Below are 226773 nucleotides of genomic sequence, written 5' to 3' on the forward strand. Positions count from 1 at the left end.
TAGAGACGGGGTTTCACCGTGTTAGCCAGGATGGTCTCGATCTCCTGACCTCGTGATCCGCCCGTCTCGGCCTCCCAAAGTGCTGGGATTACAGGCTTGAGCCACCGCGCCCGGCCCATTTCACAATTTTTTAGAAAGATGTTTCCTCAATTTTTTGTTTATTAACAAATCTGAATATAACTTTTCTATGCCACACAAAAATAAGATGCCAACATATATAAAATTAAACTTATGTTTAATAATCTTTCAGAATTTTAACTTATTTAGAAATGACTCAGTTATCTCATAATCATCTATTACTTATTGTAATATAACATAATTTTAAGATTTTAAATTACTTAAAATAATTTAGAAACTAACACAGGTATATTCCCTAATGTCTTCCGTAGCAGTCCTGGGTTCTGAGTACTCACATGGTACCTAGGACAGCTACGAGGGCTGGGCCATTCTGAGTCCTGAAATTACGCTCTAGGTATACAACTCAGGACAGAGTACAGAGATTTAAAGAAGATGCCTGGAGGATCTGATCACTCCCAGGATGGCCAAGAAGAAGGGGTGACTCTTGGGCGTGACTCTGCTTTGAAGTTGCTGGTCTGGGCAGTGAGGACATGACTCTAAGCCTCACGATGGCCACCTGTCCAGACTCCAGAAGCTCAAAACCAAAGACAAGCTCACAGGCTGGGCATGGTGGCTCATGCCTGTAATCTCAGCACTTTGGGAGGCCGAGGTGGGCGGATCACCTGAGGTCAGGAGTTCAAGACCAGCCTGGCCAACATGGCAAAACCCCATTTCTACTAAAAGTACAAAAATTAGGTGGGCATGGTGGAACGTGCTTGTAATCCCAGCTGCTTAGGAGGCTGAGGCAGGAGAATTGCTTGAACCCAGGAGGCGGATGTTACAGTGAGCCAAGATCACTCCACTGCACTCAAGCCTGGGCAATAAGAGTGAGACTCTGTCTCAAAAACAAAACAAAACAAAACAAAACAAAAAACAAAGACAAGCTCACAGTAAAATATATGCAAGGCTTGGGGGAGCAAATCAAATAAGTGTTAAAAATATTACAGAATCAAGGCCAGGAATGGTGGCTCATGCCTGTAATCCCAGCACTCTAAGAGGCTGAGGTGGGAAGTTCTCTTGAGGTCACAAGCTCAAGACCAGCCTGGGCAACACAGTGAGACTCTGTCTGCCCCCCCCCCAAAAAAAAAAAATATATATACACACACACACACACACACACATATACACACTCCTCTATATATATGCCTATATATATATGCCTCTCTCTATATATGCCTCTATATATATAGCACTGAGTGTGGTGGCACATGCCTGTGGTTCCAGCTACATGGGAAACTGAGGTGGTAGGGTTGCTTGAGCCCAGGAGGCTCAAGATTGCAGTAAAATGTGATCCCATTACTGCACTCCAGCCTAGGTGACACAGGAAAACTTTGTCTCTTAAAAAAAAAAAAAAAGCAGAATCAGCAGTTTTGTGACCTTAAAACATGTTATCAGAGACAGCACAGACCTGTCTGACCAGTAGACTAAAGCAAAAATGCCTGAATTATATTTAACTGACAATTCGGAAGCTATTTCTGTAACTACCTGATGGGTTCTTTCTGCCCGCTGCCCAGACAAACCCAATTCATTGAAACCGTGGCACTGTAGTAGAGAAAAAGTTTAACTGACGTGCGGCCAGCCCATACAGGAGAACTGGAGTTAGCTGATTCAAATCAGTCTCCCTGAAGGCTGGGAGCCTAGGGTTTTTTTGTGGACATTTTGGTGTGCAGGGGCCTAGGGAATGGATACTGCTGATTGGTTGGAGATGAAATCATAGGGGTTGGGAAAACAGTCTTCATCCTGAGTCTATAATACTTCTGGGTGGGGCCATAGGACCAGGTGAGTCATGAGTTACGGATCTGGGTGGGGTCAGTCTGTAAAACATCTCAAAAAACCCATCTTAGTTTCTACAGTAGAATGTTATCTGTAGGAGCAATCAGGGAAGCCACAAATCTTATGACCTCTGGACACAAGATCCCTGAGCAGTATGGGGTTATAGAAACTATGCCTACATGTTAGCAGAGTTCAGGCCCTCCCATAATCCTATTCTTGTGGCCTTTCCTTAGTCTTACAAAGGTGGGTTTTGGTTCCAGAGCAAGGAGGGGATTAGTTTTAGGGAGGGACTATTATCCTTGGTTTCAAGTTAAACTAAAAACTAAATTCTTCAGAAAGTTAGCTTGGCCTATGAAATGACCGAGGACAGTTTAGGGGTCAGAAGCAAGATGGAGTCAACTATGTCAGATTTTTCTTACTGTCAGAATTTTGCAAAGGTGGTTTCAATCCTGTTATATTTTGCTAACCATTTAAATGCTGTCTTTAGTTACCAAATCTTATCAAATACACATAACACACATAGACATACAGACATAAAGACAGAAGCAGATCTTATAACTTTCATAAACAATTCCCATTTGCTGGCTTTCAAATAGTCTCTTTTCCCCATTTAGACTATCAATCTTCCAACTACCTAATTCATTGCCCTAAGCAATTGTTAGGCAATCCTAAATTTGTACTTCTAAAGGGAAGCTCTTAGGTGAAACACGGTGAAAAATTTGTATCTCAAAAGCACAGAGTTGAGATTTCAGGCCTAAATACTGTACCACTGGTTCCCCAAACCGAGGAAGAAAAGTGTAGGTAAAGGCCCAGTTAAGACAAGATGGCAAGGAAAAGCACCTTAAACAATGGTAAGATTTATGTTAAATCAGTGGTAAGAGTTTCTAGTGACCCAGTCCTCCCTCTTCTCAGTGTAGATGCCCTTACAAACAGAGATTTCCTTTATAGATGTAAATTTCATTTACAAAAGGGTTTCAAAGTAGCCAGCTAAATGCCAGAAAGGTATATTTTGGAGACCAACTTAGTTTAATAGGCGGTCTTCTTAACTTAGCTACTGTTTCTTTGCTAAAATTACTGAGTTTGGGGCAGAGCTCATTACTGAACTGGGCAAAGAAAGCATTTTCTTTTCTTTTTTTTTCTTTTTCTCTGTTTGAGATGGAGTCTCACTCTATTGCCCAGGCTGGAGTGCAGTGGTGCATTCTTGGTTCACTGCAATCTCTGCCTCCTGGGTTCAAGTGATTCTCTTGCCTTAGCCTCCTGAATAGCTGGGATTACAGGCACGGGCCACCACACCCAGCTAATTTTTGTATTTTTAGTAGAGACGGAGTTTCAACATGTTGGTCAGGCTCATCTCCAACTGCTGACCTTGTGATCCACCCGCCTTGGCCTCCAAAAGTGCTGGGATTACAGGCGTGAGCCACCGCACCATGCTAAAGAAAGCATTTTCTTTGTCTGGACTTAGCATGGATAGCTCTAACAAAGACGCAAGCTTACTTTACCTAAGGACTTACCTTTTTGTCTTTTTATTGAGACAGTCTCACTCCGTCATCCAGGCTGGAGTCCAGCGACATGTCCATAGCTCATTGTAATCTTGAACTCCTTGACTCGAGCAATCCTCCTGCCTCAGCCTCTCTAGAAGTTCAGCTAATTTTATTTTCATTTTTTGTAGAGATGGGGCCTTGCTCTGTTGCTTGAACTTGTCTTGAACTTCTAGCCTCAAGCAATCTTTCCACCTCGGCTTACAGGCATGAGCCACCACAGGTCCCCTGTCTTCTATAAATACTTTATCCAGCTTTCTTTTCCCTTTCAGGGCAAGATAGTAACAATGACAAAAGGTTAGAACACCTAATTTTTCTGATTAGTCACTTAAGCTTTTTATTTGCCTTTTACAAACAATCTTTTAAAAGAATCTGTAAAAATATTGGAATCTTTTTAGAAGCTTCTGAACTTCAACAGCCATCCCTGGATGATACTAAATTGGGAGACTTCATTTTTCAATGCACTTCCTAAAGCGCAGTGTTGCTCATTTGGGATGTTCCACCATAACTTTAAATTACCTTTAGTAAGATTTCACCATTTCTGTGTTTGCTGCTTCCAGGGCCTATCCCTCATACAGGTATAGGTAGGTGTAGCCAGAAGGTAGAGTACTCAGTTCCTCAGAAATTAAGGATTCCTTTATTTATGTATTTATTTATGAGACGGAGTCTCGCTCTTTCGCCCAGGCTGGAGTGCAGTGGCGCAATCTCAGATCACTGCAACCTCTGCCTCCAGAATTCAAGTGATTATCCTGCCTCAGCCTCCAAAGTAGCTGGGATTACAAGTACCTACCACCACATCCGGCTAATTTTTGTATTTCTAGTAGAGATGGGGTTTCACCATGTTGGCCAGACTGGTCTGGAACTCCTGACGTCAGGTGATCCACCCGCCTCAGCCTCCCAGAGTCCTGGGATTACAGGCCTGAGCCACCACGCCCAGCCCAAGGATTCCATTTTTATGTTGAATCTTGTATTTGGCTCTTAAATCCCCTTGATTAACTTGACTAATGATTTTTCCCGACCGAAGCACACAAGAAAAAGAAACAAAGGGTATAGAACATAAAATTCCTTGTGAGTTTCTTAAAGCCAGAGTTCATACCCCTGCAGTATTGCTATTAAAATATTTACTGGCGGTATCTGTCTGACCCAGTCAGATACCCGAGGCATCTAACTGGATCCAAGCCAGTTAATTATCAGATCCAATCAAATCCTGGACCCAGCCCAATGTCTATCGACTTCCAAACTCAGCTAAGATCAAAAATTTGCTCAAGCAAGCTCGAACAGCTGAAAATGGCAATGTATGGAGCTTCAGAATCTGAGACAGAATGTAGCCACAATCCCCAGTTGCTGCAAAAAAGCAGTGGACACTGCAAGAGGACGGGCCCAGCAGATACCTCTTTTGGTCACTCAGTGCTCCTGGGGGGGTCACTGGGAGCTCTACTTTGGGGTCCATTTCTGACACCATCTGTTAAAAGGAAAACTTTAGACAAATTAAATTTAACAGAGCTCAACTGAACAAAGAATGACTTGTGAATCAGACAGACCCCGAACCAGGACAGCTTTGGAGTGACTCCAGTGCTGCTGAGTGGTTGGAGAGAATTTATGGACAGAAAAAGGAAAGTGACCTAAGAAAATAGAAGTGAGGTACAGAAACAGCTGGATTGGTTACACCATGACATTTCCCTTATTTGAGCATGGTTGGAACAGTTGGCTACCTCTGATTGGCTGAAACTTGGCAACTGGTACAAGAGTAGGTTACAATCTGTTTAATCATTAGTTTATAGTTCACTATGTATGGAGAATCTTTAGGTTGAACTTAAAATATTTAAGGAGGCAGCTTTAGGGTAAATTTAACACTAGGAAGCTGTAAGTAGTTTATTATGGGTGAAACACAGAGTCGGGGAAGAAGGGGGGCAGAGGTGGAAAGACGGGTGAGACCACGTAATAAAGAATCTTATGTTATATTCACAAGTCCATAATTTATTCCTGCTAGCACCACATACCTATTTATTTAAAAATTTTCATTTCCATAGTCCCCCCTAGACTTCCTCATGAAGGAACTTCCTAAGACTTTGCCCTTGATTAATTCTGATTCATTGACAATCCCTTTTTAATTTTCTTATTTTTATTTTTTTACTTTCCTATGGTCCTGAGACCACCCCTTTCTGAGTACAAGCATCTTGGCTGGCCTAGAATATAGTAACAACTGTGTTCCATGGACTTTACTGAAGGTGGAACAACTGTCTTCCCAGCATCCCATCTGTACTGGTCCATTTGTATTGCTAAAAAGGCAATTTATAATTCATAGTTTATTATGGCTCACAGTTCTGTAGGCTGTATAGGAAGCATGGGATGGGCATCTGCTCCTAGTGAGGCCTCAGGGAGCTTCCAATCATAGTGGAAGGCAAAGGTGGAGCTGGCATATCACTTGCAAGAGCAGGAGCAAAAGAGAGAGGAGGAAGATCCCAGACTCTTTTAAACATCCAGATCTTTCATGAACTCACTACTGAAGGGAGGGTACATAGCCATACATGAGAGATCTGCCCCCATCACCCAAACACCTTCCACTAGATCCAGCTCCAACATGGTGGTCACATTTCAACACGAAATTTGGAGGGAAAAAACATCCAAACGATATCACCATCTTACAGGCTGGTGTTCTCTGGTGGGTTGTTTGGGAAATGCTGGTCTAGACACATTTGTCAAACTTGGCAATATGATTCCACTGGACATTAAAAAGGGGTTTCCAGGTATTTCAAGATAAAGGGATTTATCCTCAGGAGCTGCAAACATAAACTAGGTTTTCTTAAAGTGTTAACATCTTGGTGTCAGTTACATGGGTCACCAGATTGATACAGATTTAGCTGAGGTAATAAATCATGGCTTCAGAAATCTTACCAGTCAAGTCAGTTATCTAATGATGATTTGACAAGTAATGAGCTCACCTGTCATCTCCTCCCATAAGTAATTCAATTGCATTTAGTTCATAATACACATGGCTAGAAAAGCATCTAAATCAATTCCTACTATCAGAGAGAGAGAGATGTTCCCATCACCATGAAGCAGAGGTTACAAAGAAAGGGGGGAAGATGTTATGCAGTTGGCCTTGAACATAGAGGAAGGGACTACAAGCCAAGGAATGCAGGTGGCATCTAGAGGCTGAAAAGGGCAAAGAAATGAATTCTCCCCTCAATCCTCCAGAAGGAACACAACCCACACTTTGATTTTAGATTTCTGACCTCCAGGTCTATAAGATGACCAATTCCTCTCTCATACGGCCTCCTCCTGTTCATTCCCACTGCTCTCCAGTTTAGACTCTCCCTTTGGATTTGCCTCTTTTCTGAATCCATCCTCTCAAGCTGTTTCTTAAAAATCAAATCTTATTATGTCACAGGGTTTGAAGTGCATGAATACTCACTGACTCTAGTCAGGCTCCTTTCCTGGAATATCATTAGAAACCAGAAGTAAGGGTTGTTGACAATTCCCATCAAGGACATTTGGTGTGATCTCAGGAAGGCTTAACAGGGATGTGATTATAGCTTAAAAAGCTTAAAACAAATTGTACTATACTCTGAAGAAAGAATGCATTAACCAAATGGGCTAGGCAGGGTAGAGATTTTTCTGCATTTTTCCAGCACTGGATGGAGGCAAATTCACTGGCTTTGGCAGCCACCAGTAAGACTGGAGGTGACGATACCTCACTAGGTACCTGGATTTTTAGGAAGGGTTTTTCCTAAATAGTGGGTATTGTTATCCAATCAGGAAGTTCTGTCCTGATTTAAATGCTCATCATATAAGAGTCGGTTATCAGGAGTCAGTCAACTTGCTCACCTCTAGATGTGATAACACTGAGGTCCAGATCCTCCTGGTGATCCCTACAAACTGGATTAAGAGTCAGCTACTCAGTCAGATCCTGAATCCTGGTCCAACGATAACCACACTCTTGCCTGCTATAACTAACCCCTGCTTCAAGAAGTACACAAAAGAGGGATCACTACCACAGTCAAAGAAAGGAGGAAATTTTTTTTTTTTTTTTTTTGAGACGGAGTTTCACTCTTGTTGCCCAGGCTGGAGTGCAATGACTTGATCTTGGTTCACTGCAACCTCCACCTCCCAGGTTCAAGTGATTCTCCTGCCTCAGTCTCCCAGGTTGCTGCGATTGCAGGCATGTGCCAGTATGCCCGGCTAATTTTGTATTTTTAGTAGAGACGGGGTTTCTCCATGTTGGTCAGGGTGGTCTTGAACTCCCAACCTCAGGTGATCTGCTCACCTTGGCCTCCCAAAGTGCTGGGATTATAGGCGTGAGCCACCGTGCCCAGTGGAAAGGCAGAAAGTTCTAAGGAGAGGTCAACATTGGCAAATGCCACAAAAGGCACAAGATGGGAATTAAATTTTTCCATTAGATTTGGCAATTAAGCAATGGCTAACGTTGTTCAGTGGAGTGAAAGGCTGAGAACGGAATGAGAGGTTAGGAAACATTCACCTTAAGGCTAGGCAACTCCTTTGAAAAGAGTCTAGTAGGGTTAAGGGAGGATCCATGCCCTACAGGTTGACTTTTAAATCACATTCCCTTTGGTTTTGCATTTGAATCACAGCGAACTTTCTCCTCTCCAAATGTTGATTTGACAAATTTAAGTCTTACCATGGTTCTCTTCTCAGTCCACCTACAGGCCAAGGAACTAATGAGGTGTGGAGTTAACTAAAGGTCAAAAAACAAGAGGAAGAAATAAACGGCCAAAAAACCCCAAACCTTAAATCAGGTCCTGAGTCAGATATGCCGTAACAAATTCTGCTTCAAGTTTAATATTCTTGTTTTGATGATGTTTAAAAAAGAAAAAAAAAGCAAGTGTCTGGAAAACTAAAAGGCGGGGGGTGGGGGGGCATTTTAATTGGAGTGCTTTCTTGTATGTCATCAACTATCCACACCCCATCGCCCTGCTAATAAATAGCTGTTGCGAGGTTGGGGTGTGTGTGACCACAAAATCCAAAGGCTGAATTCTGCCCAGTGCCTTGAGTAATTGCATATCACACACACAAAAAATAGTAGAATACTCAAAACAACATACACATCTGTATTTCCATATGAAAGCACCCGTTTCCTTCCTTGATTACCTGCTATTTTTAAAGGGGTTGGGAGTGTAGCGGGGCGGGGGCATGAGGTGTTTTTCTGAATCCCAGCCCAGCTCTTTCTAAACTTTTGTTACTCACGTCCGTTTGATTCATTTGCTGTTTTCTCTTTCTTTCCTTCTTTCTTTTTTTTTCTACCCCCCCTCCCCCCGCCTCTGTCATTGCCTGCTGCTAAGAGGGACGCTGAATCACAGCCACTGCAGATGAAAAGCAATTCAAACCAAGGTCCTTGGAGGGGGGATGGAAGGGCTCTTTTAAATCTTTTTCCCTCTGCGGAAAAAGCCTCCTACTTTCCGGGTGACCGTAGAGGGCAGTTTGACAAGTCTCAGCCCCAGGCGATGGAAGATTTTACCCGTGGGAGAGTCACGAGCCACCGGTCATCTCCCCGCGCCCGGCTTTCGGGTCCTCAGGCCTCGGTGCGTCGCGGGCCAGGCGACGGCGGGGCTGCGTCTTGGGCCGGGCGAGCGTGGCCCGGTGGGCCCGAGGGTCGCACCGCGCTCCCCGCCGCTTTAAAAGCTCCCACAATGCAGCGCTGGCGTCCCAGTTCCGTTACGAGGTCTCTCCCGGCGCCGGCGAGCGGGCCAGGCGCAGGCGGGGCGCGGGGGAGCGGCGGCTGAAACCCGAGCGCCGGGCTGAGGGGGGCGCCCCCGCGCCGCTCCTCTCGCGCGCTTAGCCGCGGCCCGGCGAAGGGGCGGAGCCGCCTGGCCGCCCGGCCCGGCCCGGCCCGGCCCCCAGCCCGGCCCCTAGCCCAGAGGCACCAGCCGCGGGAGCGAGCGGGCCGCCGACTTCTACGCCCGCGTTCGTCCGGCGCTCCGCGCCGCGCCCCGCTCAGCGTCTGCCGCGCAGCTCCTCGCCCAGCCTCGCCGAGCCTCGCCCTTCCCGCCCGCGGCGGCGGTGGCACTGGGGGCGGCTCCCGCGGCGTCTCTGCCCCTGGCCGAGCGCTCGCGCACCGCGGCACCCCCGCCAGTGGCGTCCACACTCACCTAGCGCGGGCCGGGAGGTGCGCGGAGAGGAAGCGCCGGGGGGCCGGGGCCTCCCGCCGGTGCGGGGTGCGGGGTGCGGGGCGCGCGGCGCGCGGCGCGCCGGGGAGTGCGGCGCGGGGACAGGCGCTGGGCGGCCGCGGAGCTCCGGGTGCCGCCGCGTCCCCAGCGCCCCGGCCGGCCCTGCCCGGCTGCCTGCGGGGGCGGCGCAGTTGCGAAACTGAGTAAGTATTAACTTTACTCTGCGGCGGCGATCCGGGCTGCGCCGGAGACCCCGCCCGCGCTGCCTGCAGCCTCGGAGCTGCCCTCCGCGCGGTTGCCCCTCTCTCCGCACCTTGGGTCCCTCGTCCGTTGCGCCCCCACCCTGCCCCGCCGCGGGCTCCCGCTCCCGCTGCGTTCACCTTTCCTGGTGTGTCACCCTTTGCGCCTCTTCCCGCGGCACACAAGCCGCGGACTGAAAAGTACGAGCTTGGTTTTGCTTTTCTGCTTCCTCCCAGTGTCCTTGGCAAGGGAGTTTAGAGGCCACTTTTCTTGCGAAGGGAATTTTATGTCTGGTTTTTAAAATATTTTTTCCTTCGAATGGAAATCGGATGCTCGCTTGAGGGATGGCGGTTTGGTGAACGCTTATTTTATAGGTTTTTAAATTTCATTTGAACTATTAACCATCTGCATTCTATTCTCCTTTGCCGCCAGTCCTTTTGGGGAGAGGAGTCCAGAAGAGGGGACGTTCAAAGTAATTCCGTCTTGCAAACTAGAAAGTTTGAGAGGGTAAATCGCACAAAGCCGAAAGATTCAACCTGAAGGGACGCGAGCTTTGAATATGGGTCCTGGTGCGGCACTGGGTTTTAAAAGATAAGTGCTTGGGTTCGGAATCCAGTGTTGGTTGTTATTTTAGCATCATAGAGCCGCCTGGTGTTGCTAAACCACTACTTTCCCAGCATCAAATGGCATCTTGAACAGTGCAACGTAGGATATATAATTGCGGGTCAATATTGTTCCTGATCTTTAGGGAGTTAGAAGCGAAATGAATGCAAATCACGTTTCATAGATGACTTAAACCTGTCAGGTTAGCCCTGTCAGGTTAGCATTAAAGCGTTGCATTAAAAAAAAAAAAAAAAAAAAAAAAATTCCTCTAGCCCTGTGACAGCAGGGACGAACATTTATGGATTTTCCAGTAGATTGTGGCTCAGCAATTCATTAGACCTGCTTTGTCCCCAGGAAGCGTTTTTAAATATGTATGCATCTCTGCTTTTCTCTCCATTAGATTAACCACTCATTCTCGTAGGGGGCCCCAGGTAGTTTTTATTTTCTTTTTTGCCTTTCATCTTGGAGTTGCCAGGAGTTGCCATCATGTTATGAAGGAACAGAAAATGAGAAGCTTTCTTAATGGGTTTTCGACATACTGTTCTTTGCCTGAGTGAGGCGGTAGTGAATGCCAGCCAGCTCTCTGCAGGGAGAGGTGCAGGGTAGACGCAAAAATCAGGACGCAGGAGACAGCACTATCATTTGGGGAAGTGGTTTGTGTGAGTTTTATCTTTTAGCGGGCATAACTAATGGTACTTTTAATTTTTTTTATCTCCATGAGGCACTCTCCCCAAACCATAAAATTACACATGACCATCACCCACTTGAAGAAGACTGAACATATGTTTGATGATGATTCTATTCAGGGACCAAATACAACAAAGTATAATTTGTTATACTTTGTTGTATTATACAGATACATTTGTTGTATCTATACAGATGTATTTATACAGATGTGTCTATACTGCTGTATTTATACAGATGATAAAACCTTTCAAAAATCTCCCCCTTCCTCATTTTTTCCTCAAGAGTCTCCAGGTGGTACTTTCTGTGATGGGCACAATTGGCAGTAATACATCGAGTTCTTTCTAGGTTTATTGATCAAACCTTATTTCTGGGCTTTAGTAGCTTAGGGGTGCATTAGAGGGCCCTGAGAGGGAGCAAATCATGGGGCTGTGCAGGCAGGAAAGGCACTTCACTTTGCAGAAGTGTCAATGTGCTTCAGGAAAAAGCAATTACAAAGAACAGAGAGTGTTGAAGTTGTTTATAGGTTGCGTGTTTCCTGAATTTGGCATTTGGTTCAGATATTTGGGAAATACAGATTTAAAATTCGACATAGTTGTATAATTTGTTTTGTCTTTTATTTATTTTTTAAAGTTGCAACCTTTTAACCTGAGTCTTCAGTGTTTGGCTCTTGTAGGCTTCTGTACATGGTGACTTACGTCAGTTTTTGACCTGACTGCCTTGTATTTTGAGAAATGATTAGTTCTTCAGGGTTTCTGACTCATTTATTATCTGTTTTATGTTGATGTATATAATGACTTGGAAGTAAAAATATTGTTTGTTGCGGGATATTGTTGCCTTTTACTTATGGGTAATTCTTGGCATAATGGCTTTGCTCCTTTATTATAAAACATTAAGATCTTAGATATCGTGCTAGTGTTCAAAACACTACAAAACTCTGTGCAGGTAAAAGTGGAGTGGGAATGGGAGTTGGATAGAAATACATGCATCATAAATTAAAGATTTGGATTAAAAAATAATATAACGTTTATTTACTCTNACATGCATCATAAATTAAAGATTTGGATTAAAAAATAATATAACGTTTATTTACTCTTCTTTGGTGCTAACTTGCTCCAACCCTAAATAGACTTAAAAATTCAAAGTATAGAGAGAGTTTCCAAGTATTCCGTATAGTGGAAAGAATGTTTACCCCACTGCCAGCCAGACTTGGGTTGCACATGTGACTTTGTCACTCCCGAGGTGAGCGAGCTCGGCCATGCCACTTCAGCCTCTGTGATCTACAGTTGGATATCTGGAAAATGGGGATACTACTACTGAAAGGGATGCTATGGTGAGTAGAACATCTAATATATATTAGATGTGCCTGGCACATTTCAGCCAATAAATGGCAACATCTCAAACTCCTTCAGAATTGAGCTCTTGGTCACTCAAACTTTCAAACTGTTCCTCCTCCATTTTTCATCTCATCCATCCAAGGAGTAGCTCGCTCCACTCTCTCTTTTCTTCTATTAGCCCTAGCAAACCAGTCCATCATAAAGTCCTGCTGTCCATTTTTATTGCAAAAATCCCTTTCAAACCGGTCTGATTTTCAGTCCCCACTATTCCACCATCCTAATGCAAGCCACTGTACTGTACTATCTTTCCTTGGTGCAGTGCCTCCTGCACACACTCTGCACCCCTTCCAGTCTGTTTTCCTACCAGCAGCCTGAAAAAGAAAAAAAAAAAAAAAAGTCATTTGCCATCTTAAAGTTGTCAAGATTCTCAGGAAACACATTTATTTATTTTTGGGATAAGATACCAAATCCTTGACATTACTTCAGGGTCCTGCATGATTTGGTCCCTACCTCTACTTGGATATCTTGCTGTCATCTTGGCTAGTTCTCCAGCAGGCTAGCCTCAGGGCTGTGGCTCATGCTGTTGGTCTATTTAGGATCAGCTCCTTGAGTAACTTCTCATCCTTGAGTGCTAGCTCAAATATCCTGTCTCATAAAGGTCTTCTCTGACAAGGCCACCCTTATCATCATGTGAATTGGAGGTCCTTTATTTTCTCCCTCATAACATAATCACTTTCCTTCTGAATATTTACCACAATTTATATATTATTTGATCACTTAGGGTCCTCCTCTTGCCCTAGAGGTTAATATGAAGTTAATAATACCTGGTTTATTCACCAGTGCCTGGTATATGTAGTAGATGCTCAATAAATATGTTGATATAATGAGTAAGATCGTAATATCAATTTGTATCTTTATCTCTTTTTTGAAATGGAGTCTTACTATGTTGCCCAGTTGGTCTTTAACTCCTGGCCTCAAGTGATCCTCCTGCCTCAGCCTCCTGAGTAGCTGGGACTACAGGTGTGTGCCACCATGCCTGGCTTCTGTATTTGTATCTTGATTGCCTTCTTTATCACTGTTAAATTTGTTTTTCTTTATAGAAAAGCCAGACCCACAGTTTTCTGTATTCCTTCTTTGCTGGTTATACGTGTAGTATGAAATGACCTTTGCAAATATCAGGTAAAAATGCATGTAGGCTCTGTGAAAGATTCATAGTAATAAATTGAGACACCTTTTAATTAGTGTTACCCTTGTGACTTTCTGTTGTACATAATCCTTTTTCTAAATATGTCATTAAAATAATTATCCTTTTTTTTTTTTTTAAATCAGCAGAGGCTTACTGAAAGGAAAAAAAATCTTACTGTGCCTTACTATTTTACACAGCGTCACATGGTAACACGTTAGTCAGCTGCTGTTGGATGGTGGTGCCAGACATCAAAGGAAGGTTGGGAAAACTTTAGTAGAAAAACAAGAGTTGGAGTTCCAAGGATGCTCAGTGCTGTCCAGCTGTTGATGTGACTTGCATGGTAACTAGACATCACTGGACCATACACTTAAGAGAGAGGAGGAGTTTTTTTTGTTTCATTTTGTTTTTGTTTGTTTGTTTGTTTGTTTTTAAATGGGAGCCACCTAGAAGTCTGGAAGTTCTTTTCTTCTCTGTCATTAAAGCATTCCTTATTTTAGCCAAAAAAAGTCTCATGACCTTCCAAGTCTGAGGAAGGCTTACAGCTTTGAGTATTTTTGTCATGTGGTTGCTCTTTACGAAATATTAGCTTGACGTCCTCTAACTCTGAAGTACTTATGTCTGTTATTGATGTTTGTAATCTCTACTTCTTACATAATTCTGCATTTTTCTCTTGACTTGTTTTTTAGGACCTTAGTATTCCTTAAAAATTATTTCCTCACACCCTTAGAGTGTAGTTCTAGTTCTTTCTAGTTTTGTATCTTATAGATCACTGAGTGTGCGGGGGCACTTTGGAGCTGATTCTCCTTCAGAACATACTCCTCTGCAGTCCACCTCGGGGGTTCCCAAACTGTGATCATTTGAGTGGTCTGGACCCTGAGGTTTCCCAAGCCCAGGTGCTCTTGGGTTGGGAGAGCAAGGAGGATGAAAGCAGCATCTTTGAGCCCCTGTTGGGTGCTCTATTAGAGGAGGAGTGAGTAGTTTATCTGGTCAGAATTGGAAAAGTGAAGCTTAGGCTTTCTTTCCATACATTTGCTTCACAAAAGAAAATTGTTCCTTTTGTTCCTACATTTCCCCACTCCTGATTTTCTAACCAGGAAGGCATGAGAAGAGAGAGATGCCCCTGCAAGCCAGACCCTTACCTTGGTGCTTATTTAGACGTGATTTAAAAACTGTTGAGACCAAGCCCTGAGAGGGGTACACCAGGTGAATTGCCTTGTGCAAGGCCTCTGTGCCTGCAGGACATTCGCATCACGAGTAGCTGCCACTGTGGAGGAGAGGAAAGTTATGGTTGGGAACCCTTGTTATTTTTTTTTTTTTCCCATCATGTATATATGTCCACTGGTTACTTGGGTGACCTTGAAAAAGTTGCCTGGAGCTTTTTGACACCAATAATATTTATTACCCATTTATTTCACAGACTTGCTATAGGATGTAGAAGGCTATTCTTAGCAAGCGTTTTTGTTTTTTTGTTTTTTAAAAAATCACATTCAGATATATCACAAGATATTACAGTGAACTGTAGGGCTGTCCAAATTTTATGTATGTAGAAACATATTTTCTTACTCATTAACATATGTTTTACTCTTTGTTTTGAAAAGAAATCAGATGTAAATGCAGGTTATAACAAGAGGAGAGCTGTGATAGTTTGCCACCAGGTTTTATGTAGGTAATATATTTTGTCACTGGTGTTATATTTTGTCACTGTTGTTAGCTATCATTGGCTCGCAAGTGCTAAATCATGTTTATCCTTATAGTAATTTTACTATTGGAAAATTACTTAAGACTAAATTATTCTTCCAGATACAAGTATGTATGTTTAAAAGAAATTGGAGTTTTCTTTAATGGATAGATATTGGGCAGAAAGTAAGGTTTTACCCTTATTTTTGCTTAAAATATTTGAATGGATTTATAATCTATGAAACTCTACTGTAGACATACCAGTGACAAATAGAGACGTTTTGTAATGTTGAAGGTAAAATTTGTTCATTTCTACAGAAAGTTCTAATATGTTAAATGTCAGAATATCTTATAGTAGTTTATTTGTGCTATATTTTTTATTTTTTAGTGTATAATGACTTCCTTCTCTTATATTTCTTTGTTTAAACAGCTTTATTTTATTGATTGATTAATTGATTTTTTGAGACAGAGTCTCACTCTGTCTCCCCAGGCTGGAGTCCAGTGGCACATATCGGCTCACTGCAAGCTCCGCCTCCCGGGTTCATGCCATTCTCCTGCCTCAGCCTCCGGAGTAGCTGGGACTGCTGGCGCCCGCCACCACAACTGGCTAATTTTTTACATTTTTAGTAGAGATGGGGTTTCACCATGTTAGCCAGGATGGTCGCGATCTCCTGACCTCGTGATATGCCCGCCTCGGCCTCCCAAAGTGCTGGGATTACAGGCATGAGCCACCGCACCCAGCCTTAAATAGCTTTGTTGAGGTATCATTGACACACAGTAAACTGCACGTACCTAACTGTACAATTTTACAAGATTTGATCTATGTATACACATGAAATCATTCCCACATCACTCTCCCAAATTTCTTTTCTTTTTTTTTTTTGAGACAGGGTCTTGCTCTATTGCCCAGGCTAGAGTATAGAGGCATGATCTTGGCTCACTCAACCACTGCCTCCTAGGTTCAGGCAGTTCTGCCCAGCTTCCCAAGTAGCTGGCACTACAGGCTTGTGCCACCATGGCTGGCTGAGTTTTGCATTTTTAGTAGAGACTGGGTTTTGCCACGTTGGCCAGGCTTATCTATTGACCTCAAATGATCCACCCACCTTCGCCTCCCAAAGTACTGGGATTACAGGCAAGAGCCACCATGCCCAACCCAAATTTTCTCATTCTCCTTTGTAATTTCTTTTCCTTCCATTCTCCCCTTTCCTCTAAACCACTGGTCTGTCACTATAGAGTAGTTCAAATTTTCTAGAATTTTAGATTAATGGAATTATGCAGCAATGTACTTTTTTTGTTGAGGTTTCTTAAACTCAGTATAATTATTTGGAGATTCACTCATGTTGATGTATGTAGTAGTAGTTTATTCCTTTTCGTTGCTGAGTAGTATTTCATTGTGTGAGTATACAACAACTCATTTATCCACCTTTTGATGAACATTAGAATTGTTGCTAATTTTTGGCTATTACAAATAAAGCTATTATGAATACTTGCATACAAGTATTGTATAGACTTATACTTTCATTTATCTTGGATAAGTACCCAGGAGTGGAATGACTGGCTCATATGGCAGCTGTGTGCTTAGCTTTTTAAGAAACTATCAAACTGTTTTCCCAAGTGATTGTACCATTTTATATTCTTACCACCAGCAGGTAAACATGCTGTTTCCTTTGCATCCTTGTCAACACTTGGCATAGTTGGTCTTTTTTAGCCATTTGTGGTATTTTGTTGTGAATTTTTACAGTCTTGCTCTGTTGCCCAGGCTGGAGTACAGTAGTACAGTCATAGCTGCTAAGTAGCTAGGACCACAGGCATGTGCCACCATGCCCAGCTGTTTTTAAAAATATTTTATTTTGTAGAGATGAGGTCTTGCTGTGTTGCCCAGGCTGGTCTTGAACTTCTGGCCTCAAGCAGTCTTCCCGCCTCGGCCTCCCAGTGTTGAGATCACAGGCATGAGCCATGTGTCCAGCCATCATTGTGGTTTTAATTTCCATTTCTCTAGTAACTACGGATGTTAAGTATCTTTTTATGTGTTTTTTTGTGCTGTATTTGTATCTTGTTTGGTGAAGTGTCCTAGTCTTTTGCTGGTGTTTTTATTGGGTTGACTGTTTTCTTATTGTTAAATTTTGAGAATTCTTACATATTTTGAATACAAGTGTTTCATCAAATGTATGCTTTGCAAAGAATTTCTCCATTTGTGTTTCATCTTTTTCTTAACAGTGACTTTTGAAAAGCAGAAGGTTTTAATTTTGATGAGGTTCAACTTACAAATTTGTTTTTTTTTTGTTTTTTGTTTTTTGTTTTTTTTTTTTGAGACAGAGTCTCGCTCTGTCGCCCAGGCTGGAGTGCAGTGGCCAGATCTCAGCTCACTGCAAGCTCCGCCTCCCGGGTTCACGCCATTCTCCTGCCTCAGCCTCCCGAGTAGCTGGGACTACAGGCGCCCGCCACCTCGCCCGGCTAGTTTTTTGTGTTTTTTTAGTAGAGACAGGGTTTCACCGTGTTAGCCAGGATGGTCTCGATCTCCTGACCTCGTGATCCACCCGTCTCGGCCTCCCAAAGTGCTGGGATTACAGGCTTGAGCCACCGCGCCCGGCCTACAAATTTGTTTTTTATAGATTGGGCTTTTGGTGTGGTATTTAAGAAATCTTTCCCTAGCCTAAGGTCATAAAGATTTTCTCCTATGTTTTCTTCTAGAAGTTTTATGTTTTAGATTTAGATCTGTGATGCATTTTGTGTTTCTTATATGGCGTGAGTTATGGATGGAAGTTAATTTCCTACATATGAAAATTCAGTTGTTCCAACACTGTTGAAAAGACTATTCTTTCTCTACTGAATTGCCTTTGCACCCTTGTCAAAAATCGGTTGTCTGTTACATCCTTTTTTATTACATCAGTTGATATACACACGGTATCACACAGTATTGGTATTGTGTCACAGCTGGATAACCAACTAAAGGAAAAGTAACTATCTCTAAGCCAGTACTTGATAATGTGTTTTTGTCACGTTTAATCACATTTCTAGTTTCCTTACAATAGCCTTTGTGGAAGGCTTTCCTACTCAGACATTCCTTCTCCCTCTTTTCCTTTCTTTTTTTGTTATTTTCTCTCTGTTACAATAATAAAATCTGGTGATGATGGTACATACATACATTGCCCCTTTTGACTGATCTCAAATACACTTTTTTTCAGTCTTTCCTATTGATAATTATATTACTTTTCTTTCTTTGAAAACCTCCCAACCTAGATCATTCACTTAGTTTTAATTTTTCTAGTCTTGATTATGTGTTTCTTCCCCTGTTGTATTCTATTGAGTAACGCCATGATTTGGAAAGAGTGCCCACTTAAGTTAAAGCCTGGCTACACAGGTGTAACCTTGAAGAAGTTGTGAGCCTTACCAAGCCTCAAGTTTGTAATATCTAAATGGGGCCACTGATTCTTCACTCTGGGTTGTTTTGAAATAAAAGAGATGTTTATGTATATCCACATACAGAAACAAATGGATATGAAATACCTCAGTGGAGAGTTTGTGCCTTCCCCTTACCCAACTCCATGAGCTCTGAATAATCATTTTGTTTGAACTGGGAGGCAGGACAGACCTCCGCTGTCTGGCGAGGACAGGCACTGACCCCTCTTCAGTCTATCCAGGCAAGTAGCTCTGAAGATGACTGGAGTTAGAGACAACCCCGTCTGTTTAAGTCATGCAAGGGTAGGAGAAGAGCTCCTCACCATGCACACCCTGTAGCCTGCTGTCTTCCAGGCCCTTCTCTATCAGTAATCCATTCTCTCTCCCGAACTCAGTCTCGCCTTTCCTTGACTTCTTGCCCTGGGCCTGGAAACAATATGTCAAGTCCATTGATCCTGGTGCTGCTTCTAGCTGTCTCCTTTCTCAGCCAGCTTCTTACAGGGGTTGTCTGTGCTTATTCCTGCTACTACTTCACCTGCTAACTCACTCCCCAGCCAGGTTCTATTTCTTAGAAACATTTCATGCCACAGGCATCCATATCTTAATTGCCTAAACCAGTGGAAACTTTTCAGCCGTAATATAACTGAAGTTGTTTGCAGCATGTTTACACTGTTGGGCTATCTCCCTTCATCTTGAAACGTTGCTTCCTTGGCATCACTCTTGCTTTGTTCATTATTTTTTATTTATTTATTTATTTATTTTGAATCAGTCTTGCTCTATCGGCCAGGTTGGAGTGCAGTGGCACGATCTCGGCTCACTGCAACCTCCGCCTCCGGCTCAAGCAATTCTCCTGCCTCAGCCTCCTGAGTAGCTGGGATTATAGGCATGTGCCGCCACGCCCATCTAATTTTTGTATTTTCAGTAGAGATGGGGGTTTCACCATGTTGGCCAGCCTGGTCTCAAACTCCTGACCTCAGGTAATCCGCCCGCCTCAGCCTCCCAAAGTGCTGGGATTACAGGCATAAGCCACCACACCCCGCCTCTTTGTTAATTCTTTTAGTTGTTCATTCAAAGCCGAACTGCACTCCCTTCCATGAATGAGGATATAGCAGAGAGTAAAACACACAAAGCTCCTGTTTGCATGGAGAGCACTCTCTACTAGGGGGAGAGAGATAATAAATGAACAAGTATTTTCACTTTATGTGATGATAAATGCTTTAGAGAAAAAAGTAAGATGGGGGGATTGAAAATGCTAGGGGTGGGAGTAGAGGTGTTGTTTGATATTGGATGGATAGGAAGCCCTTGCTAATATGAGCACATTAGAGTAGAGACCTTAGTGAAATGAAGGCGCCAGCTCTCTAGCTGTGCAGGAAGAACGCTCTGGATAGAGGGCACAGTGCAGAGGCCCTGGAGCCAGTGCTTGCACGTGTGCGCACATCCCAGCCGCCAGGTGGGTAAGGCTGGTGGGAGCAAAGGGCTGGAGATGAGGCAGAGCAGGTAGTGGGGGTCCCTGTAACTCGGACCTTATTGGCTATGACAAGGATCTTGGTTTTGACTCTGAGTGAGAAGACAGTTGAGAGTCTTGAATAGAGGAATGAATAAACTGGAGTGCAGCCTGGGTAGCAGACAGGAGCACAGACTCCGGAGCTGGCTTCTGTGGTAAAAACCCAACCCTCTACGTGCTGGCTGTAGGATCATGGATTAGTTCCATAACTTCTCTGTGCCTTATCGGTAAAATGGAGATAGCAATGATACTTGTCTCATAGTGTTGTAAGGATTAGATGAGTTAATATTAGTAAAGAACAGAGCATGGCAGATAGTATTATAAAAGTGTTTGTTAAATAGAATTAGTAAAATTGAAAAGGCTCACTCTGCTGTTATATGGAAAGTGTTTGCTAAGGGGAAGTAAGGCTAGAAGTAGAAAGACCAGTTAGGAGATAATTGCAACAATCCCTGCAAGGGATGGCTAATTTGCTGATGGTGGAGGTGGGGAAGTGAGAAGGGTCACATCCTGGGTATATTTTGGAGGGGTGGCTGGAGGATTGGATCTGCTTTTCTTTCCATCCTGGAACTTTCCAAGTTTTCTTTGCTGCCTTGTCTGCTCCCTCTTGAACAGGGGTTCTCCAGTGGGGTGGTGCCATTCTGGCATATGTGGGGACATGTTTTGGTTGTTGCAGACTGAAGATATGGGTATATCTGGTATTTAGTGGCCTGGGGCTATGCCAGGGGTACTCAGCATCCTATCTGGTGAAGATTTCCTCGCAGTGTGCCAGTGGCATCCTGGATGAGAAATGCTGCTTTAGACCTTTATTTCCCCTGATCCCCACTCACCTCCTGTCTCCCTTGCTCACCTGCCTCCTTAAGATTTCTTAACCTGTAGTCCCCGTGTGGGCAGCAGGGAAGGCCACGAGCTCCCTAATACGTTTTTTCAAAATGTTCATATGCTTTTAAACTCTCTTTCTTCCCACACCATCCCGCTTTTTTTTTTTTTTTGGTGAGAGGTTGCAGAATTTTTCATCAACTTCTGAAAGGAGTTCACATCCTAAGAATGAAAGAATCTCTGTTATGAGTGATCTCACTCATCACCCGCCTTCATTGTTTTTACTCCAACCTTTATGGTGCCGAATGTCCAAATCTGTGCTCCTGCAGTGCTCTGTGCCCTGATTTCCGGGCCCCTGCCCACTGAACTATGTCAGTTTCTTGGGATCAGTGTGCCACCTAACTTCCTCCTTGATTTCCTGCCAGGATTTGTGGGACCATCATTCATCTTACTCTTATTATTGTCTTTCCTGTGCCACCTCGCCTTGACTAATTCATCTAGTTCTGATTTTACTTCCTGGACAGCTGAGGAAATTTTCTCCATCTTCCATCATTCACTACCCTAATTTATCATCTCTCATTTAGATTGTTTCCTCTTAACTGGTCTCCCCGCCTGAAACCCATCCTCCATGTTGCCAGATGAGCTCTTGGACACAGAAATCTCACTGGGTCACTGACCTGCTAAAAGCCCAACTCTCAGTGCCCACAGGATTGAGTTCAGACTCTGTTATGATACACAGGACTTCGGACATCTGGCTCTGGTCTCACACCCTGGGCTGGCCAGGTGGCTGTCCTGCCTTACTGCTTGTCTGCCCTCCCATCCCTTGACCGTTCTCAGGCACTGAGCACCAGGTGCCAGCAGGACTACATTAATAAGACTTCCCATGCATTGATGCTGAAAAATCTGAACATGCTATTTGATGACATGAAGAAATGGTTCATTGTCTTTTTTGCCTGCCAGAGCACTTGACAACACTAAAACCAGCCTGGCTGTCCCTTTCTCCTGAAGGAGGATCTCACTCCCTTAGGAGATGACCGTGCCTTTTTTCTATATCATATGCATACATAGTTCTTATTCCTTTGCTGTAATTTTAGAAGCCCTCTACTTCAAACAACTAAGCTTCTGAGAGGCTCTTCTTAAGCTCATTTCTTCATGAGTTTCAAGTGACTGAGAGGTCTTTAAGCTTGTGGTCCTTGATGCAGTTCAAGGAATGCAAGTTGGTTCTTTGAAGCATTATAACTGATTATGTCCTTGCTGCTGGATGTTCTAGGGGTATCTTTTTCTAAAATGGAGCAGCTTTGTCTGCATTAAAAATCTCTGCAAGCACATGGCTTCTTAATGATTTTTGTGGGACTCTGGGGAGCCCCTCAGTAGCCCTTGATCTCCAGGTTCACTCCTTACCTCTTGGATTGTAAGGAACCTTGGTTATGCACAGCCTTTCTGTTGTGGAACAATTTTCTGGCCTCCTGAACTAACATTGGGCCAAGTTCCCACCTTTGGCACCGATCATCCTGTTGCACTTTCAGAATGGAAAAACTTCTGATGATCTCTCTTCTGTGTTCTGGTCAGTCACTAATGCTTGTATTTCATCCTTTGCCCTCCAGGAATCTTCCTAGTTTTCATTTCATATGGGAAAAAAAAAAACACAGAAGAAGAAAAATATTTTTTCACCACTCTCAGCTGTTTCCAATGAGCTTTCTTTTTGTTTCTGTTATGGTGTGTGTCTCTTTTTATTAGCACTTTAAAAATGTACTGTGCTTTTGCATTGGCAGATACGATAGCATTAGTAATGTTTGTAAAACCCTTCAAAATTTATTGTAAATACGGCAGACACATTCATCCACAGACTAACAAACATGAAGGTAACCACCCAGGAGAAGTTTTCAGAGTTTGGCTCTGGAATTGGTATTTGTTCCCGTCTGAGCACTTGTGATTTTAATCACGAGAGTGAGAAGTCCAGATTGGTTTAGTATTGCTTTCCCTGCTAGACTTTGGGTCTCCTGGAAAGCAGGATCCATATTTAGTTATCCAATGACTGTAAGCTCTTTAATGGCAGGCACTTGTCTGACTCTCACTGATTCTCACTGGATCCGTGGGCCCAGCACAGCTAGTCGGTGAGTGAATTTATATCCTAAATCAGGACCATGCCAAACTGCCAGTAAACACTAGGTGTGAAGACCAAACGAATAATTTGGAATATGACTGACTTAATCATGCATATTACATGGATGACTTAGGTGATACTGAAATCTAGATTAATGGGAATGGAAGTTTTACTTGGCTTCCAAAAACACTTCAACAAATAGTAAGTACCTGACCATATTTGGGAGACTGACATAAGGTTATGAGGAAGAATGAAGTGGTCTGTGATTTGGGGAAGTTTATTATCAACCATTAAGGATACAGTAAGTACATAAATATTATATAAGCTATAATATGTAATATAAACATACAAAGCTGAGTAAGAGGAGAGAGTGGCTAAAAAACTAAAATAGTAAGGGCATTTACTCCAGCAGTATTTATAATAATAAACATTAGAAACATCTAATGGTTGATATCAGGGCACTGGTTAAGTAAATTATGGTACAGACTCCAGATGGATTGTTATATAGCCATTAAAATTTTTATGAAGAATTTACAGTACTTTAGGTAAATGCTTTACTTTTTTATAAGGAAAAAATGACAGAATACAAAATTATACATACAAGGTGATAAGAATTTTTGTATTTTTTAAAACAGTAATACCAAAAGGAAAAAACAGCACCAGAATGAAGACATACCAAAATATTAAAATATTAACATTGATTTTTGACTTCAAGTATGTTGTATCTGTGTGTATACGTATATGCACATGCACATACAGTTTATTGAATTTTCATACACTGAACAAATCCATGCATCAAGTGGACAGATCGAGAATAACAGCATTATCAGCATCTCCATAGGCCCTGTGTTCCTCACTTCTATTGGCATCTCATAGTTTTGACTGTTTTTTTTCCTCGTATAAATGAAATCATACAGCATGTGCTCTTTGGTGTCTTGGTTTCTGGCACCCAAAGTTGTGTGATTCATTCATATTGTGTATAACTGTAGATTGTTCATTCTTTTTATTTTTTATGGATGACTTTCTTTATTTCTTTTTTTTTTTTTTTTTTTTTTTTGAGACAGGATCTCATTCTGTTGCCCAGGCTGGAGTGCGTTGGTGAGATCATAGCTCACTGCAAACTTGAGCTCTTGGGTTCAAGGGATCCTTCCTCTTCAGTCTCCCCAGAATAAGCAAATATTCTGCAATCATAAAAAGATCGCAGTTTTTTTTTTTTTAAAGAAGCAAAGGCTAGTTTATTTGTTAAAATGCTTGGGTAGGTTCATTTGGCCAGTTTGGCTAGACTGTGGGACATATGAAGGGTGAATGTGAAGATAAATTGGGACTATCCTGAAACAGGTGTGGTGCATGCAGTGTGAACTGAGGGTTAGGGTAACCAGGTTCTGTTTGTCACTTAGTCGTCATGGGACTGTGGACACATCATTTAATCCCTTTGATCCTCAGTTTGCTCATCATCCATCTGTCAGCTGGGTGTGATGTATCTTCCTTATAAACTGACCATGAGGCTTAACTTGAGATACTGAATTTGTGAGACAGACTGCCAGACAGTGAGGTCCTTTATTTAAAAATTAGAGAGGGAGCCTGCTATGGTCTGAATGTTTGTGTCTCCTTCAGGTCCATATGTTGACATCCTAACCTCCAAGATGATGGCATTTGGAGGTGGGGCCTTTGGAAGATGATTAGCTCATGGAGGTAGAGCTTTCATGAATGGAATTAGTGCCCTTATAAAAGAGAACTAGCTATTCCCTTCTACCATGTGAGGACACAGCGAGAAGGTGCCATCCATGAACCAAAAAGTGGACCCTTGCCAGACGCCTGATCCACTGGTGCCATAATCATGGGCTTTCCAGTCTCCAGAACTGTGAGAAATACCATTTTCTGTTATTGGTAAGCTACCCAGTTTATAGCATTTTGTTAGAGCAGCCCAAATGGAGTAAGACAACCCGTGTCCGGCTGCCGTAAATTTCTCTGTGAAGTGAGGGATGAGAGAAGGGTGTTATTTGGAAGTGAAAACAGATGGCATTGAGATTGGAGTTTGAGCAAAACAGAGAAGTTTGGGGCAAGTGGTGGCTAAGGTCTCAGCAAGTTCGGTGGTCCGGAGAGAAAGGAGCAGGGCTCAGCAGTGTTGAGGCCCCCACTGAGGTTGGAGCAATGTAAATGGAGTGTAATTTTTTCCCCTAGAAGATTTATTAATTATTGTTTTATTTTGGCCAATATTAAACTAATTTTTCCTGATCATACAAGTGGAGGAGGTGAAAGAAAGAAGAGGGAGAGAGGTGGAAAACCCAGCCAACACGCGAGAAGTGCCATGGCTAATCTGCAAAGAGAATGGAGATTCTGTTTAAAGGAAACCTCTGATTTTAAATGTGAGCAATGCAGAAGTCCACAGTGAATTGGAACATGTTTTTGCAAAGATATTTATCCTATAAGGGACGGCTAGGTTTTTTTTTAGTCCATGAGAGTCTACAAAACAGACAGGGAGTTGTACTAAAATACTTCTCATTTTTAGTCATGGCACTATGCTGGCAGACACAGAGCAATACTCTAAGCCCAAGTTAGTTCTAAAGTAATCCCAACATTTCCTAATGTAGAATCTGAGTAAGTAGAAATCTTAATTTCCCTCAATACAGCTTTAACTATTTTAGATTTTTCAAATTGAACAGGGCTTGATGGGCCAGCTTGCAAACCTATACATTGATGGTAGTATTGTTTCTGTGGGAATATTGCTCAGGTAGGTGAAAACTGTTGGTGCTGCACTCTGCGTTTGCCTCTTCTAGACATATCGACCAGTGAGCACTCAATCCTGAACGCAGTGTGGGTAGGGTAGCTATTGGTAGATAATTGATGTTGGTAGATTGGGTGGTGCCTTTATTTGTCATTGATTCATTCATTCAGTATCTGTTGAATGTTTGCAAGCTGGCTATACAAAAACAATAAGAACCAATCTTATCTTTGAGACACTTTGTTAAAAGAGGGGCCTTTAAACAAATAGTTTGTGAAGTGTGATAATGGATAAAATAGAGATGTGGGTTCCCAGGGTGGGGTTGGGAGTGAGTGCTTCTGGAAAGATCTTCCTAAGTCCACCTGAAGAAATCAGGAAATGTTAAAGAGGAGAGTTCAGTTTGAGCTAAGACTTGAGGATGAAAGGCATTTTTCTGGGAGGACACTCCATACAAACAGGACAACAGGTCCAAAGGCACAGGATATAAGGGAAAATGTGATCTGCCGGAGAACAAATAGTCTTGATATCATTAAAGTTAGATGTGCACAGTGGGCTGGGGGAGTGGCTGGAGCTGAGGTTAGGAATAATTACCCACCCCACCAGGGTAAAGGATATTCATGCTGTACTAGAGTTTGCTTAGCTTTCCGTTGGTAGCAAGCTTGGTTATGAGAAGCAGCTTTTCCTGTCTTTGTCCTGAATTAAGATTTCGACATACTCAGATTTTAGATTAGAGAATGTTGGGATTGCTTTAGAATAACCTAGGTTCAGCATACTGCTCAGTGTCTTCCAGTGGAGTGTATTGAGATTGCCGTGTTTATATTCACTCTATAAACATTTATGTAAATTAAGTTAAAGGAACAATACTTGTAGTGGTTGGTGTTACAAAGATAAGAAATGGCCTCTGCCTTTTAAAACCCTTTCAATCTAACAAAGCAAAAGTTGAATTTTAAAAAGACTTATTTTAGAAATAGAGATAAATACAAAGGAAAGAGGAAGGAGAAACAAAGCTATTTAGAAGGTAGTACATACTGATCAAGGACCAAAGCACCAGAAGAAATAATACCTGGGGACAGTGGCACAAAGGTAGATGAGAGGTGATGGGGTGCTCTGGGGAGAGGCCACCACAGCCAGAAAACCATGGTGGTAGCTGGCCCTGGAGCATGGATGTGCAGAATACCTTTGGGAGGCAGCACAGTGTCTAGAGTCACTCAGCATGGGATGAGACTAGACAGAAATGGGCCCATAATGTTACTGGGACCAGGTGTAGAGGGTCTTACATGCTGTACCGAGAAATTTGGGACTTTATTCCAAGCCAGTAGGCTTTTATGAACAGGTCTCTTGATCTCCTCACCCAGGCTGCCACTGAGGCAGGAGAATAGGGTCTGGAGGCAGGGAACCTAAGGCTGTTTCATGCCAACTTCCTAGAACTAAAATGAAAGGAAAACCCATCACACCGACTTCCTAGAACTCAATTGAAAGGAAAACACATCACACCGACTTCCTAGAACTCAATTGAAAGGAGAACCGGGCCGGGCGCGGTGGTTCAAGCCTGTAATCCCAGCACTTTGGGAGGCCGAGACGGGCGGATCACGAGGTCAGGAGATCGAGACCACCCTGGCTAACACGGTGAAACCCCGTCTCTACTAAAAATACAAAAAACTAGCTGGGCGAGGTGGCGGGTGCCTGTAGTCCCAGCTACTCGGGAGGCTGAGGCAGGAGAATGGCGTAAAAACCCAGGAGGCGGAGCTTGCAGTGAGCTGAGATCCGGCCACTGCACTCCAGCCCGGGCAACACAGCGAGACTCCATCTCAAAAAAAAAAGAAAGGAGAACCGTAACCCTCCGCTTAAGTAACAAAAGGACCAGAGGTTACTCCCTTTGACCTTTTCTGTCTGGAGGATGGGAAATTGGCTGTCTGCCACAAATCGTACTGAGTGCAGGTGGAGTCTTCCTTTGCAACTTTGTAACTTCATTCCAGCATCGGAATGGTTGCTGTCCACACCAGCAGAGTCTTGGTTTGCACAGAACTATAACTTTGTAGCTTCACCCTAGCCTCTGATTGGTGGCTTTTTCCTTTGAGTGTGACATTTGTAACTTCTCTTCAGCCTCTGGTTGGCTGCTTTCTGCAACCAATCAGACTGATTGTGGGCTACCACTTCAGTTACATGAGGTGAGCATGAAGTGGCCAACGGGAAACTTCTAGTGGGTATTTGGACCCAAGAAGAATCTGTATCTGGGCCATTGAGCCACTGCTTGGGTCTGCTCCCAGAGTGTACTTTCGTTTTCAGTAAATCCCTGCCTTCGTTCTTTTGTGCTTTATCCTTTCTTTGCTTTGTTGGGCGTTTTGTCCAATTCTTTGTTCAAAATGCCAAGAACCTGGACAGCTTGTAGTCACGACCCTCTACCTGTGACACAACTTTCTCCAGCCTCTCTTCCCCCTGGTGCATTAAGAACAAGCCCAATGTGTTACTCCCAAAGCCTAACACCACATGCCTGGGACTCCTGGTTTTCGCACAAAAGTTGTGAATTTAGTCTATAATTTTAAGATGTTTCCCTGGTTCACAGTTTATCCCCTCATTGTTGGTTCTCCTCACCTTACATTTTTACAGAGCACGATTTTAGTCTTTCAGCCACTTTCGTGTCCATTATCTAATTTGGTTCTTAACAGTCATTGGAAATAATCAGGTCTGGCAATTTATAGGTAGGAAAATTAAGCTCAGAAAGCCTAAGCGAATAGCTGCAGATGAGATTAGCAACATTGTCATTATGACCCTGTTTGTTTCAGGCTTCGTTCCATTAAGTCATTACACCACAGCCTTCCACCTGACTGATTCTGACTTATTACCAGTGAATGCATGCCAGCCACGTCCTTACGGCATCACTGAGAAGTTTACATGGATTCATCCTTGTTGGGCTGTGACTTAAGTATTTTGAAATGGCTGAGATTATGGGCTATAACCATGACCATTACACAGAGATTAACTAACTGGCTTATATGGTAGTTTGCCTGTGACCATCTTACTCATTTTTCTTCTCTTTAAGGAACAACCCAGCTTCCTCCTAAGCCTTTCATTTATAATTATTATTTTGATTTTTTTTTTTTCTGGAAATAACCCACATCATTGCAGTTCTTGTTCTTGACCTCATGTATTTAACAGGAAAATTGTTTTCCATTTTTCAGATATTCAGCAAGCTAACAAAGTTAAGTGTAACTAATTTAGTGAATTTAGTTGGCAGTAGGATTTGCCAACTTAAGTATGCAAGTTAAAATATTTGTAAGGCAAAAAAAAAAAAAAATTGAGAATCTTGCTTTACCAAGTATACTTTGATTTTGCCAACAGTTGCCAAGTTGGCCTTTGAAAAATTATCATTGAGAACAACACGGTTGTGAGGCAGCTACAGTAAGGGCAAAGGTACTAGTTTTTATCATTAAGGACCACTGACACCAAATAGTCTGTGGAATTCCTAGTGACGGGTGGTATTGACACTGAGAGACACTTGGGAAGTCATTGTACCATCTTTCAAAAGAGCAGTCACTGAAGAGTAGAAGTGGAAAGTCATAGTGGTAAAATGGGGCATAGGCCTTGCGACACTCCTCTTCAAATCCTCCGTCTCAGTGGCTCCCTGTTGCTGAGAGGGTCACTCCTTGGCCTGGACCTTCTACCCACTTGCTTATCTGTGCTGAGCGAATTCTCTTTGATGACTTTTTATTAATGACAGTGGGTTCAGGCCTATCATGGAAACAAACATGAACCTTCTAACACAATTTTTTAAAAAACCATACAGTACATTCTAGCTGACTATGTAGAAGCTTCTGAGATTCTGATGCAGAAAGCCGATCTGGAACACTGGTTAATTCAGGTCAAATCAAGTTATTTTTAAGCTCCTAAATGACTAGGACCGGGCCTAAATATAACACCCTTATATATTCTGGAAGTTAGACTGACCAACTGCGCCTAAGAAGAGCACCTGCAGTGGCAGTCACAAACCTCCACTTTCCCTCCTTCCTGTCTTTATTAATTCTTGATATTATGTTAATTGTATGTGTACTACAGAAAACTATGTTAATAATTAGTATTGCTTATCTCATTTCCAGTCCAGAGTGTTTTAGATTTTAGACAGAAGCATGTGCGTGTGCACTTTATAAGCAACAAAGTAGCTTTTGCCAAACTAGGTCCTTAGAGGCAGGAACAGTTTCTTATTAGAACTCTTTGGGACTCAGGGCTTTATTCAGCACGGGAGGCACTCATTAAGTATATGCTAGTAAATAGATTGTATTCAAATGCATACATGTAGGTTAATTTTTTTTTTTTAACCAGGGGCATGATGGGATCAGATCATTATAGGCTGGTCATTCTGGTGGCATTATTTATATGAGGTGCCTGTTTCCCTTCCAGCAGCACTAGAAGCCAAGAGATCAGAAGGTAGCACAGTAATAAAAATGAGAGCATGGAAACCTTAATGAAAGAATCTCACGTTGGTAATAGGGAAGAGAGGATGTTTCTTGCCCACTATTGGATGTCAGAATAGGTAGGATTTAATAGCTAATAGGATACCAGATCTGGAGAGAGAAAGAAGTCACAGTACCTCATGCTAGTTAAGTGTAGCACATTTGAGGGAGTAGAAAAAGAAAAGGTAGTATGTTCACTTCTAGATGGATATTACCTAGAAGGCAGTAAGAAATAAAGATTAGAAGCTCAAAAAGAAGCTTGGGCTGGAAATAGTGATATAGCCCAATCATTCTTCCAGTCTCTTATTCGACATGATCAGTCCTAAGACAGACTGGACACATTGTTGATATTTGAAGACCAACTAGTAGATAAGCTTGTCCTGCAGCAGGCAGTTTAAAGAGAGAACCAAGCAGTAGGGAGCTCTAGCAGCTGGCCCCAGGCAAGAAAAGAAGCCCAGAGAGAGAAAATGAGATCAGTGCCCTCCCTAGAAACAAAGGGGAAAAGGGCCTCAAGAACAAAGAATTGGCCAGCAGTATCAAAGCTGAGATATAAATCATGTAGATAAGGGCTTGACTTTTGGCAACAAGGAAATCATTGAGGATTTTCTGAAGAACAGTCAGATTAGCACTGAGTTGAGGATTGCGAAGAATTGGAGACTTAAAAAAAAAAGGTAATTTATAATCTATATTTGAGTATCTGTGATGCGCTAGGTCCCAAGACTTTACATGTATTGACTCATTCAAGTCTCACAATAACCCCATAAAAGTCTGTGCTTTTTTATTCCCCATTTTACTTCTGTAAAAACTGAGACAGAATAATTTGCCCAAACTCACATAGGTAAGAAGAGGTGGGGCAGTGCTAGGATTCGAGGCCAAGGGCAGCTCCACCACTATTGGTTTTTTTTTTTTTTTTTGAGACGGAGTCTCGCTCTGTCGCCCAGGCTGGAGTGCAGTGGCGCGATCCTGGCTCACTGCAAGCTCCGCCTCCTGGGTTCACGCCATTCTCCTGCCTCAGCCTCCCGAGTAGCTGGGACTACAGGCGCCCGCCACCGCGCCCGGCTCATTTTTTGTATTTTTAGTAGAGACGGGGTTTCACCGTGGTCTCGATCTCCTGACCTCGTGATCCGCCCGCCTCGGCCTCCCAAAGTGCTGGGATTACAGGCGTGAGCCACCGCGCCCGGCCCACTATTGGTTTTAACTACCATTCCATGCTTGATGCTTCACTGTAGAGGAGAGAGGTTGAGTACCCATGTTCCTCTTGGTGCCGTGTAAGTGATGGGGAAACAAAGACAATACTCTTGGGCAATTTTTACAAGTGCAGTAGGGGAGCTGGATCAGCAGTACTGGGAGTGTTTCAGTTGCTGGGGCGGGTGAAGGATGTAGCAGGTAGGGAAGGCAGCTGCCAGCTTTTACTGTTGGAAGAGGAAGGGAGGCATCAGGAAAGGTTTCTCGGAAGAGGTGACCCTTAAATAGAGGTTCACAGTGACAAAATTCAGAGTAGTAGTTATGAAAATTTAGGCATGAGAAGCTAGCTCCTATCCTTAAGGGTTACTTCTTTCTGCTTTCATCAGGTTTTCTAAGTACCAACCTCCATGGTTAAAAACCAACTTAAGCAAATATACCTTGTCTTTAAAAGTCTCCAGTGGGTTTATCTTAACAAGGTACTTAACCCACAAACGAGAACTTTCTGTTGTTGTTGTTTGGCTAGGTGGGCCATTATACTGTAATACTCATAACTTGATTGTATATTTGCTTTAGAGTTGGGTAATATGACTCTTGCCATAATCTATTCTAAGATAAATGCCATATATACAACAAAATGGTCATTATCTTTAATTTTAAAAAGAGATTAAAGAGTAAATGCAGTAACTGCTATGTTTTCTGCATGGAGTAGGAAAGACCCTTCCTCCATAATCATTTCTGTGCCTTCACCAAACACTGGACTTCCAGAGACTGCGTCTTCCAAACACAGGGTTTGTTTTTTTCAGGGATTGAGATTTTTGGGGATGATTTCCATTCTTTAAAAGCATCAAAACACTATGTTGGCCAACCAAAACACTTATGGAAGCTGGATTTGTGCTTTACAGTTGTATCAGTATCTTCTGGTTAGCTGGTGGGAGTGAGATGGGGGGTAGTACTAAGTTCTGAGTCCTGTGAGAAGAGATTTTGGCCAGCTATGAGCAGGTGAAGCCACAGAAGGGATGTGGATATCAGAAAGGCTGTTGAGAGAGTCTCATTGCAAGAATAATTTAAAAATCGCTCTAATTTTAAAAAATTCATGGAATGAGATATTTCAATTCAGTGAATTGTTTTAGACAAGTTTCTTAAACACTTTTCTCTTAAGAAAAAGTACATCATCCTGTCTCCTTTAACAGTATATTAAACATATTTTGGGGGATTAAGGGGCATTATTAGCATATTATCCTAAAACTATTGATGTCCAGTAGAAAACAGGCAATGAGTGGGTACTTTTTATGGGCAGTAAGTATACTGAGGCAATTGCTTTATTAAAAGACGGAAGTGTATGATCAGGGTGGGATGCATCCTGGTTTGCTGGGTTGGTCCTGGCTCACTCCTGTTGTTCGGGCATAATAACAGGACCTTTCATCCTGGACGATTGTTGTGTTGAACCCCTTTGACTCCACCAGGGATGGTACCAGATTCCTGAGGCCAAAGAAGAGACCCAGAGCCAGCAAGCGAGATGATGTGGGGTTTTATTGGGGGCCTACATCCAAGGAAGAGAGTCTGGTGGCAGTGGACTGGGTAGGAGAACCAGCCCCAAAAGCATGCAGTTTATATAGCATTTTCGCTTAGTGTCCGCCCGCTCAACAGTCTCCATATGGTAACCTTCCCTCAATCCAAAACTAAGGGCCATGATCCTCTGTCTGGCCTGCATTCCACCAGACCTCAGAGGTTGTGCGGTTGGGGGTTCTGATGTTCCTCATAGACAAAGAACAAATCTCCTGGTTGGCAACTCCAGGATTCCCTAACTTGGAATATTCAGGTGCTTCTGCCATACAGGGTTATTCTCAGGGTATGCTTAAGTTATTGCTGTCAGATGCATTTGCCATGCACTGATAAATTGTATGGTCGCCCTACATGATGTTAATATGATTTTTAGTTGCTGGTCCCTTTCTCATAGAGGTGGAATGAGGCAGGTATGCTGAATGACCTTGCTGTTTCTTGTAAAATTAATCACCGAAGCAAAAGCTAAACCTTAGAATGACTCTCAGCCTTCCCAGAATGATCTTTACTATTGCTTGTCAGGGCTTTAACTTGTCAGCACCATCAAAAACATGATTGATTATTTCTGTATTACAGCTTTCAAAGCCATCCTCCCTGTTAACTTTAACCTATTGTTAGGTCTGTATCAAATTTAATTTGTGGTATGGGAGGGAGGCATAGCAATCCCTATTTCAAGGATATGTTTCTTAATAATCGTCCTTAAATGATACTGAAGTAAAGATAATATAACATGAATTTTTAAAAGGCACGTTTTCAGACAAACATTTTTAGGGTATGAAATTGGTGGTACCGGGTACTACTTTGCAGGTGGATCCTTTTTTTTTTTTCTTTAGAAACTTAAAATGATTTATATGCTGAATGATACAGTGTTCCACATCTTTTTCAACTTAGAGTAAAATATAGAAGGCATGTTAAGTTTGTGATTGAAAAAGTTCGAAGTTGTAAATAATATTTTTAAATGAGAGATTGAGAATTCTTTAATAGCTTAAAACAATCCCTGAAATACAGACTAAGTTGAATAGGTCAGAATATGAATTTCTGCATTTAGATTACAAATATAGTTATGCAAGTGCAGGAATAAGGAAACAACATAGTTCATATGAAAAAGACATAATGGTTTTAGTTCAACACAAACTCAGTATAATGGCTGTTTAGAATGTCAGTGTACTTTGGTTTCTGATGGCATGTGAGACTAGATACTCTGAATTACTCCTCTAGTAAAAATGAATACAAATAAAAATGCTGGATAAATGATGTAAGATGCATCTCTAAATGGCAAGAAAACATGAAAATAAAAGACCAAACATTGGCCTGAAAGTGAAAGCAAGAAATCAGAGAGATAAGGGGAACACATGGTTGGAGAGCACTTGCTGAGTCCAATTGAGCTTGAATTTTCTTGGTGCCCTTGTTGGCTGGAGACAAGAGACAAAGCCCAGAGCCTGCTTTGGGGAAAAAAGTTTAGTAGACAGTGTCTCCACATACAGCTGGGACCCCTAAAGACGACTTTCATAGTGTATTGTAGAACTAGAAATACAACTTTTCCCTTGACCACCTCCCAGTCCGCAGAAAATCTCAGAAAAACTGCCTAATATTTTATAACCAATAATAATCAGCATTCATGGAAGTTTGCAGTTCTAATTTAGACCTATGGGTAGTCCAAAGAAAAGGCAAATGTATAGTTATAGAGTGGTTCCACTATAGTAGCATACGGCAGAAGCCAGTGCAGGTCCTTTTTGGAGGAATCTTTCTTCAGGGCAAGCCTTTAAGAGTTTAAGAGTTTAAAGAAATTTTTAATGACAGTCAAGAATCACAAAACAAAGTAAACAAGGCGTCATCGATAGAACCAGCCAAAATAGTAGATAACAGAATTAGGTGTGTAATAATCTCAGATATTATAGTTGTCAGAAAGAATGTAAAATAACTTTTAAAGAAATGGAAAGGTTAAAAGTGTGAGTAAATTGCAAGTGAATATAAAAATGACAAAAAAGATCTGAAAAAAACTAAATAGTTCTTGGAGAAATTAAACATGTAATTGGAATTTAAAAATCAGCAAATAGGTTTAATGGCAAATTAGACATAGCCAGAGAAAGAATTAAGCAACTGGAAGACAGTTCTGAGCTTTTTGACTGTGACCAATGGAAAGAAATTCACTTACTGGCACATGTGTATGCATATGATGTATGCATGTGTATGATTTAAGCCAAAGTATCTAGAAGCTGATTTTATCAGTTCTCTACTAAAGATAATGTTCTCTGCTATTTTGCTTTTCTTATTTATTCTTTTTCATTAAAAATGTTGGAACCAACCCAGGAAATTTTATAAACTATAGTGGGCCATGACCATAGTTTCAAAGAAAACTGATTTTAATAACATTGAAAATGTGTATACCCTACAACCCAGCACATGTCCAGCATAGTTCAGAGCACTTTCTATGACACCAAAAAAAGAAAAAAACAAAACAAAAAAACTGGAGGAAAAAACATGGATTGCAGAAAGTATAAGGTGTGGTTTATCTGTACAGTGGATTACTATAGGACAGGGGTGATACTAAAACTAATGAACAACCTGTACAGTGTAGACACCATGCAGTCAATGTGGCTGCTGCCCGTAAACAGCAAGCCCCAGCCCATACTCATGTGTGCCAGCCTACTAACAGCCCTTTCTACACCTTTGAAAATGAATGAACTACTAGTTCATGCATCAACAGCAGAAAAACAAGTTCTAAAAGATTTTATGTAGTATGATTCCATTCATACAAACTTCAGAAATTTGGACAAAACTTAAGTAGTATATAGGGATACAAGCATGTGTTTGTTTATTTCTGGAGACAGAGTCTGACCCTGTCACCAAGGCTAGAGTGCAGTGGCATGATCATTGCTCACTGCACTCTCTAACTCTTGGACTCGAGCAATCCTCCTGCTTCATTCAGCCTCCTCAGTAGCTGGGAGTATATGCACCGCCACACCTAGGCATGTTTTTTTGTTTTTGTTTTTGTTTTTGTTTTTGTTTTGGTTCTTTTGTAGAGATTCGGGTCTTGTTGTGTTGCCCAGGCTGGTCTCAAACCCCTGGGCTCAAGCCATCCTCCTGCTTCAGCCTTCCAAAGTGATGGGCTTACAGGTGTGAGCCACTGTGCCCGGCCTAAACTGTATGTATAATTTTTTTTTTTTTTCGAGGCGGAAGTCTGCTCTGTCACCCAGGCTGGAGTGCAGTGGCACAATCTCGGCTCACTGCAATCTCTGCCTCCCGGGTTCAAGCGATTCTCTGGCCTCAGTCTGCCGAGTAGCTGGGACTACAGGTGCCCGCCACCACACCCAGCTAATTTTTGTATTTTTAGTAGAGACGGGGTTTCACCATGTTGGCCAGGATGGTCTTGATCTCTTGATCTCATCATATGCCCACCTTGGCCTCCCACAGTGTTGGAATTACAGGCGTGAACGAACCACTGTGCCCTGCCTAAAAGGCAAGGGTACACACAAAATTAAGGAGAATTGTTACCTTTTAGTGGAGGACAAGAGGGTGGATTAAGAAGGGTCACAAAAGGAGCTTCAGAGGTAACTTTTTCTTCTTAAAATTGTGGGTACATGAATAAGTTTCAATTCTTTGTACCTTACTCATTTTATGAGTACTCTTTTGCCTATTCAACATTTAGTAAACTTAATTTTAAAAGTCAAGGCAGGATTAACACAGGCAGTAAGTCATTTATGCTGATCAGACCATTTTTGGAAAATTGTCTTTAGTTTTGGGTGCCAAATTTTATGGACATTAACAAACTGGAATGTGTCCAGAGGAAAGCATCCAGGGTGGTGATATAAACCACCACCCTGGTCCTGAGCCTTTCATTTTTCAGATGCAGATTCACATGCATTCTCACTGTGGGTGGTTTTGACTTCCCCAGGTCCGTCTGCTAGTGCTTAATGCAAACCTTGTTAACTCCCAGGGTATTGCACTTTTTGCTGCACCTATCAGAAATGAGTTCCAAGAAGTTCCACAAATGTTCTGTAGTGTGATGGTTTGCTAAAGGTTTTTTTTTTTGTATGTGGGAGGGAGGCATCTAATGCTGTAGCTATAGACCCTATGGCATGTTACTGTATTATAAAATAATAGCTCAGAAACAAGGGATCTTTCATTGCTGGGATCAGACAAATCCTCTGCTGTCCACAGCTCCTGAAGGCATCGGTAGATTCAGGTAGTATCCACCGAAGGGACATACATGAGGATAATTTAGTTTGGTGCCTTTCAGAGACTAAATCCTATGGTTTTCTGTCTATGGCAGTGCAGGGATGCAGTTCCTCTGGCCAGGGCCTTAGCTCTGTGTAAACAAGGAGGGGTAGGCAGATGGCAGCATTTGTCTGGATAATAATTACTTGAAGTAAATGAGTAAATCAGCAATTATCGAGGATCTGCAATGTGCCAACTGTTGTTAGGTGTTTTCTCATAAAAATATTCCACTTCACAGGGAAGGAAGTGGTCTTATCCCCATCTTACAGATGTGGAATTTAGGGAGGGGTCGCCAAAATTAATATTTATGGGGGAGAAAAAGGACAGGAGAGCAAGCTTTCAGCAGTGCAGTGCTAGGGCTGTGGAGTCCTGGCTAAAGGCACTATGTGGTGTGGTTAGGAGCACAGATGGCAGCAGACAGGGCTGGATTCGTATGCGGGCTGTCATTTACTAGCAGGGACACCTGGGACATATGTTCTTTAACTACCTGTGCCTCTTATATCATCAGAAAATAAGGAAAACCCCTGTTTCATGCGATTGTTAAGATAATTAAATGAATTAACATACATAAAGTACTTTGAACAGTGGCTTGGCACATAGGGCTATAAAAGTGAAGTGTTTGGTGAAGTTTATTTCTATGCTGGCTTGTAGCAAGTGATTCTCTTGATCTCTGTGACCCTGTAGCGGAGTCTGTCCTCAGTCTTAAAGGGGTAAGATATTTATATCCAGTAGAGTTTCCCAGCATCCCAAGTTGGGTTCAGACCTACCCAGAGGGTAGGCGTGGCCTTGATTTACATTCATTAGTTCTTCTTCCTCCAAGATCCTGCACTTCCCAGGGCTATAGAAACCTGCCAGTAACAGTTTTTAAAAGACACACCAGGTGTACTTATTCCCAAGAACTTGCTCTGCAGATGAGGAAACTGAAGCTCAGGGAGGTTATGACTGTCCCAGGTTCACATAACAGCAGAGCTAAAGTAAGAATGTTTGCTGTTATCTGTGTTACCTCTAGAATGTACAGAGGAAAAGGACAGTTTTCTCTTTGAAGCCTTAATTTCATACAAGGTGGATGACCTCACATATCTTGGTCCACTGGACTATCAAGACTTGTAGGTTCTCTGTACCCTTTTGGGGGCTGTGATGTACAGGCTGCTCCCAGCTTTCAAGCCCTTCAAGAGCAGCTTACTTCTTAGAGCACCTGTTTTGGCTGCTCCTCTTAACCCAGTTTCCCTCTAAATTGTGTAGGGACTAGACATTCATTGACTCCTTCATGTGTTTCTTGTAGTCTTACCTATTCTTTCCAGTGGCCATTGGCTTCTTATAACCCTGACAAGGTTTGTAGTTACGTACTGACTGCTACCTCTCTCTTCTTTTGCTGCCTCTTCTCTTTGCTTTAATTTCCTTTCTTTATCCTCTCCTCCCCTCTTATGGATTCGTACACAGTGTCACTTGTGTATTTCTACCATTTTTTTGTAACTTGGGGCAGGATTGAACTTTTTTTTTTTTTTGCAACGGAGTTTTGCTCATCACCCAGACTGGAGTGCAATGGCACCATCTCAGCTCACCACAACCTCACCTCCCAGATTCAAGTGATCTTCTGTCTCAGCCTCTCAAGTAGCTGGGATTATAGGCATGCACCACCATGCCCAGCTAATTTTGTATTTTTAGTAGAGACAGGATTTCTCCATGCTGATAAGGCTGGTCTTGAACTCCCAACCTGCTGAGGTGATCCGCCCACCTCGGCCTCCCAAAGTGCTGGGATTACAGGCGTGAGCCACCATGCCTGGCCCAGGATTGAACTCTTGACTTTTGGAGCTGTTGCTAGGCAGTGAGTGTTCATGATATGAACTGACCAAAATCCACAGTACATCTTGTGAGCTATACAATCATGCCTCTTAGCTTTCTTTTGGCTAGCCTGGAGCCAAATTGAATGTTATTAACACAGCATTATAACCAATATATGCTTTCATTAAGAGGAAAGAGTATACCAAAATGGAGCCAAAAACTGGGATGCCGTAATTCTGCACTAAGGCAGGAAATGATAAGGTTTCAGAAAGAGGTAAAGTATAATCTGCACAAGTGCCTGGTTTAAGTCATGTTTAAACCTAAAGATAATTTTTTCTTCAACTTCAAGTGGCTTTATTGTTTATGCTTTTCTTTGAGCTGAAATAAGGACAATATTCAGAATTAACATACATTATGCAACAGGTCACTTTAGGAAATTAAATAGTTGTTTAAAACATACTTGAACATCCCAACATATTGTATTCATTTTCTATCCAACAGTAGAATGTTATTCACTTTCTATATTTTTTTGCCTTTTAAATTCTATGCAAAAGTTTCTACCAGCTCTTGTTTTAAAAAGAGAATGAAGGTTATTGTTGCTTGAAATTAATTTTTGTTTTTTTATTATTTATTTATTTATTATTTTTTGAGATGGAATCTCACTCTGTCGCCCAGGCTGGAGTGCAGTGGCGCAATCTCGGCTCACTGCAACCTCCGCCTCCCGGGTTCAAGCAACTCTCCTACCTCAGCCTCCCAAGTAGCTGAGGCTACAGGCATGCGCCACCATGCCCGGCTAATTTTTCTTTTTGTATTTTTAGTAGAGACGAGGTTTCACCATGCTGACTAGGCTGGTGTCGAACTCCTGACCTCATGATCCACCTGCCTCGGCCTCCCAAAGTGCTGGGATTACAGGCGTGAACCACCATGCCCGGTCGAAATTAATGTTATTTTTTAAAAAATGAATTCCTTCCTAGCAGTTGAGCTTACTTTTTTTAGTAGGCTCTTTTTAAGATAACTTTTTTTGAGACCATAAAGGGAACAAAATGGGAAAAAGTATAAAACATCAGTGCAGACAGCCTTCAACTCAAAACTGTCAGATCTTTAAAAGCAATCTTGAAACTTTTCTTGTTGTCTGGTAGCAGCATTATTGAACAGATGGCTAATTCACACAATAAGCTGGATAATCAAATCCGATGAGCTAAGATGGGGTTAACTAAAGCAATCTGTAGTATTTAGAAAAAATTCCAGGGTGATTGGGGAATGGTGACTGCAATCATTATTTGGGATTCATTTCTGTTAGTACAAAAATACAACTTAAAGTCACAATTTGTTTTAATAAAAATGTTTTTCTTTTATTTAGGAAAGAGCCCTCCCCCCATCACTAAACAATCATTTCTTGTAGGGGAAGGGAAGAGAGATTTGTATCAGCCACCTGCACGGCCAGTCCGGGAAATAGTATGTCAAATTCCTGCTTTATCAGGAACCCCTCCTGGCCTTCCTCTGGTCCTCATTTATTGAGTTTGCCAGATCCTGTGCTAGGTGGTGGGACCATAAGGAAGAAATGGGATGAGATTCCATGGTACAGTAGGGAAATGGGTCTAAACAAGTAACACAAAACAGTGTGGAAACCTCCCAAGAATTCCTGTAGTATGTTTAGAGAAACTGTATCTCCTGGAGGATTGTTCACAGCATCTGTTTAATTACCTTTGTAATTATCTTCACTTAAGTTAAAAACTAGTTAGCTTTTTTGAATTTTTCTTGACTTTAGAAAGCATCTCTGAGGGATATGCCTATCTTGCTGGAATTCTTCTGCAAACTCACTGTGCGTCCAACAGAGCCTCGTACTTACCAAGTGATAGTAAAGACAGATTTATGATGTCTCCTTTGCAGAATGATTCTACTTGTCTATTCTTCAGGTTTCTTTCCCTCCCAACATTTCTGTCTGTCGGAATATTTTCTCCTAAAACTAAGGCCCAACCATACGTTTTCTTACAATCACTGGTCACACCCACAGCCATATTGTTCTTTTCTCAGGGCTTCCTTGGTGTAAACCTTTAATATGTCCTGATTTCACATTTTCTGATGTGTGTTTTATAGTGAAACAGTTTCTACTACTAATGTGGTTTATATTTGTCTTTTAATCTATAGGCATTTAACATTCTTTCTTTCCCCACACCCCTCTCTTTCTGATTCAAATTGGAATAATAGAAGACACCTAAATAATATGATGAATACTTACCAAAACTCCGAAGTTGGTTTTCTGAAAAAAGCTCTGTTATGTGAGATATTGAAGTGTTATCCAGGAGAAGAATACTTTATTCAAATAGTCATCTTATAGCTTGTCTACTAAAGTTGATGAAATTCGTTTTCCAAACTGGTTTAGACAAAAATGATTACTTAGCTATTTAAAACACAATTTATCCATATCTCTTTCTTGTCTTGTCTCTTCTCGTCTGCCACTCTTCTGATTTCTTGCATAACATTTAATAACAAATCATAAGACTAACAAGGATGCATTTCAATTCCTTATGGTTTATGGATCAGTTTATTAGGTCAAGGGTGGGGTGGGGCATGGGGGTGAGAGGAAGTACGGTAGAGAGTACAAACATTTGCTAAGAGCAGCACGGGATAGGTGAATTTACCCAGTGTAGGAGTCTGGCAGAAGTTTTAAAATGAAGTACATCTGAGTTCAAATCAGGGCTCCGCCTTTACTAGCCACCTGAACCTGGGAAGGTACTAAATCTGAAATCTTAATTTCTTCATGTGCAAAATGGAGACTAGGATTGCCCTTCACAAGGTTGTGAACAGTGTCTGAACTGGGCATAGAGTGGTGCCTGGCACTTATTTGTTGAGTGCCTATTATTACTTTTTAATGCCAGGAACTGCATCCTGATCAAGTCACCTAATCTTAACCTCAACTTTGTATAACCTGTATAATGGGAATATTGACATATTAATGTGAAAAAGCTAAAAAAATTATAGCCATATATAAGCATAAAAGGCTTATTTCATGAAGGCTTCCTGGATATCCTCCAGCCATTAGTGATTTCTCTTGTATGAACTCTGCTGTAGCTTTTTTCCAAGTCTCTTTGGTGTTTATCAAACATTTATTTGATACTATTGTTACTATACATTAGTTACATTTCACAAATATTGTAGTTAGTGGAATGAAACCCGTATCTTCATCTTTGTAATCCCTGTGGTATTTTAAATATGATAAGAGCTTGTTAAAGGTTTATTATATAAATAATTAAGTTTGGTATTGCCATTGCTCTCTGCTTTGCAAGCTAATATAGCTTAATAGTATCATAATGGATTTATTTCCACAGAATATCTACCTTATTGTTTCTGTGATCATCTTATTAACCTTTCACAGGGACTGTATAAAACCTAAGATACGTTCCTTACTAACATTGTGTCTTGCTGTTAGCAGAACTGAATTATATGTGGAGATGTGTGTCTATGTATTTTGATGACAAAGCAAAAAAACCACCTTAAATGTTCCCACTCTTTTATTGGACAACAAAAATTTAGGAGTAGTTTAGAATTCCATAATATGTATAGTTTATTTTGTGGATGCACAGGGATATCACCTATGAAAATGTGCTACCATAGTTTATTTGTAGTTGAATATTTAGAATTTCAAATGGGTTTTCTCTTTTCAATAAAAAGAAATGTGCTTTTTTTAAAAAAATAAAAAATCCACACACAGAAGAACATTTTGGGGATCTTGGAATCACAAGAGTAGAGAGTAGCTGGTTTCCTCCAAAACTTCTAGACTTTTTATCTGACCTATAATACTTAAATAACCGGAGCAATAAACTCTTCTCATTTTTACAGTAGTAGAAATGTCAGTATTGTCTATTGATTATCTCTCCTGGTGGGCCTAGTTTGAAGGAAGAGAACACACCCAACAATTAATCAGCAGTCATTAAAAAACATCTACAAGGAATTGAAGAGTTTGCATTCTTCTGTTGTTAAAAAAAAAAAAAAACAGAGCCTCTTGGAAACTGGAATTTATTTTGCTCTTGAGTTATTCTTGAGCATTCTATTTTGCTTGTGTTTAGTGTTTAGGAATTGCAATAACCTGATATTGTGTTAACATCAATAACTTCTATTTGCATTACTATAAACTATTTAATTTAATTACATATTACTGCATAACAAGTTGCCCCATGCCTAGAGACCTAACTTCTTCTTTTTTTTTTTTTTTTAAACTCTCGCCTCGTTTCTTTGGATCAGAGATCCAGGAATGGCTTGGGTGAATGGTTTTGATTCTGGATCTTTAATAAGATTGCAACCCAGGTGTCAGTCCATTTTGTATGTAGCCTACATGAAGGTTTGACTGGGGCTGGAAAATCCACTTCGAAGGTGGTTCACTCACATGCCTCGCAAATTTGCGCAGGTTGTTGGTGGGAGGGCTCAGTTCCTCGCCATATGGATGTCTCTATAGGGCTGCTTGAATGTCTGGCTTATATCAGGACAAGTGATCAAAGAGAGCAGGATGGAAGCTACCATGTCTTTATGACATCATTCCACAATATCCTATGGGCTGTCCAGGTTACCTCTGTTCATTGTAGGAGAAGAATACACAGGGTGTGAAAATCATTGGGGGCCATTATGGAAGCTAGCTGCCATAATAAAAGAATGCTTAATCCTTAGCACATTTTTATAAGTGTCCAGTTAATGTTTGAATCACCTTAAGTTTTACCAAAAATAATATAATTATTGGTGGGGCTCCCCCAATTTTTATCCTCTTCTTTTCCCCACAATTACATGTTGGCGTTCATTGATTTATGGTCATTTCAAGTATAATAGATACCTGCTTTTCAGACATGTGGTAATAGGAGTATTGTATCTAGGTAAAAGGAATCGTTTAGGTAAGCAGAACTTTCACTGAGGATAAGCTCAGAACCACTGTACAATCTGCTGCCATTCTGTAAAACCCTCTGAATTCATCAAGCCTTCAGTAGATATTTATCGAGCCCCACTTACGTGCTAGGCATCGAGAATGCAGGTGTCAGTGCAAAGTGTCTCTGCCCTCAAGAAGAGGCAAACATTTCAAATAGTTATTGAAGATCATGGGCTCTGAAGTCAATTTGCTTGAGTTCAGTTCTTGCCTCTCCTGTTTAGCTGTGTGACCCTGGGCTGGTTGTTTAACCTTTCAATTCTTTTCTAATTATTCCCTTATTACAGATTACCTGCCTCAGGGTTGTTGTGAGGATTTGATGAACAGTACCAGTGAGTACTAAGTGTCGGCCACTTGAGAATACCTGGAGTGACTAGTTTTGATAAGGGAGTGATGAGGTCATATTTGAGTGGAGTCTTGGAGAGTGAGTTGGAGTTTGGCCAGCATAAAAATTTGGTAAGGCCTGCACCTGGGATGCCAACTTAAAGGACAGGCAGGGAAACTGAAGTGGGGTGAGGCCGTGTATGCCACGTGGTGGCTTCAGGGGAGACATTGGAGATGGGCCTGGACAGCCGCGGGAAGGGATGCGAAGGGGCTCGTGGAAAAAACGCAGTGCATGCAGTTTCCTGAGACCATCTTCACTTAAGCTCTTGTTTCTCACTGCCTTCCTAGTACTCCCACACCTGCCAGAGCTCATGTTTGCATTTGTGGTTAGGAACATTTTGTCACTGCAGTTACCTGACAAACAAAAGAAGATTGAACTTTTTTGTGGAGACTTTCAAAAGCAGTAGGATGATAGGATTGGATCTTCACCAGTGACCTCGTGAAGAGTGAACAATGGGCTGAGTAGTTAGGAGGTTGTAGGAATCGACAGGAGGTGGGGAGGGAATGCAGGTTCACAAGAGCCCAAGCCCTGACTTTTGTCAAGCTTGGCATTTCCCAGAGGCATCCTGAGCACATTACATTCCCAGGGTACCACAGAACTGCTCCTGCTCCCTGCACCGCTCATCTCATCTCAAAGTGAATTTTGCAATTATAAAAATCTAAGAAGGAGAGATTTTAATCTCTGCATATATATTAGTGTCAGTGTGAATTACATATGAGAGAATAAGCACCATAATCTTTTTGGCCTTTAAATCTCTGGCTCTAGTGACAACCTTATTTTATGGACAAAGATGATAACAATTATATGTCAGTTTTTGAAACTCATTCTCAGCTATCCACTTCCCACTCTCAAAAGTTTTTCTTGAAAACACAACTAAAAAGAGAGATGAGGCTTTGCTGAAGAAAAGTTGGTTAGGAAGAGATTTTGATTTAGGTGAATAAGAATACTTTTGACAACCAGGCTAGACTCCAGACAGCTCCCAGGCCCAAGGATGGGAATTAGGGTGGTTATTAGTCCATTTAGTCTCTTCTCACTTGGTTTTGAATTTGCCACCCAGTCCTCTTTCCCAGCAGGATTGACCCTTCATTGCTTTTTGGATGACACCCTCCACAGGCAGGCTCTTTTGCCAAATCCTGTCACCCTCAGATGTGTATATTTCTTTTAGCTTCTTTAGGAGGTAGATAGGTAGGTCTACTTGAAGCCAGAAGACTCTAACCCAACATCTGGTATAAGAAGATGTAGTAGAAATTCTGTGATATCTATCTAGCTTAAACCTATATATTTTTATTAGGAAAAAAAATTAATGTGACTGCTACCTTCTTTTTAAGATTTGGAAGCGGGCACTAATGCACCTTTGTGTTACAACTCTAGCACTATGTAAAAAATAATCAGGAAGCCATTGGCATTTTTATAACAACTATTAAGTTATATGAAGTGTGAGTGTGGTAACCAGCTTTGGAGACAAAGTCTTCATTCAGGGATATAGCAGCTGTGCAGGGAGAGCCCAGCTATGAAAGGGGAAACTTTCGACTAACTTCCCCTTTCCTCAATGGTGTTTGAAATGTGTATGTTTTCTTACATTTGCATCAGATTTGAGGTCTGCCAGCTCTTTCTCCTTGTGCTCTAATTTGATATTTCATACTATTTCATGACTAAGAAATTTAAGGATTTTAACATTTGGGGGTGGCATTTTCTATTCATAATAAAAGTAGTTTCGTGTCTGGATAGATTTAAAAAAAAATGGTTGATGGAAGCTGGTCTTGTTGCTAAAGTAAATCTTTCTATAAATAAATGCAGAAACATCTGTGAAGGGCATAGTCTGAATGTGGCAGACATATGAATTGCATCAATTCCCATCTTGTGGCCAAGATTTCTTCCTTGGGCTTTCTTTATAGCTAATGTTGTGGCAAAGTTTCACATTCTCACAGCATTAGGCAATAAAATGGTCAAAAGAAACGGTGCCAAGTTACCCTCTTTCTTAGGTTAGTCAGTAGTAGGAATTTGTACTCACCAAGGAGAAGTGCAGTGTATTTTTTGTTTTTATTTTTTAGGACCCGAGAGGTCTCCTTCAACTTCAGTTTTAGCCCTGGCCTTAGGCAATTTTTCCAAATGTAAAACTGCTTTCAAGAAATTAGTGTGGTATCACAGGGAGCTGGGGTCGGTAGAAAAAGAAGACACAAAGTCTCTCCTAGAACTCCATGGGCCAATCAAATGACCTTTTACAGAAACAACTGAAATTCCTTTTTCAAAAGCACAAAAATGCTAATTGAAACCAAACCAAACAAACCCACCCCACAAGAACTACAATTCAAATGGCTAAGGGGGAAGAGTGGGGTCAGGGGAGGAAAATTCTTGGGAAATTTATTTGAAGCCATGTACTTGTATTTTGCTCTTTGGTGATTGTATGTTAAAATGGAATGATTTAGTATTTTTAAGATAAAAATTAGCCAGGACTAATTTTTACACACCTTTGCAGGTGCCTGTGTAGATCCTCCTAGAATACCTGTGTGGTGCTGTCCTTCCTCAAGACTACCTCATTCTCACTGGCTGGGAGACTCCTGCGTGCTGAGGTGAGTGGTGCTGAGGTATACTCCTTACATGCATTACATCCTAGAAGAGTAGCACTTTCAATGGCTTTTTAAAAAAATCTTTCAAAGTTTTGGGAGACTTTCATAGGTCATGTTCATTAGTAAACTCTTAAGAATCATCATTTGTAAGCCCTTTATTTAGAGAAGGACTAAGTATAGTTGGTGATGGTATCTGTTGCCACTGCAGTATAATTCCTAGGTCCAAATTTGGGTCGACACTAAAAGCATCATAAAACATGCCGTAGGTTTCACGTTTGGAGTCTGAAGCAAAATATTTCAAAGCTGTGTGTCACCACTCTTGGGCTTTCTGAGCACTGTTCTATTAATGCTATAAATTGGCAACCTCTTTTAAAGTAGAGAAGTATTTCTCATAGTGAAAGGCTAGAAAATCTTGATGGCTCCATCCTGGCTAACACGGTGAAACCCCGTCTCTACTAAAAAATACAAAAAATTAGCCGGGCGCAGAGGTGGGCGCCTGTAGTCCCAGCTACTCGGGAGGCTGAGGCAGGAGAATGGCGTGAACCCGGGAGGCGGAGCTTGCAGTGANAAAAAAAAAAAAAAAAAAAAAAAAAAAAAGAAAATCTTGATGGCTAACTAGTTTTTCAGACTTTTCTCTATGATAATCTTGGTTAAGTCTGGAAAATCCTATAGCTTGTGTTTCCATTTCTTTAATAGTGTCTATTATTGGCTTCATTAAGTCAAGGGGGGCATAAAAATCTCCTTGGGTGAGGATATTCAACTAAATTACGTCTCAGTTTTAGTATGTTTGCTGTATGTCATCTCTTGTCCCTTGAGCATTTAAATTACTTATTGGTCCCGGGAGGGAAAATAATTTGACCTTGTTTGTAATGGGTAAATCACTTATGAATAAATTGTTCACACTTTACAGGTGAATAAACTCTGTGAGGGCACCAGCCAGCGTGCTGTCTCATAAATTTCTTAATCTCTCATTTGCAAAAGTTATGTGCATGCATTTTTAACTAAATGCTGGATCTCGACGGTCTCACATAAACTGATTTCCCCCGAAATAAAAAACTAACTTCACAGCTTTCTAATAATTGCTAGATTATATGGAGAGACTGGACTCCTAAAACCGCAAATCCATATCCTCACCAGTTCAGTTTCCCTTTTGTAGACCCTGGTATGTTGCTTACAGCATTAGCAAAAACCATGACTAGAAGGCCACAAATGTTGAGAGTCAAAAGATAGCCTGGTTCTAATGAGGCAATTTTGTTCTATCCACGTGAGAGTCAAAAAGGCCTATTCAGACCCTATGTTTAAGGCCCTGCCATTTGTAATATGGCCTAAAAAGGAAAAGCATAAGAAAAAAGAAATGTACTATGTAGTACAATTGACTAAAGTTCTCTCTGATAGTCACTTAAATTTTAGTTTTGGCTACCATTACTGATGAAGCTGTGCAATAAAGCTTTCTTTTATACATTAATTATTTTTTATTAAGGAGAATCTATGTGTAAGTTATACCAACAGGAACTGTGGTTGAGGCTTCATGTTTGGGGATTTTGTGTATTTGGGTTTGAACATTTTAGTTGTTTTGTTCCTCTGGATCACTAGTAGTTATCCACTAATACAGGTGGGGATTGTATGAGTTGCTTGGAGTTTGCTGCTGAAGAATTTTCATTTTTTGCGGGTTCTTCTCAAACACTCAATATTCTCTAGGTCAGCAGCCTTTGATTTTGATCCTTGACTTACAGAACAAAGAGACTCCTTTAGCTTACTACTTTGTTTCCCTTTTTTGAATGAAGTGTTATTTTAAAATGTTTTAGATAAATGAAGGGTCTGCCTAGCATTGAGGTATATTTATATCTGAAACTTAGGAAACTTGTTTGCCTGTGGTGGCTACTGAACCCACTTTACAGGAGAGGGACTTCCCTAAACCTTTCTGAATGAAACATCCAATTCTAGTCATGTTAACTTTGATGGGCAGCAAAACCAGCTTTGAAGTCTCAGAATTGCTACACTGTAAAACTGTCTTAATTTTTTTTCATGGAGCTAGTTAAAATTGTTAATTTTTTGCAATCAGAGTATCTTTCTACTGACTCACATTTTTTTCCATAATGATGCAGCTTCTCTTGAGCCATTTTTCTTTTAGAGCATGTGATATTAGAGAATAATTTACAGTTTATCACAAGTTTGTTATGCTGTGTGAAAAGAAACTTTAAAGCTCATATTTTGTGTAAAAAGAGATTGGATAAAACAATAACTTTTACAGATTATTTGTTTGCTTCTCTTTCTGTTCTAGATAGGACTGTAATCTTCCCATATCCCCCCTTTCTAGTACCTTCCCATAAGATGCATTAGTGAAGGGAAAATAATGATAAACAGGACTTAGTTCTATAATAGTTCAAAACTGCCTTGCAAGTAATTTTCCAGAGTTTCTGGAATGAAGCATATGGTAGTAATGTACTGTGCCTCTGGTAATGGAAAGTAGTTTAAAAATACTCTCAATATTTTATATTTTAAAGGGTATGTGTACATATGTGTATGTGAGTGTGTGTGTTTTCAGGTTTTTCTATCCCGTGTAGATTTAATGGAATTATTTTTATATGCTTATACCTGTTTTTACAGGTTTAGATGGGGCATTTTGAATAAAACTTGTAATGAGGTGTTTATTGTTGTTACAGATAATTTGTGCATGCAAGTTTTAGAAGGCTTGAAATGATCTTGCAGAGAAAACTACTTGATAGGAGGGGGTGTGACATTTTCTGTAGTTTAAGTTGTCATAGTAACCTGCATCAAGACGCATACTTGGAATCCAGGCCTGAAGAATTTCAGTGACAATAAACATTCCAGTTGCATTCATCATCCTTTTTTTGGCCAAGAAAGGAGCCATCCATTGTGACCTAATTATTTTATTTCTGTTTTTAGAAGATGAGTAACAGTTTGCATGTTTCAGCGCTTTGAAACTTCCCTAGTAGAATAAAAATGAAAAGTTCAGCTGTTTATATTTGAGATTGACATTTTCTGATAATGTATCGCAAACTAGTTATTTCAGATTTTGAGATAGGTTTGGCGTGATGATTACCTAATGAAATATGAAAGAAACAGGATTTGATACTGATTGAAGAAATTGCCATATCCATTGGTTAACGTGCAAGTCTAATATTAAGAATATTGGAATTTGGTTTTTATGAAGCTCTGACTTGAGAATGTTATGACTTCCCTATTATCAGTTTGCTAACATTTTTATGTTACGGCATTTTGTACTGCAGTCTTAATTGGGTTACAAATATATTTTAGTAAAAAGAATGAGGCATCATTTTTATTAGTGGAGTCAGCTTACTTTGAGAAATTTGTATCCAGACATCATTTTTAGATGTCCTATCTTTCACAAAGGACTGTAGAATATTGTTTCTGAAGAGAAAGCTATTTTTTTTTTTCTCTTTTTTTGAGATAGAGTCTCACTCTTGGTGCCCAGGCTGGAGTGCAGCGGCGCGATCTCGGCTCACCGCAACCTCCGCCTCCTGGGCTCAAGCGATTCTCCTGCCTCAACCTCCCGAGTAGCTGGGATTACAGGCATACACCACCACACCTGGCTAATTTTGTATTTTTAGTAGAGACGGGGTTACACCATGTTGACCAACATGGTCTCGATCTCTTGACCTCGTAATCTGCCCGCCTCAGCCTCCCAAAGTGCTGGGATTACAGGCGTGAGCCACTGCGCCTGGGGAGAAAGCTTTTCTTTCTTTTTGTTTGTTTGTTTGTTTGTTTGTTTGTTTGTTTGTTTGTTTTTGAGACGGAGTCTTGCTCTGTCACCCAGGCTGGAGTGCAGTGCAGTGGCCGGATCTCGGCTCACTGCAAGCTCCGCCTCCCGGGTTCACGCCATTCTCCTGCCTCAGCCTCCCGAGTAGCTGGGACTACAGGCGCCCGCCACCTCGCCCGGCTAGTTTTTTGTAATTTTTAGTAGAGATGGGGTTTCACCGTGTTAGCCAGGATGGTCGCGATCTCCTGACCTCGTGATCCGCCCGTCTCGGCCTCCCAAAGTGCTGGGATTACAGGCTTGAGCCACCGCGCCCGGCCGAAAGCTTTTCTTAAGGTTTGATTCTCTCTTGCCTTCTGCAAGATATTGATTGCTAGCCAAGATTATTCGAAGTTAAAAATTCTCAAAACAAAGAACACTAGGAGAAATAAGGTGATAAGAGTGAGTATGTGTGGGCATGTACGTGTGTCCATTCATTTAAGGAAACTTGGAAAATAAATAGGGAGAGTTCATGGCTAGTCTAATTAATAGAAAGAAAATCAGAAATCTGTTTACTGGGAAAATGTGAAGGAAAAGAACTTCACTCCTGTCAATGTTTAGAGATATTTACTGTTAATATTTTATGGGAAGTATCTATAATTTTGTAAACAATATTCAGGTCAAACTCAGCCAAAATACTAAAACGGTGAATTTGACCTAAAATTGTATTAGAATTAGCAACATACTTGCTGTTATCAGTACTGTCTAAGGTAGCACTGATGGGCCACACATAGTGGCTCACACCTGTAATCCCAGCATTTTGGGAGGCCGAGGCAGGAGGATCACTTGAGTTCAGGAGTTCAAGACCCTGTCTCTGCAAAAAAATTTTTAAAAATCAGCTGGGCACAGTAATTGCAACCTGTAGTTCCAGCTACTCCGGAGGCTGAGGTGGGAGGATTATACCACTGCACTCCACCCTGGGTGACAGAGAGAACTGTTGAAAAGGAGACTAAAAATTATTTGCAGATAATAAAAAGTTCCCAAGGCAATCAACTAAAATGGAGTTTAGTAGGGTTCCACTATAAATCATGTAAATATCATGATCTTTTGTGTATGATAATAACCAGTTTAAAAATATGAGAAAAAAAGCCCATTCATAGTAGCAACACAAAATATGCCGGGGATTAAACTTGGTAAGAAACTCAAATGGCCTGTAGAAAGGAAACTAGTAAACTTTGCTCTGAAGATGATGAGGAGACTCATGTTTCTGGATAGGAAGACAATTCTTTAGTTTTAGTATTTTATATTGATTTGTAAGTTGAATATAACTCCAAGCAAAATCTCGGGAATTTCTCATAGATCAGTGATTCTGAGTTGTTTTACATTTTTATAGAATATATAAGAGCCAAGAAATGTTTATACAGTAAAGAAGAATAATGAAGGGAAAGTTGTAATGCTAGATATTAATTTGAAAATGGTATGATGTTGATAAAATAGAAAATACTTGGAGCAGAATGGAAAGCTCAGAAGAATGTTGTATTGATAAAAGTGCCACTGCAAATAATGAATGTAAAAATGTAGTAATGCATATACTAGAAAAGAGTGTATATGAATATCTGATCTTGGGCTTGGGAGAAAGAATGTACTAAAACATAGAAGCAAAGGTTAAAACAGAACAATTCATATGTGTAATGATATTAAAAATTTAAATAATTTAATTTTGCTTATATCAAATCACAAAAAGGCAGTCACCTGGGGAAAATATTCAAGTCGTGTATTCAGATTTTTTCTTTATATAATATGTAATTACATTATAATATTAATATATAATTACATTGGTAATATATAGTCATCTGTCATTTAACAGGAATACATATTGAGAAATGTGTCTTTAGGTGATTGTTGTTGAGGTGCGAATATTATAGAGTGTACTTCTACAAACCTAGATGGTATAGCCTCCTACACACCCAGGCTGTATGATAGCCCATGGCTCCTAGGGCCACAAACCTTTACAGCATGTGACTGTACTAAATACTCTAGGCAATTGTAATACAGTGGTAGATATTTGTGTATCTAAACATAGAAAAGGTATGGTAAAAATACAGTTTAAAAGATTTAAAAGTGGTACACCTGTATGGGGTATTGCCTAGAATGGAGCTTGCAGGTCTGGAAGTTGCCCTGGGTGAGGCAGTGAGTATTTAGTGAATGTGAGGGCCTAGGACATTATTGCACTCTTCTGTAGACTTTGTAAACACTGTGTACTTAAGCTGCACATTTATTTTGAAATTCCTTTTTTTTTTTTTTTTTTTTTTGAGACTAGGGTCTCTGTCACCCAGACTGGAGTGCAGTGGCATTGTCACAGCTCACTGAAGCCTTGACCTCCTGGGCTCAAGTGATCCGCCTGCTTCAGCCTATCAAGTAGCTGGGACTACAAGTGCATTTCACCACACCCAGCTAATTTTTAATTTTTTAAAAGTACATTCCACCGTACCCAGCTAATTTTTAATTTTTTTTTTTTTTTTGTAGAAACAAGGTCTCACTGTGTTGCCCAGGCTGGTGTCGAAATCCTGGGCTCAAGCAATCCACCCTCCTCAGCCTCTCGAAGAGGTGGGATAACAGGCCTATTTTTAATTTTTAAAAATTAAAAATTTTTATCCACTGTGCCCTGCGTATTCATAATTTTTATTCTTCAATATGAAATTAACCTTAGCTTACTATGTAACTTTTTTACTTTATGAACTTTTAAATTTTAACATTTTGATTCTTTTGTAGTAACACTTAGCTTAAAATACAAATACATTGTACAGCTGTGCAAATGTTTTATTTATATTCCTGTTCTATAAGCTTTTTTCTATTTTTAAAATTATTTCTTTTCAAACTTTCTTGTTAAAAACTAAGACACAAACACACATTTTAGCCTAGGCCTATACAGGGTCAAGATTACCAATATCACTTTCCACCTCCACATCTTGTATTGGAAGGTCTTCAGGGGCCATAACACTCATAGAGCTGTCATCTCCTATGATAACAAAGCCTTCTTCTGGAATATCTCCTGAAGGACCTGCCTGAGGCTTTTACAGTTAACTAAAAAAAAAAAAAAAAAAGTAGAAATACCCTTTAAAGTATGGATTAAGGGTATAGTAAATACACAAACTGGAAACATAGTCATTTATTGTCATTTTCAAATATTATGCATTGTACATAATTGTCAGTGCTGTCGTCTTCCAAGACTGGCAGTACAATGAGTTTGCTTACACCAGCATCACCAGAGACACTTGAGTAATGAATGCGTTGTACTGCAATGCTATGATGGCTACGCCATCACTAGGCCAATAGGAATTTTTCAGATCCAGTGTAATCTAATGGGGCTATATGTAGTCTGCCATTGACTAAAATATTGTTATGCAGTGCATGACTGTATGACATAGTATATAATTACAATATATAACAAATAGAGTTGGTCGGGCACAGTGGCTTATGCCTGTAATCCCAGCACTTTGGAAGGCCAAGGCGGGTAGATCACCTGAGGTTAGGAGTTTGAGACCAGCCTGGCCAACATGGCAAAACCCTGACTCTACTAAAAATACAAAAATTAGCCGGGCATGGTGGTGGGCGCGTATAATCCCAGCTAATTGGGAGGCTGAGGCAGGAGAATCGCTTGAACCCGCTGGGTGGAGGGTGCAGTGAGCTGAGATTGCATCACTGCACTGCAGCCTGGGTGAAAGAGCAAAACTCAGTCTCAAAAACAAACAAAAACCAAATAGAGTTAATACCCATATTATATAAAAAATTGTTGGCCAGGTGCAGTGGTTCACGCCTATAATCCCAGCACTTTGGGAGGCCAAGTCGGGTGGATCACGAGGTCAGGAGATTGAGACCAGCCTGACCAACATAGTGAAACCCCATCTCTACTAAAAATACAAAAAATTAGCCGAGTGTGGTGGTGTGCACTTGTAATTTCAGCTACTCAGGAGGCTGAGGCAGGAGAATCACTTAAACCTGGGAGGTGGAGGTTTCAGTGAACAGAGATCATACCATTGCACTCCAGCCTGAGCAACAGAGTGAGACTCTGTCTCAAAAAAAAAAAAAAAATCAGTACCTAATTTAAAAAATTTGTTTGTGACCCTTAGTGGACGTTTTAAAAAAGAATACATATTGATGTAGGCTTAATGATTTGTTCAATTTTAATACTTAACAAAAAAATGTATTTAGCACATTATATTATTGAAGATTTAAAAACATATACATGACACAAATATAAATAACCTATACATAAATGGAACTCATTCATTTAGAGTTGATTTTTATATATGGTGACAGATAGGGGTCCAGTTTCATTTGTCTACATTTGGTTAATTTCCCAGCACCATATATTGAAGAGGGTGTCCTTTACCCATGTATGTCCTCGTTGGCTTTGTCAAAGATTAGCTGGCTGCAAATATGTGGCTTTACTTCTGGGTTCTCTATTCTGTTCCATTGATCTGTGTGTCTGGTTTTATACCAGTACCATGCTGTTTTGGTTACTACGGCTTTGTAGTATGTTTTGAAGTCAGTTAATGTGATGCCTTCAGCTTTGTTCTTTTTACTGAGGATTGCTTTAGCTATTTAAGCTCTTCCTTGGTTACATAAGAGTTTTAGGATTGTTTTTTCTAGTTCTGTGAAAAATGATGTTGGTATTTCTATAGGGATTGCATTGACTCTGTAGATTGCTTTGGGCAGTATGGGCATTTTAATGATAATAATTCTTCCCATCCATGAGCATGGGATGTTTTTGTTTGGGTCATCCTCAGTTTTTATAGTTTTCCTCATAGAGATCTTTCACCTCCTTGGTTAAATTTATTTCTAGGTATTTTGTTTTCTTGCTGTTGTATATGAGGTTTGGCTTCTTGATTTCTTCCTCAGTTCAATCATTATTGATGTGTAGAAACACTCTGTTTTTGTACAATGATTTTGTATCCTGTAACTTTATGAATCATTTATCAAATCTGAAGAGTTTTTTGGTGAAGTCTTTAGGTTTTTCTAGATATAAGATAATATCAGCAAATAAGGATAAGTTGGCTTCTCCTTTTGTAATTTTTTAATTTGTTCTTTTATTTCTTTTTTTCTTTTTTATTATTTTTTTGAGATAGAGTCTTGCTGTATCATCCAGGCTAGAGTGCAGTGGCACACTCAGAGCTTACTGCAGTCTTGGCCTCTGGGGCTCAAGCAATCCTCCTACCTCAGACTCCTGAGTATCTGGCACCACAGGGGTGTGCCATCACAGCTGGCTAATTTTTGAATTTTTTGCAGAGACGGGGTTCTGCCATGTTGCCCAGCTAGTCTTGAACTCCTGAGGTGAAGCTGTCCACCTGCCTTGGCCTCGCAAAGTGCTGGGATTACAGGTGTGAGCCACCATGCGTACCCTTGGATGTATTTTATTTATTTCTGTTGCCTTATTTCTCTGGCTAGAACCTCCAGTACTATATTGAATAGGAGTGGTGAAAGTAGGCATCCTTGTCTTGTTCCAGTTTTTGGGAGAAAATGCTTTCAATTTTCCTCATTTAGTATGATGTTAGCTGTGGATTTATAGTACATGACCATTATTAATTTTAGCATGTTGTATTATTGAAGATTCAAAAACATATACATGACACACATATAAATAACGTGTACATAAATGTAACTCATTCATCTATAGTTGATTTTTATATATGGTGACAGGAATCCAGTTTCATTCATCTACATTCAGCTATTTAATTTCCCAGCACCATATATTGAAGAGGGTGTCATTTCCCCATGTATGGTATGTTCCTTCTGTGCCTAGTTTGTTGATGTTTTTATCATGAAGGGATGTTAAATTTTATCAAATGCTGTTTCTGTGTCTATTGAGATAATCATATGGTTTTTATCCTTGATTCCGTTTAGGTGATGTATTACATTTGTTGATTTGCATATGTTGAACCATCCTTGCATGCCTGATATAAAACCCATTGATCATAATGGATTATCTTTTTGATGTGCAGTTGAGTTCAGTGGGTTCATGTTTTGTTGAGGATTTTCGCATCTGTGTTCATCAGGGATATTGCAGACCTCTGTAATTCCCAATTTTGGCAGTGGAAGAAGTAAGATAAGAATGCGCATACAGTGCAACTAGAAGGCAGACTATTATGCAGCCATAAGAGAGTTTATCTACCTGCCTATCTATAGATTTTTTTAACTCTTCAATGAAATGTAAAAATGATAACCTGAAAAGTGACATTATCAGGACATAATATATTATAACCTTTAAAATAAAACAAAAACTGTTGGGCGCGGTGGCTCATGCCTGTAATCCCAACACTTTGGGAGGCCGAGGCGAGTGGATCACTTGAGGTCAGGAGTTCGAGACCAGCCTGACCAACATAGAGAAACCCCATCTCTGCTAAAAAATACATAATTAGCCGGGCGTTGTGGTGCATGCCTCTAATCCCAGCTACTCGGGAGGCTGAGGCAGGAGAATCACTTGAACCTGGGAGGCAGAGGTTGTGGTGAGCCGAGATTGCACCATTGCACTCCAGCCTGGGCAATAAGAGTGAAACTCAGTCTCAAAAAAAAAAAAAAAAACACTATATGGGGGGATAAAAACCTAGGAGAAAACATACTAAAGTGTTAATGATGATTTTCTCCAAGTGGTAGAACTATAGGAAAATAATTACTGTGTTCATTTAAAATACAGATTATGTAAAGCAAGTATGTACCATATTAATAATCAGAAATTTTAATACAGATTATATTAAAAAAAAAATCTAAGGTTGACCTGATGTCTGTGATTTCATTATATGCCTTTAAAAATACATATGTATTTACAATAAAAAATACATTTGCCATAAGGATAAATGTATCAAGGGGCCAGATGTGGTGGCTCATGCATGTAATCTTTAGGAGGCTGAGGTGGGAGGATCATTTGAGCCCAGGAGTTTGAGACCAGCCTGGGCAACATGACAAAACCCTACCTCTACAAAAAAATGCAAAAATTAGCCAGGTGTGGTGGTGTATGCCTGTAGTCCCAGCTACTGGGGAGGCTAGGGTGAAAGGATTGCTTGAGCCTGGGAGGTCAAGGCTGCAGTGAGCTGTGATTGCACCACTGCACTCAAGACTGGGTGACAGACTGAGACCCTGTCTCAAACATAAAAACAAAACTTCTTGAGAGTGGACTATACACAGAATTGAATAACAAGGGGCATATCACAGTCTCTAGGCAGGGCTGAATATACTGAACTCCTGCACTGTTATTAATGAATGATTTGACTGAGATGTATGCCTACCTTATCAGTATCATGCTTCCTGGAGGTGTGGTGCTCAGCATCTCTGGGAATGAGAAAGAGCAGTGTGTTCCTGTCTTAGTCTGCAGTTGACCCGTGCACGCAACATAGGGTTTAGGGAGTGCCAGTCTCCTATGGAGTCAGAACTCTGCATATAACTCTTGACTACCCCAGAACTTAACTACTAATAGCCTATTGTTGACCAGAAGGCTTACCAATAACATACACAGTCAATTAACACATATTTTATATGTTATATGTATTATATAGTGTATTTGTGCAATAAAGTAAGAGAAAAGACAGTGTTATTAGGAAAATCATAAGGAAGAGAAAATGTATTTACTATACAGTAAGTAGAAGTAGATCATCAGAAAGGTCTTCATGTTGAGTAGGCTGAGGAAGAGGAGGAGGAGGAGGAAGGGGAGCGCTTCTGACATGACGTGTCTGGTACCTTCTACTTTTCTGAAATTCTGGAAAAAAATAGGTTTTTAGCACAAAGTATGAGTCATTGTATAAATTGTTTATTGAAAAAAAGTAATACAATAAGTGAAAGGTATAAAATGAGGTGGTTCATACTTACAATCCCAGCACTTTGGGAGGCCAAGGCAGAAGGATCACCTGAGGTCATGGGTTTGGGGCCAGTCTGGGCAATAAAGGGAGACCCTGTCTTTACAAAGTTAAAAAAAAATGGAAGTTATGAAATGAAAAATAAGATTTCCTTTTTTCTCATTGTTTTTCCTCTATCCAAAGGTAATCATTATTAGCAGTTTCTTGGTTTTCTCTGCAGAAAAAGAAATGTGTACATATAGCATGTGTATTTATGTCTTTTTAAATTTTTACGGATGGTGTGTGTGTGTGTGTGTATGTATTTTACACTAGGTTTTTGTTTTGTTTTACAGATTAATTTGTTTAATTGCCACATGAATCTTAAAGGCAGATATGATTACTAGATTGCAGATTGAATTGGTGAGAGTTTGGTGACCATTTATTATTGGTTTGCATTCTTTAATTTGGCTGAGTTTGTAAAAATGGGGTCAGTGTGTAATTACCTGATAGGTGTGAGACTGCGACTGATTCTCCTCCTCATTGCACCGGTGACTGTCATCTTACTCAAGTCATTCTCTGTGACCTGGTTTTAATACCTGGATATTGAGACTGTATCTATATTAACCTGAATGCAGTAGAGAAAATGTAAAAATAAGACAAGGTTAGAATATAAAATCTTTTTTGTTTGTTTGTTTTTAAGCTCTACTAAGATAATTTTGTGAAGACTATTTGTTTTCTCTAAAGTGAGCTTTGTGAAAGTTATAATATTAGAATAGGATGAAATCCATTGTTTCTGCCTTTGAAGAACATACAGTCTCACCATGTTAAGGTTCATATCAGATGGGAAAAATACAGCTTTTATTGCCACATAATACCATATTATATCAGCTAATGCCCTGTCTCTCTCTCCCCTACTTTTTTTTACTTTCTCCCAGACTTCAACTAGGCTATACTTGCTCCTTAGAAATTTTAGGAAAACTTGTCTTGAACCTCCAATTTCAATACTTGTGACAGTTTCCCTGTGATCTTCCTAAGTCCAGAGTTCTGTATCAGTTGAATGGCTTTTCATCTGTCTTTGTCATCTCCTTCAATGTGTAGTCTTCGGTTTTGCCCTTTAAAGCTTTAAACATTAACCTTTCTCTTCCATTGGTTTTTATTATAAGACAAATATGGGTGCATATGTGCACAGACACAGACACACACACACACACACACACACACACACACACCCTGCTTAGTAGAGCTACCAAAGGCCCAGGAGTTAGAAAAAAGATACTCATATTGTAGGAAGGGCAGCCTTAATTTCTTCTTGGTCCCTAGCTTCATCCTTATCTCTCATCTTTTCTTCTTCCCACCCCTTCAGGATGTCCCAAGGAACTGTGTCTGTGTTCTGTAGTTTCAGGAATTGCCATATATCATCTGGAATGATTAATCTAGATGCAAGTCAGCTTCTCATGTTAATTAATTGTGTGCCCTTGAGTACTTGGTTTCTCTAAGATCTCTTTTAGGTCTCTAAGACCTCCAGTCTCCTTACTTGAATATTGGATATAATGATATCTGCTTTAGTAGATGTTTGAAGATTAAATTACATATGTAAGGGACTTAGCATGTAAACAATTCAGTGAATGATAACTGTCATCCTTTTTATTAAAATAGCACTGTTTTTCCCAAATGCTTGTCTCGCTCTAGACATGGACTACATATATGTTTATATAAGTGGACTTTCAGTCTTTTATACTTGGGGGTAGTTGTTTAAACCAGACATTTTGGAGAGTGAACCAGGGCACTATTGGTAATTACACCAGAATAACAGTTTAAACCATTGCTGTTCCAGGTAAACCAGGATCTGTAGTCACTCTAGCTGTACGCCTTGTTTCTGACTCATGGTGCATGTTCAGAGAACAAGGGCCCTTGTCCATTGAGTGGGACAGTGTGGGAATAGTGGAACATGGGAAAAACGAGGTCACATTCATCTTTCTTGGCTTTAGTTCTTACTCATTAAAATCAAGTTTAACAATACTTAGTTCATTTTGGGTTGCTATAGAGGAATACCCGAGACTAGGTAATTTGTAAAGAAAAAAGGTTTATTTGGCTTACAATTCTGATGTCTCAAAAAGTTCAAAATTGGGCATCTGGTGAGGGCCTCAGGCTGCTTCCACTCATGGTGGAAAGTGAAGGGGAGCCAGTGTGTGCAGAGATCACATGGGGAGAGAGGAAATACTTTGGGGGTGGCAAGTGAGGGGTTAGCCGGAGGGAGGAGGTGCCAGGCTCTTTTCAGCAACCAGCTCTGGCAGAGTTCATAGTGAGAACTCACTCACCATCAGGGGAGAGCATTAATCTATTTATGAAGAATCCGCCCCCATGACCCTGACACCTCCCACTAGGCCCCACCTCCCAACACGGCCACACTGGGGTTCAAATTTCAACATACCACCAGACTGGAGGAAGTAATAGACCTGAAAGTTTGGATCTTTTGTAAAAGGAACAAAGCCTTTTCACCATTATCTTTCATAGTTGTTCTCCTCACTAGCAAATCTTACAGCATCTATTGGAAGGACAGGTAGGTAGTAAGTGGTAATAGTCATGTTGTATATACTGCAAGAGCAGAGTGAAGAAGGTGCCTGGGAGCGCGGAAGGAGCTCCTTCATCTGTGCAGAGCTGAAGGAGGGCTTCTTGTTTGATGTCAGTGTAGCTGAGTTTGTAGAGGTGAGTGGGTCTTTAGAGAGGCCTACTCTCACAGGAAGTAGCCTCTGCAAAGCCCAGAAAGGAACAGGGGCATAGTGTGTTTGGGGAAAAGCAAGTACAGCCGAGTGTGGGCAGGGGATGGCTGACTTAAAAGCAGCATTCTTACTCTAGTTTAATAGAAACAGCCTTTTAGTGGCACTGGGCCATATGGTAATTGAAAGGATCAAAATTATTTATATAAGTACATAAAGTTCTAGTTGGAGGATAAGCAGAAGTATTAACAATTTGGAGTAACCTAAACCTCACATCTGTGTAAGTAGAAAATTACATTTTTTATTCCTGATCATTTCTTTATCATCTCAAGACTTTAAATATTTAATACATCCTCATTCTTCAAAAGGGTATTACTTTAAAATGTTCTCACACCGGGCGCGGTGGCTTACCCCTGTAATCCCAGCACTTTGGGAGGCCGAGGCGGGCAGATCACGAGGTCAGGAGATTGAGACCATCCTGGCTAACACAGTGAAACCCCGTCTCTACTAAAAATACAAAAAATTAGCCAGGCGTGGTGGTGGGTGCCTGTAGTCCCAGCTACTCGGGAGGCTGAGGCAGGAGAATGGCATGAATCCGGGAGACAGAGTTTGCAGTGAGGCGAGATAGCCACTGGACTCCAGCCTGGGCAACAGAGCAAGACTCTATCTCAAAAATAAAATAAATAAAATAAAATAATTCTCACTTAAATGTTAGATATAGATAGATATTAGAAGCTATACTGTTTCCAGCCAGTTGATGTAATGTTGTTCCATCCCCTTTAGCATGTTCTCCTGTGAGCTGCTATAGCTACTAGACAATTTTACTGTGTAAATTCTTTGCAAATTTGCCTTATTGGAGTGGGAATTATGTAAGGGATACAGTGATTAAAGATCACATTATTTTTGGTACAACAAATAATGCTTTCAGAAAAACAGGCTGATATTGTCATTTCTATTCCATTTTGCTCCAAAGGATCGTTTGAGTGTATACTCTAAATCTTTCTTATATTAAGAAGTAGAAATGCAGTGATTTTTACATTAATAACAGTAATTTCTTATAGTAACATTTGTGTTCTAATTTGAACATAAAATAATGTCATGTGGGTGGCTTGACCTCAGCTCTCTAGTACCATAGTGTCTGCTTCTGTTTGTGTTTTCTGTGTGCTGTACGAGGCATATTGCCAGCATCTGCATAGAATCTTAATTTTCTTTTTTACTTGGAAGGTACTTTGGAGATNGCCAGCATCTGCATAGAATCTTAATTTTCTTTTTTACTTGGAAGGTACTTTGGAGATTCAGAATTGAGGCATAGAATCTTAATTTTCTTTTTTACTTGGAAGGTACTTTGGAGATTCAGATTTAAGGTTAGAGGAATCAAGACACAGTTAGAGACTGATATGCTCCCTCTAGCCTTCCCTTCTAGGTCACGTCACTCTTTTATTCATCTTGGTGGTCCTGGTGCATAGCCAGTAGATAAAGCTCTGCCAAATGAGCAGATATATCTGTATATTCACAGAGCCTGAATTACAACCCAGATCTTTTGACTTCCAAATCAGTCCAGTGTTTTTTCTTGCACACTGGTTCCCCATCTTTTTTCTTACCACAAAATGGATTTCTATAGCAGCATTCCCAAGTTTCAAGTTATTTGATACTTAGCTGCCAGCTATCATAACACCATCCTTTTCTCACAAGAAATCCAAGCTCATCGACGTGTTAGGATAAGGACTATCTGGGCTGAGAACCAATGGATATATGAGGATATTCTTGAATAAATTTTAAATCCACACTCAAGATGGAATTTTGTGCTTTTCAATATGTCGTTAACACTTCTACTAATCAAACTATAGAATAAAGCTATACCTACAGGAGCGTAGACCCTATTTCTAAGTAGTGTTTCTAAGCAGGAGTGATTCTGCCATCAGGGCTGTTTGGGAAATTGGTGAGGGAATTTTTGGTTGTTGCAATGATAGGAAGGCTGTTGCTGGCATTTATTGTATGGGTGGTGGTGGAGATGCCAGGCATCCTGTAGTGCACAGGACTGTTCCACATAATGACTTCCAAATGACCCACGTTGGTATTTCCAAGTTATGAGACTAGATGAGATCCCCAAGGCTGTGGATAGAAATGGAGAAGAGGAGAGGACTAATGATTGATACCTGGGATATTCAAATATTAAAAATTCCTAGAGCAGAGGAGACTGAGAAGGAACCCCAGTAAAGCAGGCGGGAAACCAAGAAAAAGTGCTGTGTCCTGGAAGACAGTGAAGAAAGTAGATCAGGAGGAAGGAGTGACAAACTGACCCTTATATTTAGCAAGGTGAAGGTGATTAGTGACCTCAATAAGAGTAGTTTGGTTAGATGGTAGGCGTAAAAGCATGGCAGGAATGAGCCTGATAGAGAATGGAAGGTGAGAAAATGAAAGCAAGTGTAGACAATTCTTGAAAGGAGTTCTGCTGCAAAAGGGAATGTCATCAGTGGGTGGAGAGGGATCAGAAGAAGACTGTTTCGTTTAAGATGGGTAAAATAGCCACATATTTATTCTTTGTTCAAAAAGAAAAACTGATGGAGAGAGTGGTGGTCCTGGGGTGAGGGCGAGGGGTTGGCATCCTGATGCCCACCGGGTCCTGTGCCTGCAATAGTACTGGTGTCCAGGCCCCCGGGGTACCGTGCCCCAGGAATGGCTAACGAATGCCTGATCCATTCTGAGGCCTTGGGGCCGGAAGGTGTCCTTGCTCTCCAGCATTTGTTCCTCTTTCTTGTAGGAGAGTTGTTCGGGCACCAGCAAAGCGTTTGAGTTTTAAGTCAGAAATTAAATTAGAAATTAGTGAGAAATTAGAAGGGAGGGTAGAACCAATGGCTTTTTCTTCGTAGGCAATGACTTGAGAGCAGCTGAAGTTTTTCCTTCTTGTCCCCTGGGACCATCTTTACCAAGATGGCACAGAGCCTATAGAATAAAGCAAGTGAGTCATGCAGGAGGGCACGAAGCAGGAGGAGGCATCGCTCAGGGTCATGCAGGCACAGCGCCAGCACGTGAGAGCGGAACTCCCATACATTTCATACATTTGTGCCCCAGCTGCCTAACCTGCCCCTCCTGACTACCCCGGCCCTGGGGATGGCACTGTGGTTTAAGGGAAACAGTAGGAAAGCTCTTTCCGTAATTATCTCTTCTCATATTACCCACTGGAGATTAATTGATTATGCTTTAGTTTAATCCTATTTCCTTTCCCCCTTTATGTTTAGTTGACTTCAGCCACTTTAAGGAATAAGAGGAGGGTGTGGTGAGGAGGGAAGGGAATGCTTCTGGGCTGAACAATTCTGTTGTTGGCGAAAGGAGAGGGCAGGGAAGAATTGATTGTGGGCCTTTGCACAGCAAAGGGACAACGTGAGAGACTTCCATATACCTGAGATGCGGGTGAGCGGGAACTGGGGGATAGAAAGGAGATAAAAGAGGATCAATCCTGGTCAAAAAGACCAGAAAAAAACAGCTCCTCTCCACCTTAAGTACCCTTGTCGTTTTTAAGTGTTGTAAGGGCCCTCATATCATTTTGTCTTTCCTTCCTTGAAATCCAAAAGTGATAGATATCACTCACCTTGTTAATCCCAGGGTTCTGCCTAGTGCAGATCTAAGAGCCGTCTCCTGAGGCCATCTGAGGAATTGTCCATCTTTGTACCTTAGAAACCAAAGGAACCCTTACAGGAACATCTACAGCATCTGGAAAATAATTCTCGAGGCGTAAGTTTATGTTGCAGTTTCTTTGGGATGAGGCCTGCTGCTATTCTGGTTTGTGTTAGCCCCAGTTATGCCTAAGAACTGAGTCAGTCATGTGTTCATGGAAAGAAATCCCCATTGAAAATAGTAGGTACTGACTGTAGCCAGGATTGCATAATCAGTCCTCTTTAAGAATTTCCTCAGAACCTGTTTTCCAAAAAGATTAGCCAGATGTGTCCCAGAACTTTCCTCTTCCTGATGAGCAATATTATTTTTGATAGTGGTAGATTACTCTTCTAAGCCTTGCTTGCTCCCTGCCTCCAGTCCCAAAAACACCTGAGTCAAGTAATTGTGATAACTGGACATTATTAATTAATTGAGAATGAGTGCTGTGGTTGGAATGTTTGTGTATCTCCCCCATCCCCTCCTCCAAATTAATATGTTGAAACCTAATCACCAGTGTGATGGTGTTAGGAGTTGTGACCTTTGGGAGGTGATTAGGTCATGGGGAGTCATGAAAGTAGGGCCATCATAAATGGGATTAGTGCCTTCATAAAAGAGGCCCCAGAGAGCTATCTTGCCCCTTCCGCCATGGGAGGGCACAGCTAGAAGGCACCATCACCATCAGCGAACCAGAAAGTAGGCCCTCACCCGACGCTGAGTCTGACGGTGGCTTGACCTTGGACTTTCCAGCTTCCAGAACAGTGAGAAGGAAATTTGTGTTGTTTATAAGCCACCCATTTTATGGTATTTTATTATATCAGCCCAAAGGGACTAAGACACTGACTCGTGAACTTCAGTTTAAATCTAGTGTCTTTAAAGCTTTGTTATTTTATGCATATCGTACCTATGATATATGTATAACATATCCATGGCATGTAGTAGGCCTGTAGTAAATGTTTTTTGAAACAGTTGGGTACAATGTATGTTGTTTTTCTTTATCGTATTAGGCAGTAGAGTATGTTAGTTAAAGTTCTGAATTGAAATCTTGGCTTTTCCTCTAATGAAATGTGTGATCTTGGGCAAGTTTTATAACTGCTCTGTGCTGAGTTGCAGAAACAATAATAATGATACCTACCTTATAAGATTATTATGAGACTTAAATAAATTGATACATTCAAAGCACTTAGAACATCTCCTGGCATATACTAAGAATTTAACAGATATAACAAAAGCTCTCAGGCATTTAATATTTAAAAAGCGAGAAAACCAAATCTCCTCTTTTTCCTCAAATAGCAGTATAACTGGCAATGAATATTTGAGTGTTGGTTGTGTGAACTATCATTATTTAGCCTTTTTTCAGTGGCTATAAACAGCTTCCTGTGTTTCTGAAAAAGGAGGAATAGACAGCATCTCCTCATCCAGTCTCACACCAGTATGTCACTCGTGACACCTAAACATAACTATATCCATATATTATTTATATCATTGCTAATTATGTGAGTTAAATTTTTAAAATATGTGGGCCTATGATTAGTATCGAGATTTGTTTTTTCTGGGCATGATGTTCCTTCCATGTAAGGCTTCTCTTCCCTCCTCTCCCCTCCCCTCCCCTCTCTTTTCTTTTCTTTTCTTGATAGGGTCTCACTCTGCTGCCCAGGGTGGAGTGCAGTGATGTGAACATAGCTCACTGAAGCCTCGAACTCCTAGGCTCTAACAGTCCTCTTGTCTCAGTCTCCCATGTAGTTGGGACCACAGGCCACCATGCCTAGGTAATTTTTAAATTATTTTTGTAAAGACGGAGTCTCACTTTGTTGCCCAGGCTGGTCTCGAACTGCTGGGCTGAAGCAATCCTCCTGCCTCGTCTTCCCAAAATGCTGGGACTGCAGGCATGAGCCACTGCACCTGGCCTCACGTGAGTTTTAAGAGCTGTGCCAGTTTGTTCTGTCTTCTTGCTCTGTTCCTACATTCAAATTTGTAGAATCAAAATAAAGGACAGTATATCTCCCAGAATTAAAAACTGACCAGGTTTCCATGTAATTAGCAGCATGTTTTCCACAGGGTCCTTTGTTATTGGCAGTCCTGTCCAATAAAAAGGGCTGTATTCTCGCTGTGTGGTGTGTCTGCAAGACTGCCCTGCCAGCTCTTTCTCATTTCGAGTAATCCAAGGCTAGTAATCTAGTAAACCCATAGGAAAATTTGGCTTCTCTAGTGATAGCCACCTGGTGGGACACTACTTTAAAATTCATAAGACACTTTTAAATAGCTGAGTGTATTTTAATTGCTTACAGCAAACCAACAGAGATATTCTTATAGATGAAGAAATAAGCCTCCATGAGCTTAAGGGAGTTCAGGATTATAGCTCAGGTTACATGGTGCTGTGAACTCACGTCTGCTGATTCTTTAAATCCTGTGTCCTTCCAGTTTTACTATTTCCATCAAATTCACACAGGCTCGGTAAAATCATAGTAGTAACACCTGGAGTAGTAGCCAGGCCTCTTCTTTAGAAATCATAACCATGGAGTTATAATTCCAATAATATTGCACAACTTGTTTGCGGTTGAAAACTTATTTTTCTAAACCCCATCTGAGTAAATGGCACATTTTTATATTTTGTAGACAAAACTCAGACCTGTAGTGTTGGTTTGAGGATTATGAGAGTGTGGACCTTTGTTGCTTTGTGAAGTTGTGTTCTTGTGCCTTGCCTGAGCTGCCAGTGCCTCTGCACAGCAGGTATAGGCACAGCCGGCTGGTGCCATGTGCCCGGTGACTTGCCAAGTGGGCGCTCACTCGCTACAGCAGCAAACTTCAGCAAATGTGTTTTAACTAATAACGTTCATACTAGCGATGAAAACATATGTATGTGTTTCCTATGCCCATGGCAGACATAATTAGTTGATCATGGTATGTGTTCATGCTGAGCCTGATCATCCTTTTAAGCATCACATTCTTGGCATCTATAGTCAGACACTCAAGCTTAGTAGGCAAAGTAAAACATATGTGCTGTCCTTGGCTCTAAGTGTGTCTGTGTTAACTTTCTCCCAATATGTTTTGGGAAATAATAAATAAGATAAATTATTGCTGTATTTTATAGGAAGAGAAGACAGCATTTTTCTGTATGTCTTGATTGGTTTGGACAATTGCACTTAATACAGGTCATTTTCATTTTTAATAGCATGTAAAAGTCTCCATGTCAAAATTTTTTCAGTTTGATTACTGATTCATAGGATATATTTATTTGAAAATTAATTTTCAAATAGATATTTGAAATAAGAAACAAATTTTGACAATACTCATAGTTTACCATAATGAACTTAGATCTTTTTATATAATTAGCAGAAACTGTGAAATTTTCACTAAATTCTAATCATGGAACAAAATACTAATCCTTTAAGAATTGAATTTAAAACTCTGTGATATGGTTGTAATTGTGGAAATAAAAACTTGTTAAGTTTAGGATTATAGCTTTGGTTTATTTTGTCCTTTTTCCTTTGAAACCTTACTAGTATTTCAGTTGAAAATAGCATTTAAAAAAATATTCCATACAGGCTGGACATGGTGGCTCACGCCTGTAATCCTAGAACTTTGGGAGGCCAAGGTGGGAGGATCCCTTGAGCCCAGGAGTTTGAGACCAGCCTTGTCAACATGGCGAGACCACGTCTCTACAAAAAAAAAAAAAAATTAAAAAATTAGCCAGGCATCATGGTGCACACCTGTAGTCTCAGCTATTTGGGAGGCAGAGGTGGGAGGATCACTTTGGCCTGGGAAGTTGAGGCTTCAGTGAGCCGAGATCATGCCGTTGAACTCCAGCCTGGGCAACAGAATGAGACCCCATCTCAAAAACAAAATTCCATATAAGGTCAAAAGGTATTTTAGGCTCTCTACGGATCCCTTGATAAAAGATGCCACACTTACTGCAAGATTATTGAGGAACACTTTGTCATGGAGATCAGGGTTGGAATGTTTGAGCCAAAGACCACAACAACTGCCAATAATCGATTATTCCTGCCTGCTGCTTAGCGTTTGTTTCTAGAAAATGCTGTCTTCAGTTTTCTTCTCTGAAATCTGAGACGCAGAGCTGAGAAATAGAAAAAATTTATGTCAAAATATTTTTCCATTGATAGGCTACCTGACAAGCAAAGAGGATTGAGGTGAAATTTAATCCAAATTAATGTGTGAGGCCATGGAAAACTGCTTATATTTTGTGTTTGTCTTTAAAGTTAAGTAAGATCATACTTTTTTTTGGGGGGTTGGGGGGTGGGGATGGAGTTTCGCTCCTTTTGCCCAGGCTGGAGTACAATGGCGTGATCTCCGCTCACTGCAACCTCTGCCTCCCGTGTAGCTGGGATTACAGGTGCCTGCCACCACACCTGGCTAATTTTTTGTGTTTTTAGTAGAGATGAGGTTTCACCATGTTGGCCAGGATGGTCTCCATCTCTTGACCTCATGATCCACCTACCTCGGCCTTCCAAAGTGCTGGGATTACAGGCATGAGCCACTGCGCCTGGCCAAGATTATACTTTTCAGTTACATAACTCATTTTGCAAAGAAGCAGAAATTATGCCTACTTATTTTTGTAGTGATGTTGTTAGAAGAAGAAAACAGAATACCTAAAGTTAGTGGACCTATCATTGTGCTATAAGAAATGCTGATTTGGATGTGCTTTGGAAAAATAAATGAAATTAAAGAAAATAACTCATTAGTAATTTTTTTTTTCAGTTTTACTTTGCCTGTTCAGTGATACCATTTCTCTTTTTTGTTTATTGATAAGGTCCTAGCTGTGCATACTTTAAGAACAGAAGGCGGCACTTCTCTATACTGTGATCACATGATCACAGACCCCACTAACTCTGACTAATGGTTACTTTCAAGTGCTTGTGGCCAGTTGGAGTTTATAATTTGTTACCAAATCACTAATTATCTTTATTTTTAACCTGTATTTTGCCTGTCAAGCAGTCATAATCTCTAAAATTGGAGACTCAGAACCTTCAACTATGAAGAGTTTGTTTAACTAGAGGCAGGAAGAGCTGATTTTCCCTTGAAATGCGTGGGAAATTCATTCATTTTTGTTTGTTTTAAACTTTTAAAAATCTGGAAGTTATTAAGGGCTGTTTTTTGTTTGTTTGTTTGATTGGTTGGTTTTTGTTTTGCTTCTGGATTATATAATGAATCTCCCAGGTTTTAAAGTCTAATAACCAGTGCTTTTGCTTTTGCTGTTTTTGCTTTGGTTATAGTGATCCTTTAAATAAAGAATTAGCTTCTTCTTTGGCCTGAGATTTTAAGATCCTCCCGATAATCTGTAACTGTAGCCCTCATGTCCAGATTTTTTCTTGCCATGTTAACTTAATATGCACATTTTTGCTGTCTGTTCTAGAAGTTCACAATCTGGGATCCAGGGTACAGGAAGGGGAGTAATCTTTTTTGTTGATATTGTTATCTACATGTAAATCTGTGTGAAAGAGCTTTATAAATTGCAAATTTTATATTGAGTGACAAACTTTTTAGGTAATTCTAAGTATAAAATATAAAATTTCTAAAAACCAACAGACTTCCTTCAGAGTTTAAGTTGCTTATAAAATTATAGTTTGTTGGCAGTTATCCACATCAGTCCATTTCATAAGGTATGAATATATTTTTTCTTCCTCTTTTTCTTGCCTAACGTTATTTGATTTTCATCTGTCCTGTTGTATAGATGTTTGTTTACGTGATTTTCTACTCACATTGACAAAACAGGATAATGAAAATATCTTCTGAAGCTCATTCATTGGTTGAGATCTTTTTCTTTTCATTTCTAGTGGTTTGTAAAATTGACCTAATTCTTTCATTTATCTGCTATGTACAAACTAGACAAGTATTTTTTTCCACAAATTTATTTGCTTCATGTTTTTAGTACTTTCCACTGGAATTTTTTCCCCTTATGCGTGAATAATATTAAATGAGGAAACATTCTTACTTGGTTTTCTTTGATTTTTCATATGGGAGTAAAAAGTTATTTAGCCGTAAGTAAATAAAATATTTTTACAAAAATATTTGGTTGCTTTTGTGTTTATATCAGTATTATTAATTATAAGTAGGAATATTTATCCTAAGGTACACAAAGAAGAATTAGAAACCAGTGCTTTCTGTTGCACATTCATTTGCTAGAATCGGATATCAATCTTTGTCCAGTCAGGAGAGAGAAACTGCATGATAATTTGAATAGGGAGAGTTTAATATAAAAGACTATAAATATAACCAGGGATTGGAAGTTAGAGATTGATAAGAGGTAAAGAGACTCTAAAGAATATAAGACTAGCAGATGTAATATTATATAATGTAAACTTGAGAGCTACTACTGCTAAGGCTGAGATAAAATGCCCAAAGAAGAGGCCCCCTGGGACTGAGATCCATATCGTGATGGAGAGGGCCTGGCTCAGGCTCACTGGAAAGCAGGGAAGTCACCTTGTTGATGGAACCTACCAGCAGTCCACCTTACTAGGGTGGTGTCTTGCAGGGGCACTCTACCAAAAACCCATCCAAGGTGAGTGTCGAGGGAACCTGCTGGTTGCTGCTGGCTCTTGTACACTGTAGGAGCTGGGCACGGGAGGAACTGTATTTGCTGCAGGACCTGAACACTGGGGAAGCCCCCATGCCACAGGAGGACCCCGGAAAGCAAAAGCCGCTCCTCTTGCCCTTTCCCGTGACTCACTAGTGCCCTCTCTTGACAAAACTTCACCTGGGGTGACTATCTAGGAAAAAGTATTTTAAGGGTCCAGATACATTTTCATAAAACAAGCAAAAAGGTTGAAGTTGGAACAGAGGCAATCACTAGTAGCCCACACAACCCGAAAAATCTTTCATGGTGAGAAAACACTTTCCCTTTCCCATTGACTATGACAGTTTGTGAGATTGCGTGATTTCATGTCTACTGAAATGTCTGTAATATATGGATTGTTCGACATACTAATTTATTAACTTCTGTTAACATTTATTAATATTTTTCATTGGAGGGTATCTGTATTCTTGAGAGGGATCTTTGAGAATTTCTGTGTCACCGTAAACACCAGTTTTTGTTTACTTTTTGAAAGGATTGCTTCATTTAATCATGTTTCTTAGCTATATCCATTAGAATATAAATTTAAATGCTATGCAAGTCATTTAAACTTGTGTAGCAAATTTAGCAAATTTGGAGCTGCCTATGAAGATTTTATTCTTAAAATATTTTTGAAATAGCTCTAGAACCTTGTTTTTTAAATCAATTTTTTAAATTTAAAAATTATTTACATTATATAACTAGCCTAAAATTTTCTAACATGTCACTTTAACATTTTTTATTGACACATAAAATTCACGTACTAAAGAAACTAAACTAGCGTTAGGAATTTTATAAAACCCAATGTGGATCCCAGCATTAGTAACCATAGAATGTGATTTTAATTTCTTCAGGGATGATAAAGTTGTAAGGAAACAACACTTACAACTTGGAATCACTGACCAGAAATTACATAGTTGCAAGAACCGGCAGAAAGGGGGTGTAGGTGACCCTATGTTGTTCTTGTTGTACCCCCTGCCACTGTCAGAGGAAAGAGGATGAATACTGGGTCAAACCAGGGATAATTACCTGCCCACCAGAGGAGTCATTACAATGAGGAAGTACATTGGCAGATTTGATATGGCCCCAGACCCAATGTCTGATGTTGGCCTCTTGGCAATCAGATAAGTTATTTAGAATAACTGTTTCATGAGTGGCTTGAGTTGATGCATCCAAACTTGCCCAGTAAGCTTTTCTCAAGAGCTGGACTAAATTCTGGTGAATCTGGTCCTCCCATGCATCATGGCTAAGTGAGGTTATTGACTTCCACCTGGCTTGGTTCAGCCATAGTGGTGAAGTGGTGTGGTATGCTGTCGTTTAATCAAACAGGCATTTAGAGGAGGTCTTTTGGGTCATAGGTGGCATGGGGATGGATTGCACAAAGGTGACTGAGGAGTTAGTTGGCTCAGGTTATTATGGAGTGATCATAACTGTCTCTTAGAGTATCTCCAGTATGAGCAGTACAGAATATACTCTATTGTGGTATATTCTTTCAAAATAATCTTAGTAATAACAAAAACATGTCATATGAGTTAAGTTTTGCTGATGATTGAGTTTAGGAATGCTGTTTTTAAAGACCATATGACTATAAAAAGTAATATAGAAACAATTTCTAAAAGAGGAGTTCAAATATGTTTTGAGAAGGAGCAAAAAAAAAAAATATGTATTTCCCAAATTGCCTGCCTTATTAGGTATAACACCCATCTGCATGCATGAAATTATATATTAAATAAAAATGTAGTCTCATTACATTACAACCATTAATTCTTATAAATAACTTTGGTGCAACAAAATCTAAACTTTCTTATGGCTCCCGGAACAGACTAAATAACATAAATGTTCTTCAGGCACAGGCTTGTGTGGAAGTTCGGGCACACACACGGGGGGGGGGGTGTGTGTGTGTGTGTGTGTAACTAAATTGACTTAAAAGAAATCTTGAAATTTAAAAGGATTCCTGATTGTAGAAAAGATTTATCATTTTGCAGAAGGGTACCATGTTATTTTTTAAAATTATTACTATTTTTTATTATGTCACATTGTAGCCCCAGTAGGAGTTATTTTTCTTTTAAAGAAATGTTTGGATTAGGCAAAAACATACTACTTAGATTTTAATGCCGTATTTTAAACTGTGACTTAGATCTTATAAGGGGGAATTAATTATTCTGGATATTGATTGGTTGATAGTGAGTTTTAAACTGTGTGTCTCTGAGGTGCCTCAGAGCTACAGCTTAAAATTTGCAGCTTTATGGCATTTGTCTAGGATGTAACAGGAAGAAAATGAATGTGCTAAAGATCACATTTGGTATATATCTCAAGTATATTCTTATCACCTTATATGGCAAAATAGCGAATATTACTGTATATAGCAAAATAAATCAGTTAAAAATCTGGAGAAGAGGGACTTACCCTGCATTATCTTGGTGGGTCCTTAGAGTGGTAGAGGGAGTTTTTAAGACAGAAGATGGTGAGGCAGTTGGACTGTGGAGGCATAGATAAGAGTGACGTGGTCACAAGCTAAGGAACACCTGAAGCCACCAAAAGCTTGAAGAACAAGGAAAGAATTACCTCCTGGAACCATTGGAGGGACCCTGGCCCAGCTGGCACTTTGATTTCAGCCCAGTGAAAGTGATTTTGAGCTTCTGGCCCCCAGAACTATGAGAGGAACATGTTTGTTGTTTTTTGTTCCCCCAGTTTGTGGTAATTTGCCACTGCGTCTCCAGGGAACTACTGCACTTTGTAATGAAACAAATGTAAAAATAGAGTGTAAATATAAAATAAACCAACCATAAGAGAAAAGACTTTACAAAGAGATTGAAACTTTTTTAAAAAAGAATTTTGTTTTCAGTGAGGATGAGGAGGTAATGAGACAGCTGAGCTATCTGCTGTGAAAGTGAAAAGTCAATTGGCAGTATGGAACAAGATTATGCAGCCATTGGAAATTATATTTAAACAATATTTAAGGTAAAAAAAAAAAAGACTACTTTTTAATACTAAGTGAAAACGACTTAAAAATTTACTTACATTATGAACCAAATTTTAAGTATCTATTTCTAGGGAAAAAAGTGAAATAAAAAATTACAGTCTGTGAAGTTAATTTTCCTTTGTTTAAACCTTGCTTTTCCACTTAGCTGTGTGACCTGAGAAAATTTCTGAAACTTTTGGGGCCTATGTTCTCATCTATAAGATGAGGAAAGTAAAACAACATGTGTATCTTACGAAGGACTAAATATATTAATATTTTCTAAGCACTCAGGACAATGCCTAACACTTTGTAAAGTTTCAGTATTTGTTTTTTGTTTATCATAACTGTTGGAATAAAATGTAAAAATCTAGAATTCTTTACTCCAATTACTTCAGAAAACTTTTCCTTCTTTCTGTACTTAAAATATAGAAACTGGAGCTCCCCTTTGAAAATGGCAGCTTGAGAAGTTGCACAGACCTGCTCCACAGCAAAACAAACATAATTGGTAAAAACTATTAAAAAAAAAATACTGGAAATTGTCCTACAGACACTCAACAAATGAAGAAACACATATTTAAGAAAATCTAAAACTTGATCAGAGCAGTAAGTCCTGCACTTGAACTATGACCCACTCTGTTATGGTTTGAATGTTTGTCCCCTGCAAAACTCAGGTTGAAGTTTAGTTGCCATTGCAACAGTATTAAGGTGAGACCTTTATGAGGTGATTAGGTCTTAAGGGCTCTACAGATCCCAATGAGGGGATACCATATTTCACTGGGAGAGCAAACTGCTAGCCTTTATCATCCCCTCCAGCTTTAAGTTACAGAGGCTAAACTCCTGGTGAGGATGCCAGTGTGGTCGGAGGTTCTCTTCCTCCACCCAGCCCCTATGCATAGGGCAGAGTTTCTACTCCAGGTGTAGCAAGCCTAGAATACTGGGGCTCCAATCGCCCTCACCCCACCTTGCTTGTAAGGTGCAGGTCTGTGCAGCTTCTGAAGCTGCCATCACCTTGCTTGTAAGGGAGAGAAGTTCAACACTGGGAAGGGCAAGCCAAGAATATCAAAGACTACTACCCCTACCCAGCCCCCAGAGCAGTGGCTGAGAGATTTTGCCCACTGAGAGAAGCAGTCTGTAAGAACAGAGAACTCCAGAAACCCTCCCCAAAGGAATTGATTTTATTTGAAGCACAGTGTGGGGAAATTTAAGCCTAAGGATGCTTTCAGAAACAATAGAGGCTTTGGTGGTAAGCAAATAAGAGCCGACTGCTAGCTTTTAAGAGCAGCAGGCTAAACATAGGCCAACTAGTTCTCAAAAGAGAATCGGAGAAGGAGCTAAGAAGAGCCCTCCTTCTTGAGGGATCAGATCAAACCTCAAAGACTGGTGGCCAAAGAACCCTACCCCCACAATTTATTTGGTTGAGACTATGAAGCAGTTTATACTCTAGAACATTGTTGAAAACAATAGAGCTGGCAATTACTTGAAGTTACACAGCTGAGCGGGATACCAGATGAGGCAAAAGAGAGATGAGGGAAAGAGACAGAGAGTCCTGCTAACATGACACTGTCATTCCTGATAACTGTGTGCATGCCCAGCGCTGACCCTCTGAGGAGTAGCACCAAAGGCTTCACGCTGCAGGAGAAATAGACTTCCCAAAATCGTCAAATTACTCAACAAATAAGCAACAAAGACAAGCCCAGAAAGGTATCTTCAGTTGACTCAATATATTACCTAAAATGTCCAGGTTTGAGCAAAAAACTGACACGTGCAAAGAACCAGCAAAGTGTGCCCCATACACAAGAAAAACAGTAACAGCAAATTATGAAAGTACCCAGATGTGAAATTCAACAGAAAAACTTAAAGGGCAGAGGAAACCACGCTTACAGAAGTAAAGGAAGGTGTGATACACTGCCTCATCAAATTGAGAATATTGGTAAAGAGATAGAAATTTTTAAAAAATTATAAAAAAGAACCAAATAGGAATTCTAGAGTAAAAAGTATAATAACTAAAAAAATTTACTAAAGGGGCTCCACAGTAGATTTCTTTCTTTCTTTCTTTTTTTTTTTTTTTTTTGATCTTGGCTCACCGCAACCTCTGCCTCCCAGGTTCAAGCAATTCTCCTGCCTCAGCCTCCTGAGTAGCTGGGATTACAGGCATGTGCCTTCACATGTCTGTAATTTTGTATTTTTAGTAGAAACAGGGTTTCTCCATCTTGGTCAGGCTGGTCTCAAACTCCCGACCTGAGGTGATCACCCACCTTGGCCTCTCAAAGTGCTGGGATTACAGGCATGGGTCACTGCGCCCAGCCAGTAGATTTCAACTGGCAGAAGAAATAACTAATGAGCCTGAAGGTGGATCGGTAGAGATTATGCAATTCAAAAAATAGAAAAACAAAGATGTAAAATGAACACAGCCTCAGAGAAAAATATGGACATCATTAAGGGCCCTGACCTATGTAATGGAAGTACTAGAAGGAGAGAGGGAAGAAAAAGTAATTTAAAAAATTTAAAGATGTAGCTAAAAACTTCTGAGATTTGATAGAAAACATTATACACTGAAAAAACTCAACAATTTCCAAGTAAGATGAACACAAAGAGACACATCATAGTAAAAATGCTGAAAGATAAAGAGAAAATCTTAAAAAGCAGCAGTAGAAAAAGTGATATTACTTAAAAGGAAGCATTAATATTAATAGCTGATTTCTCATCAGATACAATGAAAATCAGAAGTCAGTGAGTGGGATGACTTTCAAAAAGCTAAAAAAGAATTTTTAAGAATTTTATGCAACGTGAACACATTTCCATATCAACTAAACTTAAATTTAACAGATGCATCTTAACAAGAAATACTAAAGGAAGTTCTTTGGGATAAAAGCAAGTAACTCCAGACAGTAATTTGAGTCCGCATTTAAAAAAAAAAAAAAAACAGGAAAGCTAAATAGTTAATTACAAAAGATAGTATAGATGCATGTTTGTTCCTTTTTTATTCTAGTAACTGATTTTAAAAGAAATTATTGAAAAGTATAGATAAAATTGTTGAGTTTTCAAAAGATGGAAATGTAATATATTTCATAATGCTAACACAAAGGAGATGATAGGTGATGCAAAGATGTATTGGAATAAGGAAATTATACCACATGATAAATTCACAGGAAGAAATGAAGAGAACGAAGCATGGTAAATAAGATTAACATGGCAAATTCTCTCTATATGCCTGCCATTCTTACTTACCTCAGCTCATTTAATAGTCAAATAATTCTACAAAGTTATATGTGTAATGGTTTATTTTGGGGTTTGTAAGGCACATAGATATTGTCTTACATAGTATTTATCACAATAAAGACACAAAAACTGGGAAGAGGAAATACTTGTACTGGAGTAACAATTCTTTATTTTCTTTTTTTAAATTTTGAATTGAGATGAGGTTTTGCTCTGTTGCCCAGGCGGTCTTGAACTCCTGGCCTCAAGCAATCTTCCCACCCCAGCCTCCCCACATGCTAGGATTACAGGCATGAGCCACCACACCCAGCCTGAAGTAACATTTCTATATCTCATTGGAATAAAGATCTCCTCACAAAGAAACGTCTGTGTCCAAGTGGCTTCACTGGCAAATTCTGCCAAACATTTTAGCAAGAGTCAATACCAATTCTTCATGAACTCTTCCAAAAATAGGATCGAACATGTCTCAGCTCATTCTGTGAGGCCAGAATGACCCTGATACTGAGAGCAGACAAAACTTTACAAGAAAACTACATAGCAATATTTTTAATAAATATAGATGCAAAAATTCTCAGAAAACACTTGCAAACTAAATTTAGCAGCATATAAAAATGACCGTACACTGGAACCAAGTGGGATTTTTCCTAGGAATGCAAAGGTTGGTTAAACATATAAAAAGTCAATTCAGGCTGAGTGCGGTGGCTCACTTAATCCCAGCACTTTGGGAGGCCGAGGTGGGTGAATCACGAGGTCAGGAGATCGAGACCATCCTGGCTAACATGGTGAAACCCCATCTCTACTAAAAAATACAAAAAATTAGCCGGGCATGGTGGGGGCACCTGTAGCCTCAGCTACCAGGAGGCTGAGGCAGGAGAATGGCGTGAATCTGGGAGGCAGAGCTTGCAGTGAGCCGAGATCACGCCACTGCACTCCAGCCTGAGCAACTGAGGGAGACGCCGTGTCAAAACAAAACAAAACAAAAAATCAATTTAATACACTGCATCAATAGAATAAAGAACAAAAACTACATGATTATTTCAGTTTTAAAAAAAAAGCATTTGACAAAATTCAACACCTCTTTATGATAAAAACACTCAACAAACTAGGAATAGAAGGGAACTTTGTCAACCTGATAAATGGCACCTAAACACACGCACACATGCAACCAGTGTCATACTTAATGGTAAAAGACTGAATGCTTTCTCCTTAAGATCAGAAAAAGGATTTCCACCCTTGCCATTTCTATTCAACATTGTGCTGGAGGTTTTAGGCAAGACAATTAGGCAAGAACATGAGATAAGAGGTATTCAGATTGGAAAGGAAAAAGTAGAACTACCTCTGTTTGCAGAGAATACAACCTTGCATGTGGAAAAATCTTGAGGAATCCATTAGAAACCTATTAGAACTATCCAACAAGATTGCTGGATACAAGATCACTATACAAAATTTAATTGCATTTCTATATACTGTCAGTAAACAATTAAAAAATGAAATTCAGAAAATATTTCTAATATCAAAAGAATAAGATGCTTAGTAATAAATTTCACAAAAATTGTGAAAGTTATACATTGAAAACTGTAATACATTGTTGAAAGAAATTAAAGACCAAAAAAAAAGACATCTCATGTTCATGGATCTGTTGGATATCCACATGCAAGAGAGTGAAGTTAGCCCCTTATGTACAGGTATATAAAAATTAAGTAGATCAAAGACTTAAATGTAAGAAGTAAAACTATAAAACTCTTAGATGTAAACTTAGGCATACATCCTCTTGATCCTGAATTAAATAGTAGTTGCTTAGATATGACATCAAATGTTCAAGCAACAAAAGAAAAGATAGGTAAACAGGACATCATCAAAATTAAACATTTGTGTTCACATGACACCATCAAAAAGTGAAAAGACAACTTTAATGGGGAAATATCTGCAAATAATTTGATAAGGAGCTTGTTTTTAGAATATATAAGAACTTCATTATAAAAAAGACAAATAGCCCCATTAGAACATAGACAAAGTGTCTGACTAGGCAAATATCTATATACAAATGGCCAATCAGCAAATGAAAAGATGTTTGACATTATTCGCCTTCAGAGAAATGCGATTCAAAATGAAAATATTTCATACTAAGTTGGCTGTAATATTAGTTTATTTTTTATGTTTTGAGATGAAGTCTTCTTTGTTGCTCAGGCTGGAGTACAGTGGCGTGATCTCAGCTCACTGCAACCTCCACCTCCCGGGTTCAAGTGGCTTTCCTGCCTCAGCCTCCCAAGTTGCTGGGATTACAGGCGCACACCACCATGTCCAGCTAATTTTCGTATTTTTAGTGGGGACGGGGTTTCACCGTGTTGCCCAGGCTGGTCTTGAACTCCTGACCTCAAGTGGTCCACCCGCCTCGATCCCACAAAGTGCTGGGATTACAGGCATAATATTAATTTTAAAAGGCAGATAATAAGGAGTGTGAGTGAGATTGTGAAGAATAGGAACTCTCAAACACTGCTGGTGGGAATGTAAAATATTACAGCTACCTTGAAAAAGAGTCTGGCATTTCTCGAAAATGTTACACATAGAGTTATCATATGACCCAGCAATTCTGCTCCTAATTACATACCCAAGTGAAGTTAAAATATATGTCCATGCAAAAAGTTTTACATGAATGTTCGTAGCAGCATTATTCATAATAGCCAAAAATAGAAACAACCCAAATTATCTGAATTAATAAATGTGATATAATGATACAATGAAATATTATTTGGCAATAAAAAGTGAAATACAGATACTACAATTTGGATGATTCTTGACCACCTGTATGATTTTATTTTTATGAAATATCCACAGTAGGCAAATCCGTAGAGACTGAAAGGAAGTAAATGATCGCCTATAGCTGGGGATTTGATGGGAAATGGGCAGTGAATGCCAATAGGTATGCAGGTTCCTTTTTGGGTAATGAGAATGTCCCAAAAGTGACTGGTGATAGTTCCATAATTTTGTGAATATATTTAAAACTATCAAGCTGTGTGCCTTAAGTGAATTGTATGGCATGTTAATGATATCTCAATAAAGCTGTTGTTTAAATAAACAAACAGAAGCTGGATAGCACCAATAATTCACCATGGGTGTGATTTAGGCAAGAAGGACACTGAAGGGTCAGCAGGCCCTCACTTAAGAGTTGGCCTTGACTCTAAAAATATTGGCAGATGAATGAATCTGGTTAAAGTTAAATGTACAAAATTCTTTCATGTTTTCATGACTCACTGCTTTAACCTGCTTTTATGATTAATCAGCCAGTTACCAATCTCAGCTGTGGTAAGAGGCCTCTGCTGTGTGGTTGTGGCCTTGGAGCTGAGAATTTCCTGGATATTAGATTGGAAAGTTATTAATCATTAAGCCATTAATAAAACTAAACATTTATTAAGCACCTATTATGTGTTAGGCACATCAACATGTAGTTTCAGTAGTTGATGCCATGAGGGTGACTTTGGTCACCTAGGGAGAGAGGGAATAGAATGAGAAGCATAGAGGACTGAGCCAGAAATCAATAGTGTTAGCGTGAAAAAGAATAGCCCAGAAGATGACAGGGGAATGACCAGATGGGTGGGAGAAGCCATGGAAAACGAGATGTGGAAGTCAGGACAGAGGAGTGGCTGTGAGGAACGTCAGCTGTGCAGATGCTCTGGGGACATCAAAGATGGTGCAAGGACATAGGAAACAGTATGAAGAAAGCCCACGCAGTGTCGGGTTCTTGGTGAACCTGTTGGAACTATGTTATTGGTAAAACCCGGGACAGGTTATAGTTGATTTGGGAATAATGTAGATGAATTATAATTAAAAGAATTTGAGACTGTATAACTTTATTTTGTGTGTTGTAAAAATGTTTCACTCAGAACTTCATTTTCTTTCCCTGTACTCTGTGGGAGTATAGGTGATTTTATTTTCTAAGAGCCTTTTTCATTTTCTGAATATTTTTTAATGAACATACCTTTCCTGTGTAGTTGGGAAAAAAAAGTTGTTAGGTATCAAAAGACATAATAATGTGTGATAACCTTATTTGCCAGTATGTTGGAATGTGAAACAGTGAATTCTAACCAAGTATTTCACAAAGAAATTGCAAGGACTTCTGGGCTGCTAAGTACTTTTCTTTGGGATTTCCTTTGGTGCTACATGGAATAAATACTGTGCTTTGGAAGGTTGTAATTTCTTGGTAGTCATAAATGTCTATATGTTCCTTGGCCACGTACATGAAATTATTAAAAACCACTCTAACCTTTGAATTTTACTTCTTGCAGCTACAGTAAGTGGCAGTAAATAGAATTGGGCCCTCTTAACGAACAGAATTGAAACGAAAGAGGTTGAAACTTTTGGTTGTCAGATCCTTCTTGTATTATGTGTAAGGAGGGGTGAATGAGGAAGAGTGTTTGCTGAGTATATTTTGTACAAGGCACTATGATAGATTAAAGATCTCTTTCTCTCCAATTCAATTGTAAAGGTGTATGTTGAATTCTGGAGGAACCCTGGCTAATTTGCCTTTTTTTAAAAAAGCCAAATTTGGTACATGATACTTAGGTTTGACATGCAAAACTAATTGAAAAAAAAGCCATATAAAATTTTACTGCAGTGTTAGCTGAAGAATGTCCAGGAATGGTTATAGTTATAATACAGTAAGAGTTCTGGAAACCTCTTCCAGTTCTCTCCATTATCCCTCATTAGCATGGTGCTATTCCACAAGTCTCTTCTCCCAGGGAACTGCATCCTGACCCCCGCCCCTCAGTGATTTGTCTCATGTCTATCTTGTAGATCACTTTAACCTCTCAGGCTGTTTGCAGCTCTCCTCTTCTCCATTACCAGCATGTCTGCATTAGGGAGAGGTGTGGGGCAGGTCCAGCCTCACATATGTTTTAGCTGGGGAAAGAAGAATATTGCCAACCCTTGTTATTTTTTATTGTATTCCTTTAACAAATACACAGTAAGTGACAGTGCTTCAGAAGCCCTGCTTTTTAATCTCTCTGGGGAAGGGTGACCTCTGGTGGCTAAAACCAGAAGCCCCAATTTCAAGAAACAAAAAGCTTTCTTTTTACCGTTGTTTAAATTATGTTCATATGTTTATGTTTTGTCACTTTTTATAATGTACCGTGTATTCATTCGAAGAAAATCAATGTCTCCTGCCACCATGTTTAAATGCAGCAGCATCTTCTGTTAATCATCAGCTGTGCTCTGTACTCATGATTGGCCTTAATTTAAGATCCAAAATATTTCCTTAACATTTTTTGTTCTGAGGAACAAGACCATCTCCTTGGCACTCTTTTGTTATTAAAATTTAAAACTTCTCTGTTGGTTAAGTGTTGACCATTCTTATTATAACAGAAAAACAGTTTTACCCACTGGTTAAAGGGAAAAAAAATCAATCTCAAACTATGACGTCTGAGTTATACTCCTGGCTACTATTTATCTTTGAATCAGCCATCAAACCAACATTTAATTGGCTTGCTTCCTAAGAGATATTTATTCTGAACTTGCTTAGTCTGCCAGTAAATGACCGCCAAATTGTCAGTTTTGTTTTTATTTCAATCTTTGCTGGTTTGCTTATTTGTGCATCACTTTATTTAAAAAGAGTTTAGGGCAACTAATTTATTTTTCGTAAAAATAAGGGTTGAAATAAAAATGAGGCAAAAAGATACAGTATCTTGCTTTCGGGATTTTGATTATGATGCCGTATGTCTGAACTGCCTGAAGGTTGATTTCAATTCATTTGTTTTCTAATATATAATTGATAAACATTATAGCAACTTATATTAAGTACACTTAGTGATAAAATAATTCTTAGTAGTTTCCCCTCCCCTCCATGATCCAAATAATGTTTTATTCAGAAGAAAATAAAACCATTTTGTTCAAAAGCCTTGGTTTTTAAGTATTTTCTGTGACAGTGTAAATCTTCATTCTTTCTCATGGTTTATAAGCCCAGGTAGAGGGGCTCTAAGAAGCAGAAATGAATTCATTCCATGTAATTGTGCTTGTTTTCAATGAAAGTTCTGCAGGGCTCTGTAGGATGACTTTAAAAACCACTTGTCCAGATAAGATGGAGTATTCTATTCCTTTTATTCCAATATTGAGTTTTTGTCTATCACACACGGAAATGTTTTTACAGCCTGTGGTGCTCTGCAGTGCTGTTACTAATGCCATAGTAAAAATGCTGAGATGTTGCAGTGCAACAGAAATTCCCACACAGAAATACATGTCAGTCGAGTGAATAATATTTAACTTCTTTCTTTTACAAACCAAATAGACATCCCCGAAGTTATCTTTTTTTTTTTTTTCCCTAAACTTAGATTTTAGTAGATAAGCAGCCCAGATTAACTTCTAGAACAAAGTTAGGACTCAGAAAGTATTTCCTCACCCATGCTGTACCAGACAAGTGGCTGGTTTTGGGGCTAGGTAAATACATATTTTAGGCTTTGCAGGCAATATCGTCTCTGTTGTTACTACTCAACTTCATTGTAGCACGTGAGCAGCCATAGATAGTACATAAATGAATGAAGCCGACTGTTTTCCATTCAACTTTATTTACAAACCAGGTAGCGGGCCATAACTTGCAGACCACTTCAAGATGGTCAGGAACAGTGAGTTGAAGCAGTAGGAAATACGAGATTTTTCTCTTAAATATGTCTGATTTCTGACCAGCTTTACTGTTGCAGCTTTCAGTATAAATGAAGACTCTTTACAGTTACATAATGCCTGAGACAACAACCAAATAAGGTTTATTTTACAACTGGTAACTTGGTGCCAAATTAACTTGTAGACTCCCCCGGCCCCATTTTTTTTTTTGTTGAGGTATTATGGGTATTATGACTTTATGATACTCTACCACTACATTAGGCTAGATTTCTGGATTACTTTGATTTTGCCAATTGTCAAACCTTTAAAATTCCAACACCCCAAGATGCTAGATTGTTTGAGTATTTTTGTTTTTTAAGCACTGCCATTTAACTTGGATTCTCAAAGTGTGTTTTGGCTCATCGTTACACGTGAGACCCGTCCATCCTCATCGTGATGGTGTGAAGTCAGTGTAGAGTTCTTGAACTCAATCAGCAGCCCTTTGTTAAGCTTCTGCCACAGGCACAGTAGAGTTACTAACAGGATTTGAGCCCAGCTGAGGGTAGGGTCAGATTTGGTGGCAGTGTGCCAGGTGGATCACAGAGAGGTATAAGCAACTATAAAATTATGAGATGATAAAGGTTTGGAACTATCGCTGTTGGCAGTAAGAATGGTAAGTAGTTGATGGTCTGACAGACTTGAAAGTAAAGGACTAGAAAATGCTTGCCTGCTTCTAAAGGCACATGTTAAGTAGGGTCTGTGGGATCAGAGTGGGAATGGGAGAACTTGAGAGAAAAAGAGGGTTTAATAGAGATTTCAGTGGCAGCCACAGATGTAAAACTACAGATATTTTCGTCATTTTTGAAAATATTTCTTATTCAGAGTAATCTAAAAAATCTGAGGAGATGCAATGGCTTGATCTGACCTATGTGTGTTGCTTATAAATATGATTCAAATAAATTTACCAAAATAACTTATTTCTCATCATCATGTTAGTTACTTTGATGAAATATATGTTTTGGTGTATGTATTTAGTTTAAATTTATGTGCATGATGTCAGCAGCCTACAGTACATGAAGGAAACTTCCCATGTCCCAGGATAAGTAGTAACTTAGGAGAACTATGATCTTGAGATGCTGGGAAATTTTGTATCTGGAAAATTTACCAATCAGGGATTTTTCTATTGAGCTTGCTCTTTTGAACAAGTCCTTCAGTTTGTAGCAGTTTGTTAGCCCAGTTTATCCTTTCTTGTGATGAGCTACTTATTTTGCATTTTCACATATAAAACTTTGAAATGTCTTTTAGAAAGTTTGTGGGAATATTGTATATGTTACTGCTTCATTTTCCCCGAAAGGAAGTGGGAGAAATTTGAGTCATTAATATACATCAAGATTCTGTGTATGTTTTTCATACTCATAGCAGGTTGTTCAGAATCATCTAGGTAAGGAACTTTGGAATGTTGATACAAAACTAACTTCTAGCACTGTTTGTATAGAGAAGTATATCCCAAAGTCAAATTCTAGGACTCTTGGGACTGTTTCATGGTGGAGTCAAAGGTTCCCTTGTGATGTGAAAAGTTTTAGGAAGGAGAACAATGACAAAAAAATTTTTTTTGAAACTGCCACATTAGCATGCAGCAAAAAATTCTGAGGCAAATGTTTCCTGGCAGTTTTTATATTATATTTACCTGCTATTTATAGCCTAAGAGAGTTTTAACCCATGAAACCTCCAAATCTATTAAAAGTAAAAAGAGCTAGATAGATTTCATTAGCATGTGTAATGCCCAGTTTCCATACCCCTCTATAATCATTTAAATCAGGAATCGTAATGGGAATATGAGCCGAGAAATTCTGTTGATGTTTGAAATGCCTGGAGTGTCGACATAATTAAACAGCATATGTACACAATTGGCCCTGCTCCAAAACCAGTGATTATGTGTCTAACATCAATCCCCGTGTGTCTACAGAGCTGTTAGAGTAAACATCTGGAATCTTTTACTACCAAAACTAAAATATTACATAATCAGTTTAAAAAAGAGCTTCCTACCCACAGAGGTCCTGCAGAGAGCAATGTATGCTGTGATCTTGTTTTCAGGCAGGCCTGTCTACTTTAGAGTAGCAACTAAATATATTAGATACTTCAGCTATCCTTGAAATGTGACTTTTCCCCTGAGGTAAATACTAAGAATGGTTTAAATGTTGCTAAATGGTTCAGCTGAACCATGAATACTCTGTAATGAGACCAAAGGGGGGATCAAGTTGATCAGCAGGAGACCACATTCTTACCAAAACTGAGGCTCCGCTCTCAGGCCATTACAAGGTATGGTGGAGCTCCTTTGAGCAAAAGAATTTGGTATTTTCTCATGTACATATTGAAGCACTAAGTAAAAATTGTGATGTTTCAGGTCGTAACAGAAAACCAACACATTGTTTTATAGCATATTCTTGTTTTCACAATATAAAATGACAAGAATAGTGAGATCTTCCACATCTTTTTATATTTTTCCACTATATTTGTGTTAAAGCTTAGGTATTATTTTCATTCTTTCATGCTAAAAGCACGTTACCATTTTCTAGAATGTAAGTGGTTTCACTAGAAAAATGATATTAATATGATTATCCAGATTGTTATTTTGGAGGGAAAAAGGAAGTAAGTTCTGCAAACACTGTTGGGTTCCCTTTCTTTAATGATAGAGGCATAATATGAACATGAATAGTATCCATCTTCATAGAAAGAAAGAAATGTACAGCGTGAAGTACTGAAATTTTTTAATGGCATATTTCTTTGTGGAGGTGAAAACTGTTTATTTGCATTTAATATGCAAATCTGCCTTGTCCCCATCCAGTTTACCACCTTCCAGGTAAAGGTTGAGTGCCAGGACTCTCGAATCAGCCTCCATTCATATCTCAGTTACCATTTCGTACCAGCTGTATTGTCTCCAGCTAGCTAGTTCACCTTTCAGAGCCTCCAGGGCCTCATTTGTAAAATGGGCATGGGGATAATAACATAACTTCAGTGGATTATTTTGAGTCATTGTATGTGCCTAGCAGAGAGGAAGCACTTGGATCTGCTGGTGCTTTCTCCCCACCACCATCACGTCGACCAGACCCTGGCAAGCTAGCAGGAAGGTGGTGGTGGAGTGGGGAGAAAGATGTTCCAAGCAGAGGAAGCAGTACATGGCAGGGCAGGGAGATGTGGCTGCCTCACAAAGGTGGGGAGTAGTTGAAGAACGGGCTGGAGTGAGGTGGGCAAATGGTAGGCACGTCGCAAACTGATCAACTAAGATAATCACAGCATTAGCTGGGATTTAGGGGTGAAGGAGTAGGAGTGAAGGGACATGTGTCAATGTCCCTAAGTCCACAGGGGCAGGACAAAATAGCCCCATGGTCTGTCTAGGACAGAGGTGTTTCCTGGACTTCCCTGGGCCACATTGGAAGAAGAAGAATCGACTTGGGCCACCCATAAAATACACTAACAATAGCAGATGAACTTTAAAAAAACAAACAAACAAACTCATTAATGTTTTGAGAAAGATCATGCATGTGTTGGGCCGCATGCGGCCTGAAGGCCATGGGTTGGACAAGCTTGATCTAGGATTTCTATCATTCCCACCACTTCCAAAATTAAACTCGTTCTTTTCAGTGGGAATGACTAAGCAAATAATCTTAGTGGAAAAAATAAATCATTATTCTTTCTGACAGGCTAAGTAACTCCTATTTCTTTTCCTCCAGCGTTTATTTCCCATATTTCGAAATTAAGGAACCTCCTACTTTTTACATCTTAGCTAAAATGTATAAGGGGAAATCAAACAAGAGTGGGATAAGATGCAAAGACAGCAGAATTATTTATTACATCTTTTCCATGTAACATGCCTATTAAAATTCATGATATTTAAACTACATTTTAAAAAAAACAGTCTAATTAAAAAACACCATACAGCAGATTCATCAAGTGTAGATGCATTCTAATTGGTTTGTTGTAAACTGCTTTTGCCTTTCTAGGTACTTTCTATTTGTCATAGCATTTGGTTTTTAATTTCTATGTGCATTAGTCACTATGAACTATCCTATTTTTGGTATTTATGATGATTACTCTGGTGTTGCCCTGTAAACTTTAAGAGACATTTTTCCAGTTGCCCAATACTACTGGTTAACATTAATCTCTCGAGGTAAGGTTAGTTAATGAACTTCTCTTCTAGGCTGTACTAAGGCACTGACACCTACTCTGTGGAAATGGCTTTCCAACCAGTTTTACTCTTGTATGATAATTTGTAGGGTCTAGTGATAGCTAGTCCATGTCTTCACAGTTGAGTGAGAAGAATGCTACCTAGGCTAGAAAGGGAAGAACTTCTTCACACAGTTAACATTTCTTTTAAAAAAAGAAAACGAAAGGGTTTATTGTAAGAGAAAAAATTTTAAGCCCAGAAAATACTGAAAAAATGAAGTTATATATATTATTATATAATATATGAAATTATATATAAAAATTATATATAGTATATATGTTTTGTATCATATATTGTATATGTAATTTTATATAATTATATATATAATTTCACCTTTTCAGTATTTCCTGGGTTTAAAATTTTTTCTCTTACAATAAACACCTTTGTTTTCTTTAAATAAATGTTAACTGTTCTTGAAGAAGTTCTTCAGTTTCTAGCCCAAGTAGCATTCTTCTCAGCCAACTGTGAAGACGGGGACTAGCTATCATTAGATATATAATATATGAAATATATATATCTAGTGGTGTATATCACTATATATCTGATATATATCACTAGATATATAACATGAAATTACATATAATATATAATTATTTCATTTATAATAATTACATATGAAATATACAATCATAAAATTATAATATATAATTATTTCATATACTAATTATATATGATATATAATTATAATATATGATATTTCACAGTTATATATTATGATAATATAATTTCATATAATTATGTTTATATATAATTATATAAACTTCACATATATAAATATGTATTTTATATATTTCATAATATGTGAAATTATATATAATTTTATATATGATATCTATAATTTCATACATTATATATTATATAATTTCATATATTTGATTCTTTTGTATATTTATAATTTGTGTGTGTGTGTGTATAGCCATCCATGATTTCACTCCTCTGAGCACAAGGGCCCAAACTCAGTCTAAAGGGCAGATACCATGACAGCTTCTTCATTTTAGCTTTTTACTTCAGCCCAAATCCATCCAAGAACAGCCTAGTTTACTCCCAATGATCACTCATTAATCTCTTTAATATTATATACATCGGGGACTCTCTTGCTTAAATCCATGTTCGTCACTAACTTCAGGATAAGCTCAGCAATGGCAGAGATGCCCTGAATATTTTTTGTGAATCATATCTTTATAAATGGAGGGCATGTCGGGGGAAACCAATGGCTTCTGTTTCTGTTTTGTTTTGTTTCATCCATCCCTTCAAGAAAAAGAGAAGGTTTCTGTTTGCTTGAACTGAAAAATTCTTACTGAGGAATAAATAGAAAAGCATTTAACAAAATTTTAAGCTGTTCTTAAAAATTTGATACTTATTTCAGTATTTATTATTTTTTAGAAAATTATTTTTATATATGGGTGATTTGGAACAGTTTCATTTTTAAAATTTTAATGTGAGGTGTCCTAATTTTTATTTTAAAAGAGCCAAGATGACTTTGAGACTAATATTTAAGCTAATATTTAATATAGCCCAGAAGACTGGTAACTTGAATTTTTTAAAAAGTGTATGTCTGGTTGAGCGTGGTGGCTCACACCTATAATCCCAATACTTTGGAGGCTAAGGCGAGTGGATCACCTGAGGTCAGGAGTTCGAGACTAGCCTGGCCAACATGGTGAAACCCTGTCTCTACTAAAAAAAATGAAAAGTTAGCCAGGCTTAGTGGCACACGCCTGTAATCCCAACTATTGGGAAGGCTGAGGCAGGAGAATCACTTGAACCCAGGAGGGAGAGATTGCAGTGAGCCAAGATAACACCACTGCACTCCAATCTGGGCGACAGAGCAAGACTCCATCACAAAAAAAAAAGTGTATGTCTATTACACTATGATAAAGTAGTATCTAAGTGATAGGAAGTTGGTGTTTTCCTTTTATATCTCAGAGTTTATCTAATTTTACTATTAACAGTATTGCTTGTTGCCTAATAATTTGTTTAAAATCCCCTTCTTTTACTGTGTGAAAAAGTCTACCCAGGGACTATAAAAGCTGTAAAGATTAAATTCGGATAACCCCTTGACAGTGCTGTACCCAGGGCAGTTAGTAGGAAGAGGCAAGGTGGGAAACAGTGTCTGTAGAGAATTTGAAAACAATAAAATTAAGACTCCTAAAAGCTGACCTTCCTTATCACCATGGTCCAGATATTATAAGCAATATCAGTGGTGGATGCTCTTTTGTCACCTCTGTGGATCTTTGCCGCTGCCAAACACCACCCTCACTCCCTTTGGTATACTCTTTTAAAAGTAAATGCTATACAAATAAGTTTAAATTTTCATACAAGTTATTTTGTATAGTTTTTGTATTTTGTATACTTCTTAGGGCATATTTAGAAAGGGAGTAGAGTTTATAATTATTTTACTACCAAGTTCCCATTTTATTATACTGTTCCCAAAACCTTCATTCCATTTTTAAACATTTTTATTACCAAATTGTGTTTAGTTAATAATATTTTTGTTTTTATTATTAGATGTTTATAACTAGCAATCAGACTGGCATAGAAACAACAAGCTTAGCACAGTGAATTCAGGTAGTTATTTTCACAAGCAAATATATTTCATTGCATGGATAGCCTTTATGTGGCTGGTGGGCCTTCATGACATGGGCCCCTCTAGTTTTTGTTTGGAGGTGGGTGCTAAAGAGATACTTGTATGGGATGCAGGGGGAAGCTTCAGAGGAGTGGCTGTGTCCTGAAACCAAGAGCTTCCCCTAAAGGGTCACCACAGCAAGCTTGTTTTCTTAGTCAGAGACTAAAGGAAAATTGTGCCCTAGCCAGCTAGCTTAAGGGTAAAACAATTTTAAGGTGGAGAGAGGGAGGAAAGCAGCTATGTATTAACCAAGGCCAGCTCAATTCTAGGACTGGGCTGAGTGCCTGTGCTGTGTGTATTTGCATGGCATCCCCTCCTCTTCGGTGTGTTGTCTTTCTACCTTGTACACACCCCCATCACAGTCATACCGAGTTGGGCTTGTAAACTTCTGGAGTCGTGTTGCACGTGATGTATATGCTTTGGATGAACTAATGGCACCGTGATCAAATAGTTTGCTCTCAGAATAGGGTCTTCCCTACTGTTTTGTACCTTTATTCTTAGAGTGAAGCTTTGTTTCATGATCAAGGTCTCAAAGAACCTCAGTCCCTTTGGAAGTAGAACTGACTAGACGAAATACAATGAAGATCACAAAAATAAATAAGCTAAAACCTGTGGTTTTGACTGTTTCCTTGAAAGTATTTTGCATTTTCATTTATGAGCACCGTAGATCCTGCAAATGTACTTACATGTTTTTATACTTTGTGTTTAGAACCTCAGCTTTGAGGCATACTGGAAAGGCCAAAACTACAAAACATTTGGCTTTTAATGTATCTTCAGCATACATATTCATCACTGTTACCCAGGGCACGTTTGAAAAAATCCAAAAACCTTGTATAACCTGCTCTTTAATTCCCAAGATTAATTTGGGAAAATAACTCAAATGCTTTGTTTTTTGAAATGTTCTTGTTAAAACACGCGCGCGCGCGCACACACACACACACACACACACACGTTTAAAAGGGGACATATTTAATTTGCTTGGTTTCCAACAGATGTAATTAGTGCTCAGTGAAGCCTTAGCTCCCAGTGCACAAAACTAGGACATTGTTTTGTCTCGTTGGTTTTATTTAATTTGACTTTAGCGTCCTCACAATGAATTTTATTGCCCTGATAAATTACTCCTTTGTTTTCAAAGACAAATCCTTCCTATCATTCAGGTCTGTGTCAGTTTTTTCTACTTAGAGCTTTGTGGTACATTACAGATATTTATTCTTTCTACGTAAGTGTAAGACTGTTTCCCTTATTTTTCTAGAAAATGTTTATGTTTTTAAAGTTTGCTTTTGAATTCTCTTTTTAAAAAGCTATTTTAATTGTTTCACAGTGTGAAGCATTAGAATCACAGAACTGGAAGGGACATCATGGATGTTCCTTGTGATTGGGAAAGGAAGGTCCACAGCAGTGATTTTCATTGGGGATCCTCCTCCTGTGAAATTTGACATACTGCTCAGGTCAGACTCAGAAGGTGCATTCTTAAGGTAACTTTCACAGCATTGCCAGAAGAATTAGCTTTTGTTAAGTAGATAGGACAGTCTTCATCCCGTTTTTTCCTTAGGCAGGTGGAACGTGATCTCTCTGTCTGCTGCTCATAGTTCCCTTGGAGTCAGTGGGGGAGAATAGCAGGTCCGGGGGGGCAGAGTTCTGATTTCAGTGGTAGACTCCTGTTGAGGCTGGGTGTTAGAGGATGGAGGGCTTGGGACTTGAGTTCTGTATTCAGTTCTTGTAACTTAACTCTTGAGTAGATCAGTGAATCTCAGCTGTTTGCTGTTTTGGAAGGAGAGGGTTCAGGGGGTCCCTGTTACAAAATGATAGTGTTAAATGCCTTTATAAATTATCTAAGACTTGTCAACACTATTTTGAATTTTTCAGAGAAAAAAACGCAGAAGGCGTTATCTCAGAGTTGCAGTTAACCTATTGCCTATTGCATAAACTTCGTGATACATTAACAATACCGGTAGTTGGTGATTCCCATGTCATCTTCCATTGATTTTTCTAATAGTATGAATTTGCATTCAGTGTTTCTGCCATGTTACTTTTGAAAGAATCACCCTGTGACCTGGAAGTTGAGGCGAAAACTTTTGCTTTTACTTGTTATTTACTTCTTGAGTAGATCTGTTTAAATAAAAGGTATAACTAATGGCTTAATGTAAATAAATTAATTTATTTGCCTGGATTTAATGAATAAATAACTTTAGACAGAGAAATAATGTTTGTCATTTGTGTCTTTTCTACATAATCATGTATGTTACTGAATGTCTGACCCGGGTAATACTGCAATTAACATAGAGCTTATGAATCACATCAGGTGTTTAAATTATGACTTCATTTTCTTGACTTTGATTATTCTCTCAACACCATTTGAGCATTGAGATTCACTTAAACTGTGGCTCTTTTGTTTTTTGTAACTTTTTTGCCTTTTTAATGGTTGAATCATAACTTTAAATATATTAGTATTCTTGACTTTTAAAAAAGAAATTAGGAAATTGTTTATCTCCTTGACATAAGATTTTTAGTTTAATAGCTAAACACAAATAATTGGCTCCTTGGATTGGAACCAGAAAATTTCCCAACTTCATTCCCTTATCATTCTGCCACTAGTAAGTAAACTTTGAGCAGTGGAAAGACTTCTAAAATGGGCTAGTGTCAGTGAGGTGGGACATGCGGTGAAGGTTATTGGGGGGTAATAGTGGCTGAGGGAAGTGGTGAAGTGGCATCTTACCTGGAGGAGGAAAAATATTTTGGTCTAAAGTTTGGAAGAGGCAGAAAAGGGTAGGAAATGTTTTTTTTCTGATGGGCTTGTGCCACAAAGTTTGAGAACCAGGTCAGTAGAAGCTGCAGCTCCTACTAGTGCTTCAGTTGAATAGTTATAGATAGATACCTCTTGACTGTGAAAACATCTGTCCCATGCCACACTGCTGACATCTTGCCTAACACCGCACTTCACCTGGCCTCCTCAGGAGTAACCTACTTAGTCCTTGAATCCCTGCTTCCCATTTTAATAGTAAGGTGACTGCTGACCCTTTCTTAGACTGTGGCTTTTTCCTCCTTTCTGGGCATTCAATATATTCATATAGGACTAACGTGAATATTTGAGTTCAGTTGGTTAGACCATGATTTTTGCATAGTTTATTCTTATTTTTTATTAGTATTGTTATACTAACAATTATACATAGTATTCTTAATAGTTTATTTAATCTGTCCTTTCTGCTGAATATGTTGTTGTCTATCATGTTGAAACACAAGCTGAGGTTTTGAGGATTTCTTTTGTTTTCATATATACAGCTTTTACAGTTTTCATTCTTTCTTAGAGGTCTATACTATTTTGCTTCTTCAGGAGCTCAGTTGGATTAATGTTATTTCGAATTTGCAGAATTTTAGGTAATCAGAAATGCATGAATCTCCTTGGCTTTGACACTGGGTAATTGTGTAACTTGAACAGTTTATCAACTGGATAATACAGTTAATTTAATGAGTACGCACTATGTTCACAAGCCTAGGAATTGTAAAGAAGTGGGGAAAACTCTGATTTCTAGCTTAAATGATAGCTGAAGAAACAGAGTGGGGTGTGTGTGTGTGTGTACACACACCCATATATATCTACATACATAAATATATGTATACACACACATATATCTACATACATAAATATATATATATACACACACAGAGTAAAATACTAAATTCCAAGCCTAGATCAGTCTTAAAATGGAAACAGGACAATATGACACGAATTTGTATAATAATGCTAAGGAGATGCTATTTAAAGTATAGAGTATACTTAAATGAGTTTTATAATGTCACATCTCTGATAATTTGATATATTGTGCCTGTCTTAGTTCTAGATGCAAATTTCAAATTTTGCTGGATAGCTCTACAGAAATATGTATTGTCCTTAAAAATTCAAAATACCCAAAACCTAACAACTGTTTTATTTATGACAGAATCATACTGAGAGAATGAATTGCTGGTGATTGTAAATGTTTTGGAATTTTCAATCTGATTTTAAAAATGAAACAAGGTGTATATTTGTTTAATATAGTTCTTTTCTGAAATATAGTTCTAAATCAGAAAGGTTGGTTTATTATTTCTCCAGTTAAAGGGGAGAGCATGGCAATCTGAGAAAACAACACATTTGAAGGAAGGCTTAGAGAAAGAGCACCTGCTGTGCTATGTTCACTCTATACATTCCCAAGCCTAGGAGTGGGTGACAATGTTCATCACAGCCAATCCAGGCCTATCTGTGGGTCTGGATTTTTTTTTCCATAATCTAAGGCAAGTTATTCAGATAGATAATTTATAAACCAGAATCTGAAAATGGCTTGAAAAGTCTGCATAGTTTACTTTATGAATTCCTTTGTTTTGATTTCGTTAGATTCCTTACATTCTTTTTATTAAAACCTTCTGAGTTTGTAGGGTGGAGCATGTCTTCTTTCCTGGTGAGATTCAGTCTATTTTGATTAATTTGTTTTTAGGGAGTAAAAGCCTTTGCTTAAGTGGTAAGGTGTTAAGAAATGTATCAGGATAATTTTATACTGTACTGATTTTATTTTTTCATTTCTAAGCTATAGTAGATGTTATCTTTGTAATTTTCTGCCTCTTTTATAAGTATGATTTACTTGAGAATTTCCCGTCACTGAGCTTTTTTTAAATATTTACAAATTATTTCAATTAACTGTTTTATTTAAGATCATATGGCAACCACAAATTGTAGGTTAGAACAATAGCATTTTTTCTTGAGATAATGCATTGGGATATATTTAAGGGTTTTACAGTGTGATATAATATTCACAATAGCATCAATTAGTGGTAAGATTTATTTCAGGAGTTTAAATCAATACTGCAGGGCTTTTCTGCAGTATTGCTTAAAATACTTGAATGCCAATTTTATTCCCTCTGGGATCACACTGACATGTTCTCATTAGTATTGTGCCCATTCCCCTCCTAGTTAAGCATAAACTGTTTCTGTCCTGTACAATTAGTGCCTATATTATTCGACAAACACACATGGTTCACCCATTCTGCGCCAGCCGCTATACTGAGGGGTTCCAGAGGTAGTAGAACAATGAGAGGAGTAGCCAGATAAACACTTTGATATGAAACAAAACCACCTAATGCTTTGAAAGCACAGGGAGAGTGCCCGCCTCCATACCAAAAAACTGGTATGCTGCCTGTTGAAGGATGTGCAAGAATTAGCAGAGAAGAATGCAAAGCATTTACCAAGGAAAAAGAGCAGCATATGCAGCTCAGAGATGCTTGGGAGAGTGATAGATTTAGAGAACAGAAGTGTTTTGGCATAAGGGTAGAGGGGAATTGGGAGAGTTGCAAGATGATGAAAGGGTAGCACATCAGTAACCTATGCAGAGTTTGGATTTTATCCTGAAGGCAGTGGAGAGCCATTGGAGGATTCTGACCAGGAGAATGGAATCCGATTTGTATTTGAAAACCATTTACCTCCAGCAGTAATCTGCAAAGTGGATGTGGAAGGAGGGAGACAGGATGAGAAGGCAGGGAGATCAGTTAGCAGGCAATTGCAGAATGCAGCAGTTTCATTCCTAGGTACAAGTGCTCAAAGCAGCATTATTTGTAATAGCCAAAAAACTGGAAACCCAATTGCCTGTCAGCAGTAGAATAGATGAATAAATTGTGGTTTGTTTTACAATGGAAATCTCTACTGCAGAGAGAAAGAATGAACGATTGCTATGCACAGCAACGCAGATGAAGCTCAGCAAACATAATGTAACGCCAAAGAAACCAGGCACCATTACATATGATGCAGTCCATTTATAGAGTCCAAAAACAGGCAAAACTAGTCTGTGATGATAAAGATCATAATAGTTGCCTTTGAGGAAGGGCGTTGGGCCTAGGAGAGGGGCTTTTCTTGATCTTCGAGATGATTAGACAAGTGTGTTCACTTTGTGAAAATTCATAATTCAGGATTTCTGAATTTTTCTGTATGTTATACTGCAATTAAAATGTTTCTTTAAAAATCTAGTTTCCTCAACTGCTAGGCATGAACACTCTCCCAATACTATTCCCAGCCCTCTTCTATCTAAATAGTCACTATTGCCATGCTGCTACTTCCTCCCACTTTGCAACTCACTGAGGCAGGCTGGAGACTTTTGTGACTGCTGGAGTGATTTTTGCCAGTTTGCTTAACCCATTGCATTCCATGGGTTTCCTGGCAGAGATTCCGCAAGCTACCTCTGCCAGAATGACTGCTGTAGCAGTGCTTGAGTTTTAGTTTTTACTATGAAAATGTAGGACTTAAATATAAACACATAGTGGAAGTCAGATATATTAATGAAATGCAAATATATTTATGTAAGCATAGCAAAAATTAGGGTTTTCCCCCCCTTAAGCATGCAGTTTATTTTGAAAAGTATGTTAGAATTTTATACAGTTAATTGATTCAGTAGCTGTACCCTACAGTTGGGCTATTTATATTATTCATGTGCTCTAGGTTAGGTTGTATAGCTCATTCATTCTGACTGCTGATGACTGTGTCACATTCATCTACACCTGGTGATGTACTTTCAGTAAAGGACAGGGAATAGGCCTAAGCTCAATTCTATTTATAGAATACTGTAAAATAGAGTATCACTTTAATCAGTATCACTGATATTTACAATAAATATCAGGTCTTTTGCCCTGGAATTTCACGATGCACATCTTAAACTTAGTGTCTATCTTCTCCAGTAGTGGGAAATGCTCATTAAACAATACAGTACCTCCTAGATTATTTAAAGCCCAAAACTTTCCCAATTAATTGCAGAGCAGCACACAATATCTCTTTAAAGAGAATGGCAGCTATAGAGAGTGTGAAGAATAAAGTATAGCTGTTTGGAACAAAAGCATTATTTGTTTTATTACACTGAATAATGAGCCTCTCTTCAAATTTTGCTACACTGAAAGATACCTGTTACTTTGAAATATCACCAAAGGATGTACCTATTTTTGCATGTCATCTAGGGACTTATTTATTTAATTGGCTTAGATTTTCTTCAGAAAACAAATAGAACAATCGAAATTATTCTTAACCCTTAGAGATTAAGGAAAAACTAACGCCTTTTCAAATTGTTTGAGTGGACACTTTTTTTTGTTCTCTATTAACTGAAATAGCCTTAATTTGACAAAGACTCATAGGGATCATGCATGGTTAGTTTTGCCAAATATGATTTTCGGCTTCCATATTCTTAAAGCATTTAGTACTTTATCAACTGAGTAAGTATAGTAAAGAAATTTTAAGAAACATTAAAGTTTTCTGCTTTGTCTACTGTGCTCATTAAATTTTAACATTGAAGTCCAATAGAAGTTTTATAGTCTAGCAGCCACTCTGACTCATGAGTCAGGGGCTCAGATTTTCCTCAATCTTACATATTTTATTACCGTTTCCTCACAAAATTATTTTGTTTTGTCTTTGAAGTATTTCCATACCAACTTAGCTTTAAAAATGTGTACCTGCAAAGGAATATGCTTTGATATGTGAGGTTTGACTCTTTGAAGCCACCACTGTAGTCCTAACAATGGACAAGGTTTGTTGAAAAGTTTTCACATTTACTTTATTGTAACTATAGAAATGTTCCTGTTTGTCAGGATTTATGGGCTCAATATTTACAATACCATAAATGAGAAGTCCATAGTCATCTTGGTTTCATGGATAAAAAATAAATGTCTTTTTATCCCCTATTAAAGAAAATGGTGGATTTCATTGCAAAATGTTAAATATTAAATATGTAAATAATTCAAGTAGTTTGATTTTTAAATATTAAATTCAGGAATTAGATTCATTATACCTGAATGGTGACTAAAAGGTAATGAACTTAATTTGCCGTCTCTTTCATGGAAAAAAAGTCCCTAATCAGGTGGCCCATACCTATTCAAGTGGGCAGAAGAAAAGTGATTCTATTTTTGGCAGACAGATTTTAATGGAAAGGACATAGATTTGGGCGATCATATAACATCTGGATTCGGACCAGAGCTCTATTCCTGCTTTACTGAGATGAGAGAGACTGAAAGGAGCAGCTTTCACCAGGAACCTCAGGGAACATATATTCCTAAGTCTGATTTGGTTATTGAACACCAGCTCTTTCTTCTCCTCATTTCTGTAGCAATAATTGACTAAATTTATATCATTTGGTTTAGTAGTGTTGGAAATTATAACTGACATGATCACATTTACTTGATTACTTTCTCTCCTAAGCTAGAATTAGTGATTACAAATGTCCTTGCAAACTTTGCTAATAACTTTATTTCATGAATAGAAGTAACTGTGTTAGATTTGCATCTGCCACTTACTGGGTGGGTATCCCTGAGTAAGTTACTGATTCTCTATGCCTCCATTTCCTCTTTTGTTTAATAATTCATGTCACAGAGAGCAACAGATAAGTGTTAAAAGGATTAAATATCTGTTCTGCCTTGGTGACAACCTAAAAGAATTTTTAACTTTTTTTAAAGGATTAAATAATAGAGTGGCTGGGCACAGTGGCTTATGGCTATAATCCCAGCACTTGGGAGGTCGAGTTGGGAGAATCACGTGAGGCCAGAAGTTTAAGACCAGCTAGGCAACTTAAGGAGACCCCATCTCTTAAAAAAAAAAATAGTATTTATATAAAGCAGTCAACATTGCATCTTTCACATAGTTAAGAATTCTTGTTGCCAAATTCAGTAAAAGCAAGGGGTTACCATTTGGCTAGTTGGTTTTCAATGAAGGTACCAATGTGTACCTACTTAAAGAGAAATATCACAGATATAGTTATACTTAAATCTACCTTAAAATATCACCAAGTTTCACTAATTTTGTTTTTCCGTAGGAGTGTATTATACTCACTGCCAGTTTTCTCATGATTTGTGAAAGAAAGCCATGAAATAGCACATGTAGTAGAAAGCATAATTTAATTGATGGCAGAGCTCAGGGATTTTCACATGAAGACTTTGAGAGTGTGGTCTCTAATCCCAGTTCTGAGAGCTTTAACAAGAATTAAACCATCATAGAACTTGGCACTACACGCATGCCTCACACCATCTCTGGAGGGTTGCAAAGTAGTCTGGGATCCTAACAGAAAGTATAATTGCAAAACAGATGGCTTTTTATGTTCCTTTTTTATAATACTGCGGCAAGAAATGGAGCCCAATGGTATATTATTTTTATATTTCTTATTTATGAGATTTTGTGCCGGGAAAGTCAAATTGTAAAGTCCCATGTTGTTCCACCTTCCATAAACATTTAAGAAAATTAGCAAGAACAGACCACACGTAGTTTTTTCTTGCTAATGTTCTTGTATCAATAATAACTCATTTTATGATCTGTTTTAACTAGAATTCTTGAGAGGGGCAACTCCCTCAACATCTGTACTGGGCACTTTATTTATTTAAATATATGTAAAATAATTTAATTTCAGTTTTCTGAATAATCTAAATTAGTTTTGTGCAAAGATTGGCTCTGTTGTCACCTGTGCATGGGACCTTGATCCTGTGTATAACCTGGCCAGGCCTCAGCCTTCTGCATTCAGTGAAATGACTATACTAGTTGATGGCCAGTGGGCTGCCAGCTATGAAAGGTGAGACATATTAATGCTTTGAAGGAAACTGTGTTGACTTAGCTGGTAACTACAGTCTCCAGCAGCAGAGAGACCTGGACAAAAGAGCACTAGCAGGGGATCCACCTGCCTGGGTCGCTTCAGGGCTGCCCTGCCATCAGGGGTCAGATCGCAGGCATGGCTTCAAAGACAGCCACACTGTGAAAGTTTAAGAGTCTGTAGTACTTACAGACCCTGGGGGGTACACAGCATGCCTGGAAGCCACGTGTAGGTAGGTCAGGTCGCAAGCAGGTAGAGAGAAAGGGAGCTGGCAAGTAGCATTCTATTTTTAATAATGAAATGTAAGTCACAGGCAGATGCCTGAAGGATCCATTTAAAGGAAGCAGCTGGAAAGCAGGAAGCCCAGTCCATGAGGCAGGAGAGATACCTCCAAGTTTTTATCCCTGGCTACTGGCTGGAACCATTTGAGTAGGCTGTAGTACTGGAAACTGTGTCAAGGGCAATTGAGCCAGGCTGACTTATATTTAAAAATGGATGCTGAGGCAGCATAAAATTAAAAACACTCACTGTGCACTGTGCTGATCCATTTGGTTTCCGTGAACTCTGAAATGAATAACCTTTCACTTGCCTGGAGAAAGTACCATCATTGACCCATCCCTGACATCTTTAGGTATGAGAAGCTTGACAGCTTCTTTAGAGCCTTCACCAGGTAGAACCAAATGTATTTTTGAGTGTTGTTGGTAGGCTTATGACTTGGCAAGAAAAATATAGCAAAGCTGGAGTGGTAGAGGAGGGGGAAAAAAGAGTAGAAAGATGCATATGCCGAGAATAATGGCATTTGTATGGAATGGTGGCATCCCAGTTAGAATTGGCTCAGAGCTGCTAATACTGGAGAGATTGGGCCCATCAGGAATTGGCTTGTAATAAGGGCTACGGGGCCATTGGAAGCCTTGACCGAGACTGAATCGTACATTCTATGTGTTGTTCTCCATTCCTTTCTACTGTTTTCATTTTTCATACCTCCCACGTGGCCATTTTTTCATGCCACTCATGGCTTTCTGGACTCTCTGTTCCTTCTTCCTCCCTCACCTTTTTTTTTTTTTTTTTTTTTTGAGACAGTTTCACTCTTGTTGCCCAGGCTGAAGTGCAATGGTGCGTTCTCGGCTCACCACAACCTCCACTTCTTGGGTTCAAGCGATTCTCCTGCCTCAGCCTCCCTAGTAGCTGGGATTACAGGTGCCCACCACCACACCAAGCTAATTTTTTGTGTGTTTTCAGTAGAGACAGGGTTTCACCATATTGGCCAGGCTGGTCTTGAACTCCTGACCTCAGGTGATCTGTCTGCCTTGGCCTCCCAAAGTGCTGGGATTACAGGCGTGAACCACTGCGCCCAGCCCTCCCTCACCTTTTTTAAGGTATGATGTTCTAGGCTTAAAATCCCAAGCTAAATACTTGCCTTGTAAGTGTTCTTCTGTCAGATAGACATCAAAGAAGAAATCAGTCTAATAAGCGTGTTCTTGTGTTTCCTTGGGGTATTAGAATGATTTTACAAAACGTAACTTGGAAGGAATGGGAAGAAATGACTTTTTTAGTGGTGTTGGTTAGTAGATTAGATTAGTTAGAGGAATTATTCTGAAGCTGGGCTAATTTTTGAGACAAGCTTTTGATTATTGAAAACATATCTCTTGGTTTTCTAAAACAGGTAATTTTACATAAAGATTTTGCTTTTTCTTGAATTACAGTTACTACATAAAAATCTTATATTTCCATGGTGAACTTTAATTGACAGGTAAAAACTTACTCAAATTGTTAATTTAGAAATAAGTGTCATCCTTTAGTTATTCTGCAGAATATTGTACTCCCAAAAGATTTTCACTGCTGTTTTATGCACTGTTTATTAACCCTGCTGGGTATGAGAGAAGTCTCTACTTGAAAGTCATAGAGCTCTTAACAAAGTATATGGTTGAAAAAATATAATTGTCAATAAGCTTTCTGGAGATGGGCTTTTAATAAGAAACTCAACTGAGTACCCTTATAGCACTCAGTTTAAAGTTGATGCTAAATGAAAAACTAAAGTTACAGGCAGGGCGCGGTGGCTCAAGCCTGTAATCCCAGCACTTTGGGAGGCCGAGACGGGCGGATCACAAGGTCAGGAGATCGAGACCATCCTGGCTAACACGGTGAAACCCCGTCTCTATTAAGAAATACAAAAAACTAGCCGGGCGAGGTGGCGGGCGCCTGTAGTCCCAGCTACTCGGGAGGCTGAGGCCGGAGAATGGCGTGAAACCGGGAGGCGGAGCTTGCAGTGAGCTGAGATCCGGCCACTGCACTCCAGCCTGGGCGACAGAGCGAGACTCCGTCTCAAAAAAAAAAAACTAAAGTTACTAGTTATATTCATTTAAAAAGTTTATCCTAAGGAAAAGACGTAATTCTTAATAGAAGGATCAGTATTCTCATACCAATAATTTTAACTTGATTCATACCATTTGTTTTGTTTTGTTTTGTTTTGTTTTTTGAGACAGAGTCTTGCCCCAGGCTGGATTGCGGTGGCATGTGATCTTGGCTCACTGCAAGCTCTGCCTCCCAGGTTCACGCCATTCTCCTGCCTCAGCCTCCCAAGTAGCTGGTACTGCAAGCGCCCACCACGACACCCAGCTAATTTTTTGTATTTTTAGTAGAAACGGGGTTTCACCATGTTAGCCGGGATGGTCTTGATCTCTTGACCTCGTGATCCACCACCTCGGCCTCCCAAAGTGCTGGGATTACAGGCGTGAGCCACTGCACCTGGCCAATTCATAGCATCTTTTATACTAGATGTGACTGAAATTTTAAAATATGAATTACCATTTCTAATATCTGCTTACAATTTTTGAATGTGCTGCTGCTCTTAGGTATGTGGATTAATAACCTAAAACATCTTTATTTTCAGATGCTCTTATTAGTATAAATGTTTCTGAAAATTTGCATTGCTGTTGATTTGTCCTTCCATAAAAAAGTTTATACTTTTTAAGTTAGAACTTTCACTTCCGTACCCAGAGCTAAGTCTTGAATTCAAACTGTTTGCCAAGCCCTGTACTAGATAAGGTACAATTTGAAAAGACATTATTTCATTCCATTTCTTACAACTGCCGCCTGGAAAAATATGCATCTTGACTCAAATCACACAAGAAGTAGTAGACTCGGGATTTGAACCTTGGTGCATCTTGTTTCCACTAATCAATATTGCCTCAAACAAAATGGCTTATTCCAGAACATATATTTTAATAGTGTGAATTTAATGAAAATGCAGGAAATCTCCAAGAAATTTTGCTTTGTGTTTAAGACAGGAGTTAAAATTAATGTGTATGTTCAGACACATTTTATTTAGAATTCTGTAGAAATAAAGCTGGATGTGATTTTCCAAAACTGAAGGAATAATTCATTGATGCTGAAAAAGGAACCTGAGCATCAGATGCTCGTTTTGCTGGCATGTGTTTTTCATAGATTCTTTGGATTAATTGATTCTTTGACTTAATTCATTCTTTGCAGTTTTTTTTTTTAGCATGATTTAGCACCTCTTTTCTTTCTTTTGAAATGACAAGTTTGTATATATTGTCTGATTGTTTTTTATTGACAAAAACCAGTTTCCAGGTGATTAAAGATAAGATTTCTTAGGGTGGTTTAGGACATTTCTAAAAAACATTTATTGGGTATAGTGAATCCTTTTGGGGAATCCTAGCCTTATTTATTCTGTGTTCAGCCAAATTTCAAATATGTGTCCCAAATTACTGGATTTTTTTTGACACTGGAAAAAGTTATTGAAGCTCTCTGAGACTCACATTTCTCATGTTGAAATGAGACTGATCCTATCTAACTTGATGAATTATGTGGTGAGGAATAAAGGAAACATGGTGCACAGTGCCTTGCATGTAGTAAGCACTTGTGCCATTTATTTCCACAATTGTTGAATACTCAAGTGCGTAATGTTTGAGAGTGTTAAATCACTGGGCATGTGTGAATGCTGGCACCTGAGGGTAATGAATAGTAGAAGAAAGAACATGAGCTTGTTCAATTTAATAATGAATATTCCTGTTAGTTTTCAGGGAGTTTCTGGTCACAACATTTTTGGTAACCCATCAATACATAACTTTGCTTTATGTGTGTTTTTCTGTTTAAAGATAACTTATTTAATAAACATTAAATATAAACATTTATATTTATATTTAATATGCAATAAATATAAATATTGACAGGCCAAAATTTACTCAAATTGTTAATTCAGAAATAAATGCTATTCTTTAGTTATTCTACAAAATATTGTACCTCCAAAAGATTTCCAATACTGTTTTATGCACTGTTGATTAACACCTCTGGGTATGAGAGAAGTCTCTGTTTCAGTCAGAGAGTTTTAACATTGCATATGGTTGAGAAAAATATAATTGTCAATAAACTATCTGGAGATGGGCTTTGAGTAAGAAACTCAACTGAGTGCTTATTGATTCATTAATGTTGAACCCACACCCAACAGCACTGTAACTCGTGCCTAAACAAAGCTTACATAATACGTATTTTTTCCCCATGAGGCACATCACAGCCTTCTTGCCTCAGAAACCCTGGACACCACTTCAGCACTATGCTTGGGGGCCATTTCAAATGGTGAAATCCCACCAACAAAACTCACAAAAAACATGGCACCAAATAGACTGAGAAAGGACACATGTTGACAGTACGAGAGCTGAAACACAAAGACAACGTCACCTTGTTCAGTCTCAGCTGGGAATGTGTGTGTCAGGCAGCTCAAAACTTTCACACTCTATGCATATCCACAAATAACCCTGAAAGCACCACAGATAGTGATTTTGGGATTGCAAACAAAATTTTAGCAACTGGGCAGATTTCACAAATACGGAATCTGCAAATAATGAAGAATGGCTGTAATTCCTTTAAGAAAGCATTGATCTCGAGATAATATGTTTCCACAGATGCAAATGCTCAGTTCCAGGAGGATATGATGACAATAAATGGTCCTTAGCTAAAGAATGCTCCCTGGTAGCATGTTAGTGAATAAGCCTAGTGCTTCACTGTAAAAATTATTAAAATAATAGTGACTTGCATCTAGAAACCGCATAATGAAAACAATAACTGAACTATATTGAAACCTTTGCAGTAGAACCTTCCTTCTACCTGCATCACTGTTTCCATGGAAAAATATATTCCAAATTCCAATTGGAATGTCCTTTTGCTTCCTAGGTCTTTAGTCTGAATGATGACCGATCCACCACACGCACCTACATTGTAGGACTTCCATTTTCCTCTGTAGTCTAGTTCTGGGGCTGGACATAGAACTGTTGGAGTTGATATAAAGGAAAGATCAGGGTTACAGCTCCTAGAGGGGGTTACTGGGGGCTTCTGCTGGGAAGATGGAGAGATGGGCTCTTCGGATGACTTCATGAATAATGCCATGATTTTTTTCATGGTTTAAACTTGCTTTTCTATTTTTCTTTTTTCTTTTTTCTTTTTTTTTTTTTTTTCCAATTTTTAAGTTCTGGGATATATGAGCAGGATGTACAGGTTTGTTACCTAGGTAAATGTGTGCCATGGTGGTTTACTACCCAGGTCAACCCATCACCTAAGTATTAAGCCCAGCAACCACTAGCTATTCTTTCTGATACTCTCCCTCCCCACCCTACAACAAGCCCCAGTGTATGTTGTCCCCGCTCCATGTATCCATGTGTTCTCATCATTCAGCTCCCACTTATAAGTGAGAACATGCAGTATTTGTTTTTCTGTTCCTGTATTAGTTGGCTCAGGATAATAGGCTTCTAGCTCCATCCATGTCCCTGCAAAGGACATGATCTTGTTCCTTTTTATGTTTACATAGTATTCCATGTTGTACATGTGCTACATTTTCTTTATCCAGTCTATCATTGATAGACATTTGGGTTGATTCCATGTCTTTGCTATTGTGAATAGTGCTGCAGTGAGCATACATGTGCATGTATCTTTATAATAGAGTGATTTATATTCCTTTGGGTATACACCCAGTAATGGGATTGCTGGGTCAAATGGTATTTCCACATCTAGATCTTTGAGGAATTGCCACACTGTCTTCCACAATGGTTGAACTAATTTATACTCTCATCAACAATGTAAAAATGTTCCTTTTTCTCCACAACCTTGCCAGCCTCTGTTATTTCTGGACTTTTAAATATCTCATTGTGGTTTTGATTTGCATTTCTCTAATGATCAGTGATGTTGAGCTTTTTTCATATGTTTGTTGGCTGCATCTATGTTTGCTTTTGAGAAGTGTCTGTTCATGTCCTTTGCCCACTTTTTAATGGGGTTATTTTTTGTTCTTGTAAATTTGTTTAAATTCCTCGTAGACTCGGGATATTAGACCTTTGTCAGATGGATAGATTGCAAAATTTTTCTCCCATTCCATAGGTTGTCTTTTGACTCTGATGATAGTTTCTTTTGCTGTGCAAAGGATCTTTAGTTGGATCCCATTTGTCAATTTTTGCTTTTGTTGGAACTGTTTTTGGCATTTTTCATGAAATCTTTGCCCATGTCTATGTCCTCAGTGATATTGCCTAGATTTTCTTCTAGGGCTTTTATAGTTTTGGGGTTTACATTTAAGTCTTTAATCCATCTTAAGTCAATTTTTGTATAAGGTGTAAGGAAGGGGTCCAGTTTCAATTTTCTGCATATGGCTAGCCAGTTCACCCAGCACCATATATTAAATAGGGAATCCTTTCCCCATTGCTTGTTTTTGTCATGTATGTTGAAGATCAGTTGGTCGTAGGTGTGCGGTCTCATTTCTGAGTTCTGTATTCTGTTCCATTGGTCTGTGGGTCTGTTTTGCTATAAGTACCATGCTGTTTTGGTTACTGTTGCCTTGTAGTATAGTTTGAAGTTGGGTAGCGTGATGACTCCAACTTTGTTCTTTTTGCTGAGGAGTGTCTTGGCTATTTGGGTTCTTTTTTGGTTCCATATGAATTTTTAAATAGTTTATTCTAGTTCTGTGAAGAATGTGGTAGTTTAATGGGAATAGCATTGAATCTATAAATTACTTTGGGCAGAATGGCCATTTTCATGATATTGATTCTTCCTATTCATGAGCATGGAATGTTTTTCCATTTGTTTGTATCATCTTTGATTTCCTTTAACAGTGGCTTGTAGTCCTCCTTGAAGAGGTCCTTCACTTCCCTTGTTAGCTGTATTCCTGGTTATTTTCTTCTCTGTGTAACAATTGTGAATGGGAGCTCATTCATAATTTGGCTCTCTGCTGGCCTGTTATTGGTGTGTAGGAATGCTGTTGATTTTTGCCAATCGATTTTGTATCTTGAGACTTGACTGAAGTTGCTTATCATCTTAAGAAGCTTTTGAGCTGAGACGACGGTGTTTTCCAGATGTTGGATCTTGTCATCTGCAAAGAAAGACAATTTGACTTCCTCTCTTCCCATTTGACTACACTTTATTTTTTTCTCTTGCCTGCTTGCCTTGGCCTGAATTTCCAATACTATGTTGAATTAATGATTCAATATATGATTAAAAGTTCAAAGTGAAACAACGATAATTCAGATAGGAAAATATGTGGCAGTATGCTAAAGTCTAAAAAGGAATGTAAAACTTCTGTGAGATACCTAACGTCAGATTTATAGGAACGGAGAATAGAATGGAAGTTGTTGGGGGCTGCGGACAGGGCGAAATGGGCAGTTGCTTGTTGAAGGGGTCTAAAGTTTCATTTACACAAAATGAGTAAGTTCTAGAGATCTGCTGTCCAATATGGTGCCTGTAGTTAATAATACTGTATCATGTACTTCAAAATGTGTTAAAAGGATAGAGCTTATGTTTTCTTCCACAATTGGGAGGGGAAAAAAAAAGTCCCATAGGATCATTTTAAATGATGGGTTTCTTGGTGGCGGGGGGACTTTAATGAGATCTGTACCCTTTCTTGCTTGATTTCCCAAGTTTAAGATCTTTTAATGAACAATAAGGCACTTTACATAGACTTTAATCCAGCTTTCACAAAAATGTAATAAAGCAATATATTAATCTTTTGCCATTTTTGATACCTTAATTTTATCCCAAGAAAGAATAAAACATATTCTATTTTTAGTAAATAGAATGCCTTGCAGTAGAGGAAACAAGTCAGAACTTTTCTGTTTTCTTAAACATTCTCTAGGTTGGGCAGCATATAAAACTCTCCTTTGAAATTTAAATTCACACCAGCCTATTAAAGTCTCCAGAGAAGTCTAGCTGTAAAGGAACTTGTTTAACTTTATTTACTGGCTTTCTTACATTTCTTTAACTTTGGAAGCCTTTTATCCCCAGTAACTTTAACATCTCGCAGGCCCTTATAACTGAGGAACACAGTTACGGATTCAGCTTGTCATTGGCAAGGTGGCCCCTTCTTTCTTCATATGGGGGTAATGAAACCTATGCTGTGTTGTATGCCGAGAGCTAAAGCAACTTGCTAAGAGATTAATGTTCAGGCAGGCCTTCCTTGTTTTTAGGATGACAAAAAGGATTTGTTTACCTTCTCTGGAAAAAGTAATTAGGTTTATTCTCCTTCCCCTTGCATGTGTTCTGACTCATCTATCCAGGTGACCAGATGGCCTAGAACTGTCTTAGGTCTTTTAAAAGAATGTGCAAAGGACTAAGCCACTGTTTGTAGTAACTACTGTTTTACAAGAAAAATTTCTAGTGTTTTTAAAATAAGCTTTTAAATAAGCCATTAATTCTGGAATACCAGTGCCACTGTAAACCTATAAAAAAATCCGAATGTTCTCTTAATGAAATCAATGTTTATTACATCTCCTGAATTTCAACGTTCTTTTGTAAAAACAACAAAGATGTGGGAAGACCACAAAACAGTGGACAAACAAAAAATTGTAGATTGATTAGAGAATTTACATAGGAAGAGTTGAGATTTTTTTAAACCCACAGGAAAAAGAATTGTGATCATTTTTAGCAGGCGAGTAACATTCTTATCAATGTAGGAAATAAAGAATATTTGGTTTGACTATATGACAAAGTAAAAATTTCTGCTTGGCATATAACGCAGCCAAATGCAAGATCAAATACTGGGTAAACACAGCGTGTAGAACAAAGGGTTAGTGTTTATAATTTTTGAATAACTCTTGTAATTTAAGAAAACTGTCAAACCCAGTTAAGTGAGAAACGGATAAACAGTTCATACATGAGGATATTGTTGGTTGTCAAAGGAATTCGTTTCCTTCAACTAAGATTTTTTACCCGCCTGTCCTTATGCTGTGCCTGGTGTTGGCATTTCAGCGGGGAAGACACTCTTTGTCCTGTGAGGAGAGGGAGGCAAGGGACACATTAAAAACAGTTGTCAAGACATCATACATGAGAAGAGAGAGTGACATAATAAGGGAAAAAAATATTAGGAAGGCAGGCAGGTAGCAGTTTCTTTTTTTTTTTTTTAATCACGAATGTGAACTGAGTAAGATACCTTGACAACTGTTCTTAAATTTATTAATACTCAGTATTGGCAAAGCACTGCGAATTGGTTCAATTTTATTGATAATTCCTAAAATGACAAAGTTTTTTTGTTTATTTTTACCTCAGAAATTACCCTAATGAAATAATCCAAAAAGAAAAAACAGGACAGAAAAACAATGCGAATAGGGCTTGGCAACTAAATAGGAATTTTTAACCTAATGGAGCAAGAGTTCATGATTAAAATTATTATAAAAAATAGTTGTAACATGAAACAGTGTCATGATAGGTGACTGTAGTTACATTTGTGTTGCTTAATTCATTTCTGTAAAATAAGCCTGTGTACTTCAGTAAGATTATGATATGTTAAAATTGGTTTTGTGTAATACTTACATGCTTACTAGAAGAAATGTTGATTCATTTTATTACAAGTGATTTTTTGCCCTTTTTTTAGCTGACTCCACAGACTCAACCTTCTTCACTCCGTGTTCCTGCAGCTAGAGACATGACCTAACACCCTGATGACCACTCTCAGGGCCCTTGAGTGACTGGCTGCTGCACCATGGAACTTAAAGTATGGGTGGATGGAGTTCAGAGGATTGTTTGTGGAGTCACTGAAGTCACAACTTGCCAGGAGGTTGTCATAGCCTTAGCTCAAGCAATAGGTAAGTGAACTCTGTGAGTATCTGAGAAAAGTACATTATGCTTCCTTTCGTTGTGTTTGTTTTGAATATAGATTTCTAATGGATTTTGTTCATTTGGTTCCATAATAAGTCTCACAGGCACACTTGTACTTATTACAGTTTGCCAGTGTTTAGGTAAATCTGTGATAATGATGCTTCTCTGACACCCCTAGATTTTACTAACCCTGAGTTAGCACGTACACCGCCTTCTCCTCTCCTGTTGTTCAGCCCAAACAATGACTTCTGAAACTACAGATGTTTCCTTGAACCAAAATTTAGACCCAGATTAAGAATTTAGATTCTTGGTTCCCAGAATCCGTCATTAGGAAAAATCCCACTTACTGTTTATTTCTCCATACTTTTAGAAAATACAACAAATGAAATAACATTGTTCTTCACTGGAAAGATAATATATACTTTTAAAATCTTATGATTGGCCGGGCACGGTGGCTCATGCCTGTGATCCTAGCACTTTGGGAGACTGAGGCGGGCAGATCACTTGAGGTCAGGAGTTCAAGGCCAGCCTGGCAAACGTGGTCAAACCCATCTTTAATAAAACTACAAAAATTAGCCAGGCGTGGTGGCATGCACCTGTAATCCTAGTTATAGACTGAGAAAGGAGAATTTCTTGAACCCAGGAGACGGAGGTTGCAGTGAGCCGGGATCATGCCACTGCACTACAGCTTGGGTGACAGAGCGAAACTCGGTCTCAATCAATCAATAAAATTAAATTAAAAATAAAATAAAATAAAATCCTATTATATAGTGAAGATGAAGCATAGCTCTTGGCTTCGTGTTATTCTCCTACCATGTTTTACCCTTTCTTCTTGTTTATTTTAAGCTTATCTTCATCATAGTTTATGTATGTTTAGTTGCCTTAAATGACGAGGGCGTGAACACCTGCATCAGTAAAACCAGCAATATGGGTCCAAGTTTATATTTGCATCTTAAATCTTTCATTTAACAAACATGTATTAAGAGGAAGCTGTGTGACCAGCACTATGCTAAGTGCTCAGGGCCTCTTTGTCTTTGAGCTCCTTATCAAAAGTTGATTTTATGTCTTGCCAGTTTATGTTGGAAGCATGTCAGTTAGCTCAGCATTGAAATGAGTCATACTGTTGCCAAGGCACTTTAGCATTTGGTGGAGAAGATTGTGCCACCTGTGATGTGGCAGATGCACTGTCAGAGGTTTACAGTGCCCTATACAAGACAGAGACTTTCTTCTAATAGTGACATCTTTTGATTTTTCCTTAAACACTATCACACACGAATATATTGCGGCAATGCTGAAAATTCTGGGCTTTCACATCCAGTGAAACTCTTTTTGCATTTGGGAATCATATATATGTAGACTTAAGTTTAATTATTAAGGAGGAGAAAATTAAGGCATTTAATTTTTTCATATTCTTCAAGCTTATTTAGTAATTGTCCCTATTAAGAGCTTCACTTAATTTATTTGAATTAAAATACACAGCTTTTTTTTTTCTTAGTGAAGAATACGTTTATTAATTGTCAAACCTGGCTTTCCTTGTTATATTTGGGAATTAAGCCATGAACAGTACTAAAAAAAGAAAGAGTAGTTTTTTGCAAAAGTCAAAGTAGTTGAGTAGTGCCATAAGCTGCATCTGTCCATAATCACACTTTTTACACAGAATTTCAAGGGGAAAAGGCCCAGAGGTACCATGTATGTGCTTGCCCCCTGGGACTACAGAGTATACTTGTGAACAAGCCAAAAAGACATTTTAACTCACCTACCCTCCCACTTTTACTTTCTCAATAACTCAATCCAGGAGCTGTTTTGAAAAGTTGACAACTTGAATACAAATGTTTTATGATATTCCTCCAAACTTGGCCAAACAACTCTTTCTGTATCATAAATACTTCATTGAATTCAGAATTCATCTAGAGATGACTCCACTGGCAAGTAGCCGAAAGCTGTGGGTTCTGGTTTCTGTGGTGAGGGCTTGTTAATTAGAGAAAATTGCCCCTCTGAAAAGCAACCCCAGAACATCCAAGGCCTAACACAGTAAGTGGCTAGCTGGATTATTAGTAGAGCGTGGACTGATGAACAGAACCGCAGGTGGCTGTCAGGAATCTATAGTGAAGGAACTTGTAGACTGGTTTCTTAGGTTTAAGTGCACATCTTTGCCTCGTAGGGGCACTACACACACACACACACACACACACACACACACACACAGTATTCTTGATTAGGAGTTACTGGTTTTTTTCTGGATAGTTAAAATTATTTTTAGGAAACCATAGAAACTATCAAAATGACTTACTATGAAAATATGCACACAAGATGTCAACCTGCAAATATATATATGACAGCTAACGTTTTCTTCATGCTACTAATCAATCAAATTGTATTAGCAAAGAGCTAAAAACAACATAGTTTGATGAAAGATGTTGAATTTATCTACTACTATAGGAAGAAATCTTTTCTGCACTAATCTGACAACCTTGACAGATTAGATTTAGGTGATGGATGTGGGACACATGCTGAAATGATGACAGAATAACTAAAAGTGAAACCTTAGTTGAAACCTCTTCTTGTCATGAAGTGGTTCAACTGCCCTGCAAGAGTGCACTCAGAGTTTGTCACTGTACACCCTGAGCTTTCTGAAGCATTCCCAATTTAAATGTTCTACTTTGTTTCCCCTGTAAAATGTCTCGGAAATATATTTTTTTCAGAGTCTAAACTGCTTGTCAAATCTTAAGTGAAACAGAAAGCCTTTAACAGATCATCTGTCTCAAGTTACAGTGGCGAAAATGCATTTGCTTTTACAGTATCTCAAACCAAAAATATGACAAGGATGTATTTCTGCCCTCAGGCAGCTTAGAGCTTAACACAGAAATAAAAGTCCAGCTAACAAAAGATGAGAGAGGAAAGAAGGAAGAGAAAGAAATCAAGGAGATTGAGGGAAAGGATTTCTGATCCACAGTACTTTGATATTTGGTGTCCTTGAGAAGACAAGGAAAGGAATATGTATTTTATGTTGTCACATTTAACTCTTAGTTTCACATGTAAAATATCAATTTTAGATATTTTAAAATTTATTAGTTTTCTATGTTTATAAAGTCATATTATTTATTGTAGATTATCTTGAAATTTAGAAAACACAAAGACAGTAAGAGAATCACCCATGATTCTACTTCCTAGCAATAAACAATGTTTTTTGTGTACCCATGGACAAGCTTTTAAGAAATTATACTCTTCATATGCTTTTTGTAGTTTTGAGTCTCATTGTTTTTCATTTGTTGTATTGTGAATTAATTTTCCACATATTCATTTACAATATTAATATTTATAACAATAGTCTAATTTTTATTTTAATTAGCTTCTGTATTTTCCACATCTATAGAATATTATTTTAATGAATGTGAATACATGTTAATTCATAGCATGCATCAGTTAAGATGGGTTAGATTATGCTGTGTTAACGAACAGCTCCCAAAATCTTCTGGTTTGTAGTGATACGTGTCTTCTATTTATTTTGGTTTATATTTTTTTTATGTAACCAGCATAATGCCCAGGAAATCACAGGTACTCTGTAACTGTTTTTATTATGTTTAGTAGTAGTGAGCTTATCATATAATTCTAAGTAGACAGTAATTCTGTGATTACATGATATCCTTATCAACACACTGGGAAAATATACTGTGGATGATGTAACTATGGTTTGAATGCACAACTGGCTGACAGGTATATTCACAGGTAATTTTTATTGTATCACTGTCATTCTAAGAAATACTGTGAGGTAAGAGTTATTTTAGTAGTTTCACTCAGAACTTAAATAGTATAGTAAAAAATAAGTAAATGTCATCAGAAAATTACTTAAAATTCTTTAAGCTTTTTTTCTTCACTGATAAGATGAGGATCATAATATCTATATTGCTTAACTCACAGAACTAACTAAGATGATATATATAAAAGCATCAAAAGCCTTTTACAGGCTATAAGATAATAAAGTGTAAGTTCTGTTACAGAGATCTTACAGGGAGAGATCAACACTCACTGTAAGAATTCTAAGTCATTATGGAAAAAGCTAATTGTGTTCACAAGAGTTTGCTTAAGAATCCTGGACTGTGTAATATATTTTACAAAATTTTCATAAAAATGTTGATAAGAAGCAAAGTATCTACTCTCAGAAAAATTCAGTGCTGTTGGATAGCTTATCCTCCATAGATAAAGAATAAGTCAGGTGTTACTGACATTGTTTCTCATATGTCCAGAAACCTGAAAATATGTTAGCATTAAATTCATAAGAGATTAGTGTCATTTATTTGTCATGTTCTTTTGAATAATGTCCAATATTCATCTTTGGGGTGTGGAGGATTTGATACTGAAGAAGACATCAAATGTCAGTTAAAATGAAAACTCCAGAGGGCTGGTGATGAAGGTGTTTAGTAGAATATATTTCTCTGGAGCCTGGCACTGTTTCTGACAAATATGTGGTGTTCAATATATATTTGTTAACTAAATAGCAAGATGTAACTTTAAAATCATGATTTTGATTTATGACTCTAAGGAGAAATTTCCTAAAATTATAAAAATTGTTAAGAGTCTTAAAAAATGGTTGAATTCAGGGCATAAATTTCTGAGTGACCCTTGTTTGAGTTTTGGTGTGTATTTTCAAAAATGTTATGTTACTTCATAGTTGTGTATTCTGCTTTCTTAAGTGAAAGTAAGCTGTTATCCTGTTTTCTTTTAATTTATGTCAATCAGTCATTCAGTAAGATTTCATTAATGCATTAAAATCTGTATGTGAGTTTCTTCAGTATATAAATTTAACAGTTCTTGGGATTAGTCTCAGTCGCTTCAGTATTTAAAAGTATAATTAATATTTTTTTACCCCATGTTGGATCAAAATTACTTGACAGTGTCACACAGTCCTACAATGCAAATACAGCTTAAACTACAAATGCCATAGATAGATAGACAGATAGATATTCCTTTTTATTCATTTTAAGATTACATCAAAATAGTACACAAGGTATAACTAAATGTATCCATGTGGTCAAATACACTAAAAGGAGTTTTGCAGGAGGAATCAGAATCTGTGTAAATGAAGGAAATAGAGTTTGTAGAGCACTGCCAAGTTATGGGTATTAAAAACAGTGATTATGGAATTTAATTCCTATATAAAATATTTAAAACCCAATTTATATAATAAAATCAAATCTATTCATTTACCTTTTTTTTTAAAAAAAAGCTTTTTTATACTGCTGGATGGAATTTTTGGCCCAGTAGTACTAAATGTGCATTATTTAGCAAAAGCAAATACTGGCAGTAAAAGCAATTATAAATAATCTTCTACTAAGACAATCTCAGAGGGTAGCAGTACCAGTAAGCTCTGGAAAATTAGATTTATTTTTAATTATGAATAAATTAGGATCTTTAAAATTTTTTGTTTAGTTCATATAATGTAATGATTCAGTTTTCCTTTTAAAGATACTTCACTGGGCTGATAGAATTGGAAAGAACTCTACCGGTTTATCTAACCCCTCCTGTTACTGAAGGAGGACACAGAGGTTCAGAGAAGAGTAAGATTCCTAAAAGCAGTTGATAGGCAGAGTGTTGTGACCTTTTTTTTTTTTTTTTTTTTGAGACGGAGTCTCACTCTGTCGCCCAGGCTGGAGTGCAGTGGCCGGATCTCAGCTCACTGCAAGCTCCGCCTCCCGGGTTCACGCCATTCTCCTGCCTCAGCCTCCCGAGTAGCTGGAACTACAGGCGTCCGCCACATCACCCGGCTAGTTTTTTGTATTTTTAGTAGAGACGGGGTTTCACCGTGTTAGCCAGGATGGTCTCGATCTCCTGACCTCGTGATCCGCCCGTCTCGGCCTCCCAAAGTGCTGGGATTACAGGCTTGAGCCACCGCGCCCGGCCGAGTGTTGTGACCTTTGAAGCAGTTTGTACACATGGGACAGTTTTAACATTGCAGATGTGTCACGTGGTTTTTCTTTGGGAGCAATTAGAGTAATTTTTAACTGAAAATTATTGGAAACATTTTTTTATTTCAAGAGGCTAATCTGTTGTGCTAAGGTTTTCCTTTACATCCCCCTTATTAGCCTGGGCATTTTGATAAACAAATAATATTATCTATCACTTTTCAATTTCACAAACATTTTTATATTTTACATTCTCACGTGACTCTCAGAACAACCTTGTCAGATAAGGAAATACTACTCTTACTCCACAGATGAGGAGACTGAGGCTAAAGGAAATTTAACTGTTCAGATCATGTAAGCACAGTAGGAAGCAGAGCCACATTTGAACCCAAACCTTTCTACTCCAGAACCCTTGTCCCGTCTACTGTGTCTAGCTTTACATAGTTGGAAGAGTTGCTTTTTAAAAGTCAGGTTGTTGGGCAAGGGAGGGGAAAAGAAAAAATAAATAAATAAATAAATAAAAGATTATTGTGATGGCACGTCACTATTTAAAGGAATTCTGTGGTCAACCCTTTTGTTACAGGAAAAATGTCTTAATAGCTACCACGTGTTGAATGCCTGCTGTGGGCCAGGCAGTGTGGTAGGTGCTAACCCTCAGAATCTGCGAAGCATTTTAGAAGGGAAGTTGTGCTGCTTATCTAGTAAGGAACTCACGTAGGACTATTTGCCTTCAAAGCCCCAAGTTCCAGCTGCACCCCAAATTCAGGTGTCCCTAAAGGAGAACACACCCATATGCTTATAGCGAAATCATTGTTTAATGTGCTACTTATGAATTGCATACATGGGTGTTGGTATTTCCACATCTAGATTTCCATTTATTGATGCAGTAATTGCAAAAATACTACTATTGGCTCAGAAGCTCATGAAATTTAAAAAAGAAAGCCAGGAAGGTAAATCAATAGCTGTTTATACAAGTATAATTGCTGGATGGCAGCGTTGGTTTTTTTTTTTTTCTTTGTAATTAACTATGTACGCTTTTCACAAAATTTAAATAATCCATCTGACCCACTCACCTTAAATGAAAATATTTAAGAAGCATGTTCAAGCTTATGGCATTACACTCATACTCTTCTGAAACTTCATCTTACTTTCATAATTATTAGATTCAGTATATTTTTCAATTTATATGTGATTGTATTCTGTTTTTGTTTTGTTTTGTTTTGTTTTGACAGAGTCTTACTCTGTCGCCCAGGCTGGAGTGCAGTGACACAATACAGCTCACTGAAGCCTTGACCTCCCAGGATCAGGCGATTCTCCCATTTCACCCTCTCAGGTAGCTAGGACTACAGACGCACAGCACCATGCCCAGCTAATTTTTTCATATTTTATTTGTAGAGACAGGGTTTCACCATGTTGCCCAGGCTGGTCTCGAACTCCTGGGCTCAAGAAATCTGCCCACCTTTGCCTCCCAAAATGCTGGTATTACAGGCATGAGCCACTGCACCCAGCCTGCTGGTTTGTTTTTAATAATATTTTGCTCTGAGGTTTTTTTTTTTTTTTTAGAAGAATCTTTGATACTATCATATTACCAAAACTGAATAAGTCTTCTCTTCAGGCCCCTGTTTTTATATGAATTTGGTTTGAAGAGTTTTTTCATCAAACTGATTTTTTATTTGCCATGGGTGTCCAGGAAGATGTCAGCTGTGTGAGCAACAGGTTGGTAGAGCACTCAGGTGGAGATGGAGAGGAGACCTGGGCAGCTCCTGTGGCTGAGTCACAGATTCTCCACTGGTCCCCATGTCTCCTTTGAGGAGGAGAAATAGGGCCTCCAGCCCTCCCAAGTTCTGAGGTGGAAAACTTCAAGGGATTTGCACAGTGGGAATGTATTTGAGTTTTGAAGTTCCACCTCGTTCCTGGACTAGCCCCTCATGCTTCACATGGCAATTCTATTGTCCTTTGTTTCAGCTAGAAAATAAACTTTGTTCAGTCTCGCCCCAAATGAGAAGTTCTAGGCAGTCAGGTATTTGGCAAGAGTGTAAGGGTCTCACCCAGGTTTAAAGTACAAAGTTGAATTTCTAAGCAAGCCTGAAGAGTATGTGCAATACACATCTTCTGATTTTATGTTGTTGCATGTCGTGAGGGGTTTGGTGTCTTCAAGTAAAGGTTTTAAAGGCAACCTGGACTAGACTCTAAAACTTGACCCTCTGATGCTAATCAAAAATACGCAATCATCAAATGGCATTCTTACTCTGTTTTTAAACTATTACATATCCCATTTTGACAACTTATTCTTACCTTTTTTACATAGGTCGAACTGGAAGGTACACCCTTATAGAGAAATGGAGAGATACCGAAAGACACTTAGCACCTCATGAAAATCCTATCATATCCTTAAACAAATGGGGGCAGTATGCTAGTGATGTGCAGCTCATTCTACGACGAACCGGGCCGTCGCTCAGTGAGCGACCCACTTCAGACAGTGTGGCTCGAATTCCTGAAAGAACTTTATACAGGCAGAGTCTGCCCCCCTTAGCTAAACTGAGGCCTCAGATCGACAAATCAATCAAAAGGAGAGAACCGAAAAGGAAATCACTGACATTTACAGGAGGTGCCAAAGGATTAATGGACATTTTTGGAAAAGGTAAAGAAACTGAGTTTAAGCAAAAGGTGCTGAATAACTGCAAAACAACAGCAGATGAGTTGAAGAAGCTGATCCGTCTGCAGACAGAGAAGCTTCAATCCATTGAGAAACAGCTGGAATCTAATGAAATAGAAATACGATTTTGGGAGCAAAAGTATAATTCCAATCTTGAAGAGGAAATTGTCCGTCTAGAGCAAAAGATCAAAAGAAACGATGTAGAAATTGAGGAGGAAGAATTCTGGGAAAATGAATTACAGATTGAACAGGAAAATGAAAAACAGCTGAAGGATCAACTTCAAGAAATAAGACAGAAAATAACAGAATGCGAAAACAAATTAAAGGACTATTTGGCACAGATCCGGACTATGGAAAGTGGTCTTGAAGCAGAAAAATTGCAGCGGGAAGTTCAGGAGGCACAGGTCAATGAGGAAGAGGTTAAAGGAAAGATCGGTAAGGTCAAAGGGGAAATTGACATTCAAGGCCAGCAGAGTCTGAGGTTGGAAAATGGCATTAAAGCTGTGGAAAGATCTCTTGGACAAGCCACCAAACGCTTACAGGTAACCACATTTTGATAAATAGAATGTTTGGCCCATTTAAAATAATACCTTCTTGGAATCTCCTTTTCATCAATGTCAGTTTTTCCTTATATTCAAAGAATTAGAAACCCAGCCTTGTTTAAAAGTTTTGTCGAATTCTTGTGACTTACGACAGCTTAGATGAGAGCAGTAGCCATGCGGATCCTTCTCCACGGAAGAGCCTTGTCTGACTGCGGCAGTTGTAGCATTAGATAATGGGATGGAACGGACACTAATGATGAGATAGTGAATCTCACCTTCTCCTTTCAGAGATAGGGAAACCAGAGCTGAAAGAGCTGTCCACGGATTGGTTGGCCAGGGATTGTTGTGGGTAGCTGACTGCTTCTCTGTCACTTCTCCATTGTTGCCAGCCAATCCCAGCTTCCTTCCTGACACATAAACAGCCCTCCTCTCTTCTCCCCTCTCCACAGTACCCTCCTTTGCTTTCCTGAGAGAGGCACAAAGATTTCTGTCTGATTTTCCCCCTTCCTAGTTCACGTACAAGAAGATTTATATTTTGCCACTTAAACCCTAATCACTCAACTTACTTTTCCTGGATATACCCATTCTTGAAAAGACCTGGTGATTATGTTGTGAAAGTTGCAAAGATGTATCAAACAGTCTCTATCAGATGAGATGAGAAAGACACAATTGATTACAATATGGTATTTAAATTTAAATTAAGATTAAATAATAAGGCAATTAAAATATTAAATAATTTAAACTTCTGTTTTTAGTCACACATGGTCGCATTTCAAGTGCCCAGTAGCACATGTGGCTGTTGTACTGGCCGTGCAGACACAGAACATCTCCACCATTGGAGGAGGTTCTGTTGGACTGGGCTGGTTTAGAGCTTACTATTCAAAGTGTAGTCCATGCCAGGCAGCTTCAGGGTACACTTGTAAGAAATTCAGAATCTACTTTGAAACAAGATGCCCAAGTAGTGCCTGTGTACAGTGAGGTTTGAGAAGAGCTGCTTTAGAATATCAACAGTTAGTTTCACAATCAGAGAAAGCTGAGGTTTTAGGAAGAACTGATGTGGTCTCCTTTCTCCGTGACTATCTGTAGTAAGAGATAAAACTACCACCCAAATTTTGAAAATCAAGAATTTCTCATGCAGTAGAAGGTTGGCAGCCTCTAATTTGTCAGTATTTTACTATTGAGATTCATTTTGACATTTAAAAAAAGGTATAATTGGAAGTTGTGTTGCTTTTGATATCACTTACAGAAAACACTAACAACAGTCATTACTGGTAAATCCCACTAACCCACTGAGAAGTGTCTGATAATCAAATATTGATATGTCCCCAAGTACCCCCTACACTCAAATAAATGGAGAAAACAACCATTCACTTCTAATCTCTTCCCAACCCCTACCAAATCCTTGAGACCCACCCAGCTTGGGTAGAGCCAGGGCACTTTTTCTTGTATACAGTAGAGGAAGGAAAGAAATAAAAAGCTGTTTAAATAATAGGATGCCCCTCTTTGCTTATACAGCTTTCCAGCTGTCCAAACTTGATCTCCTTCTTTAAGGCTCTTAGTTCTCTAATCTTTGTCAAGGATTTAAGAATTCCATCGTGAGAATCTTGTGGGAATCTTGCTTTCCTTATGCTGTAAGATAAATCTCAATAATATATCACATGAAAATTGAAACAGCTTACAAAAAACAAGAACTCTAAATCCATGGACCAAATTACAGTTAACTTTGTAGTCATATGTTAATGTGAAGTGGTTAATATGTAAATTTGTGACCAACTTAGCAAGACTGCTATAACACAGAGATGGGTAAAAACCTGTGGGGTTTTTTTCTTTTTATTTTCCACCAATGAGTTTACAGGCTGAGAAACCCGTTTTTGTTTTAGTTTTTGTTTTTCAGTGAAAGTTTATAGACATGCTTATTCCATAAGGGTGCATAATGGTTTTCCAGAGTAAAGCATCGCATGTAAGAGGACAGACTGATGAAACTATTGTTTTCTCTTGGCTTATATCTTGGCCTACACCACAGAGTGGAAGTGACCTCTTTAGCCCATCGTATCCATATAAACCAGATTTGTTACATGTCCTTTTATGAAAGCAGATACCCCACATTTAACCCCTATAGTAGAAGGATTGTCACTAAGATGTCTTGCACTGTCCAGTAGTGAATCCTCAAATTTAAAAAGTAATAATTTCCATCTAGGACAAAGAACAGGAACTGGAGCAGTTGACTAAGGAGTTGCGGCAAGTCAATCTCCAGCAGTTTATCCAGCAGACGGGGACAAAAGTTACCGTTTTGCCAGCGGAGCCCATTGAAATAGAGGCCTCACATGCAGACATTGAAAGAGGTAAGATGTTGAGAAATATGGTTTATTTTCCCTTTATTCTCACTGCTTAACTTTTTTTGTTTTTGCTTTTTGAGACAGTGTCCCCCTGTGTCACCCAGGCTGGAACGCCAGTGGTGTAACTACAGCTTACTGCAGCCTTGACCTCCTGGGCTCAGGTGATGCTCCTACCTCAGCCTCCTGGGTAGCTGGGGCTATGGGTGCATGCCACCACACCTGGCTGCTTTTCTTTTTTTGTATTTTTTTGTAGAGATGAAGTTTGACCATGTTGCCCAGACTGGTCTCGACCTCCTGAGCTCAAGCAATCTGCCTGCCTCAGCTTCCCAAAGTGCTGGAATGACAGGCATGAACCAGCACGCCTGACCATCTGCTTAATTTTGAATAAACTACTTGTATTCAGTTAAAATATTACCCTCACATTCATAGCTAATTTTTAAGTGGGACACTTAAAAATTCTTTTCTTTTTTTTTTTTTTAACTTATTTCCCATTTCTAGAGGAAAACCAGTAACATTTAGGTTATTTATTTACTTAGGTGAGCATGTAATCACCAAATGTCATATCATTAGTTTTAAACTGCTCCTTTATTAAAATTTTTTTCTGAAGTGTATGAGTCATAGTCCGTTAATTTGAATTTTGGCTCTGTTCCTTATGCCCCTTTTTCCTTCTTTTTCTTCTAAAAATTAGCATTTATTTGTACTGATATTTAAAAGACAATTCCAAACCTGTGTATGCATATGGTGTGAGCAACCAAAAAAAGAAGCAAAATATTTGCCTTTTGTAAAGATCATTCACTGTTCAAATCACCAAAAACGAGTTTATCAAAGAGACCTGAGAAGGTTTTAGCCTCTTCTCCCCCCAGTCCAGGGCACACAGGGGATTGCAGTTATTGTTCTGTGCAGTTTTCTCTTTCCGGGTAGGAAGCAGTCTAATTTGTTACATTGCTAAGTACTCCAAGTTGACTAGTTCAGCAGGTGGCTTTCTTTGTTTCCTGTTTAGAGGCACCATTCCAGTCTGGGTCTCTGAAGCGACCTGGTTCATCTCGGCAGCTCCCCAGTAATCTCCGCATTCTGCAGAATCCTATCTCATCTGGTTTTAATCCTGAAGGCATATATGTATGACATTATCTGTCTTTAGGGGGGAGACACAAAAGAGGTACCAAGGACAGCAAACTTCCTTTTTGATTTGTGCCAATGATGAACAGAGGATCTATTCCACAAGCCGCTGTATGCTTTTTCTCTCCTAAATTGCATACCACTTGGAGCCATACCCTGTGCACTGATGCTAAAGAACAAAGAAACTGTGTTTTCACACATCAACAGTGTTGATATTTTTGTCCAGCAGCTGTAATGCAAAGCCTTCGTTTTTATTTGTAGTATTTTGAGAGCTTTAGGAAAGTATTATATAGTGTGTATACATAAATAAACCGTGACTTAAGAGTGAAGAGAAATTTGTGACTGGCTTAGTTTAATTTATTTCATGTAATCAATTAATGTGTGAATGTTGATGTTTTAATATTTTTATTGACTTATCCTGTGACTGACTTACGTTATATATTGTGTGATTATGACTGTGTGCATGTTGCCAGACTCCATCCATGCATTGCTGATTTACACTACACAAGTGTCCTAGGGTGCTCCACCATCAAAACTAACTCCAGAGGAAGCCGCTTGCATTTATTTTGTGAAACTGTCCTAGCCACTGCTTAATTAGGTGAAAGAATTCAGGGTTTTTTTAAATCTGGAATTTAGTCTTTCCTTTACAATATTTCCAAATATATTTGTGGCCACATAGCATAACAGATATTTTTCATGAGGTAAATGGTATGTCTAAAACATTTGCAGTGTTTCAGATACCGTTGAACAAAAATGTAATTGTTAAGTATGTATCCAAACAGGCATGGGGTTTCCTGATACATCATGTGTTTTGTTTCTGCCCTGTCTTATCATTTACACTCACGGATCTTCAGAATTGATCTAACATATAAGTTATAGGTATCTGAGGGCTGGGTTGGTCTACTTCAGGAACATTGCTTTAAGCAATGTATTTTAAAATAACCCACTTCATGTGTATGATCTATTGGTGTACACACCATGGGTAAGGTATTGCTCGCACATCATTTACTCTGTGGATTACGGACCATTGTGTTTTCTTCCAGTCACTTAGATGGAAAGGAGATTAAACCCTAGGTACTTTTTAGCAAGGAAATAAAGTCAAATTCAGCATATGTTTTTATTTTTAGGCTTGACTTTTACAAGACATTAATCTCCATTTGTACATATGTTTTTTATTTGTAAAACCAAAAATGAGTCAACACCTTTTTCATGAGTAGTGACTTAACTAAGATTTACAAGTAATATTTAGACAGATTCAGTCAGACACCACTTAGCCATTTTTACATTCCCTCTGGTTACATTTGGTACAGTATAATTAAGACTTTAATCTGAAATTTAAAGTAGTTTTAATTCTGAAGAAATTATATCCTCTATTATTTACATGCAACAAAATAAAAGTGAATTAATATAGTAATGCCATGGTAACAATAGAGATATGTCTTATGCATGAAGGCAACTTTGGATGTTTTAACACATTTGACTTACTTTGGTTTAGTGAATGCTGACAATGCTGCTCTACTTAGGTTTCCTATGAAAAATTTTAAGAATGGCTATGAGACCGTGTAGAAGCTTCTAGAGAACTGAAAGTAATCATGCAGAGTTGCCTTTTCTAGTGCAGCTAAGTGGCGGACCTCAACTGAAGATATGATTTTCTTTGGGTTCTTGGAGTTATCAAATTGATCTTGCCATTATGTTACTTTGCAAATAACTGAAGTAAATGATTCTTACCTAAATAACCACAACCTGTACACATTTGCTTACAATTTATAATAATTATTTTCTATCTACCTATATTTAAAATTAGAATGATTAAAAAATAATTTATAGCTTTTGTGACAGTAGTGATTTACATATGCCCAATATATGCCTTATTTCTAAATAAGTCATTCTGTATAAAGTCATTTTGTTGTTCAGAGAAATCAAGATCTTATTCACAAAGAAAAACATTTTATAAATTGATCACATTTTATTTAAGTCAAAATGTTAAACTGGAGGCAGTATTAAACTTTGCAATTAGAAGTTTCAGAGATGCCTTAGCGTACCATGAAAAACACTGTCAATATCCAACTTATTATAAATTGTTATCAGAATTAACCTAATAACTTTAAAGAAGGACAAGCAGCATCCTAGCAACTTGCAGTAGTCTTGGGTTCCCAGCATAGTGTCACAGTTAACCTCTCTGACAACTTCATCAGAATTTCCAAGCTGCCAAATAATCTTCATAGACCTGATTACAGATTTTTAAAAATTTCCTAGATGAGGAAAGTATAGAAATGTGAATATGATGAATACATTGAGAAACTGTACTTTTTAATTAGTTATATTACTTCTGGAAGCACATATCTAAGGAATATTTTCTAAGAATCAGAGGAAAAAAACTCATTTTCATAGGAACATCTGAAGATACTTTAGTATATTTGTGATCATTTTTATCTATTGCAAATACAAATGACTTAGATAAGTGCCACATCTTGGACACATTTCGGAGGGGAGTGGGCAATGGTATACAAAAATACCAAATATAAAATTTTCATCTGGGGGGAATATTCAGGTTCTAAATACTAAATTAGATTACAATATTTTGTGTTTTTTTTTTAATATTGCAACTTGTTTTATTGTGATTTTCTATAAGTATTAAATACATTTAAAGATCTTTTTATCTTGCCAAGAAATAATTTGGGATAGATAGCATTGGTATATTTGACCTTTTGAGTGTCTGTCATCCTCAGAGAATGGCCCATAGTGTGTCACCTGTGGACATAGTGTCCCTAGTCCTTTTGTTGTCCTTCTGAGATATTTTGGTTTGATACCATTTGTTATTTTCTTTTTTATCTTGATGCACAGGGACTTTTTTATAATATAAAAACTTCAGTTGGTATTAATAGCAGTTACCTATTTAATTCTCCCAGTCATCAATGAGCTATCAATTCCTTTAGTTCAAATTAGTCATAGACAAGAGCTACAGCAAGACTGATAGAGTAAAAACTATATAAATACAGTAAAAAAAATATAATTTATGGTGTGAAATGTGAAGTATAGCAGTATATAATGAGAACATGTAAGCACTTGCTTGCACAGCATAATTTACACTTGCATTAAAGGATAATTTTCTCTGTGAATAAGAGCAAAATGGTCTTTAGAGAAACAAACTGTTCATTTGAAGCCATTTCTGTGAACATCTTCCAAGATAGAACTGTAATGGATTGAGGAAATAACACAGAAAAGACAAAAACTTTTGATTTCAGGCGTGCAAAGTGCGTGGGCAGATGGACCGTTCCTGTTGTGCATTGCCTTTGATAAATTGGGCCTTAATTTATATACCCGTGCTGTGTTCACATCCCTCTTCTACCTAAAGTTGTCTTTATTGGTTTATATTGTGTTAAAATTAGCTCATAAGTGTTACTTTTCTATTATGTTCTTTTTTTAAGTTGCATGTTTATACTATTTGCTACAGTATTTTTAAGTTTGGGGTGAAGGCCATCAGCTGTATCAAAAAGACAAAACAATCACTATTTATTCAGTATTGCTGCTTTACATCTCCAGAATAAGCTTTCGATGCCAGGACAGTGACTGCCTGAAAGCTGCAGGAGCTCTTTTCAATGCATTTTATATATTTTTAGAAACCAAATAAATGCAGAAAACTATTTAGTATACTAATTATATTAAACCAGCAGAAATATAAAGGCAATAAAGTATATACATATATAAGGGGGGAGGGGAAAGATTAAAAAATAGATTTACAGTCAGACATGGTGATAGCCCTAAATGTATTTCTCAATATGTTTTTCTTTATTGACCCTGGGAGGATTTGAGTTGCTGCAGCTTTAAACAGAAAATTGCCATGTTCACTAATTGTGAGCACATAAATATGCTTTTAGTACTGCTTTGCTTATGTAAAATAAATCTGTAATATGTATTATATGTAATTATTCTTTTCTTTGACTTTCATTTTAAATGTATATTTTCTGATCATTATGAGCTGTAAAACAAAGAATCAATATTGGATATTCTCCCAAATAATAAATTTTCAGGATTCATTGGGACATTACAGTTGTCAGTTTGTTTCTTACATCCTTTATATTTTAAAATACAATTTTACTTCCTTTAAAAGATACTGGAGACAATAGGGGCACATATCACTACACATAATTACATTTTTCATATATACTTAAAGAGTCATCTATTGCTCAAAAGGTGGCTTATTAAAGCAAAACTGAATTAAGAAACTAATACGCCTTTTATTTCAAAAGCGAAAGAAGAAATGATATCTTAATGAACCTCTGCATTCCCAGATTTCGCTAAAACCTTAAGTGGGAGGAAGAGAACTAACATTTCAGCCCCTACCACATGCCAAGTGCAATATGGAGTACTTGTCACACTTTTAACATTCACAGCCATCCAAGGAACTGCTCCGAAATCACAACCCCTAAGTAACTGACACAGCATTTGAACCTAGATGTTTCAGACCTCAAGGCACTTTTCTGTATTCCATGGGAGAGATGCATGAGCTTTACAGTGCCCAGTTTCTGCATTTTAACCACTTTTTAATGTGGAAGTATATAAACTCGTTTTTATAGGAATATTTTTATAAGAAGTTAAACGTTTACTTAGAAATTACACATGGGGGCCAGGCACGGTGGCTCACGCCTATAATCCCAGTACTTTGGGAGACCAAGGTAGGTAGATGACTTGAGGTCAGGAGTTCGAGACCAGCCTGGCCAACGTGGCGAAATCCCGTCTCTACTAAAAGTGAAAAAAATAGCCAGGCGTGGTGGCGGGCGCCTGTAGTCCCAGCTACTCAGGAGGCTGAGGCAGGAGAACCACTTGAACCTGGGAGGCGGAGGTTGGAGTGAGCCAAGATCAGCCACTGCATTCCAACCTGGGTGACAAGAGGGAGACTCTCTCTCTCTATATATATATATATTTAGCCAAAGTAGTATTTATTGAGCCAAAGTAAATTTCCTTGTAATTTCAACTTTCTTTAAGGCCACATAGAAGAAACAATTTCCCATCTATATATATATATAGAGAGAGAGTCTTGCTCTGAAAAAGTCTCACTCTATATATATGGGAATAATAGTATGTTATAAAAACAAAGATGAAATGAGAAACTTAAAGTCATTCAAAATACCAATAAGCCCTAATTTGGGGGACTTTTAAAATTTTAATTATCCATCCTGTCCTCTAAAATCATGTTTTGTTAATGGCAGAGCAAGAAACAGGAACTACTGTTAACTTCAGCCACCGCCCACTCCACATATGTGTGCTGTGTCTATTAGGAAAGATCAGTGGAATCCTATAAAATGGGCATAAATATGCAGGATGTGTTTATGCTTTCCACAGACATTCAGTGAGCCCGTTTTTGTGCGGACACTGGACTGAGAAGCATATATTTGTTCTCTACTTTAAGGAGGTTTACACTCTTTTTTGAGATGGAGTCTCGCATTGTTGCCCAGGCTGGAGTGCAATAGCCCGATCTTGGCTCACTGCAACCTCCGCCTCCTGGGTTCAAGCGATTCTCCTGCCTCAGCCTCCTGAGTAGCTGGGATTACAGGCGTCTGCCGCCATGACCAGCTAATTTTTTTTTTTTTTTTTTTTTTTTTTTTTTTTTAGTAGAGACGGGCTTTTTCACTATGTTGGCCAGATTGGTCTCGAACTCCTGACCTCGTGTTCCACCCACCTCGTCCTCCCAAAGTGCTGGGTTTACAGGGGTGAGCAACCCTGCCCGGCTGGTTTACAGTCTTAATAATAGAGATGACAACTTCAGTACAACATGTTAAGAACCGCTATAGGGGCAAGGATAGGGTATCATGGAGACAAACACATTAGGACATGCTTACCCCAGCCCAGTGTGTTGGAAGATCCTGGAGAAGGTGATATAAACCAAAAGAGCTGTCTGGTAGAGCTATAGCCATACAGTGAAGAGCCAGGGAGGTCCAAGAGAGATGGTAGGTAGGCATCTGATCATAAGGGGCCTTGGTTGCCATGGTAAGGAGTTTGGACTTTATCCTGAGAGCCACAGGTGAATTTTAAGCGTGGAAATTAAATGATTAGCATGTTAGGAAGATAATTCTGACTGGATATGTGAAGAACTGACTAAAGGGTCAAGACTAGAGGCCAGAAAGACTACTTAAGGGGCATGTAGTAGTCCAGGCCAGAAGTGATGGTAACTCGAACTAAGACAGCAGTTTGTGCATGTAACAAATTTTTATTGAGCACCTTCTTTGAGCTAGGAAATGAACCAAGCAGGTTATAGATATCCTAAGTAGACAATACGAATCAAAGATAATCCAGGTGTTTACCACTTATCCACAGCCTTAAAGGGTGGTGGAAATGATGCTGTGGGTCTCTCAGTAACTAGTCACAGATAATCTGTTCTTTGTGGTGGTGGGCAAGGGGTTGGCACAGGAGCAAGGAAAAAGAATGAAAACATGGAGAATAGAATATGTATTCAAGAGGTGGGCCTTCAGATGGGCTTCCTTTTTGTAGAGTATTTTTGCAGTGTTCCCTGTGAGAATGACATGGATTTGGAAGAAGTACTCTTCTCTGCACCAGATTCAGCCATCCAAATATCATCATCCAGTATGTTGGAATCCTGTTTTCCCAGCATTATACTTGACTATATGTTCTATATCCACCACTCTCTTGTATCTGCCATATGTTTGTGTCCAAGGTGATAGAGGGTCCGACATGGTCCAGATTGAAGGAAGTGAAGAAAGTGGACAATACAAATTCCGTGTATGCAAAGTCAATATTTACAAGTCTGCTGCAATGATGGAAGTGTGAAGATCAAATAAATTGGAATACTTAATAACAACATATTTGTAAGCATAAAGCAAGTCACAGGCACTTTAAACTAGAAACAATCAGCAACAGTCACCACACAAAGGGAGGCCGGGGAGACAGGGAGGAATGTGGCATGTACACCAGGAACAACTCACTCAGCCAAGGGAGGGGCTCGCCAGACAAAGCACTGTGACAGTCACTGGGCACAGCCACAAACTGCTCCTACATCACCCACCAATGCCAGCCTACATCTGAACCCTTCGAGGGCCACACCATCCCAGCCCACCTCGACAAGCTAAAAAGGTCTCCTTTTTATTGAGCCAAAGTAGATTTCCTTGTAATTTCAACTTTCTTTAAGGCCACATAGAAGAAACAATTTCCCGTCGATAGGACAGCACTTCAGGTATTTGGGGACATCTATGATGCCGCCTAGTCTTCTCTTTCCCAGGCTACATATTCCCAATTCTTGCAAATAGTGCAGTCTTCAGTCTCCTCTCTCCTGAACACGCTCTACACCAATCTTAAATGTGGCAGCCAGGACTGATAACAAAACTTTTTTTTTTTTCTTAATTATACCTTAAGTTCTAGGGTACACGTGCACAACGTGCAAGTATGTTACATAGGTGTACATGTGCCATGTTGGTTTGCTGCACCCATTAACTCGTCATTTACATTAGATATTTCTCCTAATGCTATCCCTCCCCCAGCCCCACACCCTACGACAGGCCCCGGTGTGTGATGTTCCCCACCCTGTGTCCAAGTGTTCTCATTGTTCAGTTCCCACCCATGAGTGAGAACATGTGGTGTTTGGTTTTCTGTCCTTGTGATAGTTTGCTGAGAATGATCGTTTCCAGCTTCACCCATGTTCCAGCAAAGGACATGAACTCATCCTTTTTTATGGCTGCATAGTATTCCATGGTGTATATGTGCCACATTTCCTTAATCTAGTCTATCATTGATGGACATTTGGGTTGGTTCCAAGTCTTTGCTATTGTGAATAGTGCCACACTAAACATACGTGTGCATGTGTCTTTATAGTAGCATGATTTATAATCCTTTGGGTATATACCCAATAATGGGATTGCTGGGTCAAATGGTATTTCTAGTTCTAGATCCTTGAGGAATCGCCACACTGTCTTCCACAATGGTTGAACTAGTTTACACTCCCACCAACAGTGTAAAAGTGTTCCTATTTCTCCACATCCTCTCCAGCATCTGTTGTTTCCTGACTTTTTAATGATTGCCATTCTAACTGGTGTGAGATGGTATCTCATTGTGGTTTTGCTTTGCATTTCTCTGATGACCAATGATGATGAACATTTTTTCATGTGTCTGTTGGCTACATAAATGTCTTCTTTAGAGAAGTGTCTGTTCATATCCTTTGCCCACTTTTTGATGAGGTTGCTTTTTTCTTGTAAATTTGTTTAAGTTCTTTGTAGATTCTGGATATTAGTCCTTTGTCAGATGGGTAGATTGTAAAAATTTTCTCCCATTCTGTAGTTTGCCTCTTTACTCTGATGGTAGTTTCTTTTGCTGTGCAGAAGCTCTTTAGTTTAATGAGATTCTGTTTGTCAATTTTGGCTTTCGTTGCCATTGCTTTTGGTATTTTAGTCATGAATTCCTTGCCCATGCCTATGTCCTGAATGGTATTGCCTAGGTTTTCTTCTAGAGTTTTTATGGTTTTAGGTCTAACACTTAAGTCTTTAATCCAACTTGAATTAATTTTTGTATAAGGTGTAAGGAAGGGATCCAGTTTCAACTTTCTACATATGGCTGGCCAGTTTTCCCAGCACCAGTTATTAAATAGGGAATCCTTTCCCCATTTCTTGTTTTTGTCAGGTTTGTCAAAGATCAGATGGTTGTAGATGTGTGGTGTTATATCCGAGGCCTCTGTTCTGTTCCCTTTGTCTATATCTCTGTTTTGATACCAGTACCATGCTGTTTTGGTTACTGTAACCTTGTAGTATAGTTTGAAAACTCTCTTTAAACTAGGAACCTGGCTCATTGGTAGGAATCAGGCTCAAACTAAACTGGTTTGGTTGGCTGGTTTTTTTAGAACTTCATCTTACTGAATCATTGAACTGACAGTTCATTAAAATCCAGTTTTTCACATTTTCTACTGGAAATCTTCCATAACTTGTATGTATGTAATTGAGTTTCAGAGTGCATATGCAGGATCACACTTTGTTAAAATACTTATCTCTAAAACATCTGAAATAATAAAGAGGGAAGATGTGGGCTTTAATGTCAGGTCAAAATCGAGGTTAATTTTGTTAAGGGCAGAGTTCTACAGAAGCATAAGCAGGTGATAACTGGGTAAATCCAGCAAGACTCTGATGAGGAGGTGAATTAGGCTTTTGAAGAGTAAACAGGTTTTCACTGAGTCATATTTATTGAATGCCTACTGTGTAGTAGACACTGGAGATACAGCAGTGAACTACAAAAACCAAATCCCTGCCCACATGGAGTTCGTATCCTAAAGAGGAAGACAGATGATGAACAAAGAAGCAAAAAATTGGTATCTTCAATTGTGATAAGAATTAAGGCAAAAAATAAAAGCAGCAAAGAAGGATAGAAAGTGTTTGTGATTTTATACAGGTAGCTTGAGAAGGCCTCTCTTAAAAGATGGCCTTGGAGTAAAGGCAAAGGAAGTGTGGGCAGGCTGTGCAGAAATGAAGAGTAGTAATCTGGGCCACATAACCCACATCAGGCTTCAGTGAGAGAGGTCTGAGAAGCCTGGGAGGCCTCCAGAGTCCAGCTTTCTGTTTCTAAGCAACAGATTTGTAATATATAGGCCTTTCCCTGGCTGCGAGTTAGTAACCCCGTCCAAGTACTCACTTCACCAGTCTTCTCAGATCTAATATAATGCAGGAAGAAGATATTTTAAATATAAACAAATGTTTAAAATCTGAATTGAATTACCCTTAATTCTTCCCAAATTAAAATTAAATTCATAGGTAAGATGTCCTTCTATGAATAGACACAAACTTGGTTTAGTCTATTTCCCAAATAGTGGTGAGGAATAACCATTGGATCTAATGGTGCTTTCTTTTACATATCGTCCTCCAAATGTAATACAGCTTTATAACCTAGAGATATGTATTTTTTTTTTTTTTTTTTTTGAGACGGAGTCTTGCTCTGTTGCCCAGGCTGGAGTGCAGTGGCCGGATCTCAGCTCACTGCAAGCTCCGCCTCCCGGGTTTACGCCATTCTCCTGCCTCAGCCTCCCGAGTAGCTGGGACTACAGGCGCCCGCCACCTCGCCCGGCTAATGTTTTGTATTTTTTAGTAGAGACGGGGTTTCACCGTGTTAGCCAGGATGGTCTCGATCTTCTGACCTCGTGATCCGCCCGTCTCAGCCTCCCAAAGTGCTGGGATTACAGGCTTGAGCCACCGCGCCCGGCCGAGATATGTATTTTTAAAATTCAGGACATTAAACAAAAATAATCCATTGTCAAGTACTCTTGTAAAGTTAAATGAATATTTCTAGAAGCTTCTCAAAAAAAAAAAAAAAAAGGCTCTAACCAAAAAGACAAAGACCCAAACTAAAGCTAGTAATTAAGATCGTGATTATATATACAAAAACAAATTTACCAACCTCAACTCTTTTTTTGTTGTTGTATGTCTCCTCTGTTTTATCTAGGGATCATCATTCTTTCTGATAAGCAGGAGTGTAAAGACTAGATATCACACCAAAAGCTCAGGCAACAAAAGCAAAAATGAACAAGTGGGACTACATCAAACCCAAAAGCTCCTGCACAACAAAGGAAACAATCACCAAAATGAAAAGGTGGACTGTAGATTGGGAGAAAATATTTGCAAACCATTATCTGGTAAGGGTTTAATATCCAAACTATATAAGGAACTCACAGAACTTAACAGAAAACAAATAATCCAATTAAAAATGGTTAAAGTGGCTGGGCACGGTGGCTCACGCCTGTAATCCCAGCACTTTGGGAGGCTGAGGCGGGAGGATCACAAGGTCAGGAGACTGAGACCATCCTGGCTAACACCGTGAAACCCCATCTCTACTAAAAACACTAAACATTAGCTGGGTGTGGTGGCACACGCCTGTAATGCCAGCTACTTGGGAGGCTGAGGCAGGAGAATTGCTTGAATCTGGGAGGTGGAGATTGCAGTGAGCTGAGATCGCACTACTGCCAAGAAAAATTTTTTTAAAAAGGGCAAAGGATATGAATAGATATTTTTCCAAAGAAGACATAAAAACAGCCAACAGGTATATGAAAAAGTGCTCAACATCACTGATCAGCAGGGAAATGCACATCAAAGCCACAATGATACCACCTCACACCTGTTAGGTTACACCTGCTATTATCAAAAAGATAAGAGATAGCAAGTGTTGGCAAGGATCTGGAGAAAAGGGAACCTTTGTATACTGTTGGTGGGAATGTAAATCAGTATAGCTATTGTGGAAAACACCGGAGCGGTTTCTCAAAAAACTAAAACTATCATACAACCCAGCAGTCCCTGTGCTGAATAGATACCCAAAGGAAATGGAATCAGCATCTTGTAGAGATATCTGCACTCCATGTTCATTGAATAATTATTTGCAATAGCCAAGATTCAACCTCAATGACCATTAGTGGATGGATGAATAAAGAAATTGTGTGTATACACACACACACACACACACACACACACATATATATACACATTATTCAGCCTTAAAAAATGAGATACTGCCATTTGTGACAACATGGATAACCCTGGAGAACATTATGCTAAGTGAAATAAGCCAGACACAGAAAAAGAAATACTGCATGGTCTCACTTATATGTGGAATTTTGAAGTCAAATACATAGGAACAGAGAGTAGAACAGTGGTTACCAGGGCTGAAGGGGTGGAAGGATAGGGAGCCATAGGGCAAAGGGTATGAACTTGCAGTTATGTAGGATGAATAAGTCTAGAGATCTAATGCCCTGCAGGAGGACTATAGTTAATAATATTGCATTACATGTTGAAAATTTGCTAAGGGGGTAGATTTTAGGTGATCTGACCACACACACACACACACACACACACACAAAGGTAACTCTGGAAGGTGATATATATGTTAATTTGCTTACCTATAAGTAATACTTGCACTCTGTATATCAAAACATCATGTTTCACACCTTAAATAGATACACATTTTTTTTTTTAAGAAAAAAGAGGAAATTATCAAGACAAGTCACTTATGGTGTATTATGATGGTTAAATAAAAACAAATTGGTTCCCATAAAACAGGTTTCCAAGAACTTGCCCAGTCTTCCATTGGAAACTCCATTTACCACATGGTAGATGCAAACCCTCCAGGAGTATTTGCTTAGACAGGACGCTGTAAAGAGTTTATCCACTATGTTTTCTCTAAATCTTCTAAATTTATTTGGTGTCAGAGGTCCTGGCAAGAGAGATAAGGTCATATTGCAATAGCAATATAGCAATTTGAGTGGTTTACTTGAGAGTCAAATTGGAGAATCTGGTGGTATTCAATAAGAAAAAAGGGTTTATTTTGCTTTTGAGACATGTATTAGTCTGCTTTCACACTGCTCTAAAGATACTGTCTGAGACTGAGTAATTTATAAACAAAAGAGATTTGACTGACACAGTTCCACATGGCTGGTAGGGCCTCAGAAAACTTACAATCATGGCAAAAGGCAAAGGGGAAGTAGGCACTTTCTTTACAAAGAGGCAGGAGAGACAGAGAAAGAGCAAAGGGAGAAGTACCATTTTTAAGCCATCAGATATCATAACAACTCCTTCACTCTCACAAGAACAGCATGGGGAAACTGCCCCCATGATCCAATCACCTCCCATCAGTGCCTCCCTTGATCCACGGGGATTACAATTTGATATGAGATTTGGGTGGGGACATAAAGCCAAACCATATTATTCCACCCTTGGCCCCTCCCAAATCTCATGTCCTTTTCACATTTCAAAACCAATCATGTCTCCCCAACAGTCCCCCAAAGTCTTAACTCATTCCAGCATTAACTCAAAAGTCCAAGTCCAAAGTCTTGTCTGAGACAAGGCAAGTCCCTTCTGCCTATGAGCCTGTAAAATGAAAAACAAGTTTGATACCTCCAACATACAATGGGGGTACAGACATTGGGTAAATGTTCCTATTCCAAATGGGAGAAATTGGCCAAAGCAAAGGGGCCAGAGGCCCCATGCAAGTCCAAAACCCAGCAGGGCACTCATTAAATCTTAAAGCTCCAAAATAATCTTCTTTGACTCCATGTCTTACTTCCAGGGCATGCTGATGCAAGGAGTAATCTCTCAAGGCTTTGGGGAGCCCCACCGCTGAGGTTCTGCAGGGTACAGCCTTCACAGCTACTTTCATGTTTTGGTATTGAGTGCCTGCAACTTTTCCAAGCACACAGTGCAAGCTGTTGGTGTATCTACCATCCTGGGGACTGGAGGACAGTGGCCCTCTTCTCACAGCTCCACTTAGGCAGTGCCCCAGTGGGGACTCTGAGAGGGCTCCAACCACACATTTCCTGGCTGCATTGCCTAGGAGAAGTTCTCCATGAGGGCTCTGATACTGCAGCAGACTTCTGCTGGGACATCCAGGCCTTTTCATACATCCTCTGAAATCTAGGCAGAGGCTCCCAAAGCCCAATTCTTGTCTTTTGTGCACCCACAGGCCCAACACCACATGGAAGTCACCAAGACTTGGGGCTTACACCCTTTGAAGCTACAGCCTGAGCTATACTTTGGCCTCTTTTAGCCACAGCTGGAGCTGCAGTGGCTGGGATGCAAGGCACCAAGACCTGGGGTTGCACAAAGTAGCCAGGCCCTGGACCCAGCCCACAAAACTATTTTTCCCTCCTAGGCCTCCAAGCCTGTGATGGCAGGGGCTGCCTTGAAGATCTCTGACATGGACTGGCCTGGAGACTTTTTCCCCATTCTCTTGGCTGTTAACATTTGGCTTCTTGTTACTTATGCAAATTTCTGCAGCTTGAATTCCTCCCCAGAAAATGGGTTTTTCTTTTCTACCACATGGTCAGGCTACAAATTTTCCTGTATGCTCTGCTTCCCTTTTAAAAATAAGTTCCAATTTCAAACCATCTCTTTTTTTTTTTTTTTTTTTTTTGAGATGGAGTCTCACTCTGTCACCCATGCTGGAGTGCAGTGGCGTGATCTCGGCTCACTGCAACCTCTGCCTCCCGGATTTGAGCAATTCTCCTGCCTTGACCTCCCGAGAGCTGGGATTACAGGCATGTGCCACCACGCCCAGCTAATTTTTTTTGTATTTTTAGTAGAGACGGGGTTTCACCATATTGGCCAGGCTGGTCTCAAACTCTGACCTTGTGATCCACATACCTTGACCTCCCAAAGTGCTGGGATTACAGGCGTGAGCCACTGCGCCCAGCCAAACCATCTCTTTATGAATGTATATGACAATAGTTTCAGGAAAAGCCAGGTTATCTCTTGAATGCTTTGCTGCTTAGAAATTTCTTCTAAGCAGATATGCTAAATTATGTTTTTTTAAGTTCAAAGTTCCACAGATCTCTAGAGCAGGGGCAAAACGCCACTAGTCTGTCTGCTAAAGCATAGCATATGTGACCTTTACTCCAGTTTCCAATAAGTTCCTCATCTCCATCTGAGATCACCTCAGCCTGGACTTCATTGTCCATATCACTAACAGCATTTTGGTCAAAACCATTCAAAAAGTCTCTAGGAAGTTCCAAAGTTTCCCACACCTTCCTGTCTTCTTCTGAGCCCTCCAAACTGTTCTGCTCATTACCCAGCTCCAAAATTGCTTCCATATTTTCAGGTTATCTTTCTAGCAGTGCCCCACTCCCAGTACCAATTCTCTGCATTAGTCCATTTTCACACTAGTATAAAGATACTTCCTGAGACTAGGAAATTTATAAACAAAAGAGGTTTAATTGACTCACAGTTCCACATGGCCTCAGGAAACTTAAAATCATGGTGAAAGGTAAAGGGGAAGCAGGCATAGTCTTTACAAGGTGGCAGGAGAGAGAGAGGGAGAGAGAGAAAGTGCAAAGGGAGAAGTGCCACTTTTAAACCATCAGATCTCATGACAACTCCCTCACTATCACAAGAATAGCATGGGGGAAACCGCCCTCATGATCCAATCACTTCCCACCAAGTCCCTCCCTTGACACGTGGGGATTACAATTCGAGATGAGATTTGGATGATGACACAGAGCCAAACCATATCAAGACAGAATCTCACGCTGTCATCCACACTGGAGTTCAGTGGTGTGATCATAGCTTACTGCAGCATCAAACTCCTAGGCTCAATCAAATCCTCCTGCCTCAGCCTCCCAAAGTAGCTGGGACTACAGTTGTGTGCCACCACACTTGGCTAATTTTTTTATTTTTTGTAGAAATGGAGTCTTGCTATGTTGCCCAGTCTGGTCTCAAATTGCTGGGCTCAAGCAACCTTCTTGCTTCAGCCTCCCAAAGTGCTGGGATTACAGGCATGAGCCACTGTGCCAGACCTAGAAGAAAGGTTTTATTTGGTTGCTATTATATGTATTATAATCTAAACATTATGTATACATTTATGTATGACTATATATACACACATATACATATATACTGTGACGATTAGCTTTGTATGTCAGCTTGACTGAGCCATAGGGTGCCCAGATATTTAGTCAAACAGTATTCTGGGATGACAGTAACTTTTATTTTTTATTTACTTTTTATTTATTATTATTATTTTTTTGAGATGGAGTCTCGCACTGTCGCCTAGGCTGGAGTGCAGTGGCGCACTCTCGGCTCACTGCAACCTCCACCTCCCAGGTTCACGATGCCATTCTCCTGCTTCAGCCTCCCAAGTAGCTGGTACAGGCACACACCACCACACCCAGCTAGTTTTTGGTATTCTTAGTAGACACAGGGTTTCACTATGTTGGCTAGACTGGTCTCGAACTCCTGACCTTGTGATCCGCCCACCTCGTCCTCCCAAAGTGCTGGGATTACAGGCATGAGCCACTGCGCCTGGCCAAGAGTAACTTTTTTTTAACTGTTTTAACTTTTACTGGAAAAAAGAAAACACTTCACAGAGGAAGTAGCCTTTGAGTTAGCTCACAACATTTAAAAAAATATTTCATCAGTTATGGAGACTACAAAAAATAAACAGCAAAGATGGAAAAGTGTGATGAACTTTTCATAATCTGGTGTGCCTCAAATTTCAAGACGAATGGGTCAATGTGATGGGAGATGAGGTTGGAGAAAATCAGCAAATAGAAGTGATATCTCTTTTAGAAGATAAACCCAGAGACTTCTGTGCAGGATTGAGAAGGAAGAAGGGGATAGGAGGAGACTGGCTTAAAAATTATTCTAATATTAACTCAAGAGTGGATAGGGATGAACTAACAGGGACAGAGAAATGGAAATTGCTGAATATATTCAAGAGACACTTTTAGGGGTAATATTGATATAATTGTTGTCCAACTACCTATGGGGATGAAGGGAGAATAGTCACGAGTTTCGAGTGAGGTAATGAGGCAGATTCAATCTGCTCTAGTGGGGAAATATCCGGCATAGCCTACTTCTGATTCTAGCTCTGCCATCTACTCATGGTGTAATTTGGGAAAGGCCATGTAACTGCTCTCATTTTCTGCTTCCTTATCCATAAATGGAGGAAGCCCTCTGTCCTCATCAACTCTGAAATTCTATCACTTCGTGATATCTTTAGTGGACATGGGATCCACTAGGAAAGGAGATATTTACAAGATGATGAGTAAAGTTTTACACTTGTCCTGTTGAGATCCTGGTAGGATCTGCACTGAGATCTCCAGAAAGGGTTTGAATTTGCATGTCTGAAGTTTGACAAAGAAACAAAGCTGAAGGCAGACATATAGAAACTATCTGCACAGAGACAATAGTTTAAAATGTAGGAGAACTCCCCCACCCCAACACCACCCAAATGCATATATATATATTTGAGTTTCACTCTTGTTGACCAGGCTGGAGTGCAATGGCATGATCTCAGCTCACTACAACCTCCGCCTCTCAGGTTCAAGCAATTCTCCTTCATCAGCCTCTTGAGTAGCTGGGATTACAGGCATGAACCACCACACCCAGCTAATCTTGCATTTTATTTTATTTTATTTTATTTTATTTATTTTTTATTTTTTATATTTATTTATTTATTTATTTATTTTGAGACAGTCTCGCTCTGTCGCTCAGGCTGGAGTGCAGTGGCCAGATCTCAGCTCACTGCAAGCTCCGCCTCCCAGGTTCAAGCAATTCTCCTGCCTTAGCCTCCCGAGTAGCTGGGATTACAGATGCGTGCCACCACACCCAGCTAATTCTTGTATTTTTAGTAGAGACGGGGTTTCACCATGTTGGTCAGGCTGGTCTCGATCTTGTGACCTCATGATCTGCCCGCCTTGGCCTCCCAAAGTGCTGAGATTACAGGTGTGAGCCACAGCGCCCAGCCCCCAAATACATACAAATATATTTAAAAATGAAGACGAGGTAAACTTTCTCAGAGAAAAATGTAAGCATTTATTACCCAGGATGGTCATAGGACCAGCAGCCTCGGTGTCGCCTGGGAATTGGTTGTAAATGTAGAGCCTCAGGCCCCACTTACGGAGCTAGAATATATATTTTAGTGAGATTCCATGTTACTTGCATGGACATTCAAGTTGCATAAGTGCTGATGTCATCCAAGAAGAGGGCCAAGGACAGGAGCATCTACAATTATGTAGATCACACATCTACGATTATGATGCCCACAGGCAGAAGAGGCCAGAGAAGGAGACCAGGAGGAATTAGAAGCTAAAAGCACCAGGAGAAGAGTTAGTGTCTTCATCTGTTCGGACTGCTGTAACAAAAATGCTGTTAACTGGGTGCCTTATAAACAACTGAAATTTATTTCTCACAGTTCTGGAAGCTGAGAAATTCAAGATCAAGGTGCCAGCAGATTTGGTGTCTGGTGAGGGGCCCACTCCTCATAGACGTTGCCTTCTTGCTGTGGCCTCACATGATGAAAGGGGCAAACAAGGTCCCTTGGGCCACCCCCCATGACATAACCACCTCCCAAAGGTCTCTTCTCTTAACACCATCACTTACGGGGCTAAGATTTCAACAGATGAATTTTGGGTGACACAAACATTCAGACCATAGCAGTCACCATCTAACAACAGGTGGATGGGACACTTGTCTAAACCGAATTGTACTTAGGTAACAGGACCGTATGAGGACAAATTTAACCAATGTCTTTTTTAGTTTTTAGTTTCTTTTGTTTTGGTTTTAGCAACTCTAGATTTTCTAGAGACTATCAACATTACCTTTCTTTTCTCTCCAGCCCCCATGCCCAGAAAGGAAAGAAGATTATTAGGGAGTCAAGTATCTGGGCTCTTCTTACCTCTTAGGGTAGTAAATTGCTTTTTGTATGCGGGTGGTAATGCGTCAGTGAAGATAATTTTGAGATAGGAGTAGAATGCCCTGCAGACAATGCTTATGTTTTAGAGATAATAAGCCAACACAATGAAATGACTAAGCTGCACTGGACCTGAGGAGTGAGGTTGAACAGGGAAGTAAGACACCACCTGGAGACAGTATTGCTCAAGACTGAGAGTGGATGAGGGTTGCAAAGCTGTTTGCACAGTGCTTCTGAGGCATCATGGCAGCCTGGGGGAGTTTCCCATGCTGAGCTTGCCTGGAGTATGAGTGTGTATGCATGCATGTGTACGTGCATGCGTTTGTGTGTGGAGGAAGGTGAGCAGAGCTGCTGGCTTAGTCAGCTACACTTGAATGCTTCTCCCTCAACAGGGGCTGAGAACCTGACCGCTCGCCTTTTTCCCTGAATTATATTAGCTCAGGGGTTCTTATGCCATCTGAAGATAAAGACATAAGGAGAATAGGGAAAGTGCCAAAAATTAGCTGATGCTGTATTTAATTAAGAAAAAAATAAGTGGCCGGGCGCGGTGGCTCAAGCCTGTAATCCCAGCACTTTGGGAGGCCGAGACGGGCGGATCACGAGGTCAGGAGATCGAGACCATCCTGGCTAACACGGTGAAACCCCGTCTCTACTAAAAAAAAATACAAAAAACTAGCCGGGTGACATGGCGGGCGCCTGTAGTCCCAGCTACTCGGGAGGCTGAGGCAGGAAAATGGCGTAAACCCGGGAGGTGGAGCTTGCAGTGAGCTGAGATCCGGCCACTGCACTCCAGCCTGGGCGACAGAGCGAGACTCCGTGTCAACCAAAAAAAAAAAAAAAAAGAAAAAAAGAAAAAAATAAGTATAATGTTTATAATATTTAACTTTGAGTGTTGTGGAGCGATATATGCCTGCTTCATTTTGCTTTCTGGCATACCCTCTATTGCCAGAGTTGCTTCATTTCTGATAGATTTTTATGGGAAGTAGTTTCCAATAGGTTGACTTCATATTTGTTTAAATTCCCCATTTCCTGACTCTATCAGGTACTTTAAGAGAAAGCAAATAGTAAATTAGAAAGTAGAAAGGAGGCTGGAGGCCTAGCAGTTCTAAATCATCTTTATTCCCTAACAGCCATTAAACACTGGGCAAGGCATTGAGTCTCTCTGGGCCTTAGTTCCCACTTGTGTAAAATAAAGAGCTAAGGTGAGCTCATTTCTGTCTTTTCCAGTTCTAGCACTCCACGATTCTCTGATTTGTATTAAGGACAATAAACATAGAAAGGTTTGAAAATCATGCCGATGAAGAACAGAAATCACAAACATGGCTGCAACTTAAATTTGTCAGTCAATGCAATCTCTTCAAAGTTCTTCACTAAGCATTGTCCACAGAACAATGAAGAGGCAACAGATGGAAGAAAGGTCAATAACTCCGAACACAGCTCCCTAGTCTGGGGATCCAGTGTCCCCACTGTGTGGCTGGACTGGCCTCCTCCCTGCAGGCCTCTCTCAAGGCGGCAGGGTGCTCTTGCACATCAGGCTGCTTGTTGCTCTTAAGGACTGATCCTGCTCCGAGAGATCTCTGTGTCTCCAATCCTTAGCCTGCCGTACCAGTTTTAACTGAGAAGTCATACCTGGGCCGGACGCGGTGCCTCACACCTGTAATCCCAGCACTTTGGGAGGCCGAGGCAGGTGGATCACGAGGTCAAGCGATTGAGATCATCCTGGCCAATATGGTGAAACCCCATCTCTACTAAAAATACACAAATTAGCCAGGCATGGTGGCGGGCGCCTGTAGTTCCAGCTACTCAGGAGGCTGAGACAGGAGAATCACTTGAACCCAGGAGACGGAGGTTGTAGTGAGCCAAGATTGCGCCACTGCACTCCAGCCTGGCGACAGAGCAAGACTCCGTTTAAAAAAAAAAAAAAAAAAAAAAGTCTTACCTAACAACCTCCCTTCCCTTCCCACCAGATTAGGCTCACCTATTAAATGCTAATAGCATTCTTTGCTTTCTATCACACAGTTATGTAATTATACAGTGATTTTTCTGGTTATTTGATTCCTATCTGTAAGCAGCAGAAGGGCAGGGACCATGTTTGTTTTGTTCACCCCTCAATTCCTAGAACCTATTACAGGCCCTGGCATATAATATGCCTTCAGCAAATTTGAATTCAATGAAAAGGCAAATGTGTGAGTCCCATCTTGCATATAAGAAGACAAAAACTCTTTGCCCAAGTCAAATTACTCACAAGTGTGACAACAGAAAAATGAATCTGTTCTCACTGGCTCCGCAGCCTATCCATTCTCCATTCCTGGTGGCCTCCTCTTCTGTCTCCTAGACTTCAGTCTCCTGGCAATAGTACTGGTGCTAGGGGAGGCTGAGAGGGAGAAGGAGGAATAGAGACAAGGACACACTGATGTGATGTCCTTCCTCTGTTCGCCAGTGCTTCGTATATGCTTCATGAGTATGCACTCAGGCCTACTTGGAAGAAGACTGCCTGTTTGCAGAAGGTCTTAACATATGGCTCCGTGGCCTTTTCCCTATGTGGGGAATGAGGTACTGAAGCATTCAGAACTATGACTTCTCACCTGTCATCTACCTTCATGCATGCCATGGATTCCAGCGCATGAACACTCACGCTGGAGATATACGGTATGTGTATTTCTCCAGGGGACTCAATTCAGAATCACCTCTCGTTCCTAAGGCAGCATTTCCATCTCTGTCCCAGATACTTGGGCTACGTAACCTGTGGTCAGCCTTTGATCCGCCTATGTGAAGCTGCAGGTCCATTTCCAAAGCCCAGGTGTCCTTTGCCTCCATTTCCTCTCTCTTGCCTGGAGCTACGTTCCCAACATGCGCACTCCACCTGCTGCATCTGCTTACCTCCATCTCTCTTCCATGGCCACAGCTCCTTCTTAATTTTTTTTTTCAAAAATCTATAAAGCATAATATCTCTCATTTAAGATAAACAGCATAAACACATTTTTTTTTCCAAACAAAAATTAGCTTAACTGCCTTTCTTCACCCTACAATGTCATCAGAGCAAATTCTCAAAGATTGAGTGGCTCAAAGCACTTTGTAACGATTCTTTTCCTGATTTGTTCTGTTCATCATAACTCAGAGAAAATGCATTCCCAATAGCCTTTCCTCAACCTCCATTTACAATTTATTTAGAAAAAGCTTAACATTCTCTAAACCAGCTTGCAGTGCAGAGACTGTAGAAAGAGCTATAAAGTTTCCTGTGTGGAGAGAATCTTTCCTTCTGCTCAAAGTGCCATGGCATTCTCCAGTTTTCTTACAGAGCAGGATTAAAGAGGGTCTCTCCCAGGATTACACACTGCAGTGCAATGTGGGCTCTCCTCACCGCCTGGTCATCCTATGCCCTCTGCAGGAGGACTCTGATTTGACTCTACTGTATCAAGAGCTCCTTGAAGTTATGCTCTTTCAATCTTTACGAAATCAGAACCTGATCTTGTGACACTGTTAATATTACCTGTTATTAGCCCCAAAATTCTCATCTGTTTAAAGTTTAGGATTTGTTTTCATGCCACTAACTATCACTAGAAAAAGTCTATCTCTACTAAGAATCTCTGGTGCTTGGGAGACTTCAAATTTGGGGGGGATGTTCTGATAGGAATATTCATATTCTGATTTTAATTTACTTTAAGAAAAATTATTGGTATGTACAATTAGTTGCCTTCTTGTTTTTCTTTTGTTCTATATCTTCACCCCAAGTCTGTATTTTTATTTGATCCCCCATATTGAAAAGAAAACGTTTGGAGCAGGCTAGATGAAAGCATAGAAAGAGCTGTGGGAAAATAAACCAGATTGTAGGCCTAGTTTTCTGCTACTTACTGTCGCTACTTACTGCAGCAGAAAATTGGCCTACAGCCTGGTTTATTTTCCCCGCAGCTCTTTCTGTGTTTTCACCTGGCCTGCTCATGAGACGATTTTTCAAGGCCACATAGTAAATAGCAGAAAATTAGCATGATCTGTGAAATAAAGAGGCTGGCCAAGATGATACCTAAAATTTCTTCCAGTTTTGAATATTATCACTTCATGCTTACTCCTAGGTCACCCCTCCCTCCTGGTTAGTATTTACTGCTTTTATTTTTAGTCTTTATTATTATTATTATTATATTATTATACTTTTAAGTTCTAGGGTACATATGCACCACATGCAGGTTTGTTACATATGTATACATGTGCCATGTTGGTGTGCTGCACCCATTAATTCATCATTTACATTAGGTATATCTCCTAATGCTATCCCTCCACCCTCCCCTCACCCCATGACAGGCCCCAGTGTCTGATGTTCCCCATCCTGCGTCCAAGTGTTCTCATTTTTCAATTCTCACCTATGAGTGAGAACATGCAGTGTTTGGTTTTCTGTCCTTGCGATAGTTTGCTGAGAATGATGGTTTCCAGCTTCCTCCATGTCCCTACAAAGGACATAAACTCATCCTTTTAATGTTTCTTTTCTTTTTTTCTGAAACAGGCCCAGAAGATATACTGCTTTTTTTTTCTTTTCTTTTCTTTTTTTTTTGAAGAAGTCTTACACATTAGTGGTATTTCCTACCATGTCTTTTGTGGTTTTTGATGGTCACATGGATAGCTCTGTTGTATTTGCTTTATTCTAAACAGAGATCAGTGTTTTTACATAGAGATCGTTCATGAAAGACAATTACATAGTCATTATGGTCATATTTTTAAATTTCAAAAAAGGAGTTTTTTCACCGTCCCCTTACCAAATTATTTATAACTTATATAAATAGTTTTTTCACTCTGTAGATTTTCTTTTTTTCAAATTCAGCATTAGTTTCTAAACAGGGATAATAGTTAATGATATTCATCATCTAACAATGAAAATATTTATTGAGTACTTACTATGTGTTGGAAATTCTGCTAGTTGCTATGAATACAAAGACAGACAAACCCTTGACCTTGTCAACTAAGGCTAAGGGGACATGTTCCTGTACATTTAGAAGTTAATGTGCAGCCGGACACGGTGTCTCACACCTGTAATCCCAGCACCTTGGGAGGCCAAGGCAGATGGATTGCCTGAGCTCAGGAGTTCTAGACCAGCCTGGGCAACATGGTGAAATCCCGTCTCTACTAAAATACAAAAGATTACCAGGTGTGGCGGTGTGCACCTGTAATCTCAGCTACTCAGAAGGCTGAGGCAGGAGAATTGCTGGAACCCAGGAGGCAGAGTTTGCAGTGAGCCGAGATTGCGCCACTGCACTCCAGCCTGGGTGACAAAAGTGAGACCCTGTCTCAATAAATAAATAAATACAAATAAAAAAATAAGGAAGTTAATGTGCAGCTCCTTCCTTTTTATTCCTTCTCTATCCCAAAACACTGACTCTATATTCACTGATATGAAAAAATAACCTAAGGCAAAGAACGTGACCTTTGTACATAAAATGTGGCTTCTGTTATATACGTGTGGCAAATGAACTTAATTCTTAGCGTGATTGGCTCAGCTTCATGTAAGTTGCATGTGCAGAGGTAGGCAGGGATTGGGCCACACAATTCCAGGAAGCTTTCTAACTCTTACACATCTGTGGTTTGGAATTATAGTCCAATTATATAGTGCTTTTAATAGTTGTTAAGAGGTAGAATTTTATTTCTTTATAAGGACCAGTAGGAATGAAGCAAAATCTACTAAAGCTTCCATCAAAGGAAAATGTATTTACATGCCCAGCCATGTCTGTTTTTGATCCATAGTGGGAGACTGACTACTAACTGTTTGAGGACACAAAATCAGTGGAATAAAAACTCACTTAATTAAAATGGGCACATGCATTCAAAAATGAATCTCACAACTGGCTGCAAAGATCATCATTATCTTTCAAAACCCATGGTGAAACCAGGTTGAATGAATTCGCCAGAAACCTGAACTATAATAAATGTTAAATAAATTTCTTCAGGCAGAAAGAAAATGATCCCACTTAGAAATATGGATCTACATAAAGGAAGAAAGAGCTCCAGAAATGATAAGCACAAAGACACATATTTCATTTGCAGATTTCATTAGCAGGTCTGAGGCAGCAAATGAAGAAATGAAGAAGAGAGATCTGGTAGAAACAGATAGACTGATCATTCAGAGAAGGAACAGATGGCAACTCTACACTCAGGGAAGAGAACCAGAAAGAGAGAATTTATTGGAAGATTTATTCGTAAAGGTTCTCCAGAGAAACAGAACCAAAAGCATGGATGGATGGATGGATGGATGGATAGATAGATAGATAGATAGTTAGATAGATAGACAGATAGAGATGAATATTTGTATCTGTGTCTCCAGAAAGTGACCTATTACAAGGAATCACTGAGACCTCCCCACAATCTGCTGTCTGCAAGGTGGAGATCCAGAAAAGCCAGTGGTGTATAGTCCAGCATAGCTCTGGAGGTCTGAGAAACAGGAGTACTGTTGGTTTAAGTCCCAGTTTGAAGACAGGAGAAAAGCAATGTCTCAGCTTAAGTGGTCAGGCAGATAGCACGAATTCTCTCTTTCTCTGTCTTTTTGTTCTAATCAGGCCCTCAACAGATTGGATAATGCCTGCCCACGGAGGGAGGGCAAACTACTCTACTCAGCCCATCCAAATGCTAACCTCACCTGGACCCACCCTTCAGACTTTCCCAGAAATCACGTGTAGCCTGTGTTTGGGCACCCATAATCCAGTCAAACTGGCACATAAAATTAACCATAGAGAAGGAGGACAAAGAGGGGAGGAGAAAAGAAATCATTTAAAAATTCTAATAGGCTAATGTCAATCAGTCATCAAGCAAAGACCAACCGAAGTTCAGGATACCATTTGAGAAGGCACAGGGCGGGAGCTGAGATATGTCTTTAAAAGATTGTTGTCTAAATGGAGTAAAATGAAATTTTACTACCAGCCTAGTAAAAAATTTAAATGGAATTTTCTACTGTTTTTCTTATTATTTCAGAGATATTGTCCTGATCTTCCAAACCAGATGGGTCCCGGAAGGCAGGAACTTTGCCTTCTACCTTTGGACTTCCTCTTCCCATGTTCACTCAGCACATTCCCCAGGGTTGGAACTCATAGAACAAGTGCATTTTTACTGAATCTTTCATAAATTATTAATTTTTAATTTAAAATGACTCCTCCTAGCAAGCACAGTCACACTTTTTGAAAAGTTGAGCTGAAGAAATCCTAGTACTTGTCTACTCTTAAGTACTACTGAGTTTTAAATGTGAACTTGATTTTGCTTCTTGTCACATGTTTACACAGGTTTCTTTATAGCAAATATCCTTCAGTATTCTAGTCTTTTAAAACATATCTCATTAGATGTAGAAAACATCTTACAATATCCACATTAATAATATTTATCCCCACCTCAAAATGGTGGCTCTGAACTCAAAACGGTGTGCAAGTCAAGGTGCTATGAGGCCAGCAAACAAGCACATGGCTCTAGCAACAGAATCCCATTTCAGCTGTGCCTGCCTGAGAGTAACTGCTGGCCAGTGGCTGTTCACTAAAAGTTCCTCCACATTCTTCCAAAGAGCCTGAATTATGCATTCCTATTGGGAACTAATGGAAGCTGAAACAAGCGAAAACTTATTTTGGTTGTACTTTTGTGAAACTGATTCAAGTTAGGGCCAGCTTCATGCGTATATAACCTGTGTGGTTGTACAGGGCCTAGAATTCAGAAAGGCCCTGTGCTTAGTTCACTGCTCTGCTCTCACTATCATGAAATGTTTAACAATTTTATTTTTGAACTTGTGTTTTGTAAGCGAAGTCTGATAGGACAATGGAGCATGTGTGAGCGAAGAGATGCACGCAACATGCCTACCTGCCATGCTTTCCCTCCTCACCTGCATACGGAATTCATAGTGTCCCAGACCACAGAATTCCAGGGGACCCATAGTGCAAGGGAGTTCAGTGAGACTCAAAGTTCATAAAGGAGGCATGTTTTATCTATACCTGAGCAAGAGAGAACACTGAGGGGCCACTCTTTCCTTTTGAACCACAACTTGCTTCTAACACGGATAAAAATAATGGCATTCTCAGAAACTATGTCACATCCTTTCTTCCTCAGCCAGCACTTAGGCGGAAAATTTGACATGGAAGGAAAGCAAAAGATAGGGCAACCCACAGTCCCTTTACGTTTCAGTCCTTCCTTACTCATAGACAGTGTTGGTTGAATATGCACGAATCAAGAAGTGACATAAAAACAAAGTAGTTTTGTCCAGCATTTTCACTATTTTGGTAAGAATCAAATACACATGCATGTGTGAGTTACAAAATTCAAATTGTGTAATTTTGATAATACCAAAGCACAAGGTATATTTGTACGTAATGAAAATTACATTTGCTCTTATATTTGTGCTTACAGGCTTTGCAGATCATAAAGATAAATGGTAAAATGTATGCTAATCATTAAAATTTTCATTTTTCTTTAGAGTGGCATTAAATAGCAAATTTTTCCGTAACTAGTCAGGAGAGAGACTATGGAAGAAAGGAAAAGGCATTTTAGTACCTTTAGTGGCACTTTTTCCTGTTTGTTGAACAAAGGGCATCACATTTTTCATTTAGTGCTGGGTCCTGCAAATTTTGTAGCCAGCCTGTAGGCGAGAAAAACAGAAAATGATGAGAAAATTAAACTTGAAGCAATGACAGAAAAATATTAAACCACTATTTCTGCAGAGAGTCAGCAAAAAGTGTTCTAACTATTCATTCTGAAAGAATAATATACTATAACTTTCTCAATTACCTCTATCATTTAAACAAAGCACATTAATTTACTTCCCATTCACTTGGCCCTGGGGGTAGGGAGAGTCCCTGGTTATTTCAAGAATCCAATGTCTGCAGTAACAACGAGTCTTACACTAGGGGGCAGCAGCTACCGTCCATCCACCTTCCAGGGCTCCAAAGCTGCGCCTTAGATGAACCCTTACTTGAACAGATCCTGAGAAAATGAAGGAAAACACATTACCTAAGAAGTTTTCTTATTATCTTTATATTAATTTGCTTTGCTGCAGTGTTTCTGAAAGAGAATGGGCCACTTACTCCGAAGACTTAAGGTGTTTCTTTGACAAGAAAGAAATAGCAATGAACATATTTTTTCTGCTCACACTCCGTGACTCATTTCTGAAGTGACAGAGTAACATGGTCTGAAAGATCTTTTTAAACTTAGTTTCTCTGTACAGCCTAGTAGTAACTGGTCATTTTTATCTACTATGGACTTGATCAAAAGGAACAACTCATTGCACTGAGGACACTAAGCTATCGAGTGATACCAAGTGATAATTTTGTAATTCATGAAGAGTACAGATTTTAGAGGGAAACTGCTGAGTCAAGGGATTACTCAATTATTACAGATCCACACTCACTCAGCTTGGCTTGAATTATTAAAGAATCAGGGTGTCCTAACTATGAACAAGAATCCAGAAGTCCAGACTTTATTTAAAAACAAAAAAAGAGTATATGAAGATAGGTATATTTTCAAAGATGTGGAAAGTTATTCAGTTTGTGCTAAGAATAGCATTGTCCTACAACTGAGTTGGCTCAAATATAGCTTGCAATATAGCATTCATTTGTTCCAACACAATTTTCCAAATACAAATTTAATGAAAGGTAGATTGAAAGTCCCATTAAATAATCTTGCTAAGAAACCACTGTTGTGAATTCCAAATTCTCTGGCAATATTTCATAAAGAAGTTCCTTTTATCCCAGCTTACTATAAACCTTCAGGGTGGTGGTTCTCAAATGAGACAGTTCCATCTACTAGAGAGCTTTGACATTTTGCAGGGGTGTTTTTGGTGGTCTCAGTGATTAGAGGAACTACCTCCTTTTAAGAAAACAATAGCAAGAAAAAAAACAAACAAAGAAGTTTACCAATGGGCCAAGAACCTGAACAGACATTTCTCAAAAGATGACATACAAATGGTCAATAAGTTCATGAAAAAATGCTCAACAGCACCAATCATTAGGAAAATACAAATTAAAGCCACAATGAGATACTACATCACACACAAAAGATAACACATGTTAGCAAGGATGTGGAGAAAAGGGAATCCTTTACACTGTTAGTGAGAATGTACATGAGTATAGCCATTATGGAAAATGGTATGGGGGTTCCTCATAAAACTGAAAATAAAGCTACCACATGATCAAGCAATCCCACCTCTGGGTATGTATGCAAAGGTGTTGAAATCAACATGCAAAAGAGATGCCTGCATTCTTATGTTCACTGCAGCATTATTCACAAGAATGTGAATGCCAAAACATGGAAGCAACCTAAAGTGTTCATCAACAGATGAGCGGATAAAGAAATGTGGTACATAGACACGGGGAAATACTATTCCGCCTTATAAAAAGAAGGAAATTCTGCCATTTGTGACAACATGAATGAACATGGAGGCGTTATACTAAGTGAGATAAGCCAGGCACAGAAAGGCAAATACCACATGATCTTACTGACATGTAGAATCTAAAAAAGTCGAACTCATACAAATAAAGTGGGGGCTACCAAAGGCTAAGGGAGAAGGAGTGGGAGGGTATAGGGAGATGTAGGTCAAAGGGTACAAAGTTTCAGTTAGACGGAAGTAATAATCTTTTGAGATCTATTGCATATCAGGGTGATATAGTTAATAATAATGTATATTTCAAAATAGCTAAGAGAATAAATTTAGAATATCTCCCAAGAAAAAATGGTAAGTGAGGTAATTGGTATGTTAATTAGCCTGGTTTAATCATTCCACATTGTACCCCATAAACGTATAAAATTATCATTTGTCAATTAAAATAATGTGAATTTAAAAAAATATGCTGGAGAGAGCCAGGGATGTTAAACGAATTACAAAGCATAGGTCAACCCCTGACAATGAAAAATTATTGTCCTATCTCTTACAATGTTTAATGCCCTATCTGTTTTACATATAAGCATAAATTGTTTTTAGCATGTTTTTTTTTTCCCTCCCTTTTTGTTTTCAGAGACAAGATCTCATGCTCAGGCTGGAGTGCAGTGGCATGATCATGGCTTGCTGCAGCCTTGTTCTCCTGGGCTTAAACAATCCTTCCGCCTCAGCCTCCCAAAGTGCTGGAATCACAGGTACATGCCACCATGCACAGCCCTAGCATCATTTTAATAAAATTGAGTGTTCCAAGAATACAACTAACAGTTGAGTTGAGGGGAGATTATGCTTTATTTAATTCAGAACTTTACCCAGAGTTGTTAACCATCTTTGAAGTTCATGTCACAGGAGCATCTTAACTTCTGGAACTGAGTCATCAATAGAATAAACTGGTAACAATCTGTGTTTGTAGCTCTTGATTCATGGTGGTTCTAAGTATACATTTAAATATACTTTTTAGTCTTTATTCAAAATATCAAATATGAAAAGAAGAGTCAACTTGAAGATAATATATTGGCATCAATATATTATCAGTATAAGCACCTGACTACTTCATTATGTTTTGTAGCATAGCTATCATCTGTGCCTTTCCATACCTAAATATATATATTTATATATTTTATTATATGTAAACATATATGTAATTCCTTTTATTTCTCCTTTATGTCAAAGTTAAGGCATTATGTTATTTTTAAAATATTGTTATTGATATATAATAGCTATATGTTGTTTTTTATTTTTTTTATTTTTATTTATTTATTTTTTTTGAGACTGAGTCTGGCTCTGTCGCCCAGGCTGGAGTGCAGTGGCCGGATCTCAGCTCACTGCAAGCTCCGCCTCCCGGGTTTATGCCATTCTCCTGCCTCAGCCTCCCGAGTAGCTGGGACCACAGGCGCCCGCCACTTTACCCGGCTAGTTTTTTGTATTTTTTAGTAGAGATGGGGTTTCACCGTGTTAGCCAGGATGGTCTTGATCTCCTGACCTCGTGATCCGCCCGTCTCGGCCTCCCAAAGTGCTGGGATTACAGGCTTGAGCCACCGCGCCCGGCCTATATGTTGTTTTTTAAAATTAACATGCATTATAGACTATATTTTCTATAAATTTCATTTTAAGCTAGTAAAGGAGCATAAGAAAATATTTGTTATAAAAGGGGACCTGCAGATCTTGTAAGCTTGAGAACCAAGATTCTAAGGGTCTCTCTTTCATTTGTGAATTCCTCACTATTCCTCCCTCTTTCCTATCCATCTTACCACTTAAAAGAAGGAAATGGTCAGTAATAATAAATTATTAGGAGCTAGGCCCATGAAGCAAATTATACTCTGATGAATAATTTTCTTTAAAAGACAGTTGTAAGCTGAGTATTCTTATGTGATATGGATATAAATATAGGATTGTCCAAAGTTCAGATTCATTCATGAGTTATTTCATTTGTTAAGTATTACTATGTAGCTGCGAGGTGTAAGGCATTTTGCTATTAAATGGATGGTGTCTAAAAAGCACCAAAATCATTGCTACACTGAAGAAAATCTCTCTCTGGGGGAACAAATGGATATTACAATAGGCAACAAAACAATTGACTGAGTGAAATGTTCAACTAGATATTTTAGAAAACATCTAATTTGTCACTCATATTGGTCCCAAAAGCCAATCAGGTCCCAAAAGACAAATCAGAATAGATATGAAAGGGAAAAAATGCTAAAACTTTACAAAACAATTTTAATATTGGGGAAAATACAATAAATGAAATGGTGAGACTCTTTCTGACCCAAATATATATTTTTTAGAATCAAGATTATACCACTGTTAAATTACTATAGTTGTAAAAGGTCTTTTGCATAACTGTTTGCAATGAAATTCTTTATAGTAAATTTAGTAAAAGAAAGAAACAGTCTTCTGCCATTACGAGAAACAAATTAATGTTATTGCGGGTATTTCCCCTGCCCCCAGCCTTTGCAATAACAAAAGGCAAAGTAGCCTAGTGAAGGGTGGCTGTATGACTAGGAGCATGTTGCTTAACCTCTGAGCACATAGGTTTCTTTATATGATTACATTTGCCTCATAAATTAAATGAATTAGCAGTTGTTACATGCGCAAAACACTGCTTGGCATATTAGAAGCACAAAGCAAATAATAGCCATGATCATATCTCTTTTCCATACCAGAAGCGTGAAAACTGTTCATGGGTACAATTGCCTAATGTTGGAACGGCAGACTTGACCTGACCAGACAGTCATATGCTTTGCTTAGTGCTTTTGTGCTCCAAATGCATGAGACACCAACCAGTCCTAGTGTAATTAAGAGTTTTTGACAGCCGGGCAATCCTAGCATGTTCCTAACTAAGCGATAATTGAAGATCTGTGTAGCTTTTAGGTACAAGTTGTTACCCAGCAACAGATTGAAGTTCCGGAAGAACTTCTGAATTATCTCATTAATAAAGCAACTTCCTGATAGACAGTTATTGACTCAGACCACAGCGAACCCAAGAACTCATGATCCTCTAACCCAGAAAAAAAAATATGCAGGTGAGCACTGATGAGGTGGCAAGATGCCAAAAAAAAAAACTGGTTTTACAACCTATCGGGTAAGTGAGCAAGTGGTGGCTGAAGGTTGGTCACATTATCTGGAAAGAGCAGGAAGATCAGGTCCACTGTGTTTTGCAGGGGGCATTAGCATAGCATGGGAATGCAGCTCTGCAGCCAAAGAAAAGAACCCTGATGCCACTGGGGCATGCTGGCCCATGATGCCAAATGGAAACTACACCTGTCTGCCTTCCTTCTAGTCTCTCCACAGTGTATTGAATGACAACTGAACTCACCCAAAAAGACATGCAGGAGGTCTTAGATTATGTCGTTTCATGCTTGTAACTGTCCTACAGAGACGCTACTCTCATTAAAATAATCCTCTTTACAGAAACATAAATTTCAAGAAGTAAGTTGCTTAATGTCACAAAGCTGATGAATGAGACTTATGAGCCAGGCTGTCTCATTTCTGATTTCATGCTGTCGATGAGATTGCCTTCTAGGAGCCAATTACAACTAATGTTTGTTTAGGACTTTAACATTCATCAAGCTCAGAATCCCAGGACACTGTAGGGTGGACCTTACCTTATCACCATCCCCATTCTATAGATAAGGAAACAGACAAAAAGATGTATGAGTGGTTTTCCCATGTTTATGCAATTAGGTGGTAGAGCCAGGATTTGAAACCCTGGTCTTTTGAATCTAAGCAGAATTTGCAAGAGGAACACTCAAGCAGAATGGGGTGAGTTATACTGAGCACAAAGCTTAAGAGAGCAGAGTTCTGTGGTCAGGGCCTTAGCTTATTTTTGCCTTTGCTTTGTCTGCCCAGACAATGTTTTTACATGAATACAATTATCTGATGATAACTTGCAATTTGTACATTCTGGATACATTACCTTTCTCTAGATGACATGTAAGATTTGTATAATCTAGATATGTCTTCTCTGTTGAAGATGACTATTGGAGATAGCACAATTGGATTTAAGCAATATCCTTAAATTAACATGTCAAGTGTACTTAGCTGCACTTGGAAATCTGTCCCGGTTTAATAAGCAAATACTACTGGTCTAAAAAGGAGATCACAGGATGAGAATCTTCCATCCTTTATGTTATAGACTGAATGTTTGTGCCCCCCACCCCCAAATTCATATATTGAAATTGAATTCCCAATGAGATGGTATTTGGACGTGGGTCCTTTGGGAGCTAATAAGATCATGAGGGTAGAGCCCTCATGAATGGGATTAGTGCTCTGATAAGAAGCCTCAGAGAGCTAGTGAACCCTCTTTCCGCCATGTGAGGATACGATGAGAAGTCAGCAGTCTGCGGCTGGAAGAGGGCCGTCATGAAGAACCCAAGCCTGCTGACACTCTCATTTTGGACTTCCAACCTCTGAAACCGTGAGAAATAAATATTTGTTGTTTAAGCCATCCAGTTTATGGTATTTCGCTATAGCCGCCCAAGCTGAATAGAACACTCCCAGAGGACAGACATCTCTCTGCATTTTGGGGAAAATGTTATTTGCAGATTTATTCCACTACTTTTATCTAATAGCCTGTTGCTTATTATGGATTTCAGCAGGTCTGATGATGAGAGGGTAGCTGAATGTCTAGGAAATTGTGCAGTGTAAGAAAGGAAATCACCCGCATAGATCTCTGCCAAAGTTTATTCTGCTGTTGGTCCTGAGACACTGGGTTGCCTAGGATCATGTCACTGGCCAGGCATCACAAGGAAGTTCTGAGTGCTCGGTTGATGTCTGCAGTCACATGGAGGCCTCAGTTACTAAAGCAAGAGGAGTGTTACTGAGATCAGTTACTTCACACCGATTTTACCACATCTCCTCACCCACAGGATACTGAATGTATCTATCTAGGGGACCATATTTTCAGTTATAAAACTTGACATAATGTTTCATGAATTCATCCCTTTGGGCTCACTTTTAAATTTTATTGAAGTTTCTCTGTTAATTTACTGTAAATGTTTAATAAATTCAGAGTGTATGATTCTCATAAGCTAACACTTCCTCCAAACTATTTTCAACCAATGAAGTAAAGGATAATGGAATGCTTGTATCGGGTACATAATAAATGGTCAATACCACCGAATGTTACCAATTTCCAAGATTAGAGACATAAAAAATGTAGAAAGACGATTCATTTTATGAGGGGATGGTCGAGTGAATTAATTTTTAAAATATTTACTGGATGCTAGACGTGGTGGTAGGTACTAGGGGCACTCAAACTAATAATTAGCCAGGACCCAATACCCACCCTCGAAATTAATTTCAAGAACAGGAACAATAAATGTAAGCACATCAGAAGTATTCAACTTGGGGACTTTCGGGAGAATACAAAAATAGAAACAAGGAGACATTCCTTTCGTCCTATTCTGGTTCAATTGCTTTGTTCTCTGTACAAGCTGGAGAGCACATATTCTCCCACCATGAGAGAAAGGGGGGACCATTCAACCCAAACCAATCAATGTGCTTTGGGCAGAAACTGTCAATATTAAGACAAATCACATCCAGTTTATCACAGACTCAGTTAAAATAGAAGGAAAATATTCCCTGAAATACGGCCTCTGAGGCTTGGTAACAGTGCTTTGGAGCTTGACAGATGTAGAGACAGCCAATCACGTTTACATCTGCCAAAATATATATTCTCCAAAACCAGAAAGATAAAATGCCTAAAACCACAATGTGAAGAGTTGAATATTGAAAATTCCATATGTTTTGCAGGCTGATGCTAAATCCTATAAGAAAAACCAGCACATCAGGGTTCTTGTTGTAACCAACTTTCAGGAAAGGAATCCTAATCTCCGAAAGGCAGGTATAAGAAAGATTACTGTTTATAAAGGAGTATGGCCATGCTAACCTTCAAAGTGGGCAGAGCCACAGCAAGCCACCTCATCAGGTCTGACAACCATCTCCTGGAAATGGGCGATTTGGAGATGGCTGGTAGGACCAATGATATGAGAGTCGTCCTTATTGGTGAAGTAGCCAAACAAACGAGGATGCTTCAAAACTACCATTAGAGTGAACAGAGTTGGGCACTGGGGGACAGGATTTAGGGCTGAGTACCCAATTTCTCAATCAGATAAAGGGCAAGGTGGTTCTCCTCTTCTCTCCCAACAGAGAAGGCAAATCCTCCTGTTTTGATGTCTTCTCCTACAAATCTATTCCTTGCTCACTCTATCGTATGCACACTGGCCTCCTGACTGTTCCTTGGATGTGCTGCGCATGCTCCTATCAAGGGCCTTTGCACTTGCTGTTCTGTGTGCCTGGCACGCTCTTCCCCCTGATTTCCTCATGGCCCCCCTTTCTCACCTCCTTCAAGACTTTCCTACTATCTCAATGAGGCCAAGTGTATTCATTTTTTATTGCAGCTATAACAACCACAACTTACTGGCTTAGTATATATAGGGTGAATTCCCACATATACTTCATGTGGCATAAAACAATACAGATTCATTTTCTTATAATTCTATAGGTCAGAGAGTCAGAGTGGGTCATATCAAACTAAAATCGAGATGATGCTATAATCGAAGGGGACAGTCTGTGTTCCCTTCGAATGCTCTAGGGGAGGCTCCCTTGTAGGACAGAGGTCCCTGTTTCCTTGCTGTCTGTCAGCTGAAGGCTGCTCCTGGCTTCTGGAGACTTCCTGCATTCCTTAGTGCTGGCCCCCTGCCTCCATCTTCAAAGCCAGATATGTGAGTCCCTCTCACAATTCAAGGTTTTCCTCTTTCCTCTTCCTTCTTTAAATGTTATGAATGGCATTTATTTAGTAACACTGACATTTGTATTAAAATGGGACCACACATTTTAAAAATCACTGTATTATAAAAATGTCATAAATTTCTCTGGACTCTAAAATTGAAATAAAATTTATAAACACATATCCTCATTTCTCTAGAGATGGATGCATATTATTTAGGTAGAAAGAAAATGAAACGGCTAATATGTACCCAGTTTGAAAGGGTATCTAAGGAAAGGTATATTAAGGACACTCAGTTTTTAATTTGGGTCATAAATTTTTTTGTTTTTTGAGACAGAGTCTTGTTCTGTCGCCCCGTCTGGAGGGCACTGGCACAATCTCAGCTCACTGCAACCTCTGCCTCCCGGGTTCAAGTGATTCTCCTGCCTCAGCCTCCTGAGTAGCTGGGATTACAGGCACTCCCCATCACACCCAGCTAATTTTTGTATTTTTAGTAAAGATGAGGTTTCACCATGTTGACCAGGCTAGTCTCGAACTTCTGACCTTGAGTGATCCACCCACCTTGGCCTCCCAAAATGCTGGGATTACAGGCTGACCCACAGCACCCAGTCAATCTGGGTTATAAATTGTGAGTGAGAAAATCACAGAGGTGAGGTGCCCTTGCATCACTTAATATAAATGGGTACATGATATCCACCTTATCACTAGTGTTATTAACCATGATCACTCGGTTAATACACTTGGTTAAGGTGGTGTCTGTCAACTCTCTCCACCGTAGAGTTACTATTTTTTTCCCTACTCTAGTCTTTAGAAATGAATCATTAAGTCCAGTCCACGCTGAAGGGGATGCTTTATTTATTCCTTATTTCAAATTTGTTTTTAACTTTTAGAAAAGTTACAAAAATGCTACAATGAATTCCCATATACACTTCATCTAGATTCACCACTGATAACATTTTCCATATGTGGCTTATCAAGATCTCTCCTGCTCCCTCTACAAATATACATATTATTGCTATTCATATGACTATTTGGACTGAACTATTTGAGAGTAAGTTGAAAACATCATAACCTTTTATCCCATATACTTCATCATGTATACCCTAAGAACAAGCAACTCTTTCATCTTCATAGTACAGTAACCAATTTCAGGAAATTTAACATTAATATAATGCTATTATCCAATATAGAGACCAGCACTTCCACTTTTGTCTCTGATGGAGTATCTGGTACTAGTCCTCTTGCCTCAACTGTAAAACTGGATGAAATATCAAAGGCAAGTGTTCTCAGACATCGGAGAACAAGCAACACGAGGCAGAGTAGGCAATGCAAGACCGCAATCAATCCCTGAAGGTAGGGAAACCTAAGAGGTGAACCTCATGATGAGCCTGGCTCCCTGCCTGGAGAAATTTTCCTGACTGCAGAGTAGTGATCCAGAATCCAAGCAGAGCACAGCAGTCCCTCTGAACTGAAGAGGAAGAGATCAGAGGTTGGGGCAACTGAAGTGCCAGAATCTGCAAGGCAAGGCCCGGAGATGGGAGCTGTGCATGTTACATAAATACAATCATGAGTTCATACTAATACCTCTACTTCCAATATAATAGCACTAGGCTTTCCCCAGCCTTCCCCCAGCCCATATTTCTGGCTCCCTTTCAGAAGCCCGGTTTGAGAGCAGGCTGGCAAAGTCACCATTTCCACTGTCCAGTTTCCTAGCCGAGGGAAAACCTGCCAGTGATAAGGTGCGTAAAACGAGGGACGTGGCCCAAGAATCATTGGTTTGAAACCCAGAGAACCGACGTTGTAAAACTCAGAAAATAACAGATTTAGTAAGAGAGCGCACCGAACATAAATAGAAATGTAGGGGGTAGAGAATGGCATATTTGCTATCTCTTTAACAAAAACTCCCAGTTATTTAGTTGTAGTTTGTTTTTAAATTGACTCATTTATTACCTCTTACCACAGCTTCTTCCTTTCTGAGTACTGCATTTTGATTCCTTTCTTTATTGTCTGGTGTCCATCTTTCAGTACTTTTTTCAAGAAAGCTTCATGGATTTGGTTTCCCTTGGTTCCATGATTATCACCTTGGCCACGTATTGTAATGAACTTGAAAACCTTTGAAAAACTACTGACTTTTGGGCATCATCCCAGACCAGTTCAGTCAGGTTCTCCGAGGGTAAGATCCATGCAACAGTATTTAAAAAAAAAAAGAGTTCCTCCACTGAGTCTAATATGCAAATGAATATCTCCAATCTCAAAGAAATTACACAAATAGGCTCTCTTAGTGGGGCAAAGATAAGCCAAAGAAAGTTGCAAGTGAAGTGCAAAAACACAGTTTTGATTTGAGAATGTTAGTTTGTTGCCTTTATAATAAAGGAACTTCTTGGAATATTTTTAAAAATGGCATCACTTTTTTCTTTCTCTCACAACTATATAGACTGGTGCGTTTCAAATTTTAATGTGCATTGGTCCATCGGAATCATCCTCGCATCTGGTCAAAATGCAGATTCTGATTCAGTAGATCTGGAATGGCAACTGAGATACTGCATTTCTAATAAGCTCACAGGTGATGCCAATGCTGCTCGTTCATGGACCACCCTTTTGAGTAGCCATGGTATAAATCCTGCTCCTCTGTCTCCTGTAATGAGAATTGCTATGGAGGAATCTGGGGCTACCCGAACATGGCCATTGTTTCCCTCCTGAGTGGCTCTCTTCTTTTTCTTGGACGTTAATATGATTTTCTTCTTATCTTTGAAATTCAGATATAGTTAGGTTACATGAGTTAAGGCATAAAGAAAAGATTCCCACATTGATATTGCATTTGCCTCTGAACCCCTCTTTGTTCTTGTGTCTGTGAGGCCTAACTCCAAAAGACTTTCAGCTCTTCCTGAGGACTTTTCATAAGATTGACAGGATGCCTGGCCTACCTAGTAACTGAGGTTCTGGTTTCCTTATTTATGCATTTGTTACAATCAAATGGGTTTGTTCTTTGCAATCAAAAAAATTAAAGACTATGGATTTTAAACCAGAGAAAGTAAAAATAGAGACTACATAGAATGCTGTGGCAAAAAGCAACATTAATGCAAAAAAAAAAAAAAAAATGTAGTTACAGTGGTGACCGGCAGAAAGAAGGGCAAGGGCAAAGGAGATTTCTGAATTCAATGGGCTTCTTAAAAGTCATTATTTGAGCTAGGTTGAATGACAAACTTGTAGATAAGAGAAAAGGGTTAAAAAAAAAGTTATGATGCCAAAAAACAAACGAAGAAAAAATAAAAGGTTAGAATGTGATGCTAAATGATGCTAGAGAACTTTAAACCAAGTAAAAACTGTAAATTTAGAAACAAGAATTAAAAAATTTTAAATTTTAAATTTTAAATAGCAAGGCAAACTTTGAACCAAGAAAATTATTTTTAAAAAACCCTAATAAAACAGAAGTATAAGATGAGCTATAAGATAAACTGAATAAAGTTTGGAGCAAGAAGATAAATTTAAAGAGAAAATTAGTAGGTTAAAATAACTAAGGTCAAAGTTAAAAATGAGGTCAGTTATGAAATAATTTACAACAGATATTCTAAGTAAGTAAAGGTTGAAAGCCAACAGGATAATAAGGTAAGATTTAAAATAGGACATGAGATACTTTAATCCTACGTGAGAGTAGGATTAAAGATAAAAATAATCAGATGATTTATATGGATGTTAAGATACCATCAAACTAAAAAAAAAAGTTTAAGTTACAAGAAAAAAGAAGAGAAAACATACAAGGAGTAAGAGCGCTTGGTGCTTACTGTCTTTTCCCCAAAAACAAATCTTTTAATGGAGTAGTGGTGTCTTAATGGGGGAAAAACGCAAGAGGACAGAGAGCAATGTGACACCTTGGTCACGGAGGCTCCCCTTTGCTCCCCTCAGCAAGTACCAGAAGGCCAGCCTCACTAGCAGTAACCAGAGAAGACAGACAGGAGGTTTCATACAGCGAACTCACAGCTGGATGGCACCAACCTGACCCAGGAGAAACTCCCTGGCCTGCCAGCTACATTCCCTCCTGGATTATCTCCTCCAAAATTAGCCCACACACAGAGTCAGGGAAACTACCCTCCCTAGATCAATAACCTATGAAAACTTGGGTTTCAACAGTTGTCTCGTGTCTCTAGAAAGTTTCAGGACTGCCCCAGCCTCCAGAGTTTTTAAAAAGGTATTTATTCAATAAATGTTTATTGATCCTCTTCCCTGTCCCAGGGAGTGTACTAGACTCCAGGAATGCAATGATGAATGAGCAACAGATCTCTCTTAACAGAGGTCCAGACGTGTTACATGCAGCGATAGGGGAGTTTTAACAGGTAGTTTCAACGCATCACCAATGGCACAAATGGAAGCCTTGGCTTTGAGCAGGAGGAGGGTCACGTTTCCTCTGCAGCTGGAAGGAAAGTGAGGACACGGGAGGAGGAAAGTAGGGAGGGCTGAAAGTTGGGGAGAGCATGACCATCGGCAGAATTTTCTTGGTGAAATAGGGATTTTCCTGAGAGAGAGGAGTCTGGAAATAAGCCAAGGTCTTGGGGTAAGTGGGAGAGAGAAGTCTGGGAGGGTCATAAGGAAATTCGAGAAGGAGCTAAGAACAAGTAAACAGTCTGACAGACAGCAGCGCAGGCCAAGCAAAGGCTGGAGGTGGTGCCAATCTGCCTGACAGGAGTGTTAGTGTGTCCAGGTGCTGGAGACATACACAATTAATTACAATACAATGTGAAGAGTCTCAATGTGACAGGATAATTTATTGAGGCATTACTTTGTGTCTGTTCTCCTTGCATTTTCCCCCTCAACCATTTTCAAGAATGGCTCTGGGGCTAGTTATATCACGGGAGTTTTGAAGAAAACCTCCTGCTGGGCCCTTTTTTTTTCCTTTGTTAAAGCAGAGGTCTCAAAGCAGGCTTCTCCAGATTGAATAATACTTTTACAGATAGGTTTCATGTGTAATGAATAGTGTTTTGAAGTTTTCAAAAATAATTGCCAAAACTTTGAAAGTAGATTTCACATAAAATCTAGATTTCAGCTTTTCCTGGAAAAATTAGATGATCTCGCAATACTGGGCCTACATTTTCACCAGGCTGCAATTGCTTGGAGCTGAGTAATGTCTGTCCCTTTTAAAGGAGGCGCAACCTCCAGTTCACTCTGGTCCCTACCATTTTCTCTGCCAATACCATTCATTCAGGTTAGCTGCCTGGTCTCTGCAGCCCTCTCTAAATAAAGCTGGAGATTTTGTTAGGGGGAAGGAGTGGAGGCAGAAACAATAAGCAGTGGGGCACAGGTGTGCAGCTCCTTGGGCGTGGCAAAGCCCAGGAGGGAAATAGGGACACCACGCCCCTAAGGCCTGGGGTTTCCAGCATCAGCAAAGACTCCTACCCAGAAAGTGGCAGAGAAGGCAAGGATACTAAACAGCAGGCTCTGACACTGACAGTTATCTAGGGCAGTCTGAGAAAGAAGGGGTCCTTTCCCTGGTTCCTGAAATCCCGAGTCCTTGTGAAAAATCCTAAAGAGTTTGGGGAGGGGAGGGGGGCAGGAGAGTCCACGATGACTGAGATCATTTTCCAACAGCCCTTGGGGAGGTGGCGTGAAGTCAGACTTCATGAGAGAAAATAAGAATATCCATCACTTCTTGTACATGCACGTTTGTGGAATAAGATGTTAAACATCAAAATGGAGATTTAAAGAAAGGGCTAAGAGTAAAAAAGTGGGTGAGGTTAAGTTTTGACTAAAATAGTTATGGAAGTTTTCACAGAGGAGGTGCAATTTGAGCTGAGTTTTGAAGGATGAGTAGGAGGTATCCAAATGTAAGTTAATCTACCTAAAGACAAACATTTGAGAGTGCAAAGCATATTCAGGGAACCTGCAGTAGTTTGGTGCAACTAGGCCATTAGATGCCCATTTTTCGGTCAGGGGAAACAGGACAAGGGAGGAAATGGAAGAGAGTGAAACCAGAAGGGAAGGTTTAAGCCTTCACAGTCTTCATGACTATGAAGGGAGTCCCTGACTATGCTTTGGTATACTTTCTGTGTTTAGAAAGTTAATTGGGCGTGGTGGCTCACATCTGTAATCCCAGCACTTTGGGAGGCCAAGATGAGCAGTTCACGAGGTCAGGAGTTCGAGACCAGTGTGGCCAACATGGTGAAACCCCGTCTGTGATAAAAATACAAAATTTAGCTGGGCATGGTGGCGGTGCCTGTAATCCCAGCTACTCGGGAGGCTGAGGCAGGAGAATTGCTTGAACCCGGAGGCAGAGGTTGCAGTGAGCCGAGATCACGCCACTGCACTCCAGCTCTGTGGGACTGAGCAAGACTCCATTTTTGGGGGGGGGGAAAAAAAAAGAAAGTTAATTGTGCTGGCTATGTGGTCAATGCTTGGGGAAAGGGAGATTGGACAAAGGCCGTTAAGTAGTCTCTTGCAACAGTCCAGGTGAGAGTTGATAAGGGTTTGAACTAGAACAGTCACTGTGGGAATGGAAAGGCGGGTTTGAATTTCAATAGCCATTTATTGAGTACTTACTGTGTGCCAGGCATTGTGCTAGGTGCTGAGATTACACAAATAAATACTGAGCCTTGCGTTGAAGAAACTCATTGATAAACGGACAAAGATGACCACACATGGTAGAGCCAGCCTAGAGCTGAAGTAGCTGAGACTGTCAAGCCTTAGTCACATGTGTTGTACATTCCATTATGGGTCACATTCTGAGGATCTGTTTCCACACAGGGGTTGGGGCCATCTAAGAGGTGAGATACAACCTATTTTGCAAGTTTTGAAACTCAGTTCTTCCTCTACAGGGCTATTACAGCTATTCTTGCTGACTAAAGGGATCAAATGATCAAAATCTCCTTTAATTTTCAATTTTACAGAAGGAACCTCACTAGATGAGCAATTTTTTAGACATGGTAACTTGCCATAATTTGGACTAAGGTGAAATTGAATTAACTCTACTGTTAAGGGAACTCCATTAATGCTTCATCACTGTTTCCCATAAGCTTCCAAATCAGGCTGAATCTTTTCCCATTTGCAGGTATAAGGTGTTCACTGCCTTTGCCTCCTTCCCACTTGCTGATTTCTCTATGTAGTTTATTCTTTGGGTCACACAGTGCCTGGGACATAGCAAGTGTTCAGTAAGAGTGGAGGAAATGGATTCGTAACACACAATGCGATGCTTTGAGAAGTTGTGCGCTGTTATCTTTGGAGGTGATCAAACTGAACTAGTTGCTAGAAATGTTCATTCATCCATCCAGAATATATTTATTGAGAGTCCATACATATTTATTTACAAAAGGCCATATTTATTTACTTATTTATTGCCAGACACCATTCTTGCACTGCACAAAGCAACGAACCAATCCAAGTCCCTGCTTATCCTATTGAGGTGGACAAGCCATAAACAGATTATGAGTGTTTATACACACACAGAACACTGTTGTACATACACTATGACAGAGGTGATACCTGCTATGAAGAAAAACAAAAAAGTAAAAATAAAAGAATGTTGTTGGTGGGGAGGAACTATTTTTATATATTGCCTATGGGCTGCTCGGGGAAGGCCTTTCTAAAGAACGGTATTTGAAAAAAGACTTACAAAAGGTGGGGGAGAGGTGGTGATGGAATTGGCTTTCCAGATATCTGGGGACTCAGTCTGGCAGGCAGAAGAGGGAAAAAAAATGCAAATATTCTGATAAAGAATCAAGCCTGTCCTGCTGGAAGACCAGCAGGGAGGCTAGCATGAAAGGCGTGAGGAAACGAGAGAAGAAAAAGGAGACAGTGAGTAGGAATTGAGATCCAGCCCTTTCACCTGACATTCTTCCTAAGGGTCAACCGAAAAAAATTCGTGCTGAGGAAGAGGATGACTAATTGTTATAAATAATCATTGTGTTGGCAAATGCCTGGGAAGCTTTGAGACTTTGCTAGGAGTCATAAACATCATGAGGGGTTATAACCTTGTCTGTATGGTCGCTGGTGTATTTCCAACGCCTGGCACATAGTAGAAACTCAATATATATTTGAGTGAATGTTTGAAGTTTATCTTTGCTTTTTCAACCTTTCAGAATATTAATGACTAAATTGTCTCGTGAAAACAGTCTAACGTGGTGGGGGTCCGGGGGAGGGGAGGAAGTGCAATTGAAACTCAACCTATAGGACATTATGCATACATATCATTAACAAGCAAACAACAAACAAAGGATGCCTTGTGTTTTGTTAATGTCTGTTAGCTTCCAGCAGCCTGTCTCCAGGGTGGCACTCACTGTGCCATTTAGACTGGAGAGATTACAACCATTCTGTAATGTCTTAGCAAATACTGGCACCTGACCTGTCCAGATATTTCTGGCAACGTCTGAGATCTTTTTCCATCACATGACGAAAGCCATATTTGCAGAGGGTGGTGGTACTTCCCTACTTTTGCAACACCCTTGGGTATATTCAGTTATCTAAAAGACACTATGAACTCCAAATTTCTCCAAACTAATTGTTCATTTTAGACTGTTTATAAACAGGCATGTTTCAGAAAGTGTTACAAAATCGACGTGGTTACTTCCAAGAGTGAAAGTGTTAGACGATCAATTTGCCCAAAAGGGGTTTGTAAATAACTTTCTAGACGGTAACTTAAAAAACAAACAAGAAAACAAAAAACAAATCCATCCTCCGGCCCCTGGCTACGTTACTTTCCCTCGTTTTACTGCACCATGCAAAATCCGTTAGTGCCATAAAATCACTTCTGTTACTTTACGCCTTGAACGGAAAGTCACAGTGTATTTCATCACAATTAAATGGCCTAGTGCTTAATTAGTGGGAATTCAATTTGCAAAACTCCATGTGAGACCAGTGAAAAGATGTAATGCCTCCGAGAGCCGGTACTGCGACACCTCGTTTGCCCAGAACTCTGCTCTAGGACTTTCTCCCCACCCCCACCCACCGCCCGGGGTTTTCCCCGCAAGTCCTGGCCCAGGGACTGCTGGGGTCCCGCCCGGCCGCGGCCCGCCCTAGACCGGAGTTCCCGCCCCAAGGCCCTTTTGAGGCGGGTGTCGACCTTCGCGTAACCCGCGCCCAGGAGGGCCCCTTGGAAACTGCTGTGTCAGAATGGTTCGAGGAGTCCTGAGTCAGAGCCAGCTTTAATTCGGGAGGGATGACTACCCAGGGCTGGCCTGCGGAGACGCAGCCGGGAAGGGTGTGGTGCAGCTGTCGGGAGAGCGCGCCCGGGCCCGGCCGCCCCGGCTCCGCCCTCGGCCCGACGGTCCCCGCGGTCCCCCACCCCGCCGCCAGCCACCGTCCCGGGGCCAGCGTCTGGAGAAGTGCGGTCGCAGAGGGGCAGCGCGCACGCGCCAGGGCTGCGAGCAGGTCCCGCCCCTCCCCGCCCCCTCTCACGTGCTGCTCAGCGTGCGCCCAGACATGTGCGGACGCACGTGACAGCGCCGCGTCCGGCCCCGGTTCCCTAACCCCGCGCGGCTGTACTTTGAACCTAGGCGTGGGAGACTGGAGCGGGGAAGGGAGGAAGGAAAACCGGGCGGGGAGGCCGGCCTCGGGGAGAATGATATCATCTGCAGCTTTATCGCTAGGCAACCTAAGAATGCTTCTCCTCTCTCTCCAATCCTAGAGCTCCTTGAAGAGCTCAAGGCTGATGACATTATTCCCCCCTCCTTTCTTTCCCCCCAGCCCCCCATGCAGCGCTCAAACGTTGATTCAAGGAGCAAGGGTTGGTTTGCTTGAGGATCTTAACAGGCACAGCTTAGAAATCAATCCATTATCGCACCCACTTGGGTCTGCAGAGACCTTCGGGGGTGCATGCAGTCAGGCGCCTCTCTGGTCATACGCGGTTTACACAGCCACGATATGGCTATGCAGATAGATGAGCCTTGTTCAAGGTAATATATATTTGAAAACTAAGTCCTGCTTAAGATGTCTTAGAATCCTGTGTCTTTATAATGCTATGTTATAAGGGTTTTTCTGGTTGCTCTGAGTTACAGGTCGGCAGGGGTTGGGTCCAGACTGAAGTCCCCCCTGTTACAGCTAATTTTCGAATCACAGTGAGGAAGCCGCAAGGCCGCATATGGAAGCAACATGTATTAAACTATCTGGCAGATATTCAATATCTCTGTTGTGAAGCACATAATACTCTGTGTGCACACCCATATGGAAAAGGCTCCAAAGTTGAAACCTTAGCTAAAGTTCACAGTGCCCTAAAAATACTCTATATAAAAACTGTAGCACATGGCCCTGTCTCCAGCTTGCTGGATTCTAGAGGTTCTCTCTGACCAGCTTCATAGGTTATTTTGGTCGTGATCCCTTCTGTTATAGAGAACCTCTAGGGCACAACCGGGACCACACAGGTATAGAGAGGTAGAAAGCCCACCAGATAATGTGGAGACTTCCTAACTAGGAAAGGCACATTTCTGGATGTCTCCGAAGTGAGTGGACGATGGAATAGTATGGTTGTTTGTAGGAGACTTTGAAAATTATTTCCCTAGAATTTCATCTCTCTCAAAATGATTGCATACTCTATGCCATAATTTAGCAAGGTTATTATGCTGATCATCTTTCCTTCTTCACCGTCAAGTATACTCTGCCTCTGAGGATCGCACACGGACTAGCTCAACTCATTCCGTGAGAAAACCTCAGCCTGTCCCTCCCCATTACTAAAACTATGGTATAAAAGTATAAAGAGCACTAGACTCAGAACCAAAAATCCTGGTTCTGTTACTGAGCTATATGACCTTGGACTAGTTCTTTGCCTCAGTTTCCTCCCAAAGGTTTTTGAAAGTCAGGCCTTAGGATGCCGTGTTTCCCTCTAGAGCTGCTCTGTCTCTCTCACTCCCTTACTCGAAGGGAAAGAAGTCACCATTAGTTTCTTTTGTAAAACAGATAGATGGAGGAGGTGAGACACAGAGCCGCTCATGAGGTACTGCTGTTTTTTCCCCTACCACATGAGATATGATCATGCTCTGAATACTATCACGTCTCACTTTGCAGCAGGAAATATCATGACTCCCTAGTCCCAGCCCATGGTTCAAATCCTCAGGAGGCGATTTTGGTGAGAGCCAGGATAGCAGTCAAATTCTAAAGAGACTGGCAAGTTAGGAAATCCTTGCTCAGACCTCAAGTCATATATAGCCAATTAAACTGCACTGCAGCTTATTTTAAGTGGCACTTTTTAAAGTTTCATTTCCAGTTGTTCATTGCTAGTGTATAAAAATACAATGTATATTTGTTTATTGATGTTTTCTTCTGTAACTTTTCTAAATTCGTGTGTTTGTTCTAGGAGGATTTTTTTTTTTTTTTTTGGTAGATTGATTCCCTATGATTTATGTACCTGATAATGTCATCTCTAAATATAGAGAGTTTTACTGTAAAAACATACATAAACTGTAGTGCAGCTTAGCACGGGAGCAGGGTAGGCCAGAGCCTTCTCTTTGGAGATGGCCTCATGCCCTTATTGTGCTGCTGTTCCGTCTGTAAAACCCAGCTACTTCTCACCTAGGCCTCCTCACTTAGATGCAATTAGTAGCTCCCACCCCCAGCACAGCATTGTATCCATCCCTGGATAGCACTTACTGTGTTGCAATGTAATTTATTTTAGTATAGGTCTATCACCCACATTAGACTCTGAGATCTTCAGAGGTGAATCTTTGATTCTCTAGTGCTTACCATGGCACCTCACATACAGTGAGCAAAACAAATCCCCACACCATTTATTGAATACATAAACTCAACAAAAAAAAGGAATATGCTGTAATCAATGAGGAGTCTGAAACCTCTCACCATGGGTGTGTCTAAATTCAGAGGCAGCATCTGGGCCTACACACCCATCCTGCCAGTTCCCCAGAATAGTTTTGCATTCTACCGGCCACCCAAGAGGTCCAACACCCAGAGGCAGAGGAGGTTACATACTAGAAGCAGGAGCCAGAGTCATCCTTAAATCAAAATGCTGAATCAGTTTCACTAGTGGCCCTCCGTCCCCTATTCTTAGCAACTGGAGAGAAGTGTTCATCCAATCAAATAACTTATTCCTGACATGCAAATTTGTTTACTTTGTGGTTAGTTGTGGGCTAAAACCATTAGCAAGTTGCTTTTATTTTTATGTAATAAAATGATGGCGAAATATATAATGTATTTGAAGGCTTTTGCATAAGTAATCTGATAAGAAGCATCGCTGAGAATCTGTAAGTTAAAGGAAACAAAAAGCTTTGGGAAGAAAAGGTCACAGATTCTACAAATTCACACAACTTACTTGTAGAACAACCCTTCAGGTCCTCTGTCAGAGCCTATTTACTCTAATTTTAGCACATTTCAAAAATGGGTGTGGTAGTGTGTTTAAATGGTTTCCCAGCCCACAGTAAGTCAGAGGTAGCAAATTAGATAAGAGTTGGAGGAAGCACTCTGAGGCTTCAAGACGTGACAGCTGACAGGCTAGCTGTGCGTAAAGAGACTGAAAAACCCTATAAAAAGCAGGTAGAACTCAAAAAGAATTTGGTGCAGGTGCAATTACTCCCAGATGTCATGCATAGTGCAAAAATGATGTTTACAATGCTGACCCTGAATTATTGAGAAAGGTTAAGTATGTCCAGGGTAAGACATTTTAGAGGATATGTGTAATACATTTTAGTATGCTTTCCACTAAAATAAAATTCAAAAATGAAAAACAGCATTGGCATTTGAACATAGAAGCTTTAGTTTTCTAAACCATTGACCGTTTGTCCTTCGTGTCAGACAAACGAGGCATCACTGAATTTAGAATTTTAAAATATCAACTTTTAAAAGGTGGTTTTGTATTTGTTTGGAGTTTTCAATATGGAATCTCTGAACGAGCATAAGAAACCCAATTTTAAAACAAACGTAGAACTCCTAGAATAGCATATTTTTAAAGTACATGCTGTGCATGTTTTCTAGTATAAATCCCATCTTAATCACAGAAAATATGTGATAATTTCCCACATCAATCCCTTACTTAAATTCTTCTATGAAAAACTGGAACTTCCATGGGACTTTAGCATGCACTGTAAATCCATCTTGAACTTGTTTAAAATAACAGTGAGAACAATGGATGGGTCTAAATATATTGAGCTGAGGGTCCCAATAGGTTAAGAATTTTTGTTTAATGAAAAATATCAGGTTGCTACCTGAAGTAGAATACCATGATCACAACACTACAGCCAGCTTTTGGCAATATAATGGTCTTAAGACATTCATGAGAGCTCCGTTCATTTCTAGCTAATGTAAAATCCTTCGTGTGTTTGCCCAGCCATGTCTCTCCAGAGGCTCTGCTGGCAATCACTTTCCATGGAAAGGTTAAGAATTGACCTGTGACATAGAAAGGAGCAGGCTGAGCCTCTTTTTACATAACTTTTGAACAAATCTCAGGTGACCGGCAATAACCAAAGTCATGGCCTGGATGGCCAGAAACAGGGAACTAAATGAAAAATAGTTTCACAATGATAGGAACTAAAACTCCAAATTTTACATAGCTATTAAAGTGTTGTTTCTAGTGCCTTGAAAACGTGCTTAAGGTTAGCTCTTTGGAGGGGAGGGAAGGGCCTTTTTTCCAATTCAATATAAAGTTTGCTAAGAAATATGTGTATATAAAATTAATCTTTTAAAATATTACGTAAAATATATGTATGTAAAATTAAATTTTTATGAGTATAATACTATGTTAATAAAAACACTGACTCAAGATTCATATTTGCCTGAAGTTGGAAAATCATTTTAACTGAAATTTCACCACTGCAAGTATAGAAGCCTCTTTAATGAATTATAATGAATTATAGTGACTTAAGCCTTTTAATTCATTAAAATAAATCAATGACCAGAATAACATTTTTTCAGATTTTAGATGCAATATAGATAATATTATTTTTGCATTTCTGTTCTAACTTTATCTTATGTTACCATATGGGTACTTGGACTAAATAACTGACTTATAAAATCTGGCCCAACTCTGAAGTTTTTTTATCTCATTCTACCAAAATTATACACATGCTAAAAACATTGTATTATCCTCTGATTCACTCTTAATCCTTTTTGGTTATGAAACTAATATTACTACAGTAGTAGCATCAAAATATAGCTCAAAATATTTGAAATGCTGTTTTTCCCATTCTGATTCAGATAATTTTTCTAAAGTTCAATAAATTAACAATGCTCGAAAATCCTACATAGTTTTCCAGTGTTAATTTCAGTTTCCTTTGTTCTATGGTTTGTTACAAAGCTTCATGAAGGGTGCTCAATCAAGTTCAGCTTACTTGGTCCAAGATACTGCAATGGGAAGTAGTTGACTGACTGAAGGATATGATAGAGCTGGCCACTAGTGCTAGTGCTGACTCTAGGTAGCTCTGTGACCTTGGGAAGATACTTAATATCTCTGGGCTTCCTTTCTTTTTTTCCTATGAGGAAATGCAGGGGACTGGATGAGCCCTGGCTCCTGGCTCCACACTGTTATGACTTGCAGTTCAGTTGCCATGAAGTCAGCAGAGGGAGCACTTTTTCTACATCTTATACAATGTGACTCTCATTTAAACATTTTTCAAAAATCAAGGGGGTTGTGAAGAACATGCCTGAAACTAAAAGCTGACAATCCTTCACTCAGTTTGTATCATGTCACAGATTTGAATGGAAATTTGAGAAAAGTCTAGAAATTATTTCTGATCCTGGAATTCCATGATAAAGTCCCATGACAGAATTATTTTATAAAAATTAAGAAGCCAAAACACTCTCATGTTAAGCACCCCTATGTGATCATCTATTTATACAAGACCCAGTGAAAGAGAAACACCTGACCATACTAGAGAGGCTATCTGATGTCACAGACAAAAAGTGAAAACCTTGTCAATCATTAAAACAATAGAAAATTGGGTCTAACATAAACAAATCACACAAGTTAATTGGTAGGTTTTTCTTTTGCACTTTTCATTAAGATACATTGGAAACAAGCAGGTAGACACAGCCAGAGCCTGGAGGCTTGCAAGAGATTGGAAATGTGTGACATCAAGCCAATGACAAAAAAAGCTGTATATCTGAGAACCTCAGTGATTTGTATCCCTACAGTCATAGATATCTCAAAACTAATTGAGCATCCATTGTCTTTTTTAATTATTAGACAATATCATACTGTATATTAAAGTTTTTATTCCTTAGTAAGAATTTTTAAATCACAAAATAGTGTGGCAATATTTAGGTAATAGAATTTATGGAGTGCTGAAAATACTAGAATATAAAGATAATTTCTAGTTTATCTTCACATACTAAACTTTTCTAAACCAGCTGGTTTCTTGCAGACAGTATTTATTTTTTTAAAATAATTTAAGACAGCATAAGCTTGTACCAAGCATAAGCGTTGTAACAAAAGTGCAACTTTTCAGCAAATCCTCCCCAAAAGATATTTTAACTCAAAATATCATTAGCACATATTTTCTCCCTACAAAAATAGCATGTCAGACATCATTAATTGGATGTATTAACAACTATGTACATAAGAGCCACCTTGTAGGCTAAGAGTTTAACGTTGTTTAAACACAGCGTTTGAGGCAAACAGTAGCAACAGCAGCAGCAAATGCACCAAACTGACGAAAAGACCCAGATATTTTCCTCACTCATAGTCAGACTGTTGTGTCTCACCCCTTACATAACATCCAAGTGAGATTTCTCACAGTGCTACCTTGGCAACAAACTAAAAATATCTAGACAAGGCCTTGGTTTAAGCCTTATTAAAAAAGCTTTCTTTGTGATTATCTGGTATCTGGTTTGGTCTCCAGAAAATACATAGACTTGGAGATAGGAAGGCCTCACAGGACTTCATTCCATATCTTTACAGCATTTCCAATCAAAATTGACCAGTTAAATGCTTTCGTTCACTTTTGTCATTTAGCAGAATATAGGATATATCAGTTTGGACTTTTGTTTTGTTTTGTTTTTAAGTTCAGTGCACTTTTTTACAGTAAGATTACAAAAATTTAGGAACATGATGGATTAATGAGAGTGGGAATAGATGCACTCGAGATGTGTATGTGTAGATACCTATCTATGGATAAACAGAAATTTGTATAGATAGATAAAGAAATTAAGGTGAGTCCATTGATTCATGGTCAATTTCTCAATAAAGTGTTAGCAAATGTACTAGGAATGATTCTGGCCTTCTCATCCATCACCTTCCCTGACTTAGTTCTGACGATGGCCCAGCTCCGTGTTTCTTTAACAAGTGCAAGTTACTAAGAGATACCATTTAAACCACTTCAGAATAAGTTGCAACGTGAGCAACTGCATCCTCACTTCTTTGAAAAATAGATGCCTTTTAGAAAGCTGAACATTAGAAAATACTGAAGAGTAAATTCAATTCTAAAAGATCCTCAATCTGTTTGTGGAAAGTCTCCTAAAACAGGCAGGGCAGCTTTGAGAACTACCTCTACATAACAACTATCTGCTGTTCCATGTCAACTTCAGTCAAAGACGTCAAAGGTGTTAACATGTTTCCCCTACCCCGGGGTTCACCTAGCTTACCCATAGAACAGACCCTTCTGACTTCCTCTCGAATTAGGTTCCAATTTTAAGAGATAATGGAACATGGCCTAAAAAGGGACAAAACTTATTTGGGGGATTATTAAAAAATATATATATATATCTTTCGCAGAGGATCTTTTACAGCTGGTGGGGGGAAGAAAGGGATGTTAGTGTGTGGAGGGTGGGGTGGTGAGGGATGAGCAAAACAGGAACTCCAAATGTACACATAACACCTGTTTTGTTGTTCTTGTTTATGCCTATCGTGCATCTATTACACTTCCTCCCTTAAAGACGTTAAGGGTGTTTTAACTTCTCACTCCGCTTGAACCTCCGTCCTTTGAGACGCAACGATTCAGGGTGCTTCCTTTCCTGGCTGCGAGGGATCTTCCTGAGCAGAGCTCTCCGGGTTCCCCGGCTCGCGGGGGCCGGCGAAGGGCAGGTGGGTGCGGCCGTGCGGGTGTTGTGGGTGCGGCGCCCCAAGGGGCGCCACCTCGTGCGGCAAGAGGGTCGCGGCGGCGGCGCCCGCCTTCTCGGGCGGGGGCGACAACACCGAGGACAGGCAGGGGAAGGCGGCGGCAGCGGCGGCAGCGGCGGCGGCAGCGGCCGCGGCTGCGGCCGGGGCAGGGATGCCGGGGTATAGCAGTGGGAACGGGGCGGCGGCCGCCGCCGGGTACAGATACTTCTCCAGGCCGCTCTTGTCCAGGAAGGGCTGCACGTAGGCGGCGGCTGCAGAAGGCGAGAGGAAGCAGAAGGGCAGGCAGAAGGGGGCCGCTGCGGCCGCGGGCTGCGGGAAGGGCGCGCCCCCGCCTCCGCCGAACGCCACCAGCGAGCTGAGCAGGGCGGCGTCGGGTCTCAGCAGCGCGGCCGCGGCGGCAGGGTCGGGCCCCAGGAGCGCAGCTGCCGCCGCCGCCGCGCCGCCCCCCGGGCCGCCGCCGCGGGAATCCAGCTTCATCCTCTTGGGCGCCGGCAAGTCCTCCCCGGGAGGCTCCTGCTTGATGGTGACGCGGCTCGCCCCCGCGCCTTTGCCTTTCTCGCGGTCCGGCCGGGCCTCGGCTTCGCCGCCGTAGCCGCTGTCGGTGTCCGTGTCGTTCTCTGCGGCGAGCTCGGCGCTGGGCTGAGTCCGCTGGATGACCGGCACGCAGTAGGCGAGGGGCTCCAGCTTCTGCCCCGCGCGCTCCAGGCAGGGGGCGGCCGCGGACCCGGCGGCCGAGGGAGCGCCGGTGCCTTTGCTCAGAGGGACCTGTTGAGTCAACAGCTGCGGGGTGGGCAAGAACTGGGTGGCCACGGCGTGCAAGTGGTTGATCAGCTGGACACACCGCGGCTCCCTGGGTGTCCAGCTCTCAAACCGGGAGAGGTATTGCAAGACTTCTTTGGCGCATGTTTGAAATCCCGAGTGGAACGCATCCAAGTCGGACTGAATGGGCGATTTCAGAGATCGCTCCCCTAGGATGAGGAAGGGATAGGGGGGTGGGGACGGAGGAGTGGAGGCAAGAAGAAACATACCCACGTTAAAACATCTGCTTATCACGTGGGCCCTGCATCGACTAAAGTGATCTCGGTTTTTCCCCAGTATTCAAGTGATATAATCCACCGGTTGCCGAGAGAAGGGGGGTGGCGGAGGTGCGGAGCTGGGAGAGGGCGCTCTCCTCCCAGCTGAAAACCAAAGTGGAGCGGGTGCAACCGCCACTTTAAAACCTGATTCCTCCGAGTTCTGCTGAAAGCCTCTAGGATGCTTCGGGAAATGGGCTCGTTCCAATGAAGGGAAAGTATAAAGCAATTTAACAAATGAGAGGGAACCCATGAGCCCACCGAAAGAGGTGGGGTGCAGGTGAAGGAGTCCTGACACTGCTCCCCTGTGGGCTGCCCCGCTTCATCAGGGTAGGTTGGCCTCCCTGAACTGACTTACCATTCTGTAAAGCAATTATCTTCTGATGCTGTTGCTCGGTTAAGGCGGTTAAAGCTTTTAGGTGTTTCAGAGTTAATTCCAAGACTACGGCTTTCTCCAGATGCCCCAGAGTCTGCAGTAGTGCAAAAAAGAAAGGGGCACTTGGTTACTTAAAAAACACACATTTGGCTTAATTGGCTGTCCATTCAGCACAGCAATTTAAGCAAACACTTTGAAAGAAGTACTATTCTTATACTTCTTGAGCTTTCCACAAGACAGGTTATAAATGATTTCTTGCCTTCAGCCGGGAGCACCGACTCAGTTTGCGGGAAACTCTGTACGGTATAGCACAAGTTGTAAATCAGGAACTTATATTTACATTTATTCTTATATTTTCTGGGAGTCGCACCAGACTATTAAAACGCCCTTGGAGAGCAGCAAAGAATGAAAACGTGCATCTTACTGTCAATTTCAGATGTTCAGGCAGTAAATCTTTCAGCTGAGCAATGCATTCATTAATTCGGTCTCTTCTTTTCTTTTCTATTAATCTGTGCGGTAATTTGTAGGTATCCTTAATATATGAGAGTCATGGAAAAGAGAAAACAGTAAGCGAAACATTCATTTATTGGATATTACCCTCCTCTGTCCCTCCCCACCCCCCACCACCATAAAACATACTATGTGATAAACTACACCCAAGAAACCTCTTTCCTCTGGACTGTTCTGCAATGCAATTTAAATTCAGGTATGATGTTTAATATCCCCTTGAGAGTACCCAGCAAGCCACTTAAAATTCACAGTTGGGGAAGCTCAGGGGCTGGAATATATTTGCAGGCAGAGCTTGGCTGTGAAATCAATGGCCCTAATTAACTACCCATGCAGGTTATGAGGAATATCGGGAACTTACACTTACCTTGGTATCGTCTCGTTTCATGCTCCTTTTGGGTTTACACATATACAAAGAGGAATAATCCAGTCTGCAAAACAGAAATCAGCATCAGGCACCCATTCGGGGAGGGGCTCTGCCCTCGCCAGCTCCATACCACTTTCTGGAGAAGAGAAAAATCAAACCAAAGCCTAGACAGATAGTCGCAAGGGTGCGTGCACCTTACCCTATAAAATCTCTATGTTCCAGTAACTGTCTCTCTTGCAAATGAGGAATTCCTTCGTCCATGTTCAACTGCTGTTCGTTTCCTCTGTTTCGATTTTTGGGGCTCTGTACAATAATCTGTGGGACGGTAGGCTTGGGAGATCTTGGGGGGATCTGTGCGTCTCCAGTCTCTCTCTCTCGCTCTCCCTCTTCAGTGCAGTGTTGAAAGTGTGAAGCAGTTGGTCCCCCCCTCCACCGCGCTCGCACACACACACGCACACACACGCACACTCGCGCCGGCCCCACTGCGCTGGTAGTTTGCTCTCACTCCAGGCAGTGTTTGGCCACAGGGCACGCGCGTCGCCGGCCAGACCAGCACCCAGCTCACGTGCGGAACGTACCATCCGCGGTCCAGCCCGGAGGGGGGCGGGGGAGGAGGGGCCGGGCCGGGAGGGGGCGTCGGGAGAAGGCGGCGAGAGAAGGCGAACGGCAGGAGGGGGCGGGGACACCTGATCAGGGCCACCGGAAAGGAAAAACAACTTCGGCCAAGCTATTCATCTTCCCAAAGGCGATGGAGTCGGCAGGGGGAGGGGGAAGTGAGGGTGCGGGGGTGCGGGGGTGCGGGGCAGCCTGAGCTTCCTTGGCTCGGAAATGCGACTCTCTGGGTTCGTCCGTTATTACGGTGCAGGAATGTGAACGTGGCTTTTTGCTTTTCCACCGACTGTGCTGTTGGTTTGAACCATAAAAAGGAAAGAAAAAGAGAATTCGCGGTGGGTAAACTTGAGTCCCAAAGGAAATTTTGGAGACTTGTTTGCTCACTGATCAGTGGGGCGGAGAGGTTGCCTCGAGAAGAAGCAACTTGCAATCCGCTCCTTGAAGGATTTAAGACACTTGAAAACGTTGTCACCGGGTCCGAATGTCGCAATCCAAGTGTCTTTCGGTGACACGGCGTTCCTGGGCCACCTAAACTTCCCCGCAGCAGCCGGAATTGCGGTGCCACTAATCACAGCAGCAGATGACGACGTTTGGAGCCGCGTGTGCTCCTGGAGGAACGCGGCGGGGAGCCAGCCGGGGTTGAGGGGGGGGGCTGGGGAGGGAGAAGGGGGTGGCACGAGAGGGGCTATCACAGGAAAGCTATGCAGCATTTATCACCCGCCCGCTCAACTCCGCCGCGTTCCGAGCCTCCGGTGACGCTACGTGCTTTCCCCATCCCCCCGTCCCCCCGCGCGATAAGAGACGCCCGGAGTGTGCAGAGCCCACGTTTACTACCGCTGGCACCTCCAAAGCCTCCCTCCTTAATCCTGTCTCAAACGGGTACCAGCACAGGGCCAGCAACGTGATCCGACCTGCCGCTGCTGCCACATCACTGCTCGGGGAACCCGTGCGCGCGCGCGCTCGCCCTGCAGCCGCGGCGCTCGGCGCTGGGAAGCACAGGCCAGCAAGAGCCGGGTTACCTTTCCCCAGAGCCACCCCGGGAACCTGACTCACTGCTAGTGAGAGTTACCAGGAGGTGCCCGGGGATGCGCACTGCCCACGCCGCCCTGCGAGTCCAGGGGAAAGCATGTCTTGAGGGACTCCCAGGGGTGGGATGGAGGGAATATATATATTTCTCTAGATACACATAAAAGCATAGAGATAAAACCAAGGTTTTTCCTGCACCGAGAGGGATATTTACATTCTTCCCGGGGTGATCTCCGAAACACTGATTATTGGCAGTGATAAGTGAACCGAGGGGAGAACGCCGAACGTACACGCACCAGGGCGCAGCAGGGACTGGGGCGCCAGCTACGTGTCCCCCAGCCCGCCCCGCCGGGCACGGGTTCCGGGGACGGATCTGGGTCGCGGGAAGCGGCGGCTGGGAGGAGGTCACGTGTCTGCGGGAGTCGCGTCTCCTCCCCGACTCCAGGAGCAGCCCAGGCCGCGGCGGCCGCTCGCGCTGCTGCAGTCTCCGGAGTCCTGGGCGGAGACGCGCACTGCGTCTGGCTTCGTGACTCTGGCGGCGGCGGCGGCCCAGGATCACCCCGGCGTGAGGAGACGCTCGTGGTCCGTTCGGTTCATCTGTTCAGAGGGCCTTTTAAGGTCTCTGGAGTTCCTCAAATAGGGGGACGTATTTTGCACCAAACAGACAATTTAATCACGATGGTTCTTAATTTAAAAAGTATTTTTAAAATGCCGACTTTATTTTAAACCTCCGTCCGACCTCTGTCCTATTTCCAAAAGGTTAGGTAATTAAGACCCTTTAATGGTGAGGGCACGTTGGAGACCTAAAAGCGACCTATTCTTGCAGTACTGTATCATTTTTACCTCTTTTTAATTGACTAAAAATGGGAATGCCGTTAGGTGAATAATTTAAAAATTAAAACACCAGTTCCCCTTCTAGATTTCCGAATGTTTGGAGTAGAAAGGGGATGCAAACATTTGCTCCAGAGCTAAATTTCACTTGAAAAGGATGACTGGTTAGGGAAAATGAAATAAAGACAAGATCACTGCATTTTGGCCTTGTTGGGCTAAAAACACAAGGCAGACATCTGACCAGGGCAAACCTTAGAAGCTAAGTCTGGGGCAGAGATTAAATGCAAGTTGGAATAGAAGGAGCATGATCAGGAGCCTTGAGGCTCAAGGGTGAGTTAAGTAAGCTTGCAGCGCCCCATAATTTAAAGGGACAAAATGCTGCAAATGACAAATGAAACTTTTATCTGTTATCTCTTTGAATCTCCTCTTTCCCCCATCCCTTCTGCCGCAAGCTTCCCTACTTCCATACCCTTTTCCCACGATACCGACTCGAACTGCAAATGCCGTCTTTTCCCATTTTTGATCTTTGTTGTTCTCCGCCCCCTTTTCCTCTTCTTTTCTGTCTTTCCTTTACGTACTCACCTTTTACTCATGTTTCCCATTTTCGTTTCTTCTTTATCTTCCTTTCCCTTATGTTCTCTGTCTACCTTTTCCCGGTTAAATGCCAGCTTTTGCCCTTTCTCTGTAGTTTTGTTAATCTCCTGTTTGCTTTTTGCCCTATTTTTCTTTGATCTTTCACCCTGGCGACTCTTCTTGCTTACCCCCACTTCCCTTAAACTTGAATCCCACTCCTGTTCTTTCTCAAACTCTTGGCTTCTGGAATATTGGGCATAGTTTGATGCCTCTGAATATCCCTTTGCTGCAAGAAGGGTGTAACAATAGCTAACAACTATATAGTCTTTAGTATTAGAGTACCAGACTGCATTCAAAGAGCTTTTATGTATTAACTCATTAATCATTTCCACAACCCTCTAAGGTAGGTACTATTATTGTTTCCATTCTACAGATGAGAAAATGCTTACAAAGTGAGATTACAAAATGTTTCCAAGGTCCCAGAGCCAGGATTTAGGCCCAGACAATGGGTTCCGGAGTCTGGACCCTGAACTCTTACCCCTCAATGTGAATAGTGAGGGGTAAGGTGTAAGTGTTAACTAGCTGCTTCAGGAATGTTTTTCTATTTACCAGTATAAATGTGCACATTTGTGTGTGCCTGTGTGTGAATGAACTTGTGTGGGGAGTTTTGCAAGAGAGATGGAAAAGGGAGAGATGTTAGCATTGGAGCTGATGACAGAGATAAGAAAAACTATGACAAAAAGAAGGGAGGCAGTCTTTTGCCATGCCAGTGAGTCATTCAGTTGGCATCCGGGTTCAAATTTATTGATTTAAATCCAAATATCCTAATTAATTGTTATAATTTTGTACAGATGGACAGGTGGAAGTACAGTTTAGAAAAGGCTGATGGTGACCAGCTATCCACCAGCTCTGCTGAGCAAACTGAGCCAAGCTCTAATGTGAAGACTTCAGGTTAGCAACAGGAAAAGTTCACCTGTGGTGAGGTTAGAAAGGGAAAAAAGTACCCTAACAAAGGAACAGAAACTGGAATGCCGTCTTTGGATATGTTTTAAAATAGATTGAGTCTTATCTTTTTAGGAAAGCTTAATGCTATCCTGCTGAAAGCCAAGAAGATACAAGATGAGCTCAAAGCCCCATTTGAGCTTATAATTAAAGAATTTTGTGATGCTTTGCTTTCAGTTAAAGGTATCCATCTTTCTCCTTTTAATAGGCGAGGGGTAGCCGCTTCCATTGCTTTTCTTTGGTTAAGTAAGGAAATCATTACCTATAGAGACGCTAATGAAAGGAAATACTAAGGCCAATTCTCCCCCCTGCCTAAGTATCCCAAGTCCTGCACTCATTATATTCACCCTGTGACTTTAGAAGGTCTTATCCTGTTTGCAAAGTCTTGGATTTCCAACAGAAACAAAACTCACCTGAAAGGATTAAAGTTTCCATGGGGGAATAGAGGGTTTTCTGCCTCTTTAGGGTTCTGCAAGCCCTACTGCCCTTCTGGATAATTAACTCCACGGTGTTTTAGGAACCGAAGTCTGATGCAAACTAACTGTACATCTCTGATGGCCTTAAAGGCCTAAGATCTGCTTAGGGGCGTAGAGTCTCCTGCCTGTGATACTGTGAAAATGGCCCTTCTGAAGGGCAGAAGCCATTCTTGATCACCTCTGTTTTAGACAGTGGACAAGAATCTACAGACATTCTACATCAAAGTTAAGCAGAGTCCACAAAAATCCAAAAAAGTTTTGGGTTGATGCTAAAATCAAGGCCTGGAGGGGACGGCAGGGTGGGATCTGGACTTACAAAAGCTTCCCTAGGAATTTCTGCTCTTGGCATGCACACCTGCTCTCAAAGGAGAAGAGTTAATGTTGTGGGGCATCACAGAGAGAAGGGTGCCTCAGAGAAGGATTTAAGGAGGGACAGCAATTCCTCTGCTACTTACCAGAAGCCAGTATGACTTTAAAATATTGATGATGTTATTTGCTGAAAGTACCAGATTTTAAATCCCAGAATAGAAGATTGGGTTTTCCAGTTGCATACTCAGCAAATGAGCAGAAACAGCACACGTGTCCCCTTTTAATTTGTAAAGGAACGTAAGTCTTTCTGTAGACTATCAATTAATGTGTCTGTGGCCATAAACATATCTATGAATCATGTTTTATATTTATGTAACACTGCTCAAGAAGTTTATGCACTTATTAGTCTTTGCATAGCTTCAAGGAGCAGATAATATTGAGTATTAGAAATAAATTTTATTCCTGCTGAAATCATTTGTATTTTCATATTTATGTGGCTATCAAAACCATTTATGCAGGCTGTTCTGAATTTCATGTGTGCTCAACATTCCTGGAGTTCTTAACATACAAAAGACAACTAGGAGAGAGCCAAGCCCAAAGACCACAATAGGATTCCCTGGCCCTTCTGCCCCTAAGTGTCTGCCTGGTCCCTCATGGTGCCCATGTGCTTCTCACACTGATTGAGGTAGATCCATAATGAAACCGGAAAAGTAGCATGAGGAGAAGATGACAACCCCGTAAGGATTTTCACAAAGTGTTCTCCACCATTTCTCTGGATTCTCCTGGACTAGTTGGATGGTGGAAGTCTGCTGAAGAGGGGCATGTTTCCCTTGTTACTGCTGATGAAAATTCTTGGAAAAATCTTCCAAGAGAAACATACTTATACAATATGAGTCACATTCAAATAGAAATAAGATACACTAAACGTCCACTTCTCTCACCCCCCCACTATGGGCTCCATAGGGTCCTTACATCAATTGTCAGATGGTGTCCACCTGGTGCAGAGAGCTGTCGGTAGTAGATACTTCTTCCGACTTTAAAGGTACTCCTACTTTAAAAAAGCAACAACAACAGAAAACTAGCTTAGGAGGGTTAAATCTAGACTTACAATCAAAACTATTGGTATAAAACTTTTTATTTCACAGTTAAAGCAATAAATCGTATATAACAATTACCCAAAAAGTGCTATGGTTCTGGTGTTAACTTATAATCACCATTAGTAAGGAAACTGATTGAAATCTAGGATGTGTATATTAGTTAAGATCTGCATTTTAGCCAAAATAACAGCAACTTAAATTAGGAAGTTATTTTTTGGTCACATAAAAGGAAGGTAAGCAGTCCAGGAGTAATGTGAAGTGGTAAAAGTGCCATCAGTGTCCCAGACTTCTGCTTTTCCACTTTCCACCAGCGTCCATCTGCAAGATCACCCCATGGTCAGAAGATGGCTGCCGGAACTCCTGCAGGGAAGGATGAAAGGGTGCCTGCCAGCTGAGCAAGGTCCCTTTAAGGAGCTTTTTTTTTTTTTTTTGCAAGCTCCACCCATCTCATTGTCCAATCCCATTGCAAGGGGTTAGAAATGTAGTTTTTTAGCTGAGACTCCACAGCAATATAGGGGTTCTTTTAGTAAAGGGGAAGTGTAGACTAGATACTGGGTTGGCACTAGCCATCTCGGCCATGATGTGACTAAAAGGAAATGATTTGTCCATGTCCTCTTCTTTTTTCATCAGTGAGTCTGTTCCCCTCTATTATGCCATATGAGTTGGCAGCATCATTTTATTGTATTGGGGTATTTAATTCCAATTTCAGAAAAATGTCAATCTTCCTATCTGCAATTGCACAAACTTAACTAACTCCTTAAGCACATGGTCCTTAACATCTGTATTTTTAAGTTCTAATAATTGTAGACATCTGCTTAGGGAGGAAATTTAATAGAGTTTGCTCTTCTTCCTGTAGAATGCAAATTTCAGCTGCATGTTTTCTTGGAAATGATTGTCTGTCTTTTTATGTAGCAGACCTGTCCTCTGGTTGTCCTGTCCCTGCAGCTGTGTGTTCTGCCTCTAGCAGTTGGCTTGAAGAGAGCAACTTCCAGGAGAAAGGCACTCTCTGATAATTCCTTGAATACAGCTAGGATTTTGCACTTCATTCACTTCTAGCCACATTTATGTAGGATACAATTGCTTTAGGGTCAGAAGATTATGGGAGAGCTATGCTATCCGGTTGGGTTCTGGAATAGATGAGGGAGGAAAGAAGAGGTAAGTAAGTGCAGTGCAATGGGAGAAGAGGGACTAATTTCTAAGGCTGGGATTGGGAGGTGAATGCTGGAAGAGAATGTATCTTTGGAGCATGTTACTATGGACAGGTATTAAGGCAGGTGTCTTATAAACAATGTCCAGTTCTCTCAATTCTTTAAACTAGGCACCATCAACTCTACAGATGAACAAACTCAGGCTCAGAGACCTTAGGTAGCTTGTCTGTTGTCATGTAGTAATGGCAAAGCCAGGCAATAGGGACCTAGATGTGCTCCTGGGTATTGTCACTGGCAAGAGTCTTGAGTTTTAACAGTTACCTTCTCCCCTCAGCCCCTGAGAGGATCTCCTATCCAAGCATTTCACCTCCCTTGGTGAAGTCTCTACTTCAGGTCATGGGAGCCCCTGCCGGAGGGTTGGTGTTTAGAAGAGTTGTTGAGAGATGAGGAAGATGGTGGGAGGGGAAATTCTTAACCCCATTCTAGTTGACTTCGAATTTCTGATGTTTGAATGGGAATTATGCATGTATTTCCCTACAGACAGACACAAGGGTAAGGGTGTGTGGTTAGCTCACTGAATAAAGCTGCCCCGTGTCTAGCATCTTGGGATCTCCTATCCAATCCTCATCCATTGAATGAGTATTTACTGTGCTTATATGAGCTGTGCACTGTGATGGATTTTAGAGATTCAATAGTGAACGTTGTCTTCAATGAGTTTACAATTTAATGGATTAAATTTCTCTTAAGAGAAAAGATCACTAAGAAAGTGAAATAATTATCCTAAAGCTATTTTATGTTCCAAAAAAGCCTCCTTTTTGGTACATTTGAGATACACTTAAACAGCTCTACTTCTCTGGTATTGCATTTTAGAAATCGTTCCAGAATATGTAGTCAATGGCCTTGGTTTGTGGGTAAGGCTTGTCCTGTAAAGACCACTGGCAGAGAAAACGCTTTCTTCCCTGCTTTCCTGAGCCATCTAGACCTTCATTATATTTACCTCCCCAATTTGCCCTAGTTCCCTGATGGTGAGGATGACTGTTCAACATCCACACCTTCCACGCATATATAATTTCACTGTATGTGCTCCTGTTCTGCTCTCCACCTTCCCCTGGGATTCTGCCACCTCCCTTGACAAGTATGATCTTCTCATGGCTTAGTGTTTAAACTTTCTCTCTTTGGTGTTTGAAGCTAATTTTGCTCTGGATTGTAATTTGGTCTACTTCTTGGTGTTCCACATCCTCTGTAGTCTCTATTAGGAAGCTCCTTCTCATCCCCAGCCCCTCAGCCCTCGCCCTGACCCCAGTTGCTTGGTCATTGCCCTAGCAGGTTAATAGGGGGAGATTTGGATAGGGTTAGACTTAGCTAATTTGCTTTGCTCCAGAGAAGGCACGAATGCTTTCATACAAGAAGATAACTCATTACAATGACCCATAACCTCTGACACATAGATTTTCACATCCTGCAAAGGACAACTTACTCATCATCATATATTTTACTCCCTCAGTTCTTTGACCTCAGCAGTTCAACCTGGAAAGGGACCTGACAGGGCTGGCGAATTTGGCCAACTTAATGTCTACATCACTTTCAGGTACAGGGACTGGATGGCAAATTTAGCAAGACTGCCTGACCTTTAAATGAAGAATGCGGTGATGATTCTTAACCCCTTCATTCCCTCATTTCCCCCATCCAATTAATAACAATATCTGAAGATTCCACCTCTTAAATATCTATAAATCCATCCCCTTTTCATCCTAACTGCCCACACTCCAGACCAGGCCCCCGCAATCTCTCACCCCAAATGTTGCAAGAGCTTCTTCCCTGCTTTTAACAGTTGGGGTCTAGTAAGGAAGATAAAAACCACCCTAGATATTTCAAGTAGGAGGAATTTGACAGAGGAGATTAAAGGCATAATCATAAACTTTGGAAAGGCTAGGATTATCAGTTTTGGGAAAAACTGTTATTGACTTCCAGGAAATCTTGACAATCAATTGGTTCAGGGAAACCTAAATCCCATTGAGCTCAGCTGCTTGCCATGTGGAAGAGGCTGACTTGCAGGAGCTTGTCCAGAAGCTCCTGTAAACCTCACATCTGCACACAGCTACCAGGGGAGAAATACGGTGTGTCTCTGCCACTTTCCACATCTTGCACAGGGGCCTCTCAAAGGCAGAATCTAAGTTAGAAAGAGGTGGGGAAGGGATTCTGGAAAAATGTGATTCCAGGTTTCTATTATGTAATGAGGACAGAGTGGAGAAGGCAGTGCAGCTGGTGCTGAGTTGGCATATCTCACACCTGTATCCACTGTATATGCCTTCTCTCTTCCTCCACCACACTGAATTCAATCACTAAGTCATAGCCAGAGCAGTTTTTCTGTTCATGTCATTCTCTTGATCAAAACCCTTTAATAGCTTCCTATTTCCATTAAGTTAAAATCAAACTTGAAACTCTTCAGTGGCCTGAATATGATTTAGTTCTTACCTACATCTCAGTCTCATTGCTCATTTCTCTGCCCGCCTTTCTAGAATCCAGCATACCGGCTTTTTTTCAAAAAATATTTTTTAATGTACCCTGCTCTTGCTCTCTCAAGTCCTTCACTCATACTGTTTTGATTGATTAGAATGTTTTGTGCCCACTTCCCCAATGCCTTTCCCTTCTCTTCTTCCTACTCAACCTTCAGGTGTGGTCTGAAACATCACTTTCTCCAAGAAGCCTTCTCCGAGTTCCTAGACCAGATTTGTCTCCTTTTGTCAGCTCCCTTTGTGCCTGTAATTCTCTTTCATAACTTCTACTGCCTGAAAGACTCATATGACTTTCCAGTGTCTGTCTTCCACACTAGTTTGTAAGCTCCGTGAAGACAGACACCTGAATTGTTTACTGCTGTATCCCCAATGTCTAGGACAGTGTTGAGCACAGAACAGACACACAACTCTTTTCTGAATGATTCCTAAATGTGCTCCACCAAATCATCTATACACCAAAGTTGGCTTTGTTCCAGGAAAACACTTGAATGACAAGTCATAACCAAGCCACATAACATTTGAAGTGTCCTTGTACCTGTTGAGGGTGAGGAATAGAATGTTGGTTCCCACCCTCCCATCCCCCACCAGGACTTTCCTATATTGGTGTGGCTTTTACGGGCAGGGACACCCTCACTATACTTGGAGTACTGCATATTTACTTCTTGGCTTTACCAGGCACATGGAGATTAGAAAGTAGGTACCATGAAGGATCATAAAATGCTCCTGATGTTGCAGGAAACCCAGTAGTCTGGCACAGTCTTCAGTGAAGTAGTGGGAAGTTCTGTCATGGGGTAGGACCTGTGGCTGTGGAATTGCTGTTTGTCATTGTACCACGATGGATGTGTTCTGTGCCCAGAAGGCAGTAAGCTCTGCTCCCTAGCAGCCTTGGTAAGTTGAGTTTCTCACTTGCAGAACTTTTACTTCCTTTCACAGTGTACATTAGCAAATCAGAGAGACTGTAAAAGCTGGAGCCAGTCCAATCGAATTCCACAGGTGCTCCAGAGACCGTGGGTTGGTGAGGTAACATCCAGGGCATGGCTCTCAGAGGCCAGAAGTGGGGAGGGGGCACAGAGTTTGGCCTGGCAAGCTGTGTTTACAGGTTTGCTGGGCTGAGTGGATCACAGGAGGGGGTCCTGGGGCAGAGCCAAAGAGCTTGGTTACCAGGAGTGCAGAAAGAAGCAAGCACTGTGCCAGGATGTAGGAGTCAAGCCTCAGACTCCGGAACAAAGTGGGAGGATTGAGAGCCAGCGAAGCCAATCCATCAGAATGCCAAGCTGGTAGGCACAGAGGAGGCAAGGAGCGAGGGGTCAGTACAGACAAAAGAGAGCTGGGGCAAGATGCGGGAGGCAGTGACCAGGTCTGGAGGATGCACTACGAATGTGCAGGAATTCTCCTGGAGGTGGTCAGTCAGTCATGCCCTTGATAGGCTGGAAATAGGGTCAGAAACGCATCCACCCTCACCCTCAAAACAACTTTGCATTTGCTCCTGGCACTCGTACTTGCAAAAACACATAGCTCTCATTTCTCTAATTATGTATTCAGAAAGAAAGTTTTGATTTTTCTGGTCAAGGGTTTCTTGCAAAATCAAACTACGCTTGCCAAACATAGCCCCGGTGACCACAAGCCATCAGCAGGCCTGGGTCTGAGTTCACACCTGCTCAACATTCCTGCATTGCCAGTGGTGATCCCGCTGAGATACAATTCTGAGTCAATTTTGTTATTGGATAATGGGACTACTGATTTTTCTGGAACCCAGGCTTTTTATTCTGTTTTAGAAATTCTGCTTCAGACATACCAAAGGTAATGAAATAGACACATCACATATTTCTGTCCTTGTTTCATATTACAGTCCACCCTCCGTATCTGTGGGCTCCCATCCATGGATTCAACCAACCTTGGAATAGAAATATTTGGAAATAAATTGTGTCTATACTGAACATGTACAGACATTTTTCCCTTGTCATTATTCTCTAAACAATACAGTTTAACTATTTATTTAGCATTTACATTGTATTAGGTGTTATAAGTAATCTAGAGATGCTTTAAAGTGTATGGGATGATGTGTGTAGGCCATGTATAAAAGACTATGCCATTTTATATCAGGGACTTGAGCACCCAAGAATTTTGGTATCCACCGAAGATCCTGGAATCAGTACCCCGCAGATATCAAGAGATGAGTGTGTATTTCATGTTGCTACATGTGGTGGCAGAGTTGGTATGGACTTAGGCTTTAAGATCAAGAAGACCTGAGTTTAAATGCTGTTTTCCCCTGAGTAGCTGTGTGACCTTGGACAAATTATGAATGAGTCGGTTTTCTCAAATGTAACTACAGAGAAATAGCAGTATCTCCCTCTGACTGTTTATTGTGTGTCCGTGACAATACACAGAGAACACCCACATCCTAGTAGGTGAGCAATAAATGGTAGCTATTATTTTTTCCATTTGAGCTGCTTGGTTAAAATTATGAGTGTCATAGAAAATATGGGTGTATGAAAATAATTGATGAATTGAGTAACATTTTAAGTTCAAGAGGTAAACCTATTGCTTTTCATTGCCCTTTCCTCTAGTAATAGGTGAATAACAATAAAACAGAAGGCCAGACCTGTCAACATGATTTTCCATTAATGAGATGTAGTTAAGAGTCCACGGTACTTCATGTGCTACTTGGAAATAGGCAGTACTGGTCACAACCTTATCCTTTTAAATCATGCTATTTAGACAGCTCCTCTGAGAGGTCACATAGTTCCACATTTGTGCACAGATCGGGGGAAATCCTGTTAGCCCATGCTTTGTCGTAAGTTAAAGCTTTGTTCAGGTCTTAAATGAATGACATGGGTGAATTAAGTTTCAAACTTTGTTAGCTGGCCATAGGAGGTATCTTGACTTATTTCTTCTTTATCTCAGCCATTCTACATTTAATAATAGCAAGACTTTTTTATGGCAGTTACTCTGTGCCATGCTCTCTTTTAGTGTTTTGCAAGTCTTAACTCATTTAATTGCTCAACAACACTTTGATATAGATAGTGTGTTAACGCCATTCCAAAAAGGAAAAAACTGCAGCACAGGTTAAGTAATGTTTAGAGAAGCGAGGCTTCATGATGCCAGAAAGAGCATGGCTTTGGGGTCTGAAACTGTGAGCATAAGGTTAAGCTTTACAAATACCTGTTTGCCTAGTTGGGAGAGGCAAGGTTTTGAACTTCCCTAAACCTCAGTGTCCTCACTTATAGAATGAGGATCTTATATGCCTGTTGTGAGGTGACTAGTATTTCTGTCACGTAGATGTCCAATAAATATGTCACTACCTTGAATATGTATGTATGCATACATATATATGTGTGTATATCTATAATATATGTTATATATATTATGTATATATATTTGAGATGGAGTCTTGCTCTGTTGCCCAGGCTGGAGTACAGTGGTACAATCTTGGCTCATTGCAACTCCCACCTCTTGTTTTCAAGCGATTCTCCTGCCTCAGCTTCCCAAGTAGCTGGGATTACAGGGGCCCATCACCATGCCCGGCTAATTTTTTTGTATTTTAGTAGAGATGGGTTTCACCCTGTTGGCGAGGCTGGTCTCGAACTCCTGTCCTCAAGTGATCTACCCACGTCAGCCTCCCAAAGTGCTGGGATTATAGGCATGAGTCACCGCACCCAGTCTACTACATTGAATATTAACAGTTATTTCTCAGTATCCACAGGGGATTGGTTCCAGGACCTCCCCCCACCCCATGATACTAAAATCTGTGGATGTTCAAGTCCCATGTAAATAAGGCATAGCATTTGCTTATAACCTATGCACATCCTCCCGTATATTTGAAATCATCTCTAGATTACTTATAGTACCTAATATGACATAAACACTATATAAACACTGAAATTTAAAATTTGTATTGTTATTTATTTATTTTGATTCAAATATTTTTGATCCATGATTGGTGAATCTGTGGATGTAGAACCTGTAGATACAGAGGGCCAACTGTATCTAAAGATATCCAAATACGCAATCATTTTGGTGGTTTATTTTCTCCTGAAAAAGAAATTTTTGATTTTATTAAACTTTTCAGCTTTCCAAAATAGGGTAAAATTTGATCACTGAGTTAACAGTAGTAGAGTATCTTCTATGTGCAAGGCATTTTCTAGATAGGGGCTATCCAACAGAACTTTCTGCAATGATAGAAATATTCTATAATCCGGCCTGTCCAATGTGGTAGCTGCTAGCCACATGTGGTTATTGAGCAGTTAAAATTGCTTCGTTTAACTAAGGTACTTAATTTTAAATTTTTATTTAATTTTAACTAATTTAAATGTAATTTTAAATAGCCACATGTTAGTGACTATCACATTGCACAAGGAAAGCCTGGATGCTTTAATCAGGCCCACATACTGATCGATCCATAAATAATTCTTTGACAAAAGCCAAGACATTTTTTTAACCTGTTCTTTTTTAAGTTGCCTATGGTGCTCAGAATCTGTGTAGGAAGAAAAAAAATATCAATGATGGAGCATAAATTCAGGCCAATAAAGATAAACTATAACCCATTTTAATTTTACTGGAACTCAAATGACATAACTTATCAATATCTTAAAACAGTGATCATGAATTTGCTATGAATATTTTAGCTACTTCCAAAAACAAATAGTAATATAATAATTTTAATTCTGCATATGATACCATATAGCGATTAATTAGGTTTAGATGTAAGCGGTGATGTGCTGGTAAATGTTTAACTGGTTCTTTATGAAAAATGTAGGTGTGTGCCTAAGTGCATGTGTGTGTACGGTTTATTATATGCCATGTTATTATAAATGTTGTGTAGCAAAACACACACTTACACATAAGAATAAAATATATATTACTCCTGTGAATGCCATATAACCAATTGATTTTCACTGAATGCTTTTATTGATTTTTGCTAAATTCTTTTATCTCTTGCCAACCTAAGAGTGCGATTAATTCGCAAGTGTAATTCTGACATTAATGTTGACGGAAATTTTCCTTTATGTTAATGATTAAGGTGAAAGCCAAACAATGAAGACATTTGTTAGAACCTCATTTATTCATCATTGATATGAGCAACGTTTTCAATAAATCAGGTAATAATTTTTACATACTGGAAAAATATTTCCCCATTTTTGTGTGCTATTCACAATGTGATAACTATAAATGTGACACTTTAAATGGAATCTGTCTGATTAACATTTTCTCTATCTCTTTTTTGAGTCCAACAATTGGCAAAATAATAAACTTGTGGCACTTGCCAATTTCCATGGTGTAAATACTCACACCATTACTAATGTGACATCACGGACAGTGGAGTTAGGACAATATAATAGATGTAATAACTAATCTCAAGAGCAAATAGTAAAATGTAAATGGTAAGATAATAGTAAAATGTGGTAAACAGTAAAATAATAATAAATGTGGTAAAACGACTAGGAACTGATGGGCTTTGGGTGTTTATTACCTTTGTTTTTACTGTAATTTATTTAGTGGTAAATTTTTATAACTTAATTCCTAATAGTATGGAGTCCCAGAATGTTGGTCCTGTGTTTATCAGCAATTTATGAAGCAGACACTCTTTGCCAGCACCAGGTGCTAGGGCTATAAACATGAATAAGTCCTGTCAAGATTTGAGTTTTCCTGGATGCTCTTGCCCTCCTCTCTTGTCTACTTTTCCTCCCTGGATGAGCTCATCCAGGCTCGTGGTTTCAATATCATCTTTATGATGATAATCTCAAATTTATGTTTCCATCTCTGCTTTTCTACTGCAAGCTCCAGTCTCATAAATTCAACTTCCTACTTGATAACTCCTTTTGGATTTCATATAGTTATTTCATGAAATATAGTTGTTTTTAGAAATGACTGGATGAAATCATGACCATTCTAGCCTGGTACACCTTAATGTCCATGTTTTGCTCCAAACCCATGTAGTCTTCCTCCACTCCATCATTCTCAGTCAGTGACACTACCATGAACCAGTTGATTGAGCTCTGATTTTAGGAATCATCCTTGGTCCTTTTCTTTTATTAACTTTCTACATTGAACCTATCGGCAAGTTCTGTTTCTTCTATTCCAAAATACTTCTCAAATCTGACAGTCCTCACTATCTTCACTACTGTCACCCTAGTCAAAGTCACTATCTCTTATTGGGACTATTGAGAGACTCGACCTGGTTTGGATTTGGTTCCCACCCAAATCTCATGTCGAATTGTAATCCCCAGTATTGGAAAAGGGGCTGGGGAGCGGGGGAAGTGATTGGATCATGAGAGTGGATTTTACCCTTGCTGTTCTCATGATATTGAGTGAGTTCTCATGAGATCTGGTTGTTTAAAATTGTGTAGCACCTTCCCCTCCACTCTATTCCTCCTGCTACGGCCATGTAGGACATTACTCCTTCCTCTTCACCTTCTGTCATGATTGTAAATTTCCTGAGGCCTCCCCAGCCATGCTGCTTGTACTGCCTGCAGAACAGTGAACCAATTAAACCCCTTTTCTTTATAAATTACCCAGTCTCAGGTAGTTCTTTACAGCAATGCGAGAACGAATGAATACACTCATATTTGTTCTTCCTGCTTTCCCTTTTTCATTACACAGATCTTTCACATGGTATGAAAAAGGAACTCTTAAAATATAAAGCAGCTCATGTCACTTTTTTGCTTAAAATCTCTCCACTGGTTAGTGTACTTCAGTTAGATCAAAGTCCAATCTGTAGTAGGCAGAATAATGGGCCTCCATAAATGTCCATGTCCTAATCCCTGGAACCTGTGAATATATTACCTTACATGGCACAGGGAACTTTGTAAATGTGACTACATTAAGGACCTTGGAAAGGAGAGATTATCTAGGATTATCCAGGTGGGCACAATGTAGTCAAAAGGATGTTTACAAGTGGAAGCAGGAGGCAGAAGAGAATTAGAGGGAGAGGTAGCAATGGAAGAGTCAGGTAGATGCAGCACTGCTGTGTTTGAGGATGGAGGAAGAGAGGCAAAACCCAAGGACTACGGGTGCCTCCAGATGCTGGAAAATGTAAGGAAATGAATTCTTCCCCAGAGTCTCCAAAAAGGAGTGCTGCCCTGTGAACATCTTGAGTTTAGCCCAATGAGACCCATGGAAGACTTCTATCTCAAAGAACTCTTAGATAATACATTTGTGTTGTTTAAGCTGGTAAATTTGTTGTAATTTGTTAGCATAGCCACAGAAAACTAATAGAGTAACCTGCAAGACCCTACAACTTTCTCCTCAAGATCCTCACAAAGCTGGTTACTCATCATTTGGATTTCCAGAATCTCCTCAAAAAGGCACCACCACCACCTAGTCACTTTTTACTCTGTGCTTTATTTTCTTAATAGCTTCTGTGAGAATATGAAATTGTCTTAATGATTTGTTTTTGTCATTATACCCTCTTACCAGACATATACCATTAACATATAAACTTCAGGAAGTCAGGGACCTAGTGTATCATTTTCATCCAGTAAACACTCTGTGAACATATGTTTAAAAAATGAATGAAAACAGGATGTCTTGCTCAGGATATGCACAGTCTATGGGAGAGAAGATGAGTAAAGCAATGATTACACAGCAGTATAATGAAGGCTATAAAAGGGACTCATATGGGGAGTCACAGGCACCCATAGGAAAAGCACCTTAGCAGGCTCTCCAGAGGAATGACTATCAGGCACAACCTTGAAGAGAAAGTAGGAAAGCAAAAGCCTGGTAAAAAGGAGCAGGTGGATTTTCAGGCAGAGGATGTTGGAGGTTGTGAAAAAGAATACACAGGTATCAAAGGAACCGCAGGTGATTTGGTTACTCTGGAGCCTAAAATGAAAGGTAAGAAGGTGTCTTATCACAGGAACTTCGTATGACTTACCAAGAAATGTTGGCTTTGTCTAGGTGGCAGGAAAGGGTTTTAAGCAGTACCAGTTTTGCATTGTAGAAAATGTATTCAGATGACACTATTGATAGTATATTGAAGGGGAGTCATACTGGAGATGGGACACCAGTTGGGACGATATGGCCATTTTCAAGAAGAAAGATTGTAGGACAGTAACAGTGAAAATGGAGAATGATAGGGAGATCTGTGGAAGTATTTTAGAGGTAGGTTTTGTAGGATTGGTGACCAATTTATTGTGTGGGACACTCAGAGTTTGGCTTGGGTGACTGGACAGAGAGTAGTATCTCCAGTGAGAATAAGGAATATGGGAGGAGGATATGAGACAAATTTCACTGTGACAAGTTTGTGATGTGACATGGGTGGAAGAGGCATCTCAGAGGAAGCTGGATTTAAGTCTGAATCTTGGGAAAGATCAGGGCTAGAGATTTATATCTGGAGTGAATGGAATATGTGATATGAGTGAGCTATTTCAGGATATGGAGATTAGAAGAGAAGTAGGTTGAGGGTGGAATCCTGGGGAATACTGAATTTTACACATTGGATGAAAGATGTGTGTCCAAGACTGAGACCAAGAAAGAATAGTCAGAGAAGAAGGAAAGAATAAAGAATGTGCTGTCATCTACAGAAATGCCTAGCTCCTTCATCTGTACCTGAAATTTAGTGAGACTTCCAATGTCACCTCTTCCAGGTCCTCTCAAATGGATTCAGTTGCTTTTCACTTTACTGTACTTTTATTATAATGATTGTCACATTGTATATACCTATTTTTGATGCTGGTCTAATTATCCTACTCCTAGATAGTAAACTTCTTGAAAGCAAGGACTATGACTTACTTATCATTCTTTGTAGTTCTCAGTAGGATATCATACACATATTACCTCTATGACAAATTAATATGGCTGCTGAATATAGCAGATATTTTGGAAAGTAGCCTTTATTCATATTTTAAAGAAACAGTAGTCATTTGATTAAGTATAAGTGGTACCAAACAGCTAAGCAAAATATTTCTTTAAGATGATGGTAGTGTATCATCTTAATATACTTGATCATCATGAGCTCCTGTGTAATCATAATAGAGAAATATTAATTGCATGCTTATTATGTTCCAGGTGTTCTGTTGAGTGCTTTATACGCATGATTTCATTTAATATTCACCTATCGCTGGGCATCATTATTCTTATTTCACAGATGGAAGATAGGAATCTCAGAGAGGCTGAGTAACTTGCCCAAGATAACACAGTCAGTAAAGAGCTAAGATTTAAAGCTAGACAGCGTGCCTGCAGAGCTGGTGTTCTAAGTGCCTCTCGAGGGCCTTTTAGGTGACATTAGGGAAATCCTGAGCCGAGGCAGGTAGGATGCAGAATGGGTACTTCAGGGGCCTGTAAAAGGATTTTGCTAATTTAATTGCCGGGAATCAGGTAGACATTTTGAACAGTTAGAAAGAAATACTTGACATATTGGCATGTGAAGCAAATAGTTACATTTTTGTGATGTACCTTAAAACAAAGGTCCCTAACCCCCACAGCAGAAGGTGGGCGGTGGACATGCAAGCGAAGCTTCATCTGTATTTACAGCCACTCCGCATGCTTGCATTGCCGCCTGAGCTCCACCTCCTGTCACATTCTCTAGAGAGTGCAAACCCTATTGTGAACTGCATATGCGAGGGATCTAGGTTGTGTGCTCCTTATGAGAATCTAATGCCTGATGATCCTTCACTGTCTCCCATCACCCCCACATGGGACCATCCAGTTGCAGGAAAACAAGCTCAGGTCTCCCACTGATTCTACATTATGGTGAGTTGTATAATTATTTCATTATATATTACAATGTCATAATAATAGAAATAAAGTGCACAATAAATGTCATGCACTTGAATCATCCTGAAACCATCGCCACCAACCCAGTCTATGGAAAAATTGTCTTCCATGAAACTGGTCTCTGGTGCCAAAAAGGTTGGGGACCGCTGCCTTAAAACAAAGACTTGCTGATTTAAACAAATACTAGAGTAAGATCAGTTCTTTCAGCAAGTGATTTAGAATGCAGAACTTTGCCACAGTTTACCATAGCACAAAAATCAAATGCTGGCCACCAGGCTCTAAGGCAGGAACAAGTGAATCGAATGGAGTAAAAGACCCAGAAAAGAGTTTGGTGCCTAAGCTAGGAGAGTTTTAAGATGTCTTATGTTATTGTATCCCTAGTAATAACCATCCCTCCTGTTCTTTCCTGTTTATCAACCAGGTAAGGCATAGTTTTCATTCCTCCGGCATGGTAACATTGTAGCATGTAACATGTACATTCTGAGTTTCTCTTGGACTGTGAGCCTCTCAAGAATAGAGCTCAGTTTTTCCATTTTTCTGTGTCAAATACAGAACAAGAGCAGGCAATGAATAGGATACAACTTATGACAATTATTGCAATCTAAGGCAGATGTGAGCTCCAAGACAGTAGGAACTTTGCCGTTTTTGTTTACCTCTGATCCTTCAAGACAGATACTGAGCTCAGTAAATATTTGTTGAAAGAATAGATGGTTTTATAGCATGGTTTTATATCATCCGAGAGGTAGAATGGATCGTCTACTAAATCTTTCTGTTTCCAGGGTCTCTGATTATATTATTCATAGTCTAAATTCATATCAAAAGTTATGAGTTGGTCACTCTCCTTCTCTGCCAATGCAGTATGAACTCTGTTTATTTTTAAGTATACTTTTCCAGATCATTCAACATAATGACAAATTTGCTAAAAATAATCATTTCTATACCACCATATAGGTATATTTCCAACTATTATTTCAATTAATTTAATAATAAACAAGTGATTAGCTATCTTATTATATTATTGGAGAAGAGAATTCTAATGTGAGACATTACCCACTCAAATCCATATTTTATGAATTGTGTCTAGTCTATTTTTTAGTTTATTAGGAAAAACTAGGATTGTCACATCTGTCAAACTCTTATCACATCTACCTTTGTGTAACTGAAATAACTCAGACTTCACTGGCCAGATAGCATTGTTGTATTATAACTTCACCCCAACGCAAGTGGCAAAAACCAAATTCACATTAGCTGAAGCAGTGAGAGATTATTGGTCCATGTAACCAACTGAAGGGAGGCAAGGTGACTGGACCTGCAGATGTGAGCATCATTAGCTGTCTTTCGCTCCAGTTCCATGTCAGGTTACCTCTGCAAACGAGCTTTATTTTCTCAAGCCAGTTTCTTCCTCAAGACTTAACCGAGGTTGGGGATGGGGGCCTGCAGCTTTAAGGCCTATCTTCACTTTGTAACCAGATCCTTCCACCTTCAGTTCAAGAAAGGCTGGGAAAGGACTCCGCACAGCTCCTCTTGGGGCACTTGATCAATCACTGTGTCCTGGGAGGGCTGGTGAAGGGCTCTGATTCATCCAGTGTCAGGAATGAGCCCACCCTCATGGTTGGGGGTGGAGTGAAATGTGTGTCAATGGAGTTGGGGAAAAGTGCAGGGCAGACAACACAGTGGCGTCCGCTGTGCCCGGGACATTAGCATTGGTACCCTGTTAGGAGATGGCAGGACATTCTGTCTCATACAGAGCCTCTGCCGCTAACACTTCTGGGCATCCTTAAGGTGCCTCCAAGTATCCAAGGCTCAGTCTTGGTTTTCACTCTCGACTGTGACTCTTGCAGTCTTGGACGTGCTCATGCAATTCCTCTTATGAGGCAGGAATGGCGCCACCACCATGGCCTCAGATTGGGTGGATATGAGTACAACTCCATGTAGACAGAACTAGTATTCGGTCCTCATGCCCCTATGACTAATGCTTCTTTTAGGAGCTAGGATGGAGAAGACATAACATGACTCCTTGTGCCCCATGAACTCATGGTACAGTTCACTGCTTTGGTGCTACAGCTGGCTGGGTCAGGACTTTGTGGACCCATGTACACATGTTTACCCATTGGGCACATGCCACTTGGAAGGCTGAAACTCTGTTCCTGTTCCTGTTGACCGTTGCCCTCTCACCTTAGCTGACATTGACCTTTTGCTGCCCATGGAGCTGGAAGTCAGCCTTCCCTGATGTTGGCTAAATGACAGCAGTGGTGCTGTTCTGTAAATCCAGAGAAGCAGTTGCCACCCAGAAGAGACAAGTGAAGAGAAGGGTGGTGCCTTTCCCCCTACACAGCAAAGTGAGGCAGGTGGTGGTGGTTCACCTTCTCCAAGTTAGACCTATCAAGTCTTCCCCAGAGTGTGCAACCTGCCAAGGCAGATGGCCTGAGATGGGATGGATTCATCATCACTTTCCAAGTTATGTGCAGATGGACAGTTACACTAGATACCCTCGTTCTTAGGGTGGCTTCTTGGAGCACCCTCAGTCTCACCCTCGTTCTGACTCCTGTTGCACCTGTTTCCATGTAAGAGCGGTAAGGGACATTTATGCTGTTCAATTGTACCACCCAGAAGTGATTCTTTGCTATGAGTTGATTTAGTCATCTAATTCCTCAAAATACTGATTCACCTAAACTTTAGTATTAGTAGGAACCACAGCCTCTCCATACCACAACTGGGACTCAACAGTTCAGTGTTTGAGTGATCCTTCAAACCTTGGCCTTCAGGTGAAGACAGGCAGATCACTTGAGGTCAGGAGTTTAAGACCAGCCTGGCCAACATGGTAAAACCAAGTCTCTACTGAAAATACAAAAATTAGCCAGATGTGGTGGCACAGGCCTGTAATCCCAGCTACTCTGGAGGCTGAAGCAAGAGAATTGCTTGAACTGGGAAAGAGGAGGTTGCAGTGAGCCGAGATTGGCCACAGCACTCCAGCCTGGATGACAGAGCAAGACTGTCTCAAAAATAAAATAAAATAAATCATTATTTCCCTTTAATTTACCGACAATAAGGTCAATAAGCTTTAAACTTTAAGATTTGATTGATTCAACCAAAAAGCAGTATTTAAATTACATACTTTTACTTACAAACACACAAGGCTAAGTGATATATAAGAATAAAGCTTCGATGTGCAGTGCAAGTTTATCCCACAGGTTTTAAAACGACTGATAGCAAGGATTCAGGTACCTGAACAAAGATTTCAGGTTGGTAGGGTTTGACTCTTTTTCCAAGGATGCTCTTCAAAACATAAGCAAATTGATAAATACAAGTGGATAGGTGAAGTAAGAGTCTTGCTTAATTCCACTTTCTGGAAATATCCATATCTGAGCTTTAGCTCAGCCAAGACATCTTGTAACATATATAATAAAGCAATATGCAATGAAGGTAGGATGTGAGAAAATAAAAAAAATAATTTTGGGTTTTGTTTTTCTTTCTTTCTTTCTTTCTTTCTTTCTTTCTTTCTTTCTTTCTTTCTTTCTTTCTTTCTTTCTTTCTTTTTTTTTTTTTGAGACAGAGTCTTGCTCTGTAGCCTAGGCTGTAGTACAATGGCATGACCTTGGCTCACTGCAACCTCCGCCTCCCGGTTCCAGTGATTCTCCTGCCTCAGCTTCCTGAGTAGCTGGGATTACAGGTACCTGCCGTCATGCCCAGCTAAATTTTGTATTTTTGTAGAGATGGGGTTTTACCATGTTGGCCAGGTTGGTCATGAACTCCTGACCTGAGGTGTTCCACCTGTCTTGGCCTCCCAAAGTGCTGAGATTACAGGCATGAGCCACCACCCCCAGCCCAGCCATACTATTTACAAATGAAAAAAGGCATGGAGGTATTTTTTGATTACTACTTAATGCAACATCAGAAATTTTTGTGTGAGCAGAAATAACCATAAAAGATGCAGAACTTGTTTCTCCCCACTCTTCCTCTGCAAGCCTGACAATAGAAGGCTTTTAAGGGAGCAAGTGCTTGCTTTTCAACGATCTACCCCTGTCTATCATCAAGTGAATGTGTGCAGAGCCACAGGTCCTATGGGTAGGTGGTTAGGTTGCTATAGTTTGGGGTTAACAGCAAGGCTCTCAAAATGTATGTGGGAGGGGGCAGGTGCATGTTTGTACCTCTGCGAGTGCACTAATAGAATCTTCTTGTTACAAATATTGTAGTTAAGACAACTTTTTGGAATTCTAGAATATATCAATATTTATTTAATGAGTAATGCTTAATTTTATAAAATAGACATGCCTGGGGATTTTTAAGACCATTGGTAAGCTTATTCTATAGTCTGGAATTCTGTTTTATAAATTTCTCTCAAGGGAGGGACTCAAATAACTCATCTGTGGCCAGCAACCCATGAATTAACATGGGGCTCTTATTGAGAACCTATCTGCACGGGCCCTGCTGCCTTCCCATCCTCCCGCCAGCTGAGTGCCAGGCCATCTCCATGGCTGTGTGTGCAGCCTTACATGGGGGCTATTTTGGGGTGACCAGCTTCTTCCCCAAATTTGAATTGGGCGATTGGCCTGGAGTTGTGTTACTCTGAAGGAAATGAAGATGCTGCATAGTTTGTATTTTTGTTCTGGGCACTGATGGGGAGGAGATCTTAAATTGATTTGAATAAAATCTAGACAGTGAATAATCCTGTTGAATGCTTTAGAACTGACTTTTTGAGATAAAGATGAACAAGGCAGGCTTGTGTGATGATAAAGAACGGGCCAACACAACGTGCTGCTTTACAGAGTGGATGTAAGTGAAAAATTCAGGGGTTGGAGCAGGTCATAATTCCTCTGCTTAACGTTTTACGATTTTGGCATCTTGCATTCTATAATATTTTAACCCAGTTTCATCTTGTTTCAGGCATGGTTTTCTAAAACTATGTCTATATCAGGTGAAAACATGAACTCTAAAGATTGTAACATGGTGCATTTTTCTTTTTAAAAAGCTTGCTTTATGATGAAATTCTCTCAGTTGTGCTTCTATGTGACATTTCCATTCAGAAATGTCTTGAAAATAAATGAAGATGTTATGAGAATTACAGTGGACAAAATGCCCATCCTGACTGGCTAATCTAGTGCAATTACTGATCTCATCTGTGTTATCACACTCGCAGACATGCCAGGTACCTTCCCCAACCTCCCCCAACATGCACACAAATGCCTGGATTTTTTAAAATCAGAAATTCTCTTTGTTCTCCATCACACATTATTCCTGTTTAAGGTTTTCAACTTGAAAAACTTCAAGCCATCTTGGATTTTAAAGTAATGGTAGATTTTTCTTCTGGAACATTTATCTTATGTGGAGAAGCACTTACTATAAATTGGTGAATACAGAGCTTACTCCCTTTACCTGATGCAATAGATTTGATGGAGTTTCTATATTCCAAGTCAACATCACTATGGCTGTTTGCTTGTGTTGCTGCGGTTGTAAACATTCAATAAAAGTCTACTTGTCTATAACTCTTGGGATTAGAAACTCTTAATTCCTTATATTTGTATACATCTGCCTTGCATTTGCATATGTCTACAATTCCTTTTATTTGTATACATCTACCATAATGGTGATTTAGGGGCACTGTGAAAGCAAGAATTATTTTTAAAATTGTCAAAGAAAGGTCAAATTCTGTCCCTAATGATTTCCATATTTTGCTCACTTTATTTGGGGGCAAAAAAATCAGCTTTAGAGCAGCCAAACACCAGACTTGAAGCCCAGCTTCCCCTTTCCCTAGTGCTGCCCTGTGGCAAGTGACTTCACCTTTCTCAGCTTCATTCTACCCATCTTTGTCTTATGAATAATCTTATCTAGCTTATAGGTTTCTTGTGAGAGTTGAACAAGACAATAAATGTACGTGTCTGGTGCATAATTTTTACTTAGTACCTGTTGCCTGTTACCATCCACAACAGCAATGAAAACAATAATAATACCTTGGAAATAGTCTGTGTGGAGCATATGCTATAATTTTTGTTAGCCAAATAATGGGAAAACCCATTACTCAATTACTACACCTTTTATTATACAGTTAACATATGTAGATTAGTAGACATGTGCATGCACACATCCATACATACTGCACCTGAAATGTTTTTTAATTTTAATTTTTTTAGAGCCTTTAAGTGAACCATGATGCACCTGAAATCTTTAAAGGAAAGGTTCTAGAATTTAAATCCTTTTGTACATGTACACATATACTCTCAAGGTCAATACTTCCTCACATCTTCTGAAAGGTAGGAAGAAACATGGGCACATAACTATGCTATATGGGGGACTGTCTCAAACTTGAAGATGTTTCTGGTCAACTGAACACCATCCTAACCTAGGGCACCCATGGTTTATAGCTTCTTCTTGATTGTGTCAGGAAGGGCTCAAGGTCAAGCTCACATTAGCCACAAGAAAGGGAGCACTTTGGAGAAAGCAGAAATGGGTTTGACTCTGGGGCAGCTTGGGGATGCTTTATTTCGCCTCCCAGGTCTCACACAGCAGGCTTCCCACAACACCTGGTAGCACCATCGCACAGCTGGGTATTTTGACACTGAGCAGCAAAGTTCAGTAAAAGGTTTCGCTAATGTGTATGCGACGCCCTCCCAAATATGGCATCGTCACATTTCAGTCTCTTACCCAGTTTGAGTTTCACAGACTGATGCTATAAACTGGTTTCATTATTTTTTTTTTCATTTAAGCTAATGTTTTTATTTTCCCTGGAATGACTACATTGTTTCTTTGTCCTGTATATACAATTTATATATCCTTGAAAAAGAGCTCGTTTACAAGTGTGCTTTTAAAACGGAAGCCAAATGAGAAGCATTTTAAAATTTTTGTGCAAATCCTTGTACATGTTTAATTTGGGGAGTCATCTGCATCATTATAATGTATTTGCTTACTAAAAAATATTTTAAGGGAAACCCTTGAGGCCCCACAGTTGAGAATATTTTGTCATAAACCAGCATAAAGCCAAATGCTGAGTGCTAGTGGATTTTGGAAAGAGGCATAAGGCTTTCGATTTTTTTAGCCCTCTCTTAAGACCTGGAAAGGGACAGTGCTCACAGGGATTTGTGATGTATTCTGCAGGAGGATAATTTTGCCTCTGGGAAAGTCAGAGCCAGGCCAAAATCACTCCTGGGATTTTGAAGTCTGAAGTCACTTGTTTGGCTCTGCTCACTGGAGAACTCAAGAATGCTATTCATCGGCCAGTGTGAACAGTGGTTGAGAAATGACTTGCTGTAATAATCATTTCCAGAATTTTTTGAGATACAGAAATTCTTCCGCATTGCTTTTCAGGCACTGGAATGGCACATTTTGGTGGGCTTTTCAGGTGGAACTTAGGAAAAAAAGGGGCAAGTCTATATTTTAATATTTCTATGACTGTTCTTTCTCTCAGAGAACGCTTGAGTGCCCTGTTAGTCTTTTGAACAGGTTTTCTTGAGGAAAAAAAAACAATTGTGCTATAATGCCAGCATGAGATCAACTTTTGTTAAAATACCTAGGCAAAACCACCAAACATTGCTAAATCCTTTTGGAGAGGCTAGAGAGAAACTGAAGGAAGTTACAGTTTATTCCAAAATATTTAGATTAGAACTGGCATTATTTCCCTATTTAGATCTCTTCTCAACCATAAAAGAAAAATCACATACCTTGTGTTATTTTTCTCTTGCTGTTACCCAGCACAACTGCCCTCTTAAAATCCTCAGTTGGGTTCTAAGCTTTTCTGAGGCACCCTTTCACAGAAAGCTTTCACTATTGCATTGAAAAACAAATCATGTATTAATTCAACACTAAATACCTAGTGTGTGTCAGGCACTATTCAGAGTTCTTGGGAGTAAATCAGTGAACAAACAGACAAAGCTCCCTGCCCCCATGGAGCTTGCAGTTTAGCTCATGCAGAGGATCTAATTTACCTATGCATGACAAGACCTGACCCTCAGCATACTTAAAGGTTCCCCGTGGTCCAGGGGGATCTAGTACAAATTTCTTGTAACAGGGCTGCAGAATTTTCTAACACACTATGCTACATGTGGATAAAATAAATATATCTTAGAATTTTGTCCATACCTGGTCACATCTTCCTCATGTGCCCCTGCGTGGTAGAAAATAAAAACAAAACGAAGCAACTAGAATTTTTCTCATCCAATGCAGTAATGTAACCATTGCTTTTGGATAATGCTTAGTCCCTAGATTGAAAGAGAGAAGGAGGGGAAAGAGATGTCACACCAGAGAATACTTTTGAATCCTGAAAGAAGAATTTCTCAATATTTTATGCTATTCATAATTCAGTGACTACAAACGCAATACACTTTTAAGTCTAATCTGCATTATTGACATTTCCCTCATCATTTTCTTCATTCTAGGCAATCCACAAAACAGTAAGTGAAGAAGCCCTGATCTGTCACATTTGCTCATTTCCATGTTGTAAATAGTCCCACCGTGGCTAATTTAAAGTAACCGATGTGAGGTCACTGCTTGCAGGAAAGATGCGCACCAGCTTACCATTATGTAATATTTCCACCAAACATATATGTAGCCATCAATGACCTCAAGATCATAGATAACAATAGAAATGTGGTATAAGTAAAACAATTAGGAAGTGATATGTTTTTAGGCATGTGTTACTTTTGCCTAATATAATTTATTTAATTGTAAATTTGTAACATTTAATTTTTAATAACGGCTATGTTTAGCAACTGGCTTGCAAAATTCCTGACAATTTAATAATCAGCTCTCAGAAGTCACTATGTCAGGGCAAAACCATGGTAATCATAAATGCCGTCTCTCTTTCCCTTATCACTCTATTTTAATCCAACAGCCAATCATGCAGACTCTACCTCCAAAACATATCTTGACCACTTACCTACTGCAACAATAGTTCTCATCACCCTCACCACTCACCTGTATCCCTGCAATAGCCTCTAGCTGTTCTCCCTAGTTCATTCCTTATCTGTGTCTCATAGTCCACTCTCCCACGCAGGAGCCAGTCGTATTTTTAAAATGTATGTACCATATCACTTCCCATCTTAAACCCGTCAACGTCTTCCTGTTGTTCCTAGAAGAAAACTCAAGCTCTTACTATGCCCAGTAAGGGCCTATCTTATCTGGCTGCAGCCTCCCTTCCAACTTCATCTTGCCATTGTCTGACTCAGCACTTCATTCCAGTCATGCTGGCCATTTTTCTTCTCCTAAAACATACCTGTTGTGTAGCTGCTTCTGGGCCGTAGCACTTGTTCCCTCTGCCAGGAATGCTCTTCCCCCACAGCATTCCAAGGCTGGCTCCTTCTCATTGTTCAGGTTCTAGCTGAAGTATCATCTCCTAAACGAAATCAGTCCTGACTATTTTGTCTAAAGTGAACCCCATTCCCCATACCACCACTCTCTGTCATATTCCCTTGTTCTCAGGAACTCAGGAAAATTAGCCTTTAAACCTCAGTTTTCTCATTTGTTAATGGAAGTAACTGTAGTGCACATTCCTCATAGGGTTGTGAGGATCAAACGATTTAATATATGTAAAGCACTTTGAACCCTGCTTGGATCTTTTAAGCACTATCTATATAAGTTTAGCTGCTAATATTATCATCATTTTTATTGAAGTATTATTATAATCTTCATTATTATTGGAGTATTCAAAGTATCTATCACTGTCTAAGAATATTTTACCTATTTGTTTGTTTTCTTATTTCCTTTCTCCTCTACTGGCATTTGAGCTCCATGAGAGCAGTGACTTTGAATGATTCATGCCCTGCTGTGTTCCGTCACCTAGAATAGTGCCACACACTAAGTACTTAAATATTTTTTGAATGAATGTGTGCATAAATGAATAAACACAAGAACTGCTGGTGACACCATTCTGAGCCTTGGTTTATTTTTAGAAAATGTGATTACAGAGGCTTGCAGTCAGCGTGGTTGGAAGGACACAACCTTTTTTGTAGGTGGTGGAACTTCTGGATTCCTGTTGCATGTCTGTTGCAAGGTCTTCCACGAATTCTGGTTTCTAGTCCTTCTGGAGTGCTGAGTAGCTGATGTCCCAGTGGTCCCAATCATCAGGACTATTGTGGCTATGCTTAGCTCTCATAGTGAAGTCTAAGTTGTGAGAACTAGTAGCTTATGGTTCCTCCTGATGGAAGGATAGTGCTTAATAAGATCCAAGCAAGATTCAAAGTGCTTTACCTATATTAACTCATTTGATCCTCACAACCCTATGAGGAATGTGCACTACAGTTACTTCCATTTAACAAATGAGAAAACTGAGGTTTAGAGGCTAATTTTCCTGAGTTCCTGAGAACAAGGGAATATGACAGAGTGGTGGTATGGGGAATGGGGTTCACTTTAGATAAAATAGTCAGGACAGACTTCGTTTAGGAGATGATACTTCAGCTAGAACCTGAACAATGAGAAGGAGCCCAGAAGCAGAAGAACTATAAGCTATGATTCCTGAAGCAGCCAAGGGCAAGGAAGGTCAGTGCCTCTGAACATTTGTTCTGCTCAATGAAAGAACTCAGTCATGGGGTACCCCTTGTGGAAAAACTTGGAGCAGCCTCAGAAAGACTACCATCCTTTGCTTTTGTAGTGGTTACATTTAGAGCAGATATGTGCAAAAAAACCTATGGCAAAAACCTTATCTTGGGCTTACTTCTCTTAAACCTGAGCAGTCACTCAAAAAGGCACTACGACAAGGCCCATTTCTATATTTTTCACTTTTCATTTAGGTCCCTGATATGTCAAAAGATGACAGGGTTCATGCAGATTTTCTGTAAGTCACCCTCGGTTGATCTGGAATACCAAGCTGCTTTACTCTACAGTAAGCTTTTTGAGGGCAGCCCATGTGTGTTATTCACCGTTACACACGAGTACCTAGCACCGAGCCTTGCACTGAGCAGTAACCTATAGATGCAAGACAGACTTCCATGTTCAGAACAACATTGCGTTAGAGTACGGCACGTGAAATCTTAGCAGCCGGGCCTTGCTGAAACTCTGTAGAGTTCCAGGGAGATCCTCCCTGCCTCCTTCACCAGTGCCTCTTAAGGAGGCACTAAGCAGAAAGGAGGCAGGCTTTGGAATCAGACAAATGTGGCTTCAGGTTCTGGCACTAGTTAAATGACTTACAGAATGACTAATTAAGTGACCGTGGGGAAGTTACTTAACCTTTCTAATTTATAAAATGGGAACAAATGGTACCTATAACGATTAACTGAGATAGAGTAGGTAAATATTTCGGCTGAGAACCCAGTATCCTCTGTACATTCAATTATTGTTGATATGAATCTCATGGAGTGTTTTCTGTTTGTGTATGATGAGCATGCAGATTAAGGGGCAGAGAGGTCTAGGGCAGAGTAGAATTGGGCCCAGGAACATGGGGCCACATCAGATCCTGGACCAGAATTATATGAGGAAGTAGTGGGGTTTGGGCCCGGGGTTTGAGGGATGGTGATGGTAGTGTATGGTGAGGAAGCTGGGCATGACAGTATAATAACAGAGAAAAGAGTCTATGGAGCTCAGGATAGATTAATTTTTATAATGGGAAACTGTGTTAGTAGTGATATCTAGATCTCTATCAGATTACTAGAGAACATCTATTCTTTATGGAATATCGACTTTTTAGGGGGAAAAAAGCAAAACTATGTTCTATGAATATCAAATGAGAAGAACTTGGCAGATGGCTGCTTTTAAAGTTATAACTAGTGTATTCATGGTATACAGCAAGGCCATTGGGTGACACCTCTTTCTTCTTAAATTGGGTAAATCAAATAATAGTGAATCACAAGTTAAAGTTACTTGTTCAGACTGATCAGGGAAAGGTGAATTAGAAGATGAGAGGGTGAAAATTAAAGAAGAAACAATTGCCAACACGGAAAGGAGGGCTGCAGATGACAGGGATGGGAGCACGTATCTGGAAATGAAAGGGGATGGTGTTGTGGACAGAGGAAAAGAGCAAAAGATCATCAAACCTTCAATAACATAAATGTGACCCTCACTTTACCCTTAAATGGTAATGGCACACAACCTGAAAGCCTCAAAAGGAATATGTACACTAACTTTAAAAAAGAGTCTTCAGGCACCTCAGTAATAGAGTGATGACCACTGGATGGTTTTGTTAATATATGTATAGGCAAGAGAGTAATTTGGCAGAAAGAGGAAGAGTTAATCTGAAAGAGGAAATTTGAAGCTAGAAGAACATGAAGGCAAATCATTCATGATAAATGTGAAGGAAAGAGCAAGATTTAATTATGAATCAGGGGCACAAAAAATAGAGCTAACATTAATGGCCACTTACTGCACATGAAGCCCACTGTGCTAAGCTTTTTCCAGGTACCATTACATTGTTACCACAGCAACCTGTGGGGTGAGCCCTGTTGATAGCCCCAGTGAACAGGGCAAGTCAGTAGTTTCCTTGTGATAGAGCTGGCAGGTAGAAGTTCTGAGTTCTGAACCTCACCTCTCTCAGACAAAAGCTCCTGAGTGTAACCATTCAGCTGAAGTGCTTGCTCAAAGGGCTGAGGAAAGATGATGAAGAAGATTGGGAGCAGATTGAGAAGGAAAGTGCAAAGAACTTTGATGGTAAAGAATCTTAGAATGAAAGTGAGACATGGCAAAGAACAAAAGGAAGAAAGCATATCTAAAGGAGTAAAGAAATTAGTATTTGTTGGCCACCTTGTGTGATTAAGATGCACGAATACAATCTCCTTTTAGTTCACACCAGAACTCCGTGAAGTACACATGACTTCCGTTTACACAGATGAGGAGATACAAGTTCAGAGAAGTCACCGTTAATCACATAGCTCACAAATACCCGAGCCAGGATTAGAACCGCTGTCTGCAGCATTAGAAAGCCCACAGTATTTTCATTCGAACTTGGGAAAGGAAGTGCTAAGCCAGGGTGTGAGGGAGCAGAGATGGCATCTACCTCGAATGGTAGGGTAAAGATGCAAATAAAGCATGACTAGAAAGACAAAAAAGGGAAATGAGAAAGGGAGGACCACAGAGTGATAATTAGCCTCACACCACCTGTTCTTCCTTTGACTGAAGAGGTCCCTCATGGAGGCTGAGTAACAAACAAAGCAACCGAGTAGCTCAGAGAGGCCCGCGGATTCTTCCACTGGTCATCGCCTGGAATGTTCGCTGACAGCGAAACATGTGATGCGGAGAAACCCCTGACAATGACAAGAAAGATTCCAGACAATTGACACACTGCTGACTGTGACAGAAGTTTCATAGAAAATAATGTTTAAAAGGGACAAATATAGAGAGCAGCTCAGGAAGACACGCTCTGTAAAGGTGGTTGGCAGGAAGTACGGTTGCTGTAGAGGACACAGCGAGATATAGCTGGACATGAAAAACAGCCCTGTGGGGTTTGTAGCGTAGGTTTGTGGATCACGGTTTTGCATATGAGGAAACTGGCCCATAGCGTTTGAGGACTTGCCTGTGGTGCCTGAGTTTTAGAATCCAGGTGTCTGACTCTAAATCTAGTGTGCTGAATACTGTACCATTTTCATTTAAACAAATATATTTCTAATGGTAAATTTGAGGTATCATATATCGGGGGAAAAAGTTTCGAGCAGGGATCTTTACTTTGTTCTATACAGGTAGCTCTTTTCAGATGCTTTTTCATGTTTAGTAAAAACAGCTCTGCTCTCCAGATGAATGGCATGCAGCTCAATCTTGTTAGTGCTGTTTTGTTTGTGGTAGCGTTTTCCAGGTGCAGATTCATAGCACCTTAACTTTGTATTGGCTAATAATTAACAAAAGTGGCTGCTGACTTCACAAAGTGATTGCAGATTTTACTGCAAGTTCTTTTGTTTGCAACTGTCTAGGATACAATGATCATGTGGAAGGCGGTTCTTTGATGGCTAATTCTATACCATTAATAAAGTAAACTGACTTCTGGGAAATACATTCTCACTCTTGGACCCTGGAGTCTTGGTTTTACACATAAGCATTTTTGAGTCAATTGGAGTGAATTAACTTTGGTCCATTCAAATTGGATCAACTCATCCTCAGGCCCACAAAAATTCACATTGGATATACTGTACTCATAATTATCAATGCCACACTGACACTCTCAGGCGGTTCAGATGACTCATTTTGCTTCTTTTAAAAAAAATCGGCTGGGCGCGGTGGCTCACGCCTGTAATCCCAGCACTTTGGGAGGCCGAGACGGGCGGATCACGAGGTCAGGAGATCGAGACCATCCTGGCTAACACGGTGAAACCCCGTCTCTACTAAAAATACAAAAAACTAGCCGGGCCCGGTGGCGGGCGCCTGTAGTCCCAGCTACTCGGGAGGCTGAGGCAGGAGAATGGCGGGAACCCGGGAGGCGGAGCTTGCAGTGAGCTGAGATCCGGTCACAGCACTCCAGCCTGGGCGACAAAGCGAGACTCCGTCTCAAAAAAAAAAAAAAAAAAAAAATCTGGGAGAATGCTCACACATACCCAGATTATTGTGCTAGGCTGAAAACACTAGAAATCATGGTCAAGGTGACTTTGAAGTCCCTGTTAATTGTCTCTAGACAGTTCATGGCTATATTCTATACCCTTGCTTCATTCTGCTTTGACAAAATGAATATTTCCCAGTTTTTGATTAGATTTAAGTGACTCAGTGACGCTATGGCAACCCTAAACTATGGGACAAAGGTCAATGTCTTGACCATTGTATGGCCTCTTTATGAAGAAATCAGCTGTTTCTTGGGTCCAGATGGGCAATGTACTCATTTCTCCTTTTAACATTTTATTTAGGATTCAAAGTATTTTCATAAGGAAAACCCCACAAATCTCATTATCTACCTTCTGACCTGTGGTAAAGTCATCATGAAGGAGCAGTTACTTTGTCTTTTTCTTTTTTCCTTAAATTCTCAAATCCAAGGCAACTAGAAATGGCGAATAGGTTTTGTTTTAGGAGGCAGAAAATATGTTGATTTTAATTATTTCAGAAAACACAAGTAGGATATTAATTCGTGTAGCTTGATGTGATCACCTTAAATGCCAACTCCTATACATTGTTCAGCTCTTTCCCACTTCATTATATATTTTTCTTTCTTTCTTTTTCCTTCTTTCCTTCCTTCTTTCTTTTCCTCCCTCCCATTCATCCTTCTTTCTTTTCTTTCTCTGTCTTCTTTTCCTCCTCCCTTCTTTCCTTTCCCTTTCTTTCTAATTCATTTGAATTTGTGAATCCTTACTTCCCACTGTGGGCATTTCCTCCCCATAATATGCTAGTGTAGGGGCCTACCCTGCCCACGTTCTGTAAACAGACTCATAACCTTCCTGGGCACATCCATCTCCCCAGACAACAACCTGGTAGGAACTGAGAAGGCTTGACTGCTTGGTCATGGCCCCTCAGGCTCTGAGTGACAGGAACTCCTACCACCTGCATTACAGGATCTGCAGGAAGTCCCTCTGATTTTGCTGGTCCACTCTGAACAGTCTGCAGCAATTCTTTTGATAACCAGAAGAGGCAGATGAGTCCTGGCTGAGGAAGGCTGGGTAGAGGGTTGCTGCACACACACAGCTGAGGCGCCTCAGGGCAGGGCTGCTCCTGCAGCAGACCCCTGGAACCCCTTTTTGCTTTGTGTCTAGGACTCTCTGGCTTGCCCACTGCACACAGTGGTTCCTTTAAAGCAAGGTGTTGTGAGTCTCAGCTGAACGCTAGTACAAGATTGGCCTCATACTATGGGCAGGACATTGACTGCCTGCTCTTGCCAGTAGAGTCCATTGTGTGGTCAAGCTCAGAGGCACAGAGGAGGAGATCTGGGGTCAGGATACCTTCCAATGCGACTGACAACAGCAGAGACAGCTGGTCAGGAGCTAGGTTAGGCCATGCTCTCCTTTGCCCTTTTGCTTTTCATTAAGTCTCCTCATGGGCACAGCAGCCATGTGACCAGCTCTGGGGTCAGGAAAGGCACCTCTGCACATGGCTGGAGCCTGGCTCCACTCAGCCCTGGCCAGGCTGGATGGGGAGGGGAGGTGGAGCTGTCTGGAGTGCAGAACCAGCCATGGGTTGTGACAGACTGACAGAGGGTGATGGGCTGAGAGGTGTGACCCTGCTGGGACATGCCCTGGGCAGAAAGAAGGGGTCATCTAAGGCCACAGAGGGGCCCCAAGGCAAACTCTCTGCCCAGTGAATTAATTTAGTCATGCAGGCGGGAGTTTGGTTAATACCCTAGAAACAATGGTGGGAAAAATAAGTAAACTGGAACAGGCAGGGAAGATACCTAGGCAGCATGACCAGACTAAAGACTGGCCACCAGAGGAACATCAGGGGAGCCCATAGTGTCCCGGAGGTCTGGAAAGATGGGTTGTGTGCACTCAGGTGAAGATCCCACAGGTGGGGCAGGTAGAACAGTGCAAGGGGGATGCCCCACTGAGCCATCAGTGGTTTTGTCTTTCTGGATGGTGGCAGAACCTGTTCCAGGGTAGCTCATGTTTTAAGAAGTAGGATTCAGTCTGCACCCGTTCATGAGAATGGTTATGTTTACAAAGGCAGAAGGGCTGATGAGTGGTTGTAGGAATGGGTATGATTTTTTAGTACTCCTCTCCGGAGGACAGAATCCCAAATGGAAGCAGAACCTACAAAGAGGCAGATGTTGGCTGAATGAAAAAAACTCCAAAAGCCCACTTCTAACATTCCAGCAGCAGCAAATGCTCCCTGAATGGCATCCTGAGTACCAAGCCCAGGGCCTGGGAGACAGTATCCATTCATTGAATGGGTAACTGAATGGATGGCCCTTGATCGGGATCCCCTGTTAGAGAAGGGAAACTCTCTGTAAGAGTCTGGACCATGAAGGGGATTGGCTGTGACATCTGCCTCTTGATAAGCATTTGTAGATGATTCCGCAGGTCTGGGTAAACCTGTTCCTTGAAGCACTATCAGCCACTGAGGGCAAGACTGGGAAATTTCAGCACAAAGGTCTGGGGACTGCAGAAGGGGTGAGAAGCTGGAACCAGATCTGTCCTGGTTGGAGCAGGCACTGCACTGTTTGGTCCAGGCTACAAGGGATAGGTTGAACTCTGTTTTCAAAGAGAGAATCCAACAGCATAGGGTGTCTCAGTCTATGATATTTAATATTTGATTAAGATAAAGAAAATAGGAAAATGCCCTTGTATACAAGTGAATACTTATTTTGTATTCCTCATTTATCCCTGTCCCTCCAAGTGGCCTTTTGCTGTTAAATGAGCTTCCAATTTATTTTTAAAGTCAATTTATATTTTTTTGCAGGTCTAAGTAATCACTGCAATCTGAACATACAAATAACATCAATGTGTTTGGTTTCAAGATAAATCACTCTGCTATTTTACAATAAGAGCCAGGGCAAACTTATCTTTACATCAAATGCTGTCAATCACTTTGAAAAATTATGCAAGCAGCAATATTCAATATAAACAATATCAACATACAGGGAATGTGTGAATTTTTCCTTTGTGGGATACAATTTGTCTATGGTAGTTCTTGAACCGTTTTTCTTCCTTACTCATAACCTGCTATCATCCTAGTCTCCCTTATCTATTATCTTGACTGCAACCACCCATACCAGAACCACTACTATCTCTCATCTTATCCTAAGAGCCTCATGAAGGCCCCTTTCCCTCTTCAGCCTATTCCTAACACAGCAGTGTGAGTGGGCATTTAAAAAAATCAAAGTTAACCAGGCGCGGTGACTCACACCTGTAACCCTGGCGCATTGGGAGGCCAAGGCGGGGGTGCAGATCACTTGAGGTCAGGAGTACGAGACCAGCCTGGCCCACATGCCTGTCTCTACTAAAAATACAAAAATTAGCTGGGCATGGCGGTACACATCTGTAGTCCCCGCTACTTGGGAGGCCAAGGCAGGATGATCATTTGAACCCAGGAGGCAGAGGTCGCAGTGAGCTGAGACTGTGCCACTACATTTCAACCTGGGCGACACAGTAAGACTCTGTCTCAAAAAAAAAAAAAAAACCAAAGTCATGTTCTGCCTGTCTTCCCTGTGCTTCAAACCTTGCATGGCTTCCATTTTACTGATAGTGAAATTCAGAGTATTGACTGAAGTCTACACAGCCCTTCATGATCAGTTTCCACCCCTCTTACCTATAATCTCCTCCTCTGTTTCTTTCCCTTTACTCCATTCCACCCATGTGGCCTGCTTGCTGCTTCTTGAACCTACCAGGTACCTATGCCTGAGGGTCTTGGCTTTAGCTCTCTGCCTGGAGCAGTCTTCCCAATGGCATCCTCTGGGTTCACTCCATCTCTTCAAATCTTTGCTCAACTCTTTGCCTGCCCTGCCCCATCTAATTCTGCAATTTAGCGCCCACCACTGTACTCCTGATGCCCCTTAATTGGCTCTGCTTTTTTCCTTCTTCCTCATTGCTTATCATTTCTTAACATACTTTATGATTGACTTATTTATTATATTTATTTTTTATTGTTAGCCTCCCCAAATTAAATGTAAACTACACAAGGTCGGGGTCTCTCTTTTGTTCAAGTGCCCAGAGCAGTGGTTCCCCAATCTTTCTGGCACCAGGGACCAGTTTCATGGAAGACAATTTTTCCACAGACATGGTGTGGAGAATGGTTTTGGGATGAAATTGTTCCACCTCACATCATAAAGTATTAGTTAGATTTTCATAAAGAGCACAACCTAGATTCCTTGCCTGTGCAGTTCACAATAGGGCTCATGCTCCTATGAGAATCTAATGCCATCACTGATTTGACAGAAGTGGGAGCTCAGGCGGTAATGCTCACTCACCAGCCACTCACCCTGTGCTGTGCGGCCCAGTTCCTAATTGGTCATGGACGGGTACCAGTCAATGGCCGGGGGGTTGGGGACCGGTGGTCTAGAATACCATCTGGCATTTAATAAGTACCTAGACCGTATTATTGAATTAAGAAGTGAGCAAATGAATGTTTTTGGTGCATATTTGTCATCCAAACATTTATCATTCATCTGTGAAACGTATCCCTGGCCAGTCCATTTGGTCAACTCCTCATTTATTGTTTGGGTACCTGTTGCTATCTAATTTGATCATCTTATGTGCAAATAATATCAAAACTCTTTTTTTTGTTTTAACTTGAGAAAAATTATTACAAGATTCACCTATGCAGTTAATCATTTTTCTTTTTATAATTCTGCTCAATAGGGCTTCAAGATAGCCACTGAGCCAATCTTTCTTTTAGGTCAATGAAGGCCCAAACTTTCTGACACATTTGCTATTCTTACCCTCAGCATACTGTTAATAACATGAGTTCCTTCTGCTGATAAATTTGTGGCTCTCCTGCTTTAACTTAAGCCCTTATTTATTCTATCTAGACATGGATAACTAGTTACTAGACATCTCTTCCCCAGAAGCCCTTCATGGAGCTGAAGAAAGTAAAGCTAGCCTTCAGCATTTTGGTCTTATCAACGAAACCGCTCCAATATCATTAACTTTCACCAGGGGACATACTTTTTATTTTGAAACCTGTAACTTTAGTAAGTAAACTTCAAAACATGGCATGCAAATGTGTACTACAACAGTTTAGTGAATGAAACAATTTAGTAAAGCTCAAATTTAAAGTGGTGAGCAAGGATTGCCTTTATAAGGAAACCATAATATAACTTGGTTTAAAGAGTTTTGCTTGGTTAAAGGAGTAAAATTTTCATGACAGCAGGAGAAATCCCATTAAGATACAACTTCAAAACGATCTGAAAGCTTGGGAAGATAAGTTAATATGTTGCCTGAAAAACTATGTAAATATAGAGTAATACCCAAATTAAGTTGATGAATTGGTAGAAGGATGTTTAACTAGACCTGACGAGGAGTTAAAAGAAGAGGATTAGGCAGATTCAAACACAGTATGCTTCAAGACGTGTGTGTGTGTGTGTGTGTGTGTGTGTGTGTGTGTGTGTGTGTCTGCTGATGAAGAAGACAAGAAAACATGAGGCTTGAGACCTCAGAACTTTGCATGCAAATATGGCTACAGCTCACACCTTGAAGAACTGAAAGCAGCCCTTTATTGAAAGAGGGAAGGTTTACACCTGAATGGACTAAGAGTTAAAGGTTAATGTGGAGTAGGGAGTAAGACACAATGTTTTTCTTAAGAAGGCAATTAATACCTTCTCTATAATAAGTAGTAATCAATTGTTAAGGTAATCTGAAATGTCTCTGAAACCTCAGAACCAGAACAGGTAAAATTGGGTGAATGTCTAGCACAAGAATAAGTGAGTAAACATTTTCCATTTGTTTTAGTCTGTTTGTGCTTCTCTAACAGAATACCTAAGATTGGGTAATTTATAAAGAGTTGAAATTTGTTTCTCACAGTTCTGGAGGCTGGGAAGTCCAAGATCAAGGTGTCAGCATCTTCTGAGGGCCTTCTTGCTGTGTCGTCACATGGCAGAAGGCAAAAGGGCAAGTGAGAACAGAAAGAGTAAGGTAGTTAGCTAGCTGAATGCATCCTGAAGCCTCCTTTAAAAGGGCATTAATCTCATTAAGAGGGAGCAGCCGTCATGGCTTATTCACTTCTTAAAGGCCCCACCTCTTAATATTGCCACATTGTCAACAACTGAATTTTAGAGAGAATTAAGTTTCAATATGAATTTTGGAGGAGATAAAGACATTCAAACCATGGGTTTATAATTCTTTAAATACTGATATGTTATCTCTTATATAATTTAGATTAATAAATCAATTACATTTTGTCTAGTATTCAACAAATTAAAATTATTAGTGAACTCCACTGTGCTAAACACCAAGGCCACCAAGGTGAACAAAAGCAGTCCCTGCTCTCAAGAAGCTTAGAGGACAGAAGAATGTTCAATCATAGTACATATCATTTGAGTGTTCATCCTAATAAAGAAATAAAAATCAGAAGTAGATGGCCTGCACATTAATGTAGTTTATCTTAATTCTCAGGTCTGTGCAAAGCCCAGTAAGCAGATCACTCAACTGAAAGTCACAGCAGCATCACATACCACTGATAATCACCTGAACTGCAGACAGAGTGACTAAAGAGACTAAAAAGAATTGATCATTCTTGAGAGCAGTGTTTCTCAAAGCATGCTTCAGAGACCAACCTGCATATGAATCATGGCACAAGCTTATTTAAAATAGATTCTCAGGATCCTTCCCAAGAACTTATTATGTCATATTTACAGTGTTAGGCCCTGGGAGTCTTTGTTTTAAAGAATCTCACCAGGTGATTCTTAGTCTATTTCAGCATCATGCTGTTTGGGTCTAACACAGAATGACTTTCACACATCTAAACCTATGACATAATCCCAGCACTTTGGGAGGCCGAAGTGGAAGGACTGCTTGAGGCCCTGTTTTCTAGGCTGCAGTGAGCTATGATCATGTCACTGTATTCCAGCCTAGGTGACAGAGTCAGACTCTTTCTCTAAACAAATAAACCTGTGACGTGATGACAGACATCAAAATATCCTAAATTTATATTGGCTTATATTCCAGTGACACTCTTATTATTGATTTATTTAGTTCATTGTCAAATATAAGCCAGCCCTTTTCTATATTGCATTTGTATTCATGGTTGACTTTTCTTTTCCTTCTAGTTATACCATTTTATATTTGTAGCTATTAAATTTTACCCTGTTTTTGTAAAAGCATTAAAAAACCTGGTCAAAGCTATTTTGAATTTACCTCTTTTCTCTGCAGTATTAACAGCGCCATGTGATTAGAACCAGTCACAAATTTACTGAACCCATGTCTGTAAAGATAACGACAAGCAAACCTCCTCTCAGTCCTTCTCTTCAGACTGATTTCTGCTCTACCTATTAATGACTCTCAGCCATGAATAACATTGGCCTTAGCTTGTAGGACAGTCTCATAAAGAGAAATGACTATTTTCTTTGTATATAGTATATTGTTTGGTTTATGCAAACATCTCATTTAAAAAATGCTTAGAGCATAAGGGGTGGGATATAAAGAAGAATTTTTGAACTAGCATTTTTATTTGAAAATTTCTGAACTTCTAGTTGGAATAAGAACAAGGAGTGTACCTTTTTTGTACCTTAAAATTAAGAAATAATTTAGGAAAACTCTGGCAGATGATATGAGCCACCTGCAAGGCTCGGGTCTCAAATTCGATCTGTACAGAGCTGGGGAAAGTGTTTTCTTCTTTATAAGGAGTTCACTGCCCTTTCTGGTTCAAGTCCTCTGGCCATCAGAACTTCTGGTAAAATCTAAGCCTTCCAGATTTTAAGATCGGTAGCTGTGAAGCTGATATTTTAATTATTAAGGGACTATGCAAAATGTTTTAACTGCTGCTGCTTTGTTCTGTGCGTCCTAATTGAATATTTTTGATTTTGCACTTATGGCCTGGAGCAATTTAATCATCCAGAATACAATTTAATACATTGAAAAAATATTAAAAATGTTCAGTAATGAGTGGGACTAATTGCTATTGTGCCTCACACAGTGGCATGCAATCAATAGATGCTGAACAAATATTAATTTATGATTGTGACAGGTAGCCCTAGGGGCAGGGAACATGAAATTTTGAGTTAGTTTTCCTTTTCTCTAGTCACCTTCCAATCAGAAATAAGGCACTTTAATACATTAGTTTCACAGTCCACAAAAGGAAATAATTTTTGTTCATCATTATCAACTTAGGATAGAGAAAGAAATGCAGAGGAATTAACTTAATAATTGTCTTTGTGTTTGAAGGTGGCAGCTGGCCAGGTGTTCTCAGGCTCAGATGAAGAATTAGAATGAAATGTGTTTGACTGGAAAAGACTGAGGTTAGATGAAGAAATTCTGGAGAGCCCCTTCTGAACAGCTTTTAACTAGGCTTTTGCTTCAGATGGCCATGACAGAAGGTTGGACGAGATCAGCTCTTGTACAGCCCCGTCACTCTAAGTTGACTTTCAGAATATGGTTATGGCAAACACCACATGCTCTCACTCCTAAGTGAGAGTTGAACAACGGGAACACATGGACACAGAGAGGGGAACATCACACACCGGGGCCTGTCAGGGGTTGGGGGGCTAGTGGGGAGGGATAACATCAGGAGAAATACCTAATGTAGATGACGGTTGATGGGTGCAGCAAACCACCATGGCACATGTATACCTATGTAACAAACCTGCACATTCTGCACATGTACCCCAGAACTTAAAGTATAATAATAATAATAACAATAATAAAATAACATGGTTACTGGCCAAAGATAATGAGCAGCAAGAGTAGTTCTTTTGCATAGTCCCTTAATAATTATGTAGTCTAGTGATCAAAACACTATATAAATACCTGAACTCAGAAATGTAGCAATTAAGAGATATAGTTGAAAGGAACCATCAAAATTACCAGCTAAAAAACTGGCTGATTGTATATTGAGAGCCATAGTCTGCTCATGACCTTTGACCCAGAGCAGGGATCAGCAAACTGCCGGCTTCTGCCCTGTTGCCTATTTTTACATCTCTAAGAGTGGCTTTTATGTTTTTAAATGGTTGAAATAAAATGAAAACAAGTTATATTTCATGACACATTAGATTCAAATTTCATTGCACATATACCCAGTTTCATTGGAACATAGACATGCTTGTTCATTTATGTACTCTTTGTGGCTGCTTTCATAATCCATCAGTAGAGCTGAGTAACTGAGACAGAGATCATATAGCCTGCAAAGCCAAAAGTATTTACTGTCTGCCCCTTGATAGGAAAAGTTTGCTGTCTCTGATCTGGAGACTCTAACCCAAGGAAGTGGCTCGTTAACTGTGGAATAAGCAGTATGGAGAAAGATTGTCAATGTAGTTTTATCTATTATGGAAGAATTAGAAAAACATTAAAGGTTTTCCAGGTATATAGATATTATTGAATCAGTTTTGGAATACCCACTCAATGGAGCTTTACAAAACCAATAAAACAGAAGGCAATGACTATCTACCAATATTGAAAAATAAAATAGTTATGTTAATTATAATGGAAAAATAGAGCACCAACCTGTGTCACTGTATGATGATAGCCTTTAATTAGTCAATTAATTCAGTTATCCAACAAACATTTATTGAGAACGAGAACATTATTGAGGCATACACCATATATGTTAGATTTTTTAAAAACCTAGAAAGTGCTTATAGTGATTGCTTAAAAGTCATATATTTTGTTGATTTTTTTCATCTCAATTTTATTTTTTTCCTCTATGATGTTTATGCTACCTACATATTAAAAACCTTATGGACAAAGATTGGAAAAAGCAGCAGAGTGTATAAAAGGACAATAAGCAGCTCTCTATAAGACTGAAACTGTCTGGTGAGGTTTGCAGAGGGTCCCAGACACTGAGGATAGCAGGTTGTTCTGCTCCAGCAATTTCTGTCTCCTCCTTTATGACGTTTATCTTTATAAAAGAGAAGAGCAGGCTTCCCTTTACAATCTCTTCTGCTTTCTTCCCCGACCAACCCAGGGAGCCAGCAGGCATGAAAAACTTTGCCTCCATTCAATAAATATAAACAAGCTTATTTACCGTCAGTTTACCATCTGAGCAGACTGCAACTCTCTCTCTCTCTCTCTTTCTCTCTCTCCCTCTTTGAAGAGATTTAAATGGTATTCCATGTCCTTCATGTGACTTAGTAACTCACACCTGAGCAAGGTTGAAGTGGGAGTTTTTCTGAAGTAGAATTGGTTCTACAGCCTAGATACTGAACACCCTGTTCCTCCTCAGTCAGGAAAATGCCATCTGTTACATTACATCGCAGTCTTTAAAATAAAAGTACAGCCACTCATTAACCTTGCTTTTGAATGTTTTAAGACATAGAAGGATGAAATTAATAACAAGGGCAGCTGGGCATGGTGGCTTACAACTGTAATCCCAGCATTTTGGGAGGCTGAGGTGGAAGAACAGCTTGAGTCTAGTAGTTTGAGACCAGCCTGGGCAATGTGGTGAAACCCCATCTCTACAAAAAATACAAAATTAACAGGATGTGGTGGCACAGGCTTGCAGTCCTACCTACTCGAGAGGCTGAGGTGGGAGGGTCGCTTGAGCCAGGGAGCTTGAGTCTGCAGTGATCGCACCACTGCACCCCAGCCTGGGCAACAGAGTGAGACCCTGTCCCCACCCACCCCCCCAAAAAAGGAATAACAAGGGCAACATATTTGTAAGATTACATATGTGATTGGCACAGACACTAAAGGGAAGGGTACTAAGAAACTGTTACGCACATAGGGCATCCAAGGAAAGATGAAGAAAGGAAGTTTTAAAAATGCTAAGATGATCAAATGGGCAATCCACCCCACCCAGTGTTCGGAGGCTGAGAGGCAGGGATAACCCCCGGTTGGGGATAGGGGGTGGGGCAAGCGTACAAGCATCAACTGTTGCTCTGTATCCACCCCACCCAGTGTTCGGAGGCTGCAAGGCAGGGATAACCCCTGATTGGGGATGAGGGTGGGGCAAGCGTGCAAGCATCAACTGTTGCTCTGTATGAATAAAGTTGCATTGACTTTACAGACATCCTCTCACTTTACTTCTGAATACAGTTAAGCTGTTCAGAGACAACTGTGGGGATTGAAGAACTTAATTAAATCTAATAAATACTTATTGAGCACCAACAATAGTGGGGTCAAGAAATAATGGAAGACACTTGCATTCTGGGCAGCAGGAAGAAGGTTTTGTGGAGGGGATGGGTCATAATGCCACCACGGCTGTGATTCAGATATGAGATGGTGACAGCAGAAAAGAGGGCCAAGAGGAAAACACGAGACCCATTTCAAAGGAAAAATCCATATGACTTAGTGATTGGTTAGACGGAGGGCATTATTAGACATTCCCTGGGGGCAGAGTCTGTGCCCTTGACATGCCACAATGGTTAATGTGGTACCTACCATGTTTGTAGCCAATGTGCTTTGAATGAAATTAAGTTGGAGGTGATTGTTATGCTGGGAGAAATGTGGTACTATTAACAAGATTACAAGGTAAAGAAATAATGCTAGTGATTTTTTTTTATTTTTTAAAAGAAAGATTATGGGCCTCATTTTGAAAAACAAAAAACAAACAACTTAAGGTAATGATGGTCATTCTGACATCAAGTATCTAGCTAGCTGACTGGAATACTGGGGGAGTGCTTGAAGAGCATTCCTGTATTCATTGAGTATTTCTTTATTTCTTTAGTTTTGAAACTCCCAAAGAATTGATTCTGCTTTCTACTAACTGTTTTTTTTTTTTTTTTTTGCTGTGTCTTTGCTTCACTCTTTCAAAAGCAATTGGAAGGCTCTCAGTTAATATGCAAATTGATGTTGTCCATACAAATTGCCTGAATTTGGAGTAACGACAACCACTCATAATGGGGGATATTTTTGAAATATCCTAATGAGATTGTCTCTGTTGTATTTTCTTTATTTTTCCAGAAGCACTCATTTGCCTTGAGAAGATTTAGGAACATTATAGAAGGCATACAAAGGGATAGGAGGCTTAGTATTTAGCCTCTGATATCAAAATAGGATTTTCAAACAGACAATAGTCATGTAAGCCAGATTTTGCTGAGAAAGAGTTTTCTAAATCTCTTTACCATTAGCTACCAAGACTAAGCTAGGAGGATTCAAATCATAGATTTTTTTTTTTTTTTCTTAGTGCAGAGAGTATAGATCCTCCTCTTAGGACAGCCAGGCTATGGGGGTGGCTAATGAAAGAGAGAAGAAGATATGACATAGAGGAAGGAGTAGGTCTAAGTCTGGCCCTTCCGATCCAAGGAAAGGAAGACAAGGAGTTTGAGGAGGTCAAATATCAAAGTTCTCACCCTTCTTTCCTATGTTAAGTTTGAAAATTCAGCAAGTAAGATTTTAGAAATATTTAGGTAGTTATGTGGAAGTGGAAAGACATTGGACTCATGTCTTCCTTTTCTGAGGGTTGCAGAGTAGGCTGTGGACCCTAGAAAATGCTCTGGCCTTAGAGCGACTGGTTCCTCCTACCATGAATTTGACCTTAAAGACCCAAATTCTCTATTGAGGGGTTCCAGAAGTGTAGAGAGAACTTGCAGAGAGGTGACTTCTGAGCACCAAAGATTCAAGCAAATATCATCTGAAGAGACAGTACAAAGGATTGGACAGGACTAAGCTTTGTAGATTACACAAAATATAACCCACTGGCCTCCCTACACTCCCCCAATTCTCAACAATACGGGGACTCATGAGGAAATCTAAAAAGCTATAGTGAAATTAAAAAGCTGCATTTCTTTGTGCACCTAAGTTTATACAATGTGAGTGAATATTCTCGGTACCATACAAAGTTAAAATTAGGAATTAAATGAGGATTGACTACAATAAATTATTCTGTTTCTCACTGTAACTCTAGATCTAGAATAAAGCGGAACTAAGAAACTTGTCTTCGGACATATGGCATTAATTCCTATGGCTCTGAGTAAGAACTGTCCTAAACCCTTAATAGACCATATTCCTCCAATGACATTAAAGCAGACTTCATAATATAGTGCTATTTTAAGAGTCTTCATGTGTTTTCTGAGATCCAAACAATTGGATTGATTGCCACTATTGAAATCCTTTCAAGTAACAAAGCATTATAAAGAAAATCTATACAAACATCCTTGAATTATATGATTCACCTCTTGTTCTTTAATTATCTATTGTCATTACTCTAATTTTTCCCTGTGGTCTATGATTTGCTAATTCTAAGTAAGCTAGAAGAAATTTGCTTTAATTCAGAATCTGATACTTTGTGTTTTGGAATTCATTGAATAAATACTTACCGAGCAAGTTCTTCTTCCCGGTTAGGTATTTGTCTCCCCATCTGTAACCCTGCTTAGCAGTCGAATTGGGGAGATTGAGAGGAACAGCTTTGCTCATTCAATAATACAAGTAATAATAAATGTAAGTGTTCATCATTTGTCAAGCATTGTATGTACTTATAATTACTTTATATAAATTATCACATTTCACCACATAGTAACTCTACAAATAGGAGTTGTTTTTATCCTTATTTTACAAATGAGAAAACTGAGACTTAGAGAGATTAAGTAAATTGGTAAAAAATCATACAGTTAGTAAGTGATAGTGATGAGATTCAAACCCTTCCCTTTAACATGGTTCTTTGCCTCCTTCTGCTACTTTGGGATGATATTGTGGGCTCTCCTTCATGTCCTCCAGGATACAGAGGTCACTTTTAGCCTGAGTTTAGGCCTACAAAGTAAGGTCGAATCAGAAGCAGAGGTGGGTTACTCAATAAATGAGTATGTATGTAAATGAATGTGTGTGTGTATACATTTTTGAATTTGCCATTGTAATAGCCATAACACTCCTGACATTTTCCTAATCGTTTTGGTTTATTAATTTTTAGTTATCTCAAACTTCATCAGGCAGCTGTGCTGTTGAAAAGCCATTCTCAAACAATGGTTGGTGACCCCTGGAGGTCCCTGAGACCCTTCTAGGGGGTTTACAAAGGCAAAACTATATTCTTAATAATGCTAAAAATTGTTTGCCCTTTTTAATGTGTACAGTGGAATTTTTCCCGAGGCTGCTTGATATGTTCTACTAAACACAATGAATACTGAAGGGGTTATGAGAATCTAGCTATCTTCTAATCAATCTCGAGATTTACAAATATTTAAAGTAATGCCCGTTTTCACTTTTTTTTTTTTTTTTGTCAAAGAACTATAGTTATTTTTCATCAAAGTATTTATGTGGGTTTATAATTTTGTTTTTAAATGAATTAATAAATAAATATTTTACAAGGTCTCAGTTTTAACTTTTAACACAATAAGTATCAATGGATATAATTCACAGAAACCAAATATCTTTGAGCTCGTTAGTAATTCTTAAGAGCATAAAGAGTTCCTAAAACCTAACTTTTTGGGACTGCTGGACTAGAGGAAGGAATCCTGGAATTGGCATCGCAAGACTCCAGCCAAGGCTTCACCTCTACCACTTGTCACCTCTGTGATGTGGGGGAAGCCATCTAAACATGCCAACCTTAATTTTCTCACTGACAGCAGTGACAGGATAACAGCACCTACCTGCCTCCTAGGTGTAGACCAAATGCAATAATGTGTGCAAAGTCACCCCATTCATGAGAGTCTCTTATAATTTCATTTTATTATTATTATTTTATTTATTTATTTATTTATTTATTTATTTTGAGACAGGAGTCTCACTATTGTTGCTCAGGCTGGTATTGAACTCCTGACTTCAAACAATCCTCCCGTCTCAGCCCCTCGAATGGACATAGTATTTGATGGGTAATAGATTCCACTTATTCAGTGTGAAGTATACATTCACCTTAGAATTTTTTAAATGTGTGTTTTACACATTTAAATGGTAAAAATGTTGAATATTCCAGAAGGACTTTTTGTGGAAAAGTCTCCTAGGCTTTACCCCATCACTCCTGCTCCCTGGAGGTAAATATCCGCGCTTGCCCACTGCTGTTTTCAGTTCCTTAGGTAGTTACCATCACAATTCTGCACAATAGGCTAATTCCTCTATTTCTTGATGAACATTTTTAGACTGTGTCTAACAAGTCCCTGATGTGAAGGATGAGGATATAACTCATTTGTATTATATCATCTCCTATTGGATGCTAATCTATGATTTTTAACAGAAATAAAGTAATTTTCAATAAATGGCATTTGCATTGCTATGACATTGTAAATAATGTGGCCTACATGTTCTTCTCTATAGGCTCAAAGCCAAGATTAATCTTGGAGAGGGTTTCCAGCATAAAATACAAATGTGTTTTCAGAATATCCTCAAAAACGCTTGTTTTTAATCATTTTGTTACATAGAATCCACTTTCTCTTTTTTTTTTTTTTTTTTTTTTTTTTTTTTTTT

The 226773-nt window shown here is 40.0% G+C and overlaps 3 protein-coding genes across 7 annotated transcripts in view; 2 read left to right on the forward strand and 1 right to left on the reverse strand.

Moving 5' to 3' along the window:
- Positions 1–9638: 9638 nt before the first annotated feature.
- Positions 9639–127225, forward strand: RASSF8 (Ras association domain family member 8). Of its 4 annotated transcripts, none has more exons than XM_025403158.1 (6): positions 9639–9756; positions 46789–46882; positions 110402–110612; positions 118834–119723; positions 121921–122065; positions 123060–127220. In XM_025403158.1, the coding sequence occupies exons 3-6, from the start codon at positions 110510–110512 to the stop codon at positions 123179–123181; spliced, it is 1260 nt and encodes a 419-aa protein (XP_025258943.1). In that variant the 5' UTR covers positions 9639–9756; positions 46789–46882; positions 110402–110509; the 3' UTR covers positions 123182–127220. The 4 variants fall into 4 exon arrangements, with proteins under 4 accessions (XP_025258943.1, XP_025258944.1, XP_025258946.1 ...); XM_025403160.1 differs by lacking the exon at positions 9639–9756 and adding an exon at positions 24858–24990 and having other exon boundaries at positions 110445–110612; positions 123060–127225; XM_025403159.1 differs by lacking the exon at positions 46789–46882 and having other exon boundaries at positions 123060–127225.
- A 46323-nt stretch (positions 127226–173548) lies between these two features.
- On the reverse strand, positions 173549–178346 carry BHLHE41 (basic helix-loop-helix family member e41). Its single transcript, XM_025402281.1, has 5 exons — positions 177937–178346; positions 177738–177801; positions 177288–177395; positions 176846–176957; positions 173549–176382 (listed from the first exon to the last, which is right to left on the reverse strand). The coding sequence occupies exons 1-5, from the start codon at positions 177996–177998 to the stop codon at positions 175292–175294; spliced, it is 1437 nt and encodes a 478-aa protein (XP_025258066.1). The 5' UTR covers positions 177999–178346; the 3' UTR covers positions 173549–175291.
- The window catches only part of SSPN (sarcospan), a 112004-nt gene continuing 60468 nt past the window's right edge, over positions 175238–226773 (forward strand). Inside the window, exon 1 of one of the 2 annotated variants that reach the window (XM_025402284.1) lies at positions 175238–175378. The gene's annotated coding sequence lies outside the window, so the exon portion shown is untranslated. Of the gene's footprint in view, positions 175379–188157; positions 188216–226773 lie in introns of those variants that run through there. The other variant, XM_025402285.1, reaches the window with a different exon arrangement.

This window comes from Theropithecus gelada, chromosome 11 (assembly GCF_003255815.1).
Source record: "Theropithecus gelada isolate Dixy chromosome 11, Tgel_1.0, whole genome shotgun sequence".
Taxonomy (NCBI): Eukaryota; Metazoa; Chordata; class Mammalia; order Primates; family Cercopithecidae; genus Theropithecus; species Theropithecus gelada.

Coding starts and splice junctions, on each gene's coding strand:
- BHLHE41 (XM_025402281.1), bottom strand. CDS start 177,998: ATGGACGAAGGAATTCCTCATTTGCAAGAGAGACAGTTACTGGAACAT. Junction 177,802..177,936: donor GAACATAGAGATTTTATAGG/GTAAGGTGCACG, acceptor TCTGTTTTGCAG/ACTGGATTATTCCTCTTTGT. Junction 177,396..177,737: donor TGAAACGAGACGATACCAAG/GTAAGTGTAAGT, acceptor TCATATATTAAG/GATACCTACAAATTACCGCA.
- RASSF8 (XM_025403159.1), top strand. CDS start 110,510: ATGGAACTTAAAGTATGGGTGGATGGAGTTCAGAGGATTGTTTGTGGA. Junction 119,724..121,920: donor AAGCCACCAAACGCTTACAG/GTAACCACATTT, acceptor ATTTCCATCTAG/GACAAAGAACAGGAACTGGA. Junction 122,066..123,059: donor ACATGCAGACATTGAAAGAG/GTAAGATGTTGA, acceptor TTTCCTGTTTAG/AGGCACCATTCCAGTCTGGG.